The sequence below is a fragment of the Cervus elaphus genome, chromosome 2 (assembly GCF_910594005.1).
Source record: "Cervus elaphus chromosome 2, mCerEla1.1, whole genome shotgun sequence".
Taxonomy (NCBI): domain Eukaryota; kingdom Metazoa; phylum Chordata; class Mammalia; order Artiodactyla; family Cervidae; genus Cervus; species Cervus elaphus.
Window position 1 is genome coordinate 43,548,017 of NC_057816.1, and position 288,358 is coordinate 43,836,374.

At 41.4% G+C, this 288,358-nt stretch overlaps 6 protein-coding genes and 4 pseudogenes across 6 annotated transcripts; 7 read left to right on the forward strand and 3 right to left on the reverse strand.

Moving 5' to 3' along the window:
• Positions 1–4,343: 4,343 nt before the first annotated feature.
• Positions 4,344–23,145, reverse strand: LOC122706471 (upstream-binding factor 1-like protein 1). The gene is made up of 2 exons (XM_043921634.1): positions 23,085–23,145; positions 4,344–5,731 (listed from the first exon to the last, which is right to left on the reverse strand). Exons 1-2 carry the CDS (start codon positions 23,143–23,145, stop codon positions 4,344–4,346), a joined length of 1,449 nt encoding a protein of 482 aa, XP_043777569.1.
• An 8,692-nt stretch (positions 23,146–31,837) lies between these two features.
• On the forward strand, positions 31,838–40,885 carry LOC122705719 (tripartite motif-containing protein 64-like). The gene is made up of 5 exons (XM_043921106.1): positions 31,838–32,248; positions 32,748–32,843; positions 33,739–33,982; positions 35,988–36,095; positions 40,398–40,885. The coding sequence occupies exons 1-5, from the start codon at positions 31,838–31,840 to the stop codon at positions 40,883–40,885; spliced, it is 1,347 nt and encodes a 448-aa protein (XP_043777041.1).
• Positions 40,886–45,938: 5,053 nt separating this feature from the next.
• On the forward strand, positions 45,939–189,750 carry LOC122706479. The gene is given in 3 exon segments (XM_043921647.1): positions 45,939–46,004; positions 47,057–48,018; positions 189,120–189,750. Coding segments are annotated over 3 exon segments (1,659 nt in total).
• On the forward strand, positions 101,684–101,782 carry LOC122677712 (annotated as a pseudogene).
• Positions 168,114–176,768, forward strand: LOC122676949 (annotated as a pseudogene).
• Positions 186,992–189,112, forward strand: LOC122676954 (proline-rich protein 36-like). Its single transcript, XM_043876590.1, has one exon. The coding sequence runs from the start codon at positions 188,329–188,331 to the stop codon at positions 189,070–189,072; it is 744 nt and encodes a 247-aa protein (XP_043732525.1). The 5' UTR covers positions 186,992–188,328; the 3' UTR covers positions 189,073–189,112.
• Positions 189,751–200,503: 10,753 nt separating the features above from the next.
• LOC122706487 lies at positions 200,504–202,973 on the forward strand (annotated as a pseudogene).
• Positions 202,974–208,241: 5,268 nt separating this feature from the next.
• Positions 208,242–224,403, reverse strand: LOC122706492 (tripartite motif-containing protein 64-like). Its single transcript, XM_043921687.1, has 12 exons — positions 223,993–224,403; positions 223,405–223,500; positions 222,494–222,737; positions 221,676–221,685; positions 220,267–220,364; positions 219,198–219,687; positions 213,885–213,936; positions 213,519–213,716; positions 210,358–210,380; positions 209,398–209,610; positions 208,772–208,791; positions 208,242–208,441 (listed from the first exon to the last, which is right to left on the reverse strand). Exons 1-12 carry the CDS (start codon positions 224,401–224,403, stop codon positions 208,242–208,244), a joined length of 2,055 nt encoding a protein of 684 aa, XP_043777622.1.
• Positions 224,404–240,240: 15,837 nt separating this feature from the next.
• On the forward strand, positions 240,241–240,908 carry LOC122705731 (syntaxin-18-like). Its single transcript, XM_043921108.1, has one exon. It carries the CDS (start codon positions 240,319–240,321, stop codon positions 240,784–240,786), a length of 468 nt encoding a protein of 155 aa, XP_043777043.1. The 5' UTR covers positions 240,241–240,318; the 3' UTR covers positions 240,787–240,908.
• Positions 240,909–287,196: 46,288 nt separating this feature from the next.
• LOC122677697 lies at positions 287,197–287,295 on the reverse strand (annotated as a pseudogene).
• Positions 287,296–288,358: the final 1,063 nt, after the last annotated feature.

Here is a 288,358-nt window from a genome sequence, read left to right on the forward strand (position 1 = left end):
GATGCTTTCAAACTGTGGTACTTGAGAAGACTCTTGAGAGTCCCTTGAGCTGCAAGGAGATCAAACCTGTCAATCCTAAAGGAAATCAACCCTGAATATTCATTGCAAGGACTGATGCTGAAGCTGAAACTCCAGTACTTTGGCCACCTGATTAGAAGAGCTGACTCATCGTAAAAGACCCTGATGCCTGTACACCCATGGCTGATTCATGTCAGTGTATGCAGACACCACTATATTATTGTAGTTAACCTCCAATTAAAATAAATAAATTAATTAAAAATTATAATAATTAATGATAAACACCATTAAATATATACCATTATGTAAAACAAAACAAAACAAAACAAAACCCTGATCCTGGGAAAGGTTGAAGGCAGGAGGAGAAGGGGTCAACAAAGGATGAGTTGGTTGGATGGCATCACCAACTCAATGGACATGAATTTGAGCAAAGTGTGGGAGATGGTGAAGGACAGGGAAGCCTGGCATGCTGCATCCCTTGTGGTCACAAAGAGACAGACATGACGGAGCAACTGAACAGCAACTCAGATCTACTTCCAGTCTTCTCCTAAGCTTTTGCTTGGGGATAGATATTTCACTTGTCATTTCAGTAAACAAAGGATGTGGCAGCAAAAGGCCATTATCCACTGCAGCTCCCCAAGACAGTGTGCCCTGAGGGGAATTCAAGGAGAGGAAAACAGGATGGTGTCCTGAGGGAGTTAAGATGCATATCATAAATATGACTTCAGTAAGCCCAGACTCTTGCCTCTTTTCACAGAGACAAGCATGAAAAGGAACTTCCCTGGTGGTCCTGTGGATAAGAATTCACTGGTCAGCACCAGGGTTAGAGGTTGGATCCCTGGTCCAGGAAGACCCCACAGACTATGGAGCAACTAAGCCCAAGCACCATGACTACTGAGCACCCGACTAGAGCCTGGGGGCCATGACCACTGACGCCCACACCCCGGTCACATGCTCTGTGATGAGAGACCAGCCAAAAGGAGAAGTCAACACATTTCAACTAGAGAGTAGCCCCTCCTTGCCACATGCAGAAAAGGCTGTGCTCAACAAGAAAGACCCAGCATAGCCAAAATAAGCAAACAAATCAATAAGATTATAAAAATAAATGAATAACAATTGTTTAAAACCATGAAAATCATTAATTTCAGATGTATCATGTTCATCATCCGCAGTAATCTTTCGATGCTTTCTGAATGTTTTTTCAGCCCTTGACCTTATGTACTCTGGTGCTCCTTTTTTTGAACGGTTTCTCAGAGACACCTGAGAAGACCCCTTTCTGGCTACTATCTTCTGTAAAATCACTGAATAAAGCATATTTGCATGTTTTAGTTTGTTCATTTTTTTGTCATCTGACCTGCTCTTCGAAGACCTTTTCCCAACCCACAGAGTCTTGCCCCCACTCACCTGAGTTCCAGGAATTAGATGGAAACTGTCGACTAAAACATGAGTCACCACCTGAAAGTAGAGTCATTTTATTTCATGGTAGTATTTAAGAGCGAAGCCCAGGCTTCTTCGGTGGCTCAGAGGGTAAAGAATCTGCCTGGAATGCAGGAGATCTGGGTTTGACCCCTGGGTTGGGAAGATCTCCTGGTGGAGGAAATGGCAGCCCACTCCAGTATTTGTTCCTGGCGAATTCCTGGAAGGTTGTCTGAGTGTCCACACAAAGACAATCCACCTGTAGCAGATGGGGGAACGCTGGAAGACCAGCCCTGAACTCAGCGGGGAGCTGTTCACGGGCCCTTCCTTCTGAGAGGACAGGGAACCTGCAGGCCTTTCCAGGGCGATTGCCCCAGTCCCTATCCCCTTCCTTGCCTCCTCAGGAACTCAAATTTAGACAACTCCACATGGCTTTCTCCAGAGAGGGAGCTTTTCTGTGAGGACCCAAGAGGGCGCCCATACTTGGAGAATTGGTCAGGAAAGCACGGAGCTCCTCTCTGCTCAGCCAGAAGTCAGCCTTGGAGGCTCTGTGGGGAGGCGTGGCGGGCGGGCCTAGTGCGGTCCTTCTCTCCTTTCTTTACAGGGTCTGCACCCCTCATCGCCAGGGCCCCAGGGGTACTGGGGGGACCCAGTTCCAGACAGAGCTGGCAGAATAATTAGGAAGAACTATAGCACCAAGGAGTTCAAGAACTCCTGCCCTTTATTGAAAGAGAAGCTGCAGACAAGGAAAGGGGAGACCGGGAATCCTGAGAGGTGAGTCCCTGACCCTTGCTTTCCTCCTGCTGCTGCCCCCCACCTGTCCTTCTACAGTGAAGGGGTTGGAAGTGCAGGCTGGGCAGGTTCTGAGAAGGAAGGTCTAATGACGTGGAGCAGCTGGGTCCCACAGCCAAAGAGGCAGACATATCTCTGGGGTTGAGTTGCTAGATTCCTGGCTTCAATCCCATTTCTAGAGTAAAAGGGAGAAGCTGTCTGGCAGGCAGTGAGCAGTGCTTCCTGCTTTCCTCCCTGAGTCTTTTCAACCAAAAGATATGTTTAGATTTTCCTAAAGGAAAGAAATCCACTTAACGTTTTGTGGGTGTGAATGAACTGTGAGCAAGTCATTTTGGAAGCACTAAATCTAATCTTAAATTAGATCCTATAAGACTGGAGGTTTATTCCCAGTTCATGCATAGCTGAAACAACAGATAAATACACATTTTAGTATTTTAACCAATGTTGTCTTTTTCTATTAGAAAATTCAGAATTTTAGCCTATATTCATCTAGTATGTGTATTTTCTTGCCTTTTTCTTTAAACACTTTTTGTTTGTATTGCAGTATAGCCAGTTATAATTCTGTGGTAGGTCTTCCCTGCTGGTCTAGTGGTTAAGAATCTGCCTTCCCATGCAGGGGACACGGGTTTGATTCCTGGTCCCAGAAGATCTCACAGGCGCTGGAGGCACCGAAACCCACGTGTCACAACTACTGAGCCACTGCTCTAGGGCCCTGCTCCAAAACCAGGGAAACCACCCCAGGGAGAAGCCTGAGCACTGATTTGCCCCAGCTCCCCCTAACTGGAAACATGCCCTGCTTTGCAAGAACACCAAGCTAAGTGAAAAACAAGTAAATTAATCTGTTAAAAAAAAGAGAGGAGAGAAGTGATAATATTGTGGTAATGTCAGGTAAAAAGCAAAGGGGCTCACCATAAATATACCTGTGTCCATCCTTTCCCACACTTCCCTCCCATGCAGGCTGCCACGCAAAATTGAGCAGAGTTCCATGTGCTTTACATTAAGTTCCCAGCTGTATATTCATGAAGAATAAAATATTCCACTAAGACATCATGGATGAAGAGGAACTCTCCAAATTCAACACTTTTCATATACAAGAACAATACTTGTGTGATACTAATTGTCCATGAGAATCAAAAATGAATATAGCCAGGGAAGTTTAGAAAAAAAAAGTTTAATGAGATGGCAATAGCTTTAAATAAACTTTCAAATACATCAATATACCAAAATAATAACAATGTTTCATAGTGGTAGATGAATCCCCAAATAGTTTAGTAAGTGTGAATTAAAATACTGACATACAAACTATACAAGTCATAATATAATACAGTTTGAGTCTATGGTAAGAACATGATTCACTTACAACCTGGAGCAGGAAGAAGGGGTTGGGACAGAAACCTGCAGAAATTCAGACACGGCCTGCAAACTCAGGGCCATTGTGTCAAAGGAGGCTGGTTTTAAGGAAAAGCTAGTTCAGGTGGAGGGTTACACATTTTTAATTTTGAGGTTTTGATCAGTGAGAAATCTCACAGGCAGTTAACGGGATGCACACACACATGGAAATGCTGCTGCCCATGTGCCAGTCCCACTTCCAAGGTAAGGAAGGGCCAGCTCCTCACTTCAGAGAGATGGGGTAGAGACATCAGGTCCGGACAGTTTTCTTTAAGGCAAATCTCCTACTTCCAGTCAATCAGATCTTCCCTTCCCAGCTCACAGCCTGAGTCCTGAGGGACAAGGTCACAGAGAAGGGGGCTCACAGACCCCTGGAGCCCCTCACACGTCTGGCAGGCAGAGGATGAGGAGAGCAAACCTTTCCAGTTCAAGGAGCTCAACTAGTCCAGGGTGCCCCGCAGCCCTGTCAGCTCAGGGTTAATTCCAGGGGGCGTCATTGCATTGACTTTCTCTCGGGGTGAACTTGGGGTAGATGGAGAGGCCAGAAATTACAGCACAAGATGCCTTCTTTCCAACAGGTCCCACTTTGTATGAAGAGGGAAGGAAAGAAGGAAGGCAATGAAAAGGCATAGAGAAAAAAAAAAAAAAGAAAAAAAAAAAAAAAGGCATAGAGAGAAGAGCCGATGAACTTTTGCTGAAAATTCTGTCCTTCAGGTTGTGAACTAAACTCAGTCGGAATCCGAGTCAGAGGAGTCCCCTGAGGATGAGGAGCTGGAGCTGCGCTCCTCTGGCTCAGAATCTCCATCCTCATCCTCACTGCTGGGGGCTGAGGAGCTGCCTTCCTCCTCTTCCTCATTTTCTTCTGATCTCCCTGAGGCAGGAGAATGATCTCCAATCGTGTCTGATGATGCTAACTCTGCAGCCTGAAGCCCTGGGTCCTCTCTAAGCCTTCCTTGAGGATTTCCTGATGATGGGGACTGCAGCTCCATCCTTCTAATCTTGGGGTTCGGGCCCCCCGTCACGCTCATGTTCTTACGCTTGGCACAGGTCGCCTCTCTGTAAGCAGCATATTCTTCAGGAGACAGAGTCCTGAGCCAGAGATCAAGGTCCACCTTGTACTGTGTCTGCAGTTCCTCTGCCTGCTTCTTATAAAGCTCCTTCTGGTCCTGGGGGACCCGCTGCCAGCGTCTACTGAGCTCCACCATGCGCTCCCTCAGGGGCACCTCTTTCAGCTCCCTGCTCGACCAGAGATCCTGGTGGAACTTGTGATAGCCATTCATCGGGGGCTTCTTGGGCTCTCCCTGGAATTTCCACATCATGGGTAAACTTTTTTCATGGGGAGACTTCACTTTTTGAACAGTCTCCTGAAACTTCTCTGGCACTTTCATTTCACTTCTTTGGGGGACACTAGATTTCTTGGGGTTTGAGACTAGATCATGGTGCTGTTCTCTGAACAGAGCCTTTTTCTCCCTAAAATTCTTTTTCTCTTTCTCAAGATGCTGACCGTGTTTCACCCTCAACTGCTCAGGCACCTTCCTGTGTTCCTCAGACAGATCCCTGGTCAGCTCCTGCTTGCTTATCTTGGGGTGTTTTTGGATGTACTGGGGTCGCATCACTTGGGAAATGTGGCGGTAAGCTGTCAGGGACTTCTTGAACAAATAAGCATGCTTCTTGTCTTTTCTGGTGCTTTCTTGTGTTTTCTGTGTTTTCTTGTGTTTTTTGGAAGGATTGCTAACATTTTCCTTAGCTTCCAGGACTAATTCTTTCAGTGTGCGAAACTTTCTCACCTTATGGGAAACCTCTAACCATTTGAGTTTGCACATTTCCCCAGAAAAATCTTTAAAAGCTACTTTTTCCCAGTCCATCACTGACTGGGTTGTTTTGAACGTGTGCCCGTCACTGGATGGAATGTTTTTCTCCATGCATTCCAGTAACTGCACAATGTCTTCCTTGGACCAGTCATCTTGGCGTTTAGGCATCGCCATTTCTGGGTCTTTGGGACACTTATGTGATCCCAGCAGTTCAGACACCTCAGCAGAAACTTCAGCTTCTTCACTCTCAAGTTTCAGCAGGTGAGTTATTTCTGAAGTCCTGCAGTGTGTGCGATCCTCCGTTTCTGTGGAGAAAGAAAAGGAAAGTTACTCTCCTATGTGACTCAGGCGAGAAGCACCGCCCGCCTGGCATACGTCCCTTCTGTCATTTCATTTACCCTCAAGAACGTAAATGAGAACCCACCCAACCTCTGAGTTGAGTCCTGTGAGCATTATGCAGCTTCTTTTCACAATTAAAAATCCTCAGGCCTGACCCCAACTTGCCTTCCAGTCTCACCACAGTGGGTTTTACATAGAAATGAAGAAAAGCCTGGGGACTCACTCAAGGGACAAAGGATGAGAGAAAGGGAAGGGAAGTTAAAAATAAAAATGCCTGACAAGCAAGAGGGCTTTAAAATAGCAATGAGATACCACAGCACACGGACAAGAATGGTCAAAACCCCCAAGAAGGACCAAGTGCTGAGAGGGTGGACTATCAGGAAATTTGATTCGTTTCCTAAGGTGATGAAAACAGTGCACGCCTTCTGAAAGACAATAAGGCAATTTGTGACAAAACTAAATATCCTCCTACCACATAAGTCAGGACTCATGCTCCTTTGTATTTGCCCAAATCATTTGAAAACCTATATCCATTAAAAAAAATAAGACCTGCAATGGGATGTTTATAGCCACATTGGTCATAATCACAAAACTCGAAAACAACCAATATGAATGGGTAAAGAAACTCTGGTATATCAAGGCCAAGAAATAGTACTCAGTTCAAAAAGTAATGAGCGATCAAGCCAGCAAGAGACTCAGAGTATTCTTTCATTCATATCTCTAAGTGAATGAAGATAAGCTGAAAAGCATACATGATTTATGAGTCTAACTATAAGACATTCCAGGAAAGAGGAATATATGGAAAAAAAGAGAAATATATGAGGACAGTGAAATAAACTTTGCTTCCCAGCAGTTAGGGTGACGGGGCTGATGAATATGTGATCACAAATGACTTTCAGCAGTCTAACACTTCTGGATATTATAAAGGTGGATACGTGTCACTGTATATCAGTGAAAACTAACAGAATACACAACACCAAGAGTGAACACTAATGTGAAACCATAGACTTCGGGTGATAATGAAGTGTCAGTGGAGGTTCCTAAATCATAATAAACACACGACTCTGAGACATAATGTGATAACGGAGGGTGGGGGGGAGGGAAACACATGCTTATTCTGGGGAGGCAGGATGTAGACAGGAATTCTGTACTTTCTGCTCAGTGTTACTGTGAATGCCATCTTCTCTAGAACAGTAACACTCCTTAGGATTCTGAGTATCATTCCCTTCTAAGAAAAGTCCAAATGGCCATAGACTGAATGTGCAGTTGAGATGATGATACAATTCATCTAAGAAACACGTAATAGATATAATTCATCTAAGAAACCGGCCACAGAAGTACAAAGGGAAGATGAAGAGAAGAGAAGGGTAAACACATGTATGTAAGGATTGAAAAAGAGTTTAAGTGGTCAATATTTCATTTCTGGTGAGGTCAATAGACATTATAATAAGGCATATTGAATACAACTCTATCCAACAAGACCCTTTCCTTGTTACTCAGCTGGTAGAGAATCCACCTGCAATGTGGAAGACCTGGGTTTGATTCCTGGGTTGGGAAATACCCCGGAGAAGGGAAAGGCTACCCACTCCAGTATTCTGGCCTGAATTCCATGTACTGGATAGCCCATGGGGTCACAAAGAGTTGGACACGACTGAGCAACTTTCACTTCACTACTTCACAATAAGCCAAGGACTCTGTTTTGGCTGAGATATAAAGATGACAGGCCTCATTGGAAGCTCATAGAAATGAACAAATAGGAACACTGACCTATGGAGGAGGTGCAGGTACTTCAGGCGCTGGCAGGGAAGCCCTTCTCTGCACGTGTCTCCTGCACTCACACAAGAAGAGTCTTCTTACCGCCTCTGATAGAGCAACCTGAGAAACAATGACATATCACACATAGTGTATCACACACAGTGTATCTACACTAAACAAAGGTACTCAAGTTCAATGTTCTATTTTATTCTATTAAAACTCAGTCCCTTCTATCTCTAATAAAAATGACTCTTAATCCTAACAGTAATCTTTGTTTAACTACAACTTTCAGTTCTGAGAACTCTAACAATTGAATTTTCTCTTCTCTTTGAGAATGACACTCTTCAATTTAAGTGACCTTAATGTAAGGGGAATCCATTTCTTTGATTAGCACATCAACATACTCCCAATTATATCAGATTTGCTCTACTATCAGAAAAGTTTTCCCATTTGGAAACATACAAATTCTAAGTCAAAATAAGACCAGTTCTGGGCCTTCTTTGGAGCTTCAGTGGTAACGCTCCGTGCTCCCAATGGATGGGCCTAGCATTTGGTCTTTCGTCAGGGAATTAGAGCCCACATTCCACAGCGAAGTGTTCACCTGCCAATGTACAGAGTTCCTGTGTGGTGACTAAGAGTTTGCATGCCCCATCTAAAGATCCCTTGAGGTGCATGAAGTATCTGGTGCAGCCAAAGTCATCAAATCCATCAATCAATAAACACACAGTTCCATCTAATATTGTGGTTGTTTAGTCCCTGAGGCCTATGTGACTCTTCTGCAACCCCTTGGACTGTAGCCCACCAGGCTCCTGTCCATGGGATTTTCCAGGCAAGAATACTGGAGTGGGTTGACATTTCCTTCTCCAGGGGCCATTGAGACCCACAGATTGAACCTGTGTCTCCTGCAGGCAGCTTCTTTTCCCCTGAGCCACCAGGGAAGCCAGCCATCTAATATACTGTGCTTCAAAATAAATGACTGAAGTTAATAAAAGTTTTCACTTCCATATCAGAGTGAGTGCAGTTTCTTTTTCTTTCAGCTATTTGGTGTGTTATCGATGTTGTTTTGAGAGCCATCATCAGGTCTGGATTCCTATGGACAATTTAAAGGCGGAAATCCCAACTTTTCCTTACAAATATATTACTCTTCATGCTCTATAGCACAGTTTCTCAATCAAATTTTAGGTATCATGCTAAATGGAAAAACTGTCTAGGACTTCCCATCAAGAAATTCATATTTTCCTTTTATATCATGAAATCATAAGTTCATAGAGTCACTCATGTTCATTCACAAATTCCAATGATTTGAAGTAAGCCTATAGATTCAGAGTGAATTCTAAGTAATAACATAATTCTTATGAACTGGTTGTTTTCATTTGCTTAAAAACTTCTTAAGCCTGCTACTGCTAAATTTAAATTATCTTTTTTTTTTAAATTTTTGAGGGAAAGAAATATGAATCCATCTACTCAGAACAATCTACTCACCAGAAAGTTGTAGCTTTGGTCTCCTCAGTGCTGGTACAAAATCAGTCCTGTCCAGTCAGGAGTTCTATGTTCTCTGGATGGGTCAGCAGCTGTAACTTTCAGAGCTGTCCACGGTCCAGCCAACTCAGAACAACTGTGAACAGAAGAAACAGTGCATCTGAGATCCACCTATCAGGAGCCTAGAGGCCCCTTCCTGATTAGATTACCACAGTTCCTTGGATAAACCCAATCAACACTAACTGCACTAAATATCTTTCTAATCTCTATATGTTAATAGAATCCACAACTGAAGTCCCAGTCCTCATCTCTGAGTTTTATATTGAATACCCATTCCTCTGTGATTTTAAGGATCTTACATTCTCCTTAAATTCCCTCCATATTTGATTTTAGTTTGCTAAGATATTTGAATATGTATACTTCCATGATTTGATAATTTCTGCACTTTATTCACAAACTCTAAGGCCTAATAACATATCAAATTTACAGTGGTCATTAAAACCCCTTCAGTTCGAAGGCATATTCTACCAGTGTATAGAATAGATCAAAATATGAATAATTATTGTAGATTAGTTTGGGAATTTGAGAAAAAAGAGGCTCCAAATTCTGGCATCCATGATTGATATAATTCTGATTTTAGAGTGATTAAACAGGAACATTGCATTTTTAAAAATACAGTTGCTTTGTTGAGAAAAATATGATTTAATCCAACATGGGCAAAAGTATATCTAGCTTGAAATGACTAGTTATTAGGCCCAAGAATGTTTTCAATAACAGATTTCATAACTGTCTTAAAACTGACTTCTTCTATTTCCAAAATTATATATCAATATACTTTGCAACTAGTATTGTGAAACATGGAACAGTAGGATATTATTTGGAAAACCTAAATCAGTGAAATATTTTGATACTTAGCATCAAAAAACAGTAAATAACTATGGCATAATTTTGGGGCATATACTTTTACTTAGGGATGTGCACAGGCAAAGCTGAAATCATATATTAAAATATACACTGGATTGCTCAACTTTCTGGAGGATTCCATGGTAGTTAGTAGATCGGATTTGCTAAAAATAAATGTTTCATCTCTCTGTATATAATTCATAGTTTTTGCTGAACTGCTCTTGAAAAAGCACAGCTATTTTTCTTACATATATGACATTCACATAAATAGTTTGCAGAGGTCAGTAGTTCTAATTAGTTTTAATATAATATTTTATCATCCATAAAAATTAAGGGAATCAACAAATGTTGCATTATTTATAACACAAAAATAAGATTAAATATTAGTAGATTCACTATTAGAGAAAATAAAAAATTTCCAAAACGTTCAGGTTCCAAATAGGGAAAGGAGTACATCAAGGCTGTATATTGTCACCCTACTTATTTATATCATGAGTATATCATGATAGATATCATGAGTATATCATGAGGAATGCTGTGCTAGATGAAGCACAGCTGGCATCAAGATTGCCAGGGGAAATATCAATAACCTCAGACATGCAGATGACACCACACTTTATGGCAGAGAGTGAAGAACTAAAGAGTCTCTTATGTGAAAGTGAAAGAGGAGAGTGAAAAAGTTGGCTTAAACTCAACATTCAAATAAGGAAGATCATGGCATCTCATCCCATCACTTCATGGCAAATAGATGGGGAAACAGTGACAGACTTTATTTTCTGGGCTCCAAAATCACTGCAGATGGTGACTGCAGCCAAGAAATTAGAAGACACTTACTTCTTGGCAGAAAAGTTACGACCAACCTAGACAACATATTAAAAAGTAGAGACACTACTTTGTCAACAAAGTTCTGTCAAGTCAACGCTATGGTTTTTCCAGTAGTCATATATGGATGTGAGAGTTGGACTATAAAGAAAGCTGAGCACCAAAGAATTGATGCTTTTTTTTTTTTTAATTTATTTATTTATTTTTTTAGTGGGTTTTGTCATACATTGACATGAATCAGCAATAGATTTACACGTATTCCCCATCCCGATCCGCCCCCCCCCCCACCCGATTCCTCTGGGTCTTCCCAGTGCACCAGGTTCGAGCACTTGTCATATGACCCAGCAATACCACTCCTGGGCATACACACTGAGGAAACCAGATCTGAAAGAATTGATGCTTTTGAACTGTGGGGTTGGAGAAGACTCTTGAGAGTCCCTTTGACTGCAAGGAGATCCAACCAGTCGATGGACTTTAGGATGTTTTGTATATATGCATTCAAATCTTAAAAAGTATATTTGCCTTTGACCCAGTAATTCTAACCTCGAAAAAACTTCAAAGGAATTCACTGGACAAAACCTCACAAATCTGAAACCTTGCTTTAACTATTTCTCTACTGCATATAATCTATGTACAAAGCAAAGAAAAAATATTGAGGTTTTTACTTCCCCCAGAAAAATCTGAGACTCTTGAATTTAGGACAACATTCTTTCATTCTGTTCTTGAAGTAGAGAGTTAATGTGCCCATTGTGTTAGTTGCTCAGTCGTGTCCAGCTCTTTGTGACCCCATGGACTGTAGCCGCCAGGCTCCTCTGTTTATGGGATTCTCTAGGCAAGAATACTGGAGTGGGTTGCCATGCCCTTCTCCAAAATGTGCCCCTTACCCTCTCCCAAATTATGTCCAAATCCCAACAGCCAGTATCTCTGTGACTTTATTTTTAGAATAAAGTCTTTGCAGACATAATCGAGGTGAAGGGACCATGATGAGACCTTCCAGGGTAAAGAGTGGACCCTAAATATGCTGACAGCTGTCCTGATGAGAGAAAGAGGAGGGATGTTTTAGATGCAGCAGAAAAGGTCCTGAAAGGAGGCAGAGATTCAAGTTAAATGTCATAATTTGAGGATGGCCAGGAGCCACCTGGCACTGAAAGAAACGAAGACAAATTCTTTCAGGGCTTTTGGAAGGAGTACAACCCTGCCAACACCTTGATTTCCAGACTCCAGATTTGTCAGAGATTACACTGGTTTTAAGCCACCCCATGTGGGGTCGAGTGTTGTGGAAGCCTTAGGAAATTGATAAAAATAGTGACCTCCAGGGCCAATGGCGGCAGAAGGCATTGGCAACCCACTCTAGTACTGTTGCCTGGAAAATCCCCTGGGTTTAGGAGCCTGGTAGGCTGCTGTCCATGGGGTCGCTAAGAGTCAGACATGACAGAGCAACTTCACTTTCACTTTTCACTTTCATGCATTGGAGAAGGAAATGGCAACCCACTCCAATGTTCTTGCCTGGACAATCCCAGGGATGGGGGAACCTGTCATCTATGGGGTCACACAGAGTTGGACATGACTTTAGTGGTTTTAGTGTAGTCAATGAAGCAGAAGTAGATATTTTTCTGGAATTCTCTTGCCTTTTCTATGATCCAATGGATGTTGGCAATTTGATTTCTTGTTTCTCTGCCATTTACAAATTCAGCTTGAACCTCCGGATGTTGTCGGTTCATGAAGCCTAGCTTGGAGAATTTTGAGCATTACTTTGCTAGCCTGTGAGTTGAGTGCAATTTGTGTGGTAGGTTGAACATTTTTGACATTGTCTTTCTTTGGAATTGGAATGAAAATTGACCTTTTCCAGTCCTGTGGCCACTGCTGGCCATATTGAGGGCATATTTTGCTGGCCAAATTTGCTGGCATATTGAGGGCAGCACTTTAACAGCATCATCTTTTGGGATTTGAAATAGCTCAGCTGGAATTCCATCACCTCCACTAGCTTTATTTGCAGTGATGCTTCCTAAGGCCCACTTGACTAAGCACTCCAGGATGTCTGGCTGTAGGTGAGTGATCACACCATCATGGCTATTAGAGTCACTAAGATCTTTTTTTGTATAGTTCTTCTGTGTATTCTTGCCACCTCCTCTAAATATCTTCTGCTTCTATTAGGTCCATACCATTTCTGTCCTTTATTGTGCCCGGCTTTCCATGAAATGTTCCCTTGATAGCTCTAGTTTCCTGAAGATTTCTATTTTTTCCCATTATGAATTTCCTCTATTTCTTTGCACTGATCACTTAGGAAGACTTTCTTATCTCTCCTTGCTATTCCTTGGAGCTCTGCATTCAGATGTATATTTCTTTCTTTTTTTTTTTTCTTTGCCTTTTGCTTCTCTTCTTTTCTCAGCTGTTTTAAGGAGTGACCATGTTCCTGTAGAACTATGGATGGAAGTTCATAACACTGTACAGGAGGTGGTGGTCAAAACCATTCCCACAAAAACTATTTTTAGGCAATGGATTAACTCCTGTTATATGGATTAACCATCTTAGTATTCTCAGCAATATTCACTAATTTTTGCCCCCAGTTTGTAAAGAGGATACTTGACATACTGTGGGTAAAATGTTACTTGTCTAAAAATCACATATGGGACAAATGTTTGATGCAGGGCTTAAAAACAGATATCACTGGAAGACCAAAAAAAAAAATTAGCTTTCTATCCATGATTACCATTAAAGTTTCATTTTTAACTGAACATAGCACAAATTCATTATACCTGGATCAGAACTCACCTCAGTACTGTTACAGAAGTCTTCTCTCTTGTTTAGTAAGTAATTCTGTTAAATTCAGTTCAGAGTTTAGGTGCTCACTTCCTGGTGGCAAACAGGTTTAAGTCTCCACGGTCCAGTCAACTCCAAAGGCAACAGCTCTGGGCTCTGGAGAAGAATGAGCTTGGATCTTTGCTGGATGCTTTATATATCCTCTGAAGACCAGATCTACTTCCTCAAAGTGATAGGGTATCAACCCTGAAGAAAGTTATAGGAACACATGATTAGATTTTTCAAGAATTGTAAACACATCTAGATGCCAAAGATTGAAGTCCAACCTTCTGAAATTTACTTAATCCAATTACCATAATTCAATCTCAGGTAAAGAGTCACAGATTGAGTTCACACTTCCAATCCATGAAGTTTGGTTAATAAATGAACTCCCCAATTATAAATTCCATATCTCCATTTATAGAAGTTTATTATAGTCCTAATTGAAGTGACCCACTAGTTTTGATTACCTGTCTGAATTTGCCTGGATTACTTCCTGGATATTTCTTCAGGCAGAAGAGTTCTTCACATTCCGTTCTTCAACACAGAACAGTCAAACTCCCTAATAATACCACTTACTACTCTTGCCTTCTGCTGTTTGATGCGTGTCCTCAACCCCTTCAAAACTAAAGTCTCTTAAATTTTATTCTTTTCATTCAGTTTTCCATGAAATTCTTCCCTCCGAGGCTCATTTTGGTTACACACTATTGTTTTGCTCTGGCTATAATTGCACACAGAACAGCGGTTGGTGGTTATTCTCTAAGACTCTGCTCCTTTTAGACATTCCCTGAATATCATCTCATACCCTTTCTGTTATTCAACATGTATGTACATTTGAAATATTGATGCTAGGCTGTGAGGTTAAGGATTATTGCATAGTTGTACACTGCAGGGTAGACTGAAGAAATCATAGACAATCTGTGAAAGAAATGTGATACTGTCTATGATATTTGGACACCTGTCTTTTAAGATTTTCTTTATTTTGACTCTGTTTGCATTCTATTTCTCAAAACATTTTCCTATTTAATCAAAAATGGGTCATGGTTCTCCACTGAGGGAAAGATACTAGATGGGAAAATTCCTTTACTTATTTTTAATTTTTTGAAATATAAAGTTGATGTATAATATTGTATTAGTTTCAGGCGTATAGCAAAGTGAATCAGATATCAGTTCAGTACAGTTCAGTCACTCAGTCCTGTCCAACTTTTTGCGACCCCATGTATGTATATATGCATATATATATATATATATATATATATATGTATATATACATATATATATATATGTAAAATCTCACCTCTGTTTTCCTGAGGTTCTTGAGGCAAGAACACTGAAGTGGTTTGCCATTCCCTTCTCCAGTGGACCACGTTTTGTCAGAACTCTCCACCATGACTCGTCCATCTTTGGTGGCCCTGCCAGGTATGACTCATAGCTTCCTTGAGTTACACCAGGCTGTGATCCATGCAGTCAGTGCAAGAAGGCAAAGTGCTTGTCTGAGAAGACCTTACAAATAGCTGGGAAAACAAGAGAAGCAAACACAATAGAGGAGGGGAAAGAGATACCCAACTGAATGCAGAGTTCCAGAGAATAGCAAGGAAAGGTAAGAAATGCAAAGAAACAGAGGAAAATGGGAAAGACTAGAGATCTCTTGAAGAAAATTTGGGGATACCAAGGGAACACTTCTTGCAAAGATGGACACTATAAAGGACAGAAATGTCAAGGACATAGCAGAAGCAGAGAGATTAAGGAGCAGTGGCAAGAATCCACAGAAGAACTATACTAAAAAGGTCTTAATGACCTGGATCACCACAATGGTGTGGTCACTCACCTAGAGTCAGACATTCTGGAGTGTGAAAAAAGTGGGCCTTAAGAGATGTTACTAGGAACAAAGCTAGTGGACGTGATGGAATTCAGGCTGAGCTATTTCAAATTGCTAAAGATGATGCTGTGAAAGTGCTACACTCAATATGCCAGCAAATTTGGAAAATTTGTAGTGGCTACAGGACTGAAAATGGTCAGTTTTTCTTCCAATCTGAAAGAAAGAAATGGCAAAGCATGTTCAGACTACTGTGCAACTGCAATCACTTCACATGCTAGCAAGATTATGCTCAAAATCCTTCAAGTCAGGCTTCGGAAGTTTGTGAACAGAGGACTTCCAGATGTGCAAGCTGCATTTAGAAAAGGCTGAGGAATCAGAGATCCAATTGCCAACATCTGTTGGAGCATAGGGAAAGTAAGGAAATTCCAAAAAAGAATTACATCTGCTTCTTTGACTACTCTAAAGCCTTTGACTATGTGAATCAAATAAAACTGTGGAAAATTCTTAAAGAGATGGGAATACCAGACTACCTTACCAGTTTTCTAAGAAGATTGTATACAGGAAAAGAAGCAAGAGTTGTAACCAGACTTGGAACAAGTGAGTGGCTCAAGATTGGGAAAGGAGGGTGTCAAGACTGTATATTGTCACCCTGCTTCTTTAACTTCTATGCAGAGTACATCATGCCAAATACCAGGCTGAATGACACAAGCTAGAGTCAAGATTGATGGGAGAAATATCAACAACCTCAGATATACAGATGATACCACTTTTACAGCAGAAAACAAAGAGGAACTTAAAAGCTTCTTGATAAGGATGAAATAGGAGAGTGAAAAAGCTGGCTTAAAACTCATCATTCAAAAAACTAAATCCTGGCATTAGGTTCCATCACTTCTTGGCAAATAGATGGGGGAAAATTGGAACCTGTGACAGATTTTATTTTCTTGGGCTCCAAAATCTCTGCAGCCAATAACTACAGCCATGAAATTGGAAGCTGCTTGCTCATTGGAAGAAAATCTATGACCAATCTAGACAGCATATTAAAAAGCAGAGACATCACTTTGCCAACAAAGATCCCTATAGTAAAATCTATGATTTTTCCAGTAGTCATGTGAGAGTTGGATCATAAAGAAGGCTGAGTGCCAAAGAATTGGTGCTTTCAAGCTGTGGTGCTGGAGAAGACTCCTGAGAGTTCCTTGGACAGCAAGGAGATCGAACCAGTCAATCCTGAACAAAATCAAACCTGAATGTTCACTGGAAGGACTGAAGCTGAATTGAAGCTCTAATACTTCGGCCACCTGATACAAAGAGCTAGCTCATTTGAAAAGACCTTCATGCAGGGAAAGACTGAAGGCAGGAAAAGGGGGTGAAGGAGGATGACACGGTTGAATGACATCATTGACCCAATCGACATGAGTTTGAGCAAACTTCCAGAGATAGTGAAGGACAAGGAAGCCTGGCATGCTGCAGTTCATGGAGTTGCAAAGAGTTGGACATGACTTATTTCCTAAATAACAACAATAACTCTTTTTTTAAGATTTTTTTTTTACACATCATTCCTAAGTATTCACTTGAGTTTCCTGTGCTATACAGTAGGTTCTTATTAATTATTTACTTCATATATAGTAACATGTATGTGTCAATCCCAGACTCCCAATTAATCCCTCACCCCTTCTTAGCCCCAAGTTACATGTTATTTTTTTCTATACTTGTGATTCTGTTTTATAAATCACTATTTGCATCATTTTCTTAGATTCCAATATCATATGATACTTCTCTTTCTTTTTCTGACTTACTTCACTCTTTATGGCAGTCTCCAGTTCCTTGCATGTCACTGCACATGGCATTTTTGGTTCTTTTTATGGCTGAGCAATATTCCATTGTATATATGTAACACATTTTCTGCATCCATTCATCTGTCCTTGGACATTTAGGTTCCTTCCACGTCTTGACAGTTGCAAACAACTTGGCGGTGACCACGGAGGTGCATGTATCCTTTTGAACCACAGTTTTTCCTGGATATGTGCCCAGGAGTGGGATTGTTGGATCATATGGTAGCTTTATTTTTGTTTCTTAAGGACACTTTAGCTGTTCTCCACAGTGGTTTACCAATGTATATCCCCATGAATAAAGCAGGAAGATTTCCTTTTCCCCACACTCTTGAGAGAGTTAAAGCTTAGGCAGTCCAGGTCACCTTTAAGGAGGAGGTGAACACTCTCACTCATGCTTTCCTTATGCCTTGTGCAGCAAGGTATCTTGCCTGAGAACTGGCCTCTCTAGGAACTAATGATCACACAGCACATCTTACTGGTGGAAATGCTTTTCTTAGGCTCTGTGTTAATGATTATAATTGTAACAGATCTTGCCTGGGAACCTCTTTCTCAAGACTCTTACCCCTGCGCCATTGCCAAGTACCGTTCTCCCCAGCTAATCTTGTGCCAAATTATCTCAGGATGTGTGCCTTGGGAAAGGATCTCATGGAACTCTTACAACCTTGAGGTTTTCTTTTTATCTATTCTCAGCAGCCAGCTGAGAAGTACATAATCAGTCAGTTCAGTCTCTCAGTTATGTCCGACTCTTTGCAACCCCATGAATCGCAGCATGCTAGGCCTCCCTGTCCATCACCAACTTCCAGAGTTTACTCAAACTCATGCCTATCGAGTTGGTGATGCCATCCAGCCATCTCATCCTCTGTTGTCCCCTTCTCCTCCTACCCCCAATCCCTCCCAGCATCAGGGTCTTTTTCAATGAATCAACTCTTCACATGAGGTATAAGGCCCCGCTTAAACTAGTGAGGCAGTCACTCTCCTGCCTCTTCCAGTAACTTTGCTGGAAGCTTTCTCCAGCAAGCTTTCACTGTTACTCTAAGAAACTTTATTGCACAAAGAGCTGAATGATTGGGCCTGCTTCTTTTGGTCCCGGGTTGAACCCATGTCTCTGGAGGCCACGATCATGCACGTGTTAGCAGTCTCAGCGCTGAGCTACCACTCTCCCCAGCATTTACTGTTTGTAGTAGCTTTGATGACGGTCATTCTGACTTGTGTGAGGTTAGATCTCACTGTAGGTTTGCATTTGCATTTCTCCAGTAAATATTGATGTCAATAATCTTTTCATGTGTTGCTTGGCCATGTGTTGTATGTTTTCTTTGAAGAAATGTCTGTTTAGCCCATCTGCCTATTTTTTACTTTTTTATATATTGAACCACATGAGCTCTTTATAAATTTTTGAAGACAAATCTCTTGTTGGTCTCATCTTTTTCAAATATTTTCTCCCATTCTGTGGGTTTTCTTTCTGTTTTGTTTACAGTTTTCTTTGTTGTGGAGAAGCTTTTGAGTTTAATTAGGTTCCATTTTCTTATTTTTTAAAAATTTCCTTTACTCTAGGAGAAGGCTCAAAAAAAATCTTGCTGTGATTTATGGTAAAGAGTGTTCTGTCTATGTTTTCATCTAAGAGTTTTATAGTACACAGTCTCACATTTAGGTTTTTAACCCATTTTGAGTTTATTTATGTGTATCAAAGCAGTCAATCCTAAAGGAATTTAGCCCTGAATATTTATTGGAAGGACTGTTGCTGAAGATAAAGCTCCCATACTTTGGCCACCTGATGCAAAGAGCCAATTCACTGGAAAAGACCTTGATGCTGGGACAGATTGAAGGCAAAAGGAGAAGGGGGCAGCAGAAGAGATGGTTAGATAGTACCACCGACTCAATGGATATGAATTTGAGCAAACTCTGGGAGACAGTGGGGGACAGTGGAGCCTGGTAAGCTACAGTTTTGGGGGGTTGCAAGGTGTTAGATATGACTTAGCAACTGAACAGTTAAAGAATGTTCTATTTCATATTTTCACTTGGAGCTATGTGTTCTCCCAGAACCTCTTGTTTAAAAAGCTGTATTTCCTCCATCTAAAGAAATGAAGATATTTTAAAGTGGTAATTTAAGCTAATATATGTTTTGTGTGTATATAAGCTGTTATTTATTAACATTTTGAGACTAATACATCTATTGAAAACAATGATCACTAGGAAAAAAATGACTTCATACACTAAAGATTATAAAATTAAAGATTAAAAGGCTGATGTCAGCCAAATTCACATAAAGTGATTTAACATTTCATTTCACATTAGTGATTTTAACATTTAAAGTGATGCTAACATTTCAGTTATCATTGCTAGCATTTCCATATCATTGACAATGAAATTAGAAATATTTACTAAAATGATGTATTTATTGAGAAACAGAGTGCATATTCCAGTCATTTTCAGAATAGGCAATCACGTGTAGTAAGCAGAAAATAAGAGAATATTTATAATTTTATGCCAAATGGCATGTGGCCTTGTCATATATTTTTAGTTACGTCTGAAATAAGGACAGCAAGAAGAGATTTGTTGGTTAGTTGGTTCTAAACAGAAGCTTTAGTTTCAGTGTGGCAGTCCATCATGTAAGTTTATTCAGTTATTTTGTTTCTGAAAGTTTAAATATGGCATTGCTTGGTTTTAATTTGTTCTCTATTACTGTTGCATTTGTTATTCATTGTACACAAATATTTGTTATTTTTTAAATTACTAACATTTGAGAAAATAGATGAAAATTGTCTTAGGCAGAATAAATGTAATGCTGTTAGATGATATCAAAACAAGGGGTATGTGAACATGGCTTGTCAGAACACCCACTCAAAGGCTTTCAAACAAGACATGAATGAACTCCTCTCAAATATTTTTACTTTGAAAACTTAAGAGGTAGAGACTATAGTCCCCAAAATACCCATGTAAAGTAATGTGCTGTTTATATATTAAATAATATTAAAGACAAATGACACAAATACATTTTCTAAAGTAATGAATAGATTAAATTTTATGTGTTCTTGAAGTAAGCTGTCAAGATTTTGGTATTGCCAGATTTCACAGAGTTCATTATATATTTGTATTTTTTCTTTACTTTTTCTACATGATTTGAGGATTTTCCATATGCTATAGATATAATAATAACTGCTGTTCTTCATAGAAGCACCTGTTTGAACTCCCTTTTGTATTCATTTCCTGTTTTCTTGGAGGAAAGAAAATGAAAAGGCTCATTGTGTAAAGAGCCTCTACCTCTCAGGACGCGAAATTCCCACATGCTGATCTGATTTTTGCTCTTTCTGCAGTGGATAATGTTCTGACTCAGACAATGACCATTCACAATATAAGCCTTTCTGAGATAACTGCCGTGGACTGTCCAGACAGCCCACGGTGCAGAGACTCTTGTGATGGGGGGAGCTCAGGCCTTCCACTTCCGGGAGGCAGTACTCAAAAGGCGGATGTGACCCACTCCGACTGGATTGTGGGAGTCTGTACAAACAGCTTGACAAGTGATACTGCTATCAGTATTGATTCTCCAGGAGATCTTCCCGACCCAGGGATTGAACCCGGGTCTCCCGCATTGTAGGCCGACACTTTACCGTCTGAGCCACCAGGGAAGTCATTGATTCTGAAGAAGCATTTCTTCTATTTTCTATGAAGGTGAACAATTGTTAGTTTCTGCCGCCCAGCTTCCTACCCATAGTTCAGTATGTGGAAAGGCCTCTGGGTAGGATTGGAGTGTTTCTGGATCATAACAATGGAGCTGGGAGCTTCCGGTGTTTCCAGAGGATCCCTCACATATAGCTTCCTTCCCACCTCCTTCTCCTCCCATCTGGAGCTTTCGGTTGCCTTAGGTCTCCATGAATTGTCAAGTTCTGTGCCAGTTTATTTGATGACCTTCTCATCTGAGGAAAATATAGCCCTGAAACACCACGTGAGGCTACAGGATGATACCTGACTGTCTCTGATCTCACTGTGATTTAATGGAACATTATGACTGTGTGTTTATAAAGTAGCATAACCAGGTTGAAAATATAACTTTGTTAAATTATCTATTAATAAAACACTTGAGCATTTCTTGAATATAATCAGTGGATATTTGGTTTACTTATAATAGTTTTATTAGAATACATGTTGCATGCCATAAGTTTCATGTTCACTTAAAGAAATGTGTTTTCCTTGCATAGTTGAATCATATTTGAGAAGAATGAAGTGATATATATTGCAGCCTCATTAACTAAAGAAATAACTCAGGTTTTCTTCGGGTGTGACCTACTTATGTGGATTCACGTATTTGACAGACATGTGAAACCCTTTCTTCTTGTCAAACATTTAGACTTTCTCTAAACCCTAGTCATCCACCATATCATAGCTCATCAACAGCTTTTACAGGAAGATTTTCCTGACTGTCCAGACCAGTTTGCTTTCTATTAAAACATACTCTCTGGCCAGATGCCATTTCATCATAATATTCAACAAAATTTCTTTAAATAACTAGGTGTATTTTACTAGGAGAATGCAAATACTGAGAGAATAAGCACAGCCTTTGCCTTATTTACTTCTCTATTCCCACTATTCAGTTCAGCACTTAGAAGATGCCACACAATAAATATAAGGCAAATGAACAAAGAAGTACATGAGTGAAAGAGTTAAAACTCTGAAATATTACTCTATGGTTATTAAAGTTTTCCAAAATCTACCTAACATATTACACATTAAATACTAATGAATAACGTCAACAAGAGACAGGAAATTGATTTTGAGTCATAACCAATAGAAATTTCATTAGTTTGAGATTTGAAATATCTATTGTGTAATATTATTATATGGGGCTTCCTAGGTGGCAAAGAGGTAAAAAATCCGCCTGCTAATGCAAGAAATACAAAAGATGTGAGTTCGATCCTTGATCAGGAAGATCCCCAGAGAAGGAAACAGCAACCAGCTCTAGTATTCTTGCCTGGAAAATTCCATGGATAGGGCTGCCTGGTGGGCTAGAGTCATTGGGGTGTCAAAGAGTCAGACATGACTGAACCCATGTGTGCACATGCATGTGCACACACACACACACACATACACATATACACACATGCACACACGCGCGTGCACACACACAGTGTACATTGCCTCAGATGACGAAATAGTCACTTGCGATGTCCCTTTATTTGAAGATCTGAGATGTCTGCTGGCTTGGTCCTGATCATTCTGGTGTCGACAACACTCCACCAAGATCTAGCTATTTTCTTGCCTGGGGAGCTGAGTCATTTACTTCACGTCAATATTACTGGGAAGTAAACGTGACGTGACGGGCTGTGGCAACCGGGCTATGGGATTCTGTAATTGTTCTTGATCCTGGGAGAATGACATGGTCCTTGACTCTGAGGGAATTTTTCTGCTTCTTTGGATCAAACAGTCAGTGCAGGCTATTACCCCCTCCCCACAAGCATCTCAATCTGTCAGCAGGCCTTTGGGTCCGGTGGGGGTGTTCCTGGCTTATGATGGTGGTGCTGTGAGTTTGCCTGTGTGTCCAAGAGTTGCCTCATTTGCAGTTTCCTCTACTGCTCCTTCTCTTTTGCTCTTAAACTTTTTCTTTGCTCTGGACACTGCTGATGAGGGAGAGGTCAAAATTCTGACCCCAGGGTCAGGAATTCCAATAATGGAGATTGTTAATTTTGTGCCCACTTGACTTTCCATAACTTCACCTTGTTTTATGAAATGCATTTTTTAATGTAATATAAGTATATAAATTTGTTTGTTTTCTTGAATTAAATGTAATCTCTCTGGAAATATTTTGCAATTGTTATTCTTTCTTGTCTGTTCGTTTGATTTCTAAGATAGCTGGAGGTCAAAGCATATCACTTATGTTTCTCCAGCTTAATAGGTTAAAGGAACAACACAGATTTTTCTCACTGGCAGATTTAGAATTTTCTTCTCCGTGCTGTGCATTTCCAACATCATCTTCCTTCACCATGTCTAAGTTTGAAAGTCATTATTTCACAGATTTATTTTTAAAGTTACTGACTGAATGAGGTCATTTTTTCGGGTAGACTTGGCACATCTCGTATTTTTTTTCTGTTTAGAGCTCACAGCCTAATATTGGCCGTCCCATTTAGTTTACCTATTAGAAGAACATGTCTATCTACAGTCTGTACAGATAAATTCTACACAAGTAGCACAAATCTATATGTCTAAACTATATGTGTTTGAGTAAGTTAATAGAGGTAGCATATCATATATAAAAACATAATCTACCAATATATTTTTTAAAGTAACTTAGTTTTATTTTCTGCTGTAACCAGCACTGAAGCATCCCACTCCTCAAGCAGCCCGGAAACAAAGCAAGCGAACCAAGAGACACCGAAGGCCAGTGCAGGTAACAAATGAGACTCAAACAACGAGGTGGCGATTCCTCTTCAGTGTGAGCTCCCTGTGTCCCCAGAGCTAGGGACAGGATCAGGCCTCAGCCCCTTTCCCCAGCTTCGGCTTCGGGGAGAGGGGAGCCCCAGGCGCTGCAAGTTCCAGATCACCAGGGAAAGCTGATGGAGGGAGGGTTGATGGAAATTCAGAAGAAAGCAAGGCCTTCAGCGTCCACCGACACTCAGGTCACTGCCATTCCCTGTAAATTCCTCCCGATCACTCCTCGGTTGCCATGGGCGGCTGCGATCAGAGATCTGTGCCCTCGTCCACCTCAAGGGACGGGAAAGGCGCTGAGTGTGAGCTCCGGTCCACGTCCCGGCCTCATGGCCACGGCGCCGCACCTGCACCAGGCCAGGGCCCCGCCCGCTCCCCTCAAGAGCTGCAGAGGCTCCGCCTCCTCTGCAGGCCCCGCCTCCTCTGTGAGCCCCGCCTCCTCTGTGAGCCCCGCCTCCTGGGCCGGACCGTCCTCACCCGCAGCAGCTCCAGTGGAGGCGCCCCAGAGCCCAGGGTCACTTCGGCCTCTCCCCCAGGCCCCTCTGAGGCCGCAGGGACCGCACGGCTCTTCCGGACACCACACATCATCCACAGACTTTCAAAGCTGAGTCAGCAGGAGGCATCCGGCTCCCTGACCTCAGACTATACTAGTGATCAGGAGAGCAGGGTACTGACCCAGAAACAGAAATGCAGATCAAGGAGATAGGACAGAAATCCCAGAGAAAACCCACACACCTATGGTAACCTTACTGTTGACAAAAAAGGCAACTATATATGGTGGAACAGACAGCCTCTTCAGGAAGCGGTGCTGGGAAAACTGGACAGCTAGCTGTAAAAGAATGAAATCAGAACACGTCCTAACACCATAAACCAAAATTCAAAATGGATTACAGACCTAAATGGAAGATCATATGCTATAAAATTCTACAGGAAAACATAAGCAGAACATACTTAGATATAAATCGCAGCAAGATACTTTTTGACCCACCTTCTAAAGTAGTGAAAATAAAAACAAAAATCTTGAAAGTTTTAATGAATAATACCTTCCTACCACATGGTCCTGAATTAGCATATTTTCCCTCAATTTCACTTCTGGGTCTTTATTAAGAAAAAATCAAACAGACTACATGGAAAACATATATGCACTCCAATATTCATCATAGTGAATATGATCTCCTGTGTCTCTGAATCTGAAGTTATTCTGGGCTCCTTTTTCCTGCAGCCCTCTTTTGTTGCAGTGGTATGTTTTGAAGGCTTCAAGACATAAACTGCTAAACATTTGCTACCTATGCTTTTAAGATTCAAATTCACAAACTTCTTCAAGCTTGTAGGATAATTTTCCCCAGGTTGTAGGTAATAGAGGCAAGTGCCTCTGAGAGTCAGGACAGTGGAAGCAGACAGGAAAAAAGAGAAATTAGAAAGATTTTCTAAGAATGATACAAATTCACCTGATGTTTCTGCCTGATTAATATAATATGAGAAAAAAATTCTGATGAACATTTTCAGGTTAATATGTATTAGTAAACACTGCTAAAGCCTGAGGCACCAAAAGAGGAACACTTGCAGAATCCTCACCACAATAATGAATCAGTCTTGCTGTCCTTGTGCGGGCCTGTGACCCCGGAGCTCTTTTCAGGAGCCATCACTGGGTGATGGTCAGGCTCAGCTGCTTGCTGTGAACTTGCAGCAATACACAGGTCATAACTTTCCTGTGCTGTGAAAGGTAATCAGAGAAATATAGCTATGATTTCCCTACCCTTTATAATCTCAGAATTTTTACAATATTTTCCCAGTTTCTTCCCAGTCTGATTTGTCTTGAGACTGATATTTTTCCAGTCAGAACTATCAGAAAGTCATGGCCTGTTATTTTTTTCCAGAAAGAATCTAGGTGGAGGCTCTTCTATGAGAGAAAATTTTATTGTTAAATAGGATTTTACTGGACTCCCTCCTTTGGTTTCCAAGGTGTAAAGTTCCTAACAGTCAGGACCGCGCCCTCACCTGGTCTCCTGCCTCTATGTCATCTGAAAGTGGAAGTCACTCAGTCCTGTGCAACCCTTTGCCACCCGTGGACTATACAGTCCATGGAGTTCTCCAGGCCAGAATACTGGAGTGGGTAGCCATTCCCTTCTCCAGGGGATCTTTCCAATCAAGGGATCGAACCCAGGTCTCCCACATTGCAGGCGAATTCTTTACCAGCTGAGCCACAAGGGAAGCCCAATAATACTGGAGTGGATCTCCACTGGATCTTCCTGAGTTAGGAATTGAACAACCAGGATCTCCTGCATTGCAGAAGAGAACCTTGGTGGGCTACAGTCTAAAGGATCCCAGAGTCAGCCATGACTAAGGACACATGCACTGTGCACACCAAACAAGTACTTGAGAAACTTTCTCAAATTTCCTAAACCCTCCACGGCAATTCGTTTTTAACTCCAATACATCCTATTAATTCAAACTTCTCTTGCTATAAAGAATTGTGGTCAAAATGGGGAGCTATTAAGCGAAATGGAACTTGGAAATTAAGACAAAAATCTCTTAAATCTTCCATTACAGAGCTGTAACTTCCTAGACAACCTGCTCATGTTGGTGGTAGGAATGGTACAGACAGGAAACTGAATGAGAGAGTGGAATTGTTGGAGGAAGAAAGGAACGGGACCAGCGTGGTTTCAAATCTCACTAGACCCCTTTGATACAAATTCCTCTCATGTGTGTATATACACACACACACACACACACAGAAGTATGCATATAAATATACATACACAAAAATATGTATATATATATATATGTGTGTGTGTGTGTGCTTCATATATATGTCTTTACATATTTCATTCTGGTGAAGTCACACCATGGTTTACACTTGTTATCCATGAAGTTATTGTTTGGGAATAATTGAACTCCTCAAATATGAATTTCATGCCTTCATTTCATGAACAATATAATAGTCCTAATTTCATTGACCCATCCAGGCTCATCACCCACTAGATTTAGTTGTCTGTCTGAATTTGCCTGCATTCACTCTGTGACATTTCTTCAGAAAGCAGAGTCCTTCAGATTCCATTTTTCAACACGGGACACTCAGTCTCCCCCAAATACCACTGACTGGGCTGAGATAGCCCTCTAGTCTCTGATAGGTATTCTCAACCTCATCTGAACTAAAATTCTTTCACGTTTTATTCTTTTCATACAATTCTGCGTGAAATTTTTACTTCAGAATATTTTTTATTTGTTTATTTTTTGTTTTGTTATTCTGTTTAGGTTATACACTATTGCTTTTTGTCTTTATGTCTGTAACTCCACACACAATAGCTGTTGGTGGTTTTTCTCTAAGACTCTATACCTGTTCCTCATTCTTTGCATATGACCTCATACTCTCTCATTCTATTATTCAACATGTATGCACAGTGGAAATATTGATGCTAGGTTGTGGAGTTAATGATTATGTCATTGTTTTGTACAAGATTGACTAGAAAATAATAGACAATTTGTGAAAGAAATATGATATTGTCTGTTGAGTTTGGGCAACTATCTCTTCAGGTTTTCTTTATGATACTGTGTTTGCATTCTAGTCCTCAAAACATTTTTCTATTTATTCAATGATGGGCCATGACACTTCGCTCAGGGAAGGTTACTAGATGAGAAAATGTATTTATTTTTTAATTTCCATTGGAATATCCTTGATTTTCAAGGTTGTGTTAGTTTCTCTTGTACAGCCTGGTGAATCAATTATATAAATACATGTATCCACTCTTTTTTAAAAGATTTTTTTCCCATACAGGTCATTACAGAGTATAGAATAGAATTTCCCATGCTACACAGCAGGTCCTTATTTATTACAGCTTTATGCATAGGAATGGGTGTATGATCATCCAGATCTCCACTTTATCCCTCCCATCCTCCACCCTGTTTCTTAGCGCCTGGTACCTTAAGCTTGCTTTCTCCATCTGTGTCTTTCTTCTGTAAATAACCTCATTTGTACCATTATTGTAGATTCCACATATGGTCAATATCACATGCTATTTATCTCTCTTTTTCTGACTCAGTTGCTTCTCCCCTGAGTTCACCCTGACAGAGAGCCACCCTCGGGGCCTCGCACAGGAAGATTCGGCGGGCGGCAGGTGCAATGCGGGGAACCTGCAGGGTTCAGGGGCCTGCGGAGCTCCTGAGAGCCCGATAAGGCCGCAGCCGCGGAATCCCCACGAACCCCCTCCGGCTCGATGGTCCAGCGCCCCTCTTTGCAGCAGTGACTCTCGCCAAGGCCGGCACATGGTGCCCGCGGATCTGAGTTCTTTTCTGACACTCGGGCCACGTCCATCGGGAGACAGTATCCTCAGGACGGACCGGACTCCGGGGCCCCATCAGGCACTTGCAGACTAAAGATGTTGGGGTTCCCTGGAGCAGCCCTTTTAAGATCCAGGAATACGGCCGCCCTCCCATCGCCACGCACGTCAGCCTTGCGCCCCCCTCGGGCGGGTCCCTCAGCGGCGGGGCCGGAGCCCACTGACCGCCAGGACCGCCCGGGCTCAGACCCCGGAAGACCCGGTTCTCCTGAAAGACACGCTGCTCTCGGGGAAGGCAGGTCTCTGTGGAAGGAGGTGGCTCCATCAGCGGGGATGCCAGAGAAAGGGCAGAGTCTAAGGTCTCCCCAGGACTCCAAACGCCCGTCTCCAGGGGGAAGCCTTGACCCTGAGTCGAGGTTGGGGCTGCTTGTCTCTAGCCCTGCAGGTCAGAGAGGCCTGAGGACCGCTTTCTGCTCTCCCTCCCGCTGCGGTGGCCGCGGAATTCTGGGCTGTAGGAGTTCAAACTACGGAGCTGAAGCCTTTATATACTGTTTTTGATTCAATATTTTTTCTGTAGCAGCACTTACATTTTTTGCTAGATGTTTATTTTTTAAAAGAAACATTCAGTAATGGTGATTTCAAAACATCACACTTGTATCATCCTCTGAAAGGCTCACGTTGTGAATGATAATTTTCTGACTGAGAGTGTTATCCAAGGGAGAAAGAGGAACATCAGGTCAGTTAATGGCATTTCCATATCCTCAGAGAGAAAGTCTCTCTGTTCAGTGAGTTAGTTCAGTTTCCCTTCTCCAAGGAAGGACAGAGCACAAACCGTAGAGTTCAGACTGACTTTTCTAGGAAGAACATAAGTTAATAGTATCACTACATCATATAGAAACACCTCCAATCACATAGAGAAAGTAAAACATAAGCAAGAAAGGTATATTATAAACTGTGAAGTCTGATTTAATGTCAGTCTCTTGATACTTTTGGGCTTCCCAGGAAGCTCAGTGGCAAAAAAAAAAAAAACAAAAAAAAACAAAAAAACTCTGCCTGCCAATGCAGCTGACACAGGAGATCAGGTTTGATCTCTGGGTCAGGAAGATCCCCTGGAAAAGGAAATGGCAACCTGCTCCAGTATTCTTACCTGGGAAACCCCATGGACAGAGGAGCCTGGCAGGCCATAGTCCATGGAGTCACAGAGTCAGATACAACTGAGCACGCACATGCTCTGTAATCTTGATCCTTTATTTCAGGACTCACCCAAAACATTATTTTTATCTTTTAGTAGAAAGTTTTTCTTGTGTCCCTTTTGTTAAACTCATGGAGCATGTAGATAGCACTTTGCTATCACGTGGTTATTTATTGGGGGGGTTTTCTCTACCTAGTACATTTTCAAAAGTCCAAAAATTTGATAGCAATTCATCAATGAATACAGGGAACTTCAAAAAGGATGTTCCGGATAACCATGTTCACATATCTCTTGCCTTTCAGTTACTTGATATTGATATAATATTTAGATTCCGCATATGATCCTTACAATTATTCAGCCTAAGACAATTTTAATCTTTTTTGTCAATTCTTCCTATTACAAATAATAAATATTCTTTGTGCAATGAATAATAGATTCAGTTATAATACAGAGAAAATTAAAAACCAGCAATGGCACCTTTGGGAATATAAAATCTTACCATATTATGTTTTCAAAATATATCCAATTTAAACTATCCTATTTTTCTCAGACATTATTTCAATTTTCAAGTCATTGAACTTCATTCCCTTCCCTTATTCCATGTCAGGTAAGGCAAAGATTGCTGCATTTTAGAGAACAAGCGGGCTTGCTGTGATGGAACAAGCTGAGTCACTGCTACTCCTAGAAGGAAAATCATAGTCCGTTTTCTCACTTGTGAGCTTCCCAGGTGGAGCTAGTGGTAAAGAACCTGCAGATGCAGGACACATAAGAGCTGAGGGTTCCATCCTTTGGTTGGGAAGATCCCCTGGAGGAGGGCATGGCAATCCACTCCAGTATTCTTGCCTAGAGAATCCCACAGACAGAAGAGTCTGGTGGGCTATAGTCCGTGGGGTCGCAAAGCGTCTGACACAACTGAAGAGATTAGCAGGCATGCATTCTCACTTGTTACTGGTGAGATTATTGGTTGCTGCAATTAGGGCTATCATATAGTTTGTAAAATGAAGATAGGAAATTCAGTCCTGGAGAGTTCAGTTATTTCCAAACAACAGCTTCTAGCTATCTTAGCCAGAGCAGTATGTGGTATTTTGGGGGAGCTGGAGTACCCAGGTTGAAAAATAGAATGTGAGGGACTCCTCATTCTGAAGAAATATCACCAAATGAATGCAGGCTAATTCAGAAAGGCAAGTAAATCTAGTGGGTGATAGGTCTAGATAGGTAGGATATATTAAAACTATAATACATTTTATTAGATGGAGATGTGAAATTCATACTTGGATATTTTATTAAAAAAAAAAACTTCATGAATTACAAAGGTAAATTCATGGTGAGAATTTTATCACGGGTTGGATTGTGGCAATTGGATTAAGTAGGTTTCAAATGTTTGAATTCAATCATTGGCATCCTGATGTGTTTCCAACTCTGCAAAATCTAATCATGTGCACCTATACCTTTTCATGGAGTTGATAACCCTATCACTTGGGAGAAATGGGCGTGGTCATTGGAGAATATAAAGCATCCAGCAAGAACCAAGCTCAATCTTCTCTGGAGCCCAGAGCTGTGGTGTTTGGAGTTGGCTGAGCTGTGGAGACTTTTGAAAGTTTCTGCCACCAGCAGTGGAGCACCTAAATCCTGAACTGAATTTGAGAGTTACCTACTGAAAAAGAGTGGAAAGTTTTATTAACTACAACCAAAGGTGAGTTCTGAATACGGTACAATGAAATTCTGATATGTTCAGTTAAAAGTAAAACTTTAATGGCAGTCTTGGACACAAAAGCTAGTTGTATTTATTCTGTCAGTACTATCTATGTTTGAGCACTTCCTCAAGCATTGATTCCATGTGGGATTTGCAGACAAGTAACTTATTTTTACCTACACTATATCAAGTAACCTCCTTATAAAATGTGGGTAAAAATAGAAAATTAGTAGATATTGTTGAGACAATTAAAGTAGTTAATCCATAGAAAAGGATTTAACTCAATGCTGAGAAACACTAGGCAACACATATTAATTTCTCCTATTATTGTTTTAATATTATCATGGTCATTGATGCTATCAGTCTACAAATGATTATATTCATGTTGACTATTGTTCCCTGATTATTGTGATACTTGAACATTCACCAGTTCAAAATATGACATGCTCTGATGATATGAACTGACTCCAGGAAAACTTGCTTTCCTGAACTAGAAGTAACTTTTTTTTTTCTGTGTGTGCTTCTGTTCGAATCAGCTAATTAAGTAACTGACATCATCCCAACACTTACCTCCGTTCTAATCTTTAAGGGGCTTCCCAGGTGGTTCCATGGTAAAGAATCCACCGGCCAATGCAGAAGATGCAGGAAACACGGGTTCAGCCACTGAGTTGGGAAGATCCCTTGGAGAAGGGAATGGCAACCCTTTTCAGGATTCTTGCCTGGGAAATCCCAGGACGAGCCTGGTGGGCTACAGTCCATAGCATAGCAACGAGTCAGACAGGACTGAGCATACTCACACTAAATTTTAAGCCTCTCCATGTATTAATAATTTTAGTATGACTGAAATCCTGGTTTATTTTAAACAAAAAAGGTGCTAAGGACTCTTTTATTGTATTTTATCTTTTGTATAATAGTTCAAACTCAAGGTGTATATAGTCACCATTTCTAGGTTTGTTCTGGGGAGGTAAACAAATAGGGAAATTAGAATTCAAGACAGGACTTTGTCCAAAGGATTTATTTTTTCTGATGAGGGAAGAAGAAAGACTTTTTCCCTTCTCCTCTCTTATTTCTTTCTTTAATTTTCAGAAACATGGATTCAGACACACTGCAGGTCTTCCAGAGTGAACTCACCTGCCCCATCTGTATGAACTGCTTCCTGGACCCCGTCACCATAGACTGTGGGCACAGCTTCTGCCGTCCCTGTCTGAGCCTTTGCTGGGAAGAAGGCCAGACTCCAAGGAGCTGCCCTGAGTGCAGGGGAATATCAGAGAGGCCCGATTTCAAAACCAATATTGTCCTCAAGAGGCTGGCTTCCCTTGCCAGACAGGCCAGAGCTGACCACGACCGCCGCTCTGAGGAGCAGATCTGTGAGACACACCAGGAAGCCAGAGGCCTCTTCTGTGAGGCTGCCCAGACCCTGCTCTGCGGGCCCTGCTCTGAACGCCCCGAGCACGCAGCTCACAGCCACAGTCCCATACACAGGGCTGCTGAGGAGTCCCGGGTAGGTGATGCCTCTAGAGCAGTTTGGGATCTAGAGGCTCCTAAGTCAGAGAGGAAGACGAGGATGCTATGATGGTGATGGGATGGAGACAGTGGAGGTGGGATTTCTGAATGTGGATCCTCACGTATAATGTGTCCTGTCAGGGTTGTTGCCCAGTTGTCCACATGCGTGGAAATGCAGCCTCCCGGGGCGGGTGGCACCAGGGATACAGGCTTCTGATGGGAGCGTGAGGCTTTCTTACTCGGGTTATTAGAGTCTGAGTCTCAGTATCTTGGGAAATGTATTCCATTATCTGTAAAGTTCCCCCAGTTCTCTAGTATACAGTTCTATTCCTTGATATTCAAATATTGGCATCAAATTAAATTAATGTGGAAAAGTCTGGCGACAGCTTCCTAAGTCAAGGTTTCTGTGTAACCAACAACTGCCTTTGCTCATGAATAATGGGATTACATTTACGGTGTCATCTTCTATGTCACTAAATCCCACGGGTATTTTGCAGGAGAAACTCTTGAAGAGAATGAGGTCTTTATGGAAAATGAGAGAAGAAATACAAATCAGCCTGAATCAGGAAGCTAACACAACTCAGACCTTTGAGGTGAGAATTAAATGTTCCTATTTATTTGTATAAATATTGATATAATTTTAACTTAGATTTTTTAGGTCTATGTAAGTTCCTGTTAAAGGCTACTGGTCTCTTCCTTGGAGGAGTGGTTTCAAATGACTGATCAGTAAGTGCAATTAGAACAGGCTAATATATGCTAGTTCAAAGAATGCTAGTATTTTGGGAGACCAAGCCATGAAATGTATTCCAAGGCCACACTTTGAAGATTGGAATAAGCCTTTTCAGACATGGGGTATTAGACACATCGCACTAACTGACTGTGAAGGAGGAGAGAGGAAGGGAGTCGTACCTAGAGGGGAAATGATGGCTCAGGGGTAAAGAATCTGCCTGCAGTGTGGGAGCCACAACAGACGTGGAGTACATCCCTGGGTTGGGAAGATCCCCTGGAGGAGGAAATGACAACCCAACCCAGTATTCCTGCCTGGAGAATCCCATGGACAGAGGAGCCTGGCGAGCTACAGTCCTCAAGGCCACAAAGAGTTGGGCACAACTGAAGAGAGCATGCAGGAAAAAATAAATACATATACACAAAATGGGGTTTACTTCATGAAGGAATATTTAGAGGAATCAGAGAAAGGAACAAGAGAAAAACAAGACTCAGGTCGGAGAGGAAATAATTGATGGAGTAAGAACGCTAAAGAATCCTCCTTGGGAGACAGCCTGGATCCCTCAGATGACTTAATTTAAACAGGGAAAGAGATTAGGAATTCAGAGAAAGCATGGGCAATAAGGACCAGGAAATATTTAAGACTCTTTGATGCATGTGGCAGTTTGTCAGGAACTTCCTTGATGACACTAAGGAAATAATATTTGAGGTTTTCTTTTGAATGTGAACATAAGTAATGCTTTGGATCCACTCTCTCTGCAGGACTACATGGCCTTAAGGAAGGTAATGATCAAGCTTGAGTATCAGAGGATGCTTCTGTTGCTCCGGGAGGAGGAGCAACTGCATCTAGAAGCCCTGGAGAGAGAAGCCAAGGAGATTTGTGAACAACTCAAGGAGAGTGTGCTCCAAATGACTCAACAGAGAGAAACTCTGAAAGAAATGTACAGAGAGCTGACCGGGATGTGCCACAAGCCGGACGTGGAGTTGCTCCAGGTGAGAAAGGAGGATCCATCCTCAGAGAGAGAAACACTCTTCTAGATGAGTTGCTAGGACACTGAAATATTACCTATCCAGACAGATGATAACATAATCAGCAAGATTCTGTGACCAGGGGAAAGTTAATTTTCTTGGAGTAAATCTCAGTATACATCCCCTTAAACCCTTGGCACCCTTTGTTATCCATGCTTCCTGAAGACACTGAAGTTCTTCCTGTCACACAGGCAAGATGTTTAGAACTGGTATCAATTTTAATGCAATATATAATTATTTTTATGCAATTGTCTGGTTTACTTTAATCGTTACCATAAATGGTGAGATCACTTCTTGAAGACAGCAGTGGGCAGTGAGTGACCCTGGAAATCTAGATGTTGCTGCATGATTGTGCAGACTGTTCCTGCCCTCTTTCCCTCTTTAACGAGACCTGAGGAAGCCCATCATGTTTTAGGTTAGGGTCTGTTATGAAGATTGCTTCTGAGTGTTACTTAGAAAAGAATTATAAAACCATGTCTTATTTTGAAACAGGAGTAGGAAAGGAGATGGAAAAGGACAGAACCCTAATGATTAACATGATCTTTTTTTTTTCCCTTTGCAGGACTTGGACAATGTGCTGGAAACGTGAGTATACACTGACATTTTTTGATTTCTGAAATATTTTTGTCTTTTTAATGAGGTGGACCCATAGTTCTTGCTTGGGACCTGGGGATTGATTTCAGGTCTTCCCCCATATCTAAATCCCAGGATACAGGATCCTTTAGACATAATGCCATAGTATTCTCAGATAACTAATACGCATGCTCCTGAACACTTCATCATCTCTAGACAACTTTACAACTAACACATACAGTGTAAAGTAAATGCTACATAAGTCATACCCTGGTGTGTGGCATTTTCAATTTTTATATTTTTGGAAGTTTCTGGAATTTTTTGTGAACTTTTCAACTCAGAACAAAGGCAAAAGAAAAGGAATTAGGGGTTTTGGAACACTGGGGGGAACACGGAATTTGGGATTGACTGGTGCACACTGTATATGAAGTATAGGTAGAACAGTAGCTCTGATCCGATTATAAAATAAAGGAATAAATAAGCAAATACATAGCCCAGAATGTACCGGTGAATCCATGTGTGAATCCACAGGTACAGAACCATAACATATGGATTGCCAACATTGTCTTTTTGGCTATTTTCTATTTTATTTCAAAAGAATTTCATGGGTTTCTGACCCTTGGTCTCATTAGTTTCCTTTTCATTTGACTGAAATCGAATATATCTGAAAACCTGCTGACATTCTGGGCTTTGTTCCACCCACTCGACCCATTCTCTCCAGCCTGACCGCAATAAAACGTAGCCAGGGATTTTTCTAAGACATCACAGAGTAAGCACCTAGCCTAGTAATTGAAAGGTGGAAAAGGCATGAAAGAGGCACCCTCCCTACCATGAAAAGAGAGACTGTGATTTTGTTAATACTGCGTAGCAGTGACTCAGCCCGTTCCATCACAGCAAGCCCCCTGCAGGCAGGACCTCACAGGGAGCGGCTTTCTGCTGCCCATTGGGAAGTGAGACGTTCAGGACCAGGGCAGCCAGGTTGGACCTGGGTCACTTTGCTGGACTGACAAGAGTAAACATGTCTGGTCAGTGAGCACTTCCGTTTAGACAACAGAATGCATCCTTTATGGCTACTTTGTGAGTGAAGTCTCAAAGGCTTAGCCTGAATTTTTTGCTCTCTGTAAAATGCCCAGGATCTTGGAACTGATGGAATTGGGGAAGGGAATGAAGTTTAGTGAGTGCAAATTTGGAATATTGTCTGAGAAAAATGGGGAAAATGAAATTTGATATAATTTATATTTAGTAAAATATATGGCAACATTTTTATATTCTCAATGAGTAGAATATATTGTATAAGCAAATCACCAAAAGTAGGAGAATCCTGAGAACATATTGGATCCTGTAGTGAAGTATGCTGTTTTGCAATGCTCATGTGATTAGCCATTGGTCTTGACATGGAACCGATGTTCTTTGTTACAGGACTGACTTGGCACAGATACAGAAGCCTCAGCCCGTGAACCCAGAGCTCCCTTCCTGGCCTGTCTCTGGATTCCTAAACATGCTGAACAATTTCAGAGGTAAGAGTCAGCCTTTTGGTGATCAGGGCTACATTTCATTAGAGCTTCTTGGGAAAAAACCTTCTTTCATTTTTGTTGTATTTCTTTTTTCTTTTTTGGATATGAAGGTGGTGCACACATTCCTGAAGTTGGTAACATCTTCTCTACCTCTATCAGTTCAGTTCAGTCGCTCAGTCTTGTCTGACTTTGCGATCCCATGGACTGCAGCACGCCAGGCTTCCCTGTCCATCACAAACTCCTGGAGTTTATTCAAGCTCATATCCATTGAGCCAGTGATGCCACCCAATCATCTCATCCTCTGTTGTTCCTTTCTTCTCCTGCCTTCAGTTTTTCCCAGCATCAGGGTCTTTTCGAATGAGTGAGTTCATCCCATCAGGTGCCAAAGTATTGGAGTTTCAGCCTTAGCATCAGTCCTGCCAGTGAATATTCAGGACTGATTTCCTCTAGGATGGACAGGTTGGATCTCCTTGCTGTTCAAGGAACTCTCCAGAGTCTTCTCCAACACCGCAGTTCAAAAGCATCGATCTTGGTGCTTAGCTTTCTTTATAGTCCAACTCTCACATGCATAGATGACTACTGGAAAAACCATAGCTTTGACTAGATGAATCTTTGTTAGCAAGGTAATGTCTCTGCTTTTTAAAATGCTTTCTAGGTTGGTCATAACTTTTCTTCCAAGGAGCAAGCATCTTTTAATTCCATGGTTGCAGTCACCATCAGCAGTGATTTTGGACCACACACCCCCCACCCCCTGCCAAATAGTCTACTACTGTTTTCATTGTTTCCCCATCTATTTGCCATGAAGTGATGGGACCGGATGCCATGATCTTAGTTTTCTGAATGTTGAGTTTTAAGCCAACGTTTTCACTCTCCTCTTTCACTTTCATCAAGAGACTCTTTACTTCCACTTCACTTTCTGCCATAAGGCTGGTGTCATCAGCACATCTGAGGTTATTTATATTTCTCCCAACAGTCTTAATTCCAGCTTGTGCTTCATCCAGTCCAGCATTTCTCATGATGTACTCTGAATTTAAGTTAGACAAGCAGGGTGGTAATATACAGCCTTGACTTATGCCTTTCCAAATTTGGAAACAGTCTGTTGTTCCATGTCCAGTTCTAAATGTTTCTTCATGACCTGCATGCAGATTTCTCAGGAGACAAGTCAGGAGGTCTGGTATTCCCATCTCTTGAAGAATTTCCCACAGTTTGTTGTGATCCACACAGTCAAAAACTTTGGTGTAGTCAAAGAAGCAGAAATAGATGTTTTTTTCTGGTACTCTCTTGTTTCAATGATCCAGCAGATGTTGGGAATTTGATCTCTAGTTCCTCTGGCTTTTCTAAATGCAGCTTGAACATCTGGTAGTTCAGGGTTCATGTACTGTTGAAGCCTGGCTTGAAGAATTTTGAGCATTACTTTACTAGCGTGTGAGATGAGTTCAGTTGTGCAGTAGTTTGAGCATTCTTTGGCGTTGTCTTTCTTTGGGATTGGAATGAAAACTGACCTTTTCCAGTCCTGTGGTCACTGCGGAGTTTTCCAAATTTGCTGGCATATTGAGTGCAGCACTTTCACAGCATCAGCTTTTAGGATTTGAAATAGCTCAACTGGAATTCCATCCCCTCCACTCACTTAGTTCTTAGTGATGCTTCCTAAGGCCCACTTGACTTCACATTTCAGGATGTCCCGCTCTAGGTGAGTGATCACACCATCATGGTTATCTGGGTCATTAAGGTTTGTTTTTTTTTTTTTTTATAGTTCTACTGTGTATTCTTGCATCCTCTTCTTAATATCTTCTGCTTCTGTTAAGTCCATATCATTTCTGTCCTTTATTGAGTACATCTTTGCATGAAATATTTCCTTGGTATCTCTAATTTTCTTGAAGAGATCTCTAGTCTTTCCCATTCTGTTGTTTTCCTCTATTTCTTTGCATTGATCGCTGAGGAAGGCTTTCTTTGCTATTCTTTGCTTTTCTTTTTTTTTTCCTTTTTCTTTCTTTTCTTTTTTTTTTTTTTTTTTTTGCTATTTCCTTGCTATTCTTTGGAACTCTACATTCAAATTGGTATATCTTTCCTTTTCTCCTTTGCCTTTAGGTACTCTTCTTTTCACAATTAATTATAAAGCTTCCTCAGACAACCATATACCTTTCTGCGTTTCTTTTTCTTGATCACTGCTTTTTGTAAAATGTCATGAACCTCTGTCCATAGTTCTTCAGGCATTCTCTCTATCAGATCTAATCCCCTGAATCTATTTGTCACTTCCACTGTATAATCATAAGGGATTTGAGTTAGGTCATACCTGAATGGTCTAGTGGTTTTCCCTACTTTCAATTTAAGTCGGAATTTGGCAATAAGGAGTTCATGGTCTGAGCCACAGTCAGCTCCCTGTCTTTGTTTTGCTGACTGTATAGAGTTTCTCCATCATTGGCTGCAAAGAATATAATCCATCTGATTTTGGTATTGACCATCTGGTGATCCATGTATAGAATCTTCTCATGTGTTGTTGGAAGAGGGTGTTTGCTATGAGCAGTGCATTCTCTTGGCAAAACTCTATTAGCCTTTGCCCTGCTTCTTTCTGTACTCCAAGGGCAAATTTGCTTGTTTCTCAAGGTTTTCCTTGCCTTCCTATTTTTGCATTCCAGTCCCTTATAATGAAAAGGACATCTTTGTTGGGTGTTAGTTCTAGAAGGTCTTGTAGGTCTTCATAGAACTGTTCAAATTCAGTTTCTTCAGCATTACTGGTTGAGGCATAGACTTGGATTACTCTGATATTGAATGGTTTGCCTTGGAAATGAACAGTTCATTCTGTCGTTTCTGAGATTGCATCCAAGTACTGCATTTCGGACACTTTTGTTGCCTCTGTAGTCAGATTAGAAACAGTTTTCATTTTTTATCTTCATTAAAATTTTTGTGAGCATTGAGTATTGTTCAACTATTTCTTGTCTTCTACTATACACTACTCATCCAGATTAAGAAATTATCTGTTGGTTGGCGTTTAATTGGATGCACAGTTAAACATGTGGAGAACTCTTGATTCCCCCAATCAAAAAGAAGACAGAACAAACATGATTCTCTTCTACCATTCCATATCTTAGTGAAGCTAGAAAGGATTATACGAGTTATGTTTGGCATTTCCCTCTTTATCACACCTCACAGACTGTCACCAAGTCCTAATGATTTTAACTCCTTTAATGTGTTTCAGTTTCATTCATTTTTCTCCAAAACAACATATATATATACATATATGTATATATATGTATATATATACACATACACATATATATAAATATATATGAAATAGGATGAGCTAAAGGAGAGCAACCAGGTTGTTACTGTGATTATAAACAGACAGAATATTTAGTTTTGTGAGTGACCATAAATACGTTGCTTACTCAGTTTATTTCACTCTTGAGCTTAAATCCATCATTGCTGCTTTTTTTGTTTGTTTGTTTTGTTTTGTTTTCCATTGGTGCTTTTTAATTCATTGTATGGGCTTCCCTGGTGGCTCAGATGATAAAGAGTCTGCCTGCAATGCAGGAGAACCACGTTCAAGCCCTGGGCCAGGAAGATCCCTAGAGAAGGGAATGGAAATCCACTCCAGTATTCTTTCATGGAGAATTCCATGGACAGAGCAGCCTGGTGGGCTACATACAGTCCATGGGGTCACAAAGAGTCAAACAGGACTGAAGGACTAACACTTTCATTTTCACTGCATTATAGCTACATTTATTACACATTGTCCAAAGAATATTTATTATTTCTAAAATTAGGGATAAATGACAGAAAAACTGAAATGGGCTTTGGCAGAAGAATTGTAATGCTCTCAATCTCACAACAACTTTAAGGCAAGGGATGCATGAACACTGTTAGTCAGAACATCTATTTTGAAGCTTCCAAATTATTCATAGATGGATTTCTATCAGTTCTTTTGACCTTTGAAAATGTAATAGGTAGAGATTATACCCTCATAAATATCCACGTGATAACAAAGTGCCATCTGCAGTTTCCATAGTATTAAGTACAAAGGACACAAGAAAAGTTTTCTAATATAAGAATACGTGTTTTTAGGTGAGTCCTAAAGTAAACTATGAAGAGATTGACATTAAGTCAGACTTCACCCAGTTCATGATATATGTCTTTCTAAATAACTTTTATTCTTCAGAGAAGAGTCACTCTAACTCCCTTTGCTGCCTTTGTTTTGATTTCCTTGGAGGAGGAAAGGAAAATTAAAAAGCTTATTGTGTAGAGAGTCTCTGCCTCTCAGAGACATGGAAATTCAACTGGCTGACACAATTTTTACTCTTTCCTCAGTGAATAATGTTCTGAGTCGGACAACGACCGTTCACCATGTGATCCTGGATGATGCAAGTGTGCTATTTGAGGATGACCATCCTGGCGGGTCCAGACAGCCCCGGGGCGGGGCGTGTGCTGTGTCCTGGGGAGCTTGGGCCTTCACCTCCGGGAGGCATTACTGGGAGCTGGACGTGGCACAGTCCTCCAGCTGGGTTCTGGGGGTCTGTAAAAGCATCTTCACACGTGATACCAGTATCAGCATTGGTGCTGAAGAAGCATTTTTTCTGTGTTCTACAAAGGTGAACAGTCAGTATATTCTGTCCACCACCTCCCCACCCTTAGTTCATTTTGTGAAAAGGCCTCTGGGTAAGATTGGAGTGTTTTTGGATTATGACAAGGGAACTGTGAGCTTCTATGATGTTTTCAGAAGTTCCCTCATATATACTTCCCTTCCTTCTGCTTTCTCCTCCCCTCTGATACCTTTCCTTTGCCTTAAATCTCCATGAATTGCCCATTTCTCTGGCCATTTATTGGAGCTTCTTGTCTGGGTATATTGCTGCCCTTCACTTCATGTGAGGACACAGGATACCTGACTGTACTCAGCAGTGCATTGTTATTTAATGTGACATAGTGATTGTATGTTTAGAAAATGGCATAAAATTGTTGTATGTATAAATCTGTTAAATTTTTAATAAACATTCATTATGGAGTATTTCATAGAATATATTCAATTGCTTTTCTTTTTAAAATAAGGATTATATTAAACTAAAGTTTATGTGTCATAAAGGTCACTACTTTTAAACTACATAATCAATGGTTTTTAGAAATATACAAAATTGTAAAACCAGGACTATCTCATTGTGGGACATATGCGTGACCTCCAAAAGGAAACAATGCCCAATACCATTTACTGACTCTAGCATATATCTTCTCATTACACTCTTCAGCAAACTTTTCTCAAGTTAGTAGATATTTTGACTAATTCTCAATTAGTCAAATTCCTCTGACAGTTCAGACAGTTCTTATTTCATATTATTGTTACATCCCACTCTCTGTGCAGTACTCAGAACAGAACACATAGAAGTGTTAGGTGAATCAGTGAAGAAACACATGAATTAAAGAATCATATAGACAAAAGCCCCAGATAATCATGATGGTGTGATCACTCACCTAGAGCCAGACATTGTGGAATGCGAAGTCAACTGGGCCTTAGAAAGCATCACTACGAACAAAGCTAGTGGAGGGGATGGAATTCCAGTTGAGTTGTTTCAAATTCTAAAAGATGATGCTGTGAAAGTGCTGTCCTCAATAAGTCAGCAAATTTGGAAAACTCAACAGTGGCCACAGGACTGGAAAATGTCCATTTTCATTCCAATCCCTAAGAAAGGCAATGCCAAAGAAAGCTCAAACTACTGGACAATTGCACTCATCTCACACGCTAGTAAAGTAATGCTCAAAATTCTCCAAGACAGGCTTCAGCAATATGTGAACTGTGAAATTCCAGATGTTCAAGCTTGTTTTAGAAAAGGCAGAGGAACAAGAGATCAAATTGCCAACATTTGCTGGATTATCAGAAAAGCAAGAGAAACAGAAAAAAAAATCTATTTCTGCTTTATTGACTATGGCAAACCCTTTGATTGTGTGGATCACAATAAATGGAGGAAAATTCTTCATGAGATGAGAATACCAGACCACCTGATCTGCCTCTTGAAAAACCTGTATGCAGGTCAGAAAGCAACAGTTAGAACTGGACATGGAAAAACAGACTGGTTCCAAATAGGAAAAGGAGTACGTCAAGGCTGTATATAGTCACCCTGCTTATTTAACTTCTATGCAGAGTACATCATGAGAAATGCTGGGCTGAAAGAAGCACAAGCTGGAATCAAGATTGCTGGGAGAAATATCAATAACCTCAGATAGGCAGATGACATCACCCTTATGGCAGAAAGTGAAGAACTAAAGAGCCTCTTGATGAAAGTGAAAGAGGAGAGTGAAAAAGTTGACTTATAGCTCAACATTCAAAAAGCTAAGATCTTGGCATCTGGTCCCATCACTTCATGGCAAATAGATGGGGAAACAATGGCTGACTTTATTTTTCTGGACTCCAAAATCACTGTAGATGGTGCTTGCAGCCATGAAATTAAAAGATGCTTACTCCTTGGAAGAAAAGTTATGACCAACCTAGACAGCACATTAAAAAGCAGAGACATTACTTTGTCAACAAAGGTCCGTCTAGTCAAGACTATGGTTTTTCCAGTGGTCATGTATGGATGTGAGAGGTGGACTATGATGAAGAAAACTGAGTGCTGAAGAATTGGTGCTTTTGAACTGTGGTGTTGGAGAAGACTCTTGAGAGTCCCTTGGACTACAAGGAGATCCAATCAGTCCGTCCTAAGGCAGATCAGTCCTGGGTGTTCATTGGAAGGTCTGGTGTTGAAGCTGAAACTCCAATATTTTGGCCACCTGATGCAAAGAGCTGACTCATTTGAAAAGACCCTGATGCTGGAAAAGATTGAGGGCAGGAGTAAGGGACAACAGAGCATGAGATGGTTGGATGGCATCACCTACTCAATGGACGGTGATTTGGGTTTGGGTGGACTCCGGCAGTTGGTGATAGACAGGGAGGCCTGGTGTGCTGCGGTTCATGGGGTCACAAAGAGTTGAACACGACTGAGAGACTGAACTGAACTGTATAGACAAAATATTATTCCTTCATTGACAAAATTTTCCAAAAGATAGTGAACATAATAGACATAAAGTACTAGGGATAAAGTCAGGAGTAGAGAGGAAACTGAGCTGCAGATTCACAGCTTAAGGAAATTCCATTATTTTGAGGTTAAAATTATCTACTACAGAAGCTTGTTTTATACTGTTGATTTTGAGATTTCCCTAAGACAATCAGTCTCTTTTTGACAGATCTCAAACCAGCTTCTCTGTTTATCTCATTTTATTTCCAGATCCTCTCTTGGACCCTTGGTCCTTCAATTCACAGAAGGCCATTCTCTGTGGTATGGAATCCAAGGCCTTTCCTTTCAGCCATTTCTCTTTTCATTTTCACCTTTTTACTACACTTTTCTGGATTACATCTCTGATTCTAACACTCTTGATTGAATAACTCATTTTTTTTTGGTTAAGTTCCATTTAGGATAAACCCTGTAAAACTGGGTGGAAAACAGGCTGAAGAGATAAGGGAATGTTAAAGAGTACAGATGTTGCATCTGAAATCCAAACACAAATTTCATTCAGGATTTGCAGCAATTTTCATTTTATTTTTTAGGGTCAACTTAGATTATAGAATTGATATATAACAAGTGTGGTGTGATTTTCCCATTTAGGAAATACAAGGAAAGGGATTTACCTTCGCTTGTCTGTGGAATCATTGCATCCCACACACTATAGAATTTCAAGAAGGAATTAACCTTCTACATCTTTAGTGTGAGGATGGTCAAGCTCTTGGGATGGTGATTGCATCACTGGCACCTTGTAAGTGGCCCCAAATTCTAGAAATGGAGTTTCCAGTGTCCAAGAAAGATCTTGTGAAATTACTAGAAGACATGGAGAATAGTCCCCTGCTCAGTGATGGCCACCCATTCAAAATACCTCCGTCCCTGATAGACTGGGGAAAAATTACTTGTAAGATACTTCCAGAGAAATGTGTATAATGGAATGGTTAGAAACTTTTACAACATGAGGAAACCGTGCACTTTAAGAATTATTCCTGGAAATTAAGGAATATTTAAAAAGTCCTCACAAAAACAAAACACATGCGCGCGCGCATGCGCGCGCGCACACACACACACACACACACACTATTCTAATTTACCCAAGAAGCCCCTGAAAGCTTACCCATTTTTTAAAGAAGTTATGGCCCTAATACTTCCCAAAATACCCCAAACTGAGTATCAGGGGCTGACAATGGTCCTGTCTGAGAAAGACAAGTAGTTCTCAGAGAACATAAAGCTGAAATACATTCAAGATTTCAAGGAGAAATAGGAGTCCGAGGAGAAAGTGGTTCATTTCAGGGAACACGATTCGAGTGTTCAATATTCCAAGACAACGGATGTTCCCAAAGAAATATTCCAAGAGATTATGTGTCCAGTTTTCCAAGATATCGGATGTCCCCAAAGGAATCCAAATGAAAGCCCACGAGAAATTTTAGGACAATGTGTAAGAGTTGAACCTCCCCCAGAAAACTATTTTTCCATGAGGGATTCAATTCCATGGAGAGTCTAAAAACCCCTCCAAGGACAAAGATCAGATTTTCCATGAGGATTCATGGTCAAGTCTAGTTGCCAGAATCTCCCTGCAGGAGGCTGGAGATTGGCAGGTCCTGCCAAGGCGTCCTGAAGAGTCAGAAACAGTGTTATAAGACACAGGTTGAGGAGGTGCAGAGACAGCACAAGGTGGACCTGGGTCCTCGGCTCTAGAGTTAGTGTCCTGAAGGACGTGCTGTAGATGGGGACTATAGATCTGCCTGAACCTGGGCTCAGGGATTCCCTCATGCTCACGTTCTCACACTTTCTGTAGGTTGTCTCTCATATATATATATATATTTTTACAACTTGTGAACCCACATGGACCCATCATTATCACCCAAGCCCATAGTTTTCACTGTTGCTATATGAAAATATATTTTAAAACATAAAGGTCTTTAAATTAGATAGATACATATTAGGTAGATAGGCAGATAGCTAGTTATTTCAGACTCTTCAAAATACTTTTTTTTCAGACTCTTCAAAACACTTTTATGTTTTACTTTATTAAACAAATATTTGTAAAAGGTGATTTTGACTTTCTTTTTAAAATAACAAGCATTTAAGTAGTGTACAAGGCATTTGGTATCCAAAAAATGACCAATACATTTATTTCCCATAGAATGCTGTGTATGAAGTTTCATACACTGGTATGCTCTTTAATATATGCTTTTAGGATGCACTGTACATAAATGCTTTCGATTTCTTAAAGTTTCCAGAAATTTTCAATTTTATATTCTTTTATTAATAGATGACTAAAATATTGAATTTGTATGGAAAATTTCTTATCAGTTTGTGTCACTTGCTTCCCTACTTGGCTTTAACTTGCAAAACTAGGTCTAAGTTACAATTCTTTTTACCTAAAATCAGGAGATTTTCTCATAAGTTATTTTTGCCATGAAGTGCTAATAAGTCTTATAACCTAAGATAGATAGTAAGATATCCAGTCAAGTGGGGCTCTTCTTGTGAATTTAAAGTGCATATTTTCTAATTCTTTCAGCATCTACTGTTTTCTAAGCCATGTCTTGTTGCAGAGGATATAAAACCTAAAAGTTACAGTTCTATGTTATTCTATCCTTGAAGATTGAACAGATTTTCTAAGCATGTCTTGTTGCATAGGATACAAGCCTAAAAGTTACAGTTCTTAACTTTATAGTATTTCATTCTTGATTGAAGATTGAACAGTGAGTGTAATCAGTAATAGAAAGCATTATCATTGAGAGAGCCATGCAGAGCATATGTAGGGTCACAATATACAAAGGGTGACTGATACAGGAGCCAAGATGAAGTGAAAGTAATAATGAGAATGAGGCAGGAGAGGCGGAACAGTCTGTCACAGAAGTTAATGGGCCAGGACAGTGCACACACTCAGGTGTGGTCCTAGTCCTTCCCTTCCCCGGCTGTGACCCAGTGTTCCCAATTTCTCTGTCCTGTCTCCTTGAAACGCTCACTGCCAGTGCCCAGAAAAATGACAACTACCTTACTGCGGGGGCAGAAAATAAATCCCTACTTGTAATTTTCCTTTCTGGATCAATAGCAGGAGAGATCTGGCAACACTTACTCTGGAAACTGAAACTACTAGTTACTGTCCTCTTTCGTGTTTGCACACACTTTGAAAATATTTAATCTGGGTATCATGTACAGTATACAATCTAAGACAGGGAATTTAAATCAGCTGACTGTTTCAGGAATTCTATTGATGGGAAAACAGGTGTTTGGATGGAGTTGTGGCCTGTTTATGTCTCTCTAATAGAGTGAGACCAGTAACTCCAGAGCCCTTTGGTACACGTGACTTGATGCGAGAATGCATGGGAGGGCAAAGGCAAGTAGAGGTTTTGTCCAAAATGACTTAAAAATGACACAGTCAGTAATTGGGTTAAATGAATCTGAGTTGTATAAAATTTGAGAGCATTTCCACATTAGTTTTACTTTTTCATTATGTAGTATTATTATTTTTAGAATATATAAAAATGAGTAAATTCATTTCTTTCTTACTATAAACAATTCCAGTTTCCTCTTTCATGAATTTGTGATACTGCCGGCTTTTTGTAAATTGGTTAGATTTATAATTTGTATTTATTTTTATCGGTTTAATTTAGAAACAAAGTTTTCACTGTATTTCTTGTATTATCTTTCAAAATATCAAGGGATTCAGCTTTGAACAAAAACAATAGGAATAAAAAATACAAACGTTATCTAGAAAAAAAAAATGTAAGCGGTGCTACAGAAAAACATTGGATCAAAGATAATATACAACAGGCCCTAGACTGAAGCCCTACAGCGCAGAATTCCGCGGCCCCAGGGGCGGGAGCAAGAGCAGGGGCGGCCCTGGGGACCCTCTGACCCTGCAGGTCTGAGACCCCCGGCCTCAGCCCCGCCTCTGGTTCCGTGTCACTGCTGTGGACAGAGCTCTTGTGAGCTTAGAGTCTGTCCCTGGTTCTCACATCCTTTCTGGAAGGAGCCTCCTCCTTCCCAGAGAGAGGCGTGTCTCCAGATGGTGCGGCCGCGGATCTGAGCTCCGAGCCACCGCCGGGCGGCGGGAGGCTCCTCTCCGCTCCCCGCCGAGCCCGCCCGCCGCCGAGAGAAGCGCAGAAATGCAGCGCGAGGCGCGCGGCTCCAGATCCCTGGGAGGACGCGGGAGGGCGCCCGGGGGCGGGTCCCGGGCCGGGCTGCCGGAGGTGTCCGGCTTCGTCCCGCCGAAGCCGCGCAGGGAGTGAGGAGGCCGCGGAGGGCGACGGAGAGCAACCAAGTCCTGGTGGGAGACGGCGGCTTCCTCACGGGACCCTGGCTCCTTCTGTCCACGAGTGCCCGGTGGCGCCGAGGAGGCCTGCGTCCCCGGGGATGCTGTCGCGGGAGGGAGGCTGTTCGCACGTCAGAAAACCGGGATCTGCGGGCCCTGTGCTGGAAACGGGGCGCGCCAGGCCACTAAGCCCGAGAGGAGATTCGCGGACTTTTGTGGCCGCGACCTCACCTCCGGCTCCGCGGGCAAGGACGCCGAGGGCCCGGGTGCGGAGCGAGGCCGCGGGGGACTTCTGTGTCCAGGGCGACCTGAGAGGCGGATCCCTGGGGCTGCCGGACCCCCCAGGCCAGGCGCAGCCGGCCGTGGACAGCGAACCCGGGAGCTCCTGTGTGCGCTCAGTTCCTCCTCCTCCTCGGAACCCCGAGGACGACTGCAACCCGCCAGGCTCCTCTGTCCATGGAATCTTCCACGCAAGAATTCCGGACGGGACTGCCGTTTCCTCCTCCAGCGGATCGTCCCTGGTCAAGCATCTACCCCGCGTCCTACCGGCGTGTCTTCTGTGTCTGGCGTTGGCAGGCAGAGTCTGCGCTACTGAGCCTCCTGGGAAGCCCTGGTGCGCTCCTAGCACTGGCCTTTTTCCTCTGAGGTAAATCCAGCTGGGATTTCCGGTTTGTTTGTTTGCTTTCAACTCTGAATATCATGCTGTTTGTTTAAACTTATTTCTTCAGATAAACACGTACCAACAAGTGTTGACTGCCATGCAAAATATAAAGGAGTAGAAAACATGTCAAATGCCAACACGGACATGGAGTAACAGAAACTCATTTATTGCTCTTGGCGATGCACAATGGCGCAGACACTTAGGAGTAAACTTCGGCAGTTCTTCCAAATCTAAACTTGTGTTTGTCCAGCAATCTCAGTCTGTTATCTGCACAAAGGTGTAGAAAATGTCTGCTTATCCAAAGCCTGTACACAGACGTCTGTAGCAACTTTTTTCATAATTGTGAAAACATGGGAGCAACCAAGACGTCCCTCACTAGGTGAAGGGATGAGTAAACCATGGCGCATCCAGACCCCGGCATGTTACTCGCTGCTCAAAAGAAAGCAGCTGTCAAACCACAGGATGACAGGAAGGAAGTCTAATTGTTTATGAGTAAGTAAGCGAAGCCAGTCTGCAAAGGCCACAAAGGTTCCAGTTTGCTATAGGACTTTGCTTGTGGGGGACGCTATGCATGTGTGAGGGAGGGGTATATCAGAATCCCCTTACTTTGCTCAGTTTTGCTGTAAACTTAAACTGTTCTAAAAAATTAGCTTTATTTAAAAAATGAAAAAGAAGTAAGAAGTGTTTCTGTGACTTCAAAACTCTGGCGCATTTACAACTAAGTGTTCAATATTAATTTTTTTCAAAGGGACAATGGGATTGTATAAAACAATAAAGAAAAATAAACGTGTTTTTCCACATGTTTTTCAAAATACATAGCTGCGCATTTGTTTGTAATAATATCACCCAGATAGAAGTCATTGTTAACAACCACAATGTTTTCCAGTCTCCCACTGGTGCATCTTAATTTAATATTTTCTTAGGTGTTCATGTCCCAAATAAGCAAGGTAAGATACTCTCACTAGCAATCCAATTTTAGTTTTAAAATACTAAAACTCTAGTAAAAGAAAATTAACAGAAAGTCCATTTTCTTTTCATTATAAAGTTTTTACTACTGCTCACAAAAGTTACACAAGGGGAGACTTCTACTTCTTAAGATGGAGAAATAGAGACTAGGTGTTTCTTCTTGTATTATACCAAAAAGTGCAAGAAATCATGGCTTCTAGATGTATAGCACATAACAAGGAAAATAAACACACAAAAATGGAGAGCACCAGAAATTATAATTATGTGGGTAAATATATAAGGCTTTATTTTGCTATTTGAAACTCTTTAAGATAATGGATTATATTTTAAAAATAAAAACATTATAATAAAATAGCAATATGACTATTAAAAACTTCACAATATTATGAACCTTTTACTATGTATATAAATGTAAAATATATGACAAATATATTACAGAGTTTGGAAGGAGAAATACATACATGTATATTTATTTACACATAAAATATGGTTATTTTTGTTATGGTTATATTTATAGTATTTGTGAAGTGGTGAGATATCACATATATATATATAGACTATGATAAATTAAAGATAAATATTCTAAACTTTTTATGAACAACTAAAATAACTTTAAATTGGGGGTTACAACTAATGAGCCAACAAAGTTGACAAAATGGAATCATAAACAATATTTTATAAAGACAGGGAGAGAGAAGAAAGAGGGACAACATGTGGGAAAACAGTAAACAAATAGCAGCAATGATAGACTGACTGATAACCATATCAATAATCATATTTAATATAAGTGATGGAAACATTCTAGTTAAAGGCGAATGTTTTCTGATAGATAAAAAAGTAAGGTACAACTACATGTTGTCTACAAACTCAAAATATAGATTCACACATTGGCTAAATTAAAACAACTAAATAGTCATACATGTTAACACTATTCTAAGAACAGGAGTGTCTATATTCATATTAGAAACAATAAATTTCAGAATAAAAATATTATTCCCAGTTCATTTCAAAGTGATAAAAGGATAAAATCATGAAGAGGACTTAAGAATCCTAAGTGTTCATGCACCTAATAAGAGAGAGTCACATTACATAGGGCTAAAACTGATAGAACTGCCAAGAGAAATGGAAATTGTAGTCTGAGATTTCAATAGATACTTTAACATCTCTTTGAACACTGAAATCCATAGATTAATAGACCAATAGATCAAATTTATCCACACATTAAATAGAAGATCATGAAGGACACAACAACACTATAAACCAACTTGGCCTAATGGACATTTATAGAACGTGACTCCCAGCGGCAATAAATTATTGTGTTACTGCAAAGAAGATAATTGGAGGAATAATACTACCTAATGTCAAAACTTATTTAAAGCAACAGTAATCACAACTGAGTGGTGTTGGTGTTCAAAGAAATAACTAAATCGATGGCACAAAAAGAAAGAACTCAGAAATACACCTCTGTATATGTGAAAATGGATTTTTTAAAATAAAAGTGAAAGGAATTTAGTGGAGAAACGGTAATCTTTTCAAAAACTTATACTGAAACACTAACTGCAAAAAACCCAGAAAGTTCCAATAAATAGCACAAATCATCCACAAAAAAATCAAGTCAAGTGGGTTCTAAGCATAAAGATAAAACCTAGCCATTTCTGTCCTTTATTGTGCCCATCTTTGCATGAACTGTTCCCTTGTTATCCCCAATTTTCTTGAAGAGATCTCTCGTCTTTCCCATTCTATTGGTTTCCTCTATCTCTTTGCATTGTTCACTTAAGAAGGCTTTCTTAGCTCTCCTTGCCATTCTCTGGAACTCTGCACTCAGTTGGGAATATCTTTCCCTTTCTGCTTTGCCTTTCCCTTCTCTTCTTTTCTCAGCTGTTTGTAAAGCCTCTTCAGAAATACTTTACCTTCTTGCATTGACTACATGGATCACAGCCTTGTGTAACTCAAGGAAGCTATGAGTCATACCTTTCAGGGTCACCAAAGATGGACGAGTCATGGTGGAGAGTTCTGACAAAACGTGGTCCACTGGAGAAGGGCCTCAAGAACCCCATGAACAGTATGAAGAAAGAGTGGAGATATCAGTTTATATATAAACTGATTCACTTTGCTATACAACTGAAACTAAACACAATATTGTAAATCAAACATATCAAACATACTTCAGAAAAAATTAAAAAATAAAGTATCTTTCCTTGAGTGGACCATGATGGCCCATCTTTGATTAAATAGGAAAATGTTTTGAAGAATAGAATGCAAACAGTCAAAATAGAGAAAATCTTAAGAGATGGTGGCCAAACTTCATAGACAGTATCACATTTCTTTCACAGATTGTGATTTCTTTTAGTCTATCCTGTATTATACATTTATGCCATAATCCTTAACTTGACAAGCTAGCATCATTATTTCAAATGTGCATACAGATTGCATAATAGAATGATGGGGTATGAGACGATATGCTGGGAATGACTAAAAGAACAGAGTCTTGGGGAATAACCACCATCCGCTATTGTGTGTTCAGTTACAGCCAGAGCAAAAGCAATACTGTGTAATCAGACCAAACAAAAGACAAACAGACCTCTATAATCTCTGAATGTTAGCAAGTTTGTTGTCTGGGGTTAGATGTAGCTTCTACTGCAGTTTTGCTTGTAGGGCTTGGGTCTGACATTTTCCAGCCAGAACTGTCTATGAGTCTAAGCCTGCTTTTCTTATCCAGGTAGATTCTAGGAAGAAGCTCTTATGTCAAAGACAATTTGACATTTAAAATTGACTTTTATTGGACTCTTATTCTGTTTCAACTGTGTAAAGTTCCTAAAATCAAGTAACCAACTACACTCACAGGCTGTCTGACAATGTGAGAAGTTATCGGTGAAGACATGACCATCAAGATGCATTTCTGAATTCTCAGTGCTCTAACTAGTAGCTCCAGGAGGAGCCCAGACCTTCACCTCTACACAATATCAGCGGGAGCAGGAAGTAGTGGGTTTCTGGGACGGAGCTTCAGCCTTGGGTAAGGACTCAGAGATAAGAAAGACGGAACACTGAATCCAGACTCATTTCTTACGTGTGAGAAAGAAGATTTCCCACAGTTTCTGACTTCCCCCCACGCCGCCCCCATTCAATGTGTTTTTCATTCCATAGCAAAACTTGTGAGCAGGCAGGGTTGGTGTATTTCTAGATGTTGAAGGAGAGATGTTGGTTTCTTGAATGCCGCCAAGAATTCCTTCTACTCAGATGAGTCCTTCAGTGTCCCTGCCAGGCCTTTCTTTTATACTGGACACAAATGATAAGGGCTTAGTCAGGAATCTGACGGGTTGCCTGGAAACTCCATGCATGAGGTCGTCCTCATTAGCTACAGCAAAAAATAACAGTTTACTATTGTTTAAGAAAAGCTCTCCTTTAGAGAGGAAAAAGAAGGGGAAAGGCTATGGTAAGGAAAGATTCTTCGGTTTTTCATTGGCTTAATTGTCAGGAAAGTAGTCTTTCTTCTTGTTGGGGTCCACTCTGTTACCAGGACTTGACACACCCTCTCCCGGTCTCTTGACTCTATGTCATTTAGGTTTTGTTTCTAACTTGGCTCAGAAGGTAAAGCGTCTGTCTACAACGCAGGAGACCGGGGTTCCATCCCTGGGTCAGGAAGATCCCCTGGAGAAGGAAATGTCAACCCACTCCAGTATTCTTGCCTGGAAAATCCCATGGACGTAGGAGCCTGGTAGGCTGCAGTCCATGGGGTCGCGAAGAGTTGGACACGACTGAGGACTTCACTTTCACTTTCTTTACACTTCACATGTGCGAACCTGGGAGCAGTTGGGAACTGGACTATAAATAAAACTGAGCGCTGAATTGATGCTTTTGAACTATGGTGTTGGAGGAGACTCTTGAGAGTCCTTGGACTGCAAGGAAGTCCAACCAGTCCATCCTCAAGGAAAATCAGTCCTGAAAATATTCATTGGAAGGACTGATCCTGAAGCTGAAACTCCAATACTTTGGCCACCTGATGCGAATAACTGACTTATTTGAATAGACCCTGATTCTCGGAAAGATTGAAGGTGGGAGGAGATGGGAATGGCTGAGAATGAGATGGTTGGATGGCATCACCGACTCAATGGACATGAGTTTGGGTAAACTCCAGAAGTTGTTGATTGACAGGAAGGGCTGGCATGCTGCAGTCCAAGGGGTCGCAAAGCGTTGGACATGACTGAGCGACTGAACTGAACTGAACACTTCACACCAAAATAGAAACTCTTTTTTAAAAGAAATGTTCTAAAACGTCCTAAACTCTTCCAAGGCAATATTCACTGAACCCCAATATATCCCATTAACTGCAAGGCTCTAACTCTACAGAGTTTGTGCTAAAATGGGAAGATGAAAGTGAACGTCGCTCAGTCGTGTCTGACTCTTTGCAACCAAATGATCAATATAACACAGTCCATGGGATTCTCCAGACAAGAATACTGGAGTGGAGATCCCTTCTCCAGGGGATCTTCCCAACCCAGGGATCAAACCCAGGTCTCCAGGTTTCCCAGGTTGCAGGCAGATTCTTTACCAGCTGAGCCACCAGAGAAGTCAAACTGCAAAGATACTAAGTGAAATAAAATCTGGGACTCAAGAGAAAAATCTCTCAAATTTTTTCATTAAGGTGCTGTCACTTCCTGGACACCCTGCTCAGGCTGATGTTGGGAATGGGACATGCAGGAAGCTGAATGACACAATGGGTTTTTGGAAGATGGAGAAGTTCCAGCATAGTTTCAGATTCCATGAGCTTTGTTCATATACAAATTCCACATATATATATATATATACACACACACACATACATATATATATTCCAATATATATTGCACCTATTTTTTATTGTATACCAAAGATTTGTGTTTTTGCAAGCAAATTCAAAAAGAAGAAGGGAATTTTGGAAATGATAATCCTGGTATTTCTGAGAGAAGGATTGTCAGTGAACTATATTCTTTATAGTGACAGAAAACAAGGGAGAGGATTCACATTTATAAAGAATAGCTTCATGTGATGATGGTGGCTCAATCACAGAAAACTAGCCAATCTGATCACATGGACTGCAGCCTTGTCTAACTCAGTGAAACTAGGCCATGCCATGTGGGGCCACCCAAGATGACTGGGTCATGGTGGAGATTTCTGACAGAATGCGATCCACTGGAGAAGGGAACAGCAAACCACTTCAGTATTCTTGAAGAAGCTGAAGTTGAACGGTTCTATGAAGACCTACAAGAACTTTTAGAACTAACACCCCAAAAAGATGTCCTTTTCATTATAGGGGACTGGAATGCAAAAGTAGGAAGTCAGGGAACACCTGGAGTAACAGGCAAATTTGGCCTTGGAGTACAGAATGAAGCATGGCAAAAGGCTAATGGAGTTTTGCCTAGAGAACGCAATGGTCATAGCAAACACCCTCTTCCAACAACATAAGAGAAGACTCTACACATGGACATCACCAGATGGCCAAAACCAAAATCAGATTGATTATATTCTTTGCAGCCAAAGATGGAGAAGCCCTATACAATCAGCGAAAACAAGACCGAGAGCTGACTGTGACTCAGATCATGAACTCCTCATTGCCAAATTCAGACTGAAATTGAAGAAAGTTGGGAAAACCACTAAATCATTCAGGTATGACCTAAATAAAATCCCTTATGATTATACAGTGGAAATGACAAATAGATTTAAGGGACTAGATCTGATGGACAGAGTGCCTGACGAACTATGGACATGGTACAGGAGATAGGGATCAAGACCATCCCCAGGAAAAAGAAATGCAAAAAAGCAAAATGGCTGCCTGAGGAGGCCTTACAAATGCTGAGTAAAGAAGAGAAGCAAAAAGTAAAGGAGAAAAGGAAAGATATACCCATTTGAATGCAGAGTTCCAAAGAATAGCAAGGAGAGAGAAGAAAGCCTTTCTCAGTGATCAATGCAAAGAAATAGAGGAAAACAACAGAATGGGAAAGACTAGAGATCTCTTTAAGAAAATTAGAGCTACCAAGGAAACATTTCATGCAAAGATGGGCTCAATAAAGGACAGAAATGGTATTGACCTGACAGAAGCAGAAGATATTAGGAAGAGATGGCAAGAATACACAGAAGAACTGTATAAAAAAGATCTTCACGACCCAGTTAATTATGATGGTATGATCACTGACCTAGAGCCAGACATCCTGGAATGTGAAGTCAAGTGGGCCTTAGAAAGCATGACTACAAAGAAGCTAGTGGAGGGGATGGAATTCCAGCTGAGCTATTTCAAATCCTAAAAGCTGATGCTGTGAAAGTGCAGCAAATTTGGAAAACTCAGCAGTGGCCACAGGGCTGGAAAAAATCAGTTTTCATTCCAATCCCAAAGAAAGGAAATGCCAAAGAATGCTCTAACTACCACACAATTGTACTCATCTCACACACTAGTAAAGTAATGCTCAAAAGTCTACAAGCCAGCCTTCAGCAATATGTGAACCGTGAACTTCCAGATGTTCAAGCTCTTTTTAGAAAAGGCAGAGGAACAAGAAATCAAATTGCCAACACTCGCTGGATCATTGAAAAAGCAAGCGAGTTGAAGAAATACATCTATTTCTGCTTTATTGACTGTGCCAAAGCCTTTGACTATGTGAATCACAATAAACTGTGGAAAATTCTGAAAGAGATGGGAATACCAAACCACCTGACCTGCCTCTTGAGACATCCCTTCACAGCAGCACCTTGTCTAATATTCGCTTGAATAGCTGTAGGAGATGTGTGTGCCAGGAAGTAGTCAGTGTGTTCTGAAATTCTCGCAATTTACCCTAGACAGTCTGACACACCACAAATCCAGGCAAGGTCACATGCTATTTAGCAGAAAAAGTATTAAAACGTAAGTATTCTCTCATTTTTGGTATACTACAAATGATTGCCTACCCAGAAAAAGACCTGAATATGAACTCTGTTTCTCAATAAATGTGGCATTTAGTAAACATTTTTATTTGCAATAAATAATAATATGGGAATGCTAACGATGATAATAACTGAAATCTTGCTATCTTAAATCACCTTATGTAAACTTAACTGACATCAGGGACTTTTAATCTTTAATTTTATATTCTTCAGTGTTGAAGCTTTTTTTTTTGCCTGCTGCTGATCCTTGTTCTCAATTAGATGTTTTTGTCTCAAAATGTTAATAAACCAGTTAGCTTACACACACACACACACACACACACACATACCAGTTTAGTTCAGTCACTCAGTCTTGTCCGGCTCTTTGCAACCCCATGAATCACAGCATGCCAGGCCTCCCTGTCCATCACAAACTCCCGGAGTTTACTCAGACTCATGCCCATCGAGTCAGTGATGCCATCCAGCCATCACCTCCTCTGTCGTCCCCTTCTCCTCCTGCCCACAATCCCTCCCAGCATCAGGGTCTTTTCCAATGAGTTAACTCTTTACATGAGGTGGTCAAAGTATTGGAGTTTCAGCTTCAGCCTCAGTTCTTCCAATGAACATCCAGGACTTATCTCCTTCAGGATAGACTGGTTGGATCTCCTTGCAGTCCAAGGGACTCTCAAGAGTCTTCTCCAACACCACAGTTCAAAAGCATCAATTTTTCGGCGCTCAGGTTTCTTCACAGTCCAACTCTCACATCCATACATGACCACCGGAAAAACCATAGCCTTGACCAGATGGACCTTTGTTGGCAAAGTAATGTCTCTGCTTTTTAATATGTTATCTAGGTTGGTTATAACTTTCCTTCCAAGGAGTAAGCATCTTTTAATTTCATGGCTGCAGTCACCACCTGCAGTGATTTTGGAGCCCCAAAAAATAAAGTCTGACACTGTTTCCACTGTCTCCCCATCTATTTCCCATGAGGTGATGGAACCAGATGCCATGATCTTAGTTTTCTGCATGTTGAGCTTAAAGCCAACTTTTTCACTCTCCTCTTTCACTTTCATCAAGAGGCTTTTTAGTTCCTCTTCACTTTCTGCGATAAGGTTGGTGTCATCTGCATATCTGAGGTTATTGATATTTCTCCCGACAATCTTGATTCCAGCTTGTGCTTCTTCCAGCCGAGCGTTTCTCATGATGTACTCTGCATATATGTTAAATAAGCAGGGTGACAATACACAGCCTTGACACACTCCTTTACCTATTTGGAACCAGTCTGTTTTTCCGTGTCCAGTTCTAACTGTTGCTTCCTGACCTGCATACAGGTTTCTCAAGAGGCAGGTCAGGTGGTTTGGTGCTCCCATCTCCTTCAGAATTTTCCACAGTTTATTGTGATCCACACAGTCAAAGGCTTTGCATAGTGAATAAAGCAGAAGTAGATGTTTTTTCTGGAGCTTTGTTACTATTTCAATGATCCAATGGATGTTGCAAATTTGATCTCTGTTTCCTCTGCATTTTCTAAATCCAGCTTGAATATCTGGAAGTTCACAATTCACATACTGTTGAAGCCTGGCTTGGAGATTTTGAGCATTACTTTGCTAGCGTGTGAGATGAGTGGAATTGTGCAGTAGTTTGAGCATTCTTTGCCATTGCCTTTTTTTGGGATTGGAATGAAAATCGACTTTTTCCAGTCCTGTGGCCACTGCTGAGTTTTCCAAATTTGCTGGCATATTGAGTGCAGCACGTTCACAGCATCATCTTTTAGAATTTGAAATAGCTCAACTGGAATTCCATCACCTCCACTTGCACTGTTTGTAGTGATGTTTCCGGAGGCCCACTTGACTTCACTTTCCAGGATGTCTGGCTCTAGGTGAGTGATCACACCATCATGGTTATCTGGGTCATCAAGATCTTTTTTGTATAGTTCTTCTGTGTATTCTTGCCATCTCTTCTTAATATCTTCTGCTTCTCTTAGGTCCGTATCATTTCTGTCCTTTATTTGCCCCATTTCTGCATGAAAAATTCTCTTGGTATCTCCAATTCTCTTGAGGAGATCTCTAGTCTTTTCCATTCTATTGTTTTCCTCTATTTCTTTACATCGATCACTGAGGAAGGCTTTTTTATCTCTCCTGGCTATTCTTCAGAAGTGTGCATTCAAATGAGAATATCTTTCCTTTTCTCCGTTTCTTTATTTTTTTTTAAATTTTTTTATTGTAGTGGTTTATGCCATACAGTGACATGAATCAGCCATGGGTTTACATGTCTTCCCCATTCCCATCCCCCCTCCCACCTCCCTCTCTATCCCATCCCTCTGGGTCTTCCCAGTACACCAGCCCTGAGCACTTGTCTCGTGCATCCAACCTGGGCTGGTGATCTGTTTAACCCTTGATAGTATACTTGTTTCAATGCTGTTCTCTCTGAACATCCCACCCTCGCCGTCTCCCACAGAGTCCAAAAGTCTGTTCTGTATCTGTGTCTCTGTTTCTGTTTGGCATATAGGGTTATCATTACCATCTTTTTAAATTCCATATATATGCGTTAGTATTGGTCTTTGTCTTTCTGTCTTACTTCACTCTTTATAATGGGCTCCAGTTTCATCCATCTCATTAGAACTGATTCATATGAATTCTTTTTAATGGCTGAGTAATATTCCATAGTGTATATGTACCACAGCTTCCTTATCCATTAGTCTGCTGATGGGCATCTAGGTTGCTTCCATGTCCTGGATATTATAAGCAGTGCTGAGATGAACATTGGGGCACACGTGGCTCTTTCAGATCTGGTTTCCTCGGTGTGTATGCCCAGGAGTGGATTGCTGGGGGATATGGCAGTTCTATTTCCAGTTTTTTAAGGAATCGCCACAATGTTCTCCATAGTGGCTGTACTAGTTTGCATTCCCACCAACAGTGTAAGAGGGTTCCCTTTTCTCCACACCCTCTCCAGCATTTATTGCTTGTAGACTTTTGGATAGCAGCCATTCCAACTGGTGTGCAATGGCACCTCGTTGAGGTGTTGATTTGCATTCTTCTGAGAATGAGTGATGTTGAGCATCTTTTCATGTGTTTGTTAGTCATCTGTATGTCTATTTGGAGAAATGTCTGTTAGTTCTTTGGCCCATTTTTTGATTGGGTCATTTATTTTTCTGGAATTGAGCTGCAGGAGTTGCTTGTATATTTTTGAGATTAATCCTTTGTCTGTTGCTTTGGTTGCTATTATTTTCTCCCATTCTGAAGGCTGTCTTTTCACTTTGCTTATAGTTTCCTTTGTTGTGCAAAAGCTTTTAAGTTTCATTAGGTCCCATTTGTTTATTTTGGTTTTTATTTCCAATAATCTGGGAGGTAGGTCATAGAGGATTTTGCTGTGATTTATGTCGGAGAGTGTTTTGCCTATGTTCTCCTCTAGGAGTTTTATAGTTTCTGGTCTTACATTTAGATCTTTAATCCATTTTGAGTTTATTTTTGTGTATGGTGTTAGAAAGTGTTCTAGTTTCATTCTTTTACAAGTGGTTGACCAGTTTTCCAAGCACCACTTGTTAAAGAGCTTGTCTTTTTTCCATTGTATATTCTTGCCTCTTTTGTCAAAGATAAGGTGTCCGTATGTATGTGGATTTATCTCTGGGCTTTCTATTTTGTTGCATTGATCTATATTTCTTTCTTTGTGCCAGTACCATACTGTCTTGATGACTGTGGCTTTGTAGTAGAGTCTAAAGTCAGGCAGGTTGATTCCTCCCATTCCATTCTTCTTTCTCAAGATTGCTTTGGCTATTCGAGGCTTTTTTGTATTTCCATACAAATTGTAAAATTATTTGTTTTAGTTCTGTGAAGAATACCATTGGTAGCTTGGTAGGGATTGGATTGAATCTATAGATTGCTTTGAGTATTATACTCATTTTCACAATATTGATTCTTCCAATCCATGAACACGGTATATTTCTCCATCTGTTTGTGTCCTCTTTGATTTCTTTCATCAGTGTTTTATAGTTTTCTATGTATAGGCCTTTTGTTTCTTTGGGTAGATATACACCTAAGTATTTTATTCTTTTTGTTGCAATGGTGAATGGTATTGTTTCCTTAATTTCTCTTTCTGTTTTCTCATTGTTAGTGTATAGGAATGCAACGGATTTCTGTGTATTAATTTTATATCCTGCAACTTTACTATATTCATTTATTAGCTCTAGTAGTTTTCTGATAGGTTCTTTAGGGTTTTCTATGTAGAGGATCATGTCATCTGCAAACAATGAGAGTTTCACTTCTTCTTTTCCTATCTGGATTACTTTTATTTCTTTTTCTGCTCTGATTGCTGTTGCCAAAACTTCGAAAACTATGTTGAATAGTAGTAGTGAGAGTGGGCACCCTTGTCTTGGTCCTGATTTGAGGGGAAATGCTTTCAATTTTTCACCATTGTGGAAAATGTTTGCTGTGGGTTTGCCATATATAGCTTTTATTATGTTGAGATATGTTCCTTCTATTCCTGCTTTCTGGGGAGTTTTAATCATAAATAGATGTTGAATTTTGTCAAAGGCTTTTTCTGCATCTATTGAGATAATCATATGGTTTTTATCTTTCAATTTGTTAATGTGGTGTATTACATTGATTGATATGTGGATATTAAAGAACCATTGCATTCCTGGGATAAAGCCCACTTGGTCATGATGTATGATCTTTTTAATATGTTGTTGGATTCTGTTTGCTAGAATTTAGTTAACGATTTCTGCATCTATGTTCATCAGTGATATTGGCCTGTAGTTTTCTTTTTTTGTGGCATCTTTGTCAGGTTTTGGAATTAGGGTGATGGTGGCCTCATAGAATGAGTTTGGAAGTTTACCTTCTTCTGCAATTTTCTGGAAGAGTTTGAGTAGGATAGGTGTTAGCTCTTCTCTAAATTTTTGGTAGAATTCAGCTATGAATCCATCTGGTCCTGGGCTTTTGTTTGCTGGAAGATTCTGATTACAGTTTTGATTCCTGTGCTTGTGATGGGTCTGTTAAGATCTTCTATTTCTTCCTGGTTCAGTTTTGGAAAGTTATACTTTTCTAGGAATTTGTCTGTTTCTTCCAAGTTGTCCATTTTATTGGCATAGAGCTGCTGGTAGTAGTCTCTTATGGTCCTTTGTATTTCAGTGTTGTCTGTTGTGATCTCTCCGTTTTCATTTCTAATTTTGTTGATGTGGTTCTTCTCCCTTTGTTTCTTAAAGAGTCTTACTAACGGTTTGTCAATGTTGTTTATCTTTTAAAAAACCAGCTTTTAGCTTTGTTTATTTTGGCTATGGTCTCTTTTATTTCTTTTGCATTTATTTCTGCCCTAATTTTAAAGATTTATTTCCTTCTGCTAACCCTGGGGTTCTTCATTTCATCCTTCTCTAGTTGCTTTAGGTGTAGAGTTATGTTGTTTATTTGACTTTTTTCTTGTTTCTTGAGATAAACCTATAATGCTATGAACCTTCCCCTTAGCACTGCTTTTACAGTGTCCCATAGGTTTTAGGTTGTTGTGTTTTCATTTTCATTCATGTCTATGCATATTTTAATTTCTTCTATGATTTGTTGGTTATTCAGAAGCATGTTATTTAGCCTCCATATGTTTGAATTTTTAATAGTTTTTTTTTTTTTCCCTGCAATTGAGATCTTGTCTTACTGCATTGTGGTCAGAAAAGAGGACTGGACTGATTTCAATTTTTTTTTAATTTACCAAGGCTAGATTTATTGCCCGGGATGTGATCTATTCTGGAGAAGGTTCTGTCTGCACTTGAGAAGAAGGTGAAATTGATTGTTTTGGGGTAAAATGTCCTATAGGTATCAATTAGGTCTAGCTGGTCCATTTAAAGTTTGTGTTTCCTTGTTAATTTTCTTTTAGTTGATCTATCCATAGGTGTCAGTGGGGTATTAAAGTCTCCCACTATTATTGTGTTATTGTTAATTTCCCTTTTCATACTCATTAGCATTTGCCTTACATATTGTGGTGCTACTATGTTGGGTGCATATATATTTATAATTGTTATATCTTCTTCTTTGATATACCCTTTGATATATCCTTTGATAATTATGTAGTGTCCTTCTTTGTCTCTCTTCACAGCCTTTATTTTAAAGTCTATTTTATCTGATATGCGTATTGCGCCTCCTGCTTTCTTTTGGTCTCCATTTGTGTGAAATATTTTTTTCCAGCCCTTCACTTTCAGTCTGTATGTGTCCCTTGTTTTGAGGTGGGTTTCTTGTAAACAGCATATATAGAGGTCTTGTTTTTGTATCCATTCAGCCAGTATTTGTCTTTTGGTTGGGGCATTCAACCCATTTACATTTAAGGTAATTATTGATAGGTATGGTCCCATTGCCATTTTGTTGTTTTGGGTTCCCGTTTATACAACCTTTCTGTGTTTCCTGTCTAGAGAAGATCCTTTAGGATTTCTGGAAGAGCTGGTCTGGTGGTTCTGAATTCTCTCAGCTTTTGCTTGTCTGTAAAACTTTTAAATTCTCCTTCATATCTTAATGAGATCCTTGCTGGGTACAGTAATCTGGGTCGTAGGTTATACTCTTTCATTACTTTAAGTATGTCCTGCCATTCTCTTCTGGCCTGAAGAGTTTCTATTGATAGATCAGCTGTTATCCTATGGGAATCCCCCTGTGTGTTATTTGTTGCTTCTCCCTTGCTGCTTTTAATATTTGTTCTTTGTGTTTGATCTTTGTTAATTTGATTAATATGTGTCTTGGGGTGTTTTGCCTTGGGTTTATCCTGTTTGGGACTCTATGGGTTTCTTGGACCTGTGTAACTATTTCCTTCCCTGTTTTAGGGAAGTTTTCAGCAATTATCTCCTCAAGTATTCTGTCGTGGCCTTTCTTTTTGTCTTCTTCTTCTAGGACTCCTATGATTCGAGTGTTGGGACATTTCACATTGTCCCAGAGGTCCCTGAGGTTGTCCTCATTTCTTTTGATTCTTTTTTCTTTTTTCCTCTCTGCTTCATTTATTTCCACCATTTTATCTTCTACCTCACTTATCCTATCCTCCGTTATTCTACTGTTGGTTCCCTCCAGAGTGTTCTTGACCTCATTTATTGCATTATTCATTTTTAATTGACTGTTTTTTATTTCTTCTAGTTCCTTGTTAAACATTTCTTGCATCTTCTCAATCCTTGTCTCCAGGCTATTTATCTGTGACTCCATTTTGTTTTCAAGATTTTGGATCATTTTTATCATCATTATTCTAAATTCTTTTTCAGGTAGATTCTCTATCTCCTCCTCTTTTGTTTGGCTTGGTGGGCGTTTTTCATGTTCCTTTACCTGCTGGGTATTTTTCTGCTTTTTCATCTGGTTTAGATTGCTGTGTTTGGAGTGGCTTTTCTGTATTCTGGTGGTCTGTGGTTCCTTTTTATTGTGGAGGTTTCTCCCAGTGGGTGGGGTTGGACGATTGGCTTGTCAAGGTTTCTTGGTTAGGAAAGCTTGTGTCAGTGTTCTGGTGCATGGAACTGGATTTCTTATCTCTGGAGTGCTCAGGGTTCTGTTCCTGCATTGCTGGTGAATTTGCATGGTATGTCTTTCTCTGGAACTTATTGGCTCTTGGGTAGTGGTTGGTTTCATTGTAGGTATGGAGGCTTTTGGATGATCTCTTATTACTTAATGTTCCCTGTAGTCAGGGGTTCTCTGGTGTTCTCAGGTTTTGGGCTTAAGTCTCCTGCCTCTGGCTTTTGGTCTTATTCTTCCAGTAGCCTCAAGGCTTCTCCAACTATACATCACTGATAATAAAACTTCTTGGTTAATTGTGAAAAGATTCTCCACCGTGAAGGACATCCAGAGAGGTTCACAGAGTTACATGAAGAAGAGTAGAGGGAAGAAGGAGATAGAGATGAGTAGGAGGAGAAAAAGGGGAACTCAGGAGGAGACAGACAGATCTACGCAGTACTCTGTTCCCTAATTGTTCTCTGTAGGCCGGAACACCCACAGAGATTCACAGAATTGGATTGAGAAGAGAAGGGGGGGGGAGGAAATAGAGGTTATCTGGGGGAGAAAAAGGCGAGTCAAAAGGGGGAAAGAGTAATCATCACACTCCTGAGTAAAAATGGGTACTGGATATTGGATTCTTAAATGTTCAAAATTGATATCAAATACTGAAAAACAAAGATTAAAAATCTAGAGTAGAGGTTAGACTCTTAAAAATACAATATTAAAAACAAAAACACAAAAAAATTAAGAAATATATATGAAGTTCACTTTTAAAATATGGTCTTTTGTTTTTTGCAAGGTTATAGTGAAACGAAAATGATATTAAGGAGTAATAGAGAGTAATAGAGGACTTGAAAGGAAAAGTTAAAAGAAAAGAAAACAATTTTAATTAAAGATATAGTAAAAATATATGAGAATGTAAATAAAAATTAAGGAGTAATAGAGGAGCAATAGAGGACTTTAAAAGAAAATAAAAGAAAGAAAAAGAAAAAAAATGGAAAAAATTAATTAAAAAAGAGTAAAAAATATATGAAAATGAAAATTGAGGATTAATAGAGGAGTCAGAGGGAATTTTAAAAGAAAATAAAAGAAGAAATAATTTTAAAAAAAGAAAAAAATTTTAATTAAAAAAAAGTAAAAATATATCTAGGAATTTCTCTAGAGCTGTTGCGGGCAGTGTGGGTTCGGTTCAGTTTCAGATATCTCCTTGTTCCAGCTTACACTTCTCGATATCTATAGGCCCCTTCCGGTGTAATTGGTGTTAACTACTGGGATTTTAATCTGTTGCACCTGTCACTTCTGAAGCGGTTCCCTTCGTTTATTTGGCTTCTGTTTGCTGGTCTCTTCAGTGTCTAATTTCCACCCTGACACAAGTGGGCAGAGATGGTCTCTTGTTTAGGTTCACTTGTTCAGTCCTGCTGTGGGGAGGGAGGGGCGCTGCAGACAAATGTCACTGGCGTGTGTGGGGAGCACTCAGAGTGTTCTGGCCACACTGGGTTTGTCCCGGCTCACAGCGCGTGTGCTACACTGCTCAGGCTCCAGGCTGCTCTATAGGGAGCGAGCCCTGAGTTGCATGCGGTTCCAGTTTTCGGGTATTCCACAAAAGCACAGACTCAGTTGGGCCCGAGCAGCTCAGGCAGCCAGGAGCTTGAGGAGAGCACTCTCCCCGGGTGTGGTGCGCCTTATCCCCTCCGCGGTCCCAGTCTCAGTTTCTGCGTGCTCTGGTCCAGTGCACCTTGTGTCTATTCTGGGGAGCTGGTTTCTAGCCACGACCCTCCTGGCAAATGTCAACCATCCAGAATCTCAGGAAGTCTCTGGTTGGAAACTGGGAGCCTGTTTGCAGTTTGGTAGGGGGTGCCGTCTCTGGGGCGGAGTTTGCCCCTTTCCCCTCCCCCCTGCCTCCTGCCTCTGGCGGGGGATGGGCCGGTCTGCAGCCGGCTAGCTCCTCTCTGGAACTGCTCAGCCCTTCCTTTGTTCCTAAGCAATGCCACCCACTCCTCTCTGTTCAGCCCCCACTTGCTGGTGGCGGATGCAAGCGTCTGGTGTACTTTTCTGCTGGGAGTTGCTTTTAGGCATGTAATCTGTGGGTTATATTTATTTTTCCTCCCAGTTAGGTTGCCCTCCGAGATTCGAAAACTTCCCCCAGACCTGCCAGTGAGAGGGTTTCCTGGTGTTTGGAAACTTCCTTTATTATGACTCCCTTCCCAGGATGGGTCTCTGTCCCTAGCTCTTTTATCTCTCTTTTTATCTTTTATATTTTGTCCTACATACTTTTGAAGACAACAGCCTGCTTTCCTGGGCACCTGATGTCCTCTGCTAGCGATCAGAAGTTGTTTTGTGCAGTTTGCTCAGCGTTCAAATATTCTTTCAATGAATTTGTAGGGGAGAAAGTGGTCTCCCCGTCCTATTCCTCCGCCATTTTAGCTCCTCCCCCGCCTCCTTTTCTTTTCATTTCTCTTCTTTTCACAGCTATTTGTAAGGCCTCCTCAGACAGCCATTTTGCCTTTTTGCATTTCTTTTCCTCGGGGATGGTCTTGATCACTGCCTCCTATACAATATCATGAGCTTCCATCCATAGTTCTTCAAGCACTCTGTCTATCAGACCTAATCCCTTGAATGTATACATCACTTCCAGTATATAATAAGAGATTTGATTTAGGTCATACCTGAGTGGCTAGTGGTTTTCCCTACTTTCTTCAATTTAAGTCTGAATTTGGCAATAAGGAGTCCATGCTCTGAGACAGTCAGCTCGTCTTGTTTTTGCTGACTGTAGAGAGCTTCTCCATCTTTGGCTGCAAACAGTATATCTATCTGATTCCAGTATTGACCATCTGAAGATGTCCATGTGTAGTCTTCTCTTTTGTTGTTGGAAGAGGGTGTTTGCTATGACCAGTGCATTCTCTTGGCAGAATTCTGTTAGCCTTTGCCCTGCTTCATTTTGTACTGCAACACCAAACTTGCCTGTCACTACAGGTATCTCTTGACTTCCTTCTTTTGCATTCCAGTCCCCTATAGTGAAAAGGACATTTATTTATTTATTTATTCTTTTAGTTCTAGAAGGTCTTATAGGTCTTCATAGAACCGTTCAACTTCAACTTCTTCATCATAACTGGTTGGGGCATAGACTTGGATTACTATGACGTTGAAAGGTTTGCCTTGGAAATGAACAGAGATCATACTGCCATTTTTGAGACTGCACCCAAAAACTGCATTTCAGACTCTTTTGTTGACTAGGAGGGCTACTCTATTTCTTCTAAGGGATTCTTGACCATTGTAGTAGATATAATGGTCACCCATTTCAGTCCATTTTAGTTCACTGATTCCTAAAATGTCAATGTTCACTCTTGTCATGTCCTGTTTGACCACTTCTAATTTACCTTGATTCATGGAGTTAACATTGCAGGTTCCTATGCAATATTGTTCTTTACAGCATCAGGCTTTACTTCCATCTCCAGTCACATCCACAACTGGACACTGTTTTTGCTTTGGCTCCATCTCTTCATTCTCTCTGGGGTTATTTCTGCACTCTTCTCCAGTAGCATATTGGGCACCTACTGACCTGGTGAATTCATCTTTTAGGGTCATATCTTTTGGCCTTTGCCTTTAACTTTTCTTCTTTTCTCAGCTTTTTGTAAGGCCTCCTACATACCTCTGTAGATTGGGGAAAAAAACAGCCTAAATCCTGAGAAAGAGACACAAGAGATCATATTTACTACAATGAATACTAGGGTGCTTATATCTTTTCCAATTACTCCTTTTGATTTCTTCCAATACATTTGTGGTTTCTGTTCAGTTACTAAATCATTTCCAACTCTGCAACGTCACGGCCTGCAGCATGCCAGGCTTCTTTGTCCTCCACTGTTTCCCAGAGTTTACTTAAATTTATGACCATTAAATCAGAGATGCTAGCTAACCAACTCACCCTCTGGCACAGCCTACTCCTTTGGACTTCAATTTGTCCCAGCATCAGTCTTTTCCAAAGAGTCAACTCTTGAGGTGGCCAAAGTACTGGAACTTCAGCTTCAGCATCAGTACTTTCAGTGAATATTCAGGGTTGACTTCCTTTAGGAGGGACTGGTTTGATCTCCTTGCAGTCCAAGGGATTCATAGAGTCTTCTGCAGCACTGCAATTTGATGGCATCAATTCTTGGGCGCTCTGCCTTCTTTGTGGTTAAACTCTCACATCCACACATGACTACTGGAAAAACCATCGCTTTGACTATACAGATCTTTGTCAGCAATGTGATGTCTCTGCTTTTTAATACAGTATCTAGGTTTTTATAGCTTTTCTTCCAAGGAGCAAGCATCTTTTAATTTCATGGCTGCAGTCACCATCTGCACTGATTTTGGAGCCCAAGAAAATAGTCCATCACTGTTTCCACATTTTCCCCAACTATCTGCATGAAGTAATGGGACACCATGATCTTTGTTTTTGGAATGGTGAGTTTCAAGCCAGGTTTTCACTCTCTTTCACTTTCATCAAGAAGCTCTTTAGTTCTTCACTTTCTGCCATAAGGGTGCTGTCATCTGAATATCTGAGGTTATTGATATTTCCCCCAGCAATCTTGATTCCAGCTTGTGCTTCATCCAACCCAGCATTTCACGTGATGAACCCCACATTCAAGTTAAATAAACAGAGTGACAGCATACAGCCTTTACATAATCCTTTCCCAATTTGGAACCAGTCCATCATTCTACATCCAGTTCTAACTGTTGCTTCTTGACCTGCATATACGTTTCTCAGGAGGCAAGTAAAGTGGTCTGGTATTCTCATCTCTTTAGGAATTTTCCACTTTTTTTTTTTTTTTTCTGTGATCCACACAGTCAAACATTTTAGCATAGTCAATGAAGCAGAATTAATATTATTCTTTAAAAATAATAGATTTCATTAATATTTTAAAATAACTGATTCCACATTAAAACAAAACAAAAACACTGCAAGACAATTAATACTGATTGAGGTAAAATTAAATATAGAAATTCCTTGACATCACTGAAGCTCACAGAGAGTAAACTTAGAAGACAAAATTTTGCCTTCTTAATTTCTCAATCCGAAAAGTGTAGTAACATGATCGTTTTATTGAGTTTCAGAATGTATATCTAGAACATTTACTTTGTGAGTGGTCTTGCATAATAAACTTTCAATGAAGTAGGTAGATTTACGTTTGTATTTGATAAGTTTTGTGTCACAGAACCTCACTATGGCTCTGTGACATGCGGGTGGGCAGGGCTAGACAACAAAGAGGGGAGTGAGAGTAGCAGCCATATTGTAGCATGCACACATCTTCTGTGATTATTCACTCAGGCACTACAGTAAGCTAAGACTATCATGAAGGCAGTTTGCATGCAAGAATCTTACCCTGATTTTAAACTAGAGAGCTTACACTAATTCATCTTCTCACTGTTGCTTGACGGGCAGACTTTTAATAAACACACACTTACAGGCCCAGTGTCCTCCTCTACAGGAAGCTCTGGGCTAGTCCAATCTTCAAGCTCTTCCTCTGAGGTGATCCAGTTCACCAGTGTCTCCACAAGAGGAAACATTATACTTGGGTCTGGTGACCTCACATTTGTCATTATTTTGTAAAATACAGAAACATGGAGAAATAAAATCACTATCATGCCAGCATTCCTAAAAAGACTTCATGACTATGACAAATTATACTATTGTAGCAATGATCCTATATTGGCATATTTCACTTAGGAAAGGAGAGTGGTAAGGAAATTGGTTAAGACTTGGAATATAAATCCCTTCGGGTTGATGTTAACAAGAACCTGCCCCAGCAAGGAATGGTTGTGCCTTTGCAACATACTGTCATTTTAAAAAAGCTTGTTCACAAGCACTTAGGAGCATCAGCCACTTGAAATGTACACAAACGGTACATGTGTCTTAAAAGACTTAAAGACAGGGTCAAGATTCCTACTCCTTTAAAAAATTCTGTGTTCTCAAACTGATTGTTCAGTGGAAAATATGTCAGGGAAGAAAGGTAAGGAAATGTGTGACTTCTTCAAAATATTTTTTGCCTTAAGTTTTCCAGAATGGTCACTGTTGTTTCTGTTTTGACTGAGAGTAACGTATTCATGAAACTGACCCAAAGGGGTGTCTGAGCTGGGGCCTTTCTCTACTGGCAGGGAGTTTCCTGGTCTTTTGTTACTGGGGGGTACTGGGAAGCTTGATCTCTGTGAGGATATGGGGCAGAGAAATTTCCGTTCTAGAGTGGTGACCAGAGGAGTTCTTATGTTGAAGTGCTTTTTTACAATCCAAAATTCAATGAATCAATACAGTAAGGCTCTTCTTCCATGACAGAATATATTTAGTGAAACCTCAGAAAACAAGTTCCCAAGTTTTTCAAGACATTTGCTAAACTCTATAGAGATGAAAGAATCTTTCCAACTTGTCTGGTAAATTAAAAATAAAAATGATTGACAGAGTCACAGGTTGGGTTTGTGATACAATCAGTGACTCTTGATGAGAGGATGTTTGCAGATATGTTTTTGAAGATAAGCCAATTTGTTAAAGGAGTCTTGTTTCAGGAAATCTAATCATCCATATTAACCCCATTGGAGGACTGGTGAAATATAATCACTTGAACAAATGGGTGGGGTTCAGAGACACAATATAAGGAGACTCCAGGAGGCAAAGTCAGTCTTCTCCAGAACTGAGAGGGAGTGTTTGGAGTTCACCTGCATCTTGAGACTTCTGAAAGCCACACTTGGAACTCTTGACCCCTGAACCAACTTCATATTATTCTCCAGGGTAGACTGTTTCTACAGCTCCTTAGGTAAGTACACAGTTCACCACAGAGCATCTCCTGTGACTCTCCTGAGGGAAAACAAATGAAATTCCCTAATTTTAATTTATTGGTAAAATGAGATTTTTTTCAATGTAACAACCTTGTTTACTAATTTAGTGAAATGATCCTGTTCCGGTTTTGTTAGCTTGTCTTGGCATGCACTGTGGAATGATTAGGGGGATGCGTTTTACTTCTGTGATTGCATTTCTTTCTTAGTTGTCCCCATGCATTTTCAGGACTCAGAAAGTGGCTGACTGATATGTTTTGTGTTTGATGTAGCTTCTAAAAATATTTCTTAAGACTATTTGATTCAATATGTAGTACCTATCACCACTTACCCGAAAAGTGGAGTGTGTCTGTATACACCAGAGAGATAATACTCTACACTATTGAGAGTGCACACAATGAATTGCTGAAAATATTGCTAAAGTGAGGTAACTATCATCCCTCCAAAAATATACATTTTTCACAGAAATCTTAAAGAAGCTAGGGAATGATTGAGCAGTCAGAAAAGTGACACTGGTTGGATAAGTTACAATTTGCCAAGATTTAGTTTCCTCTTTATTGACTCTGAATGTACTCAAAGTGCTTTAAGAAGAAAAAAAAAAATTTGGATACAAATGCAGATTGAGATTAAAAAAAAAAGGACATCTAAAGAAAATGCATGATAATTACGTTAAATAATAAAAACACAAGCTTAATCAACTACCTCACACCAAATCAATGACTGGCATAGAGAATCGTGACTGTTTGCAGAAATCAGGACCCACCATGTACAGCCATCAATTCGGTCAATCTCCTGAAGCTCGTGCTCTCTAGAGGAAAACAAGACCTCAGCAAACTGAGCTTCTCCAGTAGTTAGAAGGGAAACAGGCCAGAAAATAGTTAGTGTTGGTGAGGCCACTGAGAAAATTTTCTGCAGCTCTTGAAAGCTCTCTTTGTGTTTCTGTTTTCCATTTGCATCCAATGAAAAATCCAGATTCTTCTGCTCCTTAAGCAGTGCATTATTTAGTCACAACCCAAGTCTAATTTTGTTTGTTCCCTTTTTGTCCTGGGGAAAGAGGAATAAACTGATGTTCTTCCCTCAGGAAAATGGACTCAGAAATCCCAGAAGCCTTCCAGAAGGATCTCACCTGCCTCGTCTGCCTGAATTTCCTTCTAGACCCAGTCACCATAGGCTGTGGACACAGCTTCTGTAGGTCCTGTCTTTGTCTTTTCTGGGAACAAGCCGAAGTCCCTGCCAGTTGCCCAGTGTGCAGACAACGATCAGAACAGACAAACTTCAAAACCAATTTTCTTCTGAAGAATCTGGTGTCCACTGTTAGAAAAGCCAATCTCAGGCAATTCCTGAAGTGTGAGGAACAGCTGTGTGGGACCCACAAGCAGACAAAGACGATCTTCTGTGAAGCTGACAAGAGCTTGCTCTGTTTGGTCTGCTCTCAAGGTCAGGAGCACAAGACTCACAGACATTGTCCCGCTGAAGAGGCTGCTGAGGAATCCTGGGTGAGTGATGCCTCTGAGACATGTAGGAAGCTTGGTGGTGGTACAGCTAAGAGACTAAAATGATGATGCTTAAACCCTCTCTTTACTGACTTGGTAAAGAATCCACCTGCAATGCAGGAGACCTGGGTTTGATCCCTCGGTTCAGAAGATCCTTTGGAGAATGGAAAGGCTACCCACTCCAGTATTCTGGCCTAGAGAATTCCATGGACTGTATAGTCCATGGAGTCACAAAGAGTTGGACACAACTGAGCAACTTTCACTTTTACTGACTGCCACGAACAGATCTAGTTTACAATAGTAAAGTGGTGAAGAATATAGAGCAATATACCTGCTTTGTGGAAATTTTATCCAATGGCTGGCTGATGAAGCTAACTGAAATTATTTGAGTGATATATTATTATGCTAATGACACTGTAGGACCTTCATTTTAAGAAAGAAACTGACTGTAAAATCAACAAGTGCCAAAATACTTTTCATTGAATACAGGTTTTCTAATCCTAGACAAGAAGGAAGATATAGTCAGTACATTGAATTTTTACAGAAGATAAACATAAGTATATTCAAATTTTGATGTAAGTTGCCACAGAAGCTGAAAATTAGTCATACCTTCAGCAGATAATTACCTAATGATGTGTGGATTTTTAGTGTAGAATTTCATAAAACAGATCATGAATGAGGAAAAATAGGGACACCTGGTCACCTGCCATGGTCTGTCAGTGTCTCCCTCAAGGACTTTTATCTAATAATCGTCAGTACATCCCAATCTTTGGGCTCTGAAACTCCAATGTATTTGCTTTTCTTGTACTAAAATTCACAATTCTTTTACAGGAAAAGTTGGCAAACCAAATGAGATCTTTATGGGAAAAGATTCAAGAAACTGAAAGAAATCTCAAGAAAAATGGCAGAGGAACTGACCCTTGGATGGTAAGTAGAAGAACATATTTCTCTGAAAAAAACAGATTGAGGCAGACAGTCAGACACTTGTCATTAATAATGTGAGCTGAAATTACCATGTATAGTGAAATTCAGAGTGAGTTGAACACCGTCAGAAAAAATCTTATCACCATTCAACCAACATTTTCATGCCTCTCGAGCTCTTTAGAATCCAGTGGATCAATAACTAAAACAAAAGACCCATTAGAAGAAAGTTCTAAGGTGGAGGTTTATGGTGTGATGTGGATGATTATATAGACATGATTCAGTATCTCAAGGAAAATTTCTCAAGTTTAAGATCAATTCCAGTTCTGAAGTTCAAGTAAATGTTTTAAAATCCATGGGTTATTTCAGGCACAGATTTCTGTCAGTCATACATTCCAGAAAGTAAAAGGCATGTCATTGGGAACCACAAAGTACTGTGGTTAGTACAAAGCACTATGGTTAGTACTAATCTGATTAGTACATGAGCCCAGGTGATGCAAAGCAAACAGGAACAGTTAACTCCTTAACAGTTTAAGGAGTGTGCCCATCATGGTGAAGAGTGATTGCTCTCTGGCTAGAGAGTGATATTGGTTCAAGTTGGAGAAAATGTGACATGTTAAACAACTCAGGGGGAAAGGAATAAGGAGAATGAGTTGGAGCATGAGAGAGTGAATCATTCAATACCAGGAGGAATATGAAATGGAATGAAGAGAAATGATCTTCCAAACAGTATGGGAAGAAGCTTGTGAACTTACAGGGAGGAAGAAAACTGATTCATAGAGAAAAGAACACTAGCAATAAATGATTGAGGCTGGACAACTGTTCGAGGGCAGGCAATAAATTTTAGGAAGATGTTTCCTGAGATTACCAACACTGAAAGTATTATGTAGCATGGCTGCTAAGAGAGAAAGCCAGGAGATACTAGGTGAAACACAAGCTTACTTATTAGCATTGAAGTGAGGATATTTCATATGACACATGAATCACCCATAAATTTCAATTGCTTACATGGGCTCTTTCACAATTAAGAGGAGGCATATGAAAGAAATGATTCATGAAAAGATTTTCTCCAAGTGTTTTAGGAACTCCTGAATTAGATGAAAGTTGTTTGAGGAAAGGGTGGGTTTGGTTTCTGATCAATTAAAAAGAATGAAAACAAAGTGAAGGAAAGAGGAATGAACTTGACTTCTGAGATGAGGGAGGGCATGCATTTAGCATGGATGTAGCTTCTTGGGAGAGAATGTGAATCAGAGCAAACTAAATGATGTTGAAATTCATCTCTCAACAGTTTTATGTGTATCGACATGGAGACATGATTAGGAGAACTTATCAGATGGCACCCCCATTTCTCCCAGAGGAAGAAGATTACTATGTAGAGAGTGTTATAAAAGAAGGCCAAAACATATGCAATCAACTCAGAAGAAGGCAAGAGGAAATAATCAGAAAGAAGAGAGAGCTCCAAGAAATACACAAGGAGCTCATTCAAATGTGCTCTAAACCAGATGTGGAGCTGCTCCAGGTAAGAACTGAGGATCTGTTTGAAAATACATTACCTGAAGTTCACACCTTTGACTTCCCTGACACAGTAAATTTCTTCATCCCCTGAGACTAAGATGGAATTCTCTCCTACTTGGAAATATTATAGATAAAGTGCAACTCATGCAACTCATGACTGAGCAAGCTTTACAGTATTCTGATCCCAGACATTCCCCAGGGAATATTCCCTTTTCAAAATCTCCTTTTGTAACTTGCCTCTATTAAAACCAGAAAGGAACAGCTTATGTACTCATTCCATTTTTTGGTCTCCAAATGTGTAATGGGAGACATTTGGGCAAAGTGCGTATGTGTATGTATATACATATATACAAACACACACATACATGTATATGTGTGTATATGTGTGTGTGTGTGTGTGTGTGTGTGTGTATTTCCACTTCCTATTGGGATATACCAGGTCTCACTAAACATTAGTTTGGAGCTTATTACACTCTGGGGAAAAGCCGCAGGAAAGATCAATGTGCAGAGAGCAGAGGGTGAATCACCAGCACTCTTGTCCTTTCTCTGTTTCACCTTTCGTTTCATTAACTCATCAAGAAATACATTCCATCCATATAAAATATGTTGTCCCAAAGGTTTTTGTTTTTGTTTTCAGAAAGAAAAGGAAAACAGATGTCTCAGACTGTTTCTGATGGTGATGATTTGAACTCTACTGAAGTTTCGCCAACCCAAATCATGGTTGCCTATATATAAGGTCTAACTTGTCTTTTTTTTTTTTCCTTGACAGGAATTGGAAGACAAACTGAAATGGTAAGTTTTTCGATGCTGATGAGGGCACCTGTGGGCTCTGCCAGAGATACAGCAGCACTTAACAAAGCGATGACGTGACTTACCTAGATAATGCTAGATTGCTTGTGTACATGTGTCTGCACCTGTTTTGCTGAGTATGATTTCTTGCTCAAAAGGAAGTTAGCCTCTTTGTTCCTGTGGCAGAGGGAGGTATTATCCAGCTCAGTGCAAAAATTTTTTCAACGTCAGTAATTTCTGATTTAGATTTCAAAATCACAAGGAGCTAGACGTGCAAAGACTAGTTTTTCCCGGATTTGAGGTTAGAGAGGCAATTATCTCTGAGAAATGGGCTGGAATCAGGGCAAGAAGAAGAGTGAGAGTAATTTTCCAAAAACAGCTCAATTCTATCCCATGAGGGTGGAGAAGAGATTTAGATGAAGAATGCTGAGCTGAAGGATGTTGTCTTATCGTAAAGGCTGTGTTTAAAAGCCCTGGGCAGCAGAAGGATGACCCGTATCTTCCTCTTACAGGAGTGAGTCAGCACAGCGGCACGTGCCTCAGCCCCTGGTCCCTGAACTCCCTGCGCGACCCATGTCCGGGCTGATGGACTGGCTCCACCGCTTCCGAGGTGAGTGTCAACCCATGGTGCATCCATTCTGCAGGCTCCTTCAGTGATGGTGTCCACAGAGTCTTTTCCTGCTTAGCTTTCACCTCCTGCAGGGGAACAGCCTGCAAACAGGCAGGTGCAGACATATGTGGTCACAGAGTCACTAACATCCTTACAGATTACATGCAGGCTAGTGCAGATACTGATTTGATTCAGGCCTCATCAAATTTTTTTAAATTTCATAAAAATTTGTATAAAGAAAAAAGTAACATGTTCCCAAAATGGCTTCTTGAGCCCTAGAAATATCATGACATACAATGTCAGCTGCTCACTGACTTCTAGAAAACTGGTAATTAAAACAGGATATTAAAATTTCAGAGTTTAAGTGAAGTTAGAGTTTTAAAACATCTTTTAAGAATACATTTTCTTTTCTTTTTTATTTATATTATTTTTAAAATATTTTCTTTCTTTAGTTTTAACCACACGGGGACTTTGTTGCTTTGCCCAGGCTTTCTCTAGCTGTGATGAGCCAGGTTCCCCTTCACGACAGTGGTGGCCTTCTCATTGCAGCGGCTTCTCTTGCTGCAGAGCACAAGAGACCCCTGATGAGTGAGCTTCAGTAACTGTAGCGTGTGGGCTCAGTAGTGGTGGGTCCTGGGCTCAAGAGCACAGGCTCGGTAGTCGTAATTCACAGGTTCAGTTCCTCCACAACATGTGGAATCGTCCCAGATTAGGAATGTCCCCTAAACTGGCAGGAAGCATCTTATGCACTGTGCCACCAGGGAAGTCCTAAAAACATTTTTGCTTAACAAGTTCTTAGCAACTGAAGACATAAAGTGCTTTTTCCACTCACATAATCTGACAAAATGCATAAGCCTCAAAAATCAAATGCAGAAATCAAAAGGAAGCAAATGGTTGGATGATGAGGCCACAATGAGCTCCGTGATAAACCTCACCCTGGAGGGTGACTTAGCAGGAAGTGGAAGACTAGGCCTCAGGTTGGAACCACAGATCAAAGACAGATAAGCCCTACAAAGAAACTACTCTGAAGAAGCCATCCTTAGGTTGTACTTCAGTGTCCATTTGCTAACTTAACTGAAATGGTAGAGTGATCACCATTTTCCTTTCTACAATGCAGCTCTTTTCCTAGCACAGTGGTAGGGAAGGTGGGGATAAGATATGCTGTCATGGTCTTGGAGGTGATCGATGTCCAGGAGTCCTATCTTTTAGATATAATAAATATACAATATTACACCCAGCCAGAAATTACCTTGACCTCCCCCTAACTTATAATCTCTGAACTTGTGGGAATTTTTTTTTACATTTTAATTAGCTCTTTCTTCAGCAGATATGTTAGCAATATTTAAATCCTATACTTTCCAATCAGAACTGCCCTTCCAATCTTACAATGTATTTCCAGTGAGACTCCAGGTGGACCACCTTCTCTGGTAGATAATTTGATTTTTAACACTGATTTTGACTGACATTTTCTCTCATCTTTCCACAGTTACCTTTTCATTCAATAATGAAGTAAGCAGTCAGCACATCAGGCTGTTCGATGATGCAAGACGTCTGACTTATGAACATGGCAGCCTCCATGCATCTTTAGATGGTGGAACATCCAAGTATTTTGCTGCATGGGGAGACCAGAGCTTCACCTCTGGCAAACAGTACTGGGAGATGCTCGTGGACAGCTCTTGGGACTGGGCTGTAGGTGTCTGTAAGGATTCCTGGATAAGGAAGGACGACGGCATACTGGACAAGTCCAACAGGGACAACTTTCTCCTTGTGTGTGCTAAGCAGGATGACCATTACCAACTCTGGACCACTGCCCCCACCACGCCTCTGTGCATAGAGAGACCTCTGGACAAGGTTGGGGTGTTCCTTGATTGTGACAGTGGGAGTATTAGTTTTGTGGATGTTGCCAAGCGCTGCCTCCTTTGGAGGTACGATGATGGCGTGTGTACTTTCCCTGTCAGGCCCTTCATCTGCACTGGCCACATGTGAGGAGGCTGAGTCACAGCCCAGACGGGATGCTCAGGACTCCTGCTCTGAGGGAGCCCTTGTCCAGTGTGCAAAAGAATCCTTCATTGTCTTTAGGCTCTTTCTACTGTAATGGAGCTTCCTTTATTGCTATTTGATGTGAAGATAGTGTCGAATGCAAATTTCACTTGGTTGTCCTCCATATTCCTGACAATAAATTCTTCTATTGTTACCGTGTGTCCAGAATATATGCTGTGGTTTTTCACTTCCTTCATGAACTTCCTAAATTCACAACAATATGACCGTGTGCTTCCCACTTCCTGGACCTCAATACAAGAACTCAGAGCTTTCACAGCACAGGCAGACCTGGTCACCAAGCAGGCCAAAGCCAGCCTGCAAACTTCTCCTGCTTCCTTGTAACTTCCTCTGCCCTATATACCTCTATTCATCCTCAGGATCAAATCTGATTTGCAGGGAAATTGCCATTGCCCTGGAAACTGGGAAAAGCATTTCTTTTAGAGAACTCAGAATTTGCGTGTCTTTTGCTATTACAATAGTATGAGGGAAAAGACAGAAACAATCTCCTAAAGGATGGACCCTATGGCTTCCCTTTGGCATATCTGAAATACCACCATCATTATCATCATACTTGAGGGACATTATTAAATAAGGGCTACCTGAAGACACCTAGTGTGATTTTTAGGACCATTGATATGATAACCCAGAAAGTTAAGTCAGTGAGGGTGGGATAAGCAGGACAAAGTGATAATACATGTTCTCGTTGGGATAAAGCTGCATGGTGTGGGATTTCATTGCACTACAGAGAATGACTCACAATTAAATATATTTGAATTGTTTATTTCTTAGATTTTCCATTTAATATTTCCTGAACAAGGTTTTAACCACCTGGGTAACTGAAATCAAGAAAAGCAAAACTGCAGATGAGTAGTTTACTCTATATTAAAAAAATAATAATAATCTAGAGAAAGGAGTGAGAGAAGTGTTTGGACTTTGAATAATTTCCAAGTTTTCCTGTGGGTGATGTTACTGTGGAACAGAGGATTAACATCTAGGTCATCAAAAAAAAAAAAAACAAGTGAAGAACCTGTATACCATGGGGCCTTGCATAAGTATGAATTTCCACTCTAACAAAGGTTGAGATAATCCTTCTGAATTTGTCATGTTGTCAAAAAATCATTACATGTGGGTTATTTCTGGAAAATAACAGGCTTTCTGAAAGTAACCAATGAATACAATTGCCTTATATTAATGTGTCGGAGGAAAAATCAGACTGATAGTTGACAGAAAGGATGCCATGAACATACGAGTACACATCATGAACTGAAATGAAAGTGAAAGTCGCTCCGTCGTGTCCAGCTCTTTGCAACCCCGTGGAATACAGTCCACGGTCTTCTCAGGCAAGAACACTGGATTGGGTCACCTTTCCCTTCTCCAGGCGTTCTTCCCAACCCAGGGAGCAAACCCAGGTCTCCCGCATTGCAGGCAGATTCTTTACCAGCTGAGCCACAAGGGAAGCCCAAGAATACTGGAGTGGGTAGACTATCCCTTCCCCAGGGGATCTTCCCAAGCCAGGAATCGAACCAGGGTCTCCTGTATTGCAGGTGGATTCTTTACCAACAGAGCTAAAAACCTGAAACAGAATAAGTTAATAGATGCTTAAGAATAATTTAAACTTATGTTAATTTAAACATAAATTTAAATCATGTTAGTAGTTGCAAATTCTGTCTTAAAGCTTTGGAGTATCAACTTTAAAGTTCACAATCAGGACAATAATACATCACCACTATTAATGTTTTTTTAGACAACTGTCAAAACGCAGTAAGAAATAAACTTTAGGTATAAAAAGTCAAGTATGATCATTATTTCTGATGTAACAACTGTTCACCTGAAACACACTAATAAACAATAAAGTAAAAAAAAAAAGTATACAAAAAATAAATAAATAAATCATTAAGATTTCTTTTGGAAACAAGATTAATATTCAAATTCAATTTTTTTGTATATAAAAGATACAACTACTAATAAAAGATACAATAGTTCATGAAAAAAAATAAAAAGGAAAAAAGCCAGGAACCTAGAGGGGGAGTAAAGAACAAATAATGAGAGGGCCTTAATCTTAAGCAAATTTCCAACATCATTCATACATCAGTGGAATATGTATTAGTGACAAAGAGTCAGGATTTCTGCTAAGAAGAAATGCAGAAGCTGGCTTGAAAACAAGTGGCATACCTCATTCAAATGAACATGAATTTGTTTCTATTTTTACTTTTCTAAGTCAGAAAGAAACACTTTATTGGCAGATCAGAACTTAAATATACATATGGAAATAGTTCTGCCCCAATCTATGCACTCCCAGTAGGAGAGTGGCCTACTTCTAAATTTAGGAAGTAAGAAAGTGAGATACCAAGATTTTGAAAACGTTCTTAATGTCATCTAGCCCACCTCTCATTAAAATTTCCCCACTGCAGTTCCAGTATAGGGGTCCGTGAGGAGAGATCCAGAGAAAAGTAATGGATCATAGAATAATGATGAGAACATTGCAGTTGGTAATTATGATTGGGGCCTTACCTTGTAAAATGTTTCCTTTATAAACTCCTTAGTAACTAAATGTGTTGCAATGAGCACAATCATAAAAATACATGAATAAAAATAAAATAAGGCTAGGAAGCAAATTTTATGAACAAAATCATTCAAGTTGGTGATTGATGAAGCTATACATAGATGATAGTCTGGAGGGCAACTAGCAAGCAGTGGAAACTACACCTCGCATGCAATCAGGAGTAAAGAGCAGAAAATTACTGATGATACATTTCTTCTAAGAAGGTGCATTTATATTTTCTTCCTAAATGTAAATTTTCAAAACTGGCATCTCCTAATAACCTGGGCAAGGTCTTTAATTGGGTCAAAGAGTGGTCACCTTCTTCCTTGACCCAAGAAGAAGCAGTGGAAGTAAGTTTTATTGCTAAGAACTTGCAGCAATAAAAAAAAAAAAAAATCCATGAAAAGTTTGGGTTATCTATCTTAATATATTGGGAGGGCCATTGTTAGTTAATGGACTATAAGATTTATAGTTAAAGTTAAGCTAATGGTTATCGTCAGTGTATCAGGTTTGCATCAGCTAGGGTTCAGTTACAGGAGAGAGAGACAGAGCTCCTGCTCACAGGGAGCTGCCCCCTATGATGCTGAGGGGAAAGTGTGAGGACAGGAGGGCCTTCCTCGGGGCGGGTAAACACAAGCAGGCTGGAATCCGAGTTATTCAGGGCAAAGCTGTTGCCCGCGGGAGGCTGAGGCACTGGGAGCAATGCTGATCCACTTATTGTCTGCACTTTTATTCCAGGAGTTTCTATACATTCTTTTAAAGACCTCCTGCTGATTAAATCGGGTGCATCTGCATAACCTCCTTAGATCAGAGTCTATATCACAGGTTTACATCCTCAAAACCTCTTCACAGCATCACCTAGATTAGTATCTGCTTGAATAATTGCAGGAGATGTGAGTGTTCAAAGCGGCTGATGGATTACCTTAAATCCTTGTATTACAGCCTAGCCAGGTTGAAACAACAGAACCCCATTACAAGATCATATGCCATTTTGCATAATCAATTATAAATCTTATACAAATTTTACCGCTTTAAGCTTAGTACACAGAACTGCCCACTAGAGAATGACCTGAATATGTACTCTGTTTCTCAATAAATGCAACAATTTAGAAAACACTACTGATTGCAATGATAATAATATGATAATGCTTATAACATTGAAATTTTGGTACCTTAATCACCTTATGTGATCTTGGCCGATATCTGTGCCTTTTAATCTTTAATGTTACATTCTTCAGTGTTTGAATTATTTTGTAATGATTGCTGTCAATTAGATTCATTGGTTTCAAAATATTCCTAAGTCAGTAAGCCCACATGAGATATCACAGACTCAACCATTCTTTTAAAAATCATTTTTTAATATACAGTGTTGTACTGTATAACAGGGTAGAAAGAAGGAAAGAAAGTGAAGTCGCTCAGTCGTCTGACTCTCTGCGACTGCATGGCCTGTAGCCTACCAGGCTTCTCCATCCATGAGATTTTCCAGGCAAGGGTACAGGAGTGGGTGGCCATTTCCTCCTCCAAAGGATCTTCCCAACCCAGAGATCAAACCCAGGTTTCCCACATTACAGGCAGCTGCTTTACCCTCTGAGCCACCAGGGAAGCCCATATGGAGTACAGTATTTTTAATAAACTATTCTCTACATTGTAGAATTTTCAAACATTCTATTCAACTATATAGCAACTGGACAAATGCTTTAGAGAGAAAGAAGAAGATGCATCATTCTTCTTATCACATCCAATCAGCATTATCTGCTATAAACCTGATATAATTTGATGTTAAACATGTTAATGTTGCTGTTAAACATGATTGTTGGTTAATGTAGTTTTTGGAAGGTTTCTTACCTGTAAAGTGAAGTTTCTTTTTTGTCCTGCTTTATAAAATGGAGTACTAAATCTTGTCTATTCTTAAAAGAAAGGTAGAGTATGCATTGGTTTCTGAGGTTGTTATTGTTCAGTCACTAAGTCATGTCCCACTCTGCAGCCTCATAGACTAGTATGCCAGGCTCCTCTCCCTTCCACTGTCTCCCAAAGTTTACTCAGATTTGTGTCCACTGAGTTGGTGATGTTATCTAACCATTTGATCTCCTGCTGCCCCTTTCTCCATTTCCCTTCAGTCTCGCCCAGAATTATGTGTTTTTGTTTCTGTTTTTTCTGATGAGTTGGCTCATCAGGAGGCCAAAGTATTGGAGCTTCAGCAACAGTACTTCCAATGAATGTTCAGAGTTGGTTTCCTTTACACCATAGTTCAAAAGCTTCAATTTTTTGATGCTCAGCCTTCTTTATGGGCCAACTCTCACATCTGTACATGACTGCTGGAAAAACCATAGATTTGACTATTCAGATCTTTGTCAGCATGGTGATGTCTCTGCTTTTCAATATGCTGTCTAGGTTTCTCGTGCCTTACTTCCAAGAAGCAAGCATCTTTTAATTTCATGACTATAGCCATGGTTCCCGATGACTTTATTGCCCAAGAAAATAAAATTTGTCACTGCATCCACTATTTCCCCTTCTATTTGCCATGAAGTGATGGGACTGGTTGCCGTGATCTTAATGTTGAGTTTCAAGCCAGCTTTTTCACTCTCCTCTTCTCATTAAAAGAATTTTAGTTCCTCTTCACTTTCTTCCATTAGAGTGGTACCATCTGCATATCGGAGGTTGTTGACATTTCTCCTAACAATCCTGATTCTATCTTGCGATTCATCCAGCCCAGAATTTTGCAAGATGTACTTGGTATATACATTAAATAGGCAGGGTGAAAATACACACCTTACTGTACTCCTTTCACAATTTGGAACTGCTCCACTGTTACATGTCTGATATTAACTGGTGCTTCTTGACCCCCATACAGGTGTCTTGGGAGACAAGTAACGTAGCCTGGCACTCCAGTCTCCTTAAGTATTTTCCACCATTTTGCAGTCCACACCGTGTAGTCGCTGAAGCAGAAGTCAATGTTGTCCTGGCACTCCTTTACTTTCCCCAGGATTCAATAAATGTTGGCAATTGGATCTCTGGTTCCTCTGCCTCTTTGAAATCCAGCTTGTACATCTGAAAGTTCTCAGCGCATATATTATCGAAGTGTAGCATGAAGGACTTTGAGCATAACCTTGCTAGCATGTGAAATGAAGGCAATTGTAGGGTAGTTTGAATAATCTTTAGCATTGCCCTTCTTTGGGATTGGGATGAAAAGTGACATTTCTTGTCCTGCGGTCACTACTGAGCTGTCCAATTTTGCTGACATATAGAGGGCAACAGTTGCATGGCATTATCTTGTAGGATTTTAAATAGCTCAGCTAAAATTCCCTCACCTCCACTAGCTTTGTTTATAGTAATGCTTCCTAAAACACACTTGACTTCACACTACAGGATATCTGGCTCTAGATGAGTGACCACACCATTGTGGGTATCTGGGTCATTAAGATCTTTCCTGTATAGTTCTACTGTGAATTCTTGCAATGTTTTCTGAAACCCTTTTGCTTCTATTCGGTCCTTCCCATTTTGAGATTTCGATATTTCCAGTTTTCTTGAATAGATCTCTAGCTTTTGAACTCTATTGTTTACCTCTATTTATTGCATTTTTTTCATTCAGGAAGGACTTATCTCTCCTCGCTATTCTCTGAACCTCCATGTTCAGTTGGATGTATCTTTCCTTTTCTCCCTTGCCTTTCACTTTTCTTCCTTCCTCAGCTATTTGTAAAACCTCCTCAGACAACCACTTTGCCTTCTTGCATTTCTTTTTCTTTAGGATGGTTTTGGTCACTGCCTCCTGCACAATGTTACGGACCCAATCCATAATTCTTCAGGCACAATGTCTACCTAATCTCGTCCCTTGAATCTAGTCATGACTCCACTGTATAATCATAAGGGATTTGATTTAGGTCATACCTGAAGGGCCTAGTGGTTTTTCCTACTTTCTTCAATTAAAGCCTGAATTTTACAATTAGAACTCAGGATCTGAGCCACAGTCAACTCCAGGTCTTGTTTCTGCTTACTCTATAGAGCTTCTCCATCTTTGGCTGCAAAGTACATAATCCATCTGGTGATGTCTATGTGTAGAGCCATCTCTTGGGTTGTTGGAAAGGGTGTTTACTATAACCAGCTTGGTGTTCTCTTGACAAATCCTGTTAGCCTTTTCCCTGCTTCATTTTGTACTGCAAGGCTCAACTTGCCTGATATTTTGGTTGTCTCTTGACTTCCTACTTTGCATTTGAATCCCCTATGATGAAAAGGACAAGTTTTTTTGGTGTTGGTTCTAGAAAGTGTTGTAGGTCTTCATAGAACCAGTCAACGTCAGCTTCTTCAGCATTAGTGGTTAGGGCATAGACTTGGATTACTGTGATGTTGGACGATTTGCCTTGGAAACTAACCGAGATCATTCTGTCATTCTTGAGAGTGCACACAAGTACAGCATTTTGGACCCTTTTGTTGACTATGAGGGCTACTCCATTTCTCCTAAGAGATTATTGCCCAAACTAATAAGTATATTTGTCATCTGGAATTAGAATGATATTATAATTCATTAAATGGAGATATTAAATTCATATTTGGGAAGTTCATTTATTGTCCAAGCAACAACTTCAAGGATTACAACTGTAAACTCAAGATGTGACTTTTTAGCAGAGATTGGAGTGTGGCAATTGGATTAAGTAGGTCTCAAAGGTTTGACATCAATTATTAGCATTTGAAAGTGTTTTCAACTCTGCAAAACTCTAATCATGTGAACCTATACCTTTTCACAAGACTGATAACCATATCACTTGGAAGAAAAGGGTGTGGTGTTCAGAGAATACACAAAGCACCTGGTGACAATGCAAGCTCATTCTTCTCCGGAGTGCAGAGTTGTTGGGATTGGAGTTGGCAGCACTGGACAGACTTCGGAATATTTCTGCCAGGAGGAGGTAAGCATCTAAGCCGAACTGAATTTTACAAAGTTACAGAACAGAAGTAGAACATTTCATCAGCTGTACCCAGAAGTGAGTTCTAATCAAGGTACAATTAAATTCTTCTATGTTCACTTAGAAATGGAACTTTAATGGGAATTGTGGACAAAAATGTAATTGATGTGTGTGTGTGTGTGTGTTTGTCAGTAATATCTATTACTGCATATAATGCAGTGAGCACTGCATTGAGGATTTATTTTCTGTGGGATCTGAAGACAAGTAATTTCTTTTACCCACACTATGTCTAGTAATCCTTATAAAATGAGGGGGGGGTAGAAAATTAGTGAATATTTTTGAGAAGATTAAAATAGTTAATCTATATAAAAGGAGTTAATCCAATGCCAAGAAACACTAAAAAACACATATTAGGTTCTCCTCTTATTGTTGCTGGGTTGCTAAATTGTGTCAAATGGATGGACTGTAACCAGCCAGGCTCCTCTGTCCATGGGATTTTCCAGGCAAGAATACTGGAGTGTGCCATTTCCTTCTCCAGGGAGTCTTCCTGACCCAGGAATCGAACCCCCATCTCCTACACTGGCAAGCTGATTCTTTACCCCTGAGCCACCTGGGAAGCCCTTTAAGTTCTCCTATTATTTTAATATATCATAATCATTAATGTCATTAGTATAAAAGTTATTTTCTTCATAAAGAATTGTTGGTCCGTTTCTAGACTACTCTACACATGACCTCTTTATACTTTCTCCCTGTTCATCAGCTGCCTCCTCATTTGATGCATGTGTTAGCCAAAGGCTTTAGGTCCTATGCTATTGAAAATTATGGTTATCTTTCGGAATTCCATAAATCCCCTCTCAACATTTTTTTTTCAATAAATATATCTGTACACCATGGCTTTACTGTTAATTTTTTTTTAAGGCATCTTAAAGCTGATGTTATACTTGCTCAATTAACTAAAAATTTGGTTTTTTTGGTTTTTTTTTTCTGTCTTTTTCTGACCAGACCTAAAGTCTCAGCTTTGGAAAGAAGCAGCCTCTTCTATTCAGTTTCTCACTGAGAGGAAAAAAAACCAGGAATCATGTAGTTAAAGCAAATATTTAGTTAAAATGTATGATAACTGAAATTATATATTCATACCCACTTCCTCTTATCCAATACTTTCCATTACCAACTTACCTCCATGGGTCTTGTCCTAGAAAACAAGTAGTTTTCTTAGGGTTTTAAAAAAATTTAAAATAGATGTTAATAAAGCAATTTTAATATATTGATATTGGTAATATTCAACTATTTAATTATCCTTGTTTCATGACCTTATATGTTCTTAGATATATTTAAGTCTTAAAAGAGTTTCTAGAGACATATGTATTTATAAAACACAGAGTACTTCTAAAATGTTCAACACCATGTATACATTTGATAGTGTTTACACAGATGAAAAAGGTTTGAATTAATCAGAAAAAACTTCTTTAAATGGTCACATTTACTATCATTTTTAAACCATCACTATGCATCCATAAATGAAAAATATTCAGAATAGATCCAACCACCGACCTTTTTACAGCTTTAGGACATCAAAGTTCAAGTCAACAAGGATTACATTAAGTTTAAATTATTCATAGACAATTTTATTTGTCTTTAGAAGAACACACGTGTCACTCTGAGGTCAGAAGAGATAGAGAACGTTAGTGTAGAGGAGAAGGGTGTACAGTGTTGGCTCCAAGCAGGGAGAGATGGAGAGAAAGAGAGACAGGCTGAGATTATATGTGCGTATTTGTACCACTCAGCTGACAAAATGAACTCTGGAGTCTTCCTAACATTTACCTTCAGGTCTAATCTTTAACCTCTTCCATGTAATTTAGGTATGATTAAGATTAGAGTTTAAAGAGAAAAAAGTTTCTAGCGCCTCTCCTCTAGTTTTATCCTTTGTATGATAGCATGGGCCTAACCTGTCTGTAGTCACCATTTATAAGTTTGTATTGGGAGTAAGGAAATATGGAGATTAGACAGAGTTTAAGACAGGCCTATGCAAAAGGCTTTATGCTTCCATTATCAGGGCAGAAGAAAGACTTTCTCTCTTACCATTTCTATTCTCTCTAATTTTCAGAAACATAGACTCAGACAAGCTGAAAGCCTTCCAGAAGGAACTCACCTGCTCCATCTGCATGAACTGCTTCCTGGACCCCGTCACCATAGACTGTGGGCACAGCTTCTGCCGTCCCTGTCTGAGCCTTTGCTGGCAGAAGGCCAGACTCCAAGGAGCTGCCCTGAGTGAAATACAGTATCACAGACATCAGATTTCAAAACCAACACTGACCTCCAGAGACTGGATTCCCTTGCCAGACAGACCAGAGCTGACCATGACCACATCTCTGAGGAACAGGTTGAGTTAATATAAATCTGCCCACGAAAGCTCAATCCTTATAATAACATTTTTTTCTGTTCTTTTTTTCCCCTTCCAGTTTTATTGAGCTATAATTACACATATCACTATATAAGTTTAAGGTGTATTTGATTAAAGTGTAAATTATTTTGCTACGTACATAGTGAAATGACTACCACAATAAAGTTTAGTGAACATCTCCTATCTCATGTGATACAAAATTAAAGAAATAGGAAAAAAAATTTCTTTGCCATAAGAACTCAGATTTACTGTATTGACAAATTTTATTTATTTTTTTCCATTTATTTTTATTATTTGGAGGCTAATTTACAATACTGTAGTGGTTTGTGCCATACAATGACATGGATTTACATGTATTCCCCATCCCGATCCCCCCTTCCACCTCCCTCTCCACTCGATCCCTCTGGGTCTTCCCAGTTCACCAGCCCCGAGCACTTGTCTCATGCATCCAACCCGTGCTGGTGATCTGTTTCACCCTTGATAATATACATGTTTCGATGCTGTTCTCTCAAAACATCCCACCCTTGTCTTCTCCCATGAGTCCAAAAGTCTGTTCTGTACATCTGTGTCTCTTTTTCTCTTTTGCATATAGGGTTATCGTTACCATCTTTCTAAATTCCACATATATGCGTTAGTATACTATATTGGTCTTTATCTTACTGGCTTACTTCACTCTGTATAATGGGCTCCAGTTTCATCAGATAGGAAAAGAAGAAGTGAAACTTTCACTGTTTGCAGATGACATGATCCTCTACATAGAAAACCCTAAAGACTCTACCAGAAAATTACTAGAGCTAATCAACAAATATAGTAAAGTTGCAGGATATAAAATTAACACAGAGAAATCCCTTGCATTCCTATACACTAACAATGAGAAAACAGAAAGAGAAATTAAGGAAATAATACCATTCACCATTGCAACAAAAAGAATAAAATGCTTAGGAGTATATCTACTTAAAGAAACAATTTTTATATATAACATACAGCAGTGTTAAATATTTTTTTATCCTATTGTACACTGTACCACTAGTGCTTCTTTATCTTATAACTGGAAGTTTGTACGCTTTGACCACCTTCATCCAGTTTCCCCTCTCTCGACCCCACCCTCCTTCACCTTTGGAAACCATAAATCTGAACACTTTTTCTGTGAGACTGTTTGGTTTTGAAGTATAATTAACCTACTTACAATAATTTAAGCCCCTATAAGACCTGCACTCCCACCAGTCCACCTGTTACCTGTCTTCCATCACCACTCTGCCGCATTGCTTCATCTCCAGTGTCCTTCCGGTTTACTTAGAATGTATGAAAACTGCTCTCACTCTGGGCATTTGCACTTCTTGTTTCCTCTACCTGGAATGCTTTCCCCCACTCCTTTCAGGTCTCTCTCCAAATACTTTCTTGTTGGTGGAGAATCATTTCTGACTACTTTTTAAAATAGTAACAATGATGTCACCTCATTCCTGTCTTTGCAAATTTCCCTGCTTTATTATTCTATTCTAAGCCTTTGACTGTGTAGATCACAATAAACTGTGGGAAATTCTGAATGAGATGGGAATACCAGACCATCTGATCTGCCTCTTGAGAAACCTGTGTGCAGGTCAGGAAGCAACAGTTAGAACTGGACATGGAACAACAGACTGGCTCCAAATAGGAAAAGGAGTATGTCAAGGCTGTATATTGTCACCCTGCTTATTTAACTTATATGCAGAGTACATCATGAGAAACGCTGGGCTGGAAGAAGCACAACCTGGAATCAAGATTGCTGGGAGAAATATCAGTAACCTCAGATATGCAGATGACACCACCCTTATGGCAGAAAGTGAAGAGGAACTAAAAAGCCTCCTGATGAAAGTGAAAGAGGAGAGTGAAAAAATTGGCTTAAACCTCAGCATTCAGAAAACTAAGATCATGGTATCTGGTCCCATCACTTCATGGCAAATAGATGTGGAAACAGTGTCAGATTTTATTCTTTTGGGCTCCAAAATCACTGCAGATGGTGATTGCAGCCATGAAACTAAAAGACGCTTATTCCTTGGAGGGAAAGTTATGACCAACCTAGATAGCATATTACAAAGCAGAGACATTACTTTGCCAGCAAAGGTCCATCTGGTCAAGGCTATGGTTTTTCCAGTGGTCATATATGGATGTGAGAGTTGGACTGTGAAGAAAGCCGAGCGCCAAGAAGTTGATGCTTTTGAACTGTGGTGTTGGAGAAGACTCTGGAGAGTCCCTTGGACTGCAAGGAGATCCAACCAGTCCATCCTAAAGCAGATCAGTCCTGGGTGTTCATTGGAAGGACTGATGCTGAAGCTGAAACTCCAATATTTTGGCCACGTGATGTGAACAGTTGACTCATTGGAAAAGACCCTGATGCTGGGAGGGATTGCAGGCAGGAGGAGAAGGGGACGACAGAGGATGAGTTGGCTGGATGGCATCACCGACTCGATGGGCATGAGTTTCGGTAAACTCCAGGAGTTTGTGATGGACAGGGAGGCCTGGCGTGCTGTGATTCATGGGGTCACAAAGAGTCAGACATGACTGAGTGACTGAACTGAACTGATTATTCTATTCATGTACAAAAGGCCACAAGCACATGAAAAGATGCCCAGCATCACTGATAATTAGTAAACTGCAAATTATTTCCACTCACCAAAATAACTATAATCAAAGAGACAGATAATGTGTTGACAGGATATGAAGAAAATGAAACCTTTGTTCATTGTTGGTGAGAATGTTAACTGCTACAGTCACTTTTGAGAACAGTTTGGCATAACATTGAAAAGTTAAAAATAAACATTGTATAGTTCAAGAGTTCTACTCTTATGACTACCTAAGATAAATGAAAAAATCCATTCACACAAAGATTTGTACATAAATGTTATAGTAGCATTAATCAAAATAGCCCAAAACTTGAAGCATTCCAGTATCCAAATGGTGAATGAATTAACATGTGATATATCCCTACAATTGTATATTATTTAGCAATAAAAAGGAATGAAGTACTGATAAATGGTATAGCATGAGTGAATCTCAGAAATAGGCTAAGTGAAAGAAGCCAGATGTTAAAGACTATATGTTGATTCCAGCTGTATGAAATGTATAAAAAAATCAAATGTGTAAATACAGATATCAAGACAGCAGTTAATTAGGACTGGAAGTAAATGAGAAAATTGACTGAAAACAGAATGGAGGAAATTTTTGAGGGTTAATGAGAGTGTTCTAAAACTGGATTTTTGCAATGCTTAGACAATTTAGTACACTTACTAAAAATTCTTTATTTTCAATGGATCAAATTTTATAAAACTTAAATGATAACACAATAGAGATAAAATGCTTTCTTATTAGTTCTCACTATGATTTATAGTAAATGATATGGAGGAGCTATAATATTCTTTCTCCACATATAGATATATAGAAAAAAATGTGGAGTGCTTACATTTTCTTTTGGCATAAAATGTAAGCACTCCACATTTTTTCTGGTTATTTAGTTTTTATTGGAGTATAGTTGATTTATAAGGAATTAATTTCTGCTGTACAGCAAAGGGAATAAGTTATGTATAGACATATATCCACTCATTTTTACATTATTTCCTCATGTAGGTCACTAGAGAGTAGTCTCCTGTGCTATACGGTAGGTCCTTATTAGTTATCTATTTATATATACAGTAGTGTGTATATGTTAACTGCAATCTCCCAATTTACCCCCCTTCCCCTTTGCTCCTGGTAACCATAAGTTTTTCTTTTCTTTTCTTTTCTTTTAAATTGTGACTCTATTTCTGTTTTGTAAATAAGTTCATTTGTAACATTTTTTTTTTTTTTAAGATTTGACATATGAGCAATATCACATGATACTTGTCTTTGTCTCACTAACTTAACTCAGTATGAAAATTCCTAGGTCTATCCATGTTGCTGCAAATAACATTATTTCATTTTTTCATGACTGAGTAAAATTCCGTTGTGCTTATGCAATTACATCTTTATCCATTCCTCCGTTGAAGGATATTTAGGTTGCCTCCATATTTTGACTACTGTGAATAATGCTACTATGAAAACTGGGGTGGGTGTATCTTTCTGAATTATGTTTTTCACCAGATAGGTGCCCAAGGAGTGGGAATGCAGCATCAAATGGTGGTTCTATTTCAGTTTTGTTAAGGAATCTACATTCAGTTCAATTCAGTTCAGTTCAGCCACTCAGTCATGTCTGACTCTTTGAGACCCATGAATCACAGCACACCAGGCCTCCTTGTCCATCACCAACACCCGGAGTTTACTCAAACTCATGTCCATCCAGTCGGTGATGCCATCCAGCCAACTCATCCTGTCGTCCCCTTCTCCTCCTGCCTGCAATCCCTCCCAGCATCAGGGTCTTTTCCAATGAGTCAACTGTTCACATCACGTGGCCAAAATATTGGAGTTTCAGCTTCAGCATCAGTCCTTCCAATGAACACCCAGGACTGATCTGCTTTAGGATGGACTGGTTGGATCTCCTTGTGGTCCAAGGGACTCTCAGGAGTCTTCTCCAACACCACAGTTCAAAAGCATCAATTTCTTGGCGCTCAGCTTTCTTCACAGTCCAACTCTCACATCCATACATGACCACTGGAAAAACCATAGCCTTGACCAGATGGACCTTTGCTGGCAAAGTAATGTCTCTGCTTTTTAATATGCTGTCTAGGTTGGCCATAACTTTTCTTCCTAGGAGCAATCGTCTTTTAATTTCATGGCTGCAATCACCATCCACAGTGATTTTGGAGCCCAGGAAAATAAAATCTGTCACTGTTTCCACTGTTTCCCCATCTATTTGCCATGAAGTGATGGGACCAGATACTATGATCTTAGTTTTCTGAATGCTGAGGATTAAGCTAACTTTTTCACTCTCCTCTTTCACTTTCATCAAGAGGCTTTTTAGTTCCTCTTCATTTTCTGCCATAAGGGTGGTGTCATCTGCATATCTGAGGTTACTGATATTTCTCCCAGCAATCTTGATTCCAGCTTGTGCTTCTTCCAGCCCAGCGTTTCTCATGATGTACTCTGCATATAAGTTAAATAAGCAGGGTGACAATATACAGCCTTGACATACTCCTTTTCCTATTTGGAGCCAGTCTGTTGTTCCATGTCCAGTTCTAACTGTTGCTTCCTGACCTGCATACAGGTTTCTCAAGAGGCAGGTCAGGTGGTCTGGTATTCCCATCTCATTCAGAATTTTCCACAATTTATTGTGATCCACACAGTCGAAGGCTTTGGCATAGTCAATAAAGCAGAGATAGATGCTTTTCTGGAACTCTCTTGCTTTTTCGATGATCCAGCGGATATTGGCAATTTGATCTCTGGTTCCTCTGCCTTTTCTAAAATCAGCTTGAACATCTGGAAGTTCACGGTTCACGTATTGCTGAAGCCTGGCTTGGAGAATTTTAAGCATTACTTTACTAGCGTGTGAGATGAGTGCAATTGTGTGGTAGTTTCAGCATTCTTTGGGATTTCCCTTCTTAGGGATTGGCATGAAAACCGACCTTTTTCAGTCCTGTGGCCACTGCTGAGTTTTCCAAATTTGCTGGCATATTGAGTGCAGCACTTTCATAGCATCATCTTTCAGGATTTGAAATAGCTCAATTGTAATTCCATCACATCCACTAGCTTTGTTCATAGTGATGCTTTCTAAGGCCCACTTGACTTCACATTCCAGGATGTCTGGCTCTAGGTGAGTGATCACACCATTTTGATTATCTGGGTCATGACGATGTTCTTTTTGTACAGTTCTTCTCTATATCCTTGACATCTCTTCTTAATATCTTCTCCTTCTATTAGGTCCATACCATTTCTGTCCTTTATTGAGCCCATTTTTGCATGAAATGTTCCCTTGGTATCTCTAATTTCTTGAAGAGATCTCCAGTCTTTCCCATTCTGTTGTTTTCCTCTATTTCTTTGCATTGATCGCTGAGGAAGGTTTTCTTATCTCTCCTTGCTATTCTTTGGAACTCTGCATTCAAATGGGAATATCTTTCCTTTTCTCCTTTGTTTTTTGCTTTTCTTCTTTTCACAGCTATTTGTAAGGCCTCCTCAGACAACCATTTTGCCTTTTTGCATTTCTTTTCCATGGGGATGGTCTTGATCCCTGTCTCCTGTACAATGTTATGAACCTCCGTCCATAGTTCATCAGATTCATGGACCTAACATTCCAGGTTTCTATGCATATTGCTCTTTACAGCATCCGACCTTGCTTCTATCACCAGTCCCATCCACAACTGGGCATTGTTTTTGCTTTGACTCCATCCCTTCATTCTCTCTGGAGTCATTTCTCCACTGATCTCCAGTAGCATATTGGGCACCTATCGACCTGGGGAGTTTCTCTTTCAGTATCCTATCATTTTGCCTTCTCATACTGTTCATGGGGTTCTCAAGGCAAGAATACTGAAGTGGTTTGCCATTCCCTTCTCCAGTGAGCCACATTCTGTCAGACCTCTCCACCATGACCCGACATTCTTGGGTGGCCCCACACGGCATGGCTTAGTTTCATTGAGTTATACAAGACTGTGGTCCTGTGATCAGATTGGCTAGTTTTCTGTGATTATGGTTTTAGTGTGTCTGCCCTCTGGTGCCCTCTCGCAACACCTAATGTCTTACTTGGGTTTCTATTACCTTGGACATGGGGTATCTCTTCACGCTTGCTCCAGCAAAGCACAGCCACTGCTGCTTACTTGGAGGAGGGGTATCTTCTCACGGCCGCCCCTCCTGACCTTGAACGTGGAGTAGCTCCTCTCAGCCCTCCAAGGAATCTACATTACGTTCTCCAAAGTGGTTGTACAGATTTACATTCCCACCAACAGTGCAGGAGTGTTAATTTTACACAAAAATGCTCAACAAAATATTAACAAACCAAATCCAACAATACATTAATAAGGATTATACTCCATGATCAAGTGGAATTCATCCCATCTATGCAAGAATTTTTCAGTATCCGCCAATAAATCAGTGTGATACACCACATTAACAAATTGATGAATAAAACCATATGATCATTTCAATAGATGCAGAAAAAGCTCTTGATACCATTCAAAATCCATTTATGATAAAATCTCTCCAGAAAGTGGGCATAGAGGCAACCTACCTCACCATAATCAAGCCATATGTGGGAAATCCACAGCTGACATCACACTCAATGGTGAAAAACTGAGGGCTTCCCTGGTGACCCAGTGGTTAGAAATCTGCCTTGCCATACAGGAAACAGCAGTTCGATCCCTGTTCATGGAAGATCCCACATGCTTTGAGAGCAACTAAGCCTGTGTGCCACAAGTACTGAGGCCATGCACTGCAACTACTGAAGCCCGTGAACCTAGAGTCCATGGTCCACAAGAGAAGCCACTGTCATTGAGACGCCTGCACACAGCAACGAGAGAGTAGCCCCTGCTCACCACAACCAGAGAATGGATGCCTGTGTATAGCAACAAAGACCCACCACAGCCAATAAATTAATAAATCTTTATTTATTTATGCAATAAAGTTTTATCAAAGCATAAAGGAGATGAGAAAGCTTCTGATATAGGCATCAGAAGGGGTTAGAAAGAGTACCCGCTTGCTAGTGTTAGCAATGGAGTTACATACTCTCCAATGAATCCAAATAATGCCTGGAGGTTGTAAAGACCTCACCAGACCTACTCCCATAATTTACATTTTAAGATAACAGTTGGCCAGAAGGTTTAACCCAAAGACTGTCCTCAGGCAGGATACATCCTTGTAAAGACCAGACCTACTCCCATAATTTATGTTTTAAGATAACAGAATTAGCCAGAAGGTTTAATCCAAAGACTGTCCTCAGGCAAGATACATTATTTTTATATAATCCTAAGGAATGTAGAGGAAAAAAGTAAAACGTTTGTCCTTTCTTCCTCCTTGAATATTCCAGACCTCTCTCTCCTTGGGGACTCCTAGAATTCCTATCAACCTGCCTAGGAAATGACTCTCTCATTCCCCCCTTTTCTTTTAGGAGAATTACGTTGCCAAGGGAAAGGGGCATTGTTTTCATTCCATAACTACTTCCTGCTATTTAGGGGCATAGTTCCTAAATTGTTGAGGCAACATATTCTCCTAACCTTCATACTGAGGGTCTCTGATTCAGGGGCCCCAAGTAACGTTTGGAGGAGGCTGTGGCACTCATAGGAGCTTGGACAGCCATTTGTAAATTAAAAGCTTTTAGATGGTTAGAAAACCCCATTATACAGTTACAAGTGTAAGGCAAAATAGTCATTAAAATGAAAAGTCACATTATGTCCATAGTTACATCAGTCCATCTTAGGGTTGTTAGATGTCATCAGTTTAAGAAGAGGCACCACATGCGATTGTTGAAGGTATTTGCGGGCTTGGAGAAAGTCCTTTCCTTGAAGTGGAGATGTCCACCATGGGAAGCCTTCCACGGATGAAGAAGGGAGTGGTCCACAGACCCAGTAGTTAGGCCGATTGTGGAATGCAGCATAGGAGTGAGCCCAGGACAGGAAGGCATTGTCTTGAGGGTAAAATGGCAGACTCAGGATTTTTGGAGTCAGCATAATTAGGCTCATAGATTATCAGGTCCATCTGAAAAGTACAAAGCCAGAGCATAGAAAGTAAAGACATAAAATGACATCACTTAGTTCTGGTCAGTGTGCCACCTCTTAACTCGAGTGTGATGTACCCACGAATCAATTCCTGGTACTTTGACAGCTGTGGGAGAAGAAAGAATAACCTGGTAAGGGCCTTCCCAGAGGGGCTCGAGGGATGGGCCCCAGACCCCAATGTTTTTATGAGGACCTCAGTTTCTGGCTCAAATAGAGGCTTGCTTGACTCAGAGGCTGGGTAAATAAAAAGCTGAAAGCATTGCCTCCAAAATCAGGAATGAGGCAAGGAGGTCCAGTGCAAACCTTATTAAAGACAAAGTCAGGGCGGGGTCTCCTTCATGCTCCCTACTACCCTTTTGTTAAGTTCTGTACTGGTAAGAATTTATCAGAAACTTAACAAGTAGATTAAAAAGTTATATTTTATCATTGTCACTTTCAGACTAACCCATATGTATGCATTTGTGTCACTCCAGAGACAAGAGACCTTGAAGGAGCTTAGCGGGCTTCACAGGGGGCGCAGGGGTGAAAAATCTGCCTGCAATGCAGAAGCTGCAAGAGACACAGGTTCGATCCCTGGGTTGGGAAAATTCCCTGGGGGAGGATATGGCAACCCGCTCCAGTATTCTTGCCTGGAGAATCCCATGGACAGAGGAGCCTGGTGGGCTACATGGAGTCACAAAGAACCAGACAGGACTAAAGCACTTAGCAGCAGCAGCAGGAGCTGTAGGAAATTCACCTGACAACATTCTCTTCCGTATTCAAAATGGAAATCATCCTAAAGCTTATCACACGGTCTTCCACATTCCCCTCACAATGTAATTTCATCCTTGTCAGCAAGAAATATTATTGAAGGGAATTGAAACTGACCAACCTCCTTGGCTTAGGAAATTAGATTAGGCATTCATTGATTAGCAAATGAAACTTCATGTAGCACTTCAAAGTAAACCATTCACTAATCTTAAACTAATGAGTGTAGTCCAGACATGTAAGTCACCCAATACATACAATGAAACATGGGAGGCTATCAAAGTATGAGGTATTTTATGAGCAACAAAATAGAAAAATTTTTCCTATGTTAGAAATCAGGTTTGGTCAGTATTTATTCTGAAGAAGCATTTGCTCTATTTCCTAAGAAGGTGAACGACCATTATAGTCTCTTCACCAATTCCCTGGCTTTAGTTCAGTTTGTGAAAAAGCCTCTGGGTAGGATTGGCATCTTCCTGGATTACGACAATGGCACTGTGAGCTTCTGTGATGCTTTCAGGAGTTCCCTCATGTATAGTTTCTTTCCTTCCTCCCTCTCCTTCCCTCTGAAGCCTTTCCTTTGCCTTGGGTCTCCATGAATGTCAAGTTCTGTGACCATTTGTTTTTACTTCTCCTCTGAGGAAATTGTTTTCTGAAAATTCATGTGAGGCCTCAGGATGATACCTGACTATCTCTGAGCACATTGTAACTTAATTATACATAATGACTATATGTTCATAAAACGGCATGACCATGTTGAATTTATAAGCTTATTAGTTAAATTTTATTTTTTTAAAAATTTATTATTGAGTATTTCATAGAATATAATCAATTGCTTTTCTTTTCAAACTAATGTAATACTTCTATTAACATAAAAGTTGCATACCATAGATTACAGTATATAATTCAATGGGTTTTAGTAATATGCAAAAATTTGTGAAAAAATAACTTTCTAATTCCAGAATAAATGCATCCTTCCAGAAAGAAATTGGTGCCCATTAATATTTATGCTCCATTTCCCCTCCCTATCTCATGTCATCCCTCTAATCCATTTTTATTGTTCATGAAGTTTCATTTTATATAGTTTCAATTAAATGGGTTCACACAACTTATGACTGTTTATATCCAGTTACTTTCACTTAATGCTTTCAGGGTTCATCTACATTGCAAGCAGTGGCTTTGATTGCATTAATGAACCAGAACTAAACTACCATATGACTCAGCAATACTACTACTGGACATATGTCCTGAGAAAGCAATAATTCAGAAACACACATGAACCTCAATGAACATTGCAGCACTATTTACAGTAGCCAGGAAATGGAAGCAACCAAAGCAACTGAGGTGTTAATGGATATCAGTGGATGATGGATAAAGAAGTACATGTATACAATGGAACGTTACTCAGCCATAAAAAAATAAGTGGAACTGAGTCATTTGAACTGAGGTGGATAAACCTAGAGCCAGGCTTTCCTGGTGGCTCAGATTACCATATGTAAAGTAGATGGCTGGTGAGCAGTTGCTCTATAGCTCAGGGAGCTAGGTCTGGTACTCTGTGAAGACCTAGAGGGGTGAAATGGGGAATAGATGGGAGGAAGATTCAAGGAGGTGAAACAATTATACTTACTGCCGGAAGAAATATCAATAGGCTCATATATGCAGATGACAGCACCCTTATTGCAGAAAGTGGAGAGGAACTGAGGAGTCTCTTGATGAAAGTGAAAGAGGAGAGTGAAAATGCTAGCTTAAAACTCAACATTCAAAAAACAAAGATCATAGCATCTGGTCCCATCTCTTCATGGGAAACAGATGGGGAGAAAATGAAATCAGTGACAAACTATTTTCTTGGGCTCCAAAATCACTATAGACAGTGACTGCAGACATGAAATTAAAAGATTCTTGCTCCTTTGAAGAAAGACATTGACAAACTTAGACAACATATTAAAAAACAGAGAACTCACTTTGCTGACAAAGGTTCATATAGTCAAAGCTGTGGTTTTTCCAGTAGTGAGGTATGGATGTGAGAATTGGACTGTAAAGAAGGTTGAGGGCTGAAGAGTTGATGCTTTTGAACTGTGATGTTGGGGAAGCCTCTTGAGAGTCCCTTGGACATCAAGGAGATCAAACAAATCAATCCTAAAGGAAATCAACTCTGAATATTCATTGCAAAGACTGATGGTGAAGCTGAAGCTCTAATATTTAGGACACCTGGTGGGAAGAGCTGACTCAATGGAAAAGACTCTGAGGCTGGAGCATATGGAGAGCAGGAGAAGGGGGTGACAGATGGTGAAATGGTTGGATGGCATCACTGACTCAATGGACATGAGTTTGAGCAAACTCTAGGAGACAGTGAAGGACAGGGAAGCCTGAATTGCTGCAGTCCATGGGGTTGTGAAGAGTCATACATGACTGAGCTAAACAACAGCAACAAGATTTTGACAGGCAACACAGTACAGTGCAGGTATAGCGTCTGTCGGTCCTGCTCTGGCTGCAGTGGCCTCAGACCCCTCTGATCCCATGTCCTATTCCATGCCCTATCCCATGCCTTGAATCAGAAGTGCAGGGAGTGCACATGGAGACCAGAATTACAGGACCAGAGGGTCAGCAGACTTGCACAGCACAACATACCAGAAATTAGGGAGCATAGAACCAGAGTGTGAGGGGAAGACTCAAGTAGGTTGAGCAAAGGAACCAGAGCCCTGGGTGTGGGGGGATGTCAGGGAGGGCAGTGATTCCAACCAGTCTTCCCAGTGCGCCTGGACCCAACACACACACACACACACACACACACACACACACACACACACACACAGAGCTCACTGATGGGTGTGATTCTAGATTCCTCCGCAGGCTGCAGCAGAAGCGTGGAACCATGTGGTAGGTGAACCTGCAGGGTCTTTGCTTCTGAGGCCAAAAGTATCACAGAAAATTTTTGTGACTTATGCTCTGGGCCTGGACTTTCCAGTATTGCCATCTGCCACTTTTCTGCTCTCTAAGGATCCCACAGCCCAAACCTGAGGTCAGACTGAACATCTTGTGTTTACTGAAAAGTTGTTAGGAAGGAGAATGACTGAAGTGTTCTTGGCTGTCAGGAGCATTTACATATAGTATGTAAATTATCAATCAAAAAGAGTGTTAATTTGTATTATTCTATTATTATTATTTAGGTCTTGTAGACTAAAGTTAACTACTCTTTTCTAGATATATGGTGAGAATGTTAATATTTCAGATTGTTTTTCTTTAGCATAAATATTTAACCCCCTGAATGGATTTGAATTTATCTGTGAGAAAATTGATATTTGGTTGTTTAAATGAGTTTATATCTGGATCCAAAGTGGTAGTTGTTGTTTAAAGAAAGAAATAACAGGAATAAATATATGCATCACTGTATATCACTGTGTTTATTTGTTTGTTACATTTTAAAAAACAAAATTATTTCTTTTAGCTTTCTGATATTTTCTCTGGGAGAATATGTAGCTATATGTATAAGTCCATCTATGGAAAGATGTTGAGTGACTCAAGGTTAAGTGTCAAGTAGGTTCCAGGCAGGTAAAGACCAAGTTCAACAGGAAGGTAGGCATCTTCCTGGTTCCCCCAACCAGGTACCTGAGAGACCCTGGCTCCGACAATTCCAGCTCTAGGCTCAGTGGCAGTGAGGAGCGTCACGTCTCCTGCAGCAAACCTTGGAGAGGCCCACTTCTCTGAAACCCCCTGGACAGAACAGAGCAGCAAGTAGGATGAGCCAGGGGACTGGGGACCCAGCTCTTTCAGCTGCAGGGTCTCAGACACCTGCTTCCAGGGGCTGGTGGTAGGAGAGACCTCCCTTTTCCCAAGGACTGGATCTCAAGAGGGTCTGAGGAAAAGTCTTCTGGTCCATTAGCTCTGGGAAATCCCCAGGAGTAGCCAAGGCCCAGGGACCAGGAGGAAGTTTAGGGGATTAAAAATCATGGTTCTCCAGGAGCTCACAAAATTCCCCAGGGTGCAGAAACTGCTGTGGTAACAAGCAATCCCAGCAGCTTTTGAAGGGGTTGGGTCCAGGAGGGAGGTGATCTCCTGTCCACCAAGACCAATCTGCCCACAGTGGTGCAGGGCCCCAGGAGACTCAGCCCTGGACTCAAGGGGTGGCTGCCCACTGGGACCTTCCTTCAGGGCAGGAAGGGACCCTGCAGACCTATGAGGGGGCAACACTGTGCTCTGTGTTCTCGTCCCCGCCTCCATAGGCACTGAAACTCTGACAGCCCAGCGTGGTTTTGTCCAGAGAGGGAGATTTTCCCTGAGGCCTCAGAGTGGCTCGTGTGCCTGGCACATCTGGGAAAGCGGGGGTGAGGCTCTGCTCAGCCCAGAGTCCCCCTTGGAGGATGTGCAAGAGGGGTGGGGGGCTGCAGGGGTCCTGGAGCTGCTATGCACCCCTCACCTCCAGGGCCTGTGCCCCCAGGGGAACCAGTGGGCTCCACTCCTGGAGAGACGGGGCAGAATAACTAGGAAGGAATCCAGGACTGAGAGTTCAAGAACCTCTGCACTTGGTCTTCACTGCTGAGCGGGGGCTTCCTCTAGTTTGTGCCAGTAGGGCTCTCTTCACTGCAGTGTGCCGGCTTCCCATTTAGGTGGCTTCTCTTGTTGCAGACCATAGGCTCTAGCTCACATCTCAATAAAAATATGCATTTAGATTTGGCAGAAAGAAATAAATCCACTTATGACTTTTTGTGTGTGAATGGACTGTGAGACAGTCATTTAGAAACACTAAATCTAGTCTTAAATTAGATCTTCTGTGACTGGAGTTTTATTCCCAGTTCATGGAAGTATGGATGAAGGGACTCTTCTGTACTTACATATGTGTACATTCTCATCCACATTCCCCTTCCATCCAGGCTGCCACATACCATTGAGCTGAGTTCCATGTGCAGTACAGTAGTTCCCTGCCTCACTATGACATCAAGCAGTATGATTAATTCTCAAAACTCAACCCTTTTCACATGTAAGAACACAACTTACTAATTGTGATACTAACTGTGTGATACTAATTTTTTGTAGGATCCAATGAGATATCTGTGCTCAATTGGGCACAACATATACTAAAATTGAAACAATACAGAGAAGTTTATCTGTGCAAGGATGACACACAAATTCATGAAGCATTCCATATTTTGGGGGCTTCCCTGGTGGCTCAACTGGTAAAGAAGTAATGCAGGAGATCCCTGGGTTGGAAAGATCCCCTGGAGAAGGGAAGGGCTACCCATTCCAGTATCCTAGAGAATTCCATGGACTGTATGTATAGTCCATGGGGTCACAAAGTGTTGGACTTGACTTTGTGACTTTCACAAATTGAGATATTGCCTGTTGAGGGCTTGGCTTTGGGGTTGTTGAGTAAGAGCTCATTATTATGTAAGCACTCCATATTTTTTTTTAACAATCTTTTCCCTCCTCATGAATAACATGAGTCTTCATCCCTTGAACTTAACTCTTGTTGCTTACAAGAGAGGAAAGCAAAACCTAGGTAGTGAAATTGGACTCGCATATTATAAGTAGTCACCAATGAGTTAGGATTCATCCAGGCTGTTCCATTTGGCAGTGTGGGGGGAGCTGGGGGTAGGAGGGAGTGGGAGAGACTGGATTCATCTTCAGTGATAGACATTCTGAGCTTCAGGTCTCTAGGCCAGCTGCCCTTAGATCACACCAGAGCACAGGGGTTAATAGTCAGCCGCCTGTTGCTCTGGCTAAGCCACGAGAAAAACCCCATGGGAAAAGAATAAAAGCAAAATATAGCAAAACGTTATAATCCAAACAAAAGTACATCAGGTTGATTAGTTTGGTTCGTCATGCCCTGCTAAGCTAAGGAATAGCTTAGTGTGAACCTAGGGATGCCAGGTCAGTGAAATTTCAGAACACTGCTTGTGCACACACCAAGATGTTTTTCCAAAGCATATGTGGGTCTATGAACTCCAGTTGGGTGAACCCCTTGTATAAAATAATAACAAAGATGGTCCAAAGTAATCAATAAAATGGGAGATGTGACCGGGGACACAAGACCGGTTTTATCATAGTACAACAGATACTTCCTGCATGCCAAGACACTAAGTAAAGGTGATGTGGCTTCAAAGAACAGGGCTCTTGATCCAAGAGGTCTTGAGTCCCTTAGTTCCATCTTTGAAATTTTAATTCTGTCTCTAATTTCTTTTTCCCAAACTGTGCATTGACCACTTTCAATCCCTACCTGCTGCACTGGCCACAGCACCTTAGAATAAAAATCAGTTTTGTAAGACAGAAATATAGATCAATGGAACAGAATAGAAAGCCCAGAGATAAATCCACAAACCTATGGACACCTTATCTTTGACAAAGGAGGCAAGGATATACAATGGAAAAAAGACAACCTCTTTAACAAGTGGTGCTGGGAAAACTGGTCAACCACTTGTAAAAGAATGAAACTAGAACACTTTCTAACACCATACACAAAAATAAACTCAAAATGGATTAAAGATCTAAATGTAAGACCAGAAACTATAAAACTGCTAGAGGAGAACATAGGCAAAACACTCTGCGACATAAATCACAGCAAGATCCTCTATGACCCACCTCCCAGAATATTGGAAATAAAAGCAAAACTAAACAAATGGGACCTAATGAAACTTAAAAGCTTTTGCACTACAAAGGAAACTATAAGTAAGGTGAAAAGACAGCCCTCAGATTGAGAGAGAATAATAGCAAATGAAGCAACAGACAAAGGATTAATCTCAAAAATATACAAGCAACTCCTGCAGCTCAATTCCAGAAAAATAAATGACCCAATCAAAAAATGGGCCAAAGAACTAACAGACATTTCTCCAAAGAAGACATACAGATGGCTAACAAACACATGAAAAGATGCTCAACATCACTCATTATCAGAGAAATGCAAATCAAAACCACAATGAGGTACCATTACACGCCAGTCAGGATGGCTGCTATCCAAAAGTCTACAAGCAATAAATGCTGGAGAGGGTGTGGAGAAAAGGGAACCCTCTTACACTGTTGGTGGGAATGCAAACTAGTACAGCTGCTATGGAGAACAGTGTGGAGATTTCTTAAAAAACTGGAAATAGAACTGCCATATGACCCAGCAATCCCACTTCTGGGCATACACACCGAGGAAACCAGATCTGAAAGAGACACGTGTACCCCAGTGTTCATCACAGCACTGTTTATAATAGCCAGGACATGGAAGCAACCTAGATGCCCATCAGCAGATGAATGGATAAGGAAGCTGTGGTACATATACACCGTGGAATATTACTCAGCCGTTAAAAAGAATTCATTTGAATCGGTTCTAATGAGATGGATGAAACTGGAACCCATTATACAGAGTGAAGTAAGCCAGAAAGATAAAGAACATTACAGCACACTAACACATATATATGGAATTTAGAAAGATGGTAACGATCACCCTATATGCAAAACAGAAAAAGAGACACAGAAGTACAGAACAGACTTTTGAACTCTGTGGGAGAAGGTGAGGGTGGGATGTTTTGAAAGAACAGCATGTATATTATCTATGGTGAAACAGATCACCAGCCCAGGTGGGATGCATGAGACAAGTGCTCGGGCCTGGTGCACTGGGAAGACCCAGAGGAATCGGGTGGAGAGGGAGGTGGGAGGGGGGATCGGGATGGGGAATACGTGTAATTCTATGGCTGATTTATATCAATGTATGACAAAACCCACTGAAGTGTTGTGAAGTAATTAGCCTCCAACCAATAAAAAATTTTAAAAAAAAATCAGTTTTGTAATCAGGACTGTATACTTCAGAATTTTCAATAAACCTTGCTGTTCTGAAACTTCCCTGGTGATCCAGTGGGTATGACTCAATGCTCCCAACGCAGTGGTCCCTGGCTCAATCCCTGGTCAGGGAAATAGATCCCATATCCTGCAACTAAGTGTTTGCATGCCACAACTAAATGATCCCTCATATTTTCCAGGTGGCCCAGTGGCAAAGAATCTGCCTGCCAATGCAGGAACACAGAAGATGTGGGTTCTATCCCTGGATTGGGAAGAACCCCTGGAGAAGGAAATGGCACCCTACTCCAGTATTCTTGCCTAGAAAACCATGGGCAGAGGAGCCTCGTGGGCTACATACAGTCCGTGGGGTCACAAAGAGTTGGAATCAAATGAACACATACACACAGAGACATACACACACACAATACCCACAAACAGAGTCACAAGGAAGATCAAAGATCCTGGGTGCATGACTAAGACTCAGGGCAGCCAAATAATTAAATAAGTAAATATTTTAAAAATAGTGTCTTCTGGTAATATCACTGAGTATAAATATTTGCACAGTGGTTTGTATACAAATTACTCTAAAGGTTATTGAGGCAATATAGTATTTTTAAGAAGGCACGTGGTTAATTTAAAAATATTGTACTTGCTTAGAAGACTCAAAAAAACAAATGAGATTTAATAACTGCTTTTAACCACAAATGAACAAGAATTGTTTCTTTAAAAAAATATGTAGATCAATAAAATTTTGAGCAGAAAGTCTTGCAAGGATAGTTTTGAGAGTAAATATTATATTTTAGAACAGCTTTAGGTTAACAATAATATTGAGTAGAATGTGAAATGAGAACATCTCTTGCCATTTCAATAAACAAGAAATGACACAGTCATCAGAGGTTTCTGGAGTCCAAATGAGGGCTCCCAGACCTCCAATCCAACATGTCACCACTCCCCAGGGTGATTGCTGAGGAGTTCAGGGGGTGAAAGAAGCAGCCATCTGGTGCATCTACCACTCGTTAAGATGAACAAGGAAATAGGATTTGGCCCCAGGGAGCTGAGGTGCATATGAAAGGAATGAATTCAATGAGCCCAGAGGCTTGCATCTTCCCATATGTAGCATGCTAAACTCCTTCACTTGATGTCTGATTTTTGTTTCCGCAGCCCATGGAATTGCAAAGTCAGACTGAGAGACTGAAAAACAACAATCTTTGATGTTCAGACTACCTTCTCCTTTTTACAAACTTTATCACTTGGGCCCCCCTCTTGCCTTCTTGGAGCAGTTTTCTCAGAACTGCTGAGATTCTGTCTCTTGGGCTTGGGTCCTAAACATTGCCACCAAATAAAATATCCCTCTACTTTCAGGGGGTGGCTAATGTTTTCCTTGACAGTTTCCATCTAACTCATGGAACTCAGGTGAGTGGGGCCAGGACATGTGCATTGGGAAAAGACTCGGAAGAGCATATCAAATGAGAAATACGCAGCCTAACACGTGAGACGTATGTTTTATTTGGTGACTACAGATTATAGCCAGAAAGGTGGCTTCTCAGATAGCTCTAAGGAACTGTTCAAAAGTTATAAGGAGAAAAAAAAAAAAAAAAAGGGTTATAAGGAGAGCCACAGTAGACAAGATAATTTGGTATTAAAAAAAAATCAGAAAATATCAAAAGATTATTGCACATGATAAAAGTGATACATCTCACTAATTTTCATGCATTTTAAATTTTATTTATTTATTTCTCTAATTTTTAAAATTTTCTTATTTTGGCTGTGCTGGGTCTTCCTGGCTAAGCACAGCTTTTCTCCTGTTGTGACGAGGAGGGGCCACTTTCTAGTAGAAATGCATTGGTTTCTCATTTCGGTGGTTTCTCTCATTGCAGAGCATGGCCCAGGGTGTGTGCACTTCAGTAGTCAGGCTCCCAGGCTCCAGTCTGGTGATTGTGGGGCTTGGGCTTAGTTGCTCCACAACCTGTGGGACCGTCCCTGACCAGGGACTCAACCTGTATCCCTTGCATTGACTAGTGGATTCTTAACCACTGGACCATCAGGGAATTTCTCTCTCTTTCTTTCTTCCTTTCTTTCTTTCTTTTTTAATGTACTGAAAGAGGCAAGAGTCTGGATTTATTGAGGTCATCCATGTGACATGCCTGGTAACCACCTCAGGACACCGACCTTCATCTGCTCCTTGAACTGCCCTCAGGGCACACTGTCTTGGGGGCTGCAGTGGGTGACGGCCTTTTGGCTGCAATAGCCTTTGTTTACTGACTAGGCAAATGAAATATTTGTCCCCAGAGGAAAGTGTAGGAGAAGACCGCAAGTGGAACTGAGGGAGAATGTCTACTGAGTCCCCGCTAGATGCACCTGCTCACTGGGTTACAGAAATGAGGTAAGGAAAGCATTGTTTCACCAAAATTTATCCAGGCTCATGATCCTTCTCCTCAAATTATCTGAGGGCTTCCTTGTAAAATCCAGTTTGAATAATAATTCTAAGTCAGTAGTCAGTTCAGCAAGAAATCCCACTCTTGATATCTGGTCTCCCCAAGAATCTGATCAAACTTCCTCACTGCCCACGATTAGTATCCAGTTCAGCTGGGCTGCCCTCAGCAAAAAATCTGTTAGATTGTTTCAGCCAAGATCCTTCGCAGACCTGATTCCTCCTCATAGGAAATTATCAGTCAAGAAACACACTGCTTCTGAATTGTGAGTCCCTGCCACCTGAATCTGATAAAGTTGGATGACCCAAAATGCTAGGGTGTCTTTGTCTGTATTATCGTTGTCCTAAATAAAACTTGATGTAGCCACTTACACCTGTGTCTGTGTCTGATTTTCCTTGGAAACAATTCCTTCAGCTGATTACTGCTCAGGCAAGTAGCATTCTTCAAGTATCCCCAAGATTCCCACATACTCAAGGATGACCAACTTGGAGGCTGACCAATTTTGTAGCCTCCATATTGGGCCTCGAGTAATTTTCATAAAATGCGTTTCAACTTTAAAACATTCTGCTTGTGGATCTCATTGTAACTGTGATCCCAGAGGAACATCCCCACCTTGAATTTAGAAATTTCCACATTTCCACTAACATCACAGCATTTTCCAACATTTATGTGGTTTGACAATTGGAGGGGTCCTTCTCATCCTTTCAGCTATGACAGGAATGGTCAAATTTAATTCAGATGACCATTATATCTACTACTGTGGGCAAGAATCTCTTTGAAGAAATATAGTAGCTCTCCTACTCAACAAAAGAGTCTGACATGCAGTACTTGAGTGTAGTCTCAAAAATGACAGAATGATCTTGGCTCCTTTCCAAGGCAAACCATTCAACATCAAAATAATCCAAGTCGATGTCCCAACCATGGACATGTCCAGTGATGGACATGAGTTTGAGCAAGCTCCAGGGGTTGCTGATGAACAGAGAAACCTGGCATGCTGCAATCCATGAGGTCACAAAGAGTCAGACACGACTGAGTGACGGAACTGAACTGATGCCCCAACCACTAATGCAGAAGGCTGAAGTTGAATGGTTCTATGAAGATCTATGTTACCTTCTAGAACTAACACCAGAAAAAGATGACCTTTTCATCATAGGGGACTAGAGTGAAAATGTAGGAAGTCAAGAGAAACCTGAAGTAAAAGGCAAGTTTGGCCTTGCAAAATGAAGCAGGCAAAGGTTAATAGAATCTTGTGAAAAGAACATACCTGTCATAGCAAACACCCTTGCCATTAACCCAAGAGAAAACTTTATAGATGGATATCACCAGATGGTCAATACCAAAATCAGATTGATTATATTCCTCAAAGTCAAACATGGAGAAGCTCTATATAGCCAGCAAAAATGAGTCTGGGAGATGACTGTAGCCAGATCATGAACTTATTGCCAACTTCAGACTCAAACTGAAGAATGTAGGGAAAACTACTAGGCCATTCAGGTATGACCTAAATCAAATTGGTTATGATTATACAGTGAAAGTGAAAGTCACTCAGTCGTGCCCGATTTTTTGAGACCATGGACATTACAGTCAATGGAATTGTCCAGTCCAGAATAATGGAATGCGGAGCTTTTCACATCTCCAGGGTATCTTCCCAACCCAGAGATCAAGCCCAGGTCTTTCACATTGCAGGTAGATTCTTTACCAGCTGAAACACAAGGGAAGCCCAAGAATACTGGAGTGGATAGCCTATCCCTTCTCCAGTGGATCTTCTGGACCCAGGAATTGAACTGGGTCTCTTGCATTGCAGACAGATTACTTACCAACTGAGCTATCAGGGAAGACCCATGATTATACAGTGGAAGTGACAAATAGATTCAAGGGAATAGATCTGATAGATAATGTCATTGAAGAACTATGGACAGAGGTTTGTAACTTTGTACAGGAGGTGGTGATCAAAACCATCCCCAAGAAAAGAAATGCTAAAAGGCAAATTGGTTGAGGAGGCCTTAAAAATAGCTGAGAAAAAAGAGAAATGAAAGGCAAAGGAGATATATCCATCTGAATGCATAGTACCAGAAAATAGCAAGGAGAGATGAGAAATCCATTTTAAGTGAAAAATGCAAAGAAATAGAGGAAAATAATAGAGCAGGATAGACTAGAGATCTCTTCAAGAAAATTAGAAATAACAAGGGAATATTTCATGCAAAAATGGGCATAATAAAGGACAGAAATTGTATGGACCTAAAAGAAGCAGAAGATATTGAGGAGAGGTAGCAAGAATACACAGAAGAATTATTCAAAAATTTTCTTAATGACTCAGTAACTATGATGGTGTGATCACTCACCTAGAGTCAGACATCCTGGAATGCAAAGTCAAGTGGGCCTTAGGAAGCTTCACTATCAACAAAGATAGTGGAGATGATGGAATTCTAGCTGAGCTCTTTCAAATTCTAAAAGATGGTACTGTTAATGTGATACAGTCAATATGTCAGCAAATTTGGAAAACTCAGCAGTGGCCACAGGACTGGAAAATGTCACTTTTCATTCCAGTCCCAAAGAAGGGCAATGCCAAAGAGTATTCAAACTACCGCACAATTGCACTCATTTCACAAGGTAGCAAGGTAAAGCTCAAAATCTATCAAGCTAGGCTTCAACAGTATGTGAATTGAGAGCTTCCAGATGTTCAAACTGGATTTAGAAAAGGCAGAGCAACCTGAGATCAAATTGCCAATATTCATTGGATCTTAGAAAAGACTAGAGAATTCCAGAAAAACATCTTCTGCTTCATTGACTACACCAAAGCACATTTATTGACTGTGTGGATCACAACAAACTGTACAAAATTCTTAAAGACATGGGAATACCAGACAACCTTACTTGCCTCCTGAGAAACCTGTATGCAAGTCAAGAAGCCACACTTAGACTGGACATGGAACAATGAACTGATTCCAAATTGGGAAAGAAGTACATCAAGGCTGTATATTATCACCCTGGTTATTTAACTTCTATGCTGAGTACATCATGTCAAATGCCAGACTGGATGAAGCACAAACTGTAATCAAGATTGCCAGGAGAAATATCAATCAGCTCATATAGGCAGATGAAACCAACCTAATGGCAGAAAGTGAAGAGGAACTAAATTTGATAAAAGTAAAAGAGGAGAGTGAAAAATCTGGCTTAGAACTCAATATTCAAAAAACAAAGATCATGGCATCCAGTCTCATCACTTCATGGCAAATAGATGCTGAAACAACGGAAACAGTGACAGACTTTATTTTCCTGGGCTCCAAAATCACTGTGGAATGGACTGCAGCCATGAATTTAAAAGATATTTACCCCTTGGAAGAAAAGCAGTGACAAATCTAGACAGTATGTTGATAAGCAGAGACATTACTTTGCTGGCAAAGTCCATCTAGTCAAAGCTACAGCTTTTCCAGTATGCACATATGGATTTGAGATCTGGATAACACTGAGCAACAAAGAATGGATGCCTTTGAACTGTGGAATTGGAGAAGACTCTTAAGATTCCCTTGGACTGCAAGATGAAGCTAGTCAATCCTAAAAGAAATCAAGCCTGAATATTCTTTGGAAGGACTGATGCTGAAGCTGAAGTTCCAATACCTTGGCCACCTAATGCGAAGAGCTGTGTCATTGGAAAGTAGCCTGATATTGGGAAAAATTGAAGGCAGGAGAAGACGACAGAGGATGAAATGATTATATGGTATCACTGACACAGTGGACTTCACGAAATGGTGAAGGACAGGGAAGCCTAGCATTCTGCAGTCCACGGGGTCACAAAGAGTTGGACATGACTGAGCGACTGAACAACAGGAACCCATAATCCCTTCCCTTTCTTCTACCCAGGGATACTCAATTCAGTTCAGTTGCTCAGTTGTGTCCGACTATTTGCGACCCCATGGACTGCAGCCCACCAGGCCTCCCTGTCCACCACCAACTCCAAGAGCTTACTCAAATTCATGTCCATTGAGTCCGTGATGCCATCCAACCACCTCATTCTCTGTTGTCCGACCCCTTCTCCTCCAGCCTTCAACATCTCCCAGCATCAGAGTCATTTCCAATGAGTCAGCACTTCGCATCAGGTGGCCAAAGAATTGGAGTTTCAGCTTCAGAATTAGTCCTTCCAATCAACATTCAGGACTGATTTCCTTTAGAATGGACTGGTTGGATCTCCTTGCAGTAAAATGGACTATCAGGAGTCTTCTTCAATACCACAGTTCAAAACCATCAATTCTTTGGTGCTCAGCTTTCTTTATAGTCCAACTCTCACATCCATACATGACCACTGGAAAAACCATAGCCTTGGCTTGACAGATCTTTGTTGGCAAAGTAATGTCACTGCTTTTTAATATGCTATCTAGGTTGGTCATAACTTCTCTTCCAAGGAGTAAGCGTCTTTTTATTTCACTGGCCATATTAGCAAAACTCAACCAATTTTGTGGAGTGAAGCAATGAATAAGTCCTAGATTCCCCCTTCCCCAATTCTTTTTCTTTCATGAATGATGATCTGACTCAATCAATTCATCTGGAGACTGGCAGTAACCCAATCAGGATGAACCTGAGGGACACTCTGGAATCCAATCAGGTAATGCCTACTGATTGGAAGTTAGCAGTTGAAAGGAGGGCAGATGTGGTTAAAAAGTTCCATAAAATGCCCAAGCACTAGAGAATAGACGCAGAAGCTTCTCAGTCTGGAGTCAGTCCTTGTGTTCTCCCCGAAGTCTGAGGTCTGAGCAGCACCCCCACCCCGACCACATCAGACCTGGTGAGTTAACCTCTGTGAGGGATGTTCTGCCAACAGCCAGCATGCAGTGAATGGTAGAATGCAGTTTGACATGGCATGGAGAGCTTTCCTTTTTCTCGTCTTTTTGTTAAATTTAAATCTATCTTTTTGCCTCAAAGCGTGTTTTTGCCTCACATCCATTTTGGTTTGTGCTTTGGTTTATATTATTTAAAAGTCTTAACTAGCAGTTTTTCTTTTTAAAGACATCTGTTTGGAATGCTATTTCTTGACATTTAAGGTTTTTACTCTGTACACAAATTGCATTCCCTTTACAAGTATCTCCTTAATCATTCCCAGCTAAGTTGGGACCTGGGGATGGAAGCTGTGTTATACATGAACTCCTGTCCCCATGGTTTGGGCTTTAAGTGATAGTTTATTATCTTCACCATAAAAACAAAGGGAGTCAGCTTTTTCAGTCTCCTGGTGCAGATATGCAAGAGGGAAATGCATTAAGGAAAGCAATGGATGGAAATGGATGAGCCACTGTTTGGCTTTGTTCCTTCCAGGAACTTGTTAGATTCTTACTCTAGTGGCAGGATGGGGAGAGCTCTGGCTTTAGGGCCACAAACCCAGACTGGAATCCAGACACACCGAGTTCTTCCATTCTGGTTCATCATTGCCAGAGCAATGGCTGTGGTCCTGATTTGATTTCTCTGACGTGTGGGGAGAGAGACTATCCTGATGATTACGATTGTTCTGAGAAGGATGCCTTGTCCCCTTGCTGTTTCCCAGGATTCCAATCAGAGAAGAGTCAGGATGAGTGTTCACAACCCTCCCAGACTTGTGACCTTGGCAGCAATTGGCCTGCTGAGAGACGAGCCCTCCACCATCTCTGCTTTGGAGTATCTTCCCAGAGAGCTCTACCCGCCAGTCTTCATGGCTGCCGTCTTTGGCCGACGCAGGGAGACCCTGAAGGCCATGGTGCCTGCCTGGCCCTTTTCCCGCCTGCCTCTGGGGGGCCTGATGCAAAAGCCTCACCAAGGAACCTTACAAGCAGTGCTGGATGGCCTTGATGTCCTGCTTGCCCAGAAGGTTCACCCCAGGTGAGTGGATCCAGGGAGCCTGGCAGGGTCTTGGATGTCCTGGAAGAGACACCTGGTGCAAGGCAGAGTGAATGACCAAGCAGTGGACCAGAGGCTTCTGAAAAAGTTCAGAGGCCTTGAGAATTGCTGAGATCAGTTTGGGAAATCCCTTACAAAAATATAATAGGAAGGATGGAAGAGGAAAAATAGCTGGGGGTGAGGGAGCAAGAGAGGAAAGAAACACCAGCTGGTGAGAGCAGGAGTGTGAAGAAAGCGTGCAGATGGGGAGCTGGAATGTTGCCTCAACTCTGAGGCTCTGGGTTCATTCAATGTGTATTTTGGAGAATCTCACCCCGCCCATCTGCTGTTTCCCCACAGGAGGTGCAAGCTTCAGGTGCTGGACTTAAGGAATACCGGCCAGGACTTCTGGAACATGTGGTCTGGAGGCAAGGAGCACATGCCCTCAAGCTCACTGCTGGCCCCAGTGGCTGAGGACATGTCCAGGATAAGGCACGCCTTGACTCCCTTAGAAGTGTACATAGAACTTTGTCTTGAGAAAAAGCCCCTGGAGAAATTCCTCACCTACCTCTTCAGGTGGGTGGAGCAGAGAAAAGCCTCCATACACCTGTGCTGTAAGAAGATGAAGATTATTTCAATGTCCAAGGAAAATATGAAGGAAGTTCTCAGGATGGTGAAGCTGGGCTGTGTACAGAAGGTGAAACTGAGTTTCACCCAGAAGCTGTCGACCCTGGCCCAGTTTGCTCCTCTCCTGGGTCAGATGAGCAACGTTCAGAGTCTCATTTTCTCCCGCATTCGTGGGTCTGCTGTTGAGGAGCAGGACCATCAGGATCTTCTGCAATTGACCTCTCAGATCCTCCAGCTGCAGGACCTCCGGGACCTCCGCATGGAAGCTCCGTCTTTCCTTGAAGGCCGTCTGGACCACATGCTCAGGTGAGGCTCCACCAGCGGCTGATTAACAGTGGACACAATGGTAGAATATCAAGGGCAGTGTCTCATCTGCTGCTCCACAGTGAAACACAGTATTTCAGAAGAACAGCAATCTGGGTCGGGGGGAATCTGTTACAGAAGCTCTGGAAAGGGACTCCATGCTGGGAACCCCCAAATGAGGGGGCATAGATGTAGTGCAGGTGTGTATGTGATTTCTTCTTTGGGGAGAGATTTCTCTGTTCTGAAGATTTATGTAATAGATAAGCGAAGGGGGCATTGAAGAGGTAAAATCACATCAGCCTGAGTGTTGTGAAAAGAAACTCTGTGGTCACTAACATGGGACTACAAGAAATCTGTTTTAAAGGCCAAGTCAATAACAGGTGGCCTTTTGTTGCATATAAGGTAATTAATACATGGGAAATTCATGGTTCTGGAAATGATGGTAATGAAGCAGAGCCAAAAGAAAATAAAAAGTGATAGAAACTTTCTAGATGTCGTAGGGCTGGGAGTTCCTAAAGACTGGCAGCCCCAGGGCGTGATGTGGGCTCTTTTGTTTCTGCATGTATTCCAAGAGCCTCACCTGGCCAGAGGTATATGTCCCTGCAGCTCACCCACAGAGTGTCAATCTAAATGAAAAGAATTTTTTATCTCATCTCCCAGAACTAACATTCAGCGATGTCCACCCTGATGGACACTTTGTGTCCCACTCTCCTCTGATCATGTTCCAGTGCATTCCATTATCTCCATTCATCCTGCTAAGGAAGTAGAGTGTACTGTACTCTGCTTGACAGGTGAGGAAAGATGGCTTTCAAGATCATGTGAATGTGATCCAGTCACACTAAGAAAATGGCAGGACTCAGCCTAGAATGAGCCTGGGCATTCTGGATATTGAACTTTGTCAGCTTTGGGCCAATCATTGACTTCTCCTCTGGGACTCACCTGCCACTTTAGTTTCCCTGATCCAATTGCTTGTTTTTTTTCCCCCCAGGTGCTTGAAGACCCCCTTGGACAACATCTCAATCACCAACTGCCTGCTCACAGAATCAGACCTGACCCATCTGTCCTGGTGTCCAAAGCTCTGTCAGCTGAAGGGCCTGAATCTTAGTGGTGTTACCCTGACCGACTTTAGTCCCGAGCTCCTTCAAGTTCTGCTGGAGAAAGTTGCAGGCACTCTGGAAGAACTGGACTTAAACCTGTGTGGGATCACGGACGTCCACCTCATGAACTTTTTGCCTGCCCTGAGCCGCTGCTCCCGGCTCAGGAGCCTCAGCATGTGTGGGAACCTCATCTCCATGGCCATCCTGGAGAGTCTCCTGCGTCACACTGACAGGCTCCCCGATTTAAGTTTAGAGCTTTATCCGGCCCCTCGGGAGAGTTACAGCTCTCTGGGTGTCCTTCACTTGGAGAGACTTGCTCAGATAAAGACTGAGCTGAGGGCAATCCTTACAGACTTAGAACGTCCCAGGAAGATCTGGGTTAGCCCCAGCCCCTGTCCTCACTGTGGTGATGACATGTGTGGTCACCTGAGTCCCAACACATAATTCCGTAATACCCTGCCTAGTCGGTTGCTTCTATCAGAAGCTTTCTCCTGGACACTTGAAAACTGAAATCTAGGGCATACATCCATTATGAAGGGAAAACACAGCTCTGCTTTCTGATATTAGCTCAGTGTGATTGAGAAAACGTGATCCAGCAAGGGTGCGGGATTCCAAAAGGGTGTGTTGACTTGTGGAGTTGATGTGACTTTTTTAGAGATGTGTTTATAGAGTCAAATATGAAACTGAATTTCTGGAAGATTCAGTCTGAGACACAGATGTTCGAGTTATTTCTATATGCACAGTTTTAGAAATGGTCAGAAATAAAGAGACCTTCAGTGTAAATGATAAATGCCGTCCATGATATTATTCTGCTTTCTGTATTTACATCTCATGGATCTCCAGTTACTGGTGGCGTGGAAGCACTCTGTTGCCTGTGATCTGAAACTACATCATTCCCTAGTTATCTTTTTTCTTCCTGGTTTCCTTACCTAGTTCTGTGGGCTAATACAAACAGCAAAGGAAACCCACTCAGTGGTCCTCAACAGCACATCCCTGTCAAGAGTGGGTACTTACATGCATATTCCTATGAGAAAAATACTAAAATCATACAGGCATGAAACATGGTTTTGTTACATTTATATCACATTTCAGAAGTATGTCTTTTGAAGGTTAGGTCATGTCAATAAAGTTTCATTTTATTCCCATACCTACTATTGGTCTTCACTATCGAGGAAGGCTAGTAGAGCATGTTTTGACATCAGCATATCAAGATGTATAATAAAATGTCTGTAATATATACCATATAACTTAGAGTTCACCATTTTTATCCTCAGCTCCCTACTCTCTCCCTCAGTCAGCCACAGATTCATTATAAATTATTTCTTAAGATTCTCTGAATCTCCTGTCTTACTAGTCAATAATGATGCAGAAAGTGTTTTCCCCTGTTCCTTCTTCTCATATCTAGACATGTACTATTACAAATATTCTCTATGTAGTTTTAGATATGATTGATGGCCTCAAGATAGTTAGCTATGTTCGAAGCCTGGGTCCCCATTGGGTAGTGCAGGAGACACTAATTTTATAAGGTAGATGGGCTATAAGATATATAGCTTGTTACATTTATAAATTCCTAATACAGTGAAGAGAGGCACAAGACATAAACAATTTGAAAACAAGTTAGAACAAATCAAATAATGATTAGTGAAAATCAATTGTCGTCTGGTGGCAGTAATTCATCAAGTCCACAAGGGAGCTGGACAAGCCAAATTCTAGAGGAATAAGCTAGAAAGAAAAAGATAAATCCTTCATCTTTGTTTACAAAGTCATAAGCACCTAAGATCAGGTAGAACAATTACATCTCAAAGAAACAGAGCAATAAATGCAAGTTACTCCTAAAAGGGCTTTTATATCTGTAAGGTGAGAATTCTGAAAAAAATATTTTATCATGCTGGCTTTTCCTAACTGTGTGCAAAACTATCAAATTTGGAATGTCAAAAGAAGACCATTTGGCCATCTATTGTCATAACGCTGAATAAAATTTGTCTTCAACACTTAACCCCATGTCCGTCTCTGATTTTCTTTGGCACAACTGAAGACAGCTCAGGCAGGAAAGGCCTTTCTGAACATCCCCCAGATTCCCGCATACGAGGGAATGACCAACTTGGAATCTGGCCACTGTTGTAGAGCTCCATATCAGCCCATGAGCTTTCTTCAGAGACTAGTTTTTTGATCGATAGATTGTTTTGTTTTGGCTCTGCTGGGTCTTCCTTGCTGCAGGATTTCTCGAGCTGTGGTTCACACGGCTGCTCTCCATCGCAGTGCTCGGGCTTCCATTGTGGTGCGTCTCTCGTTTTGGAGCACAGGCTTAACAGTTGCTACCCATGGGTTCAACAGTTGCTGCTCATGGGCTTAGTTACCCTGTGGTGTGAGACATATTCCTTGGTCAGGGTTGAACTGGCATCCCCTGCATTGTAAGGTAGATTCTTAAACTCTGGACCACCAAAGAAGTCCCAGGTTTTTTAAAAAAACTTTTTACCGAAGTATAGTTAAATCATTGTGTTTTTACTTAAATACACAATTAAAAATAAACACAATTTAAACACACAATTAAAAATAATTTTAGTTGAATTATTGTGTCTCATCTTAACTGTAGGGCAAAGTGATTCAGTTACACACATATATATTCTTTTTCATCGTGTTTATGTTTAAAATGTCACTTGAGTTGAATTCACTTTAATGCTATTTTATGTAAAGGTCATATATATACATGAGAGAAATATGGGGAAAACAATCTTCCCCAAAGTGACTAAGACAGAGCACACCCTTCAGGGAGTCTTCACCTTGGTGGTCAGAGGTGTATAAGCATTGTTCAGGCATCAAATAACGGGGGTGGGTGAGAGGCATGGAAAATTCTTATAGATGGAGAAAGGGTCTCCCTTTGTATGTGACATTCAACTTCAAAGAAATCCTTGTATGATGCGTGCCAAAGTGGGAGTCATCCCTGAACATGGTAGTACACTAACACCAATAAGAACTTCGGTATTAAGTGCAGAAAAAATGTTGGTATTTATGAAGAGAAATAGCAGAATTTTATTTCTGGGCCTAATGGTGTCACCTTGATCAGAATCTGTGTGGATTTAGCTAGGTCTGAGGAAACAGCAATCATCTAAATACAGTAGAAAAGGGACCAGTGAAATTATGATTTATTCGACTTCTAAGACCCCTGAAAAATGGCAGGGGAATAGCCATCTGGAGAGTGTCCTCAGTGAGACAAAAAAAACCAACAACTTAAAGAAAACCTCTGGACGACAGGGTTACTGGGGACTGAAGCAGGGTTATTTGGGACTGATGCAGGTTTACTCCTTCTCTGATTCCAAGTTCCTGAAGAGCCCACAGTGCTCACCCTCAGTGTGCTGTGCTGATCTCAACTTTCTGGGAAAGAACAGCCTCTAAGGTGACAGTGTCTCCTCTGAGCCTCTCTCTTTTCCTGTCTTTTTTCCTTGAAATTTATTGTATTTCTGTTTGTGGCCTTGGGTCTTCACTGCTGTTCCTGCTTTTCTCTAGCTGGGGCAAGGGAACGACTCTCTAGTCATGGTGCGCAGCTTGCTCACTGAGGTGGCTTCTCTTGTTGCAGAGCAAACTCTAGAGTGCTTGACGTTCAGTAGTTTCGGCTCCCAGGATTTAGAGCACAGACTCAACAGTTGTGGCAAACGGGTTTATATGCCTCATGTCATGTGGGATCTCTCCAGACCAGGGATCAAACCCATATCTCCTGCATTGGCAGTCAGATTTTTTACGACTGAACCACAGGGAAGCCCTCTTTTACTAACTTAGAATCACCCAGAGTAACATATTTAAATTTCCCTGTTTCTCAAAATATAAAAATGAAAAATAAACCTTTACTTTCCATTGTTGATCATTCATGATGTCCCTTTAGGAATGCTCAGCTCCAAACTGTCCAGAACCACTCTTACTCTCACTGAGGTTTTGACCTGTCCACTTTCAGAGAAGGCTTAGCTTAGGCCTGGAAAACCAGTCACATCCCCCAAAGCTCTTCCCTTGCTAGCCGAATAGGCTCAGAATCTCCTGTGTTTCCCACCTAATACCTGAGTGAATATCTCATACAGGAATGAGTATATTTTGTTTTCCTTGATGACAACACCACTGTTTTCATGAAGCTGTTTTAGTTCAAGGACATTTTGCTAATTTTGACTTGACCAAAATTCCCCCAACAATAATTCTGTCAACTTTTGTTCTTTCTTGTCCAAGGACAGGAATCAATAATCCCTTTCATGCTTGACCCACAAGAATATAACTGTCCATATTAGTAGAATACAGTCAATATTTGTGAAGTGAATCAGTGAATAGGTTCTTGATTCCCTGACCACCCCACCACTCTCTGTTTGCTAATGTGTGTGTGATTCAATCAACTAATCTATAGAAGGATGATGATCCAATCAGGGTCAATCCAGTGGTTGCTCTGTAATCTAATCAGATATACTGTTCTGGTTGGTTTAGCAGCGGGGCAGAGGGATGATAGAACAAGAAAGACTTATAAAAGTCTCAAGCACTGGAGAAGAGGTGCAGAATTTCCTGGCTCTGGAGACATCAGAGGGGTTCTTTCAGGGTGTGAGGTGTGAGCACCCCACCAGGCACATTAGAGCAGTAAGTTACCACCCTTATATAAGGACGCTCTTCTCTTAGTAGTAATTAGCTAATCTTGAAAGGTGGAATGTATCCCTAGTGCAGGATGAGCTATTAAAAAATCAGTTCTTTCTGATGAACATATTGCAGGTCTAATTTTGCCACTCAGTGTAGTTTTGCCTGAACTCAAACATTTTAATTAGTGCTTTAACTTCTATCATTTTAAAATATCTTTTAAAGACATTTAAAGTATGTATTCAAAATATCTTTCTGGAATTTTGTTTCATGAATTTAAAATATACAATTCTTACACAAATGGCATTCACATTAGGGGTAACTGAGGATGGAGGCTGTGTTGGTCCATATAACCTTCTTCTTATTGATTTAGGGCTCTAAATGATGGTCTGACATCATCCCCTCTTGAAGACTGGAGTGAGTTTTCAGCCTTCCTGCTACCCCCTTCCAGGTGGGACTTGGATTAATCAAAGCAGTGTATGGAACTGAATGGGCTGGTAGTTGCCTTTCCTCTGGATTGGTACTTGTTGAGAGGCTTGTTCTGAATGCAATAGGGAAAGAGCTATAGCTTTGTGCCCATTGAGGCCTGAATGGCATGTGGCCTAACTGAGGCACATCCACCCCTGCCAGAGCAGTGCATTAGTCCTGAGTAGGTTCCTCTGAAGAGCTGGGAGATTGTCTTAGGTGTGCTCCTGCTTGGCCTGACGTGGATGATATGCTCATTGGCATTTTCCACAGGATTCCTCCTGAAGAAGAGTTAGGATGAGTGTCCGGAACCCCCGTAGGCTCCTGGACCTGGAGAGAATGCACCTGTTCATGGAAAATGCCTTAATCTATTCTTATCTGGAGTTTCTGCCCAGGGAGCTCTTCCCACCCCTCTTCATGGACGCAATCCATGGGAGACACATCAAGACCTTGGGATCATGGTGGAAGCCTGTCCTTTGTCTGCCTGCCTCTGGGGGGCCTCCTTTCCCTGCCTCATGTGGGGCCCTTATGAGCAGTGCTGAAAGCACTTGATGTCCTGCTGGCCCAGAAGGTCCACTCCAGGGGAACCAGATCCAGGGAGCTTGACAGGGTCCTGGGCATCCTGGAAGAGACCTCTGGGGTGGGCCAAGGGGGTGACCCTGGGACGGAGCCGAGGGCTCTGAGGGTGGCAGTGAAGAGGCTCAGAGGCCTGGGCTCTGGGGATGGAGTGGATTTTGGGCTAGGGGGAATATAGCAGTGGATTACTATTCCCTTCTCCAAGGGATCTTCCTTACCCAGGGATCGAACTCGGGTCTCCCACATTGTAGACAACTTCTTTACCCTCTGAGCCATCAGGGAAGCTTTATCCTGGAAATCAATAAGATGAAACATGTTAAGGTCTTGGCACTGGACCTGGTATAGAATACGAGTTCAATAAATGAGTCCTTGCCTTCTTTTCCCTTGCTAGCAGACACCCCCAGGAGTCTTCGTTCCTCAGGCTCACTCTATGTTCCTATGACAGGAAGGAAAGAAGGAGGGCTCAGCATTACATGAGGCCTTGAATGAATCAGAATTCCCCCAGGCTGCTTTAGTAGCCCTCACAGGAAGGGGCAGGAGTTGGTCATAGGAAAGACTCCCCTCCTCTCTGGGAACAGCCATCCTGAGGCTCAGGACTCCTAGGCGACCTGCTAGTACATCAGCCCCAAGGACATGAACTAATGTTGCAAGCAGGGCTGTGGGGTTCAGCATCCTATAAACACATGCTGTAATGTCAATGCATTTCTGCTGTGATCTATATAAACACACGGACTTCCCTGTAGCTCAAATGGTAAGGAATCTGCCTGCAATTCAGGAGACCAGGGTTCCATCTTGGGTTGGGAAGATCCTCTGGAGAAGGGAATGACAAACCACTCCAGTATTCCTGTCTGGAGAATTCTATGGAGAGAGGAGCTTGTTGGGCTACAGTCCGTGGGGTTGCAAAGAGTTGGACATGACTGAGCGACTAACACACATTATATAAATATAGAAGATGTATGTTGTCTTTTAAAATTATAAAGAGAATTTAGTGAAAGGATGCATGTGGATTTGAAGTCTCCAAAGAAAAATATCTTTAAAATTGATTTCAAAAATAATTCAAAAAAGAGTTTCTTTGTCATACATTGACATGAATCAGCCATGGATTTACATGTATTCCCCATCCCGATCCCACCTCCCACCTCCCTCTCCACCCGACCCTCTGGGTCTCCCCAGTGCACCATTGTATGACAAAAACCACTACAATATTGTAAAGTAATTAGCCTCCAACTAATAAAAATAAATGGAAAAAAAAAACAGTTTCTTTAAAAATATTTAAAATAAGATTTCAGAACTGGATTGCAATTATCCTTTTTAAAGTAGACTTTACATTGAAGAGCAGTTTTGTGTTCAGAGTAAAATAGAGGACACGGTACAGAGAGTTTCCACTAAATCCTTCTCCCTCCCCAGCTGTCAACATTCTGCATTCTACCAGTATGTTTGTTATAAAGGATGGGCCCACATTGACATAACATCAGAGCTTATATGGCGCTTTCCTCTTGGTGTTGTGTGTTCTATGACTTCTAACAAGTATATAAGGACATTGTAAAATCACACAGAGTGTCTTCTCTGCCTGTTTATCCTTCCTCCACCTCTACCCCTGGAAAAAATTCTGATTATTTTCATTGTTCTCTGAGTCTACCTTTTGTAAATTGTCATGTAGTTAGGCTCACTGTATGCAGGCTTCTCAGAATGGTTCTTTCACTTAGTAATAGCCATTGTGATTTCCTCCATGACTTTTCATGGTTTAATACCATTTTGTTGTCTGTATATATCACAGTTCATTGGTTCTTTCACCTACTAAAGGACAGCTTGGTTCCTTTCAAGCTTTGGCAATGAGGAATAAAGCTTGCATGTGCGTGTGTTTCATGGACAGAATGTTTCAAGTCATCTGAAAGGAGTAAAATTGCTGGATTGCAAAATACCAATATGTACTAAAACTTTTTTTTTCCTTAACAAAGTCCCAAGTTAGATATTGTCCAGTCAATGGTAAGGAACAGTGTCCCTATGGTCCCATAACTGACCATGGAGACTGGCAAATCAGTAAATGGTTATAAAGGCATGGTCCATGGAAAACTTTATCATCAGTCTTTGGTGAAATATTATTATTTACTAAAATGACAACTTGGAGAAAATCAATGCTAGCCTGGGTGCCAATACCACAAATATAAACATATAGAAGAAATAACTCTTCTGGTCAATATATATGTCAATGAAAATTACTTATGAAAGAAAACTTCATTTTTTTACCATACTTTTTTAGTTTTTCCCAAATAAAAACACTTTCTAATGCTACAGATAGAAGAAGCATCTCTGCCAAACTTCTTTCTCATCAGTGTATACATACAAACATGTATATATGTATTATTATGCCATGAAAAGAAAGATATCCTACCATATTCTACAAAGCGGGATGAATTTTGAGGGTATTATGTTAACTGAACTATGTCAGAGAAAGTAAATACTGTATATTCTTCCTTATCTGTGAAATCTAAATAACTGAGCTCCTCTTTCTCTTTCTTCATGCTAGCTTCTTAAACTCTGTCTCTATTTCTCCAATTCATTGTATGTTTGCTCTAGATTTTCTAAAAGGATTATGTCTTTATTTTCAACACTGTTCATGGAAAAAAAATCTCATAATAGAGAATATTCAATAAAATACAGAAAGTTGAGTGGAAATACAATAAAAATTCCCAGAACTTTGCAATCACCAGTGATTTCATCTTAATGATGACCCTCTGGACATTTCAGCATGCTGATCACAATGCTCACAGATATGAATTTCCATCTTTGTGGTAATTACCATATTTGTTACTATATCTGTTTCATTTTCCTGAGAGTGAGCAAGAAAAACAACAAAATTCTGAGGTTTGAAGAATAGATGATGCTTCTTGGACAGAAAGCTATGGCAAACCTGGTCAGCATATAAAAAGCAGGGATACCACTATGCCTACACCACTTTGTATAGTCAACCTGTGGTTTTTCCAGTAGCCATAAACATGGCTATGTGAGAGCTGGACCATAAGAAAAGCTGAGCACTGAAGAACTGACTCTTTCAAACTGTAGTACTGGGGAAGACTCTTGAGAGCCCCTTGGACAGCAAGGAGAGCAAACCCATCAATCCTAAAGGAAATCAGTCCTGAATATTCATTGGAAGGACTGATGCTGAAGCTGAAGCTCCAGTATTTTGGTCATTTTATGCAAACAGCTGACTCATTGGAAAAGTCCCTGATGCTGGGAAATATTGAGGGCAGAAGAAAAAGAGGGCATCAGAGGATGAGAAGACTGGATGGTATCACCAGTGGATTGGACATGAAACTGGGAAAACTCTGGGAGACAGTGAGGAACAGGAAAGTCAAAGAAATAAGCAAAAGGTTAAGAGATGCTCTTAACAGAAGAAAGAATGTGCAGGAATAGTTAAGTTTTGGATCATAGACAATGCAGTGCTTTCTTTTTAAAAGTCAATAACTGGAGATTGCTGAGGTATAAGCTGAAAAAGAGAGTACTAAATCAGGGAAGGCAGCAGTTGGTTTTCAAAGAAAGTTTCTTTATTTCTGACAATTGCTTTACAAACATCTACCCAGGGAAAATTCCAACATGTGGGTCTCAAACCCACATGCAGCTGCAAAATTTGAGGTGCATATATAAATACCTATCCCCAAAAGTGCCAACACCTCCCTGAGTCTACATTTCCCCTTGCAATGCAGCATCCCCGCAGGATCATCTTTCCTTCTTCCATTCACTTTGAGCTGATCACTTAAGTTGCTCACCCTAGTGGTGTGACTCAGAAGCTTCTCCAGGATGACCAGAGAGGACATTCCCACAGACTGAAGGTCCCAAACTTGAACAGCAGCTCAGGGCAGACAGGATGGACTCACGTTGGGATTCTGTGATCCCACACCACTCTAAATTCAGTTCCTGGAGGGTGGCTGCAACTTGTTCCAGAAGAACATGGAGGATCTCAGGACTAAAGTCCGTCATGGTGACCACACTCAGATTCAGGCCTTTGAGCTGACGCATGTTTGGACTCTGGGACAGATGGGGCAAATTTGACTCTGTAAGCTGCCAGTTAGTTACTGCTGGTGGGCCAAGGGGGTCCTCGGGCATCTGGGGAGAAAGCAAGCAATTAGCTCCGAGAAATCATGGTGGCAGCTAAGCTAAAGTTGTGAGATAGGTGATTTGACCAAAGACAAGATCCTACTAACTGCCTCCTGAAGGTCAGTACCCAGAACGACCCGCCTCATTTTGGCCTGGCAGTACCTCTCTGCATCACCTGCAAACCACCTGCAGCTTTGTATGATCTCTGGCTCCTGCTCCACTACAATCCTCTCAGAATTATGCATTTCTTAAATATTAACTAACTTATTGGGAGCAAAGGGCAATCTTTTAGGGACTGGTGATTTGAGACAAGTTCATTGTGTTCAGGTATCTGTTAAGCACAGAGCTTTTCTCTCTGTCTCTCTCCCGAACTTTCTCTTTTCATTGTTCTTTGCTGGCCACACCACACAGGATGTGAAAATTACTTCCCCCACCAGGGATCAAACCTGGACTTTCATCCCCGAAAGAGAAGCATCCTAACCAGTGGACCACCAGGGTATTCCTCAGACCTTTTCTTTCAAATTGCTCGGATCTGAGGTGGTGTCCCTTCTTTAATGCCCTCTTCACTTACCTATTCTCTTAGTCATCTGGCATAGCTTTCCCTTCCTAAGGAAGAATCCACGCCCGCCCTCACTGGATCCACACTGCCCCATCCAGAGATCTCTAGCGTGTTGTCTCTGCTCCTCCCCCTTGATTTCCGAGGTGAAGTGATAGCACCGCGCAGGATGGAGCCCCAGAGGACCCGGTGTGCTTGACGTGCCAGTGTTGTGCTCACTGTTTCCCAGGCAGCGGTCCACCCTCACCTGAGCATCTGGTCCAGGCAGGTTCAGACAAGGAGGGAGAGTCCAGAGAGGGAGACTGGAGACGGTGCCGCTTAGAAACTGAGGGGGAAATCGGACCACTTCCTCCTGCTGCTGCTCCTCACAGGCAAACCATGAATGCGGGATAGACAGGGTCTTTGCACATTGCTCGTCTGACCCAGAAGAAGAGCAAACGTGGTCAGGATGGACGGATGCCAGATCCAGGTCACTTGCACCTCCTGGATACAGTCCAGCTGCACCATATTCAGGAGCTTCGTGATACTGTCCAGGGCCATTGCAGAGATTGTCAGCTTCTTACAGCACAGGTGTGTGCAGGGTTTTCTCTAGTCAAAGCCGTGGTTTTTCTAGCAGTCATGTACAGATGTGAGATTTGGATCATAAAGAAGGCTGAGCACTGAGGAACCTATGCTTTCAAACTGTGGTGCTTGGGAAGACTCTTAAGAGTCCCTTTGAGCTGCAAGGAGATCAAACCAGTCAATCCTAAAGGAAATCAACCCTGAATAGTCATTGTAAGCACTGATGCTGAAGCTGAAACTCTAGTACTTTGGCCACCTCATTGGAAGAGCCGACTCATCATTAAAGACCCTGATGCCTGTACACCCATGGCTGACTCATGTCCTTGTATGGCAAACACCACTACAATATTGCAGGTAGCCCCCATTAAAATAAATAAATTAATTAAAAATTATAATAACTAATAATAAACACCATTAAATATATACCATTATGCAAAAAAAAAAACAAAAAACAAAAACCAACCCTGACCCTGGGAAAGATTGAGGGCAGGAGGAGAAGGGGATCACAAAGGATGAGATCATTGGATGGTATCACCAACTCAATGGACATGAATTTGAGCAAACTGTGGGAGATGGTAAAGGACAGGAAAGCCTGGCATGCTGCATTCCTTGTGTCTCAAAGAGATGGACACGAAAAAGCAACTGAACAGCAATTCAGTTCTACTTCCAGTCTTCTCCTAAGCTTTTGCTTGAGGATAAATATTTCACTTGTCATTTCAGTAAACAAAGGATGCTGCAGCAAAAGGCCATTATCCACTGCAGTGCCCCCCACCCCCCAAGACATTGTGCCTGAGGGGAATTCAAGGAGAGGAAAACAGGATGGTGTCCTGAGGGAGTTAAGATGCATATCATAAACATGACTTCAGTGAGCACAAACTCTTCCCTGTTTTCACAGAGAAAAGCATGAAAAGAAACTTCCCTGGGGGTCCTGTGGTTAAGAATTCACTGGTAAGTGCTGGGGATACAGGTTGGATCCCTGGTCCAGGAAGACCCCACAGACTATGGAGCAACTAAGCCCAAGCACCACGACTACTGAGAACCCGACTAGAGCCTGGGGGCCATGACCAGTGACGCCCACACCCTGGTCCCATGTTCTGCGATGAGAGATGCCACCAAAAGGAGAAGTCAAAATGTTTCACCTTGAGAGTAGCCCCTGCTCGCCACAACCAGAAAAGGCTGCGCTCAGCAAGGAAGACCCAGCACCGCCAAAATAAGCAAACAAATAAATAAGATCACAATAATAAATGAAGAACAGTTGTTTAAAAGCATGAAAACCATTAATTTGAGGTTGTCGTGTTCATCATCCGCGGTGATCTTTCGAGGCTTTCTGAATGCTTTCTCAGCCCGTGACCTTATGTACTCTGGCTCCCCTTATAACTTTTGAACGGTTCCTCAGAGCCACCTGAGAAGATGCCTTTCTGGCTGCAATCTTCTGTAAGTCACTGGATAAAGCATATTTGCATATTTTAGCTTGCTCATTTTTTTTTGTCATTTGACCTGCTCTTCCAAGACCTTTTCCCAACCCACAGAGTCTTGCCCCCATTTGCCTGAGTTCCAGGGATTAGATGCAAACTGTCGACTAAAACATGAGTCACCACCTGAAAGTAGAGTCATTTTATTTCATGGGCATATTTAAGAGACAAGCCTGGGCTTCCTCAGCAGCTCAGAGGGTAAAGAATCTGCCTGGAATGCCAGAGATCTGGGTTTGATCCCTGGGTTGGGAAGATCTCCTGGTGGAGGAAATGGCAGCCCACTCCTGTATTCTTTTCTGGCGAATTCCTGGAAGGTTATCTGAGTGTCCACACAAAGACAATCCACCTGTAGCAGATGGGGGAATGCTGGAAGATCAGCCCTGAACTCAGCGGGGATGCTCACGGGCCCTTCCTTCTGAATGGACAGGGAACCTGCGGGCCTTTCCAGGGCAATCCCCGGTCCCCATCCCCTTCCTTGCCTCCGTAGGAGCTCAAACTTAGACAACCCCACATGGCTTTCTACAGAGAGGGAGCTTTTCCATAAGGATCCAAGAGGGCGCCTGTACTTGGAAAATTGGTCGGGAAAGCACGGAGCTTGTCTCTGTTCAGCCAGAAGTCAGCCTTGGAGGCTCTGTGGGGAGGAGTGGCGGACAGGCCTAGCGTGGTCCTTTTCTCCTCTCTTTACAGGGTCTGCACCCCTCATCACCAGTGCCTCAGGGGTCCTGGTGGGCCCCACTTCCAGACAGAGCTGGCAGAATAATTAGGAAGGACTCCAGAAGGTCAAGAACTCCTGCCCTTTATTGAAAGAGAAGCTGCAGACAAGGAAAGGCGAGACCGAGAATCCTGAGAGGTGAGTCCCTGACCCCCGCTTTCCTCCTGCTGCTGCCCCGAACCTGTCCTTCTACAGTGAAGGGATCAGAAGTGCAGGTTGGGCAGGTTCTGAGAAGGAAGGTCTAATGACGTGAAGCAGTTGGGTCCCACAGCCAGAGGCAGAAATATCTCCGGGATTGACTTGCTAGACTCCTGGCTTCAATCCCATTTCTAGAGTAAAAGGGAGAAGCTGTCTGGCAGGCAGTGAGCAGTGCTTCCTGCTTTCCTCCCTGAGTCTTTTCAACCAAAAGATATGTTTAGATTTTCCTAAAGGAAAGAAATCCACTTCACATTTTGTGGGTGTGAATGAACTGTGAGCAAGTCATTTTGGAAGCAATAAATCTAATCTTAAATTAGATCCTATAAGACTGGAGGTTTATTCCCAGTTTATGCATAACTGAAGCAACAGATAAGTACATATTTTAGTATTTTAACCAATGTTGTCTTCTTCTATTAGAAAATTCAGAACTTTAGCCTATATTCGTCTAGTATGTGTATTTTCCTGCCTGTTTCTTTAAACAATTTTTATTTGTATTGCAGTATAGCCAGTTATAACTCTGTGGTAAGTCTTCCTTGCTGGTCTAGTGGTTAAGAATCTGCCTTCCTATGCAGGGGACATGGGTTTGATTCCTGGTCCCAGAAGATCTCACAGGCGCTGGAGCATCAAAGTCCATGTGTCACAACTACTGAGCCACTGCCCTAGGGCTTTGCTCCAAAACCAGGGAAACCACCCCAGGGAGAAGCCCGAGCACTGATTTGCCCCAGCTCCCCCAACTGGAAACATCCCCTGCACTGCAAGAACACCAAGCTCAGTGAAAAACAAGTAAATTAATCTGTTTAAAAAAGAGAGAGAGAAAAATATACAAGCAACTCCTGCAGCTCAATTCCAGAAATATAAATGACCCAATCAAAAAATGGGCCAAAGAACTAAACAGACATTTCTCCAAAGAAGACATACAGATGGCTAACAAACACATGAAAAGATGCTCAACATCACTCATTATTAGAGAAATGCAAATCAAAACCACAATGAGGTACCATTACACGCCAGTCAGGATGGCTGCTATCCAAAAGTCTACAAGCAATAAATGCTGGAGAGGGTGTGGAGAAAAGGGAACCCTCTTACACTGTTGGTGGGAATGCAAACTAGTACAGCCGCTATGGAAAACAGTGTGGAGATTTCTTAAAAAACTGGAAATAGAACTGCCATATGACCCAGCAATCCCACTTCTGGGCATACGCACTGAGGAAACCAGATCTGAAAGAGACACGTGCACCCCAATGTTCATCGCAGCACTGTTTATAATAGCCAGGACATGGAAGCAACCTAGATGCCCATCAGCAGATGAATGGATAAGGAAGCTGTGGTACATATACACCATGGAATATTACTCAGCCATTAAAAAGAATTCATTTGAACCAGTCCTAATGAGATGGATGAAGCTGGAGCCCATTATACAGAGTGAAGTAAGCCAGAAAGATAAAGAACATTACAGCATACTAACACATATATATGGAATTTAGAAAGGTGATAACGATAACCCTATATGCAAAACAGAAAAAGAGACACAGAAATACAGAACAGACTTTTGAACTCTGTGGGAGAATGTGAGGGTGGGATATTTCAAAAGAACAGCATGTATACTATCTATGGTGAAACAGATCACCAGCCCAGGTGGGATGCATGAGACAAGTGCTTGGGCCTGGTGCACTGGGAAGACCCAGAGGAATCGGGTGGAGAGGGAGGTGGGAGAGGGGATCGGGATTGGGAATACATGTAAATCCATGGCTGATTCATATCAATGTATGACAAAACCCACTGGAAAAAAATAAATAAATAAATAAATAAATAAATAAAAAGGAAAAAAAAAGAAAAAAAAAAGAGAGAGAGAGGAGAGAAGTGATAATATTGTGGTAATTTCAGGTAAAGAGCAAAGGAACTCACCATAAATATACCTGTGTCCATCCTTTCCCACACTTCCCTCCCATCCAGGCTGCCACACAAAATTGAGCAGAAGTCCATGTGCTTTACATTAAGTTCCCAGCTGTATATTCATGAAGAATAAAATATTCCACTAAGACATCATGGATAAAGAGGAATTCTCCAAATTCAACATTTGTCATACACAAGAACAATACTTGTGTGATACTAATTGTCCATGAGAATCAAAAATGAAAATAGCCAAGAAAGTTTAGGAAAAAAATTGTTTAATGAGATGGCACTAGCTTTAAATACACTTTCAAATACATCAATAAACCAAAATAATAAAAATGTGTCATAGTGGTAGATGAATTCCCAGTTTAGTAAGTGTGAATTAAAATACTGACACACAAACTATACAAGTCATAATATAATACAATTTGAGTGTATGGTAAAAATACAATTCAGTTACAACCTGGAGCTCAGCCGAGTCCAGGGTGCCCTGCAGTCCACTCAGCTCAGGGTTTATTCCACAAGGCATCATTGCATTGACTTTCTCTCATGGTGAAAGTGGGGTAGATGGAGAGGCCAGTAGTTATAGCACAAGATGCCTTCTTTCCAACAGGTCCCACTTCGTATGAAGAGGGAAGGAAAGAAGGAAGGCAATGCAAAGTCACAGAGAGAAGAGCCCATGGACTTTTGCTGGAAGTTCTGTCCATTCAGGTTGTGAACTAAACTCAGTTGGAATCCGAGTCAGAGGAGTTCCCTGAGGACGATGAGCTGGAGCTGCGGTCCTCCGGCTCAGAATCTCCATCTTCATCCTCACTGCTGGGGGCTGAAGAGATGCCTTCCTCCTCTTCCTCATTTTCTTCTGATCTCCCTAAGGCAGGAGAATGTTCTCCAATCATGTCTGATAATGCTAACTCTGCAGCCTGAAGCCCTGAGTCCTCTCTAAGCCTTCCTTGCAGATTCCCTGATGATGGGGACTGCAGACCCATCCTTCTAATCTCAGGGTTCGGGCCCCCCCATCATGCTCATGTTCTTATGCTTAGCACAGGTTGCCTCTCTGTAAGCAACAGATTCTTCAGGAGCCAGAGTCCTGAGTCAGAGATCAAGGTCCACCTTGTACTGTGTCTGCAGTCCCTCCGCCTGCTTCTTATAAAGCTCCTTCTGGTCCTGGGGGATGCACAGCCAGCGTCTACTGATCTCCACCATGCGCTCCCTCGGGGGCACCTCTTTCAGCTCCCTGCTCGACCAGAGATCCTGGTGGAACTTGTGATAGTCATTCATTGGGGGCTTCTTTGACTGTCCACAGAATATCCACTCATGGGTAAACTCTTTACTGGGGGAGACTTCACTTTTTGCACATTTTCTTGAAACGTCTCTGGCACTTTCATTTCACTTCTTTGGGGGACACTAGATTTCTTGGGGTTTGGGACTAGATCAGGGTGCTGTTTTCTGAACAGAGCCTTTTTCTCCCTAAAATCCATTTTCTCTTTCTCCAGATCCTGACCGTGTTTCACCCTCAGCTGCTCAGACACCTTCCCTGTTCCTCAGGCAGATCCCTGGTCAGCTCCTGCCTGCTTATCTTGGGGTGTTTTTGGATGTACTGGGGTCGCATCACTTGGGAAATGTGGCGGTAAGCTGTCAGGGACATCGGGAACAAATAAGCATGTTCCTTGTGTTTTCTGGCATTTTCTTGTGTTTTCTGTGTTTTCTTGTGTTTTTTGGAAGGATTGCTAACATTTTCCTTAGCTTCCAGGACTAATTCTTTCAGTGTGCAAAACTTTCTCACCTTATGGGAAACCGCTAACCATTTGAGTTTGCACATTTCCCCAGAAAAATCTTTAAAAGCTACTTTTTCCCAGTCCATCATTGACTGGGTTTTTTTGAACGTCTGCCCATCACTGGATGGAATGTTTTTCTCCATGCATTCCAGTAACTGCACAATGTCTTCCTTGGACCAGTCATCTTGGCGTTTAGGCATCGCCATTTCTGGGTCTTTGGGACACTTATGTGATCCCAGAAATTTGGACACCTCAGCAGAATCTTCAGCTTCTTCACTCTCAAGATTCAGCAGGTGAGTTATTTCTGAAGTCCTGCAGTGTGTGCGATCCTCCGTTTCTGTGGAGAAAGAAAAGGAAAGTTACTCTCCTATGTGACTCAGGCGAGAAGCACCGCCCGCCTGGCGTATGTCCCTTCTGTCATTTCATTTACCCTCAAGAACGTAAATGAGAACCCACCCAACCTCTGAGTTGAGTCCTGTGAGCATTATGCAGCTTCTTTTCACAATTAAAAATCCTCAGGCCTGACCCCAACTTGCCTTCCAGTCTCACCACAGTGGGTTTTACATAGAAATGAAGAAAAGCCTGGGGACTCACTCAAGGGACAAAGGATGAGAGAAAGGGAAGGGAAGTTAAAAATAAAAATGCCTGACAAGCAAGAGGGCTTTAAAATAGCAATGAGATACCACAGCACACGGACAAGAATGGTCAAAACCCCCAAGAAGGACCAAGTGCTGAGAGGGTGGACTATCAGGAAATTTGATTCATTTCCTAAGGTGATGAAAACAGTGCACACCTTCCGAAAGACAATAAGGCAATTTGTGACAAAACTAAATACCTCCTACCTCGTAAGTCTGTACTCATGCTCCTTTGTATTTGCCCAAATCATTTGAAAACCTATATCCATTAAAACAAGAAAAAGACCTGCAATGGGATGTTTATAGCCACTTTGGTCATATTCACAAAACCTGGAAACAACCAAGATGAACGGATAAAGAAACTCTGGTACATCAAGACCAAGAAATAGTACTCAGTTCTAAAAAGTAATGAGCGATCAAGCCAGCAAGGGACAGGGAGAATTCTTTCATTCATCTCTTTAAGTGAATGAAGCTAAACTGAAAACCATACATAATTCATGAGTCCAACTATAAGATATGCCAGGAAAGAGGAATATATGGAAAAAAAGAGAAATATATGAGGACAGTGAAATAAACTTTGCTTCCCAGCAGTTAGGGTGACGGGGCTGATGAATAGGTGATCACAAATGACTTTCAGCAGTCTAACACTTCTAAATATTATAAACGTGGATATGTGTCACTGTGTATCAGTGAAAACTAACAGAATACACAACACCAAGAGTAAACACTAATGTGAAACCATAGACTTTGGGTGATAATGAAGTGTCAGTGGAGGTTCCTAAATCATAATAAACACACGACTCTGAGACATAATGTGATAACGGAGGGTGGGGGCAGGGGGGAAGGGAAACACATGCTTATTCTGGGGAGGTAGGATGTAGACAGGAATTCTGTACTTTCTGTTAAATGTTACTGTGAATGCAATCTTCTCTAGAACAGTAACACTCTTTAGGATTCTGAACATAGCTCCCTTCTCAGAAAAGTCCAAATGGCCATAGACTGAATGTGCAGCTGAGATGATAACTGATATAATTCATCTAAGAAACACATAATAGATATAATTCATCTAAGAAACACGTCACAGTAGTAGAAAGGGAAGATGAAGAGAGGAGAAGGGTAAACACATGTATGTGAGAATTGAAAAAGTGTTTAAGTGGTCAATATTTTATTTCTGGTGAGGTCAATAGACATTATAATAAGGCATATTAAATACATACAACTCTATACAACAAGACCCTTTCCTTGTGACTCAGCTGGTAGAGAGTCCGCCTGCAATGCAGAAGACCTGGGTTTGATCTCTGGGTTGGGAAGATCCCCTGGAGAAGGGAAAGGCTACCCACTCCAGCATTCTAGCCTGAGAATTCCATACACTAGGTCGCCAAGAGTCGGATACGACTGAGCAGCTTTCACTTCACTACTTCACAATAAACTAGGGACTCTCTGTTTTGGCTGAGATATAAAGATGACAAAACATGTCTCATCGGAAGCTCATAGAAATGAACAAATAGGAACACTGACCTATGGAGGAGGTGCAGGTACTTCAGGCGCTGGCAGGGAAGCCCTTCTCTGCACGTGTCTCCTGCACTCACACAAGAAGAGTCTTCTTACCGCCTCTGATAGAGCAACCTGAGAAACAATGACATATCACAGACAGTGTATCACACACAGTGTATCTACACTAAACAAAGGTACTCAAGTTCAATGTTCTATTTTATTCTATTAAAACTCAGTCCCTTCTGTCTCTAATAAAAATGACTCTTAAGCATAACAGTAATCTTTGTTTAACTACAACTTCCAGTTCTGAGAACTCTAACAATTGAATTTTCTCTTCTCTTTGACAATGACACTCTTCAATTTAAGTGACCTTAATGTAAGGGGAATCCATTTCTTTGATTAGCCCATCAACATACTCCCAATCATATCAGATTTGCTCTACTATCAGAAAAGTTTTCCCATTTGGAAACATACACATTCCAAGTCACAATAAGACCAATTCTGGGACTTCCTTGGAGCTTCAGTTTAAGACTCCATACTCCCAATGGACGGGCCCAGCATTTGGTCCTTCGTCAGGGAATTAGAGCCCACATTCCACAGCTAAGTGTTCACCTGCCAAGATACAAAGTTCCTGTGTGGTGACTAAGAGTTTGCATGCCCCATCTAAAGATCCCTTGAGGTGCAAGAAAGATCTGGTGCAGCCAAAGTCATCAAATCCATCAATCAATAAGCACAAAGTTCCATCTAATATTGTAGTTGTTTATTCCCTGAGGCCCACGTGACTCTTCTGCAACCCCTTGGACTGTAGCCCACCAGGCTACAGATATTTGAATATGTACCCTTCCATGATTTGATAATTTCTGCCCTTTATTCATAAGCTCTGAGGCCTAATAACATATCAAATTTACAATGGTCATTAAAACCTCTTCAATTCTAATGCAGAGTCTACCAGTGTATAGAATAAATCAAAATATGAATAATTAATGTAGATTAGTTTAGGAATTTGAGAAAAAGAGGCTCCAAATTCTGGCATCCATGATTGATTTAATTCTGATTTTAGAGTGATTAAAAAGGAATATTACATTTTTTAAAATGCAGTTGCTTTGTTGAGAACAATTTGATTCAACCCAACATGGTCAAAAGTATATCTAACTTGAAATGACTAGTTTTTAGGTCAAAGAATGTTTTCAATAACAGATTTCATAACTGTCTTAAAATTGACTTCTTCTATTTCCAGAATTATATATCAATATACTTTGCAACTAGTACTTGTGAAACATGTAACAGTAGGATATTATTTGGAAAACCTAAATCAGTTAAATATTTTTGATACTTAGCTTCAAAAAACAGTAAATAACTGTGGCATTATTTGGGGCATATACTTTTACTTATGGATGTGCACAGGCAAAGCTGAAATCATATATTAAAACATACACTGGATTGCTAAACTTTCCGGAGGATTCCATGGTAGTTAGTAGATGGGATTTGCTAAAAATAAATGTTTCATCTCTCTATATATAAATCATAGTTTTTGATGAACTGCTCTTGAAAGAGCACAGCTATTTTTATTACATACATGACATTCACATAGTTTGCAGAGGTCAGTAGTTCTAATTAGTTTTAATATAATATTTTATCATCCATAAAAATTAAGGGAATCAATAAATGTTGCATTATTTATAACACAAAATTAAGATTAAATATTAGTAGATTCACTATCAGAGAAAATAAAAAATTTCCAAAATGTTCAGGTTCCAAATAGGGAAAGGAGTATATCAAGGCTGTATATTGTCACCCTGCTTATTTAACTGATATGCAGAGTACATCATGAGGAGCACTGTGCTAGATGAAGCAGAAGCTGGAATCAAGATTGGTGGGAGAAGTATCAATAACCTCAGATACGCAGATGACACCACCCTTTATGGCAGCAAGCAAAGAACTAAAGAAGCTCTTAGATGAAAGTGAAAGAGGAGAGTGAAAGTTGGCTTAAATGCAACATTCAAAAAATGAAGATCATGGCATCTGGTCCAATCGCTTCATGACAAATAGATGGGGAAACAGTGACAGACTTTTTTTTTTTTTCTGGGCTCCAAAATCATTGCAGATGGTAACTGCAGCCATGAAATTAAAAGACGCTTACTCCTTGGAAGAAAAGTTACAACCAACCTAGACAACAATAAAAAGTAGAGACACTAGTTTGCCAACAAAGGTCTGTCTAGTCACAGCGATGGTTTTTCCAGTAGTCATATATGGATATGAGAGTTGGACTATAATGAAAGCTGAGCATCGAAGAATTGATGCTTTTGAACTGTGGTGTTGGAGAAGACTCTTGAATGTCCCTTTGGCTGCAAGGAGATCCAACCAGCTGATGGACTTTAGGATGTTTGGTATATACGTATTCGAATTCTTAAAAAGTATATTTGCCTTTGACCCAGTAATTCTAACCTTGAAAAAACTTTAAAGGAATTCACTGGACAAAACCTTGCAAATCTGAAACCTTGCTTTAACTATTTCTCTATTGCATGGAATCTACATACAAAGCAAGGAAAAGATATTGAGGTTTTTACTTCTCCCTGCAAAATCCGAGACCTCTTGAATTTAGGACAATATTCTTTCATTCTGTTCATGAAGTAGTGAGTTAATGTGCCCATTGTGTTAGTTGCTCAGTCGAGTCCAGCTCTTTGTGATCCCATGGACTATAGCCGCCAGGCTCCTCTGTTAATGGGATTCCTCAGGCAAGAATACTGGAGTGGGTTGCCATGCCCTTCTCCAAAATGTGCCCCCTACCTTCTCCCAATTTATGTCCAAATCCCAACAGCCAGTATCTATGTGACTTCATTTTTAGGTTAGAGTCTTTGCAGACATAATCGAGGTGAAGATACCATGATGAGACCACCCAGGGTAGAGAGTGGACCCCAAATCTGCTGGCAGCTGTCCTGATGAGAGAAAGAGGAGGGATGTTTTAGATGCAGCAGAAAAGGTCCTGTAAGGAGGCAGAGATTCAAGTTAAATATCATAATTTGAGAATGGCCAGGAGCCACCTGTCACTGGAAGAGACAAAGACAAATTCTTTTAGAGCTTTTGGAAGGAGTACAACCCTGCCAACACCTTGATTTCCAGACTCCAGATCTGTCAGAGATTACACTGGTTTTAAGCCACCCCGTGTGGGGTCGGGTGTTGTGGGAGCCCTAGGAAACTGATAAAAATAGTGACCTCCAGGGACAATGGCGGTAGAAGGCAGGAGCAACCCACTCTAGTACTGTTGCCTGGAAAATCCCATGGATGGAGGAGCCTGGTAGGCTGCTGTCCATGGGGCCGCTAAGAGTCTGACACCACTGAGCGACTTCACTTTCACTTTTCACTTTCATGCATTGGAGAAGGAAATGGCAACCCAGTCAAGTGTTCTTGCCTGGAGAATCCCTGGGATGCGGGAGCCTGGTAGGCTGCCGTCTATGGGGTCGCACAGAGTTGGACATGACTGAGCGACTTAGCAGCAGCAGGGACAATGGCTAAGCTTTCATTTGCTCAACTTTGAGGTCCTTCACCACCTCTTCAGCTCAGTTCAGTCGCTCATTAGTTTCTGACTGTTTGTGACCCCATGGGCTGCAGGATGCCAGGCTTCCCTGTCCTTCACCAACTTTGGGAACTTGCTCAAACTCATATCCATTGAGTCTGGGATGCCATCCCACCATCTCATCTTCTGTTATCCCCTTTTCATCCTGCCTTCAATCTTTCCTGGTGTCAGAGTCTTAACTAATGAGTGAGTTCTTCTCATCAGTTGCCCAAAGTGCTGAAGCTTCAGTTTCAGTACAAGCCCTTCTATTGAGGCCCTCAATATTGAATATTGAGGATTGATTTCCTTTAGGATTGACTGATTTCATCTCCTCTCAGTGCAAGGGACTCTCAAGAGTCTTCTACAACACCACAGTTCAAAAGCATCAATTCTTCGGCACTCAGCTTTGCTTATAGCCCACCTCTCTCATCCATACATGACTAGTGGGAAAACCATCACTTTGACTAGACAGACATTTGTTGGCAAAGTAATGTCTCTGCTTTTTAACATGCTGTCTAGTTTGGTCATAACTTTTCTCCCAAGGAGCAATCGTCTTTTAATTTCATGGCTGCAGTCACCATCTGCAGTGATTTTGGACCCCAAGAAAATAAAATCTGTCACTGTTTCCATTGTTTCATTATTTCTATGCCATGAAGTGATGGGACCAGATGCCATGATCTTCGTTTTCTGAATGTTGATTTGTAAGCCAGCTTTTTCACTCTTCTCTTTCACTTTCATCAAGAGGCTCTTTAGTCCTTCTTTACTTTCTGCCATAAGGGTGGTGTCATCTGCATATCCGGGGTTAGTGATATTTCTGCAGGCAATCTTGATTCTGGCTTGTTCTTCATCTAGCCTGGCATTTCACATGATGTACTCTGCCTATAAGTTAAATAAGCAGTGTGACAATATACGGCCTTGACATACTCCTTTCCCAGTTTTGAACCAGCCCATTCAATGTCCAGTTCTAATTGTTGCCTCTTGACCTGCATACAGGTTTCCCAGGAGGCAGGTCAGATGGTCTGGTATTCCCTTCTCCTTAAGATTTTCACCATTTGCTGTGATCTACACAGTCAAAGGCTTTAGTGTAGTCAATGAAGCAGAAGTAGATATTTTTCTGGAATTCTCTTGCCTTTTCTATGATCCAGTGTATATTGGCAATTAGATCTCTTGTTTCTCTGTCTTTTACAAATTCAGATTGAACCTCGGTTCATGTTCTCGGTTCATGAAGCCTGGCTTGGAGAATTTTGAGCATTACTTTGCTAGCCTGTGAGGTGAGTGCAATTTGTGTGGTAGTTTGAACATTTTTGGTATTCTCTTTCTTTGGAATTGGAATAAAAACTGACCTTTTCCAGTCCTGTGGCCACTGCTGAGTTTTCCAAACTTGCTGGCATATTGAGAGCAGCACTTTAACAGCATCTTCTTTTAGGATTTGAAATAGCTCAGCTGGAATTCCATCACCTCCACTAGCTTTATTTGCAGTGATACTTCCTAACGCCCACTTGACTAAGCACTCCAGGATGTCTGGCTCTAGGTGAGTGATCACACCATCATGGCTATTAGAGTCTCTAAGGTCTTTGTTTGGTATAGTTTTTCTGTGTATTCTTGCCACCTCCTCTAAATATCTTCTGCTTCTGTTAAGTCCATACCATTTCTGTCCTTTATTGTGACCATCTTTGCATGAAATGTTCCCTTGATGGCTCTAATTTACTGATGATTTCTATTTTTTTCCCATTATGAATTTCCTCTATTTCTTTGCACTGATCACTTAGGAAGCCTTTCTTATCTCTTCTTGCTATTCTTAGGAGCTCTGCATTCAGATGGATATATCCTTCCTTTTTTTCTTTGCCTTTTGCTCCTTTCTTTTCTCAGCTGTTGCTAAGAAGTGACCATGTTCCTGTAGAACCATGGATGGAAGTTCAGAACATTTTACAGGAGGCGGTGGTCAAAACCATCCCCAAGAAAACTATTTTTAAGCATTGGATTAATTCCTGTTATATGGGTTAACCATTTTAGTATTCTCAGCAATATTCACTAATTTTTACCCTCAGCTTATAAAGAGGATACTTGACATACTGCGGGTAAAATGTTACTTTTCTAAAAATCACATATGGGACAAATGTTTGATGCAAGGCTTAAAAATAGATATTTAGTTCAGTTCAGTTCAGTTGCTCAGTCGTGTCCCACTTGTTGTGACCCCACAAATTGCAGCACGCCAGGCCTCCCTGTCCATCACAAACTCCCAGAGTTTACTCAAACACATGTCCCTCGAGTTGGTGATGCCATCCAGCCATCTCATCCTCTGTCGTCCCCTTCTCCCCCTGTCCCCAATCCCTCCCAGCATCAGGGTCTTTTCCAATGAGTCAACTCGTCACATGAGGTGGCCAAAGTATTGGAGTTTCAGCTTCAGCATCAGTCCTTCCAATTACTGGAAGACAAAAAATTAGCTTTTCTATCCATGATTACCATTAAAGTTTCATTTTTAACTGAACATAGCACAAATTCATCATACCTGGATCAGAACTCACCTCAGTACTGTTACAGAAGTCTTCTCTCTTGTTTAGTAAGTAATTCTGTTAAATTCACTTCAGAGTTTAGGTGCTCACTTCCTGGTGGCAAACAGGTTCAAGTCTCCATGGTCCAATCAATTCCAAAGGCAACAGCTCTGGGCTCTGGAGAAGAATGAGCTTGGATCTTTGCTGGATGGTTTATATATTCCTCGGAAGACCAGGTCCACTTCCACAAAGTAATAGGATATGAATCCTGCAAAAAGGTATAGGGGGAAAAAAAAGGTATAGGAGCATGTGATTAGATTTTTCAAGAATTGTAAACACATCTAGATGCCAAGGATTGAAGTCCAACCTTCCAAAATTTGCTTAATCCAATTACCATAATCCAATCTTAGGTAAAGAGTCACAGATTGAGTTCACACTTCCAATCCATGAAGTTTGGTTAATAAATGAATTCCCCAATTATAAATTTCATATCTCCATTTATAGAAGTTTGCTATAGTCCTAATTGAAGCAGCCCACTAGTTTTGGTTACCTGTCTGAATTTGCCTGGATTACTTCCTGGATATTTCTTCAGGAAGAGGAACTCTTCATATTCCATTTTTCAACCCAAAACAGTCAAGCTTCCCAATAATGCCACTTACTACTCTTTCCTTCTGCTGTCTGATGGATATCCTCAACCCCTTCAGAACTAAAGTCTCTTAAATGTTATTCTTTTCATTCAGTTTTCCATGAAATTCTCCCTCTAAGGCTCATTTTGTTTACACACCATTGTTTTGCTCTGGCTATAACTGACCACAGAATAGCGATTGGTGGTTATTCTCTAAGACTCTGTTCCTTTAGTCATTCCCTGCATATCATTTCATACCTTTTCATTCTATTATTCAATATGTATGTACATTTGAAATATTGATGCTAGGTTGTGAAGTTAAGGATTATTGCATAGTTGTACACTGCAGGATAAACTAAAGAAATCATAGACAATCTGTGAAAGAAATGTGATACTGTCCAGGAAGTTTGGACAACTATCTTTTCTTTTTTTTTTTCATTTATTTTTATTAGTTGGAAGTTAATTACTTTACAATATTGTAGTGGTTTTTGTCATAAATTGACATGAATCAGCCATGGATTTACATGTATTCCACATCCCGATCCCCCCTCCCACCTCCCTTTCCACCCGATCCCTCTAAGTCTTCCGAGTGCACCAGGCCCGAGCACTTGTCTCATGCATCCAGCCTGGGCTGGTGATCTGTTTCACCATAGATAATATACATGTTTCGATGCTGTTCTCTCGAAACATCCCACCCTCACCTTCTCCCACAGAGTTCAAAAGTCTGTTCTGTACTTCTGTGTCTCTTTTTCTGTTTTCCATATAGGGTTTTCATTACCATCTTTCTAAATTCCAAATATATGTGTTAGTATACTGTAATGTTCTTTATCTTTCTGGCTTACTTCACTCTGTACAATGGGCTCCAGTTTCATCCATCTCATCAGAACTGATTCAAATGAATTCTTTTAATGGCTGAGTAATATTCCATGGTGTATATGTACCACAGCTTCCTTATCCATTCGTCTGCTGATGGGCATTTAGGTTGCTTCCATGTCCTGGCTTTTATAAACAGTGCTGTAATGAACATTGGGGTGCACGTGTCTCTTTCAGATCTGGTTTCCTCGGTGTGTATGCCCAGAAGTGGGATTGCTGGGTCATATGGCGGTTCCATTTCCAGTTTTTTAAGAAATCTCCACACTGTTCTCCATAGCGGCTGTACTAGTTTGCATTCCTACCAACAGTGTAAGAGGGTTCCCTTTTCTCCACACCCTCTCCAGTATTTATTGCTTGTAGACTTTTGGATAGCAGCCATCCTGACTGGCATGTAATGGTACCTCATTGTGGTTTTGATTTGTGTTTCTCTGATAATGAGTGATGTTGAGCATCTTTTCATGTGTTTGTTAGCCATCTGTATATCTTCTTTGGAGAAATGTCTGTTTAGTTCTTTGGCCCATTTTTTGATTGGGTCATTTATTTTTCTGGAATTGAGCTGCAGGAGTTGCTTGTATATTTTTGAGATTAATCCTTTGTCTGTTTCTTCATTTGCTATTATTTTCTCCCAATCTGAGGGCTGTCTTTTCACCTTGCTTATAGTTTCCTTTGTTGTGCAAAAGCTTTTAAGTTTCATTAGGTTCCATTTGTTTAGTTTTGCTTTTATTTGCAATATTCTGGGAGGTGGCTCATAGAGGATCTTGCTGTGATTTATGTCAGAGTGTTTTGCCTATGTTCTCCTCTAGGAGTTTTATTGTTTCTGGTCTTACATTTAGGTCTTTAATCCATTTTGAGTTTATTTTTGTGTATTATGTTAGAAAGTGTTCTAGTTTCATTCTTTTACAAGTGGTTGACCAGTTTTCCCAGCACCACTTGTTAAAGACTTTGTCTTTTTTCCATTATATATCCTTGCCTCCTTTGTCGAAGATAAGGTGCCCATAGGTTCATGGATTTATCTCTGGGCTTTCTATTCTGTTCCATTGATCTATATTTCTGTCTTTGTGCCAGTACCATACTGTCTTGATGACTGTGGCTTTGTAGTATAGTCTGAAGTCAGGCAGGTTGATTCCTCCAGTTCCATTCTTCTTTCTCAAGATTACTTTGGCTATTCAAGGTTTTTTTGTATTTCCATACAAATTGTGAAATTCTTTGGTCTAGTTCTGTGAAAAATACCGTTGGTAGCTTGATAGGGATTGCATTGAATCTATAGTTTGCTTTGGGTAGTATAGACATTTTCACAATATTGATTCTTCCAATCCATGAACACGGTATGTTTCTCCACCTGTTTGTGTCCTCTTTGATTTCTTTCATCAGTGTTTCATAGTTTTCTATGTATAGGTCTTTTGTTTCTTTAAATATACTCCTAAGTATTTTATTCTTTTTGTTGCAATGGTGAATGGTATTTTTTCCTTAATTTCTCTTTCTGTTTTCTCATTGTTTGTGTATAGGAATGCAAGGGATTTCTGTGTGTTAATTTTATATCCTGCAACTTTACTATATTCATTGATTAGCTCTAGTAACTTTCTGGTAGAGTCTTTAGTGTTTTCTATGTAGAGGATCATGTCATCTGCAAACAGCGAGAGTTTCACTTCTTCTTTTCCTATCTGGATTCCTTTTACTTCTTTTTCTGCTCTGATTGCTGTTGCCAAAACTTCCAAAACTATGTTGAATAGTAGTGGTGAGAGTGGGCACCCTTGTCTTGTTCCTGATTTCAGGGGAAATGCTTTCACTTTTTCACCATTGAGAGTAATGCTTGCTGTGGGTTTGTCATATATAGCTTTTATTATGTTGAGGTATGTTCCTTCTATTCCTGCTTTCTGGAGAGTTTTTTTTTTTTTTTTTTTTTTGCTTTTTATTTTTTATTTTTTTTTTAATTTTAATTTTTATTTTTTTTGAGAACATATATATATATTTTTTGTCATACATTGATATGAATCAGCCATAGATTTACACGTATTCCCCATCCCGATTCCCCCTCCCACCTGCATCTCCACCCGATCCCTCTGGGTCTTCCCAGTGCACCAGGCCCAAGCACTTGTCTCATGCATCCCACCTGGGCTGGTGATCTGTTTCACCATAGATAGTATACATGCTGTTCTTTCAAAATATCCCACCCTCACCTTCTCCCACAGAGTTCAAAAGTCTGTTCTGTATTTCTGTGTCTCTTTTTCTGTTTTGCATACAGGGTTATCGTTACCATCTTTCTACATTCCATATATATGTGTTAGTATGCTGCAATGTTCTTTATCTTTCTGGCTTACTTCACTCTGTATAAGGGGCTCCAGTTTCATCCATCTCATTAGGACTGATTCAAATGAATTCTTTTTAATGGCTGAGTAATATTCCATGGTGTATATGTACCACAGATCCCTTATCCATTCATCTGCTGATGGGCATCTAGGTTGCTTCCATGTCCTGGATATTATAAACAGTGCTGCAATGAACATTGGGGTGCACGTGTCTCTTTCAGATCTGGTTTCCTCAGTGTGTATGCCCAGAAGTGGGATTGCTGGGTCATATGGCAGGTCTATTTCCAGTTTTTTAAGAAATCTCCACACTGTTTTCCATAGTGGCTGTACTAGTTTGCATTCCCACCAACAGTGTAAGAGGGTTCCCTTTTGTCCACACCCTCTCCAGCATTTATTGCTTGTAGACTTTTGGATAGCAGCCATCCTGACTGGCGTGTAATGGTACCTCATTGTGGTTTTGATTTGCATTTCTCTGATAATGAGTGATGTTGAGCATCTTTTCATGTGTTTGTTAGCCATCTGTATGTCTTCTCTGGAGAAATGTCTGTTTAGTTCTTTGGCCCATTTTTTGATTGGGTCATTTATTTTTCTGGAATTGAGCTGCAGGAGTTGCTTGTATATTTTTGAGATTAATCCTTTGTCTGTTTCTTCATTTGCTATTATTTTCTCCCAATCTGAGGGCTGTCTTTTCACCTTACTTATAGTTTCCTTTGTAGTGCAAAAGCTTTTAAGTTTCATTAGGTTCCATTTGTTTAGTTTTGCTTTTATTTGCAATATTCTGGGAGGTGGCTCATAGAGGATCTTGCTGTGATTTATGTCAGAGTGTTTTGCCTATGTTCTCCTCTAGGAGTTTTATAGTTTCTGGTCTTACATTTAGATCTTTAATCCATTTTGAGTTTATTTTTGTGTATGGTGTTAGAAAGTGTTCTAGTTTCATTCTTTTACAAGTGGCTGACCAGTTTTCCCAGCACCACTTGTTAAAGAGGTTGTCTTTTTTTCCATTGTATATCCTTGCCTCCTTTGTCAAAGATAAGGGGTCCATAAGTTCGTGGATTTATGTATGGGCTTTCTATTCTGTTCCATTGATCTATAATTCTGTCTTTGTGCCAGTACCATACTGTCTTGATGACTGTGGCTTTGTAGTAGAGTCTGAAGTCAGGCAGATTGATTCCTCCAGTTCCATTCTTCTTTCTCAAGATTACTTTGGCTATTCGAGGTTTTTTGTATTTCCATACAAATTGTGAAATTCTTTGGTCTAGTTCTGTGAAAAATACCGTTGGTAGCTTGATAGGGATTGCATTGAATCTATAGATTGCTTTGGGTAGATTAGCCATTTTGACAATATTGATTCTTCCAATCCATGAACACGGTATGTTTCTCCACCTGTTTGTGTCCTCTTTGATTTCTTTCATCAGTGTTTTATAGTTTTCTATGTATAGGTCTTTTGTTTCTTTAGGTAGATATACTCCTAAGTATTTTATTCTTTTTGTTGCAATGGTGAATGGTATTGTTTCCTTAATTTCTCTTTCTGTTTTTTCATTGTTAGTATATAGGAATGCAAGGGATTTCTGTGTGTTAATTTTATATCCTGCAACTTTACTATATTCATTGATTAGCTCTAGTAATTTTCTGGTAGAGTCTTTAGGGTTTTCTATGTAGAGGATCATGTCATCTGCAAACAGTGAGAGATTCACTTCTTCTTTTCCTATCTGGATTCCTTTTACTTCTTTTTCTGCTCTGATTGCTGTGGCCAAAACTTCCAACACTATGTTGAATAGTAGTGGTGAGAGTGGGCACCCTTGTCTTGTTCCTGATTTCAGGGGAAATGCTTTCAATTTTTCACCATTGAGGGTGATGCTTGCTGTGGGTTTGTCATATATAGCTTTTATTATGTTGAGGTATGTTCCTTCTATTCCTGCTTTTTGGAGAGTTTTAATCATAAATGAGTGTTGAATTTTGTCAAAGGCTTTCTCTGCATCTATTGAGATAATCATATGGTTTTTATCTTTCAATTTGTTAATGTGGTGTATTACATTGATTGATTTGCGGATATTAAAGAATCCTTGCATTCCTGGGATAAAGCCCACTTGGTCATGAAGTATGATTTTTTTAATATGTTGTTGGATTCTGTTTGCTAGAATTTTGTTAAGGATTTTTGTATCTATGTTCATCAGTGATATTGGCCTGTAGTTTTCTTTTTTTGTGGCATCTTTGTCTGGTTTTGGAATTAGGGTGATGGTGGCCTCATAGAATGAGTTTGGAAGCTTACCTTCATCTGCAATTTTCTGGAAGAGTTTGAGTAAGATAGGTGTTAGCTCTTCTCTAAATTTTTGGTAGAATTCAGCTGTGAAGCCATCTGGTCCTGGGCTTTTGTTTGCTGGAAGATTTCTGATTACAGTTTCGATTTCCTTGCTTGTGATGGGTCTGTTAAGATCTTCTATTTCTTCCTGGTTCAGTTTTGGAAAGTTATACTTTTCTAAGAATTTGTCCATTTCTTCCAAGTTGTCCATTTTATTGGCATAGAGCTGCTGGTAGTAGTCTCTTATGATCCTTCGTATTTCAGTGTTGTCTGTTGTGATCTCTCCATTTTCATTTCTAATTTTGTTAATTTGGTTCTTCTCTCTTTGTTTCTTAATGAGTCTTGCTAATGGCTTGTCAATTTTGTTTATTTTTTCAAAAAACCAGCTTTTAGCTTTGTTGATTTTTGCTATGGTCTCTTTAGTTTCTTTTGCATTTATTTCTGCCCTAATTTTTAAGATTTCTTTCCTTCTGCTAACCCTGGGGTTCTTCATTTCTTCCTTCTCTAATTGCTTTAGGTGTAGAGTTAGGTTATTTATTTGGTTTTTTTCTTGTTTCTTGATATAAGCCTGTAATGCTATGAACCTTCCCCTTAGCACTGCTTTTACAGTGTCCCATAGGTTTTGGGTTGTTGTGTTTTCATTTTCATTCATTTCTATGCATATTTTGATTTCTTTTTTTATTTCTTCTATGATTTGTTGGTTATTCAGAAGCATGTTATTTAGCCTCCATAGGTTTGAATTTTTGATAATTTTTTTTCCTGTAATTGAGATCTAATCTTACTGCACTGTGGTCAGAAAAGATGACTGGAATGATTTCAATTTTTTGAATTTACCAAGACCAGATTTATGGCCCAGGATGTGATCTATTCTGGAGAAGCTTCCATGTGCACCTGAAAAAAAGGTGAAGTTGATTGTTTTGGGGTGAAATGTCCTATAGATATCAATTAGGTCTAGCTGGTCCATTGTGCCATTTAAAGTTTGTGTTTCCTTGTCAATTTTCTGTTTAGTTGATCTATCCATAGTTGTGAGTGGGGTATTAAAGTCTTCCACTATTATTGTGTTACTATTAATTTCCCCTTTCATACTCATTAGCATTTGCCTTACATATGGTGGTGCTCCTATGTTGGGTGCATATATATTTATAATTGTTATATCTTCTTCTTGGGTTGATCCTTTGATCATTATGTGGTGGACAACTATCTTTTAAGATTTTCTTTATTTTGACTCTGTTTGCATTCTATTCATCAAAATGTTTTCCTATTTAATCAAAGAATGGTCATGGTGCTCCACTCAGGGAAAGATACTAGACGGGAAAATTTCTTTACTTATTTTTAATTTTTTTGTAATATAAAATTGATGTACAATATTGTATTAGTTTCAGGTGTACAGCAAAGTGAATCAGGTATCAGTTCAGTTCAGCTCAGTCACTCAGTTGTGTCTGACTCTTTGTGAGTCAGTGTGTAACTCACACACTCTTTGTGTGTGTTTATATATATATATTATACACACACACACTCACACACACACATATATAAAATCTCACCTCTGTTTTCCATACTGTTCATGAGGTTCTTGAGGCAAGAACACTGAAGTGGTTTGCCATTCCCTTCTCCAGTGGACCACGTTTTGTCAGAACTCTCCACCATGACTTGTCCATCTTTGGTAGCCCTGCAAGGTATGACTCATAGCTTCCTTGAGTTAAACCAGGCTGTGATCCATGCAGTCTGTGCAAGAAGGCAAAGTGCTTGTCTGAGGAGACCTTACAAATAGCTGGAAAAACAAGAGAAACAAACACAATAGATAAGGGGAAAAAGATACCCAACTGAATGCAGAATTCCAGAGAATAGCAAGGAAAGGTAAGAAATGCAAAGAAACAGAGGAAAATGGGAAAGACTAGAGATCTTGTCAAGAAAATTAGGGATACCAAGGGAACACTCCTTGCAAAGATGGGCACAATAAAGGACAGAAATGTCAAGGACATAGCAGAAGCAGAGAGATTAAGGAGCAGTGGCAAGAATCCACAGAAGAACTATACTAAAAAGGTCTTAATGACCTGGATCACCACAATGGTGTGGTCACTCACCTAGAGTCAGACATTCTGGAGTGTGAAAAAATTGGGCCTTAAGAGAGATTACTGGGAGCAAAGCTAGTGGAGGTGATGGAATTCAGGCTGAGCTATTTCAAATCACTAAAGATGATGCTGTGAATGTGCTGCACTCAATATGCCAGCAAATTTGGAAAATTTGTAGTGGCTACAGGACTGAAAATGGTCAGTTTTTCTTCCAATCTGAAAGAAAGAAATGGCAAAGAATGTTCAGACTACTGTGCAACTGCAATCACTTCACATGCTAGCAAGATTATGCTCAAAATCCTTCAAGTCAGGCTTTGGCAGTTTGTGAACAGAGGACTTCCAGATGTGCAAGCTGCATTTAGAAAAGGCTGAGGAATCAGAGATCCAATTGCCAACATCTGTTGGATCATAGGGAAAGTAAGGAAATTCCAAAAAGAAAAAAAAAAAGAATTACATGTGCTTCATTGACTACTATAAAGCCTTTGACTACGTGACTCAAATAAAACTTTGGAAAATTCTTAAAGATATGGGAATACCAGAGTACCTTACCTCTTTTCTAAGAAGACGGTATACAGGGAAATCAGCAAGAGTTGTAACCAGAACAAGTTGGAACAAGAGAGTGGCTCAAGATTGGGAAAGGAGGATATCAAGACTGTATATCATCTCCCTGCTTCTTTAACTTCTATGCACAGTGGTGGTGGTGGAGTCGTTCAGTCGCGTCTGACTCTTTGCGACCCCATGGACTGTAGCCCACCAGGCTCCTCCATCCATGGGATTTTCCAGATAAGAATACTGGAGTAGAGTATATCATGCCAAATGCCAAGGTGAATGACTCACAAGCTAGAGTCAAGATTGCTGGGAGAAATATCAACAACCTCAGATACATAGATGATGCCATTTTTACAGCAGAAAACAAAGAGGAATTTAAAAGCTTCTTGATGAGGATAAAATAGAAGAGTGAAAAGTGAAAGTGAAGTCACTCAGTCGTGTCCGACTCTTTGCGACTCAGTGGACTGTAGTCCACCAGGCTCCTCCGTCCACGGGATTCTCCAGGCAAGAATACTGGAATGGGTTGCCATTTCCTTCTCCAGGGGATCTTCCCGACCCAGGAATCGAATCCAGGTCTCCCGCATTGCAGGCAGATGCAGGCAGACGCTTCAACCTCTGAGCCACCAGGAAGCCCCAGGAGAGTGAAAAAGCTGGCTTAAAACTCATCGTTCAAAAAACTAAATCCTGGCATCTGGTTCCATTACTTCATGGCAAATAGATGGGGGAAAATTGGAACCTGTGACAGATTTTATTTTTCTTGGGCTCCAAAATCTCTGCAGCCAATAACTACAGCCATGAAATTGGAAGCTGCTTGCTCCTTGGAAGAAAAGCTATGACCAACCTAGACTGCATATTAAAAAGCAGAGACATCACTTTGCCGGCAAAGGTTCCTATAGTAAAAGTTATGATTTTTCCAATAGTCATGTGAGAGTTGGATCATAAAGAAGGCTGAGTACCAAAGAATTGGTGCTTTCAAGCTGTGGTGTTGGAGAAGACTCTTGAGAGTTCTTTGGACAGCAAGGAAATCAAACCAGTCAATCCTTAAAAAGATCAATTCTGAATGTTCATTGGAAGGACTGAAGCTGAAGCTGAAGCTCCAGTACTTTGGCCACCTGATACAAAAAGCTAGCTCATTTGAAAAGACCTTGATGCAGGGAACGATTGAAGGACAGAGAAGGGGGTGAGAGAGGATGACACGGTTGAATGGCATCGTTGACTCAATGGGCATGAGTTTGAACAAACTTCCAGAGACAGTGGAGATAGTGAAGGACAAGGAAGCTTGGAATGCTGCAGTTCATGGGGTTGCAAAGAGTTGGACACGACTTATTTCCTGAATAACAACAATAAATCTTTTTTAAGATTATTTTTATATACGCCATTCCCAAGTATTCACTTGAGTTCCCTGTGCTATACAGTCGGTTCTTCTTAATTATTTACTTCATATATAGTAATGTGTATGTATCAATGCCAGACTCCTAATTAATCCCTCACTCCTTCTTAGCCCCAAGTTACATGTTATTTTTTTCTATACTTGTGATTATGTTTTATAAATCATTATTTGCGTCATTTTCTTAGATTCCAATATCATATGATACTTCTCTACTTTTTCTGACTTACTTCACTCCGTATGACAGTCTCCAGTTCCTTACATGTCACCACACATGGCATTTTTGGTTCTTTTTAAGGCTGAGTAATATTACATTGTATATATATAACACATTTTCTGCATCCATTCATCTGTCCTTGGACATTTAGGTTCCTACCATGTCTTGACAGTTGCAAACAACTTGTCAATGACCATGGAGGTGCATGTATCCTTTTGAACCACACTTTTCCCTGGATATTTGCCCAGGAGTGGGATCGTTGGATCATATGGTAGCTTTATTTTTGTTTCTTAAGGAAACTTTAACTATTCTCCACAGTGGTTTACCAATGTATATCCCCATGAATAGAGTTGGAAGATCCCTTTTCTCCACACTCTTGAGAAAGTTAATGCTTAGGCAGTCCAGGTCACTTTAAGGAGGAGGTGAACATTCTCACTCATGCTTTCCTTATGCCTTGTGCAGCAAGGTATCTTGCCTGAGAATTTGCCTATCTAGGAACTAATGATCACACAGCACATCTTACTGGTGGAAATGCTTTTCTTAGGCTCTGTGTTAATGATTATAATTGTAACAAATCTTGCCTGGGAACCTGTTTCTCAAGACTCATACCCCTGAGCCATTGCCAAGTACCATTCTCCCTGGCTAATCTTGTGCCAAATTATCTCAGGATGTGTGCCTTGGGAAAGTGTCTGGTGGAACTCTTACAGCCTTGAGGTCTTCTTTTTATCTATTCTCAGCAGTCAGCTGAGAAGTACACAAGGCCCTGCTTAAACTAGCGAGGCAGTCACTCTTCTGCCTCTTCCAGTGACTTTGCTGGAAGCTTTCTCCTGCAAGCTTTCACTGTTACTGTAATAAACTTTATTGCACAAAGCGCTGAGTGACTGGGCCTGCGTCCTCAGTCCCGGGCTGAATCCATGTCTCTGGAGGGCACGATCATGCACATGTTAGCAGTCTCAATGGTTAGCTACAACTCTCCCCAGCATTTACTGTTTGTAGTAGCTTTGATGATGGTCATTCTGTCTTGAGTGAGGTTAGATCTCATCATAGCTTTGATTTGCATTTCTCCAGTAAATATTGATGTCAAGAATCTTTTCATGTGTTGCTTGGCCATTCGTATGTTTTCTTTGAAGAAATGTCTATTTGGGCCATCTGCCTATTTTTTACTTTTTTTTTTTAATACTGAGCCACATGAGCTCTTTATAAATTTTTGGAGACAAATCTCTTGTTTGTCTCATCTTTTTCAAATATTTTCTCCCATCCTATGGGTTTTCTTTCTGTTTTGTTTACAGTTTCCTTTGCTGTGGAGAAGATTTTGAGTTTAATTAGATTCCATTTGCTTATTTTTAAAAAATTTCCTTTACTCTAGAAGGCTCAAAAAAAAAATCTTGCTATGATTTATGGTAAAGAGTGTTCTGTCTATGTTTTCATCTAAGAGTTTTATAGTATATAGTCTCACATTTAGGTCTTTAATCCATTTTGAGTTCATTTATGTATATCAAAGCAGCCAATCCTAAAGAAAATTAGCCCTGAATATTTATTGGAAATACTGTTGCTGAAGATAAAGCTCCAATACTTTGGCCACCTGATGCAAAGAGCCAACTCACTGGAAAAGACCTTGATGCTGGGAAAGATTGAAGGCAAAAGGAGAAGGGGGCAGCAGAAGAGATGGTTAGATAGTACCACTGACTCAATGGATATGAATATGAGCAAATTCTGGGAGACAGTAGGGGACAGTGGAGCCTGGTGAGCTACAGTTTTGGGGGGTTGCAAGGCATTGGATATTACTTAGCAACTGAACAGTTAAAGAATGTTCTATTTCATATTTTCACGTGAAGCTATTGTGTCCTCCCAGAATCTGTTGTTGAGCAAACTGTATTTCCTCCATTTAAAGAAATGAAGATATTTTAAAGTGGTAATTTAGGCTAATATATGTTTTGTGTGTGTATAAGCTGTTATTTATTAACATTTTGAGACTAATACATCTATTGAAAACAATGGTCACTAGGAAAAAAAATGACTTCATACATAAAGATTATAAAATTAAAGATTAAAAGGCTGATGTCAGTCAAGTTCAGATAAGGTGATTTAAGATGCTAACATTTCAGTTATTATCATTGCTAGCATTTATTGACATTGAAATTAGAAATATTTACTAAAATGATGTTTTTTTGAGAAACAGAGTGCATATTCTAGTCATTTTCAGAATAGGCAATCACGTGTAGTAAGCAGAAAATCAGAGAATATTTATAATTTCATGCCAAATGGCATGAGGCCTTGTCATATATTTTTTGTTACAGCTGAAAAGAGGATAGCAAGAAGAGGTTAGTTGGTTAGTTTGTTCTAAACAGAAGCTTTAGTTGTCAGTGTAGCAGTCCATCATGTAACTTTATTCAGTTTATTTCATTTCTGAAAGTTTAAATATGGCATTGCTTGGTTTTATTTGTTCTCTATTACTGTTGTATTTGTTATCCATTGTACACAAATATTTGTTATTTTCATAATTACTAACTTTTGAGAAAACAGATGAAAATTGTCTTAGCAGAATATATGTAATGCTGTCAGATAATATCAAAACAACAGAAAGGCAAGGGGTATGTGAACATGGCTTGTCAGAACACCCACTCAAAGGCTTTCAAACAAGACATGGATGAATTTCTCTCAAATATTTTTACTTTGAAAACTTAAGAGGTAGAGACTATAGTCCCCAAAATATCCGTGTAATAGTAAAGTGTGGTTTATATGTTAAATAATATTAAAGACAAATGACACAAATACATTTTCTAAAGTAATGAAAAGATTACATTTTATGTGTTCTCGAAGTAAGCTGTCAAGATTTTGACATTGCCAGATTTCACAGAGTTCATGATATGTCTGTATTTTTTACTTTTTCTACATGATTTGAGGAGTTTCCATGTGCTATAAAGTAATTTCTGTTGTTCTTCATAGAAGCACCTGTTTGAACTCCCTTTTGTATTCATTTCCTGTTTTCTTGGAGGAAAGAAAATGAAAAGACTCACTGTGTAGAGAGCCTCTACCTCTCAGGACACGGAATTCCCACATGCTGATCTGATTTTTCCTCTTCCTGCAGTGGATAACGTTCTAACTCAGACAATGACCATTCACAATATAAGCCTTTCTGAGATGACTGCCGTGGCCTGACCAGACAGCCCAGGGTGGAGAGACTCTTGTGGTGTGGGGAGCTCAGGCCTTCTGCTTCCGGGAGGCAGATATGACCCACTCCTCTGACAGGATTGTGGGAGTCTGTACAAACAGCTAGACAACTGATACCGCTATCAGTATTGATTTTGAAGAAGCATTTCTTCTATTTTCTATGAAGGTGAACAATCGTTGGTTTCTGACCCCCAGCTTCCTACCCATAGTTCAGTATGTGAAAAGGCCTCTGCGTAGGATTTGAGTGTTTCTGGATCATGACAATGGAGCTGTGAGCTTCTGGTGTTTCCAGAGGATCCCTCATATATAGCTTCCTTTCTTCCTCCTTCTTCTCTCATCTGGAGCTTTCGGTTGCCTTAGGTCTCCATGAATTGTCAAGTTCTGTGACAGTTTATTTGATGACCTTCTCGTCTGAGGAAAGTACAGCCCTGAAACACTGCGTGAGGCTACAGGATGATACCTGACTGTCTCTGATCTCACTGTGATTTAATGGAACATTGTGAGTGTGTGTTTATAAAGAAGAGTAACCAGGTTGAAAGCATAACTTTGTTAATTAAAGTATCTATTAATAAAACTCTTGTGGAGCATTTTTTAAATATAATCAGTGGATATTCGGTTTACTTATAATAGTTTTATTAGAATACAAGTTGCATGCCATAAGTTTCATGTTCACTTAAAGAAATGTGCATAGTTGAATCCTATTTGAGAAGAAGAATGAAGTGGTATTTACCTCATCCTAGTAAACTAAAGAAATAACTCAGTTTTTCTTCAAGCGTGACCTACTTGTGTGGATTCACATATTGACAGACATTGTGAGACCCTTTCTCTTTGTCAAACATTTAGACTTTCTCTAAACCCTAGTCATCCACCATATCATAGCTCATCAACAGATACCATTTCATCATAATAGTCAACAAAATTTCTTTAAATAACTAGATGCATTTTGCTAGGGTACTTCAAATTCTGAAAGTAAGCACAGTCTTTGCCTTATTTACTTCTCTATTCCCACTAACCAGTTCAGCACTTAGAACGTGGCACACAATAAATATAAGGTGAATGAATAAGCAAATACATGAGTGAAAGAGTTAAAACCCTGAAACATTACTCCATGGTTATTAAAATTTTCCAAAATCTGCCTAACATATTACACATAAAATACTAATGAATAATGTCTTCAAGAGACAGGAAATTGATTTTCAGAGTCATAACCAATAAAAATTTCATTAGCTTGAGATTTGAAATATCTATCATGTAATATTATTATATGGGACTTCCAAGGTGGCACAGAAGTAAAAAATCCGCCTGCCAATGCAAGAAACACAAAAGATGTGGGTTCGATCTTTGATCAGGAAAATCCCTGGAGAAAGAAACAGCAACCAGCTCTAGTATTCTTGCCTGGAAAATTCCATGGACAGGGCTGCCTGGCGGGCTAGAGTCATTGGGGTGTCAAAGAGTCAGACATGACTGAACCCATGTGTGCACATGCATGTGCAGACACACCCATACACACATGTGCACACACACATATACACACATGTGTGTGCACGCACACACACACACACACACTGTACATTGCCTCAGATGATGAAAGAGGCACTTGTGATGTCCCTTTATTTGAAGATCTGAGATGTCTGCTGGCTTGGTCCTGATCATTCTGGTGTCAACAACACTCCACCAAGATCTAACTATGTTCTTGCCTGGGGAGTTGAGTCATTTACTTCAGGTCAATATTATTGGGAAGTGAGCGTGATGGGCTGTTGCAACTGGGCTATGGGATTTTGCAATGGTTCTTGATCCTGGGAGAATGACATGGTCCTTGACTCTGAGGGAATTTTTCTGTTTCTTTGTATCAAAGAGAACAGTCAGTGCAGGCTATTACCCCCTCCCCACTATCACCTGAATCTGTCAGAAGGCCTCTGGGCCTGGTGGGGGTGTTCCTGGCTTATGATGGTGGTGCTGTGAGTTTGCCTGTGTGTCCAAGAATTCCCTCATTTGCAGTTTCCTCTACTGCTCCTTTTCTTTTCCTCTCAAACTTTTTCTTTTCTCTGGACACCACTGATGAGGGAGAGGTCAAAACTCTGACCCCAGGGGTCAGAAATTTGAATAATGGAGATGGCTAATTTAGTGCTCACTTGACTTTCTGTAACTTCACCTTCTTTTATGAAATCTATTTTTTAATGTAATATTAGTATATAAACTTGTTTGTTTTCTTGAAATAAATGTAATCTCTCTGGAAATATTTTGTTATTCTGTCTTGTCTGTTCGTTTGATTTCTAAGATAGCTGGAGGTCAAAGCATATCTTTTATGTCTCCCCAGCTTAATGGGTTAAAATAGCAACACAGATTTTTCTCACTGGCAGATTTAGAATTTTCTTCTCCATGCTATGCATCTCCAACATCATCTTCCTTCATCATGTCTAAGTTTGAAAGTCATTATTTCACAGGTTTATTTTTAAAGTTACTGACTGAATGAGATCATTTTTTGGAAAGACTTGTCATATCTCATATTTTTTTTCTGTTTAAAGCTCACAACTTAATATTGGCTGTCCCATTTAGTTTACCTATTACAAGAACATGTGTATCTTCAGTCTGTACAGATATATTCTACACAAGTAGCACAAATCTATCTGTCTAAAATACATTTGTTTGAGTAAGTTAGTAGAGGTAGCAGATCATATATAAAAACAATCTACCAATATATTTTTTAAGTAACTTAGTTTTATTTTCTACTGTAACCAGCACTGCAACATCCCACTCCTCAAGCAGCCCATAAACAAAGCAAGTGAACTGATAGATACTGAAGGCCAGTGCAGGCAACAAATGAGACTCATTTTGAGTTTATTTTTGTGTATGGTGTTAGAAAGTGTTCTAGTTTCATTCTTTTACAAGTGGTTGACCAGTTTTCCCAGCACCACTTGTTAAAGAGGTTGTCTTTTTTCCATTGTATATTCTTGCCTCCTTTGTCGAAGATAAGGTGTCCATAGGTTCATGGATTTATCTCTGGGCTTTCTATTCTGTTCCATTGATCTATATTTCTGTCTTTGTGCCAGTACCATACTGTCTTGATGACTGTGGCTTTGTAGTATAGTCTGAAGTCAGGCAGGTTGATTCCTCCAGTTCCATTCTTCTTTCTCAAGATTACTTTGGCTATGGATTAAAGATCTAAATGTAAGACCAGAGACTATAAAATTCCTAGAGGAGAACATAGGCAAAACACTCTCTGACATAAATCACAGCAGGATCCTCTATGACCCACCTCCCAGAATATTGGATAAAAGCAAAGATAAACAAATGGGATCTAATTAAACTTAAAAGCTTTTGCACAACAAAGGAAACTATAAGCAAGGTGAAAAGACAGCCCTCAGATTGGGAGAAAATAATAGCAAACGAAGAAACAGACAAAGGATTAATCTCAAAAATATACAAGCAACTCCTACAGCTCAATTCCAGAAAAATAAATGACCCAATCAAAAAATGGGCCAGAGAACTAAACAGACATTTCTCCAAAGAAGACATACAGATGGCTAACAAACACATGAAAAGATGCTCAACATCACTCATTATTAGAGAAATGCAAATCAAAACCATAATGAGGTACCATTACCCACCAGTCAGGATGGCTGCTATCCAAAAGTCTACAAGCAATAAATGCTGGAGAGGGTGTGGAGAAAAGGGAACCCTCTTACACTGTTGGTGGAAATGCAAACTAGTACAGCCACTATGGAGAACAGTGTGGAGATTCCTTAAAAAACTGGAAATAGACCTGCCATATGACCCAGCAATCCCACTTCTGGGCATACACACTGAGGAAACCAGATCTGAAAGAGACACGTGCACCTCAATGTTCATCGCAGCACTGTTTATAATAGCCAGGACATGGAAGCAACCTAGATGCCCATCAGCAGATGAATGGATAAGGAAGCTGTGGTACATATACACCATGGAATATTACTCAGCTGTTAAAAAGAATTCATTTGAATCAGTTCTAATGAGATGGATGAAACTGGAGCCAATTATACAGAGTGAAGTAAGCCAGAAAGATAAAGACCAATACAGTATACTAATGCATATATATATATGGAATGTAGAAAGATGGTAACAATAACCCTATATGCAAAACAGATAAAGAGACACAGATGTACAGAACAGAATTTTGGACTCTGTGGGAGAAGGCGAGGGTGGGATGTTTCGAGAGAACAGCATGTATATTATCTATGGTGAAACAGATCACCAGCCCAGGCTGGATGCATGAGACAAGTGCTCGGGCCTGGTGCACTGGGAAGACCCAGAGGAATCAGGTGGAGAGGGAGGTGGGAGAGGGGATTGGGATGGGGAACACATGTAACTCCATGGCTGATTCATGTCAATGTATGACAAAACCCACTACAATACTGTAAAGTAATTAGCCTCCAACTAATAAAAATAAATGGAAGAAAAAAAACAAACAAACAAACAAATGAGACTCAAACAACGAGGTGGTGATTCCTGTTCAGTGTGAGCTCTCTGTCTCCCCAGAGCGGGGGACAGGATCAGGCCTCAGCCCCTTTCCCCAGCCTCGGCTTCGGGAAGCGGGGAGCCCCAGGTGCCGAAAGTTCCAGATAACCAGGGAAAGCTGATGGAGGGACGGCTGATGGAAATTCAGAAGAAAGCAAGGCCTTCAGCGTCCACCGACACTCAGGTCACTGCTATTCCCTGTAAATTCCTCCCGATCACTCCTCGGTTGCCGTGGGCGGCTGGGATCAGAGATCTGTGCCCACGTCCACCTCCGGGGACGGGAAAGGCGCTGACTGTGAGCTCCGGTCCGCGTCCTGGCCTCACGGCCGCGGCGCCGCACCCGCACCAGGCCAGGGCCCCGCCCGCTCCCCGCTGGAGCTGCAGCGACTCCACCTCCTCCGCGGGCCCCGCCTCCTCTGTGAGCCCCACCTCCTCTGCGGGCCCCGCCTCCTTTGTGAGCCCCGCCTCCTCTGCGGGCCCCACCTCCTGGGCCCGACCTTCCTCACCTGCAGCCGCTCCAGCGGGAGGCGCCCCGGAGCCCAGGGTCACCTCGGCCTCTCCCCCAGGCCCCCCTGAGGCCGCAGGGAATGCAAGGCTCTTCCGGACACCACACACCATCCACTGACTTTCAAAGCTGAGTCAGCTGGAGGCATCCGGCTCCCTGAACTCAGACTATCCTAGTGATCAGGAGAGCAGGGTACTGACCCAGAAACAGAAACGCAGATCAAGGAAACGGCAGAAATCAGAGAGAAAACCCACACACCTATGGTAACCTTACTGTTGACAAAAACGGCAATAATATATAGTGGAACAGACAGCCTCTTCAGTAAGCGGTGCTGGGAAAACTGGACAGCGAGCTGTAAAAGAATGAAATCAGAGCACGCCCTAACACCATAAACCAAAACTCAAAATGGATTAAAGACCTAAATGGAAGATCATACTTTATAAAATTCTACAGGAAAACATAAGCAGAATATACTTTGATATAAATCGCAGCAGTATACTTTTTGACCCACCTCCCAGAGTAATGAAAATAAAAGCAAAAATCTTGAAAATTTTAATGAATAGTACCTTCCTACCACATGGTCCTGAATTGGCATATTTTCCCTCAATTTCACTTCTGGGTCTTTATTAGAAAAAAATCAAACAGACTACATGGAAAACATATATGCACTTCAATATCCATCATAATGAACATGATCTCCTGTGTCTCTGAATCTGAAGTTATTCTGGGCTCCTTTTCCCGCTTCCCTCTTTTGTTGCAGTGGTATGTTTTGAAGGCTTCAAGGCATACATTGCTAAACATTTGCTACCTATGCTTTTAAGATTCAAATTGATAAACTTCTTCAAGCTCGTAGGCTAATTTTTCCCAGGTTGCAGGTAACAGAGGCAAGCGCCTCTGAGAGTCAGGACAGTGGAAGCAGACAGGAAAAAAGAAAAATTAGGAAGATTTTCTAAGAATGATACAAATTCACCTGATGTTTTTGCCTGATTAATATAACATGAGAAGAAGGTTTGATGAACATTTTCAGCTTCATATGTATTAGTAAACACTGACGAAGCCTGTGGCACCAAAAGAGGAACTGTTGCAGGAATCCTCACCATGGTAATGAGTCAATCTTGCTGTCCTTGTGTGGGCCTGTGATCCCAGAGCTCATTTCAGGAGCCATCACTGGGTGATGGTCAGACTCAGCCACTTGCTATGAATTTACAGCGATACACAGGTCACAACTTTCCTGTGCTGTGAAAGGTAATCAGAGAAATATAGCTATGATTTCCCTACCCTTTATAATCTCAGAATTTTTACAATATTTCCCAGTTTCTTCTGTAGTTTGCTGATTTGGCTTGAGACTGATATTTTTCCAGTCAGAACTCCCAGAAAGCCATAGCCTCTTGTTTTTTTCCAGAAGGAATGTAGGTGGAGGCTGTTCTAGAAGAGACAATTGTATTGTTAAAAAGGATGTTACTGGATTCTCCTTTGGTTTCCATGGTGTAAAGTTCCGAACAGTACAGGACAGCGCCCTCTCCTGATCTCCTGCCTCTATGTCATCTGAAAGTGGAAGTCACTCAGTCCTGTGCAACTCTTTGCCACCCATGCCATCCACTCCATGGATTATACAGTCCAAGGAGTTCTCCAGGCCAGAATACTGGAGTGGGTAGCCTTTCTGTTCTCCAGGCGATCTTTCCAATCAAGGGATTGAACCCAGGTCTCCCACATTGCAGGCGAATTCTTTACCAGCTAAGCCACAAGGGAAGCCCAAGAATACTGGTGTGGGTAGCCTATCCGTTCTTGACCAGATCTTCCTGAGTTAGGAATCGAACTGGGATCTCCTGCATTGCAGCCGGATTGTTTACCAACTGAGCTATCAGGGAAGCCCCTATGTCATCTAGGATTTTGGTTTGTTTTTCTTCTCCTGATGGTTCAGTGGGTAAAGAATTCACATAAAATGTAATGCAGGGGACATGTGAGACATGGGTTTGATCCCTGGGTTGGGAAGATCCCTTGCAGGAGGAAATGACAACCTAGTCCAGTATTTTTGACTGAAAAATTCAACGGACAGAGAATCTTGGTGGGCTACAGTCCAAAGGATCCCAGAGTCAGCCATGACTAAGGACACATGCACTGTGCACACCAAACAAGTACTTGAGAAACTTTCTCAAATTTCCTAAACCCTCCACGGCAATACGTTTTTAACTCCAATACATCCGATTAATTCAAACTTCTCTTGCTATAAAGAATTGTGGTCAAAAATGGGAAGCTATTAAGTGAAATGAAACTTGGAAATTAAGACAAAAATCTCTTAAATCTTCCATTACAGAGCTGTAACTTCCTAGACAACCTGCTCATGTTGGTGGTAGGAATGGTACAGACAGGAGACTGAATGAGAGAGTGGAATTGTTGGAGGAAGAAAGGAACGGGACCAGCGTGGTTTCAGATCTCACTAGACCCCTTTGATACAAATTCCTCTCATGTGGGTATACACACACAGACACACACACACAAAAGTATGCATCAATATATACATACACAAAAATATGTGTATATATATGTGTGTGTGTGCTTCATATATATGTCTTTACATATTTCATTCTGGTGAAGTCACACCATGGTTTACACTTGTTATCCACGAAGTTGTTGTTTGAAAATAATTCAACTCCCCAAATATGAATTTCATACCTTCATTTCATGAACAATATAATAGTCCTAATTTAATTGACCCATCCGGGCTCATCACCCACTAGATTTAGTTGTCTGTCTGAATTTGCCTGCATTCACCCTGTGACACTTCAGAAAGCAGAGTCCTTCAGATTCCATTTTTCAACACGGGACACTCAGGATCCCCTAAATACCACTGATTGCACTGAGATAACCCTCTAGTCTCTGATAGGTATTATCAATCTCATCTGAACTAAAATTATTTCACATTTTTTTCTTTTCATTCAGTTCTGCATGAAATTTTTCTTTCAGAATATTTTTATTTGCTAATTTTTTGTTTTGTTATTCTGTTTAGGTTACACACTAATGCTTTTCTTTTTATGTCTGTAACTCCACACACAATAGCTGTTGGTGGTTTTTCTCTAAGACTCTATACCTGTTCCTCATTCTTTGCATATGACCTCATACCCTCTCATTATATTATTCAATATGTATGCACAGTGGAAATATTGATGCTAGGCTGTGGAGTTAGTGATTATATCATTGTTTTGTACAATACAGGATTGATTAGAAAATAATAGACAATTTGTGAAAGAAATATTGTCTGTTAAGTTTGAGCAACTAGCTCTTCAGGTTTTCTTTATGATACTGTGTCTGCATTCCAGTCCTCAAAACATTTTTCTATTTATTTAATGATGGGCTATGACACGTCACTCAGGGAAGGTTACTAGATGAGAAAATTTATTTATTTTTCAATTTTCACTGGAATATCCTTGATTTTGAAGGTTGTGTTAGTTTCTCTTGTACAGTCTGGTGAATCAATTATATAAATGCGTGTACCCACTCTTTTTTTAAAGATTTTTTCCCCATGGAGATCATCACAGAGTATAGAATAGAATTTCCCATGCTACACAGCAGGTCCTTATTTATTACAGCTTTATGCATAGGAATGGGTGTATGATCATCCAGATCTCCACTTTATCCCTCCCATCCTCCACCCTGTTTCTTATCGCCTGGTACCTTAAGCTTGCTTTCTCCATCTGTGTCTTTCTTCTGTAAATAACCTCATTTGTACCATTATTGTAGATTCCACATATGGTCAATATCACATGCTATTTATGTCTCTTTTTCTGACTCAGTCGCTTCTCCCCTGAGTTCACCCTGACAGAGAGCCACCCTCGGGGCCTCGCACAGGAAGATTCGGCGGGCGGCAGGAGCAATGCGGGGACCCTGCAGGGTTCAGGCGCCTGCGGAGCTCCTGAGAGCCCGATGAGGCCGCAGCCGCGGAATCCCCACGGACCCCCTCCGGCTCAGTGGTCCAGCACCCTTGTTTCCAACACTGACTCTCACCAAGACCTGCACATGGTGTCTGCAGATCTGAGTTGTTTTCTGACACTCGGGCCACGTCCATCGGGAGACAGTATCCTCAGGACGGACCGGACTCCGGGGCCCCATCAGGCACTTGCAGACAAAAAGATGCTGGGGTTCCCTGGAGCAGCCCGTTTAAGATCCGGGAATACGGCCGTCCTCCCATCGCCACGCACGTCCTCCTGACTCCCTACTGGGCCTGTGGACTCCTGGGAGTTCAGAAGCCAAGATCCTTCCCAGAAACGCGGGCTCTGAGCCTTGCGGCCGTGCGGACTTGGCGTCCCTCCCGGAGCCCCCGGAGCGGATGTCCGAGCGCCTCCAGCCCCGCGCCCCCCTTGGGAGCGTCCCTCAGCGGCGGGGCCGGAGCCCACTGACCATCAGGACGGCCCGGGCTCAGACCCCGGCAGACCCGGTTCTCCTGAAAGACACGCTGCTCTGGTGGTCTCTGTGGAAGGAGGTGGCTCCATCAGCGGGGATGCCAGAGAAAGGACAGAGTCTAAGGTCTCCCCAGGACTCCAAACGCCCGTCTCCGGGGGAAGCCTTGGCCCTGAGTCGGGGTTGGGGCTGCTTGTCTCTAGCCCTGCGGGTCAGAGGGGCCTGAGGACCGCTTTCTGCTCTCCCTCCCGCTGCGGTGGCCTGGAATTCTGGGCTGTAGGAGTTCAAACTATGGAGCTGAAGTCTTTATATACTACTTTTTGGTTCAAAATTTTTCTGTAGCAACATTTAGATTTTTTGCTAGATGTTTATTTTTTAAAAGAAAAAATCAGTAATGGTGATTTCAAAACATCACACTTGTATGCTCCTCTGAAAGGCTCACATTGTGAATGGTAATTTTCTGACTGAGAATGTTATCCAAGGAAGAAAGAGGAACATCAGGTCAGTTAATGGCATTTCCATATCCTCAGAGAGAAAGTCTCTCTACTCAGTGAGTTGGTTCAGTTTCCCTTCTCCAAGGAAAGACAGAGAACAAATCGCAGAGAGTTCAGACTGACTTTTCTAGGAAGAACAAAGTTATTAGTGTCACTACAGCATATAGAAACACCTCCAGTCACATAAAGAAAGTAAAACAAAAGCAAGAGAGGTATATTATAAACTGTGAAGTCTGATTTAATGTCAGCCTCTTGAGGGCTTCCCAGGAGGCTCAGTGGCAAAAAAATATCTGCCTACCAATGCAGCTGACAAAGATCTGGTTTGATCTCTGGGTCAGGAAGATTCGGTGGAAAAGGAAATGGCAACCTCCTCCAATATTCTTACCTGGGAAACCCCATGGACAGAGGAGCCTGGCAGGCTAGTCCATGGAGTCACAGAGTCAGAAACAATTGAGCACGCACATGCTCTGTGGTCTTGATACTTTATTTCAGGACTCACCCAAAACACTATTTTTATCTTTTAGTAGAAAGTTTTTCTTGTGTCCCTTTTGTTAAACGCATGGAGCATGTAGATGGCACTTTGTTATCACATGGATACTTATTGGGGGGTTTTCTCTACCTATTACATTTTTCAAAGGTCCAAAAGTTTGACAGCAATTCGTCAGTGAATACAGGAAACTTCAAAAAGGATGTTCTGGATAACCACGTTCACATATCTCTTGCCTTTCAGTTAGTTGATATTGATCTAATATTTAGATTCTGCATATGATCCTTACAATTATTCGGCCAAAGACAAATTTAATCTTTTTTGTCAATTCTTCCTGATTTTACAAATAATAAATATTCATTGTGCAGTGAATAATAGATTCAGTTATAATACAGAAAATTGAAAACCAGCAATGGCACCTTTGGGAATATAAAATCTTACCATATTATGTTCTCAAAATATAAATTATATCCAACTTAAACTTTCCTATTTTTATCAGACATTATTTCAATTTTCAACTCATTGAACTTCATTCCCTTCCCTTATTCCATGTCAGGTAAGGTAAAGATCTCTGCATTTTAGAGAACAAGTGGGCTTGCTGTGATGGAACAAGCTGAGACACTGCTACTCCTAGAAGGAAAATCACAGTCCCTTTTCTCACTTGTGAGCTTCCCAGGTGGGGCTAGTGGTAAAAAACCTGCAGATTCAGGACACATAAGAGCTGAGGGTTCGATCCCTTGTTTGGGAAGATCCCCTGGAGGAGGGCATGACAATCCACTCCAGTATTCTTGCCTAGAGAATCCCACAGACAGAAGAGTCTGGTGGGCTACAGTCCGTGGGGTCGCAAAGAGTCTGATGCAACTGAAGAGACTTAGCATGAACGCATTCTCACTTGTTACTGGTGAGATTACTGGTTGCTGCAATTAGGGCTATCATATAGTTTGTGAAATGAAGATATGAAATTCAATCCTGGCTGTTGAGGGAAACTACTTGACTGCCTTGAGGAGAAGGTCCTCACAAGGAACTGGCGAAGAGCCAGGGCCACCAGGCATGTCTCTGTGTTTTGCCCTGGGAAACATTTCCTGCACCTTCTAGCTGGTCATCACACAAGTTTAGAGTACGAACAGACCTCGCACCTAATGAACTCTTGTCCATCTGGTTTCAACTAGATATCTGAAAGCCACGAGGACCAAAACACAACACTCTTATGCTAGGTGTCAAAGCCAGGACTTAAGACCCCATGGACACTCCATACCCTTTAGCTATTTTCAGATGGCTGCCCACCGACCCTCCCCATCTCCTCCTACAAGATAAACACATCTGCGACCCCATCCTAAGGGAGCTGGGAGGGAAGAAAGGAGGGAGGAGGGAGCCTCCCCAGCACAGACAATCAGAGACTTGGCCTTGACTTGGGTTGTTAAGATAGGACCGCCTCCCTTCTCTGGCTGGCGGGAACAATGACCCTTGGGAGCTCAAGTCCCGGGGGAGGAAGAACTTATGGCTTTTAAGACTGCATGAGAATAGTGCTGAGAATAACAAGCTTGCCTTGAGTAAAACAGATTGTCTTTTGATCCTGAGAAAATAGAGTCTATGTGTCTCATGAACTTTGTAAACTTGCTGTTATCAACTTTGTATGTGCTCAAGCTCTATCTGTGTAACCTTGATTTTTGTAAGCTCTTTCCTTGCTCTCATGTATAAAACGAGACTCGATGTAGAAGTCAAGTTTTGTCAGTCTCCCACAGAGGCTGTCTGTGTCCTTTTTTCAGAGTATACTCCGCTGAACTTTCCACACCTGGAGAGTTCAGTTATTTCCAAACAACAACTTCTGGTTATGGTGGCCAGAGCAGTATGTGGTATTTTGGGGGAGTGTGAGTACCCAGGTTGAAGAATAGAATGTGAAGGACTCCTCATTCTGAAGAAATATCATTGAATAAATGCAGGCAAATTCAGAAAGGCAAGTAAATCTAGTGGGTGATAGGTCTAGATGGGTAGGTGCTATTACACTATAATATAGTTCATTAAATGGAGATGTGAAATTCATACTTGGATAGTTTATTTAAAAAAACTTCATGAATTACAAAGGTAAATTCATGGTGAGACTTTTCTCAGAGGTTGGATTGTGGCAATTGGATTAAGTAGGTTTCAAACGTTTGAATTCAATCATTGGCATCCTCATGTGTTTCCAACTCTGCAAAATCTAATCATGTGCACCTGTACCTTTTCATGGAGTTGATAACCCTATCACTTGGAAGAAATGGGCATGGTCATTGGAGAATATAAAGCATCCAGCAAGACCCAAGCTTAATCTTCTCTGGAGCCCAGAGCTGTGATGTTTGGAGTTGGCTGAGCTGTGGAGACTTTTGAAAGTTTCTGCCACCAGCAGTGGAGCACCTAAACCCTGAACTGAATTTGAGAGTTGCCTACTGAAAAAGAGTGGAAAATTTTATTAACTACAACCAAAGGTGAATTCTGATGAAGGTACAATGAAATTCTGATATGTTCAGTTAAAAGTAAAACTTTAATGGCAGTCTTGGACACAAAAGCTAGTTGTATTTATTCTGTCAGTACTATCTATGTTTGAGCACTTCCTCAAGTACAGATTCCATGTAGGATTTGCAGACAACTCTTATTTTTACCCACACTATATCAAGTAACCTCCTTATAAAATGTGGGTAAAAATAGAAAATTAGTAAATATTGTTGAGACAAATAAAGCAGTTAATCCATAGAAAAGGATTTAATTCAATGAGAAATACTAGGCAACACATATTAAGTTCTCCTATTATTGTTTTAATATCATCATGGTCATTGATGTTATCAGTCTACAAATGATGTTACCAGTCTACAATTCATGCTAACTATTGTTTCCTGATTATTGTGATACTTGAACATTCACCAGTTCAAAATATGGCATGCTCTGATGATATTAACTGGCTCCAGGAAAACTTGCTTTCCTGAACTAGAAGTGACTTTTTTTTTCTTCTTTTTGTCTTGAAAGGAGGAGTTTTGTTATTTAAGTTGGAAGCAAGCTCTGAACTCTTTAGGGTTAAGACATCAGATTAAAGCCAACATTGATTGTATGAAGTTTCATTTCTTTGTAAACAAATTCCTTTGTCTTTAGAAAAGCACTTCTATTACTTTGATGACAGAAGGAACTGAGGCCATGAGGAGAGAAACGAAGGGTGTGCTAGTGTGGGTTCCAGTCAGGGAGTCATGGAGATCGAGAGAGACAGACTGAGGTTCTGTGTGTGCTTCCGTTTGAATCAGCTAATAAAGTAACTCTGCAGTCATCCCAACACTTACCCTCTGTTCTTATCTTTAAGGGCCTTCCCAGGTGGTTCCATGGTAAAGAATCCACCTGCCAATGCAGAAGATGCAGGAAACACTGGTTCAGCTGCTGAGTTGGGAAGATCCCTTGGAGAAGGGAATGGCAACCCTTTCCAGGATTCTTGCCTGGGAAATCCCAAGGGCAGACGAGCCTGGTGGGCTACAGTCCATAGCGTAGCAACAAGTCAGACAGGACTGAGCGCACGCACACTAATCTTGAAGCTTCTCCATGTATTAATAATTTTAGTATGACTGAAATCCTGGTTTATTTATTTTTTTTTCATTTATTTTTATTAGTTGGAGGCTAATTACTTCACAACATTGCAGTGGGTTTTGTCATACATTGACATGAATCAGCCATGGAGTTACATGTGTTCCCCATCCCGATCCCCCCTCCCACCTCCCTCTCCACCTGATTCCTCTGGGTCTTCCCAGTGCACCAGGCCCAAGCACTTGTCTCATGCATCCCACCTGGGCTGGTGATCTGTTTCACCATAGATAATATACATGCTGTTCTCTCGAAACATCCCACCCTCGCCTTCTCCCACAGAGTCCAAAAGTCTGTTCTGTACATCTGTGTCTCTTTTTCTGTTTTGCATATAGGGTTATCGTTACCATCTTTCTAAATTCCATATATATGTGTTAGTATGCTGTAATGATCTTTATCTTTCTGGCTTACTTCACTCTGTATAATGGGCTCCAGTTTCATCCATCTCATTAGAACTGATTCAAATAAATTCTTTTTAATGGCTGAGTAATATTCCATGGTGTATATGTACCATAGCTTCCTTATCCATTCATCTGCTGATGGGCATCTAGGTTGCTTCCATGTCCAGGCTATTATAAACAGTGCTGCGATGAACATTGGGGTGCACATGTCTCTTTCAGATCTGGTTTCCTCAGTGTGTATCCTGGTTTATTTTAAATGAAACAGTTGCTAAGGACTATTTTATTGTATTTCATCTTTTGTATAATAGTTCATAGCCAAGGTGTGTATAGCCATCATCTCTAGGTTTGTTCTGGGGAGGAAAGCAAATAGGAAAATTAGAGTTCAAGACAGGACTTTGTCCAAAAGATTTATTTTTCCTGATGAGGGCAGAAGAAAGACTTTTTCTCTTACCCTCTCTTCTTTCTTTCTTTAATTTTCAGAAACATGGTTTCAGACACACTGCAGGTCTTCCAGAGTGAACTCACCTGCTCCATCTACATGAACTGCTTCCTGGACCCCATCACCATAGACTGTGGGCACAGCTTCTGCCGTCCCTGTCTGAGCCTTTGCTGGGAAGAAGGCCAGACTCCAAGGAGCTGCCCTGAGTGCAGGGGAATAGCAGAGAGGCCTGATTTCAAAACCAATATTGTCCTCAAGAGGCTGGCTTCCCTTGCCAGACAGGCCAGAGCTGACCACGACCGCCGCTCTGAGGAGCAGATCTGTGAGACACACCAGGAAGCCAGAGGCCTCTTCTGTGAGGCTGCCCAGACCCTGCCCTGCGGGCCCTGCTCTGAACACCCCGAGCACGCAGCTCACAGCCACAGTCCGATACACAGGGCTGCTGAGGAGTCCCGGGTAGGTGATGCCTCTAGAGCAGTTTGGGATGTAGAGGCTCCTAAGTCAGAGAGGAAGATGAGAATGCTATTATGGTGATGGGATGGAGATAGTGGAGGTGGGATTTCTGAATGTGGATCCTCACATATAATGGGTCCTGTCAGTGTTGTTTGCCCAGTTGTCCACACGTGTGGAAATGCAGCCTCCCGGGGCGGGTGGCACCAGGGACACAGGCTTCTGATGGGAGCATGAGGCTCCTCTTACTCAGGCTATTAGAGTCTGAGTCTCAGTATCTTGGGGAATGGATTCCATTATCTGTAAAGTTCCCCCAGTTCTCTAGTATACAGTTCTATTCCTTGATATTCGAATATTGGCATCAAATTAAATTAATTTGGAAAAGTCTGGCGACAGCTTCCTAAATCAAGATTTCTGTGTAACTAATAAATGCCATTGCTCATGAATAAGGGGATTAAATTTATGGTGTCATCTTCTCTGTCACTAAATCCCATGGGTATTTTGCAGGAGAAACTCCTGAAGACAATGAGCTCTTTATGGAAAATGAGAGAAGAAATACAAATCAGCCTGAACCAGGAAGCTAACACAACTCAGTTCTTTGAGATAATAATAAAAATGTTCGTATTTATTTGTATAAATATTGATATAATTTTAGCCTAGATTTTTTAGGTCAATGTAAGTTCCTGTTAAAGGCTACTGGTCTCTTCCCTAGAGGAGTGGTTTCAAATGACTGATCAGTAACTGCAATTGGAACAGGCTAATATATGCTAGTTCAAAGAATGCTAGTATTTTGGGAGACCAAGCCATGAAATGTATTCCAAGGCCACACTTTGAAGACTGGAATAAGCCTTTTCAGACATGGGGTATCAGACACATCACACTAACTGTGACTGTGAGGAGAAGAGAGGAAGGGAGTCGTACCTAGAGGGGAAATGATGGCTCAGGGGTAAAGAATCTGCCTGCAATGCGGGAGCCACAACAGACGTGGAGTACATCCCTGGGTTGGGAAGATCCCCTGGAGGAGGAAATGACAACCCACCCCAGTATTCCTGCCTGGAGAATCCCATGGACAGAGGAGCCTGGCAAGCTATAGTCCACAAGGTCACAAAGAGTTGGGCACAACTGAAGAGAGCATGCAGGAAAAAAAAAATACATAAATAAAAAATGGGTTAACTTCATGAAGGAATATTGAGAAGAATCAGAGAAAGGAACAAGAGAAAAACAAGACTTAGGGTGGAGAGGAAATAATTGATGGAATAAGAACCCGGAAGAATCCTCCTTGGGAGACAGCCTGGGGTCCCTCAGATGACTTGATTTAAACAGGGAAAGAGATTAGGGATTCAGAAAAAGCATGGGCAATAAGGACATATTCAAGTCTCTTTGATGCATGTGGCAGTTTGTCAGGAACTTCCTTGATGACACTAAGGAAATAATATTTGAAGCTTTCTTTTGAATGTGAACATAAGTAATGCTTTGGAACCACTATCTCTAGGACTATGTGGCCTTAAGGAAGGTAATGATCAAGCTTAAGTATCAGAGGATACTTCGGTTGCTCCGGGACGAGGAGCAACTGCATCTGAGGGCCCTGGAGAAAGAAGCCAAGGAGATTTATGAACAACTCAAGGAGATTGTATTCAGAATGACTCAACAGAGGGAAAGTCTGAAAGAAATTGACAGAGAGCTGACAGAGATGTGCCACATGCTGGACATGGAGCTGCTCCAGGTGAGAAAGGAGGGTCCATCCTCAGAGAGAGAAACACTCTTCTAGACCAGCTGCTGTGACACTGAAGTATTACCTATCCAGACAGGTGGTAACACAATCAGCAAGATTCTGTGACCAAGGGAAAGTTAATTTTCTTGGAGTAAATCTCAGTATACATCCCACTATACCCTCAGCACTCTCTGCTATCCACACTTCCTGAAGACACTGAGGTTCTTCCTGTCACACAGGCAAGATGTTTAGAACTGGTATCAATTTTAATGCAATATATAATTATTTTATGCAATTGTCTGGTTTACCTTAATTGTTACCATAAATGATGAGATCATTTCTTGTCGACAGCACTGGGCAGTGAGTGACACTGGAAACCTAGATGTTGCTGCAGCATTGTGCAGACCCTTCCTGCCCCCTTTCCTTCCTTAATGAGACCTGAGGAATCCTATCATGTTTTAGGTTAGGGTTGGTTATGAAGATTGCTTCTGAGTGTTACTTAGAAGAGAATTAGAAAAACATGTCTTATTATGAAACAGGAATAGGAAAAGAGATGGAAACGGACAGAACTCTAATGATTAACATGATCTTTTTTTTTTTTTCCCTCTGCAGGGCTTGGAAAATGTACTGGAAATGTGAGTATACACTAACGATTTTTGATTTCTGAAACATTTTTGTCTTTTTGATGAGGTGGACCCACACTTCTTGCCTGGGATCTGGAGATTCATTTCAGGTCCTCCCCATATCTAAATCCCAGGATACAGGATCCTTTATACATTATGCCACAGTGTCTGCCGATAACTAATACGCATGCTCCTGTACACTTTGTCACCTCAAGACAACTTTACAACATATACTGTGTAAAGTAAATGCTGCATAAGTCATTCCCTGGTATGTGGCATTTTCAATTTTTACATTTTTGGAAGTTTCTGGAATTTTTTGTGAATTTTTCAACTCAGAACAAAGGCAAAGGGGAAGGAAGTTTACACTGGGATCTTGGGATTGACTGGTGCACACTGTATATGAAGTATATTTAGAACAGTAGCTCTAATCCTATTATAAAATAAAGGAATAAATAAGCAAATACATAGCCCAGAATGTACAGATGAATCCATGTGTGAATCCACAGGTACAGAACCCTAGCATATGGATTACCAACATTGTCTTTTTGGCTATTTCCTATTTTATTTCAAAAGAATTTCAAGGGTTTCTGACCCTTGGTCTCAGTAGTTTCCTTTCCATTTGACTGAAATCAAATATATCTGAAAACCTGCTGACATTCTGGGCTTTGTTCCACCACTCAACCCATTCTCTCCAGCCTGACCACAATAAAAATTAGCAAGGGATTTTTCTAGGACATCAGTGGAAGCACCTATCCTAGTGAGTTGAAAGATGAAAAAGGCATGAAAGAGGCATACTCCCTACCATGAAAAGAGAGACTGTGATTTTGTTAATACTGGGTAGCAGTGACTCAGCCCGTTCCATCACAGCAAGCCCCCTGCAGGCAGGACCTCACAGGGAGTGACTTTCTTCTGCCCAATGGGAAGTGAGACATTCAGGACCAGGGCAGCCAGGTTGGACCTGGGTCACCTTGCTGGACTTACAAGAGTAAACAAGTCTGGTCAGTGAGGACTTCTGTTTAGACACAGAATGCATCCTTGACTACTTTGTGAGTGAAGTCTCAAAAGCTTAGCCTGAATTTTTTGCTGTCTGTAAAATGCCCAGGATCTTTGAATTGATGGAATTGATGAAGGGAATGAAGTTTAGTGAGTGCAAGTTTGGAATATTGTCTGAGAAAAATGGGGAAAATGAAATTTGATGTGATTTATATTTAGTAAAATATATGGCAACATTTTTATATTCTCAAATGAGTAAAATATATTGTATAAGCAAATCACCAAAAGTAGGAGAATCCTGAGAACATATCAGATCCTGTAGTGAAGTCTGCTGTTTTGCATTGCTCGAGTGATTAGCCATTGGTCTTGACATGGAACCCATGTCCTTCGTTAGAGGACTGACGTGGCACAGATACAGAAGCCTCAACCCGTGAACCCAGAGCTCCCTTCCTGGCCTGTCGCTGGATTCCTAAACATGCTGAACAACTTCAGAAGTAAGAATAAGCCTTTTGGTGATCAGGACTACATTTCGTTAGAGCTTCTTGGGAACAACCCTTCTTTCATTTTTGTTGTTTTTCTTTTTTCGGATATGAAGGTGGTGCATAAATTCCTGAAGTTGTTAACATTTTTTCTACCTCTATCAGTTCAGTTCAGTCGCTCAGTCTTGTCTGGCTCTTTGTGACCACATGGACTGCAGCACAGCAGGCTTCCCTGTCCATCACCAACTCCTAGAGTTTACTCAAACTCATGTCCATTGAGTCAGTGATGCCACCCAACCATCTCATTCTGTCATTCCCTTTTCCTCCTGCCTTCAATTTTCCCCAGGATCAGGATCTTTTGAAATGAGTGAGTTCATCGTATCAGGTGCCAAAGTATTGGAGTTTCAGCCTTAGCATCAGTCCTTCCAATGAATATTCAGGACTGATTTCCTCTAGGATAGACTGGTTGGATCTCCTTGCAGACCAAGGGACTCTCAAGAGTCTTCTCCGACACCATAGTTTAAAAGCATCAGTTCCTCAGTGCTCAGCTTTCTTTATAGTCCAACTCTCACATCCATACATGACTACTGGAAAAACCATTGCCTTGACTAGATGTATTTTTGTTAGCAAAGTAATGTCTCCGCTTTTTAATATGCTGTCTAGGTTGGTCATAACTTTTCTTCCAAGGAGCAAGCATCTTTTTATTCCATGGCTACAGTCACCACTGCAGTGATTTTAGACCATCCCCCCAAATAGCCTATCACTGTTTTCATTGTTTCCCCATCTATTTGCCATGAAGTGATGGGACCAGATGCCATGATCTTAGTTTTCTGAATGTTGAGTTTTAAGCCAACGTTTTCACTCTCTCCTTTCATTTTCATCAAGAGGCTCTCTAGTTCTTCCCCTTCTGCCATAAGTGTGGTGTCATCTGCATATCTGAGGTTATTTATATTTCTCCCAACAGTCTTGATTCCAGCTTGTGCTTCATCTAGTCCAGCATTTCTCATGATGTACTCTGAATTTAAGTTAGATAAACAAGGTGATATTATATAGACTTGACTTATGCTTTTCCGGACTTGGAAACAGTCTTTTCTTCCAAGTCCAGTTCTAACTGTTGCTTCTTGTCCTGCATGCAGATTTCTCAGGAGACAGGTCAGGTGGTGTGGTATTCCCATTTCTTGAAGAATTTTCCACTTTTTTTGTGATCCACACAGTCAAAGGCTGTGTGGAATAAGCAATTAAGCAGAAATAGATGTTTTTCTGGAACTCTCTTTTTTTTTTAATGATCCAGCAGATGTTGTTAATTTGATCTCTGGTTCCTCTGGCTTTCCTAAACTCAGGTTGAACATCTGGAAGTCCAGGGTTCACATACTGTTGAAGCCTGGCTTGAAGAATTTTGAGCATTAATTTACTAGCATGTGTGATGAGTGCAATTGAGCAGTAGTCTGAGCATTCTTTGGGATTGGAATGAAAACTGACCTTTTCCAGTCCTGTGGCCACTGCTGAGTTTTCCAAAGTTGCTGGCATATTGAGTGAAGCACTTTCACAGCATCATCTTTTAGGATTTAAATCGCTCAACTGGATGTCCATCACCTCCACTAACTGGTTGTTTGTAGTGATGCTTCCTAAGGACCTCTTGACTTTGCATTCCACGATGACTGGCTCTAGGTGAGTTATCACACCATCTTAGTTATCTGGGTCATGAAAATCTTTTTTGTATAGTTCTTCTGTGTATTCTTACATCCTCTTCTTAATATCTTCTGCTTCTGTTAGGTCCATGCCATTTCTGTCCTTTATTGAGCCCATCTTTGCATGAAATGTTTCCTTAATATCTGATTTTCTTGAAGAGATCTCTAGTCTTTCCCATTATATTGTTTTCCTCTATTTCTTTGTATTGATCACCGAGGAAGGATTTTTTTTTTTTTAATCTCTCCTTGCTAATCTTTGGAACTCTACATTCAAATTGGTATATCTTTGCATTTCTCTTTTGCCTTTAAGTACTCTTCTTTTCACCATTAATTATAAAGCCTCCTCAGACAACCATATACCTTTTTGTGTTTCTTTTTCTTGGGGATGGTCTTGATCACTACTTCCTGTACAATGTCATGAACCTCTGTCCATAGTTCTTCAGGCATTCCCTCTATCAGATCTAATCCCCTGAATCTATTTGTCACTTCCACTGTATAATCATAAGGGATTTGATTTAGGCCATACCTGAATGTTCTAGTTGTTTTCCCTACTTTCTTCAATTTAAGACTGAATTTGGCAATAAGGAGTTCATGGTCTGAGCCACAGTCAGCTCCCGGTCTTGTTTTTGCTGACTGTGTAAAGCTTCTCCATCATTGGTTGCAAAGAATATAATCAATCCCACTTTGGTATTGACCATCTGGTGATCCATGTAGAGAAGTTGTTGTTGGAAGAGGGTGTTTGCTATGACCAGTGAGTTCTATTCTTAGATAAAATAGATAAAATTCTATTATCCTTTGCCCTGCTTCACTGTGTACTACAAGGCCAAATTTGCCTGCTACTCCAGGTATGCCTTGACTTCCTATTTTTGCATTCCTGTCCCCTATAATGAAAAGGACATCTTTGTTGGGTGTTAGTTCTAGAAGGTCTTGTAGGTCTTCATAGAACTGATCAATTTCATTTTTTTCAGCCTTACTGGTTGAGGCATAGACTTGGATTACTGTGCTATTGAATGGTTTGCCTTGTAAATGAACAGATCATTCTGTTTCTGAGACTGCATACAAGTACTGCATTTCAGACTCTTTTGTTGCCTCTATAGTCAGATTATAAACACCAAGTCTGATGTTTGCCACCTATAATTTCCTGAAAATGCAAAGCCAGATACACACACACACACACGTGTGTGTATATATATATATATATATATATATATATATATATATATATATCTGACATAGGATGAGACATAGGATGAGACATCTGACATAGGATGAGAAGAAGGAGAACAACAAGGCTGTTACTGTGATTATAAAGACACAGTATTTTAGTTCTGTGAATGACCATCAATATGTTGTTTACTCAGTTTATTTCACTCTTGAGCCTAATCTGTCATTGTTGCTTTTAATTTACTGTATGGGCTTCCCTGGTGGCTCAGATGATAAAGAGTCTGCCTGCAATGCAGGAAACCCAGGTTGGAGCCCTGGGTCGGGAAGATCCCTGGAGAAGGAAATGGAAATCCTCTCCAGTATTCTTGCCTGGAGAATTCCATGGATAGAGGAGCATGGTGGATACATACAGTCCACAGGGTCTCAAAGAGTCAAACAGGACTGAAGGACTAACACTTTCACTTTCACTTCATTATAACTAAAATTATTACACATTGCCCAAAGAATATTTATTATTTCTAAAATTAGGAATAAATGAGAGAAAAACTGAAATGGGCTTTGGCAGAAGAATTGTAATGCTCTCAATCTCACAACAACTTTAATGCAAGGGATGCATGAACACAGTCAGAACATCTTTTTTGAAGCTTCCAAATTATTCATAGATGATTTCTATCAATTTTTTGACCTTTGAAAATGTAATAGGTAGAGATTATATCCCCATAAATATCCACGTGATAACAAAGTGCCATCTGCAGTTTCCATAGTATTAAGTACAAACGACACAAGAAAAGTTTTCTAATATAAGAATACGTGTTTTTACGTGAGTCCTAGAATAAATATGAAGAGACTGACATAAGTCAGATTTCACCCAGTTCATGATATATGTCTTTTTTAAATTTTCTCTTTGATTTGATGTACTTCTGCATGCCACAGAGATAGTAATAACTTTTATTCTTCAGAGAAGAGTCACTCTAACTCCCTTTGCTGCCTTTGTTTTGATTTCCTTGGAGGAGGAAAATTAAAAAGCTTATTGTGTAGACAGCCTCTGCCTCTCAGAGACATGGAAATTCAACTGGCTGACACAATTTTTACTCTTTCCTCAGTGAATAATGTTCTGAGTTGGACAACGACCGTTCACCATGTGATCCTGGATGATGCAAGTGTGCTGTTTGAGGATGACCATCCCGGCGGGTCCAGACAGCCCCGGGGCGGGGCGTGTGCTGTGTCCTGGGGAGGTTGGGCCTTCACCTCCGTGAGGCAATACTGGGAGCTGGACGTGTCACTGTCCTCCAGCTGGGTTCTGGGGGTCTGTAAAAGCATCTTCACACGTGATACCAGTATCAGCATTGGTGCTGAAGAAGCATTTTTTTCTGTGTTCTACAAAGGTGAACAGTCAGTATATTCTGTCCACCACCTCCCCACCCTTCGTTCAGTTTGTGAAAAGGCCTCTGGGTAAGATTGGAGTGTTTTTGGATTATGACAAGGGAACTGTGAGCTTCTATGATGTTTTCAGAAGTTCCCTCATATATAGTTCCCTTCCTTCCGCCTTCTCCTCCCCTCTGATACCTTTCCTTTGCCTTAAATCTCCATGAATTGTCCAATTCTTGGACCATTTACTGGAGCTTCTTGTCTGGGGATAATGCTGCCCTTCACTTCTTGTGAGGACACAGGATACCTGACTGTGTCCATCAGCGCATCGTTATTTAATGTAACATAGTGACTGTATGTTTATAAAATGGCATAAATGTGTTGTATGCATAAATCTGTTATTAAACTTTAATAAATATTCATTATGAAGTATTTCATAGAATATAGTCAATTGCTTTTCTTTTTAAAATAAGGATTATATTAAACTAAAGTTTATGTACCATAAAGGTCACTACCTTTAAACTACATAATCAATGGTTTTAGAAATATACAAAATTGTAAAACCAAGACTGTTTCATTGCAGGACATATGGGTGAACTTCAAAAGGAACCAATGCCCAGTACCATTTACTCACTCTAGCATATACCATTTCATTACACTCTTCAGCAAACTTTTCTCAAGTTAGTAGATATTTTGACTACTTGAGGGAAATTCCTGTGATAGTTCAGACAGTTCTTATCTTATTTCATATCACTGTTACATTCCCACTCTCCGTGCAGTACTCAGAACAGAACACATAGAAGTGTGTGGTGAATCAGTGAAGAAATACATGAATTAAAGAGTTCATATAGACAAAAGCCCCAGATAATCACGATGGCATGATCATTCATCTAGAGCCAGACATCCAGGAATGTGAAGTCAAGTGGGCCTTAGGAAGTATCACTATGAACAAAGCTAGTGGAAGTGATGGAATTCCAGTTGAGCTAATTCAAATCTTAAAAGATGATGCTGTGAAAGTGCTGCACTCAATATGCCAGAATATTTGGAAAACTCAGCAGTGGCCACAGGACTGGAAAAGGTCAGTTTTCATTCCAATCCCAAAGAAAGGCAATGCCAAAGAATGCTCAAACTACCAGACAATTGTACTCATCTCACACGCTAGTAAAGTAATGCTCAAAATTCTCCAAGCCAGCCTTCAGCAATACGTGAACCATGAACTTCCAGATGTTCAAGCTGATTTAGAAAAAGCAGAGGGACAAGAGATCAAATTGCCAACATTCGCTGAATACTCAGAAAAGCAAGAGAGTTTCAGAAAAACATCTATTTCTGCTTTATTGACTATGCCAAAGGCTTTGATTCTGTGGATCACAATAAATGGCAGAAAATTCTTCAAGAGATTGGAATACCAGGAAACATGATCTGCCTCTTGAGAAACCTTTAATCAGATCAGGAAGCAACAGTTAGAACTGAACGTGGAAGAGACAGGTTTCAAATAGCAAAAGGAGTACCTCAAGGCTGTATATTGTCACCCTGCTTATTTAACTTATATGCAGAGTACATCATGAGAAATGCTGGGCTGGAGGAAGCACAAGCTGGAATTAAGATTGCCTGGAGAAATATCAATAACCTCAGATATGCAGATGACCACCCTTATGACAGAAAGTGAAGAAGAACTAAGAGCCTCTTGATGAAAGTGAAAGAGGAGAGTGGAAAAGTTGGCTTAAAGCTCAACATTTAGGAAACTAAGATCATGGCATCCGGTCCCATTACTTCATGGCAAATAGAACAGTAAACAGTGGAAATAGTGGCTGACTTTATTTTTCTGGGCTCCAAAATCAGTGCAGATGGTGATTGCAGCCATGAAATTAAAAGACACTTACTCCTTGGAAGGAAATTTATGACCAACCTAGACAGCATATTAAAAGTAGAGACATTAATTTGTCAACAAAGTTCTGTCTAGTCAAGGCTATGGTTTTTCCAGTAGCCATGTATGGATGTGATTTGGACTATAGGAAAGCTGAGTGTTGAAGAATTGATGCTTTTGCACTGTGGTGTTGTAGAAGACTCTTGAGAGTCCCTTGGACTGCAAGGAGATGCAACCAGTCCATCCTAAAGCAGATTAGTCCTGGGTGTTCATTGGAAGGTCTGGTGTTGAAGCTGAAACTCTAATACTTTGGCCACCTGATACGAAGAGCTGACTCATTGGAAAAGACCCTGATGCTGGGAAAGATTGAGGGCAGGAGGAGAAGGGGAAGACAGAGCATGAGATGGTTGGAGGGCATCACCGACTCAATGGACATGGGTTAGTGTGGACTCCCACTGTTGGTGATGGACAGGGAGGCCTGGTGTGCTGCGATTCATGGGGTTGCAAAGAGTTGGACACAACTGATAGACTGAACTGAACCGAATGGACAAAATATTATTCTTCTATTGACAAAAGTTTCCAAAAGACAGCTAACATAATAGATGTAAAGTACTAGGGATAAAGGCAAGAGTAGAGAGGAAACTGAGCTGCAGATTCACAGCTTAAGGAAATTCCACTATTTTGAGGTTAAAAATATCTATTACATAAGCTGTTGATTTTGAGTTTCCCCTAAGACAATCAGTCTCTTTTTGACAGATCTCAAAACCAGCTTCTCTGTTTATCTCATTGTATCTCTGGATCCTCTCTTCGACCCTCGGTCCTTCAGTTCACAGAAGGCCATTCTGTGTGGTATGGAATCCAAGGCCTTTCCTTTCAGCCATTTCTGTTTTCATTTTCACCTTTTTACTTCACTTTCCTGGATTATTTCTCTGATTCTAACTCTCTTGATTGAATAACTCATTTTTTTCTTAAGTTCCATCTAGGATAAGCCCTATAAAACTGGGTGGAAAACATGCTGAAGAGATAAGGGAATTTTGAAGAGTACAGATGTTGCATCTGAAATCCAAACATAAAGTTCAATTCAGGATTTGCAACAATTTTCATTTTATTTTTAAGGGTCAACTTAGATTATAGAAATGATATATAACCAGTGTGGTATGATTTTCTCATTTAGGAAATACAAGAAGAGGAATTTTCCTTCTGTGGAATCATTGCATCCCACACACTACAGAACTTCAAGAAAGAATTAACCTTCCATGTCTTTGCTATGAGGATGGTCAAGCTCTTAGGGTGGTGCTTGTATCACTGGTACCTTCTAAGTGGCTCCAAATTCTAGAAATGGAGTTTCCAGTGTCCAAGGAAGATCTTGTGAAATTACTAGAAGACATGTAGAATAGTCCCCTACTCAATGATGGCCACACATTCAAAATACCTCCATACCTGATAGACAGGGGAAAAGTTACTTATAATATACTTATAAGTATCTTACTTATAAGATACTTCTGGAGAAATGTGTATAATGGAATGATTAGAAACTTTTATAAGATGAGGAAACTGTGCATTTTAAGAGTTATTCCTGGAAATTAAGGAATATTTAAAAAGTCCTCACAAAAACAAAACACACATGTACACATGCACACACACACTATTCTAATTTACCCAAGAAGCCCCTGAAAGCTTACCCATTTTTTAAAGAAGTTATGGCCCTAATACTTCCCCAAACACCCCAAACTGAGTATCAGGGGCTGACAATGGTTCTGTCTGAGAAAGACAAGTAGTTCTCAGAGAACATAAAGCTGAAATACATTCAAGATTTCAAGGAGAAATAGGAGTCCGAGGAGAAAGTGGCTCATTTCAGGGAACATGATTCGAGTGTTCAATATTCCAAGACAATGGATGTTCCCAAAGAATATTCCAAGAGATTATGTGTCCAGTTTTCCAAGAAATCAGATGTCCCCAAAGGAATCCAAATGAAAGCCCACGAGAAGTTTTAGGACTATGTACAAGAGTTGAATCTCCCCCAGAAAACTATTTTTCCATGAGGGGTTCAATTCCATGGAGAGTCTAAAAACCCTTCCAAGGACAGAGGTCAGATTTTCCATGAGGATTCGTGGTCAAGTCTAGTTGCCAGAATCTCCCTGCAGGAGACTGGAGATTGGCAGATCCTGCCAAGGCATCCTGAAGAGTCAGAAACAGCGTTGTAAGAAACGGGCTGAGGAGGTGCAGAGACAGCACAAGGTGAACCTGGGTCCTCGGCTCTAGAGTTAGTGTCCTGAAGGACGTGCTGTAGATGGGGACTGTAGATCTGCCTGAACCTGGGCTCAGGGATTCCCTCATGCTCACGTTCTCACACTTTCTGTAAGTTGTCTCTCTTATGCAGCAGATTTTTTTTTTTCAACTTGTGAACCCACATGGAACCATTATTATTACCCAAGCCCATAGTTTTCACTATTGCTATATGAAAATATTTTTATTTTAAAACATAAAGGTCTTTGAATTAGATAGATACATATTAGGTAGATAGGCAGATAGCTAGTTATTTCAGACTCTTCAAAATATTTTTACATTTTACTTTATTAAATATTTGTGAAAGGTGATTTTGATTTTTTTTTTTAATATCAAGCAGTTAAGTAGTGCACAAGGCATTTGGTATTCAAAAAATGACCAATACATTTATTTCCCATGGAATGCTGTGCATGAAGTTTCATACACTGGTATGCTCTTTAATATATGCTTTTAGGATGCACTGTACATAAATGCTTTTGATTTCATAAAGTTTCAAGAAATTTTCAATTTTATATTCTTTTATTAATAGGTGACTAAAACATTGAATTTATTCAGAAAATTTCTTATCAGTTTGTGTCACTTGCTTCCCTACTTGGCTTTAATTTGCGAAACTAGGTCTAAGTTACAATTCTTCTTACCTAAAATCAGGAGACTTTCTCATATGTTATTTTTGCCATGAAGTGCTATTAAGTCTTATAACCCAAGATAGATAGTGAGATATCCAGTCAAGTGGGGCTCTTCTTATGAATTTAAAGCACACATTTTCTAATTCATTCAGCATCTACTGTTTTCTAAGTCATGTCTTGTTGTAGAGGATATAAAACCTAAAAGTTACAATTGTTGACTTTATAGTATGTCATTCTATCCTTGAAGATTGAACAAATTTTGTAAGCATGTCTTATTGCATAGGAAACAAGCCTAAAATTTACAGTTCTTGACTTCATAGTATTTCACTGAAGATTGAACAGTAAGTATAATCAGTAATAGAAAGCATTATCATTGAAAGAGCCATGCAAAGCATATGTAGGGTCACAATATACAAAGGGTGACTAATACAGGAGCCAAGATGAAGTGAAAGTAATAATGAGAATGAGGCAGGAGAGGCGGAACAGTCTGTCACAGACGTTAATGGGCCAGGACAGCGTACACACTCCAGGTGTGGTCCTAGTCCTTCCCTTCCCCGGCTGTGACCCAGTGTGTTCCCAATTTCTCTGTCCTGTCTCCTTGAAACGCTCACTGTCAGTTCCCAGAAAAATGACAACCACCTTAGTGCGCAGGGCAGAAAAGAAATCCCTGTTTGTATTTTTCCTTTCTGGATCAATAGCAGGAGAGATTTGGCAACACTTACTCTGGAGACTGAAACTACTAGTTATTGTCCTCTTTCCTGTTTGTACAGTTTGAAAATATTTAATCTGGGTATCATGTACAATATACAATCTAAGACAGGGAATTTAAATCAGCTGACTGTTTTGGGAATTCTATTGATGGGAAAACAGGTGTTTGGATGAAGCTGTGGCCCGTTTATGTCTAATAGAGTTAGACCAGTAACTCCAGAGCCCTTTGGTACACGTGACTTGATGCGAGAATGCATGGAAGGGCAAAGGCAAGTACAAGTTTTGTCTGAAATGACTTAAAAGTGGCACAGTCAGTAATTGGGTTAAATGAATTTGAGTTATATAAAATTTGAGGGCATTTCCACATTAGTTTTATTTGTTCATTGCATAGTATTATTATTTTTAGAATATATAAAAATGAGTAAATTCATTTCTGTCTTACTATAAACAATTCCAGTTTCCTCTTTCATGAATTTGTGGTACTGTATGTTTTTTTGTAAATTGGTTAGATTTATAATTTGCATTTATTTTTATCAGAAACAAAGTTTTCACTGTATTTCTTGTATTATCTTTTAAAATATCAAGGGATTCAGCTTTGAACAAAAATAGGAATAAAAAATACAAACGTTATCTAGAAAAAAAATGTAAGCGGTGCTGCAGGAAAACATTGGATCAAAGATAGTATACAAAGGCCTCAGGGCCCTAGACTGAAGCCCTACAGCGCAGAATTCCGCGGCTCCAGGGGAGGGAGCAAGAGCAGGGGCGGCCCCGGGGACCCTCTGACCCTGCAGGTCTGAGACCCCCAGCCTCAGCCCCGCCTCTGGTTCCGTGTCACTGCTGGGGACAGAGCTCTTGTGAGCTTAGAGTCTTTCCCTGGTTCTCATACTTTCTGGAAGGAGCCTCCTCCTTCCCAGAGAGAGGCGCGTCTCCAAGAGATGTCTGCGAATCTGAGCTCCGTGCCATCGCCGGGCGGCTGGGGGCTCCTCTCCGCGCCCCGCCGAGCGCGCCCGCCGCCGAGAGAAGCGCAGAAACGGAGCGCGGGGTGCGCGGCTCCAGATCCCTGGGAGGACGCGGGAGGGCGCCCGGGGAGCCTGTCCCGGGCCGGGCTGCGGGAGGTGTCCGGCTCCGTCCGGCCAAAGCCGCGCAGGGAGTGAGGAGGCCGCGGAGGGCGACGGAGAGCAACCGAGTCCTGGTGGGAGACGGCGGCTTCCTCACGGGACCCGGGCTCCTTCTGTCCACGAGTGCCCAGTGGCGCCGAGGAGGCCTGCGTCCCCGGGGATGCTGTCGCGGTAAGGAGGCGGGTCGCACGTGAGAAAACCGGGATCTGCGGGCCCTGTGCAGGAAACGGGGCGCGCCAGGCCACTAAGCCCGAGAGGAGATTCGCGGACTTTTGTGGCCGTGACCTCACATCCGGCTCCGCGGGCAAGGACGCCGAGGGCCCGGGTGCGGAGCGAGGCCGCGGGGGACTTCTGTGTCCAGGGCGACCTGAGAGGCGGATCCCCGGGGCTGCCGGACCCCCCAGGCCAGGCGCAGCCGGCCGTGGACAGCGAACCCGGGAGCTCCTGTGTGCGCTCAGTTCCTCCTCCTCCTCGGAACCCCGAGGACGACTGCAACCCGCCAGGCTCCTCTGTCCATGGAATCTTCCACGCAAGAATTCCGGACGGGACTGCCGTTTCCTCCTCCAGAGGATCGTCCCTGGTCAAGCATCTACCCCGCGTCCTACCGGCGTGTCTTCTGTGTCTGGCGTTGGCAGGCAGAGTCCGTACTACTGAGCCTCTGGGAAGCCCTGGTGCGCTCCTAGCACTGGCCTTTTTCCTCTGAGGTAAATCCAGCTGGGATTTCCGGTTTATTTGTTTGCTTTCAACTCTGAATATCATGCTGTTTGTTTAAACTTATTTCTTCAAATAAACATGTACCAAGTCCTATATTTGCATGTACCATGCAAAATATAAAGGAGTAGAAAACATGTCGAATGCCAACACGGACGTGGAGTAATAGAAACTCATTTATTGCTCTTGGCAATGCAAAATGGCGCAGACACTTAGGAGTAAACTTTGGCAGTTCTTCCAAATCTAAACTTGTGTTTGTCCAGCAATCTCACTCTTTGTTATTTGCACAAGGGCGTAGAAAATGTCTGCTTACCCAAAGCCTGTACACAGATGTCTGTAGCAACTTTGTTCCTAACTGTAATAACACGGGAGCAACCAAGACGTCCCTCACTAGGTGAAGGGATGAGTAAACCATGGCGCATCCAGACCTTGGCATGTTACTCAGTGTTCAAAAGAAAGGAGCTATCAAACCACGGGATGACAGGAAGGAAGCCTGATTGTATATAAGAAAGTGAGGGAAGCCAGTCTGCAAAGGCCACAAAGGTTCCACTTTGCTGCAGGATTTTGCTTCTGGGGGAGGCTATGCATGTGTGAGGGAGGGGGTGTATCAGAATCCCCTTACTTCGCTCAGTTTTGCTGTAAACTTAAACTGTTCTAAAAAATTAGCTTTATTTAAAAAATGAAAAAAGAAGTGTTTCAGTGACCTCAGAACTCTGGCGCATTTACAATTAAATGTTTAACATTAATACTTTTCAAATAGACAAAGGGATTGTATAAAACAATAAAGAAAAATAAACGTATTTTCCCGCATGTTTTTCAAACTACATAGCTGCACATTTGTTTGTAATAATATCACCCAGATAGAAGTCATTGTTAAAAATCACAATGTTTTCCAGTCTCCCACTGGTGCATCTAATTTAATATTTTCTTAAGTGTTCATGTCCCAAATAAGCAAGGTAAGATATTTTCACTAGCAATCCAAAAGCGGTTAACTTTTAAAATAATAAAACTAAAGATAAGTAATACTAAATACTAAAGATGGAGAAACAGAGACTAGGTTTTTCTTCTTGTATGATACCAAAACTGCAAGAAATCATGGCTTCTAGATGTATAAGCACATAACAAGGAAAATAAACACAAAAATGGAGAGCACCAGAAATTATAATTATGTGGGTAAATATATAAGGTTTTATTTTGCTATTTGAAACTCTTTAAGATAATGGAATATCTTTTAAAAATAAAAACATTATGATAATAAAATAGCAATATGACAATTATTAAAAACTTCACAATATTATGAAGCTTTTACTATCTATATAAATGTAAAATATATGACAAACATATTACAGAGTTTGGAAGGAGAAATACATACATGTATATTTATTTACACCTAAAATATGGTTATTTTAGTATTTGTGAAGTGGTGAGATATCATATATATATATATAGACTATGATAAGTTAAAGATATATATTATAAACTTTTTATAAACAACTAAAATAACTTTAAATTTGGGGTTACAACTAATGAGCCAACAAAGGTGACAAAATGGAATCATAAACAATATGTTATAAAGACAGGAAGAGAGAAGAAAGGGGAACAACATGTGGGAAAACAGTAAACAAATGGCAGCAATGATAGACTGACAGATAACCATATCAATAATCACATTTAATATAAGTGGTGGAAACATTCCAGTTAAAGGCAAATGTTTTCAGATAGATAAAAAAGTAAGGTACAAACTATATGTTGTCTAAAATCTCAAAATATAGATTCATAAATTGGCTAAATTAAAACAACTAAATAGTCATACATGTTAACACTATTCTAAGAGGAATAGGAGTGCCTATATTAATATTAGAAACAATAAATTTCAGAATAAAAATATTATTACCAGGTCATTTCAAAGTGATAAAGGGATCAAATCATCAAGAGGACTTAAGACTCCTAAGTGTTCATGCACCTAATAAGAGAGATTCACATTATATAGGGCTAAAACTGATAGAACTGCCAAGATAAATGGAAATTGTAGCCTGAGATTTCAGTAGATATTTTAATATCTCTTGGAACACTGAAATCCATAGATTAATAGATCAGTAGATCAAATTGACCCATAGATTAAATAGAAGATCATGAAGTACAGACAACAGTATGAACCAAATTGTCCTAATGGACATGTATAGAACGTGACTCCCAGTGACAATATATTGTGTTACTGCAAAGAACATAAATGGAGGAGTGACAATACCTAATGTCAAAACTTATTTAAAGCAACAGTAATCACAACTGAGTGGTGTTGGTGTGCAAAGAAATAACTAAATTGATGGCACAAAAAGAAAGAGCTCAGAAATATACCTCTGTATATGAGAAAATGGATTTTTAAAAATAAAGTTGAAAGGAATCTATTGGAGAAAACATAATCTTTTCAAAAATTTATACTGAAACACTAACTGCAAAAAACTCAGAAAGTTCCAATAAATAGCACAAATCATCCACAAAAAAATCAAATTGGTTATAAGCATAAAGATAAAACCTAGCCATTTCTGTCCTTTATTGGGTCCATCTTTGCATGAAATGTTCCCTTGGTATCCCCAATTTTCTTGAAGAGATCTCTAGTCTTTCCCATTCTATTGTTTTCCTCTATCTCTTTGCCTTGTTCACTTAAGAAGGCTTTCTTATCTCTCCTTGCCATTCTCTGGAACTCTGCATTCAGTTGAGAATATCTTTCCCTTTCTCCTTTGCCTTTCCCTTCTCTTCTTTTCTCAGCTGTTGTAAAACCTCTTCAGAAACACTTTACCTTCTTGCATTGATTACATGGATCACAGCTTTGTGTAACTCAAGGAAGGTATGAGTCATACCTTGCAGGGCCACCAATCATGGACGAGTCATGGTGGAGAGTTCTGACAAAATGTGGTCCACTGGAGAAGGGAATGGCAAACCACTTCAGTGTTCTTGCCTCAAGAACCCCATGAACAGTATGAAGAAAGAGTGGAGATATACTTATATATATACAATATATAAACTGATTCACTTTGCTGTACAACTGAAGCTAAACACAATATTGTAAATCAACCATAGTTCAGAGAATTTAAAAAATAAGGTATCTTTCCTTGAGCTGGAGAAGGAACTGGCAAACCACTCCAGTATTCTTGCTGGAGAATCCCATGGATGGAGGAGCCTGGTAGGCTACAATCCACAGGGTTGCAAAGAGTCGGACTCCACTGAGCGACTTCACTTTCACTTTCACTTTTCCTTGAGTGGAGCATGATGGCCCATCTTGGATTGTGAAAGAAAAATTCAAAACGACTCCATAGCACTGCCATTCTGAGTGAAAACCCCTCCCGGTTATCAGTTGATCACTGATGAATATTATTGCTGGGCAAATGGAGATTTATCATTATTTGTCATATTAGTCTCTCTACTTTTGTATATGTTTGAAGTTTTTGATTAAAAAAAAAAAAGTGATGCTGAGAAGAGGAAAATAGTTTTCCCTGGTGAATTTGGGCTCTGAACAGAGATATGAATAAAACCACTGTAGAGCAGAAAAGGGGAAAAAATAAATTTTTATGGTTTCATCTCTCTGTTACCAGCTCATATTTTGATTGCCTATTTCATGTCTTTAAACATATTAAATCTTAATCACACTCTGTTGTTGATAAACTGTAATAAATGTAACATGGGGAGTCTAAAAAAAAAAAAAAAAGAAAGAAAACCCCTCCCGAGAAGAAGAAAAAAACTTTTTCAAACCAACCAATCAGAAGGAGACAAGTTGCCCTCCACCCCTAGGCAATCTAAGAAGGGTGGGAAAGTCCCTCACCCCACCCTCACCCCACCAAGACTTCCTGCTTCCCCTGCTGCACAGTATGAATTAGCCAATCCCCCTAAGCTTCCCTTCCCGCTTCTCCTGCTATACAGTATAAAAAAGATTCGCTGCTTTCACTCGGGGCTCCTTTGCCATTGTGTGAAGAGAGTCCCTGCTCGAGCTTGTAATAAAGTTCCTCACTGCTTTTGCATCGATCCTTTTGCAGCTCCTGTGGTGTTTGGTGGGATTCCGCGATCCGGGTACAACATTTTGGGGGCTCGTCCGGGATCCCCCGAGCCCTTCAGGACCCGCGCTTCGGAGGACGAACGGCCGGTAAGCAGTAGCAGCAGCTGCATCTGTGTCTGTAGGGGGGCCCCAATCTGTATCTGTAGCTGGACTTAAACCTAGGCGGACGCGCCGATAACAGTCTCCAGCAGAAGATGTCTCTTCCGGCTCCCACTCTGTAGTCCCGGGGGACTACTCTGTACTTTTTTTCTCGGGATTGTGTGCTGTTATTTGTCTGGTGTGTTGTCCTGTTTGTTCATTGTGTGACTGACTGACGATGGGACAGACCCAATCTGGATGCTCTCCGCTCACCTTAATAATTGACCATTTCAAAGAATTAGAGCTCGAACTCATAGTCTGAGTATAGAAATTAAAAAATCTCGGATGGTCATCTTTTGCAGCGCTGAATGGCCCAGCTTTAACGTAGGCTGGCCTCCTGAAGGGACTTTCGACTTAAGGACTGTCCGGAGAGTCCAAGAAATCATCCTCAGACCTCAGAGCGGACATCCAGACCAGGTCCCATATATCCTGGTTTGGGAAGATTTAATAGTCAGCCCAACCCCTTGGATCCAACCCTTTTTACCTCCACAGGCAGCGGCAGCCACGGAGATCCTAGTGGCTGAAGAAAAGAAAAAGCCTCCGGCTGCCCCCTCCGCCCCTGTTTTGCAGGAAGATTCGACTCTCGATCTCCTTATCACACCTCCACCATACTCTCTCCCTCCTCCTATTCAGCCCGAACCCCCACTCCCCCAACCTTCCCCAGAAGCTGCTGGGGGAGGACCTGCAATGAACACCCGAAATCGCAGGGCCGCCTCCCCTGGGGGGCCTGCCGACTCTACTTCAGCAGCTATTCTTCCTCTCAGGGCTCTGGGTCCCCCTGATGCCGATGGAAATCAGCCCCTTCAATATTGGCCCTTTTCTACTAGTGGTTTGTACAATTGGAGGACCCAGAATGCCCCATTTTCAGAGAGACCTAAAGAGTTTATTAATTTGTTAGAAACTGTTCTGTTCACTCATCAACCTACATGGGATGATTGTCAGCAGCTACTCCAGATATTATTCACCACAGAAGAAAGAGAAAGGATCCAGCTAGAGGCACGGAAACTGGTGCCGGGAGATAATGGGTAATCCACGGCCAACCCTGAGATGATTGACTCTTCCTTCCCTTTATCTAGGCCACAGTGGGACTATAACACGGCAGAAGGTAAGGAGCGGCTCCGGGTCTACCGCCAGACTCTGTTGGGGGGTCTCAAAGCAGCCACTCTCAGGCCCACTAATTTGGCTAAGGTAGGTAATGTACAGCAAGGGAGAGAAGAGAGTCCTGCGGCGTTCCTGGAGAGACGGATGGACGCATTCCGTCAGTACACTCCCATGGACCCTGAGGCAGAAGATACTAGGTCAGCTTTAATGATGCATTTTATTAATCAGTCAGCCCCAGACATAAGAAAAAAGTTACAGAAGATAGATAGATTAGGTGAAAAATCTATTCAGGATCTGGTGGCAGTAGCAGAAAAAGTTTATAATAACCAAGAGACACCTGAAGAGAAGCAGACTAGAGCCGCCGACCGACAGACCCGAAATATGGCTCGCATTCTCCTGGCAGCCACCAGCGCCCGGCCTAACGAATGAGAAAAGAGATTGAGACAACTGGCAGAAGGTAAGCTGAAACCCAACCCCCAAGAAAAACCAAAGTTAGGACGGAACCAGTGTGCATATTGTAAGAAAGAAGGACATTGGGCTAAAGATTGCCCTAAAAAGTTCAAACAAGGAACCAACGATTTGGCTCTGGGGAACCTGAGCAACTAGGGGAGATGGGGCCCAGAACCCCTCCCCGAGCCCAGGGTAACCTTAAAAGTGTAGGGGACCCCAATTGAGTTTTTAGTGGACACTGGGGCCAAACATTCTGTCCTGCTTGACCCACAGGGAAAACTCTCTTCAAAGACTTCATGGGTGCAAGGGGCCACTAGTATGAAAAAATATTCATGGACTACCTGAAGAAACCTAGATCTGAGCACGGGCCGGGTATCCCACTCTTTCATGGTCATACCAGACTGCCCCTACCCACTGCTTGGCCGAGACTTGCTAACCAAAATAGGAGCCCAGATCCATTTCTCACCTGAGGGGGTAAATGTTACAGACCCGGCCGGCAGGCAGGTACAAGTTCTAACCATGCAATTGGAAGATGAGTACAGATTACACCAAGGCTCCCCCGAAGTAGCCTCTGAGACTGATATGCAACAGTGGCTTAATGAATACCCACAAGCCTGGGCAGAAACCGGAGGTCCAGGCTTAGCCAAACATCAGCCCCCAATTTATATTGAACTAAAACCAGGAGCAGAGGCTGTCAGAGTCAAGCAATATCAGATGCCACAAGAGGCACAAAGAGGTATTTGCCCTCACATACGCAGGCTGTTGGCTCAGGGCATCCTACGCCCATGCCAATCCAACTGGAATAGCCCCCTTCTCCCAGTCAGAAAGCCGGGGTCCAATGACTACAGGCCAGTGCAGGATTTGAGACAAGCTAACCAACGGGTGATGGACATCCACCCCACAGTACCAAACCCCTATACTCTTTTGAGCTCCTTGAATCCCAATCACCAGTGGTATACGGTACTGAACTTGAAAGATGCTTTTTTTAGCCTCCCCCGGCACCCAAAAGCCAGAATATTTTCGCCTTCGAATGGTCAGATCCAGAGGAAGGCATTCACGGGCAACTAACTTGGACAAGACTACCACAAGGATTCAAGAACTCGCCCACGATCTTCGACGAAGCCTTACATGAGGACCTGGGTGAGTACCGTATCCAACACCCACGTGTTACCTTGCTACAGTATATGGACGACCTTTTATTGGCCACAGAATCCCAACCAACCTGTCTGGAGGCAACCAGAGACTTGCTGTATACTTTAGGTGAGCTGGGATATCGGGCCTCCGCAAAGAAAGCACAAATTGGCAGACAAGGGGTTCATTACCTGGGATACATATTAAAAGGACAGCGGTGGCTGTCCAAAGCTAAAAAGAGACTGTGTTAAAGATCCTTAAGCCCCAGAGTCAACGTGGAATTAGAGAATTTCTGGGGTCTGCTGGATTCTGTAGATTATGGATCCCAGGTTTTGCTGAAATGGCAACACCACTATACCAGGCAACAAAAGAGACTATACCATTTGCCTGAACAGAGGAAATGGATAAAGCCTTCCAGGACATTAAGGCAGCCCTCCTGTCAGCCCCTGCCCTAGGTCTGCCTGATGTCACTAAGCCCTTCCTTCTCTATGTAGATGAGAGCAGAGGGGTAGCCAAAGGGGTGTTACTCCAGAAACTGGGACCTTGGAAAAGACCAGTGGCATATCTTTCAAAAAACTGGACCCAGTGGCTAGTGGATGGCCACCCTGCTTGCGTATGGTGGCTGCTGTGGCCTTGTTAGTAAAAGACGCTGGCAAATTAACCCTGGGACAAGAACTGCAAATAACAACCCCTCATGCCATAGAGGGTAAATTGAGATAACCTCCAGATCGATGGATCAGTAACTGACTGATCAGTGACTGACCTATTACCAGGGACTACTACTAAACCCTACCAAGATCATTTTTCAGCTACCAACTACCCTGAACCCAGCCTCACTCCTGCCGGATCCAGACCTGGACGCTCCACTACCTGACTGTGCTGACATCCTGGCTCAGGTATGTGGGGTCCGAGCTGATCTGAAAGACGTTCCCCTTCCGGATACTGAACTGACTTGGTACACGGATGGGAGCAGCTTCGTACAGAATGGACAAAGGTATGCGGGTGCGGCTGTGACCACGGAGACAGAAGTCATATGGGTTGCCCCTCTGGCCCATGGGACATCGGCCCAAAAAGCCAAACTTATAGCATTGACTGAAGCCCTCAAAAGAGGTAGAGAAAAAAACCTGACCGTTTATACTGATAGCAGATACGCCTTTGCCACAGCACACATTCACGGGGCCATCTGTAGAGAGAGGGGGCTCCTGACGGCTGAAGGAAAAACTATAAAAAATAAAGAGACAATTCTTGAGCTTCTACAGGCCCTCTGGCTGCCCAAGAAACTGGCCATAGTCCACTGCCCAGGCCACCAAAGAGTCGACTCCCCCGTGGCAAGGGGAAATCGACTGGCTGATCTTTCGGCCAAGGAGGCTGCTCTAGCATCTGTTACCTCAGTTCTGGCAGCTCGACTCCCTGACCCAGGGACCATGACTCTACCCGATAACCCTGAATACAGTGAAACAGATATAAAATGGATTAACTCCTTACCTATGACTCAATTTGAAAATGGCTGGTGGAAAGACACTAAGTCAGCGCCTATCCTACCTGAAAAACTGGGGACAGAACTGCTCTGGAAAATTCATAATGCAACCCATTTAGGGGTGAAAAAAATGCAAGATCTCGTTAGAACTGCAAAGATTGTCATCAAAGACTACCAGGCAAAAACAGAAAAAATTGCCTCAGACTGTAAGGCTTGCCTGCTAACTAACCCAACAAAGACTTCAGGAGCAACCAAAGGAGCCAGAGAAAGGGGAACACGCCCTGGAGCCTACTGGGAAGTAGACTTTACTGAGGTAAAACCGGGACAATACGGATATAGATACCTGCTGGTCTTCATTGATACTTTTTCTGGATGGGTAGAGGCCTACCCAACGAAAAAAGAGACAGCCCAGGTAGTAACAAAAAAAACTCTTAGAAGAGATCCTGCCGTGTTTCGGATTCCCTACACAGGTAGGTTCCGATAATGGTCCCTCCTTTGTCTCCAAGGTAAGTCAGGGACTGGTGGCGGTTCTGGGGACAAATTGGAAATTACATTGTGCCTATCAACCCGAGAGTTCAGGGCAAGTAGAAAGAATGAACAGAACCTTAAAAGAGACCTTGACCAAATTAATGCTAGAGACTGTCGGGCACTGGGTGGCGCTCCTCCCCTTTGCCTTGTTCCGGGTACGGAACTCACCTTACATGTTGGGGCTAACCCCCCTTGAAATTATGTTCGGGAGACCTCCCCCTATTGTATCTAGTTTAAAGACTGATTTAATAGCCGACTTGCCTGTTGATGCTCTGTTTTCCTCTCTCCGACTCCTCCAACAGGTGCACAAAGTCATTTGGAAACGGCTAGAAGCCCTACACCTCACCAAGCCACCGCCAGAGCCGCATCGTTTCCAGCCAGGAGATTGGGTCTATGTGCGAAGACACCACTCAGGCACCCTCGAACCACGCTGGAAAGGACCCTACTCCGTCATCTTGGTCACACCAACGGCCCTCAAAGTAGACGGTATATCAACGTGGGTCCACTTCTCGCATGTGAGGCCTGCTGATCCTTTCACTGACATCTACGAGGTTCTGCCACAATGGAAAGTTTCCAAGCATTCGGACAATCCACTCAAGTTAAAACTTCAGAAACGCCCCAGAGAAGTATCTCCCTCTTAAGGTACTTTGTGCTCTGGGCAGCCATCCAAGGGCTTACCTCAGCCAGTTCCCATCATCCAGTTAACATGACTTGGGTGGTCTACAACCCTGAGACCAGAGAACTACTTAATTCGACTTCCAGTGTAGCCCCCAAAGGGACATGGTGGCCTGTATTGACCTTTGATTTATGCGTCCTGGCAGCCGACATTAATGGCTTCCATGGTCCCAGTCAACTGAGTGACTTCATCGGGAGCCCTCAGTTTGGGACCCTCGGCCTTTTTGACTGGGCCTTCCAAGGAGACACACCATGCACAATACCAACACCCATATATGTCTGTCCAGGGGGAGGAAGGGATCGGAACCAAATTGCAAAATGTGGGGGAGTTGATTCTTTTTATTGCGCCGCCTGGGGATGTGAAACTACAGGAACGGTCCATTGGCTCACCAATCCCGTCAAAGACCTCATTCAGGTAAAATTACCCCAAGACTTCCCACCATGTAAGAAGCTGTCGTCTAAACCTGGACAATGTTTTCCATTACAGATTAAGTTCACTGATGAGGGAATAAAGTTTACCAGGTGGGACGTAGGCAGAGCCTGGGGCCTACGTCTTTATCAGATTGGATTCGATAATGGATTCCGGTTTGAGATCAAATTACAGCTGGGACCACTCTATTTGGCCCCCACGGTAGCTTTGGGACCAAACCAGGTGATAGCCCCAAAACCTTCCCAGATGACAACCCCAAAACCTCCCTCCCAGAACCAAAGTCGTATACTGGACCTACTCCACACACTCCCCCCATAGCTCCCCCCATAGTTGACATGTCCCCCCCCTACAGAACCCCCTTATAAAAATGATCTCCTCAGCTTACCTTACCCTTCATGCCTCTCATCTGGACTTAACAAATGGTTGCTGGCTCTGATATAATATTAGGCCTCCTTATTATGAGGCAGTTGCTTTTTCTTCAGGATTCAATATGACTGCCAATGTCTCAGCCTGTAGATGGCAGCAACAACCTGGTACGGGCCGCCTGACAGTAAGCTCCATTACGGATATAGGCACCTGCATAGGAGCTTATGTTCCTATGCTGAGACTTATCAACACCTATGTAATCACACAGTCTCTATGACTAACCTCACTAATTCCACTCACCAGTGGATCATCCCACCAGAAAATGGGTGGTGGGCTTGCTCCGCCAGACTAACTCCATGTGCCCATCAGGCGGCACTAAAAACCTCCCAAGATTTCTGTGTCCTAGTCCATCTAATCCCCCGGCTGAACTATTATTCAGAAGAAGAACTGTAACCAAGGTTAGAGACACCAGGTCAGTATAGGGTAAAAAGAGAACCCGTCACTGCCCTAACTTTAACTGTCCTGTTGGGATTGGGGGCTATAGGAACTGGAAGTGGAACTGCAGCCTTAACGCTCCAAGATAAACAATATAACCAGCTAAGGGCTGCAATAGATGAAGATACTGAACAGCTCAAAAAATCCATTTCCCACCTCCAAGAATCCTTAAGTTCTCTGGCTGAGGTAGTGTTACAAAATAGAAGGGGTTTAGATCTGCTGTTCTTACAACAAGGAGGACTGTGTGCAGCCCTAGGAGAAGAATGCTGTTTTTATATTGACCATTCAGGAGTAGTACAGAAATCTCTTCAAAAAGTTAGAGAAGGCCTAAGCAGGCGAAAACAAGAAAGAGAAAATGAACAATCATGGTTTGAGTCTTGGTTTAATACTTCCCCTTGGTTGACTACCCTGATTTCTTCTCTATTAGGACCCCTCATTCTACTGTTATTAATTTTAACTATACGGTCCCTGCATATTAAATAGAATTATGTCTTTTGTAAAAGATAGATTCAATACCGTTCACCTGGTGTTACTCAGATCTCAGTATTCGACTGTCCCCACAGATGATATAGAAGACCCATGATTGGGCCTTCCATAGGAACAAAGAGAGGGGGAAATGTGAAAGAAAAATTCAAAACGACTCCATTTTAGATAGCACTGCCATTCTGAGTGAAAACCCCTCCAGAGAAGAAGAAAAAAACTTTTTCAAACCAACCAATCAGAAGGAGACAAGTTGCCCTCCACCCCTAGGCAATCTAAGAAGGGCGGGAAAGTCCCTCACCCCACCAAGACTTCCCGCTTCCCCTGCTGCACAGTATGAATTAACCAATCCCCTTAAACTTCCCTTCCCACTTCCCCTGCTATACAGTATAAAAAAGATTCACTGCTTTCACTCGGGGCTCCTTTGCCATTGTGTGAAGAGAGTCCCTGCTCGAGCTTGTAATAAAGTTCCTCACTGCTTTTGCATCGATCCGCAGCTCCTGTGGTGTTTGGTGGGATTCTGTGATCCGGGTACAACAGGATTAAATAGGAAAATGTTTTGAGGAATAGGATGGAAACAGTCAGAATAGAGAAAATCTTAAGAGATGGCGGTCAAACTTCATAGACAGTATCACATTTCTTTCACATTGTCTATGGTTTCTTTTAGTCTATCCTGCAGTGTATGATTATGCCATAATCCTTAACTTCACAAGCTAGCATCATTATTTCAAATGTGCATACAGATTGCATAATAGAATGATAGAGTATGAGATGATATGCTGGGAATGACTAAAAGGAACAGAGTCTTGGGGAATAACCACCATCCGCTATTGTGTGTTCAGTTACAGCCAGAACAAAAGCAATACTGTGTAATCAAACCAAACAAAAGACAAACAGACCTCTATAATCTCTAAATGTTAGCAAATTTGTTGTCTGGGATTAGATGCAGCTTCTACTGCAGTTTTGCTTGTAGGGCTTGGGTCTGACATTTTCCAGCCAGAACTGTCTATGAGTCTAAGCCTGCTTTTCTTATCCAGGTAGATTCTAGGAAGAAGCTCATATGTCAAAAACAATTTGACATTTAAAATTGACTTTTATTGGACTCTTATTCTGTTTCAACAGTGTCAAGTTCCTAAAATCAAGTAACCACCTACACTCATAGGCTGTCTGACAATGTGAGAAGTTATCGGTGAAGACATGACCATCAAGATGCATTTCTGAATTCTCAGTGCTCTAACTAGTAGCTCCAGGAGGAATGCAGACCTTCACCTCTACACAACATCAGTGGGAGCAGGAAGCAGTGGGTTTCTGGGACTGAGCTCCAGCCTTGGGTAAGGACTCAGAGATAAGAAAGATGGAACACTGAATCCAGACTCATTTCTTACGTGTGAGAAAGATTTCCCACAGTCTTTTGACTACCGCCCCCCACCCTATCCAATGTGTTTTTCATTCCATAGCAAAACTTGTGAGCAGGCAGGGTTGGTGTATTGCTAGATGTTGAAGGAGAGATGTTGGTTTCTTGAATGCCACCAGGAATTCCTTCTACTCAGATGAGTCCTTCAGTGTCCCTGCCAGGCCTTTCTTTTATACTGGACACAAATGATAAGGGCTTAGTCAGGAATCTGACTGGTTGCCTGGAAACTCCATGCATGAGGTCGTCCTCATTAGCTACAGCAAAAAATAACAGTTTACTATTGTTTAAGAAAAGCTCTCCTTTAGAGAGGAAAAAGAAGGGGAAAGGCTATGGTAAGGAAAAATTGTTTGGTTTTTCATTGGCTTAATTGTCAGGAAAGTAGTCTTTCTTCTTGTTGGGGTCCACTCTGTTACCAGGATTGAGAACGCCCTCACCTGGTCTCTTGACTCTATGTCATTTAGGTTTTGTTTCTAGCTACATGCCTTCAACTGTGTGGCTCACAATAAACTATGGAAAATTCTGAAAGAGATGGGAATACCAGACCACCTCACCTGCCTCTTGAGAAACCTGTATGCAGGTCAGGAAGCAACAGTTAGAACTGGACATGGAATAACAGACTGGTTCCAAATAGGAAAAGGAGTACGTCAAGGCTGTATATTGTCACCCTGCTTATTTAACTTATATGAAGAGCACATCATGAGAAACGCTGGGCTGGAGAAAGCGTAAGCTGGAATCAAGATTGCTGGGAGAAATATCAATAACCTCAGATATGCAGATGACACCACCCTTATGGCAGAAAGTGAAGAAGAACTAAGAGCCTCTTGATGAAAGTGAAAAAGGAGCATGAAAAAGTTGGCTTAAAGCTCAACATTCAGAAAACTTAAGATCATGGCATCTGGCCCCATCACTTCATGGCAAATAGATGGGGAGATAGTGGAAATAGTGGCTGACTTTATTTTTCTGGGCTTCAAAATCACTGCAGACGGTAATTGCAGCCATGAAATTAAAAGAAGCTTACTCCTTGGAGGGAAAGTTATGACCAAACCTAGACAGCATATTAAAAAGCAGAGACATTACTTTGCCAACAAAGGTCTGTCTAGTCAAAGTTATGGTTTTTCCAGTGGTCATGTATGGATGTGACAGTTGGACTATAAAGAAAGCTGAGCAACAAAGATTTGATGCTTTTGAACTGTGGTGTTGGAGAAGACTCTTGAGAGTCCCTTGGACTGCAAGGAGATCCAACCAGTCCATCCTAAAGGAGATCAGGTCCTGGGTGTTCTTTTGAAAGACTGATGTTGAAGCTGAAACTCCAATACTTTGTCCCCCTGAGGCAAAGAACTAACTCATTTGAAAAGACCCTGATGCTGGGAGAAATTGGGGGCAGGAGGAGAAGGGGACGACAGAGGATGAGATGGCTGATGGCATCACCGACTCAATTGAAATGGGTTTGGGTGGACTCCAGGAGTAGGTGATGGACAGGGAGGCCTGGCATGCTGTGGTTCATGGGGTCACAAAGAGTCAGACACAACTGAATGACTGAACTGAACTGAACTGATAGTGACAGGTACCCAGCTGTGTAACATACGAAAGTGTTCTATGCCCTAAAAATATCTTGTGATCACCTATTCATCAGTCCTCCAACCGTAACTGCTGTTAACCAAGGATCATTTCACTCTCTATATATTTTTCTTTTTCTAGAATGTCTTATAGTTGGACTCATGAAGTATGTATCCTTTTCAGATTAACTTCTTTCACTTAGTGATATGCATTCAACTGTACTCCATGTCTCTTGCTAGTTTGCTCACTCATTTCTTTTTAGCAGTGAGTACTATTTCATGGCCTGGATGTACCAGAGTTTCTTTATCCATTCATCTACCTAAAGACATCTTGGTTGCTTTCAAGTTTTGTAGTCATGAGCAAAGCTGCTATAAGTAAGGGACTCCAGTTTTTTTTAATGGATTCACCTGATTTTGGCAAACATAAAAGAACATGATTATGGAATTTCACACTAGCAAGATATTTAACTTTGTACCAAACGGCCATGTTGTCTTTCAGAAAGTTTAGTCATTCAGTCAAGTCCAACCCTTTGTGACCCCATGGACTGTAACCCACCAGGCTCCTCTGTCCATGAGATTTTACAGGCAAGAATACTGGAGTGGGCTGCCATTCCTTTGTCCTGTCTTTAAGAAGGCTTGTAGTATTTTGAATTCCCATCATCAATGAATCAAAGTTCCTGATTCTCCCCATCCTCTCAGTATGTGGTGACAGCCATCTTTGGGATTTTGACCATTCTTATCCATGTGCTGTGGTTTGCCATTGCTATTTTAAAGTCCTTTGCTTTTCAGGCATTTACTTTTTTAAAGTCCCTTCATTTTCTCTTATTCTTTGTCCCTTGGGTGAGTAACCAGTCTTTATTTTGCTCATTTGTATGTTAAAGACTCTCTGGTGGAATTCATTGGAAGGCAGAGTGAATGGGGTCTGAAGATACTTAACTCTGTGAAAGAAGCTTCATAATGTTCAACATGAATCTCAATTCAGACTAGCCCAGTTTTCGTTTACGTTCTTAAGGGTAAATAAAATGATAGAAGAGACATATCCCAAATGGGATGTGCTCCTCTCATGTGTCACATAGGAGAGAAGGTTTCTTTTTCTTTCTTCACAGAATCATCACACTCACCTGCTGAATCTTGAGAGTGCAGATGCTGGAGATTCTGCTGAGATGTCTGAACTGCTGGAACTAGGTAAGTGTCCCGAAGACCTAGAAATGATGCTGGCTAAAAGTCAAGATGACTGGTCCAAAGAAGACACTGTGCAGTTACTGGAAAATATGGAGAAAAGCATTCCACCCAATGACAGGCACACGTTCAAAACAACCCAGTCAGTGATAGATTAGGAAAAAGTAGCTTTTAAAGAATTTTTTTGGGAAAAGTGTAAACTCAAATGGTTAGAGAGTTCCTATAACTTGAGAAAGCTTTGAACTTTGAAGGAACTAGTCCTGGAAGCTAAGGAAAATGTTGACAATCCTTCCAAAAGCAGAAAACACAAGAAACATCCTGATTTATCCAAGAAGCCCCTGACAGCTTACCGCCACTTTTTTAAAGAGATGAGACCTCAGATCCTCCAACAACACCCAAAGATGAGCAACCAGGAGCTAACCAAGTTCCGTCTGAGGAATACAGGAAGCTGCCAGAACAGCTCAAGCTGAAATACAGTCAAGATTTCCAGGAAGAGAAATAGGAGTTTCAGGAAAAAATGGCCCTGTTCAGAGAACAGCACCCTGAACTAGTACAGAACTCCAAGAAACCTGATGTCCCCAAAGGAAGCCAAAGCAAAGTGCCAAAAAAGTTTCAGGAAAATGTGCAAAAAGTGAAGTGTCCCCCAGAAAACCATTTACCCATGAAGTGGAAATTCAACGGAGAGCCCAAGAAGCCCCCGATGAATGGCTATCACAAGTTCCACCAGGATCTCTGGTCGAGCAGGGAGCTGAAAGTGGTGCCCCTGAGGGAGCGCATGGTAGAGATCAGTAGATGCTGGCAGCGGGTCCCCCAGGACCAGAAGAAGCTTTATAAGAAGCAGGCGGAGGAACTGCAGACACAGTACAAGGTGGACCTTGATCTCTGGCTCAGGACTCTGTCTCCTGAAGAATACGCTGCTTACAGAGAGGCGACCTGTGCTAAGCATAAGAACATGAGCATGATGGGGGGCCCGAACCCCAAGATTAGAAGGATGGGTCTGCAGTCCCCCTCATCAGGGAATTTGCAAGGAATGCTTAGAGAGGACCCGGGGCTTCAGGCTGCAGAGTCAGAATTATCAGACACGATTGGAGAACATTCTCCTGCCTCAGGGAGATCAGAAGATAATGAGAAAGATGCAGAGGAGGATGCCACTAACTCTTCAAACTAGTGCAGAGAAGATGAAGTCTGCAAATTTGAAAGCAGTGTGGATGAAGATGAAGATTGTGATGTTGAGAACACTGTCTCTAACTCACCTTTCTAAGGGGACTCCTCTGACTCAGACTCCAAAATTCATTTTTTATCCCTTAAATAGTGGACTTTCCAGAGGACTTTCCAACAAAACTCTAGGGAATCTATGTCAAAGGGAGTGGAGTCTCCTCCTTGCCAGTTTCCTTCCTTCTTTTCCTTACTTCCTTCTTTGTTTCCTTCCTTTCCCTTCCTCCTCCATATAAAGTAGGATAGGTTGGGAAGAAGAGAACTTGAGAAGTATTCACTGCATAAAGTTATATACATGAGAGGAAGGGACACTGATGGGAGAATAACTATAAATACGAACTAACATTGTTCCAACCTCCAATACCACCCATCCCTCCTCCTGCAAACCAGGATATATTTGAAAATCTGTTTAGGGTTAATGCCTTCTCATTACTCTTTCTTTTTTTTTCCCCTAAAAGTTCCTGGGTTTTTTCTTTCTTTTTTTTTGTTTTTGTTTTTGTTTTTGTTTTCATGAAAACTTGCATTTACTAAATAGTTGCATCTTTTATATATGCAAAAATAGGTTTGAGTGTTAATTTTGTTGCTAGAAATCTTAGAGGTTTATTTTACTGTTCATAACTGTGTTTCTCAGTAAACAATTATAATACCAGAAATAATGATAATATTTACACTTGTTATGACTGAAATTTATTTCACACTATGTCTTGCCATATGTCTAAAGTGATGTTTATAGTGAAGCTATGTTATTGTCCTGATTATGACTTTAAAGCTGATGCTCCAAAGCATTAAGGCAGGGTTTCCATTGATGATGCCTGGAGGCTGAGTAGTGGTACCTGGAGTCTTGGGCTTCAAGAAGCACTTCAGCACTGTGCATGCACTGCTTGAAGACCATGTTCTCCTTCAAGCCACTGCAACCCACTGAAGCCCAAAAGCACCTGCAGCTTGGCTCCCTGCTGTGTCTTCACACTGAGAACAGAGAGCAGGCAAGTGGCCACCTGGAGAGGGCAGGCTGACATCCCAGCAAAACCCGCTGTTTCAAAGATGCTAAATCTGAAGCAGTAAGGCTTTTGTCTGAATTATGCTGTCAAGAGACGTCCATTGATTCAAGAAAGTCGCTGCTGTGAGAAGCAATCTAGATCTCACAGCAGACCCTGTCCTGGAACTGAAGCTTGGTCTTCCAGGTTACACGACTGCACACACTTGAGAAGGACCCCATATCAGCCTGCTACCTCTTGCGTGTGGGGCCGGGAACGCCCGGGTGGTGGGATCTGAGTACACATGGGTGCTGTTCCTGCTCAGCAAGGGATGTGGCTGCTGTTGCAGGAAGTCCACCCACTGTTGACCCTCGGTGAACAGATAGTAGAACACCCTCAAGATAACCCCACTCAGAAAGGCTCTGTGTATCTTCTTCCTGGTGCTCCACGTAGGTGCTCCTGATGCCAGGCAGGTAAAGAGTAAGAAGCAGCAACAGCAGTGCATCTAGACCATCACCACACTGTGCTCGAAGAGATCCTGCTGATCCTGCAGATCCAGCAAATCCGCCGACCTCTTCCACCCGTTTCCCAAGGAGCACACATGCACACTTGTCAACGTGGAGACTGTGACGCACTCCATGCAAGCCAGCTACCGAGAGAAGGCGCAGAAGCACACAGACTTGTCCTCTTGCGGCTGGAGAATCTTAAGATGCTCGATTGCAGCCCGTCCTGTCCTCCTTCCAAATAATCCTGCGTGAGTACCCCGGCACGTGCAGGCTGGGCAGAGGATACGGGCCGCTGGGCTGCAGGAGATCTCCCAGGTCTGTTGGCTGCACCAGCAATGCAACCCCTGCCTTCCCACCCTCCTAGCCACACAGCTCAGCTGCGTACCCTGCCGGGCCTGGCCTGTGTCTCTGCCAACGGCATGGACAGTGCTGAAGCCCAGTTCACCACAGCTTTGAGGCTCACCAGTGACTGGGAGCTGTGGGCCTTCATTGTCACCAACCTGGTGAGCGGGTATATAAAGGAAGGAAACAGACACCCAGAGGGAACTGAACAGTTCACTGGAGAGGGTCAGTCCAGACCACAGCCTGGCTGTCAGCTCCTACTACTTCTGAGTGTGTGGCTTTTCTACCTGTGTGTGCTCTTCTCCTTCCTCCAGAGCCGATACAAGGAGGTCAGACACGCTCTCCATCATGTTTATCTATGTTTAAGCCTTTCTTTTCTTCTAGGGCATTTTGTATGTAGAGCCGATTAAATAAGAACCTTAACAGTTAACATCTGTCTTGATATTAAAGTGCTTGTGGTGACCATTCTGTTATCTGTATACATGTAAAGTTAGGGATAAGCTCTTAAGTGTGCAGTTAGAAATTCAGTGTGTGATGAAAGAAATCAAAGAGGACACAAATAGATGGAGAAACATACGGTGTTCATGGATTGGAAGAATCAATATTGTCAAAATGAGTATACTACACAAAGCAATCTATAGATTCAATGCAATCCCTATTAAGTTACCAATGGTCTTTTTCACAGAACTAGAACAAATAATTTCACAATTTGTATGGAAATACAAAAAACCTCGAATAGCCAAAGTAAACTTGAGAAAGAAGAATGAAACTGGGGGAATCAACCTGCCTGACTTCAGCCTATACTACAAAGCCACAATCATCAAGACAGTATGGTACTGGCACAAAGGCAGAATTATAGATCAATGGAACAGAATAGAAAGCCCAGAGATAAATCCACGGACCTATGGACACCTTATCTTCAACAAAGGAGGCAAGAATATACAATGGAAAAAAGGCAACCTCTTTAACAAGTGGTGCTGGGAAAACTGGTCAACCACTTGTAAAAGATGAAACTAGAACACTTTCTAACACCATACACAAAAATAAACTCAAAATGGATTAAAGATCTAAATGTAAGACCAGAAACTATAAAACTCCTAGAGGAGAACATAGGCAAAACACTCTGACATAAATCACAACATGATCCTCTATGACCCACCTCACAGAATATTGGAAATAAAAGCAAAAATAAACAAATGGGACCTAGTTAAACTTAAAAGCTTTTGCACAACAAAGGAAACTATAAGCAAGGTGAAAAGACAGCCCTCAGATTGGGAGAAAATAATAGCAAATGAAGAAACAGACAAAGGATTAATCTCAAAAATATACAAGCAACTCCTGCAGCTCAATTCCAGAAAAATAAATGACCCAATCAAAAAATGGGCCAAAGAACTAAACAGACATTTCTCCAAAGAAGACATACAGATGGCTAACAAACACATGAAAAGATGCTCAACATCACTCATTATCAGAGAAATGCAAATCAAAACCACAATGAGTACCATTACATGCCAGTCAGGATGGCTGCTATCCAAAAGTCTACAAGCAATAAATGCTGGAGAGGGTGTGGAGAAAAGGGAACCCTCTTACACTGTTGGTGGGAATGCAAACTAGTACAGCCGCTATGGAGAACAGTGTGGAGATTTCTTAAAAAACTGGAAATAGAACTGCCATATGACCCAGCAATCCCACTTCTGGGCATACACACCGAGGAAACCAGATCTGAAGGAGACACGTGCACCTCAATGTTCATCACAGCACTGTTTATAATAGCTAGGACATGGAAGCAACCTAGATGCCCATCAGCAGATGAGTGGATAAGGAAGCTGTGGTACATATACACCATGGAGTATTACTCAGCCATTAAAAAGAATTCATTTGAATCAGTTCTAATGAGATAGATGAAACTGGAGCCCATTATACAGAGTGAAGTAAGCCAGAAAGATAAAGAACATTACAGCATACTAACACATATATATGGAATTTAGAAAGATGGTAATGATAACCGTATATGCAAAACAGAAAAAGAGACACAGATGTACAGAACAGACTTTTGGACTCTGTGGGAGAAGGCGAGGGTGGGATGTTTCGAGAGAACAACATCGAAACATGTATATTATCTATGGTGAAACAGATCACCAGCCCAGGTTGGATGCATGAGACAAGTGCTCGGGCCTGGTACACTCGGAAGACCCAGAGGGTTCGGGTAGATAGGGAGGTGGGAGGGGGGGATCTGGACGGGGAATACATGTAAATCCATGGCTGATTCATGTCAATGTATGACAAAAACCACTACAATATTGTAAAGTAATTAGCCTCCAACTAATAAAAATAAATGGGGCGGGGGGGGGGGGGGAAAGAAAGAAAGAAATTCAGCGTGTGCCTGTGTGCTCAGCCACTCAGTTGTGTCCAACTCTTTGTGACCCTGTGGACTGTAGCCCGTGAGGATTCTCTGGAATTTTTCAGGAAGAATACTGGAATGGGTTGCTTTTTCCTCCTCCAAGTGACCTTCCTGATCCAGGGATCGAACCCATGTCTCCTGCATTGGCAAGTTGATTCTTTACCACTGAGCCACCTGGGAAGGCCCTCCACCCCCCCCCCAAATTCAGTACTTGATATTTAACATTCCACTCTAGCTTCATGGAGGTCAACCCAAGTGTACATGCATGCGTGCATTTGTGTGAACTTTGAGCCTTTTCTTCACCTTTCAGTTATGTAAAGCTGTCATAAATACCACCCGATGAGTCCCAGTTCAGTGCCTCACAGTTTTTTAATCATAAGAATTTAAAACAGACAGCAAGCAAGCCCCCAGGGAGCCATTACAGCTAGTCTCATACATCTAATGTGAAGTGAAAGTCGCTCAGTCATGTCTGACTCTCTGCGACCCCATGGACTGTAGCCCACCAGGCTCCTTTGCCCATGGAATTCTCCAGGCCAGGATACTAGAGTGAGTAGCTGTTCTCTTTACTAAGTGTTTAGGAAAAACAGATAAACAAAACTCCAAAGCTTTACAGGAATGTGAGGAAGCGGCAGCAAGATCCTTGTGGGCAGGTGAACCATTGAGAGCTAGTCAGGCCCTTTGCTTGCACCTCCCACTTCTTCCAATTGATTGGGGTGGCCCTCAGGGCCTGCAGTTCTGGGGGTGCTGGTCCAGGAGGTGTCATGCTCCGTCGTCACAGACCCAGAGCTGCCCCCCCGCCTTGTTGGGTCCTGACAGTCACCATGAGTGAGGCAGGGCCCCCTTCTGGGGTCAGCACTCCTTGTCCAACTTACTGGGAATACAGATAGGGAAACTGGAAAGGGCTGCCTGACGCAGTGGGTAAATCTGCTCCCTGCATTGTTTTTGTCTCCTTAAAGGTTTTTTTAAATAAGTATTGGGTTGGCCAAAAAGTTCGTTTGGGTTTTTCCATGACAGCTTATGGAAAAGCCTGAACAAATCTTTTGGCCAACCCTATATGTTTGGCATTATTATTGCTGTTCATTCACTGTGGTGTCTCTTTGTGTCCCCGTGGACTGCAGCACTCCAGGCTTCCCTATCCTTCACTGTCTCCTGGAGTTTGCTCAAATTCATGTCCATTGAGTCATGTTTGGCAAGCTGTCTTTTAATGGGTTTATAATGTCTTATGTTTTTAGCAGACTGTATCTGCAGCTGGTGCTTTTAATTAGGGAAAAAAATTGTAAATACAAAACATTGTTTAAAAGACATAACCATAGAACACAACTTCTCACTTGTGGATTTTTTTCTGTGTGTTCCAAGTAAGAGAACTTGAAGCAGCCATTGAAAAAATAAAATGAAGTACTTCTCCGCCCCCCCTCCCCCCCTCAGATTCTTGTAGGTGCTTTTGGTGTTGTGGTAAATAGAAAAACACACTTTCATTCTCATGGATATGAGGAAATATCTGTACTTAAATGAATTCTAAATGGTTGAAATGCTGAATGTATTTGGAAAACCATGCTGCAAATTATATAACTTGCTTCTCTGCCCAATATGAAATTTGTAAAATTAGCACCAAAGGCATGATTCTTTTTATTTCAAATAGCAGGTAATACAGGAGACTCTAGTTACTAAGATGTAGTAAGATTTATTGAAGAAGAAAAGTTAAAATTTTACATAACCTCCTCCTCCTTCTGCCTCTGTAACTCTGCTTGCCCCTTGCAAAGTCTAGATCACATATGTCATGTAGTCTCAGAAAGTGGGGACATGCAATACTAGGAACTGGAGTTTATCTCACTCACCCTTGCCCTGCTCTTTACAGTCACCCAGCCCCTGCAATCCTGCTTAATCATGCCTGTCCAGGTCAGACATCCCCCTCCCCACGTTGACCATTGTTCCAGCGCATGAAACCCCTAGTTTAAACCAGCCTCTTAACAGGTAGTGTTGCCCACTACAGTCTGTCTATAAAAACTCTGTAACCCCTTTGTTCTGGGCTCAGAGCTTGGAGTGTTAACTCCTCTGGACCCGCCGGTGTAATAAACCTGATTCTCCAACTCTCCCAGTGTGGTGCTTGGTTTCTCGAGTGCTGGTTTTGGCAACATTTCAACATGAGCTAGAGAGTAAGTTTAACTAACCAGTATTGAAAAACTTATCAATATATATTTAGAAACTATCTTTAACTTTAGAAATACAATGGTGAATATGTAATTCAGTGTGGGGCAAAAATATTTAAATTAAAAAAATAAATAAATAAAAGCTCTATTGTATGATCAGAAAATGGGAACAGACATGCTCCCTGCCATACCGTCCCATCCTTCATGCCCAGGTGATAATCCTAAATTAAAATAATATGAAAGAGTAACATACCACCAGTATGATTGTAATGCCCAGAATCACCCCCACACTTCTAATATCTACACTTAACAGAGCCTACAGCATACAAATTCACTTAGGCTCAATGTGTGTAATCTAGTTTTTAACATCCACTTTCAAATCTTGAAAACTTAAACTTTTAGACTCTCGTCCCTAACCTTTACTGCAAAACTCCTTTCCAATAAGGAGTATTTATTTATTAATTTCTTCAGGCAAAGATTTCTCCAGTGCCTCTCATGAAGCACTTTCTTTTTATTATTGTACCAAAAAAGGACCTGCTAATTCTGGATTCTCTGAAAGAAATGCTTATCCCAGTCTCCAGGGTCAGTGGAGATTTCCCTGCAAATCGGTTTTTGCCCGGAGGGTGAATAGATGTGTAGGACAGAGTAGTTTGTGAGGAAGGAGAAGAATGTTGGAGGCTGACCTGGATCTGGTTAGGGACCAGGTCTGTCCATGTTGTTTAACCCCTGGGGGGCAGGAAATGGGAAGCACAAGGTCATATTTTGTTGAGTCCAGCAAGCTCACAACACAGGTGAATAACCACTTGATATATTCCAGACAAATGGCTATAAAGGAAAATTTCACTGTCAAGATGATAGCAGAAACCAACAAAAGTTTGCAGTTGACACCTGCTTTATAACACAGTAGTAAAAAGAAGGGTCCATTACAGTAGAAAGAGCCTAAAGACAATGAAGGATTCTTTTGCAGCACTGGACAAGGACTCCCTCAGAGAAGGAGTCCTGAGCATCCCGTCTGGGCCGTGACAGCCTCCTCACCTGTGGCCAGTGCAGATGAAGGGCCTGACAGGGAAAGTGCACACACCATCATCGTACCTCCAAAGGAGGGTGGGCTTGACAACATTCACAAAACTAATACTCCCACTGCCACAATCAAGGAACACCCCAACCCTGCCCAGAGGTCTCTCTATGCACAGAGGCGTGGTCGGGGCAGTGGTCCAGAGTTGGTAATGGTCATCCTGCTTCACACACACAAGGAGAAAGTTGTCCCTGTTGGACTCGTCCAGTATGCCGTCGTCCTTCCTTATCCAGGAATCCTTACAGACGCCTACAGCTCAGTCCCAAGACCTGTCCACGAGCATCTCCCAGTACTGTTTGCCAGAGGTGAAGCTCTGGGCTCCCCATGCAGCAAAATACTTCGATGTTCTACCATCCAAAGATGCATGGAGGCTGGGATAGTCATACGTCAAACATCTTGCATCATCGAACAGCCTGATGTGCTGACTGCTTACTTCATTGTCGAATGAAAAGTTGACTGTGGAGAGATGAGAGAAAATGATAGTCAAAATGAATATTAAAATAAAATGATCTATGAGAGAAGAGGGTTCATCTAGAGTCTCACTGGGTGAAAAGTCTTAAGGTTATTAGAAATGTACTTTTAACTGGAAAACATTGAATTCAAACGTTGCCAGGATATCTGCCAAGGAAATCGATTATTAGTTACCATAGAAAAAACTGCTTAAAAACTCAGAGATTGTAAACAATAGGGAGGTCATGTCTACTTCTGCCTGGGTACTTTTTATTACATCTAAAAGACTGGACAACAGGCATTGATCATCTCCAAGATCATGACAGTATATCTTACCTCCAACTCCATTACTCCTGCTGAAGAGAGAAAAAAAGAAAAAAAAAAATACATTGTAGAATAGAGAATTGGTGATCATTCTTCCATTTCAGTTAAATTAGCAAATGGACATTGAGGAAACAAAACCTAAGGATGGCTTCTTATAAGTGATTTCTTTCTAGACTCTTCTGCTTTTGATCTGTGGTTCCAGCCTAAGGTCTAGTCTTCCACTTCTTGACAAGTCACTCTCTAGGATGAGGTTTATCATGGAGCTCTGTGGAGCACCAACCATTTGCTTCCCTGTGGTTTCCATACTTTTTTGAGGCTTATGTGTTTTTTCAGATTATATCAATGGGAAAACATATCATACATTCAATTGCTAAGAAACTTTCTCTATGTAACTGCACTTAAACTCTGAAACTGGAATATCCTGGATTAATAACCAGTTTTCAGTGAACAACTGATGTGGCCCATGATGATATTTCTAGGGATCCAGGAGCCATTTTTGGAGTATGTCCGTTTCTTCATTATACAGATTATTCAAATTTATAAGTAATCGATGAGGCATGAATCGCATCAGCCCCTGCACCAGCCTGTGTGTATCCTGTAGAGGATTTTCGTGACTCTGTGACCGCACATGTCTGTACCTGCCTATTTGCAGGCTGTTCTGCACAAGCTGCGAGATGAAGAGGGAAAGACTGTCTGCAGAAACCAACATTGAGGGACCCTGCAGGGAAGACGCACCGGTGGGGTGACACTCACCCCGGAAGCGGTGGAGCCAGTGCATCAGCCCGGCCATGGGTCGCGCAGGGAGTTCTGGGAGCAGAGGCTGAGGCACGTGCAGCTTTGCTGACTCACCCCTGTAAGAGGAAGATGCGGGTCATCCTTCTGCTGCCCAGGGCTTCTTGAACACAGCCTTTACGATAAGATAGCATCCTTCAGCTCAACATTCTTCATCTAAATCCTTTTCCCCACAAGCATGGGATAGGATCAGGCTCTTCTTGGGACATTTTTTTTTCATTGTCTGTTTTCACTCCCATCCCCCAGAGGTACTTACTTTTCTCACCTAATGCCTGGAAATACTAGTCCTTGAGCTTCAACATGTTTATGATCTTGAAATTTTAAATCAGTAAAAACTGGCCTTTTGGAAAAGGCTGCATTGGGTATGGCAACACATACCTCCCTCAGCCACAGGAGCAAAGTATGCTATTAATTACTTCCATTCAAGTGTAACAGGAAATTATATTCAACAAAACAGACACGGATATGTGTGTGTTAAGTTGCGTCCAATTCTGTATGACCCTATGGACTGTAGCCTGCCAGGCTTCTCTGTCCATGGGATTCTCCAGGCAAGAATACTGGAGTGGGTTGCCATGCCCTCTTCCAGGGGATCTTCCCAACTCAGGGACTGAGCCTGCATCTCTTGTGTCTCCTGCATTGGCAGGCGGGTTCTTTATCACTAGCACCACCTGGGAAGCCCCATAGATACATATACACACAAGTAATGTAGTATGTCTGACACGCTACATGTTCCCTTTGCTAAATGCAGCTTGATCTCTTACACAGCCTTCACAGTGCCATCATCAGCATCGCAAGATCAGACTTACCATTTCAGTTTGTCTCCCAATTCCTGTCAAAAATAAAATAAGGAAACATAAGACTAGACTTCTTCATAAATAGCCAACCTGTATTTGGGTTAGGAAAATTTCAGAAAAGTTCTTATCACCACCATGAGAAAACAGTCAGGAAACCCATTGTCTTTTTTCTCCCCAAAGGGAATTGGCACAGCTTGTTGAGAGAATCCAAATTCTCGATAAATTAAGAAATTCCGAGGGAAAAGAAGAGAAAGAAAGTACAAGGGTAGTGATTGGACAACCCTCAGCTCTCTGTAAATTGATGTTTCCTAGGGCTTGTCCTAAAGGCTTAATAAGCACCAGGCAACTTAAACCTGGGATATTCCAACAGGAGGTGAAAATTTATGAATGTATCTAAAATTTCTCCCCTTGCCCAATTGGAGATCAAAACATTGAATGGCAGTACAAAAGTTATTCCTTTCTGGTTTTTACAGAATCAATTTACAAAAGAAGATTTTGAAAAGGGAATATTCCCTGAGGAGTCTCCATTATCACAGTTTTGAAAAGCTTGCTCAATCATGATTTGCATGAGTTGCACTTTCTCTATAATATTTCCCACTAGGAGAGACTCCAACCTTAGGATGAAAGAGATGAAAACATAGACCCCTGGGCATCTAACCATCTAATGGGCATCAAAGGTGTGAGCTTCAGATAATACATTTTCAGTCCTCGGTCCTTACCTAGGAGCAGCTCCACATTTGGTTTATAGGACATTTTCTTGAATTCTGTGTATATTACTTTGAGATCTGTCTTCTTTCCTCTCAGTTCCTTTGTCTCTTTGTGATTTGCTTACAAATCTTTTGACCTTCTTTTGTAATAAACCCTTTGTAGTGATTTTGCCCCTCCTGAAGAATTGGAGTTACCATCTGATAAGTTTTCCTAATCATGTCTCCGTATCCATTCACGTAAAACTGTTGGGAGAGGGGTTTCAACAGCATTTAGTTTGCTCTGGCTCATTCTGTCTCCCAAGAAACTACATCCATCTTAAATTCATATCTTCCCTCTTCTCAGAAATCAAACTTATTCTTCTTTCCTTCACTTATTTTTCATGGTTTTTGACTAGGTCAAGAGTCAAACCCACACTTCTCTCAAATAACTTCCATCCATTTCATACAGATGTTTCTGAAACAGCTGGAGAAAATCTTTTCATGGGTCATTTCTTTCATATGCCTCCTATCAAATCTGAAAGACCCGTGCAAGCAATTGAATTCTATGGGTAATTCATGCATCATGTTCAGTATCCTGATTTCAATGTTAAGAAGTAAACTGATGTCTCATCTCAAACCTCCCAAACTCCCTAGCCTGACTTCTCTCTGAGCAGCTATGTTCCATTTTACCCTCGGGGTTGGTATCCTAAGGAAAGATCTTCAGATTTTCATCTACTGCCCTCAAACAGATGCTCATCCTCCCAGTCTTTTCTTTCTGCCCTCCTTTTCTCTACAAACAGGTTCTGTAAGGTCACAGGTTCCTACCCACGTTGTTTAGAAGGGCATTCATCCTCATTCCGTTGCATATTCCTTCCCAGCATTGATGAATTCACTCTCTCACTCTTTATCTGTTTCTCTTTATTCCTTTCCCTCCTGAGGTTTTTCTTTAACATGTCACATTTTCTGCTTACTCGCTAGATAGAGAGCTGTCACTCTTCACCATGATAGTCACACCCCTTACATTGTGGTTCAATTTCCTTTGTATCCACCCGAGCTCATGTACTAATCAGATTGAAAATACCTGTGTTTCTCAATAATATGTCCCTTGCTTTCTAGAATGTATGACTTACACAGAAATCTGTGCCTGAAATAACCCAGGAATTTTTAAATGCCCCCTTGATCTTCAGAATGAGAACTGATCTTAAACCTGAGAAGTTTCCCTGAGATCCTGAGTCCCGGGTGTGGAGTTGTCCACATCCCATCCTGTGTCTCCATCTTAGCAATTGTGTCACGTGCTTCTAATGGATCTTTTGCTGTAGTTCCTGATCCATTAGATTCCAAAAAGCCCAAGAGGCTTGGGCATGTAGGTTGAAATGATACATGGGATATTATTCTAAATAGTGTTCAACCCATACTCTGAATTTTTTAGCACATGATTATTTCACCTCAATCTATTAAGGGACAAGTTTCAAGCATGTATGCCTCGAACTTTTTAAAAGACAAATGCATTCTCCTATTTACCATCCAAGCATCAGCTCATTCATCATATTTTTTGAGGTTTCTTTCAACATCTTGTAACTTTTCCCATAAAGATCTCATTTGGTTTGCCAACTTCTCCTGTAAAAGAATTAAATTTTAGTGCCAGAAAAGAATGAGGTTTCAGACTTCAAATGAGGGCGTGTACTAGGGAATGTCAGATATAGGAACTGGAGGAAGACTAGCAAGCCTATGACAGATCACCACATTTCCCTGTTCTTCCTCACTAATGTTCAATTTCAGGAGATTCCGCACCACAGAACCACACCCAGGGAATCATCCGTTTAGGGAAAGGAGCAAAGTTTTGTTGAAGATAGCTAATTTTCAGATATTGTGGCATCTTGTATCAGAGTGTGATTCTAGTGATTCTTGTCCCCTGTTAAATCCAACGTACTGTATCTTCCTTCTTTGTCCAGGGTTAGGGAGCCAGGATCCAATGGAAAAGACTTTCTATGCTTGTAGATCTTAGAGTCAAAGACTTTTTCTCAAAATGAAGGCTTTCCAGAGCCTTGAGCATAATAATGCATCATCCAAATAATCATGGGGGCTTCCCGGTGGCTCAGCAGTAAAGAATCCACATGCCAATGCAGGAGATGTGGGCTCAGGCCCTGCGTCAGGGAGATCCCCTGGAGAAGGAAATGGCAACCCACTCCAGTATCCTTGCCTGGGATATGCCATGGACTGAGGAGCCTTGTGGGCTACAGTCCATGAGGTCACAAAGAGTCAGACATGACTTTACAACAAACTGACTTCATAACCAAGCCAGTGGATACAAGTTCCATAAAGGCAGGTGTACTATGGCATTTTCTTCACAACTTTATCCCTGCTAACTAGATTTGTACTGGCACTCAGTAAAAAGAAGATTTAATCATCATCATGATCATAATATCCTTTCAGTCTCTAGGTATACCATCCCCAAGCTTCCTAAGTGCCCTCAGAGGCATCACTCACCCAGGATTCCTCAGCAGCCTCTTCAGTGGGACAATGTCTGTGAGTCTTGTGCTCCTGACCTTGAGAGCAGACCAAACAGAGCAAGCTCTTGCCGGCTTCACAGAAGATCGTCTTTGTCTGCTGGTGGGTCCCACACAGCTGTTCCTCACACTTCAGGGATTGCCTGAGATTGGCTTTTCTGACAGTGGACACCAGATCCTTCAGAAAAAAAAAAATGGTTTTGAGGTTTGTCTGTTCTGATCGTTGTCTGCACACTGGACAACTGGCAGGGGCTTCGGCTTGTTACCAGAAAAGACAAAGACAGGACCTACAGAAGCTGTGTCCACAGCCTATGGTGACTGGGTCTAGAAGGAAATTCAGGCAGACGAGGCAGGTGAGATCCTTCTCGAAGGCTTCTGGGATTTCTGAGTCCATTTTCCTGAGGGAAGAATATCAGGAGTTTATTCCTCTTTCCCCAAGACATAAAGGAACAAGCAAATTAGATGTGGGGGATGACTCACCTGTGGAACTGCATTGGGAACAGAAGAGACTGGAGTTTGCTTTCACATAAATGGAAAACTGAGACACAGAGAGATCTCTCAAGAGCTGCAGGAAATTTTCTCGACTGCCAGACAAACACTGTCCACTTCCTGCCCTCTTTCCTCTACCTAGAGGAGAACCTCAATTTTGTTGAGGACTTATTTTCCTCTAAGTAGCATGAGCATCAGGAGTTTGACCTAATTTATAGCTCTTTGTTGCGGGTCTTGACTGCCCTAAACAATCAATCACAATACTCTGTGCCAGTCCTTGATTTAGCACAAGATACTTGACTAAGTTCATATTTTGTTACCTCCTGTGATTGTCAGTATTCCTGTGATTGGATGTCCTTTGTCTTATCTCAGTCTAAATTCACATCCACAATCACTTTTTCCTCTCCAAAACACTTTCTGAATACATTCAGAAATAATGAAGATGAGACAAAATTTTGTCAAATAGGATCCTATGTAACAGAAATTACTGACATAAACTAATTGCATTTAATTGTGTGCGTATGCATGCTCAGTTGCTTCAGTTATGTCTGACTCTTAGGGTCCCTGTGGACTGTAGCCTGCCAGGATTCTCCAGATGAGAATACTGCGGTGGGTGGCTGTACCTTCCTCCACAGAATCTGCCTGACCCAGGGATTGAACCCAGGTCTCCTGTGTTGCAGGCAGATTCTTTACCTCTGAGCCACCAGGGAAGCCCTTCATGAGTTGTAACATATACTAATTCCATATACTGATTCGTTACCTTTACTTTCTTGTTTAATCTGTATCACACTCATTAATCAACCAAAAATGAAACCATAAGATTATATCTTCCAAGTCTTTAAAACTATTATCAGACATCCCTTTCATTTTGTGGTAAGATGCAGTTTGCATGTAATGGTGATAATCAGCACCAAAAAAAAAAAATCATACTCTTTAAAATTGACTTTCCTAAAATATCAGATCCTTGTGTCTGTACTAGTTAAGTACAGAAATTCCTCAGACATCTCAAGTGTCACTTTTCGGCCTGCTAAATTATTTCCTAGTTTCTTTAAAATTTCAACCACAAAAACTCACATTTCTGAAGAGAAAACATTTACTTCACTTAATTTAAAGTAATATTTTTCTCAAATTAATACATTCCTTACCTAGTTCAATAGAATACAATAGAGGACAGTATTATCTCTCCTGTTTATACAGGCACACTCCATTTTTAAAGTAGACCATTGTAGGTATTACACATGGAGACAAATAGCTCTGAAAATTATTTTTAGGATCTATACCACTTTCTGAGTCCTTGTAATGCATAGGAATAACTAAGAGATGAGCAAAATTAGAGAACTAAAATTAGTCACCATTAATTCCAACATGTATGCCATTTAGACAATATAGAAATACAATAATTTTACTAAGTTGGCATACACAGTTACTTCAATGAAACAACCTCAGTTTTCTGTTAAAATTAGTAAATTGTGTTTTTTGTTTGTTTGTTTGTTTTCTCTCCCTTTCTCAAGAGATTCCCAGGAGCTGCTCTGAGAACTTTGTACTCACCTAAGGAGATGTAGAAACAGTTTGCCCTGGAGAATAATGTAAAGTTGGCTTAGGGATCAAGAGTTCCAGTGTGGTCATGATAGCTTTCCGAAGTCTCAAGATCCAGGTGAGCTCCAAACACTCCCTCTCAAGTACTGGAGAAAACTTTGGCTCCTGGAGTCTCCTTATACTTAGTCTCTGAACCCCACCCATTTGTTCCAAATGAGTGTATTTCATCAGTCTTCCAGTGGGATACCGATGATGAGATTCCCTGAAGCAAGATAAGATTGCTTTAACACCTTGGCTTATCTTCACAAACATGTCTCTGCAAACATCCTTTTATCAAGAGTCACTCTCTGTACTACAAACCCACCCTGAAATACGTTGATGTGTGACTTTCTGAATATTAATCATTTTTATTTTTAATTTACCAAAAAAGTTGGAAAGATAATTTCATCACTTAGAGAGTTTAGTTAACGTCTTGGAAAACTTGAAAATCTGTTTTTTGAGGTTAGTTTAAATATGTTCTATCATGGAGGAGGAGCTTTATTTTATCAATTGATTGATTTTTGGATTTTAAAGGAACACTGTAATGTAAGAACTCCTGTGGTCACCACTGCAGAATGGAAACATCTCTTGCCCCTCAAGCCCCCCCGTGCCCCCCAGCAACAACAGCACAGGGGTTTCTGCCTGGAGCTCCCCACCCAGCTCATGCGGGACAGTAGAGAAAGGTCCCAGCTCAGACACCCCTTCAGGCCAATGACATTAGAAGGTTGCTTTGCAACAAAGCAAACATTAGTGACCACAGTGGGAAAATTAGGACAAAGACATATTTTGAAGAAATAACACATATCCTCACCTTTCTGTCCTGATATATTTCCTATTGGACAATCAGCTGGAGAATGCAGAACTTTTGGAAACAGTGAGAATCAGGACCCTGCTTTTAACTCTTTCAAGACACCTATACTATTTCTATACATTTTAAGGACTTGATGACTTCCCAGGTGGCTCAATGGTAAAGAATCCCCCTGCAATGTAGGGGACACAGGAGACACAGATTTGGCCCCTGGGTCGGGAAGATCCACTGGAGAAGGAAATGGCAACCCACTCCAGCATACTTACCCGGAGAATTCCATGGGCTGAGGAGTCTGGAGGGCTGCAGCCCATAGGCTCACAAAGAGTTGGACACAACTGAAATGATGGAACATGCATGCAGGTAAGGTGTTGATGCTCCTAAATGTTTATGAATGTGCATTTAAAAATAATCTTGAAGATTCATAGACTTAGAGAATGAACTTATGGATGTCAGGGGGAAGAATGGGAGGAAGAGAGATAGTCAGGGAGTTTGGAATGGACAGGTACACACTGCTGCATTTAAAATGGATCACCAACAAGGACCTACTATATAGCACCCGGAACCCTGCTCAATGATATGTGGCAGCCTGGATGGGAAGAGGGTTTGTGGGACAATGGATACACGTATATGTATGGCTGAATCCCTTTGCTGTTCACTGGAAACTATCATGACATTGTTTGTTAATCGGCTATACTCCAATGCAAAATAAAAAGTTTTTTTAAAATGAAAATGATCTTGAATTGCAAAAGCACAACCACTGTCTTATGGGGTCCCACAATTGTTATAAGCATCCCCCAGGTCATTATTTTTCAATTCTTAACCAATTTCCCTAGCACCGTTCTTTAGTAAGTGAAGTATGGCAGTATAGGTTACTATCTACAATAATATTTTATGTTCCAAATTAGTCATAAAGAGTTTTTATGAATGCTGACATAAAGGTGATTTTATATTATCTTTCTGTTCTTCTGTATTTACAAATTGCAGCAGTCACAAAAATCAGGGCACCAGACACAAGTATAGTTTCTCTTTGGAAGACATGGGTACTCTGGATCTCCTTAGTGGAAGAGTTTGATGACAGTGTTAGCCCAGAGTTCTCAGAAGTGGATGACATTAGGCCTGCAAGCGCATGTTCAATGAAAAGTCTGTGCCTGCTGTGGGGTGGGTGGGAATGAGGTTTAAGGGAGAGGGGATATATATATATATATATATATATATACATCCTCCAATTTAAAATATACTTAAAAAAAGTCGGCTGTTCAGACAGCAGCTAGGAAGATAAATTAGTGTAAGCTCTCTAGTTTAGAATCAGGATAAGAGACTTATGTCTGCAAACTCCCTTCAGGATAGCCCTTGGATTCGCTTAGTGCTTGTGTGAATAATCATAGACGGGTGACCCTGTGGGCATGTTTCAACTTGGGTTCTGCCCTCACTTCCCCTTTGTCATGTAGCCCTGCCAAGTTGGCATGTCACGAAGTCATGGTGAGTTTATATGCCAAAGAATTTATCAAATATAAAAACACCTCCTTGTTTCATTTTAAGTTTACTGCGAAGGTCACACTGAGTAAGTGTACTAGGTAGATAGCCTGGAACTCAATAAATGGATCATGTTTGATCATACGCATTTCTGAATGCAAGAGAAAGAAGCTAAAATTTTGTCCACTAAGTTACTGTTGTGAACTTGACTGATTTCAGTGGATTTCTATTTTTAACCTTATAACATTCAGTATGGTGAATTGTTTTTCAGTATTTTTTGCTGTCATATGGAGTCAACTGTTTTAGAATATTAACTACTTAAAAAATATACAGGACATCATAGACTAAGTGCAAACTATTGTTACCTATATAGTTTAATATGTAGCATATTTTGTTCAATGATATCCCACATTTAAGAAATTTTGACTGATTTTCTATTTACTGATTTAGTTATTGAAAATGCTATGTAGTACATTCTTTGGTCCATGTATCCTTGTTTGTTATAATTTCTATTGGAAAGAATGCTAGAGATGATGTTGCTAGGTCAAAAGATTTATATAATTCCTTGGAAAGCCCAAGAAGCCCCTGATGAGTGGATATCACAAGTTCCACCATGATTTGAACTATACACTAAACATCATTCCTTTTGTTTACTAACCTGATATAAATAAGTATACCACTTCATTCCTGCACCCCAGTCTGGTTCATTTATGCAAGTAAAGCACACAGCTTTCAATGTATATGAACCTTGAAAGCATTAAGTGAAAATAACCAGATATAAAAAGTCATAAATTGTGTGAACCCATTTAATTGAAACTATATAATAGAAAAATTCGTGAAAAATAAAACTGGATTAAGGGGGTGACAAGACGGGGGAAGGGATATAGGGAGTAAATATGTGCATTGATTTCTTTTTGGAGTGATGGATATGTTCTGAAATTAGACAGTTCTTGTTTCACAAATTTTTGTATATTACTAAAAAACACTGAATTATGTACTTTAAATGGGGAAATCATTATGGTATGTAACTTTTATGTTAATAGGACTATTATTTAAAAGAGAAAAGCAATTGATTATATTCTATGAAACACTCCATAATAAATTTTTATTAGAAGAAAATTTAATTAACACACTTATACATTCAACATGGTCATGCCATTTTATATAAACATACAGTCACTATGTTTCATTAAATTACAATGTGCTCAGAGATAGTCAGGGATTATCCTGTGGCCTCACATGAGGTTTTGGGAAACAATTACCTCAGAGGAGAAGTGAAAATAATGGTCACAGAATTTGACAATTCATAGAGACCTAAGACAAAGGAAAGGCTTCAGAGGGAAGGAAAAAGGGGAAGGAAGGAAACTGTATATGAGGGATCCTCTGCAAACATCATAGAAGCTCACAGTTCCATTGTCATAATCCAGAAACACCCCAATCCTACCCAGAGGCCTTTTCACATACTGAATGTAGGGTGGGGTGTTGGTGAAGAGACTATAATGATTGTTCACCTTCTTGGAAAACAGAACACATGCTTCTTCAGAATAAATGCTGATATTAGTATCAGTTATCAAGATATCTTTGCAGGTGCCCAGAATCCAGCTGGAGGAGTGCGTCACATCCAGCTCCCAGTAATGCCTCCCAGAGGTGAAGGCCCGAACTCCCCAGGACACGACACTCTCCACAATCTGAGGTTGTCTGGACGTGCCGTGGTGCTCATCTCTGAACATCACACTTGCATCATCTTCATCCTCAGAAAGGCTCATGTGGTGAATGGTCATTGTCTGACTCAGAATGTTATCCACTGCAGAAAGAGCAGAAATCAGGTTAGCAAGTGGGATTTCCACGTCTCTGAGAGGCAGAAGGCAGAGGTTCCCTACCCACTGAGATTTTTTTTTTTTTTTCATTTTCCCTCCTCCAGGGAAACCCAAAACAAAGACAGCAAAGTGAGTTCAGACTGCCCTTCTAAGAAGAGGAAGAGTTACTACTCTATGGCATATAGAAACACCTCAAATCATATCAAAAAAGAAAAAGATATATCATGAACTGCATGAAGTCTGATTTAATCTCAGTCTCTTGATGATCACTCTGAAAACTGAATATTCTTTCTTTATAACCATATGAGCAACTTGATTGCTCTCTTTCACTCTATGTCAGATGTAACTAAATATATGTATATGACTTGCATTTTCATTAAACTATAGGTTGGAAAGTGCAGCCTTGATCTTTGCAATCCAAATATACAGGCAGAAAAGATGCAACAACTTGGGAAAGTCATATAGTATCATCATTTCAGATAAAAATAAAATAACATTAAAAGGAGGCTCCTTCCTAGGAAGCTCTAAGGAAATTCAGTCCTGATCACCACAGGGTTGACCCTCACCTCTGAAGTTGTTCAGCATGTCTAGGATTCCAGTGACAGGCCAGCAAGTGAGCTCTGGGTTCACTGGCTGAGGCTTCTGCATCTCTGCCAAGTCAGTCCTGTAACAAATGACATACAGACATGTCAAGGTCAAAGGCCAATCACATGACCACTACAAAAAAAAGCAGTTTTTAACCCAGGAAATTTTGTTAGAATTCTATTTTTGGTTAATTGCATATACAATATATTCTACACAGTTTGGAATATAAAAATATTACCAGATTTTTTCCTAAGTATAAATTATATCAAATTTAAACTTCCCCATTGTTTTCAGATATTATTCCAGTTTTCAACTCATTGCACCTCATTACCTTCCTCTATTCCATATCAAGTAATGCAAAGATACTGAACATTTTACAGACAGAAAATTCCGGCTAGGCCTTTGAGACTTCAGTCAGTAAGTAGTCATCAAGGATACATTCAGTGTCTACAAGGAAGAGTTCGTTGAGCCAGACCTGTTTGCTCTTGTCAGCCCAGCAAAGGACTTCAAATCCAACCTGGTTATTTTGGTCCAAAAAGTCTACCTGCTCAGTGGGCAGCAGAAAGCCACTCCCTCTGAGGTTCCTTATAAGGGAGCTTGTGATGGAACAAGCTGAGTCACTGCTACTCCTCCAAACAAAAGGACAGTTCTTTTCTCATTCTTAGGGAATTTGCCTCTTTCAGGCCTTTTCCACTTTCCAACTCATTAGCATAGGTGCTTCCTCTGTGATATCTTAGAAAATCCCTTCACTAAGCTTAACTTGGTGAGGTTGGAGAGGATGGAGTGAGTGGGTAAAATAAAGCCCAGAATGTCAGAATGTTTTCAGGTATATTGGATTTCAGCCAAATGAAAAGGAAACTTCTGAGGCCAAGGATTGAAATTCTTTTGAAATAAAATAGAAAATAGCCAAAAAGACAATATCGGTCATCTATATATGAGGGTGCTGCAACCTATGGATTTACACATAGATTCAATTTATAAATTCTCAGTTGTTGGTTTATGTGCTTGTTTATTTACACGTTTATTCATTTCATGGGAGGTGCTTCTTGGACCAACTGTATAAATATATTTTAAATACAGCAGTGTATGTATGTCAACTCCAGAGTCCCAGCCTATCCATTTCCCCCATCCTTACTCCTGGTTCTGAATGGAAAATATTCAGAAAAAAATTCCAGAAAGTAAAACTTGAAAATGCCACATACCAGGGAACTATTTACAATGCATTTAATTTACATTGTATGTGTTAGTTGTTATAAGTCATCTAGAGATGACAAAGTGTATGGCAGTATACTTGTAAGTTAACTGCAAATACTATGGCATTTTGTATAAGGAATCCTGCATCCTGGAATTTAAATATTGATGAGGACCCCAAAACAATCTATCATGGTACCATGAATCTACTTCACCAAAAAGAGAACAACATTTCTAGAAATAAAAAAAAATTAGTGTATACTCACATTTCCAATACATTTACCAAGACCTGCAAAGAAAAACAAAGATCATGTTAATCATGAGACTTCTGTCATTTTGCATATTCCTTTCTATTCTTTATTCCATAAGCTATTGTCTTTTAAATCATCTTCTAAGGAATACTCAGAAGGCATCCTAATAACACAGCCTAAGCTAAAACTTGGGGGACTTCCTCAGGGCACATTATGGAAGGAAGGAGGTCAGAAGAGTCTGTGTAATGATGCGGCAACATCTAGGATTCCAGTATCACCCTCTGCCAGTGCTGTTCTCAAGGACAGAGCTCACCATTTAACAAAGTAATAGCAAAAACAGGGAACTGTATTTAACTATAGAGTGAAACTGAGGACTAATTTTAACAGCCTTGCCTAGAGAACAGGCGAAATTTCAGTGTCTCTGGAAAACTTGGGATAATGGGGAGTGACAAAGGTTTAGAGGAACATATACTGAGATTTACTCCAAGAAAGTTAACTTTCAACTGGTCACAGAATTTTGCTGATTTTAGATCATCTGTCTGGATAGTACTCCTGATCACACTGGAAAAATATAGTCCTATTTTAGCTAAGAAATGGACAAAAATCTTGCAAAGATTACCAGAATATGTTGAACTAGGGGGCTGGACAAATACAATAAAGGGGGTCAAGGAGCACCATCCCTCAGCTGAGAGTAACCATATATGAGGCAATATTTCAGTGTCATAGCAGCTCGTCTAGAAGAGTGTTTCTGTCTCTGAGGACGGACCCTCCTTTCTCACCTGGAGCAGCTCCCTGTCCGGCTTGCAGCACATCGCAGTCAGCTCTCTGTATATGTCTTTCAGATGTTCTCTGTACTGAGTCATTCTGAGCACACTCTCCTTGAGTTGTTCACAAATCTCCTTGGCTTCTTGCTCCAGGGCCTCCAGATGCAGTTGCTCCTCTTCCCGGAGCAACAGAAGCATCCTCTGATATTCAGCTATAATCATCTTCTTCCTTAAGGACACATAGTTCTGTGGGGACAGTGTATTCGAAGTATTGCTTATGTTCACATTCAAAAGAAAACTTCAAATATTATTTCCTTGATGTCATCAAGAACATTCTCGACAAACTGTTGGCCTCAAGTATCTTCCTGTCCATGGTTTCTCTGAGTTCCTAGTGTCTTTCCCTGTTTGAATCAAGCCATCTGAGGGGTCCCAAGCTCTCCCCTTAGAAGGATTCTTCAGGGTTCTTACTCTATCAGTTATGTTCTCTTTAATTTGGATTGTGTTTTTCTCTTGTTCCTTGCCCTGATTTTTCTAAATATTCTTTAATGGGGTAAACCCCATTTTGTATAGTTTTAAAAGATGCTCTATTTTCCCTCTAGGTACTTCCATATCCCTCTCCTCTACTACAGAGTAACACTTGGTATAGCGTTGTCTTATACTCCCATTTCTGAGTTTTATTCAAATCCTCAAAATTTGGCCTAGGAACACTTTTCATGCTGAGGTTTTCCCATGTACTAGGATTCCTTGAACTAGCATATATTGACCTGTTCCACCTGTGATTACTGATAGGTCCTTTGAAACCATGCCTTTTCAAGGGAAGAGATCAATATCCTTTAATGGGAATGTAAATAGACCTAAAAGCTAGAATTATATCACTATTTATAGTAATAAATAGGAGCATTTTTATTCTTACCTTAAATGACCTTGTTTTTTTAGCTTCCTGGTTCAGAATGATTTTCATTTCTTCTCTGATTTTCCATAAAGAGCCCATTCTCTTTAGAAGTTTCTCCTGCAAAATACCCAGGGGATTTAGACACAGAAGATGACACTGTAAATTTCATCCCCTTATTCGTGAACAAAGGCCCTTGTTGGTTACTCAGAAACCTTGAGTTAGAATGTTGTGGTCAGATTTTCCCACATTAATCTGAATCTAACACCAAGATGATAGTGACAAAGTGTATGCTACAGAGCTGGGGAAATGTTACAGATCATGAAATCTAATCCCTAAGAAACTGAGACTCACATATTTATATAGTTTGATTAAGAAAGCCTCACGCTCCCAGCAGAAGCCTGTGTCCCTGGTGCCACCCGCCCCGGGATGCTGCATTTCCACGCGTGTGGACAACTGGGCAACAACACTGACAGGACACATTATATGTGAGGATCCACATTCAGAAATCCCACCTCCACTGTCTCCATCCCATCACCATCATAGCACCCTCATCTTTCTCTCTGACTTAGGAGCCTCTAGATCCCAAACTGCTCTAGAGGCATCACCTACCCGGGACTCCTCAGCAGCCCCGTGTATGGGACTGTGGCTGTGAGCTGCGTGCTCGGGGCGTTCAGAGCAGGGCCCGCAGAGCAGGGTCTGGTCAGCCTCACAGAAGAGGCCTCTGGCTTCCTGGTGTGTCTCACAGATCTGCTCCTCAGAGCGGTGGTCGTGGTCAGCTCTGGCCTGTCTGGCAAGGGAAGCCAGCCTCTTGAGGACAATATTGGTTTTGAAATGGGGCCTCTCTGCTATTCCCCTGCACTCAGGGCAGCTCCTTGGAGTCTGGCCTTCTTCCCAGCAAAGGCTCAGACAGGGACGGCAGAAGCTGTGCCCACAGTCTATGCTGACGGGGTCCAGGAAGCAGTTCATGCAGATGGAGCAGGTGAGTTCACTCTGGAAGACCTGCAGTGTGTCTGAATCCATGTTTCTGAAAATTAAAGAAAGAAGAGAGGGTAAGAGAAAAACTCTTTCTTCTGCCCTCATCAGGAAAAATAAACCCTTTAGACAAAGTCCTGTCTTGAACTCTAACTCCCCTATTTGCTTACCTCCCCAGAACAAACCTGGAAATGGTGACTATATACACCTTGGATTTGAACTATTATACAAAAGATGAATTACAATAAAGAGTCCTTAGCAACTTTTTTTGTTTAAAATAAACCAGGATTTCAGTCATACTAAAATTATTAAGACATGGAGAAGCTTAACGTTTAGTGTGAGTATGCTCAGTCTTGTCTGACTCGTTGCTACACCATGGACTGTAGCCTACCAGAATCGTCTGCCCTTGGGATTTGCCAGGCGAGAATCCTGGAAAGAGTTGCCATTCCCTTCTCCAAGGGATCTTCCCAACTCAGTGGCAGAACCCATGTTTCTGCATCTTCTGCATTGGCAGGCGGATTCTTTACCACAGAACCCCCTGGGAAGCCCCTTAAAGATTAGAATGGAGGTAAGTGTTGGGATGACCTCAGAGTTACTTTATTAGCTGAATCGAACAGAAGCACACACTGAACCTCAGCCCTGTGTCTCTCTCCATTTCCACGACTCCCTGACTGGAACCCACACTAGCACACCCTTCGTTTCTCTCCTCATGGCCTCAGCTCCTTCTGTCATCAAAGTGATAGAAGTGCTTTCCTAAAGACAGAAGAATTTGTTTACATAGAACTTAAACTTCATACAATCAGTGTTGGCTTTAATTTGATGTCTTAACCCTAAAGAGTTCAGAGCTTGTTTCCAACTTAAATAACAAAACTGTTCCTTTCAAGACAAAAAGAAGAAGAAGAAGAAAAAAATGTCACTTCTAGTTCAGGAAAGCAAGTTTTCCTGGAGTCGGTTCATATCATCAGAGCATGTCATATTTTGAACTGGTGAATGTTCAAGTATCACAATAATCAGGAAACAATTGTCAGTATGAATATAATCATTTCTAGACTTATAGCATCAATGACCATGATAATATTAAAGCAATAATAGCAGAACTTAATATGTATTGCCTATTATTCCTCATTGAATTAAATCCTTTTTTATGGATTAACTGCTTTAATTGTCTCAACAATATTTACTAATTTTCTGTTTTTACCCACATTTTGTAAGGCAGTTACTTGGTATAGTGTGGGTAAAAATAAGTTACTTGTCTGCAAATCCCACATGGAATCAATGCTTGAGGAAGTGCTCAAACACAGATAGTACTGACAGAATAAATACAAGTAGCTTTTGTGTCCAGGATTGCCATTAAAATTTTATTTTTAACTGAACATATCAGAATTTCATTGTACCATATTCAGAACTCACCTTTGGTTGTAGTTAATAAAATTTTCCACTCTTTTTCAGTAGGTAACTCTCAAATTCAGTTCAGGATTTAGGTGCTCCACTGCTGGTGGCAGAAACTTTCAAAAGTCTCCACAGCTCAGCCAAACACCACAGCTCTGGACTCCAATGAAGACTGAGCTTGGTTCTTGCTGGATGCTTTATATTCTCCAATGACCACACCCATTTCTTTCAGTTTGATAGGGTTATCAACTCCATGAAAAGGTATAGGTCTACATGATTAGATTTTGCGAGTTGGAAATACATGAGGATGCCAATGATTGAATTCAAACGTTTGAAACCTACTTAATCCAATTGTCACAATCCAACCTCTGAGAAAAGTCTCACCATGAATTTACCTTTGTAATTCATGAAGTATTTTTTTTAATAAACTATCCAAGTACGAATTTCACATCTCCATTTACTGAACTATATTATAGTTTTAATAGCACCTACCCATCTAGACCTATCACCCACTAGATTTACTTGCCTTTCTGAATGTGCCTGCATTCATTCGGTGATATTTCTTCAGAATGAGGAGTCCCTCACATTCTATTTTTCAACCCGGGTACTCAAGCTCCCCCAAAATACCACATACTTCTCTGGCCAAGATAGCCAGAAGTTGTTGTTTGGAAATAACTGAACTCCCCAGGATTGAATTTCATATCTTCATTTTACAAACTATATGATAGCCCTAATCACAGCAATCAATAATCTCACCAGTAACAAGTGAGAATGCATGCCTGCTAAATCTTTTCAGTTGTGTCAGATGCTTTGCGACCCCACGGACTATAGCCCACCAGACTCTTCTGTCTGTGGGATTCTCTAAGCAAGAATACTGGAGTGGATTGCCATGCCCTCCTCCAGGGGAATCTTCCCAACCAAAGGATGGAACCCTCAGCTCTTATGTGTCCTGAATCTGCAGGTTCTTTACCACTAGCTCCACCTGGGAAGCCCACAAGTGAGAAAAGGGACTGTGATTTTCCTTCTAGGAGTAGCAGTGACTCAGCTTGTTCCATCACAGCAAGCCCGCTTGTTCTCTAAAATGCAGCGATCTTTGCCTTACCTGACATGGAATAAGGGAAGGGAATGAAGTTCAATGAGTTCAAAATTGAAATAATGCCTGAGAAAAATAGGAGAGTTTAAATTGGATATAATTTGTATTTTGAAAACATAATATGGTAAGATTTTATATTCCCAAAGGTGCCATTGCTGGTTTTCAATTTTCTCTGTATTATAACTGAATCTTTTATTCATTGCACAAAGAATATTTATTATTTGTAAAATCAGGAAGAATTGACAAAAAAAGATTAAATTTGTCTTAGGTTGAATAATTGTAAGGATCATATGCGGAATCTAAATATTAGATCAATATCAACTAACTGAAAGGCAAGAGATATGTGAACGTGGTTATCCGGAACATCCTTTTTGAAGTTTCCTGTATTCACTGATGAATTACTATCGAATTTTTGGACCTTTGAAAATGTACTAGGTAGAGAAAACCCCCCAGTAAATATCCACATAATAGCAAAGTGCCATCTACATGATCCATGCATTTAACAAAAGGGACACAAGAAAAACTTTCTACTAAAAGATAAAAATAGTGTTTTGGGTGAGTCCTGAAATAAAGGATCAAGATTACAGAGCGTGTGGGTGCTCAGTTGTGTCTGACTCTGTGACTCCATGGACTATAGTCTGCCAGGCTCCTCTGTCCATGCAATTTCCCAGGTAAGAATACTGGAGCAGGTTGCCATTTCCTTTTCCAGGGGATCTTCCTGACCCAGAGATCAAACCTGATCTCCTGTGTCAGCTGCATTGGCAGGCAGTAATTTTTTTTTTTTTTTTTTTTGCCACTGAGCCTCCTGGGAAGCCCAAAAGTATCAAGAGACTGACATTAAATCAGACTTCACAGTTTATAATATACCTCTCTTGCTTATGTTTTACTTTCTCTATGTGATTGGAGGTGTTTCTGTATACTGTAGTGATATTAATAACTTCTATTCTTCCTAGAGAAGTCAGTCTGAACTCTCTGCAGTTTGTGCTCTGTCCTTCCTTGGAGAAGGGAAACTGAACTAACTCACTGAATAGAGAGACTTTTTCTCTGAGGATATGGAAATGCTATTAACTGACCTGATGTTCCTGTTTCTCCCTTGGATAACATTCTCAGTCAGATAATTACCATTCACAATGTGAGCCTTTCAGAGGAGCATACAAGTGTGATGTTTTGAAATCACCATTACTGAATGTTTCTTTTAAAAACTAAACATCTAGCAAAAAATGTAAGTGTTGCTACAGAAAAATTTTGAACCAAAAAGTAGTATATAAAGGCTTCAGCTCCATAGTCTGAACTCTTACAGCCCAGAATTCCAGGCCACCGCAGCGGGAGGGAGAGCAGAAAGCTGTCCTCAGGCCCCTCTGACCCGCAGGGCTAGAGACAAGCAGCCCCAACCCCGACTCAGGGCCAAGGCTTCCCCCTGGAGACAGGCGTTTGGAGTCCTGGGGAGACCTTAGACTGTCCTTTCTCTGGCATCCCCACTGATGGAGCCACCTCCTTCCACAGAGACCTGCCTTCCCAGAGAGCAGCGTGTCTTTCAGGAGAACCGGGTCTGCTGGGGTCTGAGCCCGGGCGGTCCTGGCGGTCAGTGGGCTCCGGCCCCGCCGCTGAGGGACCCGCCCGAGGGGGGCGCGGGGCTGGAGGCGCTCGGACACCCGCTCCAGGGGCTCCGGGAGGGATGCCAAGTCCGCAGGGCCGCAGGGCTCAGAGACCGCGTTTCTGGGAAGGATCTTGGCTTCTGTCCGCCCAGGAGTCCACAGGCCCAGTAGGGAGTCAGGAGGACGTGCGTGGCGATGGGAGAACGGCCGTATTCCCGGATCTTAAACGGGCTGCTCCAGGGAACCCCAACATCTTTTGTCTGCAAGTGCCTGATGAGGCCCCGGAGTCGGGCCGTCCTGAGGATACTGTGTCCCGATGGACGTGGCCCGAGTGTCAGAAAAGAACTCAGATCCGCGGGCACCATGTGCCGGCCTTGGCGAGAGTCCCTGCTGCAAAGAGGGGTGCTGGACCATCGAGCCGGAGGGAGTTCGTGGGGATTCCGCGGCTGCGGCCTCATCGGGCTCTCAGGAGCTCCGCAGGCGCCTGAACCCTGCAGGGTCCCCGCATTGCACCTGCCGCCCGCCGAATCTTCCTGTGAGAGGCCCCGAGGGTGGCTCTCTGTCAGGGTGAACTCAGGGGAGAAGCGACTGAGTCAGAAAAAGAGAGATAAATAGCATGTGATATTGACCATATGTGGAATCTAAAATAATGTACAAATGAGGTTATTTACAGAAGAAAGACACAGATGGAGAAAGCAAGCTTAAGGTACCAGGTGCTAAGAAACAGGGTGGATGACGGGAGGGATAAAGTGGAGATCTGGATGATCATACACCCATTCCTATGCATAAAGCTGTAATAAATAAGGACCTGCTGTGTAGCATGGGAAATTCTATTCTATACTCTGTAATGACCTGTATGGGGAAAAAAATCTTTTAAAAAAACAGTGGATACACGCATTTATATAATTGATTCACCAGGTTGTACAAGAGAAACCAACACAACCTTGAAAATCAAGGATATTCCAATGAAAATTGAAAAATAAATACATTTTCTCATCTAGTAACCTTCCCTGAGTGAAGTGTTATGGCTCATCATTGAATAAATAGAAAAATGTTTTGAGGACTGGAATGCAAACACAGTATCATAAAGAAAACCTGAAGAGATAGTTGCCCAAACTCAACAGACAATATCATATTTCTTTCACAAATTGTCTATTATTTTCTAGTCAATCTTGTATTGTACAAAACAAAGACATAATCATTAACTCCACAACCTAGCATCAATATTTCCACTGTGCATACATGCTGAATAATAGAATGAGAGGGTATGAGGTCATATGCAAGGAATGAGGACCAGGTATAGAGTCTTAAAGAAAAACCACCAACAGCTATTGTGTATGGAGTTACAGACATAAAGAGAAAAAGCAATAGTGTGTAACCTAAACAGAATAACAAAATTAAAAAAAAAATTCTGAAGTAAAAATTTCATGCAGAAGTGTATGAAAAGAATAAAACGTGAAAGAATTTTAGTTCAGATGAGGTTGAGAATACCTATCAGAGACTAGAGGGCTATCTCAGCCCAGTCAGTGGTATTTGGGGGAGACTGAGTGTCCGGTGTTGAAAAATGGAATCTGAAGGACCCTTTTTTCTGAAGAAGTGTCACAGAGTGAATGCAGGCAAATTCAGACAGACAACTAAATCTAGTGGGTGATGAGCCTGAATGGGTCAATGAAATTAGGACTATTATATTGTTCATGAAATGAAGGTATGAAATTCACACTTGAGGAGTTCAATTATTCCCAAATAATAACTTCATGGATAACAAGTGTAAACCATGGTGTGACTTCACCAGAATGAAATATGTAAAGACATATATATGAAGCACACACACACACACATATATATACATATTTTGTGTATGTATATATATATATATATGCATACTTTTGTGTGTGTGTGTGTTTGTGTGTGTGTGTGTATACACCATGGTGTGACTTCACCAGAATGAAATATGCAAACACATATATATGAAACACACACATACACACATATATATACACATATTTTTGTATATGTATATATTGATGCATACTTTTGTGTATGTGTATATATATATATGTACTGTATGTATGTATGTATGTATGTATACACACATGAGAGGAATTTGTATCAAAGGAGTCTAGTGAGATCTGAAACCACGCTGGTCCCGTTCCTTTCTTCCTCCAACAATTCCACTCTCTCATTCAGTTTTCTGTCTGTACCATTCCTACCACCAACATGGGCAGGTTGTCTAGGAAGTTACAGCTCTGTAACGGGAAGATTTAAGAGATTTTTGTCTTAATCTCCAAGTTTCATTTCACTTAATAGCTTCCCATTTTGACCACAATTCTTTATAGCAAGAGAACTTTGAATTAATCAGATGTATTGGAGTTAAAAACGTATCGCCGTGGAGGGTTTAGGAAATTTGAGAAAGTTTCTCAACTTGTTTGCTGTGCACAGTGCATGTGTCCTTAGTCATGGCTGACTCTGGGATCCTTTGGACTGTAGCCCACCAAGATTCTCTGTCCGTTGAATTTTTCAGTCAAAAATACTGGAGTAGGTTGTCATTTCCTCCTCCAGGGTATCTTCCCAGGGATAAAACCCGTGTCTCATGTGTCCCCTGAATTACATTCTATGTGAATTCTTTACCCACTGAGTCATCAGGAGAAAAAAAAAATAAAAACCTAGATAACATAGGGGCTTCCCTGATAGCTCAGTTGGTAAAGAATCCAGCTGCAATGCAGGAGATCCCGGTTGTTCGATTCCTAACTCAGGAAGATCCAGTGGAGATCCACTCCAGTATTATTGGGCTTCCCTTGTGGCTCAGCTGGTAAAGAATTCGCCTGCAATGTGGGAGACCTGGGTTCGATCCCTTGATTGGGAAGATCCCCTGAAGAAGGGATAGGCTACCCACTCCAGTATTCTTGCCTGGAGAACTCCATGGACTGTATAGTCCACGGGTGGCAAAGGGTTGCACTGGACTGAGTGACTTCCACTTTCAGATGACATAGAGGCAGAAGACCAGGAGAGGGCGCGGTCCTGTACTGTTAGGAACTTTACACCTTGGAAACCAAAGGAGGGAGTCCAGTAAAATCCCTTTTAACAATAAAATTGTCTCTCATAGAAGAGCCTCCACCTAGATTTTTTCTGGAAAAAAATAACAGGCCATGACTTTCTGGTAGTTCTGACTGGAAAAATATCAGTCTCAAGACAAATCAGCAAATCTACAGAAGAAACTTGGAAATATTGTAAAAATTCTGAGATTATAAAGTGTAGGGAAATCATAGCTAGGTTTCTCTGATTACTTTCCACGGCACAGGAAAGTTGTGACCTGTGTATTGCTGCAAGTTCACAGCAAGCAGCTGAGCCTGACCATCGCCCAGTGATGGCTCCTGAATAGAGCTCCCGGGTCACAGGCCCGCACAAGGACAGCAAGACTGATTCATTATTGTGGTGAGGATTCTGCAAGTGTTCCTCTTTTGGTGCCTCAGGCTTCAGCAGTGTTTACTAATACATATTAAGCTGAAAATGTTCATCAGAATTTTTTTCTCATATTATATTAATCAGGCAGAAACATCAGGTGAATTTGTATCATTCTTAGAAAATCTTTCTAATTTCTCTTTTTTCCTGTCTGCTTCCACTGTCCTGACTCTCAGAGGCACTTGCCTCTATTACCTACAACTCGGGGAAAATTATCCTACAAGCTTGAAGAAGTTTATGAATTTGAATCTTAAAAGCATAGGTAGCAAATGTTTAGCAGTTTATGTCTTGAAACCTTCAAAACATACCACTGCAACAAAAGAGGGCTGCGGGAAAAAGGAGCCCAGAATAACTTCAGATTCAGAGACACAGGAGATCATATTCACTATGATGAATATTGGAGTGCATATATATTTTTCATGTAGTCTGTTTGATTTTTTCCTAATAAAGACCCAGAAGTGAAATTGAGGGAAAGTATGGTAATGCAGGACCATGTGGTAGGAAGGTACTATTCATTAAAACTTTCAAGATTTTTGTTTTTATTTTCATTACTCTAGGAGGTGGGTCAAAAAGCATCTTGCTGCAATTTACATCAAAGTAGGTTCTGCTTATGTTTTCCTGTAGAATTTTATAGAGTATGATCTTCCATTTAGGTCTTTAATCCATTTTGAGTTTTGGTTTATGGTGTTAGGGCGTGCTCTGATTTCATTCTTTTACAGCTAGCTGTCCAGTTTTCCCAGCACCACTTACTGAAGAGGCTGTCTGCTCCACTATGTATTATTGCCTTTTTTGTCAACAGTAAGGTTACCATAGGTGTGTGGGTTTTCTCCGGGATTTCTGTCCTGTCTCCTTGATCTGCATTTCTGTTTCTGGGTCAGTACCCTGCTATCCTGATCACTACTATAGTCTGAGGTCAGGGAGCCGGATGCCTCCTGCTGACTCAGGTTTGAAAGTCTGTGGATGATGTCTGGTGTCCCGAAGGGCCGTGCGGTCCCTGCGGCCTCAGGGGGGCCCAGGGGAGAGGCCGAGGTGACCCTGGGCTCCCGGGCGCCTCCAGCTGGAGTGGCTGCAGGTGAGGACCGTCCGGCCCAGGAGGCGGGGCCCGCAGAGGAGGCGGGGCTCACAGAGGAGGCGGGGCCCGCAGAGGAGGCGGAGCCGCTGCAGCTCGAGCGGGGAGCGGGCGGGGCCCTGGCCTGGTGCAGGTGCGGCGCCGCGGCCATCAGGCCGGGATGTGGACCGGAGCTCACACTCAGGCCTTTCCCGTCCCCGGAGGTGGACGAGGGCACAAATCTCTGATCCCAGCCGCCCACGGCAACCGAGGAGTGATCGGGAGGAATTTACAGGGAATGGCCGTGATGTGAGTGTCAGTGGACGCTGAAGGCCTTGCTTTCTTCTGAATTTCCATCAGCTGTCCCTCCATCAGCTTTCCCTGGTGATCCGGAACTTTCGGCGCCTGGGGCTCCCCTCTCCCCGAAGCCGAGGCTGGGGAAAGGGGCTGAGGCCTGATCCTGTCCCCGGCTCTGGGGACACAGGGAGCTCACACTGAAGAGGAATCGCCACCTCGTTGTTTGAGTCTCATTTGTTGCCTGCACTGGCCTTCGGTATCTCTTGGTTCGCTTGCTTTGTTTCCGGGCTGTTGAGGAGTGGGATGCTTCAGTGCTGGTTACAGCAGAAAATAAAACTAAGTTACTTTAAAAATATATTGGTAGATTGTTTTTATATATGACCTGCTACCTCTATTAACTTACTCAAACACATATAGGTTAGACAGATAGATTTGTGCTACTTGTGTAGAATTTATCTGTACAGACTGTAGATAGACATGTTCTTGTAATAGGTAAACTAAATGAGACGGCCAATATTAGGTTGTGAGCACTAAACAGAAAAAAATACGAGATGTGCCAAGTCTACCCAAAAAATGATCTCATTCAGTCAGTAACTTTAAAAATAAAACTGTGAAATAATGACTTTCAAACTTAGGCATGATGAAGGAAGCTGATGTTGTAGATGCATAGCACGGAGAAGAAAATTCTAAATCTGCCAGTGAGAAAAATCTGTGTTGCTACTTTAACCCATTAAGCTAGGGAAATATAAATGATATGCCTTGACCTCCAGCTATCTTAGAAATCAAATGAACAGACAAGACAGAATAACAATTGCAAAATATTTACAGAGATATTACATTTATTTCAAGAAAACAAATGTGTATACTTATATTACATTAAAAATGAATTTCATAAAAGACGGTGAAGTTACAGAAATTCAAGTGAGCACTAAATTAACAATCTCCATTATTTGAATTCCTGCCCCTGGGGTCAGAATTTTGACCTCTACCTCATCACTGGTGTCCAGAGTAAGGAAAAAGTTTGAGAGGAAAAGAGAAGGAGCAGTAGAGGAAACTGTAAATGAGGGAATTCTTGGACACACAGGCAAACTCACAGCACCACCATCATAAGCCAGGAACACCCCTACCCGGCCCAGAGACCTTCTGACAGATTGAGATGCTTGTGGAGAGGGGGTAATAGCCTGCACTGACTGTTCACTTTGATACAAAGAAGCAGAAAAATTCCCTCCGAGTCAAGGACCACCTCATTCTCCCAGGATCAAGAACAATTACAAAATCCCATAGCCCACTTGCAACAGCCCCTCATGTTCACTTCCCAATAATATTGACCTGAAGTAAATTACTCAGCTCCCCAGGAAAGATCTAACATAGTTAGATCTTGGTGGAGTGTTGTCGACACCAGAATGATCAGAACCAAGCCAGCAGACATCTCAGATCTTCAAACAAAGGCACGTCGCAAGTGACTCTTCCATCATCTGAGGCGATGTACACTGTGTGTGTGTGTGTGTGTGTGTGTGCACATGTGTGTGTTTGTGTGTGCACACACAGGTTCAGTCATGTCTGACTCTTTGACACCCCAATGACTCTAGCCTGCCAGGCAGCCCTGTCCATGGAATTTTCCAGGCAAGAATAGTAGAGCTGGTTGCTGTTTCCTTCTCCGGGGATCTTCCTGATCAAGGATCGAACTCACATCTTTTGTATTTCTTGCATTAGCAGGTGGATTTTTTACCTCTGTGCCACCTAGGAAGCCCCATATAATAATATTACACGATAGACATTTCAAATCTCAAACTAATGAAATTTTTATTGGTTATAACTCTGAAAATCAATTTCCTGTCTCTTGTTTACATTATTCATTAGTATTTAATGTGTAATATGTTAGGTAGATTTTGGAAAACTTTAATAACCATAGAGTAATATTTCAGAGTTTTAACTCTTTCACTCATGTATTTCTTTATTCATTTGTCTTACATTTATTGTGTGGCATGTTCTAAGTGCTGAACTGGATAGTGGGAATAGAGAAGTTAATAAGGCAAAGGCTGTGCTTATTCTCTCAGAATTTGCATTCTCCTAGTAAAATGCACCTAGTTATTTAAAGAGATTTTGTTGAATATTATGATGAAATGGTATCTGACCAGAGGGTGTGTTTTAATAGAAAGCAAACTGGCCTGGACAGTCAGGAAAAGCTTCCTGTAAAAGCTGTTCATGATCTATGATATGGTGGATGACTTGGCTTTAGAGAAAGTCTAAATGTTTGACAAGAAGAAATGGTTTCACAATGTCTGTCAATACGTGAATCCACACAAGTAGGTCACACTTGAAGAAAAACGAGTTATTTCTTTAGTTTATGAGGCTGCAATATATACCACTTCATTCTTCTTCTCAAATATGATTCAGCTATGCAAGGAAGACACATTTCTTTAAGTGAACATGAAACTTATGGCATGCAAATTGTATTCTGATAAAACTATTCAAAGTAAACCGAATATCCACTGATTATATTCCAGAAATGCTCCACAAGAGTTTTACTAATAGATAATTTAATTAACAAAGTTATGCTTTCAACCTGGTTATGCTTCTTTATAAACACACTGTCATAATGTTCCATTAAATCACAGTGAGATCAGAGACAGTCAGATATCATCCTGTAGCCTCAGGCGGTGTTTCAGGGCTGTATTTTCCTCAGACAAGAAGGTCATCAAATAAACCATCACAGAACTTGACAATTCATGGAGACCTAAGGCAACCGAAAGCTCCAGATGGGAGGAGAAGGAGGAAAAAAGGAAGCTATATATGAGGGATCCTCTGGAAACACCGGAAGCTCACAGCTCCATTGTCATGATCCAGAAACACTCCAATCCTACCCAGAGACATTTTCACATACTGAACTATGGGTAGGAAGCTGGGGGGCAGAAACTAGCGATTATTCACCTTCATAGAAAATAGAAGAAATGCTTCTTCAGAATCAATATTGATAGCGGTATCACTTGTCAAGTGTTTGTACAGACTCCCACAATCCAGTCGGAGGAGTGGGTCACATCCGCCTTTCAGTACTGCCTCCCGGAAGTGGAAAGCCTGAGCTCCAGACACCACAGGAGTCTCTCCACCCTGGGCTGTCTGGACAGGCTATGGCAGTCATCTCAGAAAGGCTTATATTGTGAGCGGTCATTGTCTGAGTCAGAACGTTATCCACTGCAGAAACGGCAAAAATCAGATCAGCATGTGGGAATTCCGTGTCCTGAGAGGTATAGGCTCTCTACACAATGAGTCTTCATTTTCTTTCCTCCAAGAAAACAGGAAATGAATACAAAAAGGAGTTCAAACAAGTGTTTCTATGAAGAACAACAGCTATTATTTTATCTATAGTATATGGAAACTCCTCAAATCATGTAGAAAAAGTAAAGAAAAAATACAGATATATCATGAACTCTGTGAAATCTGGCAATGTCAAAATCTTGACAGCTTGCTTCAAGAACACATAAAATTTAATCTTTTCACTACTTTAGTAAATATATTTGTGTTATATGTCTTTAATAGTATTTAATATATAAACAGCACTTTACTATTACATGGGTACTTTGGGGACTATAGTCACTACCTCTTAAGTTTTCAAAATATAAATATTTGAGAGAAATTCATCCATGTCTTGTTTGAAAGCTTTTGAGTGGGTGTTCTGACAAGCCATGTTCACATACCCATTGCCTTTCTGTTGTTTTGATATTATCTAACAGCATTATGAAAGTGAAAGAGGAGAGTGCAAAAGTTGGCTTAAAGCTTAACATTCAGAAAACTAAGATCATGGCATCTGGTTCCATCACTTCATGGCAAATAGATGGGCAGACAGTGGAAACAGGTCAGACTTTATTTTGGTGGGCTCCAAAATCACTGCAGATGGTGACTGTAGCCATGAAATTAAAAGACACTTGATTCTTGGAAGGAAAGTTATGACCAACCTAGACAGCATATTAAAAAGCAGAGACATTACTTTGCCAACAAAGGTCCGTCTAGTCAAGGCTATGGTTTTCCCAGTGTCATGTATGAATGTGAGAGTTGGACTGTGAAGAAAGCTGAGCACCGAAAAACTGATGCTTTTGAAATATGGTGTTGGAGAAGACTCTTGAGAGTCCCTTGGACTGCAAGGAGATCCAACCAGTCCATCCTAAAGGAGATCAGTCCTGGGTGTTCATTGGAAGGACTGATGCTGAAGCTGAAACTCCAGTACTTTGGCCACCTCATATGAAGAGTTGACTCATCTGAAAAGACCCTGATGCTGGGAGGGATTGGGGGCAGGAGGAGAAGGGGACGACAGAGGATGAGATGGCTGGATGGCATCTCCGACTCGATGGGCATGAGTTTGAGTAAACTCCGGGAGTTGGTGATGGACAGGGAGGCCTGGCGTGCTGTGATTCATGGGGTCACAAAGAGTCAGACATGACTGAGCGACTGAACTGAGCTGAACTGAACAGCATTACATTTATTCTGCCTAAGACAATTTTCATCTATTTTCTCAAATGTTAGTAATTAAAAAAACAAATATCTGTGTACAATGGATAACAAATACAATAGTAATAGAGAACAAACAAAACCAAGCAATGCCATATTTAAAATTTCAGAAATGAAATAAACTGAATAAACTTACATGATGGACTGCTACACTGACAACTGAAGTTTCTATTTAGAACCAACTAACCAACTAATCTCTTCTTGCTGTCCTTATTTCAGATGTAACAAAAAAATATATGACAAGGCCACATGCCATTTGGCATAAAATTATAAATATTCTGTTATTGTCTGCTTATATAAGTGATTGCCTATTCTGAAAATGACTGGAATATGCACTTTGTTTCTCAATAAATACATCATTTTAGTAAACATTTCTAATGTCAATGTCAATGATATGGAAATGCTAGCAATGATAATAATTGAAATGTTAGCATCTTAAATCACCTTATGTGAACTTGACTGACATCAGCCTTTTAATCTTCAATTTTATAATCCTTAGTGTATGAAGTCATTTTTTTCCCTAGTGATCATTGTTTTCAATAAATGTATTAGTCTCAAAATGTTAATAAATAACAGCTTATATACACACAAACATATATTAGTCTAAATTACCAGTTTAAAATATCTTCATTTCTTTAGATGGAAGAAATACAGCTTTTTAAACAAGAGGTTCTCGAGAACACATAGCTCCAAGTGAAAATATGAAATAGAACATTCTTTAACCTTTTAGTCGCTAAGTCATATCCAACAATTTGCAACCCCCCAAAATTATAGCTCACCAAGCTCCACTGTCCCCCACTGTCTCCCAGAGTTTGCTCAAATTCATATGCATTGAGTCAGTGGTACTATCTAACCATCTCTTCTGCTGCCCCCTTCTCCTTTTGCCTTCAGTCTTTCCCAGCATCAAGGTCTTTTCCAGTGAATTGGCTCTTTGCATCAGGTGGCCAAAGTATTGGAGCTTTATCTTTAGCAACAGTCCTTCCAATAAATATTCAGGGCTAACTTCCTTTAGGATTGACTGCTTTGATATATATAAATAAACTAAAAATGGGTTAAAAACCTAAATGTGAGACTATATACTATAAAACTCTTAGAAGAAAACACAGACAGAATACTCTTTGCCATAAATCATAGCAAGATTTTTTTTTGAGCCTTCTCCTAGAGTAAAGCAAATTTAAAAAAAATAAACATATGGAACCTAATTAAACTCAAAAGCTTCTCCACAGCAAAGGAAACTGTAAACAAAACAGAAAGAAAACCCATAGAATGGGAGAAAATATTTGAAAAAGATGAGATCAACAAGAGATTTGTCTCCAAAAATTTATAAAGAGCTCATTAAAAAAAAGTAAAAAATGGGCAGATGGGCTAAACAGACATTTCTTCAAAGAAAACATACAAATGGCCAAGCAACACATGAAAAGATTCTTGACATCAATATTTACTGGAGAAATGCAAATGCAAACCTACAGTGAGATCTAACATCACACAAATCAGAAAGACCATCATCAAAGCTACTACAAACAGTAAATGTTGGGGAGAGTGGTAGCTCAGCGCTGAGACTGCTAACACGTGCGTGATCGCGGCCTCCAGAGACATGGGTTCAGACCTGGACCAAAGGATGCAGGCCCAGTCGTTCAGCGCTTTGTGCAATAAAGTTTATTACAGTAACAGTGAAAGCTTGCTGGAGAATGCTTCCAGCAAAGTTACTGGAAGAGGCAGGAGAGTGCCTGCCTCACTAGTTTAAGTGGGGCCTTATGTATTTCTCAGCTGGCTGCTGAGAATAGATAAAAAGAAGACCTCAAGGTTGTAAGAGTTCCATGAGAGCCTTTCCCAAGGCACACATCCTGAGATAATTCAGCACAAGATTAGCCAGGGAGAACAGTACTGGGCAATGGCTCAGGGGCATGAGTCTTGAGAAACAGGTTCCTGGGCAAGATCTATTAAAATTATAATCATTAACACAGAACCTAAGAAAAGCATTTCCACCAGTAAGATGTGCTGTGTGATCATTAGTAACTAGAGAGGCCAGTTCTCAGGCAAGTTACCTTGTTGCACAAGACATAAGGAAAGCATGAGTGAGAGTGTTCACCTCCTCCTTAAAGGCAACCTGGACTGCCTAAGCTTTAACTCTCTCTAGAGTGTGGAGAAAAAGGAATCTTCCTGCTCTATTCATGGGGACATACATTGGTGAACCACTGTGGAGAACAGTTAAAGTGTCCTTAAGAAACAAAAATAAAGCTACCATATGATCCAACAATCCCACTCCTGGGAAAATATCCAGGGAAAACTGAGGTTCAAGAGGATACATGCACCTCCATGGTCATTGACAAGTTGTTTGCAACTGTCAAGACATGGAAGGAACCTAAATGTCCAAAGACAGATGAATGGATGCAGAAAATGTGTTACATATATTCAATGTAATATTACTCAGCCAGAAAAAGAACCAAAATGCCATGTGCGGCAACATGCAAGGAACTGGAGACTCATACTGAGTGAGAGCCGTCCGAGTCAAGCGAGTGGTGGACAAGAAGAGATTGTCTAAACTGGAACCAGAACCAAACGCAAAGGCAAGAGAATCCATGTCTTCTGAGAAAGTTTCACAGAGCCCATCAAAAGACTCTGAAGAAAAACCTGTCCCTGAAGAATATACAGAAAAGATTCCAGTTGAAGCACAACCTGAATTGGGAAACTGGGGAGATGGCAAAGGTGAAGATGAGTTATCCCCAGAAGAAATACAAATGTTTGAACAAGAAAATCAGCGCCTGATTGGTGAAATGAACAGTCTGTTTGACGAAGTGAGGCAAATAGAAGGGAAAGTGGTTGAAATCTCCAGACTCCAAGAGATCTTCACAGAGAAGCTTTTACAGCAGGAAGCCGAGATTGACAGTATTCACCAGTTAGTAGTTGGAGCAACTGAGAATATCAAGGAGGGCAATGAAGACATCAGAGAGGCCATCAAGAACAACGCCGGCTTCCGGGTGTGGGTGCTCTTCTTCCTAGTGATGTGCTCCTTCTCCCTGCTCTTCCTCGACTGGTACGACAACTAGGCGGCCCGGCGGATGGTGCCCGGAGCCCCTGACAGGGAGCGGGGCTGAGACCTGTGCTCACAGAAGGGACACCAGACCTGTGGCTTAAGCCTGCAGTAATGAAAAAGAAAACCACACAACTGAAAAAAAAAAAAAAAAAAAAAAAAAAAAAACCCAGAATCACAGGTGTAGAAAAAATAACATGTAACTTGGGGCTAAGAAGGGGTGAGGGATTAATTGGGAGTCTGGGATTGACACATACATGTTACTTTATATGAAGTAAGTAATTAATAAGAACCTACTGTATAGCACAGGAAACTCAAGTGAATACTTGGGAATGATGTATAAAAAAAAATCTTAAAAAAGAGTTATTGTTGTTATTCAGGAAATAAGTCATATCTAACTCTTTGCAACCCCATGAACTGCAGCACGCCAGGCTTCCTTGTCCCTCACTATCTCTGGAAGTTTGCTGAAACTCATGTCCATCGAGTTAATGATGCCATTCAACCGTGTCATCTTCCTTCACCCCCTTTTCCTGCCTTCAGTCTTTCCCTGCATCAAGTTCTTTTCAAATGAGCTAGCTCTTTGTAGCAGGTGGCCAAAGTACTGGAGCTTCAAATTCAGCTTCAGTCTTTCCAATGAACATTCAGGGTTGATTTTCTTTTGGATTGACTGGTTTGATCTCCTTCCTGTCCAAGGAACTCTCAAGAGTCTTCTCCAGCACCATAACTTGAAAGCACCAATTTTCTGGCACTCAGCCTTCTTTATGATCCAACTCTCACATGACTACTGGAAAAATCATAGCTTTTACTATAGGGACCTTTGTTGGCAAAGTGATGTCTCTGCTTTTTAATATGCTGCCTAAGTTGGTCATAGCTTTTCTTCCAAGGAGCAAGCAGCTTTCAATTTCATGGTTGTAGTTATTGGCTGCAGAGATTTTGGAGCCCAAGAAAATAAAATCTGTCACAGGTTCCAATTTTCCCCCATCTATTTGCCAAGAAGTGATGGAACCAGATGCCAGGATTTCATTTTTTGAATGAGTTTTAAGCCAGCTTTTTCCACGCTCCTATTTCATCCTCATCAAGAAGCTTTTAAGTCCTCTTTGTTTTCTGCTGTAAAAGTGGTATCATCTGTATATCTGAGGTTGTTGATAGTTCTCCCAGCAATCTTGATTCTAGCTTGTGTCATTCAGCCTGGCATTTGGCATGATGTACTCTGCATAGAAGTTAAAGAAGCAGGGTAACAATATACAGGCTTGACATCCTCCTTTGCCAATCTTGAGCCACTCTTTTGTTCCAAGTCTGGTTACAACTCTTGCTTCTTTTCCTGTATACAGTCTTCTTAGAAAACAGGTAAGGTAGTCTGGTATTCCCATCTCTTTAAGAATTTTCCACAGTTTTATTTGATTCACATAGTCAAAGGCTTTAGAGTAGTCAATGAAGCACATGTAATTCTTTTTTTTTTTTAATTTCCTTACTTTTCCTATGATCCAACAGATGTTGGCAATTGGATCTCTGATTCCTCAGCTTTTTCTAAATGCAGCTTGCACATCTGGAAGTCCTCTGTTCACAACCTTCCGAAGCCTGACTTGAAGGATTTTGAGCATAATCTTGCTAGCATGTGAAGTGATTGCAGTTGCACAGTAGTCTGAACATTCTTTGCCATTTCTTTCTTTCAGATTGGAAGAAAAACTGGCCATTTCGAGTCCCATAGACACTACACATTTTCCAAATTTGCTAACATATTGAGTGCAGCACTTTCACAGCATCATCTTCAACGATTTGAAATAGCTCAGTCTGACTTCCATCAGCTCCACTAGCTTTGTTCCTAGTAATCTCTCTTAAGGCCCACTTTTTTCACACTCCAGGATGTCTGTCTCTAGGTGAGTGACCACACCATTGTGGTGATCCAGGTCATTAAGACCTTTTTAGTATAGTTCTTCTGTGTATTCTTGCCACTGCTCCTTAATCTCTCTGCTTCTGTTATGTCCTTGATATTTCTGTCCTTTATTGTGCCCATCTTTGCAAGAAGTGTTCCCTTGGTATCCCCAATTTTCTTGAAGAGATCTCTAGTCTTTCCCATTTTCCTCTGTTTCTTTGCGTTTCTTACCTTTCCTTGCCATTCTCTAGAACTCTGCATTCAGTTGGGTATCTATTTCCCTTTCTCTATTGTTTGCTTCTCTTGTTTTCCCAGCTATTTGTAAGGTCTCCTCAGACAAGCACTTTGCCTTCTTGCACTGACTGCATGCATCACAGCCTGGTGTAACTCAAGGAAGCTATGAGTCATACTTTGCAGGGCCACCAAAGATGGACGAGTCATGGTGAAGAGTTCTGACAAAACGTGGTCCACTGGAGAAGGGAATGGCAAACCACTTCAGTGTTCTTGCCTCAAGAACCTCATGAACAGTATGGAAAACAGAGGTGAGAGTATAGATATATGTATATATATATATATATATACATGGGGTCCCAAAGAGTCAGACACGACTGAGCGGCTGAACTGAACTGATATCTGATTCACTTTGCTATAAACCTGAAATGAATACAATATTGTACATCAACTTTATATTTCCAAAAAAATAATAAGTAAAGAAATTTTCCCGCCTAGTATCTTTCCCTGAGTGGGGCACCATGACCCATCTTTGGTTAAATAGGAAAATGTTTTGAGGAATAGAATGCAAACGGAGTCAAAATAAAGAAATCTTAAAAGATAGGTGTCCAAACATCATAGACAGCATCACATTTCTTTCACAGATAGTCTACGATTTCTTTAGTCTATCCTGCAGTGTACAACTAAGCAATAATTCTTAACTTCACAATCTAGCATCAGTATTTCAAAAGTACATACATATTGAATAATAGAATGGAAGTGTATGAGATGATATTCAGGGAATGTCTAAAAGGAACAGAGTCTTAGAGAATAACCACCAACCGCTGTTCTGTGTGCAATTATAGCCAGAGCAAAACAATAGTGTGTAACCAAAATGAGCCTCAGAGGGAAGAATTTCATGGAAAACTGAATGAAAAGAGTAAAATTTAAGAGACTTTAGTTTTGAAGGGTTGAGGACATCCATCAAACAGCAGAAGGCAAGAGTAGTAAGTGGCGAGCTTACCTATTGGGGAGCTTGACTGTTCTGGGTTGAAGAACAGGATGTGAAGAATTCCTCTTCCTGAAGAAATATCCAGGAAGTAATCCAGGCAAATTCAGACAGGTAACTGAAACTAGTGGGTCACTTCAATTAGGACTATAATAAACTTCTATAAATGAAGATATGAAATTTATAATTGGGGAGTTGATTTATTAACCAAACTTCATGGATTGGAAATGTGAACTCAATCTGTGACTCTTTACCGGAGATTGGATTATGGTAATTGGATTAAGTAAATTTTGGAAGGTTGGACTTCAATCCTTAGCATCTAGATGTCTTTACAATTCTTGAAAAATCTAATCACGTGCTCCTATACCTTTCTGCAGGGTTGATAACCCTATCACTTTGAGGAAGTGGACCTGGCCTTCAGAGGATATATAAAGCATCCAGCAAAGATCCAAGCTCATTCTTCTCCAGAGCCCAGAGCTGTTGCCTTTGGAATTGACTGGACTGTGGAGACTTGATCCTGTTTGCCACCAGGAAGTGAGCACCTAAACTCTGAACTGAATTTAACAGAGTTACTTACTAAACAAGAGAGAAGACTTCTGTAACAGTACTGAGGTGAGTTCTGATCCAGGTATGATGAATTTGTTCTATGTTCAGTTAAAAATGAAACTTTAATGGTAATCATGGATAGAAAAGCTAATTTTTTTTGGTCTTCCAGTGATATGTATTTTTAAGCCCTGAAGCAAACATTAGTCCCATATGTGATTTTTATTATTTATTTATTTTTTTTACAGAATGAGAAGTTTTATTTTATTTTTATTTTATTTTATTTATTTATTTTTATTAGTTGGAGGCTAATTACTTTACAATATTGTAGTGATTTCTGCCATACATTGACATGAATCAGCCATGGATTTACATGTGTTCCCCATCCCTCTGGGTCTTCCCAGTGCACCAGCCCTGAGCACTTGTCTCATGCATCCAATCTGGACTGGCGATGTGTTTCACCCTTGATAGTATACTTGTTTCAATGCTGTTCTCTCAGGACATCCCACCCTCGCCTTCTCCCACAGAGTCCAAAAGTCTGTTCTATACATCTGTGTCTCTTTTTCTGTTTTGCATATCTGGTTATCGTTATCATCTTTTTAAATTCCATATATATACGCATTAGTATACTGTATTGGTGTTTATCTTTCTGGCTTACTTCACCCTGTATAATGGGCTCCAGTTTCATTCATCTCATTAAAGCTTTTGCACAACAAAGGAAACTACAAGCAAGGTGAGAAGACAGCCTTCAGAATGGGAGAAAATAATAGCAAATGAAACAAAAGACAAAGGATTAATCTCAAAAATATACAAGCAACATCACTCATTCTCAGAGAAATGCAAATCAAAACCACAATGAGTACCATTACATGCCAGTCAGAATGGCTGTTATCCAAAAGTCTACAAGCAATAAATGCTGGAGAGGGTGTGGAGAAAAGGGAACCTTCTTACACTGTTGGTGGGAATGCAAACTAGTACAGCCACTATGGAGAACAGTGTGGAGATTCCTTAAAAATCTGGAAATAGAACTTCCATATGACCCAGCAATCCCACTCCTAGGCATACACACTGAGGAAACCAGAATCGAAAGAGACTTGTGTATCCCAATGTTCACTGCAGCACTGTTTATAATAGCCAGGACATGGAAGTAACCTAGATGTCCATCAGCAGACGAATGGATAAGGAAGCTATGGTACATATACACAAGGGAATATTACTCGGCAATTAAAAAGAATTCATCTCTGATTTTTAGACAAGTAACATTTTACCCACAGTATGTCAAGTATCCTGTTTATAAACTGGGGTTAAAAATTAGTGAATATTGCTGAGAATACTAAAATGGTTAATTCATATAACAGGAATTAATCCATTGCCTAAAACCAGTATTCTTGGGGATGGTTTTGACCACTGCCTCCTGTACAATGTTATGAACTTCCATCAATAGTTCTACAGAAACATGGTCACTTCTTACCAACAGCTGAGAAAAGAAGAGAAGCAAAAGTCAAAGAAAAAAAAAAAAAAAGGAAAGATATATCCATCTGAATGCAGAGCTCCAAAGAATAGCAAGGAGAGATAAGAAAGGTTTCCTAAGTGATCAATGCAAAGAAATAGAGGAAATTCATAATGGGAAAAAGTAGAAATCTTCAGGAAATTAGAGCTATCAAGGGAACATTTCATGGAAAGCCGGGCACAATAAAGGACAGAAATGGTATGGACCTAATAGAAGCAGAAGATATTTAGAGGAGGTGGCAAGAATACACAGAAGAACTATACAAAAAAATATCTTAGTGACTCTAATAGCCATGATGATGTGATCGCTCACCTAGAGCCAGACAGCCTGGAGTGCTTAGTCAAGTGGGCTTTAGGAAGCATCATTGCAAATAAAGCTAGTGGAGGTGATGGAATTCCAGCTGAGCTATTTCAAATCCCAAAAGATGATGCTGTTAAAGTGCTGTTCTCAATATGCCAGCAAATTTGGAAAACTCAGCAGTGGCCACAGGACTGGAAAAGATCAGTTTTCATTCCAATTCCAAAGAAAGGCAATGCCAAAAATGTTCAACCTACCACACAAATTGCACTCACCTCACAGGCTAGCAAAGTAATGCTCAAAATTCTCCAAGCCAGGCTTCATGAACCGACAACATCCAGAGGTTCAAGCTGAATTTGTAAGAGGCAGAGAAACAAAAGATCAACATCCATTGGATCATAGAAAAGGCAAGATAATTCCAGAAAAATATCTACTTCTGCTTCATGACTACACTAAAGCCTCTGACTGTGTGGATCACAGCAAATGGTGTAAATTTCTTAAGGAGTTGGGAATACCAGACCACCTGACCTGCCTCTTGAGAAACGTGTATGCAGGTCTAGAGGCAAAAATTAGAACCAGACATTGAATGGACTGGTTCAAAATTGGGAAAGGAGTATGTCAAGGCCGTATATTGTCACCCTGCTTGGTTAACTTATAGGCAGAGTACATCATGTGAAATGCCAGGCTGGATGAAGAACAAGCCAGAATTAAGATTGTCTGGAGAAATACCACTAACCTCAGATATGCAGATGACACCACCCTTATGGCAGAAAGTAAAGGATTAATGAGCCTCTTGATGAAAGAGAAAGAGGAGAGTGAAAAGGTTGGCTTACAAATCGACATTCAGAAAATGAAGATCATGGCATCTGGTCCCATCACTTCATTGCACAGAGATAAGGAAACAATGGAAACAGTGACAGATTTTATTTTCTTGGAGTCCAAAATCACTACAGATGGTGACTGCAGCCATGAACTAAAAAGACGCTTGTTCCTTGGAAGAAAAGTTATGACCAACCTAGACAGCATATTAAAAAGCAGAGACATTACTTTGCCAACAAAGGTCTGTCTAGTCAAAGCGATGGTTTTCCCACTAGTCATGTACGGATGTAAGAGTTGGGCAATAAACAAAGCTGAGTGCTGAAGAATTGATGCCTTTGATCTGTGGTGTTGGAGAATGCTCTTGGGAGTCCCTTGCACTGAGAGGAGATGAAATCAGTCAATCCTAAAGGAAATCAATCCTGAATATTCAATGGAAGGTCTTGTGTTGAAACTGAAGCTTCAATACTTTGGGCAACTGATGCAAAGAACTCACTCATTAGTTAAGACTCTGACACCAGGGAAGATTGAAGGCAGGGTGAAAAGGGGATGACAGAGGATGAGATGGTGGGATGGCCTCCAAGTCTCAATGGACATGAGTTTGAGCAAGCTCCCAATGTTGGTGAAGGACAGGGAAGCCTGGCATGCTGCAGTCCAGAAAGAGTCAGAAACTATTGAGCGACTGAACTGAACTGAAGGGGTGGTGAAGGACCTCAAAGTTGAGAAAATGAAAGCTTAGCCATTGTCCCTGATGTTGCTAAGTCACTCAGTCGTGTCCAACTCTGTGCAACCCCATAGACGACAGCCTACCAGGCTCCCATGTCCCTGGGATTCTCCAGGCAAGAACACTTGACTGGGTTGCCATTTCCTTCTCCAATGCATGAAAATGAAAAGTGGAAGTGAAATCGCTCAGTGGTGTCAGACTCTTAGCGGCCCCATGGACAGCAGCCTACCAGGTTCCTCCATCTATGGGATTTTCCAGGCAACAGTACTAGAGTGGGTTGCCACTTCCTTCTGCCACCATTGTCCCTGGAGATCCCTATTTTTATCAGTTTCCTAGGGTTCCCATGACATCCGACTCCACACGGGGTGGCTTAAAACCAGTGTATTCTCTGACAGATCTGGAGGCTGGAAATCAAGGTGTTGACAGGACCGTACTCCTTCCAAAAGCTCTAAAAGAATTTGTCTTTGTCTCTTCCAGTGACAGGTGGCTCCTGGAAATCCTCAAATTATGACATTTAACTTGAATCTCTGCCTCCTTTCAGGACCTGTTCTGCTGCATCTAAAACATCCCTCCTCTTTCTCTCATCAGGACAGCTGCCAGCAGATTTGGGGTCCACTCTCTACCCTGGGTGGTCTTATCATGGTCCCTTCACCTCGATTATGTCTGCAAAGACTTTATTCTAAAAATAAAGTCACAGAGATACTGGCTGTTGGGATTTGGACATAATTTGGGAGAGGGTAAGGGGCACATTTTGGAGAAGGGCATGGCAACCCACTCCAGTATTCTTGCCTAGAGAATCCCATAAACAGAGGAGCCTGGCGGCTACAGTCCATGGGGTCACAAAGAGCTGGACACGACTGAGCAACTAATACAATAGGCACATTAACTTTCTACTTCAAGAACAGAATGAAAGAATGTTGTCCTAAATCCAAGAGTCTCAGATTTTGCTGGGGGAAGTAAAAACCTCAATATTTTTTCTTTGCTTTGTACATAGATTATATGCAGTAGAGAAATAGTTAAAGCAAGGTTTCAGATTTGTGAGGTTTTGTCCAATGAATTCCTTTGAAGTTTTTTCAAGGTTAGAATTACTGGGTCAAAGGTAAATATACTTTTTAAGGATTTGAATGCATATATACAAAACATCCTAAAGTCCATCGGCTGGTTGGATCTCCTTGCAGTCAAAAGGACTCTCAAGAGTCTTCTCCAACACCACAGTTCAAAATCATCAATTCTTCAGAGCTCAGCTTTCTTTATAGTCCAACTCTCACATCCATACATGACTACTGGAAAAACCATCACTTTGACTAGACGGACATTTGTTGGCAAAGTAGTGTCTCTACTTTTTAATATGTTGTCTAGGTTGATCGTAACTTTTCTTCCAAGGAGTAAGCGTCTTTTAATTTCATGGCTTCAGTCACCATCTGCAGTGATTTTGGAGCCCAGAAAAAAAAAAAAAAGTCTGTTACTGTTTCCCCATCTATTTGCCATGAAGTGATGGGACCAGATGCCATGAGCTTCCTTATTTGAATGTTGTGTTTAAGCTAACTCTTTCACTCTCCTCTTTCACTTTCATCTAAGAGGCTCTTTAGTTCTTCGCTTTCTGCCATAAAGGGTGGTGTCATCTGCTTATCTGAGGTTATTTATATTTCCCCTGTCAATCTTGATTCCAGCTTGTGCTTCATCTAGCACAGCGTTCCTCATGATATACTATGCATATATGTTAAATAAGCAGGGTGACAATATACAACCTTGATGTACTCCTTTCCCTATTTGGAACCTGAACATTTTGGAAATTTTTTATTTTCTCTAATAGTGAATCTACTAATATTTAATCTTATTTTTGTATTATAAATAATGCAACATTTATTGATTCCCTTAAATTTTATGGATGATAAAATATTATATTAAAACTAACTAGAACTACAGACCTCTGCAAACTATTTATGTGAATGTCATATATGTAATAAAAATAGCTGTGCTTTTTATTTTTATTTTTTGTTTCAATTTTTTTAATTCTTTTGCAATAGTAAGCAAAGTTATTTACATCATTAAATCAAGTTCTTGCATTAAAGTCAAAATAAACTCACAATGACTGATTTTTTTAAAGTTACTTTTAATTACAGACAAATTTAATTGATTCTCTGTAATAATTTATGGTTTCGTCAAGTAATCACAGTGTGTCTGCTTAGTAAAAAAAAAAAGAAAAGAAAAGAAAGAAAGCTCAATATGCTATGCTCAATAGAACAGTTGATTCTTATATGGAAATAGCCTGAACTATTCTGCAACATTATGCCCAATAGCATATATAAGACCATTCTTCTTAACCAATGTAATAGAATGACAGGGGAGAAATTACAGAGTGAATAACCTTATTCATGTATATATTTACTTATATCTGCTGCATTCCCTAAAAAGTATTTGTGCCTACTATAAAAAGCTTGTCCGTGGGCTAGCTGTGCTTTTTAAAGAGTGGTTCATCAAAAGCTATGATTTATATAGAGAGAGATGAAACATTTATTTTTAGCAAATCCCTTCTACTAACTACCATGGAATCCTCCAGAAAGTTTAGCAATCCAGTGTGTATTTTGATATATGATTTCAGCTTAGCCTGTGCACATCCATAAAGAAAAGTCTATACCCAAAATGATGCCATAATTATTTACTGTGTTTTGAATCTAAGTATCAAAATATTTCACTGATTTAGGTTTTCCAAATAATATCCTACTGTTACATGTTTCACAAGTACTAGTTGCGAAGTATATTGATAGTTAATTTTGGAAATGGAAGAAGTCAATTTTAAGACAGTTATGAAATTTGTTCTTGAAAACATTATTTGGCCTAATAACTAGTCATTTCAAGCTAGATATACTTTTGACCATGTTGGGTTGAATCACATTGTTCTCAACAAAGCAACTGTCTTTTTATAATAGCCAGGACATGGAAGCAACCTAGATGCCCATAAGCAGACGAATGGATAAGGAAGCTGTGGTACACATACACCATGGAATATTACTCAGCCGTTAAAAAGAATTCATTCGAATCAGTTCTAATGAGATGGATGAAACTGGAGCCCATTATACAGAGTGAAGTAAGCCAGAAAGACAAAGATCATTACAGCATACTAACACATATATATGGAATTTGGAAAGATGGTAATGATAACCCCATATGCAAAACAGAAAAAGAGACACAGATATACAGAACAGACTTTTGGACTCTGTGGGAGAAGGTGAGGGTGGGATGTTTTGAGAGAACAGCATGTATATTATCTATAGTGAAACAGATCACCAGCCCAGGTGGGATGCATGAGACAAGTGCTTGGGCCTGGTACACTGGGAAGACCCAGAGGAATCGGGTGGAGAGGGAGGTGGGAGGGGGGATCGGGATGGGGAATACATGTAACTCCACGGCTGATTCATGTCAATGTATGACAAAACCCACTACAATATTGTAAAGTAATTAGCCTCCAACTAATAAAAATAAATGGAAAAAAAACAACAACAACAAAAATAAATGCAATGTTCCTGTTTAATCACTCTCAAATCAGAATTAAATTAATCATGGATGCCAGAATTTGGAGCCTCTTTTTCTCATATTCCCAAACTAATCTACAATAATTATTTATATTTTTATCTATTCTATACACTGGTAGAATTTGGATTAGAACTGAAGGGGTTTTATTTTTTTTTATTTTTATTTTTTTGAAGGGGTTTTAATGACCATTGTAAATTTGATATGTTATTAAACCTTAGAGCTTGTGAATAAAGGGCAGAAATTATCAAATCATGGAAGGATACATATTCAAATATGTTAGCAAACTATAATCAAATATGGAGGGATTTTAAGGAGAATGCAAGATCTTTAAAATCAGAGAGGAATGGGCATTCAATATAAAAATCCGTGATGAGGACTGGGACTTCAGTTATGGATTCCATTAACATATAGAGATTAGAAAGATTTAGTGCATTTAGTGTTGATTGGGTTTATCCAAGGGAACTGTGGTAATCTAATCAGAAAGGGGCCTCAGGGTCCTGATAGGTGGATCTCAGATGCACTGTTGCTTCTGTTCACAGTTGTTCTGAGTTGGCTGGACCATGGACAGCTCTGAAAGCTACAGCTGCTGACCCGTCCAAAGAACATAGAACTCCTGACTGAACGGGACTGATTTTGTAACAGCATTGAGGAGACCAAATCTACAGCTTTCTGGTGAGTAGATTTTTCTGAGTAGATGGATTCATATTTCTTTCCCTCAAAAATTAAAAATAATAATTTTAATTTAGCAGTAGCAAGCTTAAGAATGTCTTAAGCAAATGAAAACCACTAGTTAATAAGAATTATGTTATTACTTAGAATTCACTCTGAAACTACAGGCTTACCTTCAAATCATTGGAATTTGATCATTGGAATGAACATGAGTGAGTCTATGAACTTATGATTTCATGATATAAAAGGAAAATATGAATTTCTTGATGGGAAGTCCTAGACAGTTTATCCATTTAGCATGATACCTAAAATTTGATTGAGAAACTGTGCTGTAGAACATGAAGAGTAATATATTTGTAAGGAAAAGTTGGGATTTCCGCCTTTAAATTGTCCAGTAGCAACCCAGACCTGATGATGGCTCTCAAAACAACATCAGTAACACACCAAAATAGCTGAAAGAAAAAGGAATTCTGCACTCACTCTGATATGGAAGTGAAAACTTTTATTAACTTCAGTCATTTATTTTGAAGCACAGTATATTAGATGGCTGGCTTCCCTGGTGGCTCAGGGGAAAAGAAACTGCCTGCAGGAGACACAGGTTCATTCTGTGGGTCTCAAGGGCCCCTGGAGAAGGAAATGTCAACCCACTCCAGTATTCTTGCCTGGAAAATCCCATGGACAGGAGCCTGGTGGGCTACAGTCCAAGGGGTTGCAGAAGAGTTGCACAGGCCTCAGGGACTAAACAACCACAATATTAGATGGAACTGTGTGTTTATTGATTGATGGATTTGATGACTTTGGCTGCACCAGATCTTTCTTGCACCTCAAGGGATCTTTAGATGGGGCATGCAAACTCTTAGTCACCACACAGGAGCTCTGTGTCTTGGCAGGTGAACACTTAGCTGTGGAATGTGGGCTCTAATTCCCTGAGGAAAGACCAAATGCTGGGCCGTCCATTGGGAGCATGGAGTCTTAGCCACTGAAGCTCCGAGGAAGTCCCAGAACTGGTCTTATTGTGACTTAGAATTTGTATGTTTCCAAATGGGAAAACTTTTCTGATAGTAGAGCAAATCTGATATGATTGGGAGTATGTTGATGGGCTAATCAAAGAAATGGATTCCCCTTACATTAAGGTCACTTAAATTGAAGAATGTCATTCTCAAAGAGAAGAGAAAAATCAATTGTTAGAGTTCTCAGAACTGAAAGTTGTAGTTAAAGAAATATTACTTTTATGCTTAAGAGTCATTTTTCTTAGAGATAGAAGGGTCTGAGTTTTAATAGAATAAAATAGAACATTGAACTTGAGTACCTTTGTTTAGTGTAGATACACTCTGTGTGATATGTCATTGTTTCTCAGGTTGCTCTGTCAGAGGCAGTAAGAAGACTCTTCTTGTGTGAGTGCAGGAGACACGTGCAGAGAAGGGCTTCCCTGCCAGCGCCTGAAGTACCTGCACCTCCTCCATCGGTCAGTGTTCCTATTTGTTCATTTCTATGAGCTTCCGATGAGACATGTTTTGTCATCTTTATATCTCAGCCAAAACAGAGAGTCCTTGGCTTATTGTGAAGTAGTGATGTGAAAGTTGCTCAGTCGTGTCCGACTCTTTGTGACCCCATGGGCTATCCAGTGCATGGAATTCTCCAGGTCAGAATACTGGAGTGGGTAGCCTTTCCCTTCTCCAGGGGGTATTTCCCAACCCAGGAATCAAACCCAGGTCTTCCACATTGCAGGTGGATTCTCTACCAGCTGAGTCACAAGGAAAGGGTCTTGTTGGATAGAGTTGTATTTAATATGCCTTGTTATAATGTCTACTGACCTCACCAGAAATGAAATATTGACCACTTAAACTTTTTTTCAATCCTTACATACATGTGTTTACCCTTCTCTTCTCTTCATCTTCCCTTTGTACTTCTGTGGCCAGTTTCTTAGATGAATTATATCTATTATGTGTTTCTTAGATGAATTGTATCATCATCTCAACTGCACATTCAGTCTATGGCCATTTGTACTTTTCTTAGAAGGGAGCGATGCTCAGAATCCTAAGGAGTGTTACTGTTCTAGAGAAGATGGCATTCACAGTAACATTTAACAGAAAGTACAGAATTCCTGTCTACATCCTACCTCCCCAGAATAAGCATGTGTTTCCCTCCCCCCCCACCCCCCGTTATCACATTATGTCTCAGAGTCGTGTGTTTATTATGATTTAGGAACCTCCACTGACACTTCATTATCACCCAAAGTCTATGGTTTCACATTAGTGTTCACTCTTGGTGTTGTGTATTCTGTTAGTTTTCACTGATACACAGTGACACGTATCCACCTTTATAATATCCAGAAGTGTTAGACTGCTGAAAGTCATTTCTGATCACCTATTCATCAGCCCCATCACCCTAACTGCTGGGAAGCAAAGTTTATTTCACTGTCCTCATATATTTCTCTTTTTTTCCATATATTCCTCTTTCCTGGAATATCTTATAGTTGGACTCATGAAGTATGTATGCTTTTCAGCTTAGCTTCATTCACTTAGAGATATGAATAAAAGAATACTCCGTGTCTCTTGCTGACTTGATCGCTCATTCGTTTTTAGAACTGAGTACTATCTCCTGGCCTTGATATACCAGAGTTTCTTTATCCATTCATCTTGGTTGTTTCCAAGTTTTGTGATTATGACCAAAGTGGCTATAAACATCCCATTGCAGGTCTTTTTCTTGTTTTAATGGATATAGGTTTTCAAATGATTTGGGCAAATATAAAGGAGCAACGAGTCCGGACTTACATGGTAGGAGGATGTTTAGTTTTGTCACAAATTGCCTTATTGTCTTTCAGAAGGCGTGCACTGTTTTCATCGCCTTAGGAAATGAATCAAATTTCCTGATAGTCCACCCTCTCAGCACTTGGTCCTTCTTGGGGGTTTTGACCATTCTTGTCCGTGTGCTGTGGTATCTCATTGCTATTTTAAAGCCCTCTTGCTTGTCAGGCATTTTTATTTTTAACTTCCCTTCCTTTTCTCTCATCTTTTGTCCCTTGAGTGAGTCCCCAGACTTTTCTTCATTTCTATGTAAAAGCCACTGTGGTGAGACTGGAAGGCAAGTTGGGGTCAGGCCTGAGGATTTTTAATTGTGAAAAGAAGCTGCATAATGCTCACAGGACTCAACTCAGAGGTTGGGTGGGTTCTCATTTACGTTCTTGAGGGTAAATGAAATGACAGAAGGGACGTACGCCAGGCGGGCGGTGCTTCTCGCCTGAGTCACATAGGAGAGTAACTTTCCTTTTCTTTCTCCACAGAAACGGAGGATCGCACACACTGCAGGACTTCAGAAATAACTCACCTGCTGAAACTTGAGAGTGAAGAAGCTGAAGTTTCTGCTGAGGTGTCTGAACTGCTGGGATCACATAAGTGTCCCAAAGACCCAGAAATGGCGATGCTTAAACACCAAGATGACTGGTCCAAGGAAGACATTGTGCAGTTACTGGAATGCATGGAGAAAAACATTCCATCCAGTGATGGGCACACATTCAAAAAAACCCAGTCAGTGATGGACTGGGAAAAAGTAGCTTTTAAAGATTTTTCTGGGGAAATGTGCAAACTCAAATGGTTAGAGGTTTCCCATAAGGTGAGAAAGTTTCGCACGCTTAAAGAATTAGTCCTGGAAGCTAAGGAAAATGTTAGCAATCCTTCCAAAAAACACAAGAAAACACAGAAAACACAAGAAAACACCAGAAAACACAAGAAGCATGCTTATTTGTTCAAGAAGTCCCTGACAGCTTACCGCCACATTTCCCAAGTGATCAGACCCCAGTACATCCAAAAACACCCCAAGATAAGCAAGCAGGAGCTGACCAGGGATCTGTCTGAGGAACACAGGAAGGTGACTGAGCAGCTGAGGGTGAAAGACACTCAGGATCTTGAGAAAGAGAAAAAGGATTTTAGGGAGAAAATAGCTCTGTTCAGAGAACAGCACCCTGATCTAGTCTCAAACCCCAAGAAATCTGGTGTCAGCCAAAGAAGTGAAATGAAAGTGCCAGAGAAGTTTCAGGAGACTGTTCAAAAAGTGAAGTCTCCCCAAGAAAAAAGTTTACCCATGATGTGGAAATTCCAGGGAGAGCCCAAGAAGCCCCCAATGAATGGCTATCACAAGTTCCACCAGGATCTCTGGTCGAGCAGGGAGCTGAAAGTGATTCCCCCGAGGGAGCGCATGGTGGAGATCAGTAGACGCTGGCAGCGGGTCCCCCAGGACCAGAAGGAGCTTTATAAGAAGCAGGCAGAGGGACTGCAGACACAGTACAAGGTGGACCTTGATCTCTGGCTCAGGACTCTGTCTCCTGAAGAATATGCTGCTTACAGAGAGGCAACCTGTGCCAAGCGTAAGAACATGAGCGTGACGGGGGGCCCGAACCCCAAGATTAGAAGGGTGGATCTGCAGTCCCCATCATCAGGGAATCTGCAAGGAAGGCTTAGAGAGGACCCGGGGCTTCAGGCTGCAGAGTCAGAATCATCAGACACCATTGGAGAACATTCTTCTGCCTCAGGGAGATCAGAAGAAAATGAGGAAGAGGAGGAAGGCAGCTACTCAGCCCCCAGCAGTGAGGATGAAGATGGAGATTCTGAGCCAGAGGAGCGCAGCTCCAGCTCCTCATCCTCAGGGGACTCCTCTGACTCAGATTCAAGCTAAGTTTAGTTCACAACCTGAAGGACAGAATTTTCAGCAAAAGTTCATCGGCTCTTCTCTCTATGCCTTTTCATTGCCTTCCTTCTTTCCTTCCCTCTTCATACAAAGTGGGACCTGTTGGAAAGAAGGCATCTTGTGCTATAATTTCTGGCTTCTCCATCTACCCCAAGTTCACCCCAAGAGAAAGTCAATGCAATGATGCCCCCTGGAATTAACTCTGAGCTGACAGGGCTGCGGGGCACCCTGGACTAGATTGAGCTCCTTGAACTGGAAAGGTTTGCTCTCCTCACCCTCTGCCTACCAGACATGTGAGGGGCTCCAGGGGTCTGTGAGACCCTTCTCTGTGACCTTGTCCCTCAGGACTCAGGCAGTGAGCTGGGGAGGGAAGATCTGATTGACTGGAAGTAGGAGATTTGCCTTAAAGAAAACTGTCCGGACCTGATGTCTCTACCCCATCTCTCTGAAGTGAGGAGCTGGCCCTTCCTTACCTTGGACGTGGGACTGGCACATGGGCAGCAGCATTTCCATGTGTGTGTGCATCCCGTTAACTGCTTGTGAGCTTTCTCACTGATCAAAACCTCGAAATTAAAAATGTGTAACCCTCCACCTGAACTAGCTTTTCCTTAAAACCAGCCTCCTTTGACACAGTGGCCCTGAGTTTGCAGGCCATGTCTGAATTTCTGCAGGTTTCTGCCCCAACCCCTTCCTCCTGCTCCAGGTTGTAAGTGAATCATGTTTTTACCATAGACTCATATTGTATTATATTATGACTTGTATGTTTGTATGTCAGTATTTTAATTCACACTTACTAAACAGTTTGGGAATTCATCTACCACTATGACACATTTTTATTTTGGTTTATTGATGTATTTGAAAGTGTATTTAAAGCTATTGCCATCTCATTAAACTTTTTTTTTTTTCTAAACTTCCCTGGCTATTTTCATTTTTGATTCTCATGGACAATTAGTATCATACAAGTATTGTTCTTGTATATGAAAAGTGTTGAATCTGGAGAGTTCCTCTTCATCCATGATGTCTTAGAGGAATATTTTATTCTTCGTGAATATACAGCTGGGAACTTACTGTAAAGCACATGGAACTCTGCTCAATTTTGCGTGGCAGCCTGGATGGGAGGGAAGTGTGGGAAAGGATGGACTCAGGTATATTTATAGTGAGCCCCTTTGCTCTTTACCTGAAATTACCACAATATTATCACTCCTCTCCTCTCTCTCTTGTTGTTTTTGTTTTTGTTTTTAAACAGATTACTTGTTTTTCACTGAGCTTGGTGTTCTTGCAATGCAGGGGATGTTTCCAGTTGGGGGGGCTGGGGCAACTCAGTGCTTGGGCTTCTCCCTGGGGTGATTTCCCTGGTTTTGGGGCAGGGCCCTAGAGCAGTGGCTCAGTAGTTGTGACACGTGGGCTTCGGTGCCTCCAGCGCCTGTGAGATCTTCTGGAACCAGGAATCAAACCCATGTCCCCTGCATGGGAAGGCAGATTCTTAACCACTAGACCAGCAGGGAAGACCTACCACAGAATTATAACTGGCTATACTGCAATACAAATAAAAACTATTTAAAGAAACAGGCCAGAAAATGCACATACTTGATGAATATAGGCTAAAATTCTGAATTTTCTAATAGAAAAAGACAACATTGGTTAAAATACTAAAATATGTATTTATCTGTTGCTTCAGCTATAAATGAACTGGGAATAAAACTCCAGCCTTAGAGGATCTAATTTAAGATTAGATTTAGTGCTTCCAAAATGACTTGCTCACAGTTCATTCACACCCACAAAATGTGAAGTGGATTTCTTTCCTTTAGGAAAATCTAAACATATCTTTTGGTTGAAAAGACTCAGGGAGGAAAGCAGGAAGCACTGCTCACTGCCTGCCAGACAGCTTCTCCCTTTTACTCTAGAAATGGGATTGAAGCCAGGAGTCTAGCAACTCAACCCCAGAGATATGTCTGCCTCTTTGGCTGTGGGACCCAGCTGCTCCACGTCATTAGACCTTCCTTCTCAGAACCTGCCCAGCCTGCACTTCCGACCCCTTCACTGTAGAAGGACAGGTGCGGGGCAGCAGCAGGAGGAAAGCGGGGGTCAGGGACTCACCTCTCAGGATTCTCGGTCTCCCCTTTCCTTGTCTGCAGCTTCTCTTTCAATAAAGGGCAGGAGTTCTTGAACTTCTGGACCCTAGAGTTCTTCCTAATAATTCTGCCAGCTCTGTCTGGAACTGGCGTCCCCCAGGACCCCTGGGGCATTGGCGATGAGGGGTGCAGACCCTGTAAAGAAAGGAGAGAAGGACCGTGCTAGGCCCGCCCACCACACCTCCCCACGGAGCCTCCAAGGCTGACTTCTGGCTGAACAGAGAGGAGCTCTGTGCTTTCCCGACCAATTCTCCAAGTACGGGTGCCCTCTTGGGGCCTCACAGAAAAGCTCCCTCTCTGGAGAAAGCCATGTGGAGTTGTCTAAGTTTGAGTTCCTGCGGAGGTAAGGAAGGGGATTGGGACCGGGGATTGCCCTGGAAAGGCCTGCAGGTTCCCTGTCCTCTCAGAAGGAAGGGCCCATGAGCAGCTCCCCGCTGAGTTTAGGGCTGGTCTTCCAGCGTTCCCCCATCTGCTACAGGTGGATTGTCTTTGTGTGGACACTCAGATAACCTTCCAGGAATTCGCCAGGAACAAATACCGGAGTGGGCTGCCATTTCCTCCACCAGGAGATCTTCCCAACCCAAAGATCAAACCCAGATCTCCTGCATTCCAGGCAGATTCTTTACCCTCTGAGCCACCGAAGAAGCCTGGGCTTCGCTCTTAAATACTCCCATGAAATAAAATGACTCTACTTTCAGGTGGTGACTCATGTTTTAGTCGACAGTTTCCATCTAATCCCTGGAACTCAGGTGAGTGGGGGCAAGACTCTGTGGGTTGGGAAAAGGTCTTGGAAGAGCAGGTCAAATGACAAAAGAATGAACAAACTAAAACATGCAAATATGCTTTCTTCAGTGATTTTACAGAAGATGGTAGCCAGAAAGGACTCTTCTAAGGTGTCTCTGAGGAACCGTTCAAAAAAAGGAGAGCCAGAGTACATAAGGTCAAGGGCTGAAAAAACATTCAGAAAGCATCGAAAGATTATTGCAGATGATGAACACGATACATCTCAAATTAATGATTTTCATGCTTTTAAACAATTGTTATTTATTTATTTTTATAATCTTATTTGTTTGCTTATTTTGGCTATGCTGGGTCTTCCTTGTTGAGCGCAGGCTCTTCTGGTTGTGGCAAGCAGGCGCTACTCTTGAGTTGAAATGTGTTGACTTCTCCTTTTGGCGACATCTCTCATTGCAGAGCGTGGGACCAGGGTGTGGGCGTCAGTGGTCATGGCCCCCAGGCTCTAGTCAGGTGCTCAGTAGTCGGGTGCTTGGGCTTAGTTGCTCCATAGTCTGTGGGGTCTTCCTGGACAGGGATCCAACCTGTATCCCTGGTGCTGACCAGTGAATTCTTAGCCACAGGACCACCAGGGAAGTTCCTTTTCATGATTTTCTCTATGAAAAGAGCCAAGAGTCTGGGCTTACTGAAGTCATGTTTATGATATGCATCTTAACTCCCTCAGGACACCATCCTGTTTTCCTCTCCTTGAATTCCCCTCAGGGCACACTGTCTTGGGGAGCTGCAGTGGATAACGGCCTTTTGCTGCAACATCCTTTGTTTACTGAAATGACAAGTGAAATATCTATCCCCAAGCAAAAGCTTAGGAGAAGACTGGAAGTAGAACTGAGTTGCTATTCAGGTGCTCCGTCGTGTCCGTCTCTTTGTGACCACAAGGAATGCAGCATGCCAGGCTTCCCTGTCCTTCACCATCTCCCACACTTTGCTCAAATTCATGTCCATTGAGTTGGTGATACCACCCAACTATCTCATCTTTTGCCAACCCCTTTGCCTCCTGCCCTCAATCTTTCCCAGGATCAGGGTTTTGTTTTGTTTTGTTTTGTTTTGCATAATGGTATATATTTAATGGTGTTTATCATTAATTATTATAATTTTTAACTAATTAATTTATTTTAACTAGAGGCTAACTACAATATTGTAGTGGTGTTTGCCATACACTGACATGAATCAGCCATGGGTGTACAGGCATCAGGGTCTTTTACGATGAGTCAGCTCTTCCAATCAGGTGGCCAAAGTACTGGAGTTTCAGCTTCAGCATCAGTCCTTGCAATGAATATTCAGGGTTGATTTCCTTTAGGATTGACTGGTTTGATCTCCTTGCAGCTCAAGGGACTCTCAAGAGTCTTCTCAAGTACCACGGTTTGAAAGCATCGGTTCTTCAGTGCTCAGCCTTCTTTATGATCCAACTCTCACATCTGTACATGACTGCTAGAAAAATCACTGCTTTGACTAGAGAAAACCCTGCACACACCTGTGCTGTAAGAAGCTGACAATCTCTGCAGTGGCCCTGGACAGTATCACGAAGCTCCTGGCTATGGTGCAGCTGGACTGTATCCAGGAGGCGCAAGTGACCTGGATCTGGCATCCGTCCATCCTGCCCACGTTTGCTCCTCTCCTGGGTCAGACGAGCAGCGTGCAGAGACCCCGTCTATCCCGCATTCACGGTCTGCCGTGGGGAGCAGCAGCAGGAAGTGGTCCAGTTTCCCCCTCAGTTTCTAACCTCACCGTCTCCAGTCTCTCTATCTGGACTCTCCCTCCTTGTCTGAACCCGCCTGGACCAGACGCTCAGGTGAGGGTGGACCGCTGCCTGGGAAACAGTGAGCACAACACTGGCACGTCAAGCACACCGGGTCCTCTGGGGCTCCATCCTGCGCGGTGCTATCACTTCACCTCGGAAATCAAGGGGGAGGAGCAGAGACAACACGCTAGAGATCTCTGGGTGGGGCGGTTTGGATCCAGTGAGGGCGGGCGTGGGTTCTTCCTTAGGAAGGGAAAGCGATGTCAGATGACTAAGAGAATAGGTAAGTGAAGAGGGCATTAGAGAGGGACACCACCTCAGACCCCAGCAATTTGAGAGAAAAGGTCTGAGGGATTCCCTGGTGGTCCAGTGGTAAAGACTCTTCTCTTTCAGGGCTGACAGTCCAGGTTTGATCCCTGGTGGGGGAAGAATTTTCACAACCTGTGCAGTGTGGCCAGAAAAGAAAAATGAAAATAGAAAGTTCGTGAGAGAGACAGAGAGAAAAGCTCTGTGCTTAACAGATTCCTGAACACAATGAACTTGTCTCAAATCACCAGTCCCTAAAAGATTGCCTTTTGCTCCTGATAAGTTAGTTAATAATTAAGAAATGCATAATTCTGAGAGGATTGTAGTGGAGCAGGAGCCAGAGATCATACAAAGCTGCAGGTGCTTTGCAGGTGATGCAGAGAGGTACTGCCAGGCCAAAATGAGATGGGTCATTCCGGGTACTGACCTTCAGGAGGCAGTTAGTAGGACCCTGTCTATGGGAAAATCACCTATCTGACAACTTTAGCTCAGCTGCCACCCTGATTTCTCAGACCTAATTGCTTGCTTTCTCTCCAGATGCCCGAGGACCCCCTTGGCCCACCCGGCAGTAACTAAGTGGCAGCTTACAGAGTCAGATTTGCCCCATCTGTCCCAGAGCCAAAACATGCATCAGCTCAAAGGCCTGGATCTGAGTGCGGTTACCATGATGGACTTTAATCCTGAGATCCTCCATGTTCTTCTTGAACAAGTTGCAGCCACACTCCAGGAACTGAACTTAGGGCGGTGTGGGATCACAGAGTCCCAATATGAGTCCATCCTGTCTGCCCTGAGCTGCTGTTCAAGCTTGGGACCTTCAGTCTGTGTGGGAACCCCCTCTTAGCCATCCTGGAGAAGCTTCTGAGTCACACCACTGGGCTGAGCAACTTAAGTGATGAGTGTGATCCTGCCCCTCAAGGAGAGCTGCAGCCCTCCTGGAGCCCTCCTGGAGCCCATCTGGGCTGACTCGTCCAGCTTCAAGATAAACTCGTTGAGATCATGTGGGATTTAGGACATCCAAGGTCCATCTGGTTTAGCTCCAGCCTGTGTCCTCACTGGGGCAATAAGACATTCTATCCCGAGGAGTCCTTTCTGTACCACTGTTACCCTCCTCCTAGCTGGATGCATCTGTCAAAGTTTACTTCTGGTCACCTGCAAACTAAAATCTAGGCAGTAAATGCATCAGGAATGGAAAACCAATCCATGGTTTCAGACATCAGCTCAACTTGAACAGAAAGGAAAGACAATCATGCGGGGATGCTTGATTGCATGGGGAAAGGTAGACTCTGGGAGGTGTTGGAACTCTGGGGGATATGTATTTATACAATCAAATATGCACCTCAATTTTTGGAGCTGCGTGTGGGTTTGAGACCCACATGTTGGAATTTTCCCTGGGTGGATGTTTGTAAAGCAATTGTCAGAAATAAAGAAACTTTCATTGAAAACCAACTGCTGCCTTCCCTGATTTAGTACTCTCTTTTTCAGCTTATACCTCAGCAATCTCCAGTTATTGATTTTTAAAAAGAAAGCACTGCATTGTCTATGATCCAAAACTTTACCATTCCTGCACATTCTTTCTTCTGTTAAGAGCATCTCTTAACCCTTTGCTTATTTCTTTGGCTTTCCTGTTCCTCACTGTCTCCTAGACTTTGCCCAGTTTCATGTCCATTCCACTGGTGATGCCATCCAGCCATCTCATCCTCTGATACCCTCTTTTCCTTCTGCCCTCAATATTTCCCAGCATCAGGGACTTTTCCAATGAGTCAGCTATTTGCGTAAAATGACCAAAATACTGGAGCTTCAGCTTCAGCATCAGTCCTTCCAATGAATATTCAGGACTGATTTCCTTTAGGATTGATGGGTTTGCTCTCCTTGCTGTCCAAGGGGCTCTCAAGAGTCTTCCCCAGTACTACAGTTTGAAAGGGTCAGTTCTTCAGTGCTCAGCTTTTCTTATGGTCCAACTCTCACATAGCCATGTTTATGGCTACTGGAAAAACCACAGGTTGACTATACAAAGTGGTGTAGGCAAAGTGGTGTCCCTGCTTTTTATTTTTTTATTTTTTTGTCCCTGCTTTTTAATATGCTGACCAGGTTTGCCATAGCTGTCTGTCCAAGAAGTATCATCTATTCTTCAAACCTCAGAACTTTATTGTTTTTCTTGCTCCCTCTCAGGAAAATGAAACAGATGTAGTAACAGATATGGTAATTACCACAAAGATGGAATTTCACATTTGTGAGCATCATGATCAGCATGCTGAAATGTCCAGAGGGTCATCATTAAGATGAAAGCACTGGTGATTGCAAAGTTCTGGGAATTTTTACTGTATTTCCACTCAACTTTCTGTGTTTTATTGAATATTCTCTATTATCAGATTCTTTTCCATGACCAGCATTGAAAATAAAGACATAATCCTTTTAGAAAATCTAGAGCAAACATACAATGAATTGGAGAAATAGAGACAGGGTTTAAGCAGCTCGCATGAAGAAAGAGAAAGAGGAGCTCAGTTATTTAGATTTCACAGTTAAAGAAGAATATACAGTATTTACTTTCTCTGACATAGTTCACTTAGCATAATGCCCTCAAAATTCATCCTGCTTTGTAGAATATGGTAGGATATCTTTCTTTTCATGACATAATAATACATTTATACATGTTTGTATGTATACACTGATGAGAAAGAAGTTTGGCAGAGATGCTTCTTCTATCTGTAGCATTAGAAAGTGTTTTTATTTGGGAAAAACTAAAAAAGTATGGGGAAAAAATGAAATTTTCTTTCATAAGCAATTTTCATGGACATGTATATTGACCAGAAGAGTTATTTCTTCTATATGTTTATATTTGTGGTATTGGCACCTGGGCTAGCATTGATTTTCTCTGAGTTGGCATTTTAATAAATAATAATATTTCACAAAATACTGATGATAAAGTTTTCGATGGACCATGCATTTGTAACCGTTTACTGCTTTGCCAGTCTCTGTGATCAGTTATGAGACCACAGGGACACTGTTCCTTACCATTTATTGGACAATATCTAACTTGGGAGTTTGTTAAGAAAAAGAACAAAATTAATACATATTGGTATTTCACAATCCAGTAATTTTGCTCCTTTCAGATTACTTGAAACATTCTGTCCATGCAAACACATGCACATGGAAGCTTACAGCAGCTTTATTCCTCATTGCCAAAGCTTGAAAGGAACCAAGCTGTCCTTTAGTAGGTGAAAGAACCAACGGACTGTGATATATACAGAAAATTAAATGGTATTAAACCATGACAAGTCATGCAGAAAATCACAATGTCTGTTACTAAGTGAAAGAACCAATCCGAGAAGCCTACAAACAGTGAGCCCAACTACATGACATTTTACAAAAGGTAGACTCAGAGAACAATGAAATAATCAGAATTTTTTCCAGGGGTGGAGGTGAAGGAGGGATAAACAGGCAGAGAAGATACTCTGTGTGATTTTACAATGTCCTTATATACTTGTTAGAAGTCATAGAACACACAACACAAAGAGGGAAGCAACATATAAACTCTCCACTTTGAGTGATGATGATATGTCAATGTGGGCCCATCAGTTACAACAAATATACTGGTAGAGTGCAGAATGTTGACAGCTGGGGAGGCGATGTGTGTGGAGGCAGAAGGATTTAGTGGAAACTCTGCAACGTGTCCTCTATTTTACTCTGAACACAAAACTGCTCTTCAATGTAAAGTCTACTTTAAAAAGGATATTTGCAATCCAGTTTTGAAAACTTATTCCAAATATTTTTTTAAAGAAACTGTTTTTGGATGATCTTTGAAATCCATTTTAAAGATATTTTTCTTTGGAGACTCCAAATCCACATGCATCCTTTCACTAAATTTTCTTTATAATTTTAAAAGACAATGTATATCTTCTATGTTTATACAATGTGTGTTAGTCGCTCAGTCACGCCCAACTCTTTGCAACCACATGGACTATAGCCCAACAAGCTCCTCTGTCCATGGGATTCTCTAGACAGGAATACTGGAGTGGCTTGTCATTCCCTTCTCCAGAGGATCTTCCCAACCCAGGGATAGAACCGTGGTCTCCTGCATAGCAGGCAGATTCTTTATCATCTGAGCTACAGGAAGTCCTTATGTTTATATAAATCACAGCAGAAATGCATTGACATTACAGCAGATGTTTATAGGATGCTGAAACCCACAGCCCTGCTTGCAACATTAGGTCATGTCCTCTGGGCTGATGTACCAGCAGGTCGCCTAGGAGTCCTGAGGCTCAGGATGTCTGTCCCCAGAGAGGAGGGGAATCTTTCCTATGACCAACTCCTGCCCCTTCCTGTGAGGGCTACTAAAGCAGCTTGGGGGAATTCTGATTCATTCATGGCCTCATGTAATGCTGAGCCCTCCTTCTTTCCTTCCTGTCATAGGAACATAGAGTGAGCCTGAGGAACGAAGACTCCCGGGGGTGTCTGCTAGCAAGGGAAAAGAAGGCAAGGACTCATTTATTGAGCTCATACTGTATACCAGGTCCAGTGCCAAGACCTTAACATGTTTCATCTTATCGATTTCCAGGATAAGACTTTCCTGGTGACTCAGACGACAAAGAAGTTGTCTACAATGTGGGAGACCCGGGTTCGATCCCTGGATGAGGAAGATCCCTTGGAGAAGGGAATAGCAACCCACTGCTGTATTCTCCCCAGCCCAACATCCACTCCATCCCCAGAGCCAAGAAAACCAGCTCTTGAATCTTCAGCAGGAGCCTTCATTTGGGTCTCTTTTGTTTATGATCTCAGTGTTGGTTATATTTAAGTGATATTAAGAGTGGGTGTTTCTGACATGATGTTCCAGGAAGAGACCAGCATTTAAACCCATCAAATGAGTGAAGACATCCGCCCTCACCTACACAGTTGGGTTTCGTCCGATTCCTGGGGGCCTGAATGAAACAAGGTACTGTCTTCTCTCCCTCATTCTCTTCTTGCCCATGGACATAGCCACTTCTGGCTCTTGAGACGAGACTCCAGGACTTACCCGAGTAGTGCCTGGGTTCTCAGGCCTTTAGCCTCCCGCTTGGAGTTATATCACAAGCTCCCCCCATTTTCAGTCCTAAGCATTGGCCTGAATTATCAAAGTGGATTTGCTGGTCCTCTCCTTTAGAGAAAGCAGACCATGAGACTCCATCACTGTACCCTGTTTGAACCCCTTCCCATAATAATCCCTTCTAATGCATATACACATCATTCTCGACCAGCACGCCTTTGAACTGCTCAGATTCTCTTACTCTAGGACATTTTTCTAGAATAAATGTACCCCATCTGCAGGTGCTTAAGTCTCAGGATGTGGAAGTGAGTGTAGGGAGAGTTGACTATGAATTATAAAATGTATACAGGGAGTGTTTTTGACAACAGGCTGATATGTTGATGGTAAAACATGCTGCTATTCTCCCCTGAATAGGGAGAGACAGTAGGTGTTACGGGAATAATGTCACTCTCCCAAAGACATGACCTACTCCCACAAAAGGATGCATTTTCTTAATGTAGCTTAGAAACACTAAAGCCATGCTATATGCCTGTATGATTTTAGTATTATGCTCAAAGGAAATTGTATAACTTTACTGTATGTGTTTACTATAGCTTATTCAAGGAGGACCACTGCACACGCTTGACGGGGACGGGTTGGTGAGGACAAGAGACTGGGCTCATCTGCAGTGTGGATGATGCTTCTAGGAGGGAGGGTCTTGATGTGTGTGGTGAGGCCCTTTCCTAGCACACAGAGGTCAGGGACTGGGACCTATGGACCCACCAGGAGAACCCTGAGCCCAGCTCACGTCCAGGGCCATGGGTACCCTAATGTAGAGCTCTTCACTCCAATGACTCCTCGGCCACTGAGTATGTTCCCCTTGCTGTGTGAGCAGTAAGCCACTGAACAGCCACCACAGTAAGCTAGGAGGTGGCAGATGTCCAAGACAGAATAGAAAACTAGTGGGACCAACTAATAAAAAAAATTAAAAAAAAAAAAAAAGAAAGAAAATGAAACCTGAAAAAAAAAAAAAAGAAGAAAACTAGTGGGAATAGTGGGATTTCTGAGCATAGACAATGCTGTGGGTTTGTTTTCATCACTACCTGGAGATTCCTGAGGTGAAAACAGACAAACACGATAATGTATCATGAAGGGCACCGGAGACAAATACAATGCAGGTTTCCTTATTTGTGAGCATTTATTTCCAATCCCCACCCAAGGGTAATGCCACATGTGCATACAAGATTTCCTTCTGGAAATTAATTCACGTTTGTCATGCTATAAACCCATGTCTCTGAAGGTCCCATCACCAACCAGAGTCTGCATTTCCCCTTGCAGTCCTGCACCCCCGCAGGATCATCTTTCCTTTCCATTCACGTTGAGCTGATGTCTGAATCATGGATTGGTTTTCCGTTCCTGATGCATGGGCTCACTCAAGATGGACTCACGTTGGGACTCTGTGATCCAACACCGGTTCAGTTCCTGGAGTGTGGCTGCAAGTTATTCCAGAAGAATGTGAAGGATCTCAGGATTAAAGTCTGTCATAGTGACTGCACTCAGATCCAGGCCTTTGAGCTGACGCATGTTGGGCTCTGGGACAGATGGGGCAAGTCTGACTCTGTAAGATGTCAGTTAGTTATTGCCGGGTGGGCTAAGGAGGTCCTCGGGCATCTGGAGAGAAAGCAAGCAATTAGGTCTCAGAAATCAGGGTGGCAGCTGAGCTAAAGTTGTCAGATAGGTGATTTTCCCATAGACAAGATCCTACTAACCACCTCCTAAAGGTCAGTACCCAGAATGACCCATCTCATTTTGGCCTGGCAGTACCTCTTCTGCATCACCTGCAAACCACCTGCAGCTTTGTATGATCTCTGGCTCCTGCTCCACTACAATCCTCTCAGAATTATGCATTTCTTAATTATTAACTAACTTATCAGGAGCAAAAGGCAATCTTTTAGGGACTGGTGATTTGAGACAAGTTCATTGTGTTCAGGAATCTGGTAAGCACAGAGCTTTTCTCTGTCTCTCTCCCGAATTTTCTCTTTTCATTTTTCTTTTCTGGCCACAACCCATAGGTTGTGAAAATTCTTCCCCCACCAGGGATCAAACCTGGACTGTCAGCCCTGAAAGAGAAGAGTCCTCACCATTGGACCACCAGGGAATCCCTCAGACCTTTTCTCTCAAATTGCTGGGGTCTGAGGTGGTGTCCCTCTCTAATGCCCTCTTCACTTACCTATTCTCTTAGTCATCTGACATCGCTTTCCCTTCCTAAGGAAGAACCCACGCCCGCCCTCACTGGATCCAAACCGCCCCACCCAGAGATCTCTAGCGTGTTGTCTCTGCTCCTCCCCCTTGATTTCCGAGGTGAAGTGATAGCACCGCGCAGGATGGAGCCCCAGAGGACCCGGTGTGCTTGACGTGCCAGTGTTGTGCTCACTGTTTCCCAGGCAGCGGTCCACCCTCACCTGAGCGTCTGGTCCAGGCGGGTTCAGACAAGGAGGGAGAGTCCAGATAGAGAGACTGGAGACGGTGAGGTTAGAAACTGAGGGGGAAACTGGACCACTTCCTGCTGCTGCTCCCCACGGCAGACCGTGAATGCGGGATAGACGGGGTCTCTGCACGCTGCTCGTCTGACCCAGGAGAGGAGCAAATGTGGCCAGGATGGACGGATGCCAGATCCAGGTCACTTGCACCTCCTGGATACTGAGCAGCTGCATATTCAGGACTTTCGTGATACTGTCCAGGGCCATTGCAGAGATCGTCAGCTTCTTACAGCCCAGGTCTATGCAGGCTTTTCTCTGTGGCACCCACCTGGGGAGGTAGGGGAGGAAGTTACCCAGAGTCCTTTTCTTCAGGCAAAGGTCTGTGTTTATTTTAAGGGAGCCAAGGCCTGGTGTGTCCTTGAGCTCTGCTCCACCACTGGGGCCATTCCTGAGTGTGAGCACCCTTGAGTGCTGGCTCCAGCCCACATGCTCCAGAAATTCTGAGTATTCTGTGAACCTAGCACCTGCAGTTTGCACCTCCTGTGAGGAACAGGAGATTGACAGGGGTGCATTACCATCCACACAGACTGCAGCCACAGACTCAAAATAAGACCACAGACCGCCCCCTGTGTTTACCTCAGGTCTCTCTCCTCACCTGCTGCCTCGCCGGCTCCCCTCTGAGCCTCTCTGTCTCAGCTCCCTTTCTCCCCCTCTCCTCTCCAGGTCTCCGCTTCTAGTAGGATTAGCCTCACAGGAAGGAGACGGGGCGTGTTCTCTCACTGCCCTTGTGTCTCAGGCACCCCTGCACATCAGGAGGTGTTTCCCATGGTAAGCCCAGGCATCCGAGCCGCTTCACTGCCACGCTCAGAGCCCTCAGCTCCGTCCCTGGGTCACCCCCTTGGCCCACCCCAGAGGTCTCTTCCGGGATGCCCAGGACCCTGTCAAGCTCCCTGGATCTCTGGACCTGGAGTGGACCTTCTGGGCCAGCAGGACATCAATGCTTCCAGCGCTGCTCATAAGGGACCCACATGAGGTAGGGCAAGGAGGCCCCCCCAGAGGCAGGCAGAGAAAGGGACAGGCTTGCACCATGATCCCAAGGTCTTAATGTGTCTCCCATGGATTGTGTCCATGAAGAGGGGTGGGACGAGCTCCCTGGGCAGAAACTCCAGATAAGAATAGACCAAGGCATCTTCCCTGAACAGGTGGATTCCCTCAAGGTCCAGGAGCCTACGGGTGATCCGAACACTCATTCTGATTCTGCTTAAGGAGTAATCCTGTGGGAAATGCCAATAAGCATATCATCCATGTCAGGCCAAGCAGGAGCACACCTAAGACAATCTCCCAATCCTTCAGAGGAACCTACTCAGGACTAAGACACTGCTCTGGCAGGGGTGGACGTGCCTCAGTCAGGCCACATGCCATTCAGGCCTCAATGGGCACAAAGCTATAGCTCTTTCCCTATTGCATTCAGAACAAGCCTCTCACAACTACCAATCCAGAAGAAAGGCAACCTCCAGCCCACTCAGTTCCATACACTGCTTTGATTAATCCAAGTCCCACCTGGAAGTGGGTAGCAGGAAGACTGAAAACTCACTCCAGTCTTTATGAGAGGATGTCAGAGCATCATTTAGAGCCCTAAATCAATAAGAAGAAGGTCATGTAGACCAACACAGCCTCCATCCTCAGTTACCCCTAATGTGAATGCCATTTGTGTAAGAATTGTATATTTTAAATTCATGAAACAAAATTCCAAAAACATATTTTAAATACATACTTTAAATGTCTTTGAAAGATATTTTAAAATGATAGAAGTTAAAGCACTAATTAAAATGCTTGAGTTCAGGCAAAACTACACTGAGAGGCAAAATCAAACCTGTAATATGTTCCTCAGAAATAACTGATTTTTTAATAACTCCTCCTGTACTAGGGGTACATGGCACCTTTCAAGATTAGCTAATTACTACTAAGAGAAGAGCGTCCTTATATGAGGGTGGTAACTTACTGCTCTAATGTGACTGGTGGGGTGCTCACACCTCACACCCTGTGAGAACCCCTCTGATGTCTCCAGAGCCAGGAAATTCTGCACCTCTTCTCCAGTGCTTGAGACTTTTATAAGTCTTTCTTGTTCTATCATCCCTCTGCCCCACTGCTAACCCAACTGGAATAGTATATCTGATTAGATTACAGAGTGACCATTGGATTGACCCTGATTGGATCATCACACTTCTCAAGATTAGTTGATTGAATCATATACACATCACCAAACAGAGAGTGATGGGGTGGTCAGGGAATCCAGGACCTATTCACTGATTCACTTCACAAATATTGACTGTATTCCACTACTATGAACAGTTGTATTCTTGTGGGTCAAGCATGAAAGGATTATTGCCCTTGGACAAGAAAGAACAAAAGTTGACAGAATCATTGTTGGGGGAAATTTAGTCAAGTCAAAATCAGCAAAATATCCTTGAACTAAAACAGCTTCATGAAAATAGTGGTGTTGTCATCAAAGAAAACACAATACACTCGTTCCTGTATGAGATTTTAACGCAGGTATTAGGTAGGAAACACAGGAGCTTCTGAGTATATCCGGGAAACAAGGGAAGAGCATTGGGGGATGTGACTGGTTTTCCAGGCCTAAGCCAAGCCCTCTCTGAAGGTGGACAGGTCAAAACTTCAGTGAGAGTAAGAGTGGTTCTGGAAAGTTTGGGGCTGAGCATTCCTAAAGGGACATCATGAATGATCAACAGTGGGAAATAAAGGTTTCTTTTCCATTTTTATATTTTGAGAAACAGGGAAATTTAAATATGTTACTCTGGGTAGTATTAAGACAGTAAAAGAGGGCTTCCCTGTGGTTCAGTCGTAAAAAATCTGACTGCCAATGCAGGAGACATAGGTTTGATCCCTGGTCTGGGACAATCCCACGAGACATGAGGCATATAAACCCGTTTGGCACAACTGTTGAGTCTGTGCTCGAAATCCTGGGAGCCAAAAATGCTGAACGTCAAGCACTCCAGAATTTGCTCTGCAACAAGAGAAGCCACCTCAGTGAGAAGCCTGCGCACCACGACTAGAGAGTCACCCCCTTGTCCCAGCTAGAGAAAAGCAGGAACAACAGTGAAGACCCAAGGCCACAAAAAGAAATACAATAAATTTCAAGGAAAAAAGACAGGAAAAGAGAGAGGCTCAGAGGAGACACTGTCACCTTAGAGGCTGTTCTTTCCCAGAAAGTTGAGATCAGCACAGCACACTGAGGGTGAGCAATGTGGGCTCTTCGGGAACTTGGAATCAGAGAAGGAGTAGACCTGCTTCAGTCCCCAGTAACCCTGTCGTCCAGAGGTTTTCTTAAGTTTTTTTTTTTTTTGTCTCACTGAGGACACTTTCCAGATGGCTATGTCCTCCGCCATTTTTCAGGGGTCTTTGAAGTCAAATAAATCAGAATTCCACTGGTCCCTTTTCTACTGTATTTAGATGATTACTGTTTCCTCAGACCTAGCTAAATCCACACAGATCCTGATCAAGGTGACACCATTAGTCCCAGAAATAAATTCTGCTATTTCTCTTCAAAAATACCAACATCTTTTCTGCACTTAATACCAAAGCTCTTATTGGTGTTAGCGTACTACCACGTTCAGGGATGACTCCCACTTTGGGAAGCATCATACAAGGATTTCTTTGAAGTTGAATGTCACATGCAAAGGGAGACCCTTTCTCCATCTATAAGAATTTTCCATGCCTCTCACCCACCCCAGTTATTTGACGCCTGAACAATTCTTATACACCTCTGACCACCAAGGTGAAGACTCCCTGAAGGGTGTTCTCTGTCTTAGTCTCTTTGGGGAAGATCGTTTTCACCATATTTCTCTCATGTATATACATGACCTTTACATAAAATAGCATTACAGTGGATTCTACTCAAGTGACATTCTATTTTTTTTTAATTTTTTTTCATTTATTTTTATTAGGGTTAGGGTTAGGATTAGTTACATTTTATTTTTTTTATTTTTTTTCCATTTATTTTTATTAGTTGGAGGCTAATTACTTTACAATATTGTAGTGGTTTTTGCCATACACTGACATGGATTTACATGTGTTCCCCATCCTGAACCTCCCTCCCACCTCCCTCCCCATCCCATCCCTCTGGGTCATCCCAGTGCACCAGCCCTAAGCACTTTTAAACATAAACATGATGAAAAAGAATATATATGTGTGTAACTGAGTCACTTTGCCCTACAGTTAAGATGAGACAATAATTTAACTAAAATTATGTTAATTGTGTGTTTTAATTGTGTTTATTTTTAATTGTGTGTTTAATTAAAAACACAATGATTTAACTATAATTCGGTAAAAAGTTTTTTTAAAAAAAACCTGGGACTTCTGTGGTGGTCCAGAGTTTAAGAATCTACCTTATAATGCAGGGGATGCCAGTTCAATCCCTGACCCAGGAATATGTCTCACGCCACAAGGTAACTAAGCCCATGAGCAGCAACTGCTGAACCCATGGGTAGCAACTGTTAAGCCTGTGGGCTGGAGCCTGTGCTCCAAAACGAGAGACGCACCACAGTGGAAGCCCGAGCACTGCGATGGAGAGCAGCCGTGTGAACCACAGCTCGAGAAAGCCTGCAGCAAGGAAGACCCAGCAGAGCCAAAACAAAACAATCTATCGATCAAAAAACTAGTCTCTGAAGAAAGCTCATGGGCTGACATGGAGCTCTACAACGGTGGCCAGATTCCAAGTTGGCCATTCCCGGGTATGCGGGAATCTGGGGGATGTTCAGAAGGGCCTTTCCTGCCTGAGCTGTCTTCAGTTGTGCCAAAGAAAATCAGAGACGGACATGGGGTTAAGTGTTGAAGACAAATTTTATTCAGCGTTATGGCAATAGATGGCTAAATGGGCTTCTTTTGACATTCCAAATTTGATAGTTTTGCACACAGTTAGGAAAAGCCAGCATGATAAAATATTTTTTTCAGAATTCTCACCTTACAGATATGAAAGCCCTTTTAGGAGTAACTTGCATTTATTGCTCTGTTTCTTTGAGATGTAATTGTTCTACCTGATCTTAGGTGCTTATGACTTTGTAAAAAAGATGAAGGATTTATCTTTTTCTTTCTAGCTTATTCCTCTAGAATTTGGCCTGTCCAGCTCCCTTGTGGACTTGATGAATTACTGCCACCAGACGACAATTGATTTTCACTAATCATTATTTAATTTGCTCTAACTTGTTTTCAAATTGTTTATGTCTTGTGCCTCTCTCACTGTATTATGAATTTATAAATGTAACAAGCTATATATCTTATAGCCCATCTACATTATAAAATTAGTGTCTCCTGCACTACCCAATGGGAACCCAGGCTTCTAACACAGCTAAATACCTCGAGGCCATTAATTGTATCTAAAACCACAGAGGGAATATTTGTAATAGTACATGTCTAGATATGAGAAGAGGGAACAAGGGAAAATATTTTCTGCATTATTATTGACTAGTAAGACAGGAGATCCAGAGAATCTTAAGATATATTTTATAATGAATCTGCAGCTGATTGAGGGAGAGAGTAGGGAGTTGAGGATAAAAATGGCCAACTATAAGTTATATGGTGTATATTACAGACATTTTATTATACATCTTGATATGCTGATGTCAAAACATGGTCTACTAGTATTCCTCGATAGGGAAGACCAATAGTAGGTATGGGAATAAAATGAAACTCTTATTGACATGGCTTAGCCTTCAAAAGACATACTTCTGAAATGTGGTATAAACATAACAAAACCATCTTTCATGCCTGTATGATTTTAGTATTTTTCTCATAGGAATATGCATGTAAGTACCCACTCTTGACAGGGATGTGTTGTTGAGGACCACTGAGTGCGTTACCTTTGCTGTTTGTATTAGCCCACAGAACTAAGTAAGGAAACCAGGAAGAAAAAAGATAACTAGGGAATGATGTAGTTTCAGATCATAGGCAACAGAGTGCTTCCACCCCACCAGTATCCGGAGATCCATGAGATGTGAATACAGAAAGCAGAATAATATCATGGACGGCATTTATCATTTACACTGAAGGTCTCTTTATTTCTGACCATTTCTACAACTGTGCATACAGAAATAACTTGAACATGTGTGTCTCAGACTGAATCTTCCAGAAATTCAGTTTCATATTTGACTCTATAAACACATCTCTAAAAAAGTCACATCAACTCCACAAGTCAACACGCCCTTTTGGAATCCTGTACCCCTGCTGGATCACATTTTCTCAATCACACTGAGCTAATATCAGAAAGCAGAGCTGTGTTTTCCCTTCATAATGGATGTATGCCCTAGATTTCAGTTTTCAAGTATCCAGGAGAAAGCTTCTGATAGAAGCAACCGACTAGGCAGGGTATTACAGAATTATGTGTTGGGACTCAGGTGACCACACATGTCATCACCACAGTGAGGACACGGGCTGGGGCTAACCCAGATCTTCCTGGGACGTTCTAAGTCTGTAAGGATCACCCTCAGCTCAGCCTTTATCTGAGCAAGTCTCTCCAAGTGAAGGACACCCAGAGAGCTGTAACTCTCCCGAGGGGCCGGATACAGCTCTAAACTTAAATCGGGGAGCCTGTCAGTGTGACGCAGGAGACTCTCCAGGATGGCCATGGAGATGAGGTTTCCGCACATGCTGAGGCTCCTGAGCCGGGAGCAGCGGCTCAGGGCAGGCAAAAAGTTCATGAGGTGGACGTCCGTGATCCCACACAGGTTTAAGTCCAGTTCTTCCAGAGTGCCTGCAACTTTCTCCAGCAGAACTAGAAGGAGCTCGGGACTAAAGTCGGTCAGGGTAACACCACTAAGATTCAGGCCCTTCAGCTGACAGAGTTTTGGACACCAGGACAGATGGGTCAGGTCTGATTCTGTAAGCAGGCAGTTGGTGATTGAGATGTTGTCCAAGGGGGTCTTCAAGCACCTGGGGGGAAAAAACCAAGCAATTAGGTCAGGGAAACCAAAGTGGCAGGTGAGTCCCAGAGGAGAAGTCAATGATTGGCCCAAATCTGACGAAGTTCAATATCCAGAATGCCCAGGCTCATTCTAGGCTGAGTCCTGCCATTTTCTTAGTGTGACTGGATCACATTCACATGATCTTGAAAGCCATCTTTCCTCACCTGTCAAGCAGAGTACAGTACACTCTACTTCCTTAGCAGGATGAATGGAGATAATGGAATGCACTAGAACATGATCAGAGGAGAGTGGGACACAAAGTGTCCTTCAGGGTGGACATCGCTGAATGTTAGTTCTGGGAGATGAGATAAAAAATTCTTTTCATTTCGATTGCCACTCTGTGGGTGAGCTGCAGGGGCATACACCTCTGGCCAGGTGAGGCTCTTGGAATACAAGCAGAAACTGAAGACCCCACATCACGCCCTGGGGCTGCCAGTCTTTAGGAACTCCCAGCCCTACGACATCTAGAAACTTTCTATCACTCTTTATATTCTTTCGGCTCTGCTTCATTACCATCATTTCCAGAACCATGAATTTCCCATGTATTAATTACCTTATATGCAACAAAAGGCCACCTGTTACTGACCTGGGCTTTAAAACAGACTCCTTGTGGTCCCATGTTAGTGATCACGGAGTTTCTTTTCACAACACTCAGGCTGATTGATTTTACCTCTTCAATGCCCCCTTCGCTTACCTATTACATAAATCTTCAGAACAGAGAAATCTCTCCCCAAAGAAGAAATCACATACACACCTGCACTACATCTATGCCCCCTTATTTGTGGGTTCCCAGCATGGAGTCCCTTTCCAGAGCTTCTGTAACAGATTCCCCCCCACCCGGATTGCTGTTCTTCTGTAATGCTGCGTTTCACAGTGGAGCAGCAGATGAGACACTGCCCTTGATATTCTACCATTGTGTCCACTGTTAATCAGCCGCTGGTGGAGCCTCACCTGAGCATCTGATCCAGACGGCCTTCAAGGAAAGACGGAGCTTCCATGCGGAGGTCCCGGAGGTCCCTCATCCGGAGGATCTGAGAGGTCAATTGCAGAAGATCCTGATGGTCCTGCTCCTCAACAGCAGACCCACGAATGCGGGAGAAAATGAGACTCTGAACGTTGCTCATCTGACCCAGGAGAGGAGCAAACTGGGCCAGGGTCGACAGCTTCTGGGTGAAACTCAGTTTCACCTTCTGTACACAGTCCAGCTTCACCATCCTGAGAACTTCCTTCATATTTTCCTTGGACATTGAAATAATCTTCATCTTCTTACAGCACAGGTGTATGGAGGCTTTTCTCTGCTCCACCCACCTGAAGAGGTAGGTGAGGAATTTCTCCAGGGGCTTTTTCTCAAGACAAAGTTCTATGTACACTTCTAAGGGAGTCAAGGCGTGCCTTATCCTGGACATGTCCTCAGCCACTGGGGCCAGCAGTGAGCTTGAGGGCATGTGGTCCTTGCCTCCAGACCACATGTTCCAGAAGTCCTGGCCGGTATTCCTTAAGTCCAGCACTCGCAGCTTGCACCTCCTGTGGGGAAACAGCAGATGGGTGGGGTGAGATTCTCCAAAATACACATTGAATGAACCCACAGCCTCAGAGTTGAGGCAACATTCCAGCTCCCCATCTGCACGCTTTCTTCACACTCCTGCTCTCACCTGCTGTTGTTTCTTTCCTCTCTTGCTCCCTCACCCCCAGCTATTATTCCTCTTCCATCCTTCCTATTATATTTTTGTAAGGGATTTCCCAAACTGATCTCAGCAATTCTCAAGGCCTCTGAACTTTTTCAGAAGCCTCTGGTCCACTGCTTGGTCATTCACTCTGCCTTGCACCAGGTGTCTCTTCCAGGACATCCAAGACCCTGCGAGGCTCCCTGGATCCACTCACCTGGGGTGAACCTTCTGGGCAAGCAGGACATCAAGGCCGTCCAGCACTGCTTGTAAGGTTCCTTGGTGAGGCTTTTGCATCAGGCCCCCCAGAGGCAGGCGGGCAAAGGGCCAGGCAGGCACCATGGCCTTCAGGGTCTCCCTGCGTCGGCCAAAAACAGCAGCCATGAAGACTGGCGGGTAGAGCTCTCTGGGAAGATACTCCAAAGCGGAAATGGCGGAGGGCTCGTCTCTCAGCAGGCCAATTGCTGCCAAGATCACAAGTCTGGGAGGGTTGTGAACACTCATCCTGACTCTTCTCTCTGATTGGAATCCTGGGAAACAGCAAGGGGACAAGGCATCCTTCTCAGAACAATCGTAATCATCAGGATAGTCTCTCTCCCCACACGTCAGAGAAATCAAATCAGGACCACAGCCATTGCTCTGGCAATGATGAACCAGAATGGAAGAACTCTGTGTGTCTGGATTCCAGTCTGGGTTTGTGGCCATAAAGCCAGAGCTCTCTCCATCCTGCCACTAGAGCAAGAATCTAACAAGTTCCTGGAAGGAACAAAACCAACCGGTGGCTCATCCATTTCCATCCACTGCTTTCCTTAATGCATTTCCCTCTTGCATATCTGCACCAGGAGACTGAAAAAGCTGACTCCCTTTGTTTTTATGGTGAAGAAAATAAACCATCACTTAAAGCCCAAACCATGGGGACAGGAGTTCATGTATAACACAGCTTCCATCCCCAGGTCCCAACTTAGCTGGGAATGATTAAGGAGATACTTGTAAAGGGAATGCAATTTGTGTACAGAGTAAAAACCTTAAATGTCAAAAATAGCATTCCAAACAGATGTCTTTAAAAAGAAAAACTGCTAGTTAAGACTTTTAAATAATATAAACCAAAGCACAAACCAAAATGGATGTGAGGCAAAAACACGCTTTGAGGCAAAAAGATAGATTTAAATTTAACAAAGAGAAGAGAAAAAGGAAAGCTCTCCATGCCATGTCAAACTGCATTCTACCATTCACTGCATGCTGGCTGTTGGCAGAACATCCCTCACAGAGGTTAACTCACCAGGTCTGATGTGGTCGCGGTGGGGGTGCTGCTCAGACCTCAGACTTCGGGGAGAACACAAGGAGTGACTCCAGAGTGAGAAGCTTCTGTGTCTATTCTTTGGTGCTTAGGCATTTTATGGAACTTTTTAACCACATCTGCCCTCCTTTCAACTGCTAACCTCCAATCAGTAGGCATTACCTGATTGGATTCCAGAGTGTCCCTCAGGTTCATCCTGATTGGGTTACTGCCAGTCTCCAGATGAATTGACTATGATTCGTAAAAGAGAAAGAATTGGGGGAGGGGGAATCTAGTACTTATTCATTGATTCACTCCACAAAATTGGTTGAGTTTTGCTAATATGGCCAGTGAAATAAAAAGATGCTTACTTCTTGGAAGAAAAGTCATGACCAACCTAGATAGCATATTAAAAAGCAGTGACATTACTTTGCCAACAAAGATCTGTCAAGCCAAGGCTATGGTTTTTCCAGTGGTCATGTATGGATGTGAGAGTTGGACTATAAAGAAAGCTGAGCACCAAAGAATTGATGCTTTTGAACTGTGGTGTTGGAGAAGACTCCTGAGAGTCCGTTGGACTGCAAGGAGATCCAACCAGTCCATTCTAAAGGAAATCAGTCCTGAATGTTGATTGGAAGGACTACTTCTGAAGCTGAAACTCCAATTCTTTTGCCACCTGATGCGAAGTGCTGACTCATTGGAAATGACTCTGATGCTGGGAGATGTTGAAGGCTGGAGGAGAAGGGGTCGGCAACTGAACTGAATTGAATATGGACAGTTGTATCCCTGGATAGAAGAAAGGGAAGGGATTATGGGTTCCTGTTGTTCAGTCACTCAGTCATGTCCAACTCTTTGTGTCCCCATGGACTGCAGAATGCCAGGCTTTCCTGTCCTTCACCATTTCATGAAGTCCATTGTGTCAGTGATACCATATAATCATCTCATCCTCCATTATCTTCTCCCGCCTTCAATTTTTCCCAATATCAGGCTATTTTCCAATGACTAAACTCTTCACATTAGGTGGCCAAAGTATTGGAGCTTCAGCTTCAGCATCAGTCCTTCCAAAGAATATTCAGGCTTGATTTCTTTTAGGACTGACTAGCTTCATCTTGCAGTCCAAGGGAATCTTAAGAGTCTTCTCCAATTCCACAGTTCAAAGGCATCCATTCTTTGTTGCTCAGTGTTTTTTATTATCCAGATCTCAAATCCATATGTGAGTACTGGAAAAGCTGTAGCTTTGACTAGATGGGCTTTGTCAGCAAAGTAATGTCTCTGCTTATCAACATACTGTCTAGATTTGTCACTGCTTTTCTTCCAAGGGGTAAATATCTTTTAACTTCATGGCTGCAGTCCCATTCTGCAGTGATTTTGGAGTCCAGGAAAATAAAGTCTGTCACTGTTTCCATTGTTTCAGCATCTATTTGCCATGAAGTGATGAGACTGGATGCCATGATCTTTGTTTTATGAATATTGAGTTCTAAGCCAGATTTTTCACTCTCCTCTTTTACTTTTATCAAATTTAGTTCCTCTTCATTTTCTGCCATTAGGTTGGTTTCATCTGCCTCTATGAGCTGATTGATATTTCTCCTGGCAACCTTGATTACAGTTTGTGCTTCATCCAGCCTGGCATTTCACATGATGTACTCTGCATAGAATTTAAATAAGCAGGGTGATAATATACAGCCTTGATGTACTTCTTTCCCAATTTGGAACCAGTTCATTGTTCCATGTCCAGTCTAAGTGTGGTTTCTTGACTTGCATACAGGTCTCTCAGGAGGCAAGTAAGGTTGTCTGGTATTCCCATCTCTTTGAGAATTTCCCACAGTTTGTTGTGATCCACACAGTCAATAAATGTGCTTTGGTGTAGTCAATGAAGCAGAAGATGTTTTTCTGGAATTCTCTAGTCTTTTCTAAGATCCAATGAATATTGGCAATTTGATCTCAGGTTGCTCTGCCTTTTCTAAATCCAGTTTGAACGTCTGGAAGCTCTCAATTCACATACTGTTGAAGCCTAGCTTGATGGATTTTGAGCTTTACCTTGCTACCATGTGAAATGAGTGCAATTGTGTGGTAGTTTGAATACTCTTTGGCATTGTCCCTCTTTGGGATTGGAATGAAATTGACCTTTTCCAGTCCCGTGGCCACTGCTGAGTTTTCCAAATGGGCTGACATAGTGACTGTATCACATTAACAGTACCATCTTTTAGAATTTGAAAGAGCTCAGCTAGAATTCCATCATCTCCACCATCTTTGTTGATAGTGAAGCTTCCTAAGGCCCACTTGACTTTGCTTTCCAGGATGTCTGACTCGAGGTGAGTGATCACACCATCATGGTTATCTGGGTCATTAAGAAAATTTTTGAATAATTCTTCTGTGTATTCTTGCTACCTCTCCTTAATATCTTCTGCTTCTTTTAGGTCCATACCATTTCTGTCCTTTATTATGCCCATTTTTGCATGAAATAATCCCTTGTTATTTCTAATTTTCTTGAAGAGATCTCTAGTCTCTCCTGCTCTATTATTTTCCTCTATTTCTTTGCATTTTTCACTTAAAATGGATTTCTCATCTCTCCTTGCTATTTTCTGGCACTATGCATTCAGATGGATATATCTCCTTTGCCTTTCATTTCTTTTTTTTCTCAGCTATTTTTAAGGCCTCCTCAGAAAACCAATTTTCTTCTTAGCATTTCTTTTCTTGGGGATGGTTTTGATCACCACCTCCTGTACAAAGTTACAAACCTCTGTCCATAGTTCTTCAATGACATTATCTATCAGATCTATTCCCTTGAATCTATTTGTCACTTCCACTGTATAATCATGGGTCTTCCCTGATAGCTCAGTTGGTAAGTAATCTATCTGCAATGCAAGAGACCCAGTTCAATTCCTGGGTCCAGAAGATCCACTGGAGAAGGGATAGGCTATCCACTCCAGTATCCTTGGGCTTCCCTTGTGTTTCAGCTGATAAAGAATCTACCTGCAATGTGAAAGACCTGGGCTTGATCTCTGGGTTGGGAAGATACCCTGGAGATGTGAAAAGCTCCGCAATCCATTATTCTGGACTGGACAATTCCATTGACTGTAATGTCCATGGTCTCAAAAAATCGGGCAAGACTGAGTGACTTTCACTTTCACTGTATAATCATAAGCAATTTGATTTAGGTCATACCTGAATGGCCTAGTAGTTTTCCCTACATTCTTCAGTTTGAGTCTGAAGTTGGCAATAAGTTCATGATCTGGCCACAGTCATCTCCCAGACTCGTTTTTGCTGGCTATATAGAGCTTCTCCATGTTTGACTTTGAGGAATATAATCAATCTGATTTTGGTATTGACCATCTGGTGATATCCATGTGTAGATTCTTCTCTTGGGTTAATGGCAAGGGTGTTTGCTATGACAGGTATGTTCTTTTGACAAGATTCTGTTAGCCTTTGCCTGCTTCATTTTGCAAGGCCAAACTTGCCTGTTACTCCAGGTTTCCCTTGACTTCCTACATTTTCATTCTAGTCCCCTATGATGAAAAGGTCATCTTTTTTTGGTGTTAGTTCTAGAAGGTCACATAGATCTTCATAGAACCATTCAACTTCAGCTTTCTGCATTAATGGTTGGGGCATCAGTACAGTTCCATCACTCAGTCGTGTCTGACTCTTTGTGACCTCATGGATTGCAGCATGCCAGGTTTCTCTGTTCATCAGCAACCCCTGGAGCTTGCTCAAACTCATGTCCATCATTGCACATGTCCATGGTTGGGACATAGACTTGGATTATTTTGATGTTGAATGGTTTGCCTTGGAAAGGAGCTGAGATCATTCTGTCATTTTTGAGACTACACCCAAGTACTGCATTTCAGACTCTTTTCTTGACTAGGAGAGCTACTACATTTCTTCAAAGAGATTCTTGCCCACAGTAGTAGATATAATGCTCATCTGAATTAAATTTGACCATTCCTGTCATAGCTGAAAGGATGAGAAGGACCCCTCCAATTGTGAGACCACATAATTGTTGGAAAATGCTGTGATGTTAGTGGAAATGTGGAAATTTCTAAATTCAAGGTGGGGATGTTCCTTTGGGATCACAGCTACAATGAGATCCACAAGCAGAATGTTTTAAAGTTGAAACGCATTTTCTGAAAATAACTCGAGGCCCAATATGGAAGCTACAAAAGTGGTCAGCCTCCAAGTTGGTCATCCTTGAGTATGTGGGAATCTGGGGGATATTTGAAGAATGCTTCCTGCCTGAGCAGTAATCAGCTGAAGGAATTGTTTCCAAGGAAAATCAGACACAGACACAGGTGTAAGTGGCTACATCAAGTTTTATATAGGACAACGATAATACAGACAAAGATACCCTAGCATTTCGGGTCATCCAACTTTAACAGATTCAGGTGGCAGGGACTCACAACTTAGAAGCAGTGTGTTTCTTGGCTGATAATTTCCTATGAGGAGGAATCAGGTCTGCGAAGGATCTTGGCTGAACCAAGCTAACAGATTTTTTGCTGAGGGCAGCCCAGCTGAACTGGATACTAATAGTGGGCAGTGAAGATATTTGATCAGATTCTTGGGGAGACCAGATATCAAGAGTGGGATTTCTTGCTGAACTGACTACTGACTTAGAATTATTGTTCAAACTGGATTTTACAAGGAAGCCCTCAGATAATTTGAGGAGAAAGATCATGAGCCAGAATAAATTTTGGTGAAACAATGCTTTCCTTGCCTCACTTCTGTAACCCAGTGAGCAGGTGCATCTAGCGGAGACTCAGTAGACATTCTCCCTCAGTTCCACTTGCGGTCTTCTCCTACACTTTCCTCTGGGGACAAATATTTCATTTGCCTCGTCAGTAAACAAAGGCTATTGCAGCCAAAAGGCCGTCACCCACTGCAGCCCCCAAGACAGTGTGCCCTGAGGGCAGTTCAAGGAGCACATGAAGGTCAGTGTCCTGAGATGATTACCGTGAATGTCACATGGATGACTTCAATAAGCCCAGACTCTTGCCTCTGTCAATACATTAAAAAAGAAAGGAAGAAAGAAAGAGAGAGAAATTCCCTGATGGTCCAGTGATTAAGAATCCACTAGTCAGTGCAAGGGATACAAGTTGGATCCCTGGTCTGGTATGGTCCCACAGGCTGTGGAGCAACTAAGCCCGAGCTCCACAAGCAACAGACTGGAGCCTGGGAGCCTGACTACTGAAGTGCACACACCCTGGGGTCATGCCCTGTAATGAGAGAAACCACCAAAATGAGAAACCAATGCTTTTCTACTGGAAAGTGGCCCCTCCTCGTCACAACAGGAGAAAGGCTGTGCTTAGCCAGGAAGACCAAGCACAGCCAAAATAAGAACATTTTAAAAATTAGAGAAATAAATAAATAAAATTTAAAATGCATGAAAATTAGTGAGATGTACCACTTTTATCATGTGCAATAATCTTTTGATATTTTCTGATTTTTTTTTAACACCGAATGATCTTGTATACTGTGGCATTCCTTATAACCTTTTTTTTTTCCTCATAACTTTTGAACAGTTCCTTAGAGCTATCTGAGAAGCCACCTTTCTGGCTATAATCTGCAGTCACCAAATAAAACATACGTCTCACATGTTAGGCTGTGTATTTGTCATTTGATATGCTCTTCTGAGACCTTTTCCCAACGCACATGTCCCGGCCCCATTCACCTGAGTTCCAGGAGTTAGATGGAAACTGTCAAGGAAAACATTAGCCACCCCCTGAAAGTAGAGGGATATTTTATTTGGTGGCAATATTTAGAACCCAAGCCCAAGAGACAGAATCTCAGCAGTTCTAAGAAAACTGCTCCAAGAAGGCAAGAGGGGGGCTCAAGTGATAAAGTTTGTAAAAAGGAGAAGGTAGTCTGAACATCAAAGATTGTTGTTCAGTCACTCAGCCTGTCTTTGCAATTCCATGGGCTTCTGAAACAAAAATCAGACATCAAGTGGAGGAGTTTAGCATGATACATATGGGAAGATGCAAGCCTCTGGGCTCATTGAATTCATTCCTTTCATATGCACCTCAGCTCTCTGGGGCCAAATCCTATTTCCTTGTTCATCTTAACGAGTGGTAGATGCACCAGATGGCTGCTTCTTTCACCCCCTGAACTCCTCAGCAATCACCCTTGCGAGTGGTGACATGTTGGATTGGAGGTCTGGGAGCCCTCATTTGGACTCCAGAAACCTCTGATGACTGTGTCATTTCTTGTTTATTGAAATGACAAGAGATGTTTTCATTTCACAAAACTTTCTGTGCATTCTACTCAATATTATTGTTAACCTAAAGCTGTTCCAAAATATAATATTTACTCTCAAAACTATCCTTGCAAGCCTTTAGGCTCAATATTTTATTGATCTACATATTTTTTTAAAGAAACAATTCTTGTTCATTTATGGTTAAAAGCAGTTTTTAGATCTCATTTGTTTTTTTGAGTCTTCTAAGCAAGTACAATATTTTTAAATTAACCACATGCCTTCTTAAAAATACTATATTGCCTCAATAACTTTTAGAGTAATTTGTATACAAACCACTGTGCAGATATTTCTACTCAATGATATTACCAGAAGACACTATTTTTAAAATATTTACTTATTTAATTATTTGGCTGCCCTGGGTCTTAGTCATGCACCCATTATCTTTGATCTTCCTTGTGACCCTGTGTGTGGGTATTGTGTGTGTATATGTCTCTGTGTGTATGTGTTCATTTGATTCCAACTCTTTGTGACCCCACGGACTGTATGTAGCCCACCAGGCTCCTCTGTCCATGGTTTTCCAGGCAAGAACACTGGAGTAGGGTGCCATTTCCTTCTCCAGGGGTTCTTCCCAATCCAGGCATAGAACCCACATCTTCTGTGTTCCTGCATTGGCAGGCAGATTCTTTGCCACTGGGCCACCTGGAAAATATGAGGGATCATTCAGTTGTGGCATGCAAACACTTAGTTGCAGGATATGGGATCTATTTCCCTGACCAGGGATTGAGCCAGGGACCACTGTGTTGGGAGCATGGAGTCATACCCACTGGATCACCAGGGAAGTTTCAGAACACCAAGGTTTATTGAAAATTCTGAAGTATACAGTCCTGATTACAAAACTGATTTTTATTCTGAGGTGCTGTGGCCAGCACAGCAGGTAGGGATTGAAAGTGGTCGATGCACAGTTTGGGAGAAAGAAATTAGAGACAGAATTAAAATTTCAAAGATGGAACTAAGGGACTCAAGACCTCTTGGATCAATAGCGCTGTTCTTCGGAGCCACATCACCTTTACTTAGTGTCTTGGCATGCAGGAAGTATCTGTTGTACTATGATAAAACCGGTCTTGTGTCCCCGGTCACATCTCCCATTTTATTGATTACTTTGGACCATCTTTGTTATTATTTTACACAAGGGGTTCACCCAACTGGAGTTCATAGACCCACATACGCTTTGGAAAAACATCTTGGTGTGTTCTCAAGCAGCGTTCTGAAATTTCACTGACCTGGCATCCCTAGGTCCACACTAAGCTATTCCTCAGCTTAACAGGGCATGACGAACCCAACTAATCAACCCGATGTACTTTTGTTTAGATTATAACTTTTTGCTATATTTTGCTTTTATTCTTTTCCCATGGGATTTTTCTCGTGGCTTAGTCAGAGCAACAGGCGGCTGACTATTAACCCCTGCACTCTGGTCTGATCTAAGGGCAGCTGGCCTAGAGACCTGAAGCTCAGAATGTCTATCACTGAAGATGAATCCAGTCTCTCCCACTCCCTCCTACCCCCAGCTCCCCCCGCACTGCCAAATGGACCAGCCTGGATGAATCCTAATTCATTGGTGACTACATGTAATATGCGGGTCCAATTTCACTACCTAGGTTTTGCTTTCCTCTCTTGTAAGCAACAAGAGTTAAGTTCAAGGGATGAAGACTCATGCTATTCATGAGGAGGGAGAAGATTGTTAAAAAAAAAAAAATATATGGAGTGCTTACATAATAATGAGCTCTTACTCAACAATCCCAGAACCAAGCCCTCAACAGGCAATATCTCATTTTGTGAAAGTCACAAGGTCGAGTCCGACTCTTTGTGATCCCATGGACTATACATACAGTCCATGGAATTCTCTAGGATACTGGAATGGGTAGCCCTTCCCTTCTCCAGGGGATCTTTCCAACCCAGGGATCTCCTGCATTAATTCTTTACCAGTTGAGCCACCAGGGAAGCCCCCAAAATATGGAATGCTTCATGAATTTGTGTGTCATCCTTGCACAGATAAACTTCTCTGTATCGTTTCAATTTTAGTATATGTTGTGCCCAATTGAGCACAGATATCTCATTGGATCCTACAAAAAATCCCATAAACTATATGTGCATCATTATATTCACTGTGGAGGAATCAAAGCTCTGCCTAAAGTCCTCCCAGCCTTATATCCCCTTTCATCACAGAAAAAAACTATTGCAGCCTCTTAATCCTTAGCAGGGAAACTTTATTTGGCTGCATTTGTATAGACACACTGTGAGGGTTAAATTCATATGTCAACTTCACTGTGAGTTGAGATGCCCAGATCACAGGACTAAGATTAATTCTAGGAGGATCTGCAAGGGAATTCCTGGAAGAGATTAGCGTTGAAATCAGTAATTGAGTCAAGACATCAGCCCTCACCAATGTGGTGGGCATCACTTTATCCTCTGGGGGCTTGAATGGAACAAGGGCAACTGTTCTTCCTCTCTGTCTTCCAGGCCATGAATACTGGAGCTTCTAGCTCTTGAACCTGGAAACTCCAGTACATACACAAGTGGCTCCCTGGTTCTCACAGCCTTTACTCTTGACAGAGCTACACCATCACTTCCATTGCTTTTCAATCTTCAGATTAGGTCTGAATTATACCATAGCATTTTCTAGTTCTCTAGGCATCAGACAGCAGATAGTGGGACTATCAGTTCAGCTCAGTCACTCTATCGTGTCCGACTCTTTGCAACTCCATGCACTGCAGCACGCCAGGCTTTCCTGTCCATCATCAACTCCCAGAGCTTACTCAAACTCATGTCCATTGAGTTGGTGATGCCATCCAACCATCTCATCCTCTGTTATCCCCTACTCCTCCTGCCTTCAGTCTTTCCCAGAATCAGGGTCTTTTCCAAGGACTTAGCTCTGCACATCAGTGGCCAGAGTATTGGAGCTTCATGTTGAGCATAAGTTCTTCAGCTTGAATATTCAGGACTTATTTCCTTTAGGATTGACTGGTTTGATCTCCTTGCAGTCCAAAGGACTCTCAAGAGTCTTCTCCAACACCAAGTGGGAATACAGAGTCACCATAGTCGTGCCAGCCTCTTCTGAAACTATGTATGTGTCTGTACCAGGAGAATCTTGAACAACACATGGTTGAAC

What these genes read in the sequence shown, in the direction of transcription:
- LOC122706471 (XM_043921634.1), bottom strand. Translation starts at nt 23,145, where the DNA reads ATGGTGAAGGAAGATGATGTTGGAAATGCACAGCACGGAGAAGAAAAT. An exon ending in AGAAAATTCTAAATCTGCCA is followed by an intron (nt 5,732 to 23,084) that starts GTGAGAAAAATC and finishes CTTTCTCCACAG; the next exon opens with AAACGGAGGATCGCACACAC.
- LOC122705719 (XM_043921106.1), top strand. Translation starts at nt 31,838, where the DNA reads ATGGATTCAGACACACTGCAGGTCTTCCAGAGTGAACTCACCTGCCCC. An exon ending in GGGCTGCTGAGGAGTCCCGG is followed by an intron (nt 32,249 to 32,747) that starts GTAGGTGATGCC and finishes GGTATTTTGCAG; the next exon opens with GAGAAACTCTTGAAGAGAAT. An exon ending in ACACAACTCAGACCTTTGAG is followed by an intron (nt 32,844 to 33,738) that starts GTGAGAATTAAA and finishes CTCTCTCTGCAG; the next exon opens with GACTACATGGCCTTAAGGAA.
- LOC122676954 (XM_043876590.1), top strand. Translation starts at nt 188,329, where the DNA reads ATGGTCATCTTTTGCAGCGCTGAATGGCCCAGCTTTAACGTAGGCTGG.
- LOC122706492 (XM_043921687.1), bottom strand. Translation starts at nt 224,403, where the DNA reads ATGGATTCAGACACACTGCAGGTCTTCCAGAGTGAACTCACCTGCTCC. An exon ending in CATGCTGAACAACTTCAGAG is followed by an intron (nt 219,688 to 220,266) that starts GTGAGGGTCAAC and finishes CTCTTTCTGCAG; the next exon opens with TGGATAACATTCTGAGTCAG. An exon ending in TTGGGAGACAAACTGAAATG is followed by an intron (nt 209,611 to 210,357) that starts GTAAGTCTGATC and finishes TTCCTCTTACAG; the next exon opens with GGGTGAGTCAGCAAAGCTGC.
- LOC122705731 (XM_043921108.1), top strand. Translation starts at nt 240,319, where the DNA reads ATGTCTTCTGAGAAAGTTTCACAGAGCCCATCAAAAGACTCTGAAGAA.